General features: G+C 36.7%; 2 pseudogenes; both read left to right on the plus strand.

The window, feature by feature from the left end:
• The first annotated feature begins 14,217 nt into the window (after positions 1 to 14,217).
• LOC119506220 lies at positions 14,218 to 15,094 on the plus strand (annotated as a pseudogene).
• Positions 15,095 to 246,978: 231,884 nt separating this feature from the next.
• LOC119506482 lies at positions 246,979 to 247,231 on the plus strand (annotated as a pseudogene).
• Positions 247,232 to 288,358: the final 41,127 nt, after the last annotated feature.

Here is a 288,358-nt window from a genome sequence, read left to right on the forward strand (position 1 = left end):
CAGTTGCATTGTGTAGTCTGGACTAATGGTTCATCACAGTCTCTATATTTGGACAAAATTTCTGCAGGCAATGTACATATTCTATATGAATGATGGAAAAGCAGAAATCACCTCCCTTTCTCCACCTATGTAATTATTAAATTGAATGATGATTAGTATTAATGTCACTCATATTATTTAAATGAAATAAGCTAGCACTGGAATTGATACAAGTATTATTTTCTTTTTTTAGTTGCTAATGAGCTTTGAATTGATTTTTTATTTAGGGGAACTGATTTGTTCTGGATTTAAACTTTGGTCTCATGAGGGTGGTATATCCTATTCTGTTTTCTAACATTTGACAACATTGATAGAAAGATAAAGTTTTCTTAAAAAAAAACATAAAAAAAATTCTGGCAGTTCTCATCATTTTACTGCTAAACTCCAAATATTTTGCCATTATTGCTTTTTCATGAATGGGGACATTTCCCCCCAAATTTCATGAATGCTTTAGCCTATTTAATCTTCAAAGTCAAGCTGAGATCTTACACATGATTCCTGTCCATGCTACGCTTTTTATTCTCTAAGTGCTTAAAAAACCAGTGGTCTTTTCCATACCATTTCCATTTTGATTGTGTACTTTATTTTATTGCTCTGTGGTCATTGTGGCAGACAGACTCCAGCGTGGCTCCCCATAGTATCTGCTCCCTGATGATCAGATCCTTGTATAATTCCTTCACCTTGAACGTGAGCAGGACATATAACTTGCTTTTCTAATGAAAAGAATATATCAGAGGTGATGGGATGTTACTTGCTTGATTATGTTTTGTTAAGTAAAACTCCATCTTGTTCGTAGCCTCAGTTTAGAGACTTTTTCTCCCTAGCTGGCTTTGAAGAATAAAGAGCAAAGTTGGGAAGCAAGGAGCTGAGAGAGCCCTCTAGGAGTTGAGGGTGGCCTCTAAGAGCTGAGGGAGGCCTCTAGCTGACAGCCAGAGAGAAGCCAGGGCCCCCATAACTACAGCCACAAGGAAATGGATTATGTCAACAGTCTGAGTGAGCCTGGAAGTGGATTCCTCCCCAGGTGAGTCTCTAGATGAGAAGGCAGCTTAGCTGACCACTTGATTTCACCCTTGTGTTGCCAAGCAGAATGTTCCACTAAGCCATGCTTGGACTCCTGACCCACAGAAACTGTGAGATAATAAACGTGTGTTGTTTTAAGCTGCTTAGCTTGTGGTAATTTGTTATATAACAAGAGATAACAAACATAGGCAGGCATGTCTTAGCTCCCAAATAAGATTAAGATGGCCTTAAGGACTGAGGCTGTCAGTGCCTTAGGCAAGACCTTGCCAAGTGTATGATGACAGACAAATACTTGCTAAATATTTGTCACAGAACTTATTTAATATACATGGAAATTTTGAGGGCAGAGACCTTGTCTAATTCACCTTTGTGTCTCCTTTCCTGGTCGAGGACCTAGATAGTTGGATTGAATAAATGTAGTTATCAGTCAGGGTTTAGTCAGGGAAGCAGAACCACTATGAGTTAGAGTGTAAGGCACGGGTTTGCAAACTATGACCCACTGGTCAAAATCAAACTGGAGACTATTTTCATATGGCCTGTGAACTAAGAGTAGATTTTACTTTTTAAAATGGGGTTGAAAAAAAATAAAAAGGAGAATAATATTTCATGGCATGTGAAAATTATATGAAATTCAATTTTGTGTCCATATATCAAGTTTTATTGGAACATAGCCATGCTTATTCATGTACATGTTATCCATGCATGTGTTCATGCAACCACAGCAGAGTTGAGTAGTGGTGCAGAGGCTATATGTGTGTCATTCTTATCACTTTGCAATGCTGTTTGGTATACTACAAGTTGCAGTGATGGTGTTTGAAGTGGCATGTGATTGTCATATCGTGACATTCTATTCTTCATTACCTATGCATACCCATCATGTCAAAACTGGAAAAGAAGAGAAAAGTGGGCTTTGAATGTAGCCGTTTTAAGACACAGTGGAGTGTGGATGATTTTATTATCAAAGTAGATGGCAAAGCATTGTTTTTTAATGCATTTACACGATAGCCATCCAAAAAAAAAAAAAAAAAAGTTTATGTCAGTATCACCAGACTAAATACTCATCACAACATCCCCAATTCACAGGAAAGCAACAGTCAGAAAAATTAGACTATTTGAAATGGAATTTTCTCACCATGGAATTTCTTCCCAAGATTAAAAATGAAAATGAAACTGCAAGCAAGGTACATTTCTGAGTATCTTACTTGTAAGGTAAGCAAGGAGAGCTGTTTAACAATTGGCAAGTTAATTAAATTGTGTTTGATTAGAGAAGCTGAAGACTGTATTCATCAAAAACAAGCTTGTTTAAAGTATTAACCTTTCGGTGAGAACCGTTGTTGAAGAGTTGAGAACATTGGGGGCAACATCAATATTCAAATTAAAAATAAGGCAAATGATTTCAAGACAATAGATATTACTGATACTCTCAGTTGTTTATTCAAGGAATCAATGCCAAGCATGAAGAATTAACTCCTATGAATAGTCTGAGTGGAACACTACAGACAAGAATATTTTCAAAGAAGTTGAGAAAACAGTAATTCAGTACAGCATGAAGTAGAACCTCTTAAGATGTGGTACAACTGATGGTGGCAAAACATATGTGGAGCAGAAAAAGGCTAAGTTGGACAACTGTACAAAGTTTGTGAAAATGTAAGGTATTTAAAGCCTGTGGTTACTCATTGTATAATTTATCAAAGGCACTTTTTTAAAGAAAATATTTGAGTCTATTATGTTCTATTGGAACTGGGAGTATCAATGGTGAACATCATTAGCTCTCATGGACTTAACCACTCTCAGTTCTGTAAATTTTTGTCAGAAATAGAAAATGAGTATTCTGACTTGCCCTACTACACAGTAGTTCAATAGCTTTGCAGTGGTAAAGTTTTATTGTGATTTTTTTTTTTTTTAGCTCATAGACCAGAGTGAATTTTTTCTCAGGAAATGCCCTCAACCACTATTTTTGCACACTGTATGGCTTTGGAAATTAGCTTTTGCAGACTTGATATTGTTTCTTAATGAATTCACCCTGAAAGTACAAGGCAAAACAACACATATTCAAAAACTATTTGGGGGTTAGTTCATCTCAATGCCAACTAATGTTGTTTGAATCATTAGCAGTTAAACTGCTTTATGCACTTGGGTGCAATCAAAAGTTAAAACATGAAATGAGAAAAATCTCCATTCTTCCATACAAATTTGTGGCAGATATATTTTCTGAGCTCAAGCTATAGTTCTAACAGTGCTCTCTGGACCTTAATGTAAGCTCATTAGGTAGTTTCATAGCAGCTTTATTCGTAACACCCCAAACCTGGAAACAACCCAAATACTCAACAATGTATGAATCAATAGAAAATAGGTGGCCTGTTCAAACAATGGAATACTACTCAACAATAAAAAGAAACAGACTACTGATATACACAATATGGGTGAATCTTAAAAACAAAACTCTTGGTGAAAGAAGACAGAAACAAAAGAGTACATAACTGTATAATTCAACTGAAATCAAACTGCAGAACAGTCAAAACTAAACTCTAGTGACATAAAGCAAAGCAATAGTTGTCTAGGACTGCTGGATTGGTGAATGACTGCAAGGGGCATGAGAGAAATTTTTGGAGTAATGGAAACATATATTTTGAGTGGAATTGTGGCTATATGGGTATATGCATTGGTCAAAACTCATCTAAATGTCCATGTAAAATGGATTCATTTTGTTGTATATATTATACCTCACCAAAGTTGATTTTAAAAGGAAAATCATTATTACACAAATAAATGATAAAATAAAAAGGACTGGGTATAAAGAGGGTATGATTATTAACTCAAACAACCTGCAGAATCTAAGTGAAAACTGAGATCATTCTCCATCAATTTATTCATTCAATATTGTGGTGGTCTGTACTATGCCAATTTGACTAAGCTAGAAAATTTCCCCCAGAATCCATTTTCCTTTATGATCCTGAGTTAGAATTAGCCTAAAGATTAATTTTTCAACTTATGGTTTGTGTTTAACTTTATAAGAAACTGCCAAAAGTTCTTCAAAGTGAATGTATCATTTTATATTTCATCACAATTTAGCATAATTTTCTATATTGTTTCTTGTTTTTTCTATTGTACCATGTCGTGTTTGTTCTTTTTTATTCTTTCCCTCTTTTATTATCCTTTTATGGATTGATTTTTTTTAGTGTTCCATTTTTCTCTCCTTTCTTGCCTTATTAACCATACCTCTTTGCTCCTTATTTAGTGGTTACACCTTTCAAACTTGTCTCTGCCCTTCAAATAATATTACACTAGTTGTTAGGCATATATTTTCATAAATTATTGTTTAGCCTTATGTTTTACTTAACTGCCATATTTTAGTTATGAGTTAAAGTGCTAATTCACTTTTAAAAATGAATGTTTCCTTCTTACAATGTTTTGGGTTTTTTCATAATTTGCCTTTGTGTGTGTATCTTGTATACACAATCACCTACTGCTGTGGGTCTCAGTATTTTCCAGAATTAGTCACCATCACCTTCTTACCAGGCCTTATCTTATCTTTTCATGAACTTTTGCAGATGTTAACTTGACCATCTTTTTTAGCAAGTTTATTTCAAAGACCAGCTACTCAGACTGTGAAGAAAGTGTTGCTAAGGGTCATCTTCAGCTTGCTTTGTGTTCACTTCTTTTCAGAGAGTGACTGCCTATCCATTTTTATATGATTTTGTTTGCCTGGTCATTAGATTATCAACAAAGCTGCAGAGTGAGCTTTGTGTGAAGTTGGTCCCTGAGGAGCATTGAGGAAGTTTCTTGAACTCATCTGTTGTTGAACATGTCACTCTACAATATGAGTTTACAACTTTCACTTATGCTTATGGAGAACCTTTCAGCTGATACAGTCTGCAAAACAAAATGCTCTCATTACCTTCCAAGTTATGAGACAGAGTTAGAGTCTCTTTCTGTCTTACCTTTAGTGTAATTTATTCTAATGTGAAAAATTGTAATTTGGATGAAGATAATATTGAGTAAAATAATTCAACATTGTGAAGTTTTTCTATTGACATAACCTTTGAACTTTTGTACTTTACATATTCATTTCACCGTATGATGAATAATTAACCTGCATGATCTTCTTGTATGACTTACTGGGTTTGAATCTTAATGCATCTTAACTGGGTAACCTTGGGATATAACTTAAGCCCTTAGTTCCTTAGTTTCCTCAAATTGGCAATGGAGGGTGGTAATAGCACCTGCCACATCATGCTGTTCTGGCAATTAAATGAATTATGACATGTAAAGTTCTTGAAAGAGTGCCTGACCTATAGTCACCACTCAGTCCATGTTATCTTACCTATCATAATTTTGCAATGAAAATACCATGGCTGAGTAAGAGAAGAAAAAAATAGAGAGAAAACAAACAAACAAAAAGAGGCAGAATCTACCTAGTTAAGGGAATGAAATGGATCAACAAAAGGAATTTGGTGGGATATTTACCAGAAGGGACAGGAAATAAAAACATTAAGATTGTTCCACTTACTTGAGAAAGTTTTTATGCTATTTTTTAAATAATGAAAGCAACAACAACAACAACCTAAACTAAACTATTCCTCTGGGAAGCTCAGATTATTAGTAGTTGAAAGTCAATTTGGATTTTCTTTTGGAAACAGATTTTTTTCCAAATTTTTGATGTTCACTTATTTTCATTACAGTTACACAATTTGACATGTATTTGCTTTACAAACAATAGGAAAACAAGGGCCATTAAGTTTATACTTATCTCTACTCCACATCAGTTCTTTTCCATTTTCCTTTATTTGGAATTTATAATAAACTCATCAACAAGGTCTTCATTGCTTTGATACCGTTTGTACTGTACATTTGTTTTTATTTTTTGGAGTTTTGGGCTACACATTAAAGTTCATTTGCAATAATTGATTTCTCCTTGTATGGAAGATGTCTTTATGGGTTTTTATAAGGGCAACTTTTCATGATGATGATGTAAACTTCTTTTCCTCTCTAAGAGGAAGGCTCAATCTGGGACAGCCAGTGTAGTGACTAGATGGTTGGTTGAGTCTACTTGGATTTAATACTTATATTTAATGCTTTAGGATTGTTTATTTGGGTTTACGATTGTTGCTTGAGCATTATTAATTCTATTATAGATAAATTTATGAAAAGTTTCTAAAAGTTAAATGAAATATTACACCTTGTCATGAATTTATTGTACAATTAAGAGGTTGTTTGACCACTAATCTATCCTCACTACTCTAATGAATTTATTTTTATATCTTGACTAATTGCAGAAAGATTTTCAGGAGTCTAGTTTGAATAGACATGAATATGACAGAATCATTCAAAAATGGGTTCAAGGACATAAAACAAGTATTGAATTGGAAAGTTAGAAATACTGCAAAATGTTGGCTAAGAAGAATTACTGTATTGAAGTGTGAAAGTCAGCACTGAGCTTCCTAATAAATGAGGCATAAAGGTATTCAGGAGAGACAAACATTTTTCTTATGACATATTCTAACAGGAATTTATTATGTGGAACATATTCAGAGGTATTGAAATTAGCAATGGTTTTGTAGAAGAGAAAGATATGTTCACCATCTAGTTATTATCCACCTTCCCAAGGTAACCACTATTCTGAATTTTAAAAGTACATATTAGTTTTGCTTGTGTTTGAATTTCATATAAAAGTAATCAGGCAATATGGTTTCTTCTGTGTCTGACTTCTTTCTGCTAGTATTATGTTTGTGAGATTCAACCAGGTTTTTGAGTGTAGTTGTAGATCATTAATTTCACTACTGTGTAGTTTTCAATTATGTGAAATAATACATTGTATTTATTCATTTTGCTGTTGATAAACATTTGGATCATTTCTGGTTTGGGCTATTTTGAATAGTGCTGCTATGGACATTTTTGTACCTTTCTTTTTCTGATAAATGTATAAATTTCTGTTGGGTATGTATCTAAAAGTGGGATTTCTTCATCATAGGGTATATGTACATTAAATTTTAGTAGCTATTGCCAGTTCTTCAATTTACACTCCCTAGCAGTGGATGAAGGTTGCATTTGTTCCACATCCTTGTCAACACTTGGTATTGATAGTCTTTTTCATTTTATCATTCTGGTAAGTGGGAAGTAGTATCTTTTGGTGGCTGTACTTTTCATTTGCCTGATAATTAATGAAGTTGAACATCTTTTCATGCGTTTTAAAGCCATTTGGAGAATCTATACAAGTCTTATGCCCATATTTCCATTGAAATATTTCCATTGTCCAAAATGGCACTTGCTTAGCAGTCAGTTTGAGCCCAGGGACCCCTGCAGGATTCTAATGTACAGAAATTCTATACTCTCAATTGCAAAGCAAGACATAATAGTTTAGCTATCAGGCATAAGTGTGGAAAATTTATTTTATTTTGAAAATTAAAGAGACTGATATAAATTACTGCTTAGTAGAAGGGCCATGTTGCCTGGACACAAGCTTGAGTTAGAGAAATAGCCCTTCCTAAGGAAAACTCTATTCCTATAAGAATTGGTTGAGGCTTGAAAAACACAACTTCTCAAAGGGCCTGAGGATTAGTCGGCTGCAAAATGTGCATCTAATAAATAAATTGGTTGTTGAGTGGAGTTTTTTTTAATTAAAAAAATGTTTTGCCTATCCATCTCAATGATTAAAAATGATAATTTTGGCACAGATTATGGAGATATTCAAGAGATTGAGGCTAAAACCTGCAGTTTACTCATGTTAAAAACGGCACGGAGATAGTTGTTCTCATGCCCTCATATTTTTTATATTAAATGAATTAGTGTGTTAAGTGTGTAAAAGAGTGTACCTTTTAAGCACTCAATAAATTTTCATTGTTTTGTTATTATTATTACATTCTGCTATTTCTTCGGTCATACTTTTGTTCTTGCTGCTTTAAATTGGGTATAGTTTAAGAACTTACTTTATCCTGGGTAACTTAATCATTTAGTGCTGCTTTTGACATTTTGTAGGAAAGCAGGTTTCAGACATATGAGATGATACTGAGTCTCTTATCTCCCCATCTACTACTGATCATGTATTCAAGGCTCCCTACCTGTAGGCTGGCATCTACTTCCTTCACTCTTGTGTATGTAGCATCCAGGGCTGTACCCAACCTTTTTTGAGATGTGTGTGCATCTCATGGATTACAAGTCCATGTGGAGTTAGTGTGGAGAAACTGTCAGCAGGGTACAAACACTGTGGGCTTATGAGTCAGGTGGCCCTGTCTTGAATCCCAATTTATCTACTTCCCTAGCTGTTTAATGTTGGACATGTCACTTAAACCCTTAGAGTCTTGATTTCCTCATCAGTTAAATGTTAGTAAATAATTTTAAACTCTAAAGGTTTTGGCAAAGACTGGGCATAAACTTTCTAAACTATCTAGTAAGTGCATGCTTCTCAACAAATGGTACTTAATATTCTCTAATAACACTTTTAAAAAAATTGCTCTAACCTTGGCTTTGGTCAGCCCAGGTTTCTATTCCTCCTTCCCAAATCTATTTTTTTCCCCATAAGAACTTAAAGCTCAAATGTCCACAATATCACGACACTACATCAATTTGATTCTCTCTTTCTTAAACAAATGTGCATCAGGACAAGAGATAATATTTATTAACATGGCTATTCCATCCTATCCTTTAGGGTCCCCTTCCATATCCACCTAGGAGAGAACTGTCTTGCCTTGTTAGGTCCCTGGATCTTTTTAATGCATAATCAGCACAATCAGTGTTGAGAAAGGGAGCATGGCTATAAAGGAAAATTAATATCCTTATCATTATTATATATATGTATTAAAATTTTCTTTGTTGTGTTTATAATGCTTTCATATATATAAATCTTGTTTCCTCAACAAAATCATGAGACTCTCATGAATCCAGTGGCTATATTGTATATTTCTTTTCTATCACTCCTGGAGTTAGAATGATGTTGGATTTGTAGCAAACACTTGAAAATACTTCTTAATTTGGAGTATTTTCAAAATACATTTACCATAGAAATTCTTCTCAGTAGAATCACAAGATGTTGATCCCTACTTGAGAAGAAAGCCTGTCAGATACAATCCAAAATAACACATTCAGAATGTTCTTTGGTGATTGTTAGGGGTTTCCAAGACGAGACCTGAGCTAGGGAGAACAAGTACAAATCCTTTTTTTCTACTTTCATTATTCTATCAATTTTTTTTCTGTTTTTAAAAACTCTATCCCTGGGGAAATGTGCTTTCAACTAGCAGAATAGTAGAAAGAAATTCAGTAATACTAATTTTTAGGTGTTTTGCCATAGAAACTCTAATGAGAAGGAAACATGTTTCATTCATGTGTGACGTTAAAAAAAACTATTTTTTGGTATGGTGAAAGTGAAAGTTTTTATTTTAAGTTGGACTAAAATAGCCATTTTTTGTTAATGTGGAAAGATCAACCCAAGGACTATACAAAAGTCAATAAAAAAGTGTAGAGTTCTTTCCTTCCCAAGGCACCAACTTTCTAGGGCTTTATGACAGATTTATGCTGTTAAATAAAGTTAAACCATGGGCCACCATGGTTAGGTAGCTTGACAATCGCAGAGATTTTGTGAGGGGTGTGCTGTTTATATTTTGGCCCTTAGATGGTATTTTCAGGATGTCTAGTCTTAGGTGTAACAATCATTAGTATGCTTTTTTTTTCCTTGAAATTTTATTGAGATATTGTTGCATACCTTACAGTCATCCAAAGTGTACAATCATTTGTTCACAGTATCATCATATAGTTGTACATTATCACAATCAATTTTTGAACATTTTCTTTAATCCAAAAAAAACCTAAAAAATAAAGATAAGAATAAAAATGAAAGTAAAAAAGAACACTCAAAACAACCCATCCTCCATCTTCTTCTATTATTCATTTACTTTTTTGTCCCCATTTTTCTACTCATCTGTCCATACACTGGATAAAGGGAGTATGAGTCACAAGGTTTTCACAATCACATGGTCACACAGGGTAAGCTATGTAGTTATACATTCATCTTCAAGAATCAAAGCTACTGGGTTGCAGTTCAACACTTTCAGGTATTTCTTTCCAGGTATTTCAAAACACTAAAAACTAAAAAGGGATATCTATACAAGGATAAGAATAACCTCCAGAATGCTCTCTTGACTCCATTTGAAATCTCTCAGACACTGAAACTTTATTTTGTTTCATTTCTCTTCTCCCTTTTGGTCAAGAAGACTTTCTCAATCCCATGATGCTGGGTCCAGACTCATCCTGGGGAGTCATGTCCCATGTAGGGGATAGGGCAGTGAGTCCACCTGCCAAGTTGGCTTAGAGAGAGAGGCCACATATAGGCAACAAAAGAGGTTCTCTGGGGGTGACTCTTAGGCACAATTGTAAGTAGGCTTAGCCTCTCCTTTGCAGTAACAGGCTACATAAGGGCAAGCCCCACGATTCAGGGCTCAGCCTACTAAATTGGTAGTCCCCAGTGTTTGTGAGAATATAAGGAATTCCCTAGGTAGGTAAATTTAATTTCTGCTTTTCCCCCCAGTCCCTCAAGGGAGCTTTTCAAATATGGTTTTTTTTTTTTTTTTTTTTTTTTTTTTCATCATCTGCCCAAATTACTCTGGGATGTATTGGGGCTTCACACTAACCTGTACAAACAAACCAGATCTCACTCCCTATTCAAGTTTCCATGTAATTATGGTGTTTGAATAAACTGACCATCCAAGTTAAATTATGTAGCATGCTACAGAAAATAAAGATTTTCCACCAAATAAGCATCTGTACCTTTGGTCTCACACAGAAGTTGAAGTTTTAAAACACAGTCAGTATCATCCTTTACCCTTTGTTCTGATTTACCTTAGTCCTAACCAAGGTCATTTCATTCATATCTCTAATTGAATTTGGATCTGTTTTTCAGCTTCTTTAACATTTGCTATATGGGATAATATTGACATTCATAGCCACTGAACTCTAGCTCTGAGTCTCAGGTGTCACAAAGATACCCAAAGTTCCAGGGACCACCTAGGTTATACTTAAGAGCTCAGCATCTCAGAATCTAGAAATAACCATTACAACTCAGGAATAGATGTAACTGCTGTAAGAGCTTGCAATCTATGAACCATTACAATAAATCTTTCCCTGATAACATATGCTCTCAGATTTGATTCTCAGAGTTTGCACATTATATAAGGTGTTATAATGTCTATCTTTTCATTTCTGGCTTTTTTCACGCAATATACTGTCCTCAAGGTCCATTCACCTAGTTGCATACTTTGCAACTTCATTTCTTCTTGCCACACTCAGTATTCCATTGTATGCATACACCACAATTCTCCATTCTGTTCATCAGTAGATGTGTCCTCAAGCCACCTTCACACATTGTGGGTTGTGAATACTGCCACCATAAACATCAGTGTGCAAATGTCTATTTGTGTCCCTGTTCTCAGTTCTTCCAAGTATATATCCAATAATGGATTGCAGGCTCATATGGCAACCCCATACTTGGCTTCCTGTGGAACCACCACTTGCTCCAGCTGGGCTACACCATTCTACTTCCCATCAACAGTGATTAGGTACATCCCTCTCTCCACATTTTCTCCAGCACTTGTATCCCTCTGTTTATTTTTTAAACATTCCATCCTAAGTAAATAATTAGTGGTTCCTAGTATAATCACATAGTCATGCATTCACCACCACAATCTACATGCAGACATTTCCATTTCTTCTGCAGAAAAACAGAGGAAGAAGAGAAAAAAGACAAAAAAAGAAAAAAATGATGAATAAAAATATAAAAGGAAAAATAAAAATAAATTAAATTCAATATATTAAAAGTTCAGACACCATCAGCACCACCAAGAATCCCATCTGCCTCCCTTATATCCCCTTCTTATAGACATTTAGCTTTGGTATATTGCCTTTGTTACAATTAAAGGAGGTATATTACAGTGTTACTGTTCACCATAGATTCTGGTTTGCATTGATTCTATTTTTGGCCCCAGTACCATCCCATTCTCAAGGCCTTGCAAAGTTGACATTCTAGTATGTATTGAAAATGTTGGCATCATGGGACCACTACTCATAAGATGAAAATATCTAGGACCCAGTTTTAGATTATTATGTATCTTAGAAATTCTAGAAAACAATACTCAAGTAAGAGATTGCTAGTTTTCACTCTATCACCAATTGCAGTTGAGCAGGTAGGTAGTATAGGTAATGGCATGCATTCTGGTTTGCTAATGCTGCCATTTTACAAAACACCAGAAATGGATTGGCTTTTATACAGGGGGTTTATTTGGTTACACAGTTGCAGTCTTAAGGCCATCAAGTGTCTAAGGTAAGGCAACTATGATAGGGCACCTTCACTGGAGAAAGGCCATTGGCATCTGGAAAACGTCCATCAGCTGGGAAGGCACATGGCTGGCATCTGCTTGCTCCCAGGTTGTGTTTCAAAATGGTGTTCTCCAAAATGTCAACATCAGCTTTCAATAGCCGTCTTCAAAATGTCTCTCAGCTGCAGCTGCGCTGAGGTCCTTCTGTTCATGAGCTCTTTTATAAGACTCCAGTGAACTAATCAAGGCCCATGCTGAATGGGCAGGGCCACACCTCCATGGAAACATTCAATCAAAGGTCACACCCTAACCAAAGGTGTCACTCATGGTTGGGTGAGTCACATCTCCATGGAAACAACCTAATCCCAATATCCCACAAGATTGGATTAAAAGATCATGGCTTTTTCTTGGGGGACATAATATATCCAAACTGGCACAGCATGCCAAAAAGAGGCTTCCTCTCTATTTGTTCAGTCATCCAACCAATGTTTTTAAGTGTCTACTATGTGCCATAAAGAGGCAGTAAAACTCTTGAAGGATGCTCACTCTACGTGGTTTAGTGGTTTCAGTACATTGGGATTATATTAAAGTTGAGGAAAAATTTGGTTAGTCGTCTGAAGGAACGAAGATTGTGCTATTGGTTTTCAAGGAGATTTGTTATGTTAAACATAACTGTTTCAAAATGCCACATAAAGCTGCTTTAGTTCCTTTAAGAATCAATTGCTGTTAGGAGCAGCCAGTCTGGCCAACAATCTCATGTACTTAGCCTAAGCAGAATTGTTTAACAGTTTAAAGTGTGGTAGAAAAAAAGGAGAATGAGGCCTGTTGAATAAGACTTGGCAGGCCTACGGAAGGCACACCACAAAAGCCTGGGGAGCTTCACAGAGGCACATAGCAGGGACAACCATGTCCTTGAAAGCCTGTGCTGCCCATTTTAACTGCACAGCGTCCCTTCTCTTAGTCTTCCCTAGTGGATTGGAGAGGATGCCCACAAGAACTTGCAAGGTGAATGTGGAAAGACTCACGTCTGAGTTAGTTTCAGTTTGGTCTGAAATCAGGGCAGAGTAGACAAATAAGGAACGGTGGTGCTTACACAGAAAATGTGGCCAGGGAGTTCACATTCATTAGTAGTTTATCTATTCAGCTTATCTATACTCTCTTACTACTTTCAAACCTTGTCAAATGTCACCTTTTCAGTGAGGTCTACTTGGACCACTCAATTTAAATTTGCAGCCCCTCTCCCCGTCTTGCCTTGTTCCCCCTCCCCCTTACCTCTTCCCTACCTTCTTTGCTTTTTCCTTTTCTTTTGCATTTAACATATCACTTTCTAGTATACACAACAATTTGCTTATTTATAAGTTCAAATCTTTATAGTGTCTCCCCGCTAAGAAAATTTAAGCTCTGCAAGGGTAGGAATCTTTGTTTTTTTTTCACCTGATGTTTCTCAAGTGCTTAGAAATGTACTTGACACATAACTGGCACTCAACAAATATTTGTTGACTAAATGAAAGTTAAGTAGAGGAGGAAAACTATGGAAAAGTTTTAAAATCTGGCTTATGGTATTTGAGAAGTAGCCCGGGTTACCGTAGAGCAGCCTGGATTTGGGGGCAGGTCTCAGGCATTCTGGTTTCAGGACTGCAGTTTACTTACAATGTGACCTAATGTAAATTATTCAACTTCACCTAAGCTTTAATTTTCTAATCATTCAAATGAGGAAAATACCTCTTGACAGGGTGGTTGGGAAGAAAAATATGAGTCAATGTATGTGGAAACATTTTAACAGAGTCAACACTCTGTTGTTGTTGTTGTTACTATTATTATCATTATTTTAACAACAAATTCAAAGATGTTGATTTTCTTGGCACACCGGAAAAAAGTGATCCTTTTTCCGTGCCTAACGCAACCATGGCTCGTGGTCCAAAGAAGCATTTGAAGCGTGTAGCAGCTCCAAAGCATTGGATGCTGGACAAACTGACTGGTGTGTTTGCTCCTCGTCCATCCACTGGTCCCCATAAACTGAGAGAATGTCTCCCTCTCATCATCTTCTTAAGGAACAGACTTAAGTATGCCCTGACAGGAGAAGAAGTAAAGAAAATCTGTATGCAGCGGTTCATAAAGATTGATGGCAAGGTCCGAACTGATATAACTTATCCTGCTGGTTTTATGGATGTCATCAGCATTGACAAGACTGGAGAGAATTTCCGTCTGGTTTATGATACCAAGGGTCGCTTTGCTGTTCATCGTATTACACCTGAGGAAGCCAAGTACAAGTTGTGCAAAGTGAGGAAGATCTTTGTAGGCACAAAAGGAATCTGGTGACCCATGATGCCCATACCATCCGCTACCCTGATCCCCTCATCAAGGTGAATGACACCATTCAAATTGATTTGGAGACGGGCAAGATTACCGATTTCATAAAGTTCGATACTGGTAATCTGTGTATGGTGACTGGAGGTGCTAATCTGTGAAGAATTGGTGTGATCACCAACAGAGAGAGACATCCTGGCTCTTTTGATGTGGTTCATGTGAAAGATGCCAATGGCAACAGCTTTGCCACCCGGCTTTCCAACATTTTTGTTATTGGCAAAGGCAACAAGCCATGGATTTCTCTTCCCCGAGGAAAAGGTATCCACCTCACAATTGCTGAAGAGAGAGACAAGAGACTGGCTGCCAAACAGAGCAGTGGGTGAAATGATCTTTAGGTGAAATGGATGGAGAACTCTTTGTGGTTCATAATAAAGCATGATTAATTGCCTTCTGGGTGATTATTAACAACAACAACAACAAAAATTCAAAGATGTTAAAGTGATTTTAATAATTAATTAAAAGGTTAAGCCTACACAGGGAACTAAGGCTGGGCAGAGCAGAATATGAATAATCCAAGAAGTCGTAGGCCATGAGGAAGGGATGAGAGAAAGATTGAACCTTAGGATGGGGTCGATACTAGGATGCTTAATGAGATGAAGAATTTATGTATTTAGGTAACAGAAAGCACAAGAGATGTATGATTTTTTCTACTTTCCTTCTTACATCATTTCTATGTCACAAACATGTAGCTACTTCAGAATAATTCTGAAAAAATACCTCGTAAAATTATAAAAACTTATTGAATACATATGTATATATTTTAAAACAGGATTTTTATCCATCAGTGCCTATATTTATACTGTAGGACTTTAATTGTGGGGCATATATTGCCTGGGGATGCTGATAAAAACAGAGCATCTAGTGACAACTAATCTGAGTTACAGTCACATGACCTCAAGCTGCAAAAGCTTGGCCAAAGATTTCAACTCATTACTCAGTGACTTGACTATCATAAAAAACAAATTAATACGGTGTTCAAGCATTGTTTGGAAACGTTTACTGTGAAATATGATGCTGGGAGATAAAAGCATTGCTATTGTCTTATAAATGAGCTCTCAATAGGCTATTGGGAAATATTTGTTCAGTGTTGCTTATTTTGAAAATATTCATTTCAGTTAAAGGTTAGGTTCTTAATCATTGCTGTGTTTGATTTTTTTTTCCTCTTGATGTAATAGGCCATTAAGCTCAAGGAAGTATATTTTTCATGTTAAGCAGACAGGGACTTCAAAGAAAAGAGGGTGGGGTTGCAAGGGAGTGAGAAAAGATGGCCAAGTTGATACAAAAAGTAGCAAAACAGGGTAGGAAAGTATCAACATGTCTTGCACAATCAATCACTGAAAATGTGTCATCTTATTGTGAGGCCATCTTGAATAAGCACAAATAAAATGGGAACAAATAATGTAAGAAAAGGAAGCAGAACTCTTAAAATCAACCTGTCGCTTAAAAGAAAACGTTAAGTGGTAAGCTCTCTAGTGACTGAAAATTTGTACAAATTACAATAAAGCACAGATATTTCTTACAGTGGGACATTTTCAATCCTGAACTTTAGCCATCTGGAATTATTTTTTAAAGACCATACTTGTAAATCTTTTGAAATAGAAAATTTTCCCTTTAATGGGAAATCTGTATTTGATTGTAAAGATGGAACACTGTGTCCTTGGCCTGGCTGTTTTTGAATTGTTGGTTTAATGTATAGTAGGAGCTGGGGATTCCAGTGAATTTATTTCAGGCATGAAAGCCTGGATGATCAAATGCATACTTGTGTATTAGAGGAGTGTGACAATGTGATATTCACTGCTATCATAATGAATTCCAAGTAAGTGATGCCATCCAACTCCTTGTTTTATTATTAGGATGCTGTGGGAATGAAGTAAGCCAATGATGGCTGTAGTTAGTTATTGGCAAATCAGGCTGAATAATGAGATGCAAAATGTCTCAGCGGCAAGTTTACACAATAAAACAGTCTGCCAAGGGACAGTCTTTGGCCTTTTTTTTATTTTTTATTTTTTTTTTTAAGAAAAGGAAACCATGTACTACTAAGAACAACACAAATCTATAATACACAGAGCAAATTTGAAAGGAGACCCAGAAGTTCAAATATAACTCCCATATTGTTAAAAGGAGACTCCATTCTGCTTTTGCTATTAGAAGTTTATTCAAGAAGTTAGTAAGTGATGGTCAGTGCTGGCATGTCCTCTGCTAAGATTGACATTTTTAAAGACAAATCTGAAATGTGGCACAGTATTTATGAAATACTAGCCTAGGCAATTTATACCATGTGCTTTCAGGAAAACATTATATTTCTGGTTGTTTCAAGCAGATTATAGATTATTGAAATATTTGGAATTTCATTAATTCATAATGCTAATTTTTTTTATTCTATGGAGTTTAGCCATTATGTACTCCTGTTTCCATATTGGAAAAATATATATTCTGATTTTGGATTCCAAGGACATATTCCTACACATACAGTCCTCCTGACCTCTCAGTACTAAACAAGATGAAGATTTCATCTTTGGTCAATGAGAATGTGGATTTTCCCAGCTATAACCTCAGACAGTGACTCTCATAGCTTACAGAAGAGGTTCTGGTAGGGTTGGAGAATTCAAAGAAGATGAAGGATTGGAATGGGGAGATGCGGAGTTGAGGTAAATTGCTGTTAGGGTTTTTTCTTGTAGAAATCCCTAGAGATTTCTTGCCCAGATCCTTTTGTTTTCTCCCTAGGATCCACAGCCTTTAAATGATACTTCTAAGAGTTTTTGGTTTTTATTCTATCAGAGATATTAAACACATGCTAGTTAGAAGAACGGGAGGATGTAGAGGGTGGTACTTTAGGAAAGAAATTCCTATCTATGGTATGTAGCTAAGTGAAGCTGAACATTTCCCAATGACTGCTTGATTGATATTGGTAATTAAATTTTAACAGTTGTAATATATTGTACCTCTAGATTTTACGTATGTCCACAAATAGGGAATGTTTTATAATGCTTTTATAAGAAAGCATTCTTACCAAACTTTTATGCACATTTTAAAATCATGGGATCATGGAATTTTAAATAATCTTGTTTGACACATTGAGATGCAGAGAAGTTAAGTAACATCTAAAATCACGCACACAGAAAATATAAGCATTTCTGATGTGGAGGATAAAAGTAGAAAAATAGCTATAAATTTCTGAAAAAGCTCAAGATTCAAATAATAGTTTTATTAGAGACTTTGCCTAACAAGATTTGAAACCTTATTAATATACATTCAAATCTTACTGATTTAACTTTAAAAGTTTTGTTGCATGGGAACCAGACTGAAATTTCAGACTCAATTATTGTGTTTAGTAGGATTAAAACAGTCCCAAGAAAATGAGTATGAGACAAAATTTAAAGAGAGAAAATCAGGGCTATTTCTAAGGCTTAAATGAAACATATATCTTAGAAGTATTTAAAAGGTTTAATATTTATGATAATATTTCCATATAATATGAAACTATTTTGATGATGTCATCTAGATAATATCCAATGTATTTTTCAATGTACGATTTTTAAATGTAATTTTTGCTGTAAGAAAATTATCACATCCGAAGGAACAGAATTCCCGGGGTAAAAAAAATTCCATTTTAATTTCCAGGTTAAGAATGTAGATTACATATTTAAAGTTAACATTAAGAATTTAGATTACACATTTAAAGTAATTATAATGAAAACATTTATGGCACTTATTGGATTAGAGTTCTATTGCTACTGTATGAAGTCACTACAAACTTAGTGGCTTAAAACAACACATTTATTATCTAATGGTTCTTGAGATAAGAAGTCTGAAAGGGCTCAAATGAAGGCGTCTGCAGGACTGCTTTCCTTCTGAAAACTTTGGTGGACAACCCATTTCCTTGTTTTTCTGGCTTCTAGTAGCTGCCTGTATTCCTTGACTTGTGTTCCTCTTCCCATCTTCAAAGCCAGCAATGGCAGGTTGAGTCACTCTCACTCTTCTGTTTCCCTCTTCCTGCCTCCTTCCAGGACCCTTGTGATTACACTGTGCCCACTTGGGTATAATAATTCAGGATAATCTCCCTATTCTAAGGTCAGCTGATTAGCAAACTTAATTCTTTCTGCCACCTGAAACCCTTTTGCCAGGTGAGGTAACATATTCACAGGTTCTAAGGATTAGGACACGGACATCATTGGAGGGCCATTATTCTGGCTACCACAATTATTATCAATTTAATTTTTCTAGTTCATGAGTCACTATTAATTTCACTTACAGGATCTGAGATTCTTCTCAGTATGATGGAAATCCCTGTATGATTGCGTTAATTATGAGATTAGAGGCATGTTTAAAAGGAGACACTCATAAAGTAGAAGAAGAGGATTGGTTGGGCTGGGATTGGCTTGGTGTTCCTAATGGGCTAACTGGTCTGTTCAATCTATTGGGCCACTGGTGGTGCTGGCCAGTATTTTGCACGTATGAATGCCATCCCAATCAAAGCCCCAATTTTTTCTAAATCAATAGTTATAAAATGCCACCTAAAAGTCATACAGTAATTTTTAAAATGGTTATATATTTTTTTCTTACCTTTATAAGTCCCTTATTTGAAATTGAAATTAGTGTTAATTTTCTCCTTAGATGAAATATGGAATAAAAGTTTACAGTGGTATAATTTCAATACTTCTTAACTTTGTGATTCAGTGGGTAACTTGAGATCCTATGTTTGAATAGTCTCTTCTGTCTCTCCTGGACAACCTATTTATTATTTAACAAATTGGCAGAGACCAGTGTTCTATCACATCATGGGGGGAGTGGTAGGACCATGCCCATATTTCAAAATGGCATAAGACTTGTATTTATCAGGGCAGGAGAGAAAGGAGGAATTAAAAACATGCTGAAACAAGAAGAGTAAAACAACAAAATGATAAAAAAAACAAAAATATAATGATGTAGCATAATGATATGTATCAAAATAAACAATGTAGCAGGGGAACAAGTCACTGAAGGAAAATTAAAATTACACAGAAAGTGAAGAAACTTAGAGAGTTTGAGATAAAACAGATGTAGGGAGAAAAAGTGCAAACACCAAACATTGGGCAATGCAAGAGAAAGTCCATTAAAATGGTGGTGTAAATGTGACTCAGAAACACAGTAAAGGTTAAAATAATGTTTGCTTTGCTTACTCTTAATAGCAAAGGGCCTTACTGCTTTCTTATAGTTTTCCTTCCAAAAATAAAAATTTGTGTCCACTTCCAAATGCCTAATACTAATAACACCTCCCATCCCTAATAATTTCTACTTTTATATATTGTCCATTAAGAGTTCTTTGAGAATTTATTACCATGTTTTTCTGAGTGAGGAAAGACAGAATACTTCCAGATATGTATAATTAGCATGCAATATAATATCCTTGCAAAGAGATGGATACATATAGTTTGGGTTAAAACTTGGGCAAACACATTGACTGAGACAGACCTGAAGCCAAGAGTTCTGTGTTCCTGGGGATGTGTCCTGCCTACAGGCAGAGAAGTAGAATAAATGACATTTTTGGGTCCCTCTAGGCTTAAAATGACCATTAAGATTACAATCTGGAAATGTTCCACTTCCCAGTTGGTGGGCCAACTGGCTATTCTCTGCTTTGAAAACAAAGTTAACTTTCAATTATTTGCACTAATTAGGGAGTCATGGCAGGGGACAAATAAACCAAACTGATGGAAAGTTCAAAAATAACCTTCATTTTCTTTTAACAGGTTTTGTAGTTACATTTAAAGTGGTGTTTAGGAAATTCTGAATATACATTTTTTTAGAGAAAATGAGCTGTTTGATATCAGTGACCTTATGTGATGTACTTTTGTCTTTATCCTCCCTTACAGGCTAGCTTTGCACAAAGTTGGCTCTTAAGAAATGTTTGTTGAATAGAAAAGACACTGCTTGTCAGACCTGTCCACAGAGCTTCCTCATCTAGCATCATCCTGTCCAGTGTGGAATGTACTACGTCATCACTGAAGGATATAAATGGTGACAGCACAGTAAGTTTCGCTACTAGCATATGGGCTCAAACATTTGCTAAGGTTAGTTGGTAAAGACTTGGTCTAACAGAGCATCTCCTCCAGCTTTTACTGTGCTGAGAAAATGAATCGTTCAATGAAACTGAGTAGGTAGAGTAATCAATGAAAATCTTGAAGGGAGAATTTCCCAGATGGTTGTTAGTTTTAGATATATTTTAAACATGAACATGTATTTCTATTTGAAAACTTTCTAACTGAATAAAGATATTACCAGGAAATAACATGGTATTATAATACAAGCTGAAGAATATATTTTGGAAAATAAATTCTACAAAATGTCTTGCAAGAATTTTGCTAACAGACTAAAAATCTTGGCCCACAATAGGACATAGAATTTACTACGTGATAGTAGACTAATGAAGTAAAACTTAGTCATAAACTTTGGGTTAGATTGCCTTGATGGCCCCAATTCTTTGGCATCCTTTTATCCAGACCCTTTGCCTTGTAATTTTGAAGAGTCCACTTACATTTCTTAACATTCAAAGTGGTGTCGTATCACTCAATTTCATCTTGTTTATTCCCTGTAGTTACCTGGCTTACACGGGGCTGTGTTATGACCAGTTACCTTGCTTTCATGAGCCATTTCCTGCATAGGCCATATTTCAATATAAAGATGACTATGTTAATATTATAGATTATAGATGAAAACATTTTCTTCAGTGTAAATGTTTGGTTTTTATTTGTGATTTTTAAAGAAATTATAACATTTTCATGAACCCTTAAAAATACTGTGGGCCCTAGGCACTGTGCCTAATGGATAATTCAGCCTTGGCTTATGAGGTCCCTAGTTGCTTTAAAATATAAAATGATAGAATGTGACAGCCTTACTTACTTGGACCTTGGATTCTCCAATCACAACTGAAACGTGAAGCTAGTATAGCATCATCTGATCTGGCTACACTTGATCTTTGCCCAGGATAAGTAAGAAACTAAAGCTGAAAGTATGTTTTATTCCTGGAAGAGCTAGGAACTACTAAGATGATGATTACTTAAGAAGCCTTTAGAATTTCCCAGAATTGCTGGAAAGGGTAGTAAAGTTTCAGTAATAATAATGATACTTAATCATCAGCATTATCCAACCACTATTTATTGAGTTCCTACTGTGTTTCAAGCACTATGCTCAGTATTTCACCTATTTTTCCAGAAATCAATCCTAACAGGTAGTTATTATTAACCTCAATTTATGGATGAAATGAGGATTATAGAGGTTAAATAACTTTCATATGGTCTATGTTTGGTAAAATCAGGTTCAGCCAATTGTGTGGGATTCCAAATCTATGTTTTTAAACCCTTTTATCTGTTATCTTTCCATAGTTCCTTAGAGCTATTGAAGAGTAGTTTTGATTTGATAATCTTTGAATGCAACCATGATGAGATAAGTGGGAAAAACCCAATGAAAAGGGTGGTGAGTTTAGTAGACACTTGTGAGTATCATGGGGACTTGATAAAAAATGTAATGATTAGATTTGACCCTTTGACCAACTGTGGGTCCTCTGAACAAGAGGAATAAAATTTTCCTTATGGTTTCATTGCCTGGCTTCTCTCCAAAACCATCTTTTTGCTAAAAAATAGAATTCACTTTTAAGTTAATTTTTTTGAAACTATAATAAGAAATTTTTGCCCTGAAACATGGGCTGTTTTTATATACATAAAATGTATTTAATCAGTCAATTACATGCATGACACTGTACTAAATACCAAGGGAAATGCAAAAGAAATTTAAGATAATGCAGGGCTGCAGTAGCATTACTATGCATTAGATCAGCACTATCCAATAGAAATTTAATGAGAACCACATATGTAACTTTAAATTTTCTAATAACCACAGAATAAGGTAGAAAGAAATGTAAGAAATCAATTTTACTAATGTATATAACACAATATATTATTATTTTAATATGTAATGAGTACTTAGTATAAATTTACATTTCATAAAATTTATAGTTGAAAAAGTAGATTCATACACCTAATGTATTCCAAATTTTTCTAATAACTGAACTAGGTATCAAATTTTAAGGTTTATTTAGACTAATTAAAATTAAATAAAATTAAAATTTACTTTCTGAGTTGAACTAGTCCCATTTCAAGTGCTTAATAGTCACTTGTGGTTAGTGGCTATAGTAGCAGACAATGCAGACCTTGTAAATGCTGTGTAGCTTATGCGCTTTCAATCCCACCTAAGGGGCATATTTCATTTACTGATTGAAAATTTCTACCCAAGAGCCATTTTCTGTATTCAGGGTCCCTATGATTCCATCTGCTTCATTTAAATCAGCCGTGTCTTATTTTGTGTCTGCTTAGATAGCAAAAGATTGGTTAAAAGAAAAATAGCTTTACTTTAAAAACATTGTTTATTTTAACTCTGGTTGAATCTTCACCTTTTCATACTCTTATCCATACTTATACTTTCTATGTTCCACATTTAGAAATAGAAGAGTTCTGATAGGTTTATGAGTCCAAATAATTTTATATCCTTTCCTTATCACCTTCAAAATCCTTTAAATGCCATTACTGTCCCTAGCTATTAGTAACATAAATATTATACATTATTAGAAAATGAGAAAACAATATCAGTGAAAGCATTGTTTTCTTACCTGTTATTCTTTTGGTCTTTGACAAATGCTATTTTGGGGTTCCCTGAGGTACGGTACTTTACAGATGTATCTGTCTTTTAATTAGTACTTTTTGTGAATAAACCTCCCTGGTTGGTATTCTTGATGGGTTAAAGGGATGTTGGAGGCTGGACATGGAATATAGTGGGAGATTAGGAAGTGACACTGGAATGAAAGTAACCAAATTGTCAGTATCAGGGAGTTCTACAGAACTCTATGTTGTACAATCTTATATATATAGTGGACTATAACTTAATACTTATAGCCTGAACAAACAACTTGGGACAGAGAATGACTGATGTGATTTTCATTAGCTCTAAGGGTAGGCTGTGTTGGCCTGACTTTGGTGTTTGAAGTAGGTTGCCCCTAGTTGGAAGGATCATGTGTATTTAGATTGGTCTTAGGATATTTCAGCTATACAGTTAAATCAAGGCATCCCCAGCTTCTCCTGGAGGACTTCAAGTGGTACCACAGGATCATTTATATCTTTTAGTGTGTGTTTAACACCAAGGGCAAACTAGGGCCTGGCTTGATGATCGAAGTCTACCTAGTCTGAAACTTTATCTATGAATTTGGGTAGTACTCCATGGGTAATAAATGGCTGTGCTTTGCTGGGATAGAAAACAAGAATGACAATGCTCAGATTGGGTAAATTGGGACAATTTTTTCAGAGTTAGAAATGATAGGTACCATATCACTGTAACCCCTTCCTTCCTGACTACTGAGGTCACTGGACCACTACCAGACTTCTTAAATTCCTCTGTGGATGTTCTGCCTATTGGTCCTGAAAGACTGGCCTGAATTTTCTGGGTTTGCTAAATGAAGATATATATTCCCTACCATAAATCTTCCCTTTTTCTGAACAATTCCTGGATTGCTTCAGTGTTCCTTGAGGGACTTTGAAGATTAGGCTGTTTTGTGCACCATTCACTTCTCCAGTGGGAACTTTTATGCACGTTGGTTGCTTCATAGTCTGTCTTTATTGATTTTAACATAATTTTTATGCTAATACCATCCTTCTAATAAGATGTTGTAATATAACTCTGGATTTTTCGATAACAGAATTGTGCAGATGAAACCAGAAAACATGGTGATGGGAGTGGTTTCACTGCCTTTGGACACTCTATGTCTCCCTACCTAGAAAATATAACAGTATTTGGAAATATTTTGCTTTCAAGGATAAAATTTTAGTTTTCATTATTTTTTTTCTTTTCTTTTTTTTTTTTTGTGATTGTTCACATACCATACAATTATCCATAGATCCAAAGTGTGCAATCAGTTGCCCATGGTACCATCATACAGCTGTGCATCCATTACCACAATTAATTTTTGTTCAATTTTTAGAACATTTTCATTACTCCAGAAAAGAAATAGACAAAGAAGAAAAAAAAAAAAAAAAAAAGGAAACACATCTTCCCATATCCCTAACCAACCCCTCTCCATTGTTGACTCGTAGTATTGGTATTGTACATTTGTTACTGTTTATGAAAGAATGTTGAAATACCACTAACTGTAGTATATAGTTTGCAATAGGTACATATATATTTTCCTATATACCTCTATATTAATAACTTCTAGTTGTAGCATCATACATTTGTTCTGGTTCATGGAAGAGATTTCTAATATTTGTACAGTTAATCTTGGACATTGCCCACCACAAGGTTTACTATTTAATACATTCCCATCTTTCAACCTCCAACTTTCTTTCTGGTGACAAAAATGACTCTGAGCTTCCCCTTTCCACCACATTCATGCACTATCCAGCACTGTTAATTAATCTCACAATGTGCTACTGTCACCTCTGTTCATTTCCAAATATTTAAGTTCATCCTAGTTGAACATTCTGCTCATACTAAGCAATCGCTCCCCATTCTTTTACCTCGTTCTATATCTTGGTAACTTATATTTCATGTCTATGAATTTACGTACTATAATTAGTTCCTATCAGTGAGACCCTGGAATATTTGTCCTTATGTGTCTGGCTTATTTCACTCAGTATATTGCCCTCAAGTTTTCATCATCAACCCATTTTTTTTTAAGAAGGTTTTGTTCACACGCCATACATTCCATCCTCAGTAAACAATCCATGATGGTTCCCTGTATAGTGACATATTTATGTGTTCACCACCCTCACCACTATCTATATAAGGACATGTACATTTCTTCCACAAAGCAGGAGGAAGAGTCAAAGAAGGTAGAGAGGCAAAAGAAAAAGAAAAAAGAAAGAAAACAAACAAACAAACAAACAAAATGACAGCTAGGAAGTAGCAAAAGGAAGGATAACCTTAGATCAAAATAGAATAAAGAGTCAGTCAACACCACCAATGCCAAGTCTCACACCCCTCCACTATGCCCCCCTCTTATCTGCATTTACCTTGATACATTGCCTTTGTTACATTAAAGGAAGCATAATACAAGATTCTGTTAATTATAGTCTCTAATTTATGTTGATTGTATTCTCCCCTCAACACCTCCCTATTTTTAACACCTTGCAAGGTTGACATTCATTTGTTCTCCCCCTTGAAAAAACATATCTGTACATTTTATCACAATTGTTGAACAGTCTAGATTTCACTGAGTTATACGACTAGTCCCAGTCTTTACTTTTCCTCTTTTCTTCTGGTGTCCCACATGCTCCTCACCTTCCTATTTCAGCCATATTCATAGTTATCTTTGTCCAGTGTACTTACATTGCTCTGCTACCATCAACCAAATTGTGTTCCAAACCTCTCACTCCTGTCTTTTTCTATCAGTCTGTAGTGCTCCCTTTAGTGTTTTCTGTAGAGCAGGTATCTTGTTCACAAACTCTCACACTGTCTGTTTGTCAGAGAATGTTTTGAACTCTCCCTCATATTTGAAGGACAGTTTTGCCAGATATAGGATTCTTGGTTGGTGGTTTTTCTCTTTCAGTATCTTGAATATATCACCCCACTTCCTTCTTGCCTCCATGGTTTCTGCTGAGAGATCCACACATAGTCTTATTAAGCTTCCTTTGTATGTGATGGATTGTTTTCTCTTGCTGCTTTCAGGATTCTCTTTTTGTCTTTGATGTTTGATAATCTGATTAAGTGTCTTGGCATAGGCCTATTCAGATCTATTCCATTTGGAGCACGCTGCACTTCTTGGATCTGTAATTTTATGTCTTTCATAAGAGATGGGAAATTTTCATTGATTATTTCTGCTATTATTGCTTCTGCCCCTTTTCTCTTCTCTTCTTCTGGGACACCCAATGACACGTACATTCCTGTATTTTGTTTTGTCCTTAAGTTCCTGGAGATGTTGCTCATATTTTTCCATTCTTTTCTCTATCTGTTCTTTTGTGTGTAGGCTTTTGGGTGCCTTGTTCTCCAGTTCCTGAGTGTTTTCTTCTGCCTCCTGAGATCTGCTATTGTATGTTTCCATTGTGTTTTTCATCTCTTGTGTTGCGCCTTTCATTTCCATAGATTCTGCCAGTTGTTTTTTCGAACTTTCGACTTCTGCCTTTTGTACACCCAATGTTTTCTTTATAGCCTTTATCTCTTTTGCCATATCTTCTCTAAACTTTTTGAATTGATTTAGCATTAGTTGTTTAAATTCCTGTATCTCAGTTGAAGTGTAAGTTTGTTCCTTCGACTGGGCCATAACTTTGTCTTTCTTAGTGTAGGTTGTAGTTTTCTGTTGTTTAGGCATCTGGCCTCCTTGGCCACCCCAATCAGGTTCTCCCAGATGAGAGCAGGCTCAGGTCCCAGAAGGAGGAAATATTCAGTATCCAGTTTCCCTGATGGTGGGTCTTAGAGGATTGACACACCCTGTGCCCTTCTGCCCAGCAGGTGGCGCCTGTCAGCCTGTCATTCCAGACTGGTGTAAGGAGGTGTGGCCCATGGCTCTCCTCTCCCCAGCTCTGGGGTCTGGCCCTGAATGGAAGGTAGGTAGTAGAGCTGGACTCCAACTCTTTTCTCTTAGGAAGCTATGCCCCCTAGAGAGAGGTCATTTGCATGTAAATAGATTTTTTTTTTGCTGACTCTGCTATGTCCACCTTTGTCTGGGTCAGAGTGCTGCGAGTTTAAAATGGTTGAGGCTTTCTCCACTGAGCCACCCAGGTTGATAGAGAGAGAAAGAGACAGAAAGCCCCCAGATTCACTCATCAGCCAGAGATAGCACCCGATCCTTTGGGCTCCCCATCCCAAGATAGATATGTCCCCTGACTCTCCAAGGGCAGTCATGTCCAAAAGACTCTGTCTGCTTGTTGGGGATTCACAGTCTGTATTGAGTGGTTAACATCAAAACCCCAGTTGGAGCTGGGCTGAGGTATACTCACTTGTTTAGAGAGTGCTGCTCTCTAACACTGCCAGGCTTCCGTGAGGGAGGGGCTCTTGGCTCTTGGCTCGGGTCCCCAGTTTTTACTTACAGATTTTATGCTGTGATCTCAGGCATTCCTCCCCATTCAGATTGGTGTATGAAGAGTGGACAGTCATGTTTGTCTCCCTGCAGTTATTCCAGGTTATTTACTTGTTGTTTCTGTTGTATATTAATTGTTCCAGGGGGACTAACTAGCTTCCACTCCTTTCGATGCCACTATCTTAGCTCCTGTACAGCATCGCATTACTTTTTTGATAGGGGTGTTGGTTTATTAACAACCTTAAAATTGTCCCTAAATTTGAGAGAGAATGTAAGAGCTATGATACCCAAAGCATAATGTTGAAAAGGCTCCATATTGAATATAATAGGATCTCAGTAAATTAATAGAATTATAACATGAAATTTTTATTCTGTTTTCATGCACACTATCCAAAAGGATGATGGATTAGATGTCATTAGGATATTGTTATAAATTTTAAGCTGCAATATATCCCTGTAACAAGTAGTTACAGTTATTAATATTTTTCTTAAAGGCTTAAAGAGTAAGTTTAATTTTCTTAAAAGAAATTCTGGGCAGCAGAATATATGACTGAAGAAATGATGGAATGTGATGTATAATTAAGGAAATAAATGTGGAAGATTACAATAAGTTTGAAGTACGGGGATGCAGTATCCACAGGATACCAGGAATGTGGAAGTAAGAAAAAGGGGAAGACTGAGTGAATGGATATTTATGAAGTGTGAAGTTTTCCTTAGTATACAACCTTGAGAACCTATTGGAAAACATTTTGTTCATTGCCTAATTTCTATGAAAGGAATTTCTAATATGGGATGAAAAACAGAAATGTAGATATTCTGCATGAAGTACAGAAGATGCAGTACCATTTTGTTCCATTTTAAGGGAGACTATTCTTTGAGACCTGAATTTTCATGCAGGGATTTTATCCAGTTTTAGCTCACTGTGATGGTGAATTACTCATGAGATTCTATCTGGCATTCTGTGAAAAAAAGTACTTAACTTTCATGAACCTGGGTAGAGTGGAAATCTCTGTTCTTCATAAATTGGGTGATGGCACACAGATATTATTGTGGTTTAACTTTGCCACATGACCATAACAGAAGTAGTGATGGGAAAGAAAGATTCTAGAGGGAATTGGACAAACCCATTGCAGTATTCTCAGCATCTGATAAAGCTAATCATCATGGGGGATTTTATCTCACATGTTGGCAGTGATGCTGAAATGTGGAGGAAAGTGATCAGAATTCATAGAAGTGTAGAATGAAATGTCAGTGGTTTTTCTGTGCTCAGAAAACGTGCCAAAATCAATCTGAAGTAATTAACACTATCTTTAGCTTGCATATAATAAAGAAGAAAGGCTATTTAAAGGCTTCTAAGTGTGTGGCTTTGTACTGGGTATTACTGTTTTATGATGGAAAAAGAAAGCAGCCCATATGTGGCATTGAATATCAAATTGACCATTGCCTGACATACCAAACCCTTAGGGTATGGAAAGAAGGACGGAATCAAGAGTAGGTCTTCAAGATATAGAAAAAATATGTCATGAAAATTCTGAGGAATAGACATGGACAAAGGGATCTGAAATAACACTGTGAGGAGTAGGTCACTATGAGAATGAGTGATACTTTGAAAGGTCTGCTGGAAGACCACTAGCCACAAAGGCATTCCAATGGATGGTTGATGAGATTGACCCTCCACCTGTTAAATCAGTGACCTTACTGTAAACATCTCATACCTCATCTCATACCTGAATCCAAATAGAAGTGTCTCTTATGGCAATTTACATGGTAAAAATCAAGCAGGTACCAAGGCTGAAAGGGTTTGGGGAAATGAAAATCTTTAATATTCAACTATATTAAGAAAAAACTAATGGTCATTTAATGATCAACAAAGAATGAAGATTGAGTCAGCCTTATTAAGAAGTTCTGAGGAACATCTTGATTGTCCCTGACACATGGAATTATAAGAAAATGCTAAGAAATTTTAGGGAAACAGTCATCATTTCAACAAGAGAGTTGGGAAGGTTGACAATAATTTTTAAGGCAACTCACTCATTGTAGGTGAGAACCTACTTAGGGGTCTTAGGATGGACTACTGTATTACAATATCAAAGAGGTCAGTATTTTATTTGCTAAAACAAAATTCCATTAAGAGATGGTAGAATTCAATTTTCAACACACCTTTCAGATTTATGCTTGTACTGATGTCCATGGTGCCACAACTCACGTCTTCTTCATCTTAACTTTCATTTCAGCTATAACAGAAAGTTCTGTTCAAGCTCGAATCCCACCTCACACTGGCAGTCTCTTGCCTTAAGGACACTTCCCACTTCTTTTATTTTCCTGTCCTGAGCTTCTCCAGTGCAGCACACTTTAAGCATGCACATGCTTCCTAGAAGTATAGGGGCAGCGGCACTCTCATGGGGACCACCCTCAACCAACAGGGGATGAGAGACTATGAATAAATACTGCTAATCAATCCTTGGGTGGACAATTCTGAGAGGCATCCTATATGTTTGCTAGAGGTCCTGCATCGGGAACAAGATTCGGTTGCCCCAGTTATCAGCAGTGACTCGATAATGCTCCCTTACAGGGCATTTCCTCCTTCACTCATTCTCTGGTCCATTACTCCTGGTCCTTTGGATTGCTTCCAAATAAACAACCTGTATACAAATATTTCTCAGGCTTTGCTTTTGGGGAAGACCAGGGTAAGACAAGCTGTTATACCAATCTTATTCCTGCCTGTTAAGCAGCCTTTCGTCTCCCATAAGCTTTTTTTTTTTTCACTGTTAAATTATAAGATAAAAAAGATTCACATCAGTGAGGCTCTGTAATTTATTAGCACTCAAGTATATGATGAAAGCTAATTATTCTATTCCAGACTTTGCGGGAAAATACTGATATCAACACCCCAACAGTGGTTGAACTGAAAAAGTGTTGAAGTTTGGAGGTCAAAACATAAGGCATGAGGGCCTCAGCTGAGTAGAAACCGGGAAGATGATGAAAGATATTTAATGCCTCTTGGCAATACCTTTGGCACCCATTTACTTCCATGATCAGCTTTACCTTTTTCACCTAGGGAGGCAAAAGGCCTGGTGAATTCATTCACTGTGCATTGTAGGGACCCAGCATTAGTCCTCTCAGGAACATTGGAAAGGGAGACAAGGGAGGTAGGTCTGTAGTGGTGACATTTCAGCCATAGCGAGGGCACTGGCTTGCCTAGGAATCTTTTAAGTTACACCCCTCAGGCCACTCACTCTTTTCCCTTTGTGCCAAAGCTTTCTGTAAAGTCTGAGTTCAGTCTACGCAATGGGGAAAAATAAATCACTACATGACAGTTGTGACAGAGGCTTTCTTCTCAGATATTCTTAGGTTCTTTAACTCTTGTGAGGTTTCTGAGAAAAGTTCTTATCCAAATACAGCCTAGATAGGTTAAGTTGTTCTAGGGAAATTGGAAGGAAGTGACAGACGGTTAAGTTTGTGACTACAGGGCAGGCCTCTTTGTTGAGATGTGAGGTCTGGCTGAAGATTGCTCCTAGTATGGACTGCAGGCTGCAACCAGCCTGATCTTCCAGACTGGGGACCCTTCAAGGGTGTGACAGAGAGCTGGTTGCTGTTTCAGTGACATGGAGAACCAGACAATGTTAAGTTCTGTTGTTAAGAATCCCTTTTGGCATTCTTTTGATATTTTTCTAAGATTGATTCCCAGCATACCACTTTGATCAACCCAAGAAATTTTACACTAATGCTTTGTGGCAAAGAGTTCCAGATTAACTGTAGCCATTGGCCGAAGGCAATTCTGTTTTTTTAAATTTTTATTTTATATTATTATTTTATTCTGTAGCACTCTCACTTTGATTAAGAGATTTTGATTGCGGCTGGTAAAAACCCTGATTGTGGCAATTTTTCCTACTGTCAAGCTCTATGGAATGTATTGCCTTGATTTTTCAACTCCAACTTTCTAACTGAGCCATCAGTGAGGTATATAAATTCTAGAATTATTTCTTTTGACCCACAAAGAGATTCCTCGTACAATAGTTTAAAAGAGGATCTAGCAGTTTCAGTTTGCTCTGATTATATGCCTAAATACATTTATGAATCTGAGTTTATCCTGAATACCAAAATAATGAAAAATTTAATTATGGTGTTATAAAGTCTTACAAATATACTGCAAACTTCCATGAGAATATTTAAATATATCATAAAAAACTTAAGGAAGTTGGAAAAATCTGCCCCTTTGATGGCATAAAAAAAATGGATGGCCAAATACTAGAAAATTTAGAAAAGAAAGATTGCGAAAATGCTTGCCTTTTAACCAATTTATTCTAAAGATTAAATGTCACTTTTTATATCCTAGTTTTTGTAACTTAGCTTTTAAAAGTATAAACATGCATTTCTTAAAGCATTTATTACATTGAAGGCACTTTGATAATTGCTCCTATATAAATCATTAAATTTTATTTTATTTAATCCTCACAACAACATGTGCAGATTATTATCACATTTTAAAGATGAAAAAATAGAGGCTCAAGTAACTTGCTTGAGCTCATGTGGGTAGAAATGGTAGAGTGTGAAGGCAACCCTGTTTCCTATTGCCAAATATAGGCTCTTTGAAGTACACCCTACCTTCCTGAACTAAATTTTATGTGCAATTACTCCAAATATTGCACAATATATGCCTCTGAAACAGACCTCAGGTAAATGGTGGAGCTGCAGATGATGGGGTACAGGTGGAAAGTTTAACTCGTGTCATGAGTCTGTGTTGGGCACATTAGGCTCCTTTTGATTCTTAGAGTTTCCATCTCTCTGATTGTATTACCCATCTGTTCTTGCATGTTTATTTTTTTCTACTAGAGCCTTTAACATATTTGTTTAACATATGAAGTTATTTTAAATTCACTATGATAATTCCAAAGTTTGTGTTATGTATGAGTCTGGTTCATTGTATTAAGGCTCAAAATTTTACATCAGGTAGTAAGATTCAAGAAATGCTAGTAAGGAATCTCAAGAATTAAAACAGTCCTGGCCCTGTCTACCAGCATAGTTATCCTGACACCTGCCCTCCACCCCAGTGCTGGAGGTTATTTAACAAGTTTTTAAGGAAAATAGGAGTTGGGTGATTTCATGACCTTTCTGTTCATCTGCTTTACTACTTCTTCATCTATACTGATAGAATTCTTTAAATATCACTTTCTGTCATTTAAATCTGCTTCCTCTAGTTTGTCCTCTCAGTACTGGATGGTAGCTGGCTAAGGGTCCTTTTAAAATATCCCTTCACATTGCTAAATATAGCTTTGAAACAGCCTCCTTCCCCCCACCCCCTTATTTTCTTTAGGTACGATAAATTACCACTCTAAACCTTTCTGTATTTCCCTGTTCTCCATTTTTATAATAGTTTCTTCTGGGTCTCATATCTCTGAAACAAGTTGACTCAGAAATAAATAAAAAATATGTGCACCTTAAAAAATCAAACCACTGTGCCCCCAAAAGGAATTTGGTAATAGAAATTAAAATGCTGGTGATTTTTGTGTTTTTTTCCTGATAAGGTATCCCATCTCATTTGTGTCAATTAGAAACAGTTCAGTGAAAATAATAGCTGGAAAAGAATACTGTATTAAAATTACTGGGATGACATTTGGTATAGGCTGGAAATTTCTTTTTAGTTTATTAAGAAATTTTAGACAAATGGATGAATTTAAATCATTTTTACCTTACTAACATACTTAGAAGACACAGTATGATATCAAAGAATTTAGCACAATGTCTGGCACATACCAGATGCTCAATAAATAGTAATTAGCTGATCAAGCTTCAGTCTGATAGCTATTCAAGTATATTTTGTAACATAAAAGCATAAAAAAGGTATATAATCTTCCTTCTAATTAGGTAATGAAGGCTAGTAAGTTGGAAACTTTCCAGATACATGGTTATATTATGTAAGAATTTACAACATAGAGGGAGAAGTATCTGGGAGGTTCTAAGGCTGTGAAATGGTCTGAAATACTAACAAGTCTTAAGGTGTAATTGAGTGGGTAGCATTTTCAGAACATGGAACTCATCATTTTTCTGCTTCTTTAAATACTAAAGAAAGAAAGGTGGAGAATACCAAGTGGTTATGAAGATATAGAAGGTGAGTGGAATTCTTATATAGTGCTATAAAGAGTATAAACTGGTACAGCAATTTTGCAGGCATTTGTCAGTCTTATTTACTGAAATTAGTCTGCTTAGGTCCTTTGAATCAGCAATACTATTCCTGGGTATACAACCCTACAGAGAGGCTATTCATAAGGTTGCTAATTTTGGTATAGTTTATAGCAGCTGGAATTAAATAGGTATACATCACTGGGAGAATGGGTAAGTAAAGTAAATATGGCAGATACATATAATGGAATATTGCACAGCAGTTAGAAGCACCATGGAGAGATATTAAAATGACAGTGTTGAGGAACAAGTTTGAAACAAGACTGTACAGCTTAGCATTCATAAACATTGAAAAGGCAACAAATAAACAGCACCTAATAGTATACATGTATGCATGAATATTTAAGGACATATTTCAAATGCATTAGAATTGAAGTCTGTGGAAAGAAGAGGAATGAAAGAGGAGATAGATAAAAAGGGGCAAAATAAACAAGAGAACAAGCTGTTATGGGCTGAGGTTAACTCAGCTCTTTATGGTTGAGTTCCAAAAAGCCAACCAACCAACCAATCAGCAATCTCCTGGAAAACAAAATTAAAGCTTGAAATTCAAAAGGAAAGTCTTAAGTAAATGTAAGGACAATATGTATCTAGAAATCAGCAAATTTTATTACTGAAATATTTATGAAACTTGATTTGCCTATATATTTGCCAAGAATTTGTATGGTGTATTTTGCACTGTTTGATAAGATTGATAATTTTCACACTGTTTGTTTAAAAGTGATAAAGAAAAAACTCTTTCTGGGGTTAAGTTTTACTTGTTCATCTTTCATTCAGCGTATATGTAACAGGCATAAATTGGACGGTCCTAATCTGGTTAGCTTCTTCCCACTTTGACCAGGAGTAAAATTTCCCTTGATGTCATCATTATCCCTCCTGGTTGGCAAGTCTTTCACCATTTATACAAAGGAGTTACACCCGTCCATCAGACTATAGGTTATTCAAAGGAGAGCACCACATAAATTAGACAGCTATGCCCTTCACCAAGCAACCTTTTGCTTCTGCAGAAATTGAGGTGTTGCTATTCCTTTCTCCCAGTTTCTGAGACCCCGCCATCATTTTCTCTTCTCCTCCCTAATTAGATTTCTCTAAGAAGAGAATAATTCAGCCTGCTATTATATATCTGTACCTTTGAATAAGCACAGTCCTTTGTTATTTTCTAGTTTATCCTGAAGTTGGGTGGTCGGGGGGACCAAGAGAGAAAGTTTGGTGAGTGGAGATGCAGGACCATGTTGGGTGCAGGCAGGAAACAAATGAATTATTGAAGCTATTATCTCTACACATATCTAAACATGGACATGAGAGGCATAGTGGAAAATACGAAATAATTGAAATACAGACTTTGAGTTGTGTTCCAGTTTGTGAGAGCTGCCATTGTGCAAAATACCATAAATGGATCGACTTTTATAAAGGGAATTTATTAGGTTAGAAATTTACAGGTCTCAGACCATACAAGTGTCCAGACTAAGGCATCAACAAGAGGATACCTTCACTGAAGGAAGGCTGATGGTGTCCGGACACCTCTGTCAGCTGGGAAGACATATGGCTGGTATCTGCTGGTCGTTTGCTCCTGGTTGCATTTCAAAATGGCTTTCTCAAAAATGTCTTTCTCAAAAATGTCTCTCTGTTTGTCTTAGCTCCTCTCTCTCAGCTCCTGTGCATCCTTGTTCCTTTCTCCCAGGGCATTTCTCTCTAAGTGTCTGGGTGTCCTTTCTTAGCTTCTCCAGGGCAAACTTTGGGCTTCGTCTCTTAGCTTAGCATCTCCAGATGTCTTTCCTTCTGCGTCTCCAAGTGTCTCCAAGTATCTGGGTCTGTGTTGGCTCTTAGCTTCTCCCGGGAGCAACCTCTGGATTACATATTTTAGCTTCTCTCCAAAGTGTCTCTTTCAGCTTTCCTGAGCTTCTTATTTCTGTGAGCTCTCTTAAAGGACTCCAGTGATCTAATTAAGACTAACCCAGAATGAGCAAGGTCACATCTCCAGGGAAATAATTTAATCAAAAGTCTTACCCACAATTAGGTGAGTCATATCTCCATGGAAACACTCAATCAAAAGTTTCCACCCTAATCAAAAGACTTGTCTGCCCCCACAAGATTCCATTAGAGAACATGGCTTTTGTGGGGGACATAATAGATTCAAACCAGGACAAGTTGCTTACAGTCTAGACTATTTAGTAATTCCTTCTCACAGAAAACATTATAGGAGTACTTACTCTGATCCAGGCACTGTGCAAGGGACACAGAACCTGCATTCAAGGAGCTTATAGTCTACTGAGGGAATCAGTCATGCAAAGAAATAATTCAAACTAGAACATAATAAGCACTAAAATAGAAGAAAACCTAAAGTATTACAGATGTCAAATTCTATATTAATTATTGGGGGAGGTTGGTGGAGGATAGTGAAAGCCAGCAGGGGAAGGAATGGGAGGATTAGGGAAGCCTTAAATAAAGAGAAACTAATTTTTTTTTTTTTTTGGCATTTTACATGATATCAAATTATAACACTGAAAGAGGAAGGAAGAAAGCATGAAAGAACCATTTTGTGAGTAACTTTTAAAAGGTAAATCTATGCAAATGCCATTAATTTGCTCATTTGTTAATTTATAACAAATGCCCCAGGCATTATGCAAGACAGTGTAGATTCAAAACTGAAAAACAACAGAGCAAAATTCCCTCCTTCAGAGGGCTCACAGCATATCTAAATATTACCATTATAAATCAAAGTTCATTCTATATATAGAGAGATATAGGATTTTTTAGGTAAGGCATTTCTAGATAGATAACAAACATTAAACATTTAAGTAGCCACTATGTTCCAGGCATTCTTTTGGGTGCTACCCACCTATGTTATCTCACCTATGTATCTCATTTATTCTCAATGTTTTTATGAGATGGATTTTCTTATTCCCATTTTACAGGTGAGGACTTGAAGTATAGCCACACAGTAGTAGAAACAGAACCCTCTGAATCTAGGTCGCTGACTTCAAAATCCATACATTTTTTCTTCTTTTCTGCTGTCTCTAATTATATTGACATTTTTCTGATTATAAAAGTGTAATGTATAGGAAAGCAAAAAGATGAAAACAAAAATTATGCATAATCCCACCCTCTAGAGGTGCACTGTTAGCCGCTAGCCACATATGGCTATTGAGCACTTGAAATGTGGCTGGTCCAAAATGAGATGTGCTGTAAGTGTAAAATACATGCCAGATTCCAAAGACTTAGTATGAAAAAAAGAATGTAAAATTTCCCATTAATAATTTTTATATTGATAACATATTGAAATGATACTATTTTGAATATATTCAGTTTGAAAAGTATATTATTAAAATTAGTTTCCACCTGTGTCTTTTACTTTTTTAATGTCGATATTAGAAAATTAACAACTATATATGTGACTCATACCATTATTTCTACTGGACTAGAGGATATATGCCAAATATTTTTTCCACACATTTGCATATAAATGAAAAATTGTGATCATGTCATACATAGTGTTTAATAACTTGCTTTTTCATTTAACAGAATATCAAGAACATTTTCTTATGATGTGAAATCTTTTTTTGACATGATTTAAATTACTACCTAGTGTTCCATCCTATTGGATGTAGCATATTTATTTAATGAATTCCTTGTTTTTTGGGCATCAAGATTATTTCCAATTTTAACTCCACAATGGATACTATTGCACTCAACTCTTTCTCAGCATCTCAGTTTATTAGGATAAATTCCTGGAGGTGGCATTACCCTGACAGTTTTAAACATGTTTAAGGATTTTGTTAACCATTGCCAAATTGCCCTCCAGGAAAGCCATACCATTTTGTACTCCCAATATCAATGATTAAGGGTGATTTTTTTCCTCTCTGTTGGCTTATTTCTCTGTCTACTTCATTTTTGCTGTTGGAGTTCACTTAGTTTCAGAGAAACAGAGTGCTACACTATTTCAGTGGAAAAGAAAGGAGCAATTTTTGGAAATAATTTCTATTTTTTGAGAACCAATTAGTCTATATGACATTTAGTTATTCTGATTCATCATGTAGTTGCTTAAAATTATACTTGGGCTGCATCTTCTGGGTGAATAATGAGTTAACTGAATATATTTTGGAAGTGATTGACCAAGTCTAATTCCATGCAGAGGATGCCATTTGATGGTCATTAAAAGTGTTTAAAATAATGTATTTTTGGAGATGTGTTTTTGTTTCAGGCAACTGCTTTCTTTTCTTTTGGTGTCAGGTTCATTCAGTGTTTAAGATTTTTTTTCTCTACTTCCAAGCAAAAACGTCAGAAAAAGTCTTCTCTTTTTGTTACGTGCAAAATAAACAGATGTCCGCTGGAGTGCATGGACTGCTTGAGTGGTATTTACACCAATGGGTTCACTGAATAGCAGAACATGCTGTGTCTGTCATATCAAACTTAGGCCAACCTGATAAATATGCCTAACAGCTCTGCTGTCTCAATGACTCTGTTACTCTTAGACATTTCTCATAGTCAAGACCAGAAGATACAGCACAGGTGTGATTTGGCTACCCTGGCCACTGCTCCCTATAGGTTTGCTTAGAATTCAAGCTTAAGTTGAGCCCTGTGAGCCTCAGCTGGCAAACACCATGAGTTGGTCGTGGTCCCAGACTGAAGTCATTCATTACAGGATGCCAAGGGCATGTGTATTGTGTGTTATTCTTTTTGTCTTTGATTTCTGTTTGACTGCCTTTATCATTGTTCCTATTTATTTGGGACACTGGAATTGGAGTAGTCCTTTTAAGGTAGGGACATGGGAAGAAGGACAATCTTTCCAAAACAAAGTTCTAGTGACAAATGGGACTTAAAAAAATAGTGCAATCACATTTGTGTGTGTGTGTGTGTGTGTGTGTGTGTGTGTGATTTCAGACAACTTATAATGAACTCAATTGGTTTGGGGGTTCCTAATGATTTTTTTTTGGTGACTGGATTAAATGAACATATATTGTAAGGAACATTATGACCAAAGTCAAAGTTTGTGATAGTAAACTTTACCAGGGAATTGAAAACCATACATGAAGGAAATATTTATTTCCTGATATCTCAGTCACTGGATGAATATCTAGCATATTTGTTGCTCACCTAATTTGTGGTCCTTCATTGTTTCGTGACTTCTTTCTCTTAGGGATTAGCTCTGCCCATCTAGAAATGATTTTTCTCCATGTGCTTCACTCTCAAGTATAAGCTGATAACCAATATACAGGAGAGGAAAATGTGTGCCATATCTCCTTAGATATTAGCATAGGAAAAACAGATTGAGTTTATGTGTAGAAGAAATTTGGTGTTTATGTAATAAAAGGCAGAGGAATGGTAAAATGTAATTAATGAGGAAGAAAACTTTCTTAATGCTAGAAAGAGAAGTCTTTTTGCTGGTGATGCTGCAAGACTTATGCTTTTAAAGCCTCTTGTTTTCTCCTTTTGCCTATAGATATTTAATAATTTTTTCTCCTGTACAATCTTATGACATAAGCACTTTTCTGGTATGATAGCACTGAAAATATCTGGTTACAAGAGACAGTGATATTGGTAAAATACATAAGCATATTAATTCATGCATACAAATGAATGGGATTTTCTTTAGCAGTTTTTCTGTAGTGTATATATGGTAGGAATTGAGTGAAAACAGTAGATGCTTTAAACAAAGATGGCCAAAAAATTTATACTAATTGTGCTGAATTAACTTTTAATAGGAAGAAAAATGTGTGACAGTATAAATCACTTTAAACAGTGGTAGAAGTAAGAAAGTTAAGCATTTCTATATTAATTAAATAGAGCAGAGATCCAAGAAATTAGAAAACAAGTACATAAATAAACAAGAATTAGGAAGATGTAGGATTTCTACTGTAATTACAAAAAAGATGCTCTGACAACAAATACTTTTTATGTCAGTTCATTTGTTTATTTCCTCATACATCTTTAAAATTTTCAGATGAAGTACATAATTTTAGTAATTCTGTCAAAATGATATAAGGATTTTAAAGTGGGGTATGAATGTTTTCCTTACTGTCTAACAAATGCAGTCCAGGCAATTCTTTGGTCTGTTAATGACCAGATTTTTCTTTCTAGAAATCAATGTTTCTCTTGGCTTATTTTTCTCATCTATCCCAAACAATAGTGACTTATTAAGTGCCAAACATTCATTCATCCATATTATCCAAAAAACATGTGCCAAGCATTTACCATGTGCATAGCATTCTTTTAATTTCAGTATGGGATGCAATTAAAAGCAAGTTATTTCATACCTTAGGGGAATTTCAGTCTTCTAGAGAGAGAAGACACAGAGCAATTGAAAAATACTGGGCTAAGTTAAGAGCTAAATCAGTGGGAGAGTTAATGAGTTTCCCGAACAGGGAAGAGGGAGAGACCACCACGAGTCGGGCTCAGGGAAACATCAAGCTGGAAATGGAAACATGGAATTCATGAGCAGCTTTGCACAACTTCCATAAAATCTATGAGTACTTTGGTTTTAGAATTCCTCTACTCCAACCCTTTCATTGTACTGATGAAAAAAATTGAGGCTCCAAGAACATAAACTTTGGCTGAAGTTGCAGGAAGGTGTGGTTGAGGTGGGGCTGGATTCCAATTCCTCAGACCCTTGGTTCAGGGTACTTTCTGTTATAGCAACTGAAAAGATAGACTAGTGGACCAGCAAGAGCCTTTGTTGTTATCTTTCTTTTGTTGTTAATCTTTCTCTGTGATTTTCAAAATTTTGGGTTAGAAGTTTATATTTCTGATTTGTTGTTCAAAACTGCTTTACTATTTACTGAGAAAAGGCATGGCCATTTATTTGCCATTTTGCTGTATGTGAAAGTGATTTTCTCAGAAGTTAGCGTCAACTTGCAGTTTAGAGTATGGGCACATAAAAGAAAATGTTTTGGGGGGTTTGCATTCTTTCCCCTTTAACCCTCCTGTCCTGTCCTTTACCTTGTATGGCCCTACTGAACCTCTCCACAAATAAATCTTTCAACAGCTCTATGTAGCTGTATTTTCTTGAGAAAGCCTCCCAAGAAAGCAGTGTTTGAAAAGATCAGTATGGCCTCCAATCTGAGGCTTTATCTTTGAAATTTTGCACACTGAGTTAAAATATTGCTACATTTGTGGCCTGGGATCGTCTCTGCTAATTCCATATGAAGCAAGAGTGCCAAAGAACTCTTAGAACTCCCCTTGTGAATTTGCTTGTTGAGCGGTTCTGCACTTGGTGTTTTAATCGCTCCATCAGGATCAACGTGATCCTGCATTAAAGCCAAGGTCAAGTGGGATAAGCTGTTGAACTTTCTCCTTTGTCTTGCGTGGTTTGTTGAAGCATGTAACCTTTCTAGGCTTGGTTTTTGCTTTGGAGGGGAATCTGAAGTCTAAGCAGATGTTTCTTTCCCTCTTTTGAAAATTCCTATTCATTTTACTAGGCATGGTGTCAAAGGAGCAATTGGGGGTAGATTTGGTAGGAGGTGGAAGGTCAGTGTTTTTGCTAATATTGCAAAATAAGAGGTTTTTGTGTTGGGTTACTTCCGTTTTCTGCCAATTGGGCCACTTAGATCAAGTCATGAATTCTGAAGGCTTGGATTTCCTTCATGTATGAGCAAGGGCTATGGAGTCAAGGTAAGTAAAGACAAGGCAGCAGCCTTTTGATCACTTTTGGGCAGAAGAAAATAACATTCTCAGAAATCAGCTGCCACCTCTCAAGGTTTTTTCAGTGTAAATGCCTCCCTTCTCCCACAAAATGTTCTATCCTTTTGTTACTGGTAACCTATGGGTAAACTAGTAACCAAGCTTCTGTCCTCTTTTTAATGCAGCCCTGTTTTCCTAAATGAACCACCAATGCACACATTATCTTTAAATACAAGCAACATTTATGGTTGACTTTATAGGTTCTGTCATTTCATGTGGCTCACTAACAAGCCCTTTAAAATAACAATTAGTTAACAATCTTGAGTGTTGGGCCTACTGTTTCAGGAATGAGTGTAGATCAACCTATCAACTGACTGGTGTCTGAAGGCAAAATACCATACATTCAATTCTGTCTTCCTCTGTAATAGTCTAAAGCCTCCACTTCACATTATCTGTAAAGCCTATGGATAATGGTAAATAATTCCCAGGTTAATTTCACAACCACAAAATAACTTAAAACAAAAAACAAAACAAAGAATGGGGGATACATATAAAGCTTCTAGATTTTATGGTTGGTAAGAGATCCTTGCTATAAAATTGTAAGTTGTTGTTGGGCACCATAGCCAAGAATCACTGTCATGTTTGGGGAGAAAAATAAGTATGTCTGAATTCTTCTGTTAGCTATTTCTTATTTTGCCCTCTGCTAGTGGCCAAAACTAGCTTGCCATCCTGTCACCATTAACTGGTTAATACTGCTAAGTGCTCGACTAAATAGATGGTATAATGTAGAAACTGGACAGTAGAGGGATATTCAACCGTCATTGCACATTAGAATCACTTGGTGAGTGTTAAAGAAATACTGACATCTAGGTACTAACTCCCAGGCTTCTGGTTGAATTGTCTGGTGTGTGTGTGGGACAACATTGATATAATTTTTTAAAAGAACCACTGATGATTATAAGGGAGAATCGAACTGCGAGTCATGGTGGCTAGAGGAGGTAGAGGCTACTACTTATATTAGGGCATATCAATTGGCAAAGAAAGCATCTCCTTTCAGAAAACAAATGAACAAAAACAAGTAATATCTTTTCCACTATATTTTTAACTGCATAATTTACAAGTTGAAAAATTTTTAATGAAACTAAAAAATAAAGCCTGGGTTTTATTCTTTATGAATAATAAATGTCTAGAGACATAGATAACTATTTCTATTAAGAGAGAATTGGTCTTTGGGCCAGGATTGCAAGCGATGAGGGATTTATAGAATTTTTTTTTGTTAATTTGAGCCAATAAATTCCCCTTCTTGCCCAAGCTAATTTGAGCTGCTTCTGTCACTTGCAATTGGAAGATTTCTCTCTGCTCCAAATGTGGAATAGACAAAAAGTTTTTTTTTAGAGTGGAAGAATGGAAACTGGTGATTGGAGTTGAGTGAAGAGTTCATCTAAAGGGTAGGAACTGAACTGGGAAGAATTTGGACTGACTGAAAGGAGAGGGAAGAGCATTCTCAGTGGGAAATAATTTATCTGGATCCCATATGGATGGTGAAGCAAAGTTGTCAATTAGTCAAAAAGAAAAGAACCATAGATGCCTTATCTTAACAAAATGGCAGTTACTAAAGACATGGCAACTATTACAATATTATTACCACTTAACCATGTCTTCAGTGATTCCTGAAACTGTACTGCATATTCCTCTTTTTTGAGCATTTCATAGTTCAAGTGTCTTCTAGTTGAGCACATAAATGTTTTCCACTATTATTTGAAATCATGTATCTCCAGCTGGACTATAAGCACCTGTAAAATAGGTTTAATATCTTTTGATTTTTTTTCTTAATTTGCAATGTGTAGCATAGTGCTTTGCCCAAAGTAAGCACTTGAGTACTTCTTGATTGATTTTTTGACCAAACAAATTAGGGAGCACTAAATAGCCATTTACAAGATGCAGTTCTAGCTTGGTGGATTTTAGTTGAATACAGCCTTTAAAAGACTGAAGGCAATAAAAAAAGAAAGAAAGGTTTATCCTGAGAACTCATAGATCCAAGTGTCGAGAGACAAAAAGATCTAGAATAAAGTCATGAGCTGAACAAGATGCTGAAGAAATGGAAGAAATTCTAATAGTTTCTTATTTATTTGGTTAGCTTTAAGTACAAATCGTATCATCTTTGGCTGACCTGTGGTTTGTGAGATATGGCAGTGTACTCTAGTGCAAAGAGCATGAGTTTTGGATTCAGTCACACTCAGATTCAAATCTTGCCTCTACCATTCACTAGCTAGTTGATCTTGAACAAATTACTTAGCACTTTTCAGGTTCCATTTTCTCACGTATAGATGAAAAACATACTGACATTTTAGGATTATTATCAGTTTTCCAGGAGATCATGTATAGTGCACATAACAGGTGTCTAACATTGTTTTATGACCATTGTCATAGATTTCTGGAAAAGATCATTCTGTGGAGGACCTAAATGAGCCATCTTTTCATGCATCTTCTAGGTATATTTGGCCTACTTTAATTTGCCAAGTCCCTATAAATCAGCAAAATGCTACAAGAATCAGATGCAAAGCAGGGGTTAAATATCAGCACCTTATATTTGTGTAGAGACAGCATGGCATAGTGGAAAGAGTGCAAAGATTACCATCTGAATCTGAGCTCTGACACTTACTGCCTCCTGTTTCGTTGTCTACCAAATACCAAATATGAGTCCTAACTCCTTGTTGGTTCGGCTCTCAAGGTTGCCATGGGGCAGTAATGAGCCAGTACAAAAATAACATCTCACTTGTAAAGGGCAGCACAAATGTAGTTATGATAAAGGAGAACATTCTTATTTTTCCAATTTAGAAAATCTTTAAATAGAAGAAGTTAGGACCTAAATATTCAGATTCAGTCCAATGATAGTAAGCATACCATTGAAGACACGCCTTTGATAGAGAAGGTGCCATTCCATTTAATCAATGCTTATCACAGAATTAGCCCTGGGAATAAATATGAAACTCAAAAATATCTTTGGCTATATAGCACTTGGGAGAAAACGGTCTAAAAAGAATGCTATGATCTTATAAATGTCATCAAAACTCTCACTTGTATACAGCGACCCAGCAAATTATTCCTTTGTTTGAAGGTAATTACCTACCTTGTGGCCGACATGCTTATGAAGTAAACCCAATGCATTTAGTTTCTGTTTGTTTCTGTTTAGGTTTGTTTTTCCATTGTCTCGCCCTGGGTCTAAAGAAAGCCTGCACATAATGGGAATGGCATGGAGCTATTTAAAAAAAAAAAAAAAGTGGCCAGAGAAGTTGCTAGAGCCGAGGAACCGCCACCGCAGAAATAAACAGTATCTACTTTTATGACTTGACTTTAATAACAATGGGACCAGGGAATGTTTCCCACCCACTTCAGGCAGGGCGTTACTGCCTTTTGTTCCACCTTCTGCATTTACCCACCTGCCAAAGGCACCTATTGCCACATATACCTCCAATGCCAGCAACGTTTACTTTTCTCCCAGTGTGCAGGTCTGAATACCCTTTCTTTCTGGAAATATATCAAAGTAGCCTGTAGCCTGTGGTCTAGAGTGCAGAAGAGTTTCATCATAGCTTGGTCCCACTTCTGAACGATGATATTAAGCTTATGATTTCTGAAATGTTTATGTTAGCTGTAGCCGTGCTGTTTACTGCGATTGTTGACACTAACACTGTTCGGGTCCAGATGAGAGAACAAGATCAGCAACTGAGATTGTTTTGTGTTGTAAGTTCCACTTGCAGATGTCCTCGAACTAATGAAAGCCAGAGTGTATTTCTTTCTCTGATCACATGATCAGAAAGCCAAGGTTGTTGGGGACATTCAAGAAAGCTTTTGTTTTCCAAGTTAACAAGTTATTATGGGGCAAATAATGTGAGGCCTGGTTGGGCATTGCCTGAGAAGATGAAGTAACTTACTTTCTTGGGTTTATTTCAGAGGCGCCTCAAACTTTGCATGTAGAAAGGAATGCTATATTTTAGTAGCATCTGCTTTGCTATTACTTTTAAAATTCAAAGATATGAATTGTTTTTGGTATGTAAAACAAGCATTGGATTCACGTAATTTTCAAGCAGCTAAAAAGCTGCTTTATTTTCACAACAGTTCTTTTGGCTCTTGTAGACATGGTTTTGGACCATACACTGCCTGGTCTTAGAAATATGCATAGAAAGAACCTTGCTTCGTTTCTCCTTTTGGCTTTCATTTGTTTAATGTTATACTAATGGACAAATTGAGCCAACTAAGAGGCAGAAAAAGAGGCAAGTTAAGAGAAGGGTGATTTTAATTAACTAACTCTTTTTTTAAAGCTGCTGAAATCTGCCCCTTGGATTGGCAATACTTTACCATTAGAAACAGACAGATGCTGAAAAACTTGAACTTTTCTTTTATGTTGGATTTTTTAAAAGTAATTTCTTTAGCAGGAAGGAATGATCTTTTTACAAGACTTTCTGCCTTGTCCTTGAGAAACAGGTAAAATTTTAGATCTTTACTTGAAGAAAAATATGTGAAAATGTTGGTGGGCTGCATGGGCCTCATTCCGTGATAGAAAACAATATTACAATGGGAACTCTATATATACAACAAAAACAATGTTCAACTATCACACCATGGAAGCTATTTGCTTTGCAAAAGAATGATAGTACAGCAAAGGAATTTGGACAGTAGCTTAGGGTTTGCTCTAATGGGATTCGAAATACAGCTGTCTAAGGATTTTGTTCTAATCTACTAAGCTTAGACATTTGAAGTCTGGGAAAGCCTGCATGATTCTTCTTTAGCATAGTATTATTAAAGAATATACATAGATATAAAGTCATTTGTTTAGAACCCTATTTGACATATCTGGTCATTAAGTGTATAGTTTCTTTTTAAAACATTTTGCAACTGTATTTTAATTTTGAACATATGTGAGTCTCTTTTGGTCAAATAATAGATTAAATATATAGAAAAGCATGTATTCACCACAGGGACAATGAGGTCAGTGTTCCCCAAGCCAAACATCTTTATTTAAGAGAAAACCTACTATGGTGATAGTTAACATTTATTAAGCATTTATTACATAACAGGAAGAGTGCTAGATACTTGACATGTTGTAACAAAGAGTGGCTACTTTTCACCCATCTGGTTTCCTCTTCCTGACAACCCAGCTAGTTAACATTTCATCCTCAATTGTAATTAGGTGTGGCACTAGAAGTTCGTTCTTGCCGATGGAATGTGAATAGCAGTGATGTATACCACTTCTAGATCTACCCCATAAATATCTTCCCATATCTGAGCTCTTTCCTTTCAGTAATGTTGGAAGTGGTGACTGAAAGGGTGGGGTTATAAAATGCAAAGAGCTTTGGTTCCAATATTCCTGCTAGAGGAGGCTCCTGACAATGAGGAATACCCATTTAGGATGGCATGAACATGAGAAAAAAATGTTGTCATGTTGGAATCATTATATTTTTGGACATTTATTTGTTGCAACAGCTAGCTCTACTTTAACAAACATATATGATATTATTTAATTCATTGTTCTTTGAGATAGGAATAATATTTTACCCATTTTACAGATGAGCAAATTGGCTTATAGGGATTGATAATGTCTACATGGAACATAGGTCCTAAATTGTAGAGTTGGAACTTGATCCACGTTGTCTTTTTGGATGCTTCTTTCTCTTGTAATAAATACCAGTTAAGAAATAAGACAAATTCTCAAGGTATTGAGTTAAATCTTATACTTTGACCTATGCAGCTACACCCTTTAGGTTTGAGAAAATGTTGTTTGCATACTGGGCTCCTAATAATTTCCTGTACTCACCAACCCTTGTCTTTAATTTGTGAGTTGCATTCTGCAAAACCCTGTGCATATAGCGGGGAAAGTTTTTCAAAGAGAATTAACTGAGATTAACAAGTTATATAACACTCTAATATTATAGATTTTAAAAGAGTTAAAATACATTATATCACTAGAGTATCCTATACATGAAGGTTCATAATCAACACTCTCAAATAATCCAAATCCATGTTGCATACTTTTACAAATCAGAGGTTTTTTCTGTTTTTCTTTTTTTTTGTAAATTTAAATTGATTATTTAAAACACATTACCAGGAACCACTTTTGTTACTATTTAACATTTTACTCAAATTATTTTCACTGAGCTATTTCATGGTTTCAATCATACTAAATCTTTGTAGTCATTTTGAATCTGATCAGGACTGTATTTTTAGATTCCTTTGTGCCATTGTCATTCAAGAGACTGTGGGCTTTCCCACATCTATCAAGGAATAGCACTGTAACTGCATCATGATGTTTGGATCATTGGGAAAGATGCTTTGAAATGTTGACATAATATATGCACAATCAAGTTAATAAGCACAGTAAATGCATCACAGAATAATATGGTTTTAAATGTAGAGAATTTGCATGCTTATTTTTGAAAAATGACAGAAGAACCAGTATCTGAAACCTTGGTGGTTAAGCAAGCACATGCCCAAAAAGAAAAAGCCTATTGGTTAGTAGAAAAGCTTGAGCATCAGTTCGCTACAAAAAATGAATTCTCAAGGTCCAAAACAAGTAGTGAAGTGAATGAATGCATTGAAGAAGATCACAATTTTTATAACAAAATGCTTGAAATACCAGAGGAAATACACTTTTGGTATTGCATTATAAAACAACATATTTATTCATGGTTAATAACTAAGTATAACATTCCATGCTATGGACCAAAGTCTTTCATTTTCCTGTCAAAACATTGGAATGATTTTCCATAATAAAAAAAGGAAAACAAAAACTGCATCTCAATAACAGAATGATGAGTGTTTCCCTGGAGATGTCATTTGGCAATTTCCTTTTTTATCTCACTAAAGGCTCCCTGCTAATTCTCAGCATTACCTGTTTCTCTTGACCTCATAACTCCAGAAGTAGAGTGTAGTGTATGAGCCAAACTTCTTAGAGGAACACCAGGTCCTACTCTTTTTGCATACAAAGTTCCATTTAGTCCTGGCAACACAAGGCTTTCTGGTTCAAAGACGAGTCTTATAAGACGTCTTGGACACTAAATAACTCTTACAAAACATTTTGATGAATTAAGTGTAAATGACTCAGAAACATATGGATTAAATTTCCTTTGAAATATGCATGCCTTTTCCAAATTAAGGGGGAAACGTTTGGCAAAATGTATTTTGCTGAACCCAAAATACTAGAATCAACCTCAATGTTTTCCTGGACCCCCAAATTATGCTGGAGTCTCTTGTTTTGAAACCGATTCATGTTTAGGCTTAATACTGTTTCTTTTTCTTTTTTCATTTTGAAAATGGCTTTTGTGTTTACCTCTAATTAATTCCCTGGCTATGTGCTTTCTTTCGTTATTGATGAAACCCCTGACACTCAGAAGAAGTAAGCATCCAACTTCTTTATGTTCATATGCCATCTGACCTTTGGTGGAAGAAATATACTCTGCTTCCCTATCAATAATTGTGTGATCTTAATTTTTCATCTCACTCAGCCTTAAAAGTACTACATAAGTTATCAAGATTTCCCCCATACTGGGGTTACTTGAAGAAGGCCCGAATCAGAATCATTTTGGAAGATGCAGAAGAAAGAGACATCAGGACCTGGTTCTGAAGAGATAAACATGGTGATACTTGGTGAGGAAGCATGTTGTATGGTGCAGGCAATTCTGCACTCATTCTGCTGCTGCAAAGAGGATGTCCCGTCCTTTCCACCCTTCTGGTTATACCATGGTGAAATAACCAGATAAGGAAATGAGCATGATTAGCTTTTAAGAAGTTTCAGTATCCTCTTTTTCTCTTTGACTCAATTTACCTCCTTGCATGGGCTTATGGTAAAAGGGGAGAGAAGAGTAAATTCTTAATGAATTAGCTTTGCTGTGTTTTTTGGCAGGAAAGTCATACTCTCAATTCACCTGAGAGTTCTAGATAAAGAATGCAAAACTTCTGCCCTTCCAGCCTACTCCTACCACTTTTTCTTTTCCCCACTATAGACAAAAAAAATCTCTCCACTTCCTCACTCAAACCAAACTTTCCCCCCTCAGGGCCTGTTCTAGTTTGGTAATGCTGCAGAATGCAAAACGCCAGAGATGGATAGGCTTTTATAAAACGGGGGTTTATTTCACTACATAGTTACAGTCTTAAGGCCACAAAGCGTCCAAGGTAACACCTCAGCAATCAGATACCTTCACCGGAGGATGGCCAATGGTGTCCGGAAAACCTCTGTTAGCTGGGAAGGCAGCTGGCGTCTGCTCCAAAGCTCCGGCCTCAAAACGGCTTTCTCCCAGGACATTCCTCTCTAGCAAGCTTGCTCCTCTTCAAAACATCACTCCCAGCTGCACTTAGTTTCCTCCCCCCAGTCAGCTCATTTATATAGCTCCACTGATCAAGGCCCACCCTGAATGGGCGGGGCCACACCTCCATGGGAACATCTCATCAGAATCATTACACACAGCTGGGTGGGGCACATTCCAAGCAAATCCAACCAGCACAAAACTTCTGCCCCACAAAATTACAAAGATAATGGCATTTGGGGGACACAATACATTCAAACTGGCACAGGGCCTTTGCAGATGCTGTTCTCTCATCTTGGAACATCTCACTTCTGAGCCATCCCCACAGTTAATCTGACACATAGTTCAAATGTCACCATTCCAGAGAGGTCTTTTCCTGAAGAGCCTATCTCAAATAGATTCCCTTCTCTTCCAAATACTTTTATTTTCTTTATAGCTTTTAAAATAACAATATGTAATTTTTTAGTTATTAGTGTGTTCCTTTGTTTTCTCTGTTTCTTCTGCAAAAGTAAGGGCTGTATTTGCCTTGTTTATGATTTTCATCTCAGGGCCTAGCAAAGTAGCTGGTATTGAACTGAATAAATATTTGTTGAAAGAGTGAATAAAAGGATGAGACATCAGGTGGTCTGATCCTTCTCCTTTAGGGCTGTGACATGCAACTTCAGTAGGAAACTTGCTCTCAAGTAGGTGGAATGTGGATTTGCTAGTACACTATTGGTTTGTGTCTGCTGTTTTGGCTTAATTATTCACAGTACTCTGTTTCATTTTCAGCACTGTCCTAGTTTGGATGATTAATTATATGGTTACCCCAATTATCTAGTATTTGAAGCTTATTTGCTTATTTTATGTAAAGTTAGTGTCCATTGCTTTTGCAATAGGGATATGATACTTTGGTTAGATATACCTAAGGAGAATATGTAACTGTGCCCATATATGATCTTGAAGGCAATATACTGTCCAGAAAGAGAAAAGAATGTTGGTTCATCACATATAGCCAATATGAGAGATGAATTAAAAAAAGAACAATGAATTTGTTCATTATGTGGCTTCTGGGAGGATATGCAGCAATTATCTTAAGTAGATGTTCGATATAAATAACAGAATAGACAAATGGAGATTGACGGTTATGGCAGGGAAAGCCATCATAACATGCCAGCGTGACGTGTGCCATGTACTTAGCACGCTTGACAAAAATCAATAGGCCACAGATGCGTGGGTCTGTTCCTGGACTTTCAATTTTGTTCCATGGTCTATTTGTCTACCTTTATGCCAGTATCACACTGTTCTGATTACTACAGTTTTTTTTTTTTTAGTGTAATTTGAAACCAGGAAGTGTGAGTTCTCCAAATTTGTCCTTTTTCAAAAATTTTTGGCCATTTGGAACCCCTTGCAGTTCCATATAAATTTCAGGATTGTTTGTTTTTAAATTTCTGCAAAAAAGGCTGCTGGAATTTTGATAGGGATTATATTGAATCTGTAGATCATTTTGGGTAATACTAACAACAATATAAATTCTTCCACTCCATTGGACATGGAATATCTTCCCATTTGTTTAGGTGTTCTTTTGTTTCTTTCAGCAGTGTTTTATAGTTTTTACTGTATACAAAGTCTTTTATATCTTTGGTTAAATTTATTCTTAGATATTTTATTAAATTTTAAGATGCTATTGTAAATGGAATTGTTTTCTTTATTTTCTCTTTGGATTGTTCATTTTAGTGTACAGGAACACAATTGATTTCTGTGAATTGATCTTATACCCTGCCATTTTGCTGAACTTGGTTATTAGCTCTAATAGTTTCTTGTGGATTCCTCTGAATTTTCTCTATGTAAGGTCATGTCATCTGCAAATAGATATAGTTTTACTTCTTGATTTATAATTTGGATATCTTTTATTTATTTTTCTTGCTGAATTTGCTCTTCATAGAACTAGTACAATATTGAATAGTGATGGTGAAAGCAGGCATCCTTGTCTTGTCATTTATCTTAGGGGAAAAGCTTTCATTCTTTCATCTTTGAGTATGATATTAGCTGTAAGTTTTTCATAAATGGCCTTTATTGTTTTGAGAAAAGTTCCTTCTATTCCTAGTTTTTATCAAGAAAGGGTTCTGGATTTTGTCAAATTCCTTTTTGCATGTATTGAAATAATCGTGGTTTTTTTTCCTTTGTTCCAATTATGTGGTATATTACGTTGATTGCTTTTCATATGTTGAACCACCCTTGCATTCCTGAGATAATCCCACTTGGTTATGGTGTATAATCTTTTAATATGCTGTTGAATTCTATTTGGTTTGCTAGTATTTTGTTAATAATATTTGCATCTATCTTCATAAGAGAAATTGGTCTGTAATTTTCTTTTCTTGTGAAGTCTTTACCAGGCTTTGGTGTCAGAAAAATGCCAGCCTCATTGAGTGATTTAGGAGATGTTCCCTCCTTTTAAATTCCTTTGAAGAGTTTGAGAAATATTGATGTTAATTCTTCTTTAAATGTTTGGTAGAATTTACCAGAGAAGCATCTGGTCCTGGACTTCTCTTTGGTGGACAATTTTAATATTATTGATTCAATTTTTGAACTTGTTACAGATTTGTTGAGGTTTTCCACTTCTTCTTGAGTCAATTTAGGTAATATGTATATTTCTAGGATTTTTTCCATTTCATCTAGATTTTATAATTTGTTGGCATAGGGTCAATAATGGTGTCATCATTTTCATTTATGATTTTAGTTATTTGCTTCTTTCTCTTTTTTCCTTTGTCAGTCTTGCCAGAAGTTTGTCAATTTTATTGATTTTTTTCAAAGAACCAACTTTTTGTTTCGTTGATGCTCTCAGTTGTTTTTCTGTTTTCTATTTTGTCTCTGCTCTCATCTTAATTATTACCTTCCTTCTGCTAACTTTGGGCTTATGTTACTCTTATTTTTCTAGTTTTTTGAGATGTACAGTTAGGTTATTCATTTGAGATCTTTCTTACTTTAGTTATTTATAGCTATACATTTCCCTTTGAACACTGCTTTTGCTGCGTCCCATAAGTTGGTATATTGTATCTTTTTTTAAATTCATCTCTAAGTATTTTCTAATTTCCCTTTCAATTTCTTCTTAAATCCATTAATTGGGATTAATTTCCACATATTTGTAAATTTCCCAGTTTTCATTAGGTTACTGATTTTTAGTTTCATTCCATTGTGGTTGGAGAAGTTACTTTGTATGATTTCAATATTTTAAAACTTTTTGAGACTACTCTTGTGCCCTAACGTATGGTCTATCCTGGAGAATGATTTATGAATACTTGAATAGAATGTGTTCTATATATGACTGTTGGATCTAGTTGGTTTATAGCATTAAGTACTCTATTTCTCTGATGATCTTCTGTCTAAATATACTATCCAGTATTGAAAGTAGTATATTGAAGTGTTCAACTATTGTTGTCAAACTATTTCTCCCTTCAGTTCTGTCACTATTTGCCTCATATTTTGGGGCCCTGTTGTTAATTATAATTGTTAAATCTTCTTGTTGAATCAACCCTCTTATCAATATAAAATATTCTTCATCTCTTGTAACTTTTTGACTTAAAGTCTGTATACCTGATGTTAATATAGCCACCCCCCAATCTCTTTTGGTTACTGTTTGAATATCTTCCAGCATGGTGTCCTTCAGGATTTCTTCTCCTTGCTCTGTTTATGACTAATTGCCATAAAGCAGCTCCTTAAATACACTGCTAACCTAAGTCCTTTTCAGTCACCCACATGATGCATTTTTTTTTTTTTTTTCATAAATAGCTTTATTTTATTACTCTTCTACACTGGATAAAGGGGATGTCAGTCCCAAGGTTTTTGACAAGATAAAAGCTTTATAGTCACAAGGTAAAGGCTATATAGTTATACAGTCATTATGAAAGATCAAGGATACTGGATTACAGTTCAACATTTTCAGGTTTTTCCTTCTGGCTACTCGCATACACTAGAAACTAAAAAGAAATACCTATATAATGAGTTAGTAGTCATAATTATTTGTTAAATTTAACTTCTCCATTACAACTCCTCCCTCTTGTTTGATCATTCTCTCCGTCTTCAAGGATATCTGGGCAATGACCATTCTAACTTCTTCATGCTAAGAAGGGTGTCAACATTATGTGGTGGAGGAATGAAACTGGTTGATGTTCTTGGAGAGACTGGCACCTCTGGGTTTTGGGGCTTATCTGGCATAGGAACAATCTGGAGGTATTAAGTTTCTGAAAAATAAACTTAATAAGTAAAACTTTTATAGAGTCTTAGATGGAACCTAGAGAATTTTTTAGCATTATCAGGAATACCATTGGTTGGGGCTTGGCCTACTGTGGCAAATTGCAATATCTAACTGAAGCTTGCATTAGAGTAACTTCCATAATGACCTCTCAACTCTATTTGAAATCTATTAGCCACTGAAACTTTATTTTTTCCCATGTCTTTTTCTTTTTTTGGTCAAGAAGGCATTGTCAATCACACAATGCCAGGACCAGGCTCATGCCTGGGAGTCATGTCTCACATTGCCAGGGAGACTTACTCCTCTGTGAGTCATGCCCCATGTAGGGGTGAGGGAAGCGAGTTTATTTGCAGAGTTTGACTGAGAGAGAGAGGTCACATCTGAACAACAGAAGAGGTTCTCTGGGTCCACCCTGACACTTTTAACCTGTTGATATATTTGGATCTAAGAAGAGTCTCTTGTGAGTTGCATATAGTTGGGTCACAGTACTTACTTGCTATGGTGTTGCTCTGCCCCTTTTCCTGGAGACCTGGCCACCTCTTCAGTCAACAATTTTTAGGTTTAAAAGATGAGTGAGGGTTGGGATATGGTCAAGAGATCATTGCATTTTCATGAGCAACGACCCTCAGCCTTCTGCTTATTCATTGTTTGTTTTAAAATCAGCTTTCTTGAGGTAGAATTTATATACAATAAAATTCTCCTATTTGAATTGCTCTAGGGTTTTGCCTTTTGTAAATTTTCATATAAATGTAATCATACAGCATGAAATATTTTAGGACCTGCTTATTTTACTTAGCATAATGCTTTTGACATTTACCTATGTTGTAACATGCATCAGTAGTTCTTTCTTATTGCTGAGTAGTATTCCATTAAATGGATATGCTGAAATTATAAAACCAGTTACTAGACATTTGGGTTGTTTCTTTCCTGTTTTTGGCTATTGTGAATAAAGATACTATGAACTTCCAAATAAAGTCTTTGTGTTAACATGTGCTTTCATTTCTCTTGGGGAAATACTTAGGAGTAGAATTCCTGGGATGTATAGCAAATGTATGTTTTACATTATAAGAAACCACTAAACTTGTTTTCCAAAGTGGCTGTAAACACCAGCAATGTATGAGAATTACAGTTGCTCTAATCCTTGGTATTCTTAGTCTTTAAAATTTAACTGTTCTTGTGGACATGCAGTAGTATTTCATTGTAGTTTTAATTTGGATCGCCCTAAAGACTAATGAAGCCATCATCTGTTTACGTGTTTTATATATATGAGGCATTTGTGTATCATCTTTGGTGAAGGGTCTATTCAAATGCTTTGCCCATTTTTGAAAGTGTAATTTCTGATCTTATTATTGAGCTGTAAGAATTCTTTATATATTATGGAAACAAGGCTTTAAAAAAACAGTGTATTTTTTAGAATACTTTATTCTAGTTTATGGCTTACCTTTTCATTTCCTTGAAAACTTTTGAAGAGCAAAGGTCTTCATTTTTGAAGGCCAATTTATCAATTGGCCCTTTTATGGTTTATGCTTGCTGTCCAATCTGAGAGATATTTGCCTAACCTGCAGGTCACAAAAATTTCTTCTATATTTTCTTCTAGAGGTTTCATAATTTTAGCTTTTACATTTAGTGTATCATCCATTATGAGTTTTTGTTTATGGTGTGAAGTAAGGGTTGAGGGTACATTTTTTTTTGCATATGGATAGCAAATTGTTCCAATTCCATTTTTTGAAGTTTTCTTTTCATTTGTGTATATGTATGTATATGGATATATGCTTCATTTTCACCTTTCCACTCATTATGTTAATCATGACCCCTGGACTTCTGGCAGTTAAGCACCATCATGGCCTCTATTGCTTCAGAGTCCCATCATCTCGATTGATTTCAGTGAGCCAAATTCTGTTACAGGGTTTCCTACTGTCAACCCTGATCAGCAGAAGAAAGCCACCACAAACTTCTTAATAATGATGGTGCCCCTTCACCAGTACTATTTTGATGGATTTGGTGAATGATATCCTCTAGTTCTTCCTGTGGCACAGAATCCTTGGGTAGGTTTCAGGACTTACATAATATAACTCCAAACCTTTTAATCCCTTTCTATATCTTTTGCCATGGCAATTTAGATATCTTGACTTTTCCTAGCATGAGTTATCACTTTCTCTTGGCTTCTAGGAGCCACTCTAACAGCAAATTTATACGGTCTCAGGGTCCTTTCCAAAACATTAAAACCATGTACCGAAAGTGTCCTCACATCAGTAGACACTCAATAACTCAGTAAGTCCTGTGATTCACCCTCCTTGATCAAGCATCCTCAAAATCTAGTCAATAGATACTATCCTGGCTCCTGCTAGTACATGCTGGCTGATTCTCATTTGTCTTTTTGGGTACAGTCCCTTCGCTTCTCTTATCAGGCACAGCATGCCCTAGCTAGATTATTGCTGCAAATTATGGCAGCATCCTAGCTATTTGATGGCCTGGCATAAGAGGAGGTGAAGGCAGGTTCTCAGTTCAAAAGAGATTGGGAAAAAAACCCATTATTTTTCATGCAACTCTACTAAAAATGTTCATATAGCTTCATCATACAGCTAAGGAAAATGAAGAACAAATTAAAGATCTATCACTGTATAGGAGGATTAGGCTTAACAACAATAATTTCCAAGTTCCTTTTGTTTTCAAATAGCCACACTTCCTTTTTAAAATTTTCATTATTAATTTTTTCCTAAGTCAACAACTTCTACTATGATAGCTATATTTTAAAATACTCTATATAATTTTTTTTTTATCATCATTTTATTGAGATATATTCACATACCACGCAGTCATACAAAACAAATTGTACTTTCGATTGTTTACAGTACCATTACATAGTTGTTCATTCATCACCTAAATCAATCCCTGACACCTTCATTAGCACACACACAAAAATAACAAGAATAATAATTAGAGTGAAAAAGAGCAATTGAAGTAAAAAAGAACACTAGGTACCTTTGTCTGTTTGTTTGCTTCCCCTACTTTTCTACACATCCATCCATAAACTAGACAAAGTGGAGTTTGGTCCTTATGGCATTCCCAATCCCACTGTCACCCCTCATAAGCTACATAAAATACTCTATATAATTTTAAGTATAAGATGGAAGCTATTAGTTAACTTGTGATGGCTAGCTAGAAAAATACATAGTTAACTGTTGTTTTTTTAAAAAAAGCCTTTATTTGACCAATTTAGAATTAGCATAAAAATCACAAGAAAAGGCATAATCCTAATAAAATCCTTAATATGATGTTGTTAAAAATGTATTTGAATCATCTGCCCTACCTCACAAGTAGATAACATTTCCATCCTAATGGTATTGGCATTTAGATATACAAAACATGATTGACCTTTCCAACATTTAAAGAGAGCAATCTAAATTATAGAGTTTATCCATCTACTAGACCTTAGAGAAAGGGTAAAAGTAATGAGAGATTTGGAGGGAATCCATAGCTTTTCTTGCCACTGGTGATTTCTATTCATCAAGGAAAACTATTATGCTCCTCTTAGTATCCTAATAATTGCTTTAACATTGGATTTCTTTCAAAGAAACTGTGTAGACTGTTTTCTGCAATTTTTGTGGGAACACATAATCTCCTTGGATCTGAAGAAAACAGAGTAAGCATTTTTTTTTTTTTTTATCATTGCATTCCCTTTTGCAAAGAAATAATCTTTACAGGAGTAACTTTTATTTTCTAGAGAGCTCTCAGTTAATGTTGGATGGATGAATGGGTTATTGGTGAGCAGATTCTCTCCCCATTTTTCCTAAATAAAGATTGAGTAGAGAGTTGCGGGAAGATGGTGGAGTAGGGAGCTCTAGGACTCAGTCCTTCTGCCAAAACAATTATTAAACAGGTAGTAATTGTTTGAAATAACTATTTTGAAACTCTGGAGGCCAGAAGAGCACTGTATAGCATCCAGGGAAGAGTGGAGGAAGAGGCTGATAAATTACAGGAAAGCACAGTAAATTGCTCTCACTGTGACATGGCTTCTGCCAGCCATCCCCACTCTCACGGCAGGCCAATGTGGATTTCAGCCCCTGGCTAGCATGCTGGTGACAGAAAGGGACATTAAAATCCTATTCCCCAAGAACAGGAGTGGGCACAGCTAATCACTGACCATGGCTTTTGATTAATGAATTCAGATTACCGGGGTCCCAGCTCTGAAAGCAGCCATTGTTTCAGCCTGCTTGGATGGAGGTGGTAAAAGATAGTGTTTTAACCCTCCCTGGACAAGGGCAGTGGCAATGAAGACTTAAAGATGCTGCATTTCCTCAGGACTCAGGAGACAGTTGGTTGAAGGGCTGCATTTGCTGGGCAGGCCAGGAAAGCTCAGCTTTGAGGAGTCATCAGAGAAGCTGTTACTGGCCTTCCTGTTCCCCTCCACAGTCTGCATCCCCTTCATGGGTCCCTGGACCAGTTTTGGCTGGGAAAGACTGACTTGGGAAAGTCCTCACCCCTGTGCATCTCCTCCCAGAATTTGTCCTCTAGGCAAAAGAAGCTTGAGACAACAAGAAGAGTATAAGGAACTATAGAGGTGGCGCAAAGATCTGCCAGCAACAAACACTGAGTAGAGGGAGGTATGTCATGGGAAATGGAGTAAACAACCAAAATCCTGCCAACAAAGGAACTCCAAAACAATTAACAAATGAAAGCCCACTATAAGGCAGAGGCCCAGAAAGACAGGGAAAACCTTGCACACTGCATTCATCTTGGGTAGACCTACCAGATAGGAGGGCTGAAGTTGAAGAAAATCTCTGTCTTATCACCCATTCCTTTCAAAGTAAAGAAACAGACACCTCAGGGAATAAATCCTAGAGTGAACATTTTAAAATATTAAAACGTGCAGTGTGGAACTATAGAGTACAAGACAAAGAAACAGGAAATGATGGCCTATTCAAAGGAAGATAAAAATACATAAAGTGCCAATGAAGAAGACCAGAATGTGGACATACCGAAGAAAACCTTTAAAAAATGATCTTAAAAGTGTTCAAGGAGATGAAGGAAAATACAGAGAAGGAACTAAAGGGTATTAGGCAGACAATGAACAAGAAATACAAGAGTCTTAGTAAAGAGAGAGAAATTCTAAAAGGAACCAAACAGAACTACTGGAATTGAAGGCCACAATAATTGAAATTAAACTCCCAGGAGGGTTTCAAGGGTAGATTGGAGCTGGCAGAAGAAAGAATAAGTGAACTCAAAGACAGCATACTTGAAATGAGTCAGCTGATGAGCAGAAAGGAAAAAGGAAATATATCAAGTAAAAATAGCCTAAGGATACCAATATACACATTATGGGAGTCCCAGAAGGAGAAGAAAGAGAAACGGGCGGAGGGAATATTCAAAGAAATAATGACAGAGAACTTCCCAAACTTGGCAAAAGATGTGAATATGCACATCAAAGAATCCCAGAGAACATCAAATAGGATGAACGTGGAAAAAAGTATACCCCATCCATTATTGAATGCAAAGGACAAGGAGGGAGTTCTGAAAGCTGCAAGAGAAAAACAACATACTATGATTCATCAGAATTCATGGAGGCAAGAAGGCAGTGGGTTGAAATACTTCAAGTGCTAAAAGAAAACAACTGCCAGCCAAGAATTTTATATCCAGCAAGATATTCTTTGAAAAATGAGAGAGATTAAGACATTCTCATATAAACATAAAATGAGGGCATTCATCACCACTAAAGGGAGCTATTCAGACTGAAAGGAAAGGACACTAGACAGTTGTTCAAAGCAGCATGAAGAAATAAAGACCTGCGGTAAAAGTTACCATTTGTGTAATTATAAGTGCCAGTTGTAAAACTAACCATTTGTGTAATTATAAATGCCAGTTTTATTGTAGTGTATTGTTTGGTATGTAACTCTACTTCTTACTTCCTACAGATGCTAAAATGAAAATGCATAAAAGTAATGAAAAATCTATGACTTCAGATATACAATGTACAAAGATATAAGTGGCAAAAAGTACAAAAAAAAGGTGTGGATATGGGGATATAGAAAATGTATATGTGCATATTATTGAAATTAGGCTGGCATCAAACCAAATTTGATTATTATATATTTAGTTTATTAAATTTTAACCTCATGGTAACCACAAAGAAAATATATGAAAAATATATCCAGAAAGAAATGAGAAGGCACTCAATATTGTACAAAGCAAAAGTCAAATAAATATAAAAGTAGGCATTAATGTAAGTGAGGAACTAAAATGTATAAGACATACAAAGGCTAAACAGCAAAAGGACAGAAGAAAGTCCTGTATTATCAGTAGTGAGTTTAAATGTAAACAGGTTAAACTTCCCAGTCAAAAGGCAGAGACTGGCTGAATGGATAAAAAAGCAGGATCCAGGTATATACTGTCTGCAGGATACTCGCCTTAAAGTCAAAGAAACAAGTAGGTTGAAAATGAAAGTGTAGAAAAAAATATACCATGCAAGTAGGAACCAAAAGACAGCTGGTGTAGCTATTCCAATATCAGATAAAATAGACTTTAAGTCAAAGACAGTTATGAAGGACAAAGATGGGGTCATTTCATATTGATAAAGAGAACAATTCAACAAGAAGATGTAACAATTATAAATTTATATGTACCTAACAGCAGAGCCACAAAATATATTCAGCATATAGTGACAGATTTGAAGGGAAAAATTGACAGCTCTACATTAATAATAAGAGACTTTAACCCACCAATAATGCATAGAACATCTAGTTAGAAGATCAATGAGGAAATATAAGACTTCAATGATACTCTAAGTCAACTAGACCTAACAGACATATGTAGAACACTTTACCCCCCAAAAAACAGAATATAGAATACAGAATTCTTCTTGAGTGTGCATGGGTAATTCTCCCAAGAGATAGACCATATGTTGGGACACAAAACAGTCTCAATTAATTCTTAAATATTAAAATCATGCATTGTATATTCTCTGACCAGAAAGGAATGAAGCTAGGAATTAATAATGGAGGGAGAAATGGAAAATTCTCAAAAATGTGGAAATTACAAGATCAATTCTCCCAAATCAATAATTTTTCTATCAAACAATGAACAATTGGAAGAAGAAATAAAGGAAAAAAATTCTATTGACATTTAGCAACTAAAAGAATCAAATACCTAGGAATAAATCCAACCAAGGATTTAAAGGACTTATATACAAAAAAATACAAAACATTGCTAAAAGAAATTGAAGAAGACTTAAATAAATAGAAGGACATTCCATGTTCATGGATTAAAAGACTAAATATCATTAGGATATCAATCCTACCTAAAGCAATTTAAGCATTGAATGCAATCCCAACCAAAATTCCAACAACCTTCTTTGCAGAAATGGAAAAGCTAATCATCAAATTTATATGGAAGGGTAAGGGGCCCTGAAAAGGTAAACCCATTTTGAAAAAGAAGAATGAAATTAGAGGACTTACACTTCACAAACTTAAAATTTAGTGCAAAGCCATAGTAATCAAAACTGCATGTACTGGCACAAGGACAGACATATAGACCAATGGAATTGAATTGAGAGCTCAGAAATCAATCCTCACATTCATGGCCAACTGATTTTTGACAATGTAGCAAATGCCATTCAGTTGGGAAAAGATAGTCTCTTCAACAAATGGTGCTGGGAAAACTGGATCTCCATTTGAAATTAAAAAAAAAAAAAAAAAAGAAGGACCCCTACCACACATTAAATACAAAAATCAACTCAAAATGGATCAAAGACTGCAATATTAGAGCTAGAACTATCAAATTCCTAAAAGGAAATATAGAGAAGCATCTTCAGGACCTTGTGTTAGGCAGTGGTTTCTTAGACTTTACACCAAAAGCATAAGCAATGAAAGAAAATGTAGATAAAAGGGGTCTCATCAAAATTAAAAACTTGTTCCTCAAAGGACTTTATCATAAAAGATAAATGACAACCTACTCAATGGGAGAAAGTATTTGGAAACCACATATCCAATAAAATTTAATATCCAGAATATATAAAGAAATCCTTTAACTTAACAAAAAGACAAAGAAACCAATTTAAAAATGTGCAAAAGACTTGCACAATTTAAAAATGTGCAAAAGAAAATGCCCAGCATCATTAGCCATCAGGTAAATGTAAATCACAATGAGAAACCATTTCACACCCATTAGAATTAAAAAAACAAAAAATAACAAGTGTTGGAGAGTTTACAGAAAAATAGAACACTCCTTAATTTCTGATGGCATTGTAAAATGATGCAGCTGCTGTGGAAGACAGTTGATGGTTCCTCAGAAAGCTAAGTATAGAAGTATCATTGGCCCAGTAATCCCACTGCTAGCTATATACTCAAAAGAATCGAAAGCAGGGACTTGAACAGATATGTGCACATCAATGTTCATAGCGACATTATATACAATTGCCAAAAGATGGAAGTAACTCAAGTGTCCTCAATGGATAAATGGATAAATAAAGCATGGTATATACAAACAAGGATATATTATACATCTGTTAAGACAATGAAGTCCTGATGTAACATGCAACAACATGGATAAACCTTGAAGACATCATGTTGAATGAAATAAAACAGGCACAAAAGGGGAAATATTGTATGTTTTCACTGATGTGAAATAATTAGAATAAGCAAACTCATAGGGTCAGAATGTAGAATATAGGTTATCAGGGGATGGGGTGGGGCTAGGGAATGGGAAGTTAAAGCTTAAAATGTACGGGGTTCCTCTTTAGAACTGTGGCAATGTTTTGGTAATGGATGGTGGTGATGGTAGCACAACATTGTGAATGCAATTTACTGCACTGAATTATATATCTGAATGTGAAAAAAGGGGAAATGTTACACTGTACATATGGTATCAGAATAAATAAAAAAAAAGTCTGTGGAAATACAGTAAACAAACAGTGAACCCTAAATCAAACCATGGACTGTAGTTAATAGAACAATCATTAAAAGGTGTTTTCATCAATTGTAACAAATGTTCCACACCAATACAATGTGTTAGTGGTGGGGTTTTGAATGGGAATCTTGTATTTTATGCATGATTTTTCTGTAAACCCACAACTTCTATAATAAAGAAAAATTTAAAAATGTAGAAAAAATCTAAACAAACAAACAAAAGATTGATAACTTTTTTCCAAACAAACCTCTGGCCTGTAGAAATAAGACGACTTCTGTTAATTTACTTATTTTTATGTAAAAAACATAGAATTTTGGGCAAGATAGTGGAGGCTTCTTTTCTTTAGTACTTTTTCTATTTTGCCTTTTTTGACAGGTGTATGAGAACTTCATGAGTTCTATTTTTATTTATTTATTTATTTATTTTATTTTGAAATAAATGCAAAGTTATATGAACAGTTGCAAAAACAATATTAGCCCCATACACAGAATTCCATCATACCCGGACCCCCCTCCCCTGGTAGCTCAATCCACCAACTTTAACATGCTGTCACATCGCTATTTCTTTCCCTCCCTCCTTCCCTCCCTCCCTATCATCCATCATCTATTGCTCTGTCTTCTGAAAGTATGAAAGTTAGCTGCACACATCCTTGAGCATACACTATAATTCACGTATACACTTCCCATGAACAAGAACATTCTTTTATGCAATCCCATTAAGTGCAGCTAAGAACTGCAATAGATTCAACAATGATACAAAGCTTACATTCTATGTTTCCTTTTCCTTATGTCTCAGCTATGTCCCTTTGAGCCACCTGTCCTCTATCCTCCAGTCCCATCCAAGTTCATCCTTAGCATTCAATTGTCATCTAGTTAGACTGTCTTTTTTTTTTCAGTTGTGGAAACATGTATACAGCCTAAATCTTCCCATTCCAACCCCCCCCCCAGCCTTTCATTAGTGGGATTAATCACATTTAGAATGTTGTAATGCTCTTTCCCACCATCCATTACTAGAAATTTCCCTTCACCTCAAACAGCAATCCTACACTCATTCTTAACTCCCCATTGCCCCTTCCCCCATTTCTCTTAACCCAACCTCTACTTTTCATCTCTATGGTTATATTCTCTGATAATTTCTTTGTGTTTATAGTGGGGCTTAAAATTAACCTCTTAAATCCATATCAATCTCATTTTTCTTTGATACCACCTTCACTTCAATAGGACACATAAACTATGTTCCTATACTCCTTCATTCCCCCACCTTTATATAGTTGTCTAAAATTACATATTTTACATTGAGTTCAAAACCACTGAGTTGTCCTTAGAGTTTGTGCATTTTATATCATGTAGGAAGTAACTAGTGGAATTACAGTTCAAAAATTATTGACTTCTATTTGTATTCCATTGTGGTTGGAGAATGTGCTTTGAGTATATTCAATTTTTTTTTTTTTTTTAATTTCTTGAGGCTTGTTTTATGTCCCAGCTTATGGTCCCTTCTGGAGAAAGATCTGTGATCACTAGAGAAAAGTGAATGTCCTGGTGATTTGGGATGTAAGGTACTATATATGTCTGTTAAATTCTCTATATCTCTTTCTCCTTTCCCTGTCTCTCCGCCAGCAGGGCTCCCTTTAGTATCTGAAGTAGGGCAGGTCTTTCATTGGCAAAGTCTCTCAGCATTTGTTTGTCTGTGAAAAATTTAAGCTCTCCCTCAAATTTGAAGGAGAGCTTTGCTGGATAAAGTATTCTTGGTTGGAAATTTTTCTCAGAATTTTAAATATGTCATGCCACTGCCTTCTCACCTCCATGGTGTCCACTGAGTAGTCACTGCTTAGTCTTATGTTGTTTCCTTTGTATGTGGTGAATTGCTTTTCTCTTGCTGCTTTCAGAACTTCATCCTTCTCTTCAGTATTTGACAGTCTGATCAGAATATGTCTTGGAGTGGGTTTATTTGGATTTATTCTATTTGGAGTTCACTGGACATTTATGCTTTGTGTATTTATATTGTGTAGAATGTTGGGGAAGTTTTCCCCAACAATTCCTTTGAAAACTCTTTCTAGACCTTTATCCTTCTCTTCCCCTTCTGGGACACCAATGAGTCTTAAGTTTGGACGTTTTATTTTATCTATTGTATCCCTGAGTTCCATTTTGATTTTTTAAATTTTTTTCTCTATTCTTTCTTTTGTTCTTTCATTTTCTGTTCTGTGGGCTTCTAGGACACTGAGATGTTGTTCAGCTTCCTCTAGTCTTGTATTGTGAATATCCAGAGTCTTTTTAATTTGGCGAACAGTTTCTTTTATTTCCATAAGATCTATTTTTTTAATTTACTCTTGCAATGTCTTCTTTATGCTCTTCGAGGGTCTTCTTTATGTCACTTATATCCTGGGCCATGGTCTTCTTGATGTCCTTTACATCCTTTGCCATGTTTTTGTTCCTCAATTGTAGTTCTTTGATTAATTTTGCAAGGTATAATGTATCTTCCGATATTTTGATTTGTGTGTTTGGAGTTGGATTCTCCATATCTTCTGGTGTTATCATATGCGTTAAGATTTTCTGTTGTTTTTGGCCTCTTGGCACTTGTTTTGCTTGATAGGGTTCTTTCAAGTTGTAAAGAAAAAGGGATATCGTTCTTATCTTTCAGGAACACAGTTTGGTGATGTATACTTTCTCTAACTAACCAGCAGATGGCGTCTGTGAGTCACCTATATCCCTCAAGTCAGTTCTCAACCTTGTTTCTGTGTTGTGTGGGGAAATGATTCTTGTGGGGTTCAATTGGAGAACTCAATTTGGGTGTGTTGCTGGAGCTGTCTGCCCTGAATGTGGGGCGTGTGTACGGGTGGCCAGGGAGGAAGGTCAGTTCTAATGTTCAAATCCCCCAGGATCCCAGAGATTCAAGGCTGCCAGAAGAGTCTAAGCCTTCATTTCAGTTCAGCCCCAGACCCTCTCTCTCACTGATCCATAAACCACTGGACTTGGCCAGCCGTGCTCCTCCAGGAGCTCAGCCAAGGGAATGCTGTGCTACGTCACCAGTACGCGCTGTCCCACAAGGGAAGCCCCAGGCCGTGTGGCGGCGCACTCCCCGCCTGAAGCAAAAATGGCTGAACTGGGCGTCTCAGCCCCCTCCTCCTTGCACAGTTCCTCCTTCCCAGCTCTGGGACAACTGGCAGGGCTCTGGGCTTTGGGCACAGCCCTGGGCAGGAGTTTATCCAGCCCTCCGGGGGGCCAGCTGCAAGCCGCGGGGTTTCTTTCTTTCTGGCTCTCCCCTCCGTTCCCCCGGACCTAAGGGTATCTGCTGCGGGCTATCTTCCCGGCCAGACACCGAGAGGCTGGCCCAGCCCCCTCTTGCTGTGTTTTACTGCGTGATTCCCACAATTGCTGCTGGAGCCACTCCTTTTTTTTTTTTTTTTTTTTTTTTAAAGAGCCAGTTGGTCTCCAAATGCTGAACCCTGGCTTCCCCAGCCTCCCGCGCAGCTGCGGGTCTTCCAGCCAGCTTACTCGTTTCAGAATGCCGACTCCCGGTTTCACCAAGTATACGGCCCCTCTGGAGCTAGGAGCCCTCTTCCAGCTGGAGCATCGCTATAACCGGTATTCTAGGTCACTTTCTGGTTTTTAGCTAGTATTTTTCACGGAGGCATTTTTTTCGCCCTGTCTCTGCTTGCCACCGTCTTAGTTTCTTCATGAGTTCTATTTTATCATTAGACCTAAGACCAAGGAGATTCACAAACATCTTTGACGATGATATGCCTAAAAGTTAAATGAGTGGTAAGAGTATTTCTGATGCCCAATTTATAGTTGAACTCTGATGAATCACACAGTTCCTAATTGTTCACATTCCATGGGTAAAAATTATATAGTAGTTATATCTGGGGCTACCAAGTTCCTAGGAGAAGTGAATACAATATTTATGAGAATGGAACACATGGAATTTAATCTCTATTTGTTTATTTGTGCTATAATTTGGGGATGAAGCCTATTTAAGTGGCAGCCATCCTGAAATAATCTTTTTTAAAAAAGCCTATTTTCACTATTTAGTGTCAAGTATTTAATAACGATACAGGTTATCATAAAAAATGTAAATTTCTCTGTTATAGTTCTGTTACAAGCAGCATTTTAATGGCTGTAGTGAATGTATTTTTTTTTTTTTTTAATTTAGATTTCAATAGGCTACAAATGTGATTTTGGCACAAAAATATCACTGTCTAATTGAACACAAATATGGTTCAACTTTATGAATTTGGGAAGCAGTTATTGATAAATATACTATAATCCCAGACACAGAAGACAATAGATAATCAAAGGTTTTATAAAACTATGTAATAAACAGAATTTTATATGCCTAGCAGAGTGTCACATTTGTTTAAATTAAGAATTTGAAATGAAGACTCAATAACTATTATTTGTAAATGTAATTTTTGGTTTCGACTCATAATTTCACTTACTGATGTTTAACATTGTCACAGAATTTTGTTTACCATGTTAGGTGCCAGTATATTTATTAAATGTAAACTTAACCATAACAAATACAGTATATTTATATAAACACTCCAGATTTGTCACAATTTCTCATAACATTAAAATATTGTCTCATTCAGTAGATTCTTTTTCATGATTTATAATTTCTTTCTCCTCAATATAAAACTGATTGTATAATTCAATTTATATAAAGTGCTGCATTTGTTCAAAAACATTTTCTAATCTCTTTTTCTGCTTAGCAAGATTTCTCTGTAAATATTTATGAATTTGCCCTTTAAAACAAAACAAAAAAGAATGTTTAAAATTCATGGCAAAACACTGCAGAAGAAACAAATTAGGAAAGTATTTTTTTCTTGGCAAGAGATCTTTTGGTGAATATTTGGATTAGGACACTTGATTGAAAATTGTGGTAATTTCTTCTTCCTGTGGAACGAATGCTTCCCTCTTGCTTCCTCCTAAATTCTGGTGTTAGTTCTTATCCGTATGCTTATTTTTATGCTACGATGATAGCATATGTTTATGTTGACCAACTACTGACAAAATACATTTTTAGGTAAGTGGTGACAATAGTGCTAGCAAATTATTTTCCATTCTGTAAATTTAATCTACTCATGGCAGCCTTTCTTTGTCACTATCTTCCAAGTTTACCGTATGCTTTTGACCCACTTCCAACGTGTAAATTACTATAATTCCAGTGAGTGTTGACTGTTAACCTCTTTTGTGATGTATGTTTATTCCATCAAATTTTGGAAGACAGGTATTCTTACCTGCTATCAACCTTATCTCTTAATTCTCACCTAACTTGATATCGCCAATGTCTTTTGATACATGATGCTGCAATATGCTGTCACCTTTTTGAAAAACCAATTTAATCAATATTTCTGTTGAACCAATGCATTGGCTTTATATCACATCAAGTTTAGAAATTCTTTGCAGTTTTCTTGACATGTTTAGTCATTTTGGCCTTTTGAAAATGTAGTAGAGTGTGCACATTCAGGGATAAAGGGATTTGCTAAAAAGACCACATGAGATATTTTTTATTTTAAATTGTACTTGTGTAAGTCAGCATGAAAAACCAGAAGTGATAATCATGTTGCTGAATAAAATAAGGCCTATACTTTTAGAATGGAGAACCTAAAGTGGTTATGATGTCTTAAGAGTAAGGTACAGGCATTTTATATCTATAAAAGCTTTTTAATGCCATGAAAAAAGAAAAGTGCCCTGCCAATATGGTTATTAAACATCAGAACCAATTTTGGAGGAAGACTCTCCTTTAAGTGGTATTTTAGAATAGATGGGATATTTCTGAAACCCTTTTGGTACATGCAAGGATATGGGCTAGAAAAGTTCTTTTAAGAGTTTGCCATTTGTTTACCTACTGATAATAATAGAGAACCTGAATGTCACTGTGACCAATTTGAGCAGTCTCACAATCCCCTGGGATATAAATGTGAAACTGTTATTTTTTTTCCTATTACCAACTCCCCCTGCATTTTCTAATATGTAGTGGACTCCTTTAATGACATCGCAGTTTGATTCCATAAAGTTTCACTTAATTTCATTGTCTGGAAAACTATAGATTCTCTTACTCTTATCTCATTTGCTTCAAAGCTTCTCTTTTCTTCCACTCTCCCACACTCCCACCCCCGGCAAATGCTAGACTTGTGGCTTTGAGTGTGCTCTTCTTTTTCACAAAATGCACTCTCCTCACCTAATCCTTTACCCTAACTCTTCCCGGCTGGTGTCAGTTTTCTCCTTACATGACTTTGCTTGGCAATATCCTTTTCCTTTCCTTAGTAGGTTGTAATTGCTTTTTGGATTTACTAATAGGTTGTCTGTGGCTTGACGTCAATGGATGGTGGTGCCTCCAGCTCCACTAACAAGATACTCAATCTTGAGGGGGCTTTGTAACCTTTGTAATCTTCAGTTATGTCTTCTTGCTAACCTCCAGCCACTGATCTCCTTCCTGACTCAAGCGTCTCTTTCCCTACCTTCAAATTACCCTGCTGAGCTTTAAAATCTTACAATCTGTCCATATCCCAGCTCCAAGGCTGGGATACGGACAGATACCAGTATCATCCATCAGGACTGGAGAAAGTAGTCAGTTTTTTTTCCCTAATAGTGTGCTATCTCTGCTATAATCCCTGTACTGTTTGACTTTGGAAAAGATATCAATCAGCACCTCACCCCATTTAGTACACTGAGATAAGGTGGGTGCTGGAGAAATAGAATACATTTTTATATTAGAAATAAATCACATTAAGAAAAGTACAGAAAAGGCCATTAAGTATTCATTCCAATGTACTCCCTTACTCCCTTTTCCTCTCAGTTTTTTCTCTGAAGTGATTGTTTTTGTTTCTACTTGAGCACTACTCCCCAGAGGTTTCCCAGTTTTGCCCCCTGCCCCCAGCCTCCTTGAATTCTGTTTTGACCAAATCTCTACAAAGTAGATGAAATCAATTTGAAGTAAGCAGAGTCTATAAAAATGGCCTATAAAAATGGCCTCAGAAATTTTTCATTAGTTCTTCTAAGCCAAATTAGTTAGCATATAGGTATCCAAACATAGATTTGCCAAAGACTTGTTAAGATTTGGAAAATATTACTAAATATTTGTGCCAGCAGGTGTTACAAGTGATTTGTGACTCATGAAGCATGCAGGTGTCTTTATTTATGTTAATGTCTTTTTCTTCCCCTGACTTGAAACTTTAGGGAAGATTGAATGGAGGAGTATTCAAGTCTATTTAAATCCTATGCTACTAGAGAAAAATTGTATTAACATCTCAAAATAAATGTGGTTTTGAGTGTGGGTTTTTTTTCTTTCTCTTTATTGAGTTGCCTGCAACAGAAGGGGAAGGAAACAAAAGCTGGGTGACTTGACACTGGTATTCACAGACAAAGCGGCTAGTAAGGTTCCATTCAGAGTAATAGGTAGCTCAAGGTATGTCTGTGGGGCTCACTGAGCGAGTCCTTGTGTGCTGGTAATCAGCAGAACTAGGAGATCCAATCCTTAAGGGAGAATAAGTAGCCAAGACTCAACGGTGTAGTCTTAATCCAAATGTGAGGTGGAAAATGGTCAATTTGAGATAGTATTGTGTGGCAGAAAGTCAGCCAGGGTGCTCTAATCCTGAGAGAGAAGATTTTAACAGAGTGCTAGGGGTTCAGTTTTATAGAGGGAACTTGGGTGACAGGCATGCTAACCAAGGTTACCATGGTAGGGAAATCAAAGCCAAAGTCCAGAGGTGGGGTGCAGATGTGGGAGTGAGGAGTGTTGGTTACGGGTCTGTACTATGTCAAGGCAAACCTTGGCCATGATACTTCCTGGATCTGGTTCACAGGTATAAAGAGAGCTTAGAATGGCCCAGCTGTTCAAGTCTGTGAAATGTGACCTAATTACCAGCCTGACTGGTATGGTGGACTTTGCTGGTAATATTATTCCTGTCTCTTTTAGAATGTCCCTGAAGGAGGGCCAGGCGTGAACCTGCAGGTGGGCTCATGGGGAAATCCAAGTAAGAGGTACTAGGGGAGGAAAAATAGGAAAACAAGGTTTCTGTTAGATAGATGAAACTCTCTCCTTAGGGTTTGCCTACAGGGAATATAATTTCAGGATAAAAAGGTTCATTAAAGTCTGAAACTGACCAAGAAAGTAAAACTTTTTTTTTTTTTTTTTGGCTGTAGGGTGTAAACATAAACTTTACTTCCTCAGGATAAAAAAACATTCAGGTAGACACTGCTGAATAAGTCTTAGAGAAGTGCTAGCGGACAATGAGAGAGGGATAATTTAGAGCAATTATTCTGGTAGGAGGTCCTGCTATAACAATGTGGTTATGAAAACAGTGTAATTCTGTGTCATATTGTTATTGCAGGTAAGATCTGGGATGCACAGGCTGTGCAAAATGCAAGCATATATAGGTAGGGTTTCCTTAGTGACTATTTTAGCTTACTTTTGTTTGTTTTTATCTTTAGTTGGTGAATTCTCAGATGTATCTTTGTATGTTAGAAAAATTTCTGTTCAATCCTGCAGTATCAGTGCTCATCTATGCTGTCAGAATCACAGTTAGATTAAAATTTACTTTTCCTCTGATTATTTTGTTAAATAATTATTTAGATAAGGTCCACAAAGAATGTTATTATTTCACTATTAGTTTTATTCATCCAAATAAAATGACAAGGAAACTAATAGTTAAAGGTGCTTCAACATGAGCAGTCCATTGTTAAGAAAAGTGTAATGTTTAATTTGAGGAAGGAATAGAATATCTTTTAGTGTTTCCTGTCTGAAGGCCTTTTGCATTTAGAAGTATAGACTAATTGTTTTACTATTAAGCATTTTTGTTGGTTTGTTTTAAGAAATATCACGTGTATATCCACTAAAACACCTTCTGCCTTCTTGTGAAATTTTTTTCTTGGTTGAGTTTCTCCCCCTTAAAGAAAACCTTATAAATGTGTAGGTTTTAATTATTTTAGGAAGTTTGCAGCACTTCTGATTCATGTCATTATTGAATGGAGTCTTTTTTCCCTCAGACTGTACTTTATTTTCTGTTTACCATATTAGGCTGTGAAAGCTAGGTTCATTGGATTGTCTTCATCCATCTGAATTAACATCATTTGGAAGATGCTCAAACCTATAGAATTCATCTTTGTGGTCTTTCAAGTTTTAGTTTCTGAATATAAATAGAAGGCAAATGTTTATTTGTCATGAAGTTAATGAAAAAGGACAAAGCAGAATTAAGAAATTCATTGTTTTCTTGTCCAATAATTATTGTTTTTTTAATTTAAAAAAGTAATTAATTTTATACAAAAACAATTCTATGAAACATTACGTGGTGAACACCAAGGTTTAGAGACAAATTCTTCCATTCTATTACATTTGGAAGAGAATTCTTGTAGAAAACTACTCTCTTCAATGACTATCAGCTCACAAGGCATAAATACTCTTTGATCTGTCTTCTGCAAGTTCTCAGAGGAAAGTAGGAACAAGGATTCAGAAGTGGTATGATAAATCTGTAATGAATGATGATTGGAGTTACAGGAGATATATCTCTCTAACCAGGTATAAAAATAGGGGTTAAAAACTGTATTTTCTGATTCTTAGTGAAATAAACGTGAAACTAAATTTTTGAAAAGCTAGAAAAATTAGCATCTCTATCTTTGATTTAAAAGATTGGCATCAACAGAACCACAATAGTTTTAATGTAAGGTTCAACTTAATTCACTAGAAAACTTTCATCTCCTACAAATGCTTTTATTTTAACTGAAGTGTTCAATAATTTGAAATTGAGAAATCAGTTAAAATAATAAAGTAAAGTTTCAAACTGTGTTTAGTCTTCCCTACAGTGCTATGACAAATACTGCCAGGTATATTTACTATCAGAGTGAGCATTTCAAGGAGTCTCTTACAGTTTTTTGTTTGCTTGCTTTTTTTTGTCTCCCCAACCTAATTATTTTATTTAATTTTTCCAATATGTAATATATTCATATTGTTCAAAATTCAGAAAACATAAAAAGAACACAAAAATACATTTACGTCTTACTCCTGAACCTCTTGGCCAATCCTCCTCTTCTCACAGGTAACTGATGTATTTCCCTTCAGAGATATTTTATGTATATTATGCATTTTATGTATATTATATGCACATATACACACTCACTTTTCTCTCTCTTTTTTATAAAAATGGTACCATTCTATACATTTTTTAAACTTAAAAGATCTTGGAGATCTTTCCTTTTAAGAGTGCCTTTATTATTTTTTATGTCTGTATATTATTTCACTGTATAAATATTTCACCATTTATATGACCATTCCTTTTTTGGGGCATTTAGATTATTTCCAACTTTTGTAATATAAACATACAGCAGTGAATAATCATTTACATAAAAATTTTATCCCTATACATGTAAACCTGTAAGATAAATTCCTAGAAAGGGAATTTCTGGTAATTCTGATGCATGGTTATGCAAAGAAGTACAAATTTACACTCCTATCCACAGTATATGAGTATTTAATCACACCCTCACCAAAACAGCATTATAAAACATTTTATTCTATCAATATAAGGATAGTTTTATTTTACATTTCTCTTATTTTTAGTGAGAATGAGCATAGTTTCACATTTTAAAGAATCACTTGTACTTCCTTTCCCTGTAAACTCTGTTTATATCCTTTTTCTATTCTACTGTTTCTTTTTTATTGATTTATAAGAGCTCGTTATATTTTAAGGACATTAGCCCTTCTTCTAAGAATTGACATAAATATTCCTCCCAAATTTGTATTTGCCTTTTACTTTGCTTATAGTGTTTTCCCCACAGGGAATTGTTCTCCCCTCTCGCCCCCCAAATCTGGATGAATCTGCTAGTGTTTTCTTTATAGCTTTGGGTTTTTGAGTCATATTTGGAAAGGCTTCCCAGCTCCTGAATTATAAAAGAATTCTCCTGTCATTTCTTTTATGGTTTTGGTTTTTATATTTTAATTTTGATCCATTGGAATGTATCCCTCGTGTGACACATTAGATATAGATACCATTTTAATTTTTCATACAGCTTCCAGTTTTCCTAACATCATTTATTGAATAATCCATCATTTTCACACTGATTTAAGATACCGCTTAAACAGTTGTTTACTATGTGTGTTTGAATGTAGTTCTGGAGTTTGAAATGTATTTCATTAATGTGTTTGTCTATTTGTGTGTCCATAACCCATGGTGTTTTAATTTTTGAGACTATTTAATATGTATTATACCTGATAGGACTATTATCCCATCATAACTCTCCTTTTCCTGATTTTTCCTAGCTATTCTTGCTATTTTTTTCCACATTAACTTCAGAATCAGCTTGCCATTCCTCCCAAAGCTGTTGATATTTTTATTGGGATTACATTAAATTTATGGATTAATTTAGCAGAGCTTGGACATTTTATATGCTTCTTTGGGTTTTACACTGTATTCTCAAGGAAGTTTTAACTTATCTTCACAAATAAGTGTAAACTTCCTAAGTTTATTCCTAGGTATTTTTTGGTTGCTATTATAAATGTGCCTTAGTTTTTAATTGATTTTTATTTGTTCATATCAATACTATTTACTTTTGTGCATTAGTTTTGTACCCTTTCACCATGTCATTTGTAGTAGCATTTCAGTTGGCTCTCTTGGATTTTCCAGTTGTATTAGTCAGGGTTCTTCAGTGAAACAGAATATTATGAGATTTATTATAGGAATTGGCTCATGCAACTGGGGGATGGGCAAGTACAAATTCTGTAGGGCAGGCTACAAGCTGTGAGCTCTGATGAAAGTTTTTGATGAATTTCCCAGAAACCGGCTGGCTGAAATAGAGATGGGAATTCTTCTTCTGATTGCAGAAATCATCAGTTCTCCTTTTAAGGCTTTAACTTATTGGATGAGATTTCTTTCATTGTTGAAGGCACTCTCCTTAGTTGATTTTAGATGTAATCAGTCGTAGATACAATCAATTTACTGATGATTTAAATCCATGAAATATCCTCATTGTAACGCAGTGCTTGCTTGACCAACAACTGGACATCATAACCTAGCCAAATTGACATATAAACTTCACCATAACACCAGATATCCTATCATACTGTCTACAAATACTGATCATTTTGATTTTCCCACAGTTTTTACAACCTTAATTTCTTTCTTTTCTTCAATTTTGTTGGATAATGCTGAGAGTAGACATCACCATCCTGTATTTCTCTTCTGTAGGCAAGCATCTATTTCTCCATTAAGTATGATGTTAGCTTTTTGGTTGAGATATGAGATATCATTCCATTCCCATTTTATTTAGATTTTAAAAATTTAATAATCAATGTTGATTTTACCAAATGCTTTTTCGGAATATGTAAAGATAAATATGTAATTTTCCCTGAGCCATAACATTAAACATCATTATATTTCCCTTGGTTGTGAGGTTTAAAGAAAATGTGATGGTGGATTATGGTTCATGTTTTAAATTTATTTTTAATTAAAATTCCTATGTGAGATTGGTCTGTACTTTTCTTTTTTCATGCATATCTTTTGCTGGGCTTTGGTATAAAAGTTATATTCACATCCAAATAATTGGGAGTTTTTCTCATTTTTCTCTGCTCTAGAAAAGTTTAAGTGGCTTTGGAATTACTGGCTTTTTAAAAGATTGGTAGACCACCACAATGAAACCAGTTAGAAATTAACTCTGAAAGTTTTTCTATTTTTTCATTGATAATTTGTCTGTTTAGGTTTTTCCTTTCTTTTTGCATCAGTTATGATAAGCTGTAATTTTCAAGGAAATCATCCATTTCAAGCAGGTATTAAAATATTTTTGCTATGTCTGAAGTTTTTTATTTTCTTTCCCCTGTATCTTAGGTTACCTTATTCTTATTGTTTCTTATTTGATGAAATTTTGAATCATTTTAATTTAGTTGTATCACTCATATACTGTGATCCAATCTAAACATTTTTTTAGTCATTGAATTTAGTTAATTTATATATCTTGAATATATGACATGTTTGGTTTTAGTACTCTAGCGTTATTTTATGAAATGCTATTTTTTTTTTTTTTACAGTTCTTAAACTATCTTTTGCCATGTGGTCTGTTTTCTATTCTTTGTGTTGTTTCTTTAAAACACATTTATTGAGATATAATTCATATACAATCCAACTCACCAAATTCAATTGTATAATTCAGTCGTCTTTATTATATTCAAATTTGTGCAACTGTCACCACAGTCAATTCTGGAGCATCTTCATCACCCCCAAAAAGAAAACCGTACCCATTAGCAATCATTCCCCATTCTACCCTCCTGCCCCCAGCCCTAAGCAACCACTAATCTACTTTCTGTCTCCATAACTTTGCCTATTCTGGACATTTCATATAAATGGAATCATGCAATATGTGGTTTTTTGTGTCTGGCTTTTTATTGTTTGTTTCTTCTGATATTTAAGAAGGTTTGCATTTTTTATTCTGTGTTTATACTTTAATTTTTTGTTATATATATTTATATATATTATGTAGTAGTTTTTAGAATCTACCAAATTTCTATTTGAGCAAAGATGAACTTATTGTGTTTCTGTTTATTTCCACTTCCCCTTATTCACTGCTTTTAATTAATTAAATTATGTTTCTTATTATTTACTTTTGTACTCTTAAGTATATATAAGCCTTATTGCATGATTAGCTTGCTTTATTTTTGTCATTGTACCTTGTTTACATTGTCAGGCCATTGGTACATTTACCTTCTGATCTGTTACCTAATCACAGTATTTAATTTGAATGTATGGTTATTTCATTTATTCATTATGAATAAATTTATATGAATTCTTTCATTCATTAGCTGTATTTAAGTAACTGTATTTGGTTAAATAGAGTTAATGCTTACTGACACTACTTAAGTTTTAATTTTTCCAATAATGTATTTGTTTGCTGAAGTTTATCCTCTAGTGGAAAGCTCCTGGGAACAATATTCCCTGAGTTCTTCTATACTTAAAACCTTTGCTGTTTGTCTTGGTTGAAAAAGAAAAAAAGTAGTTTGAACAGGTATCAAATTTCTAGGTCACACCTTTTTTTCCAGTAGATTTTGTAGTTGTAATTCCACTATATTTCTGATACAGAAATGTATGATTTAGCTTGAGATTTCTCCCTTTATAAAAAGTGTTAATACTTTTCAGTTCATCTAATTCAGAGCTAGTTTATATCAGTTGACCTAGCATAGTTATTAAATACTCCCTCACATTCTCAAATTCTCTCAGTTTGGATGAAGAATTATATGATTGCCCCACTTACAAGTTACTTAATCTTTTGTCTGGATGCATAAAAATTATTTATCTTTGAGATACAGTACAATTTACTTGCTTAAATCTCGTCTTTTTTTTTTTTTTCCCTTTTCTTATTCTAGTACTCCAATTATACACATATTAGATATCCCTTGTTTTCCATTTCTATCATTTTCTAACTCTTTGTAGCTCTTTCCTTCTTTCCATTTCATTTAAATTGCATTTTATTTTCATTTCAGTATTCTCAGAAACTTATTAAATTTTCAGCAGTGTTTATTCTTTACAGTGTTTCTTCAAATTTCACATTAATTTGTGTGATTTTATTTTCTTCTTTTTCTCCATTTGTCTGCCAGCACAGCTTTCATCTCTTATTATCTCATTATATTTCCGTGAACTCTTACATTTTAACCTAGCTTCTTCTTTCATGGCTACAATTGCTTCCCTACAATTTATTATTAATTGGAAGAATATTTGTTTAACATTTTCATCTGCTTTGAGGCAACTTTTCCTGGTGAGAATTCCTTGACATTTATTTTATTATTCTCTCCCTTCTTTATTCTTGTGCTATCCTTGTATAGATCCCTTGAAGTTTACTATTAGTCATCTTTGAAGGAAGTGAGTTTTCCTAGACTAGCATTTTGCAATGGATTTTTTATGGGTAGAGAATAAGACTCACTCCAACCTAGCTGGATTCTTTATTATGCTCCTGTGAGTTTGGGAGTGAATGTAATCAACATTTACTCCTCCAAAGCAAATTGAGATAGGCAACTGTGGGTTTAATTAAACTATATTTCTTATTATTTACTTTTGTACTCTTAAGTGTATATATATATATATATATATATATATATATATATATATATATAATTTTCTTTTTTTCTTTGCAACATTAAGCTACAACAAGAAACCAGGCTGCACTTTCCACATTTAGTTTGGAAATCCCTCAGCTAAATATCCAGTTTTATCACTTCCAATTTCTGCCTTCCATCTGACATCAGAACTCAGTTTTGCCAAGTTCTTTGCCACTTTAAAACAAGGATTGCCTTTCCTCCATTTCCAATAACACATACAACATTTCCTTCTAAGGCCTCATCTGAAGTACCTTTAGCATCAATATTTCTACCAACAGTCTTTTTTTTTTTTTTTTTTTTAATCATCATTTTATTGAGATATATTCACATACCACGCAGTAATACAAAACAAGTTGTACTTTCGATTGTTAACAGTACCATTACATAGTTGTACATTCATCACCTAAATCAATCCCTGACACCTTCATTAGCACACACACAAAAATAACAAGAATAATAATTAGAGTGAAAAAGAGCAATTGAAGTAAAAAAGAACACTGGGTACCTTTGTCTGTTTGTTTCCTTCCCCTACTTTTCTACACATCCATCCATAAACTAGACAAAGTGGAGTTTGGTCCTTATGGCATTCCCAATCCCATTGTCACCCCTCATAAGCTACATTTTTATACAACTGTCTTCGAGATTCATGGGTTCTGGGTTGTAGTTTAATAGTTTCAGGTATCCACCACCAGCTACCCCAATTCTTTAGAACCTAAAAAAGGTTGTCTAAAGTGTGCGTAAGAGTGCCCACCAGAGTGATCTCTCGGCTCGTTTTGGAATCTCTCTGCCACTGAAGCTTATTTCATTTCCTTTCACATCTCCCTTTTGGTCAAGAAGATGTTCTCCATCCCACGATGCCGGGTCTACATTCCTCTCCGGGAGTCATATTCCACGTTGCCAGGGAGATTCACTCCCCTGGGTGTCTGATCCCACGTAGGGGGGAGGGCAGTGATTTCACCTTTCAAGTTGGCTTAGCCAGAGAGAGAGGGCCACATCTGAGCAACAAAGAGGCATTCAGGAGGAGACTCTTAGGCACAAATATAGGGAGGCCTAGCCTCTCCTTTGCAGCAACCGTCTTCCCAAGGGTAAAAACTTATGGTAGAGGGCTCAACCCATCAAACCACCAGTCTCCTATGTCTGTGGTCATGTTAGCAACCATGGAGGTGGGGTAGGCGAATACCCCTGCATTCTCCACAGGCTCCTCAAGGGGGCACTACATCTTTTTTTTTTTCCTTGTTTGTCTTTTTTCTTTCTTTTTTTTTTTTTTTAACTTTCCCTTCTTTTTTAAATCAACTGTATGAAAAAAAAAGTTAAAAAGAAAACAAACATACAATAAAAGAACATTTCAAAGAGACCATAATTCGGGACACTGTTATCGAGTTCTGACTTGGCGGGCCTGGGCCAGGGGAACTGATCAGCCCCTAGGAAAGGTAGTGGGGCACGGGTGGTAGCGCCCTCCACGGCCCCCCGGGCCTGAGAAAGTGGAGCCGAATGCAGGCCCCATTTCCTCACCCCAAAGTACAACCGTTGGGGAGGGCTTGCCGGAGAAAACACCCCCCCCCGTGCCTTACCCGCACCCTCCACCCTCTTCGTTACCGGAGCAACTCCCGCCCCTTTTCAACAACCTCCGCGCCCTCTCAGAACCAATCCAAGCCTTTAACCCTTACAGCTACCCCGCCCTCTAAACCGCCCGATATAAGCTTGTACTCTCCCCTAATAAACTCTCTTGGCTTCCTCACCCTAAAAGAAACGTGTCCCGCCTGTTTCTTCTCGCCGCCCTCCACACCTTGCACGCCACCGCCGGGGACCAGGCCCAGACCCCGCCTCGCCCTCGCCTCCGGGAAAGAGCCCCCGCCGCCGGTACCCTCCGAGCAATCCCGAGAGCATAGGATTTAGCAACCGGCCGCCACCCCCCCCCAGAAGAGTCAACAACGACCGCACCATAACAAGGGAGTAAGAAAAAGACAACTAACCTAAGATAACTGCTTAACTTCCAACATGTTCCTACTTTACCCCAAGAAAGTTACATAATATAGCAACATTTCAGTGAACTTGTTCCTACTACATCCATCAGAAATTAACAGACCATAGTCATTTCTGGGCATCCCCAGAACGTTAAATAGCTTATCTGTTCTTCTTGGATTATTGTTCCCCCTTCCTTAATTGCTCTCTACTGCTAGTTCCCCTACATTCTACATTATAAACCATTTGTTTTACATTTTTCAAAGTTCACATTAGTGGTAGCATATAATATTTCTCTTTTTGTGCCTGGCTTATTTTGCTCAGCATTATGTCTTCAAGGTTCATCCATGTTGTCATATGTTTCACGAGATCGTTCCTTCTTACTGCCGCGTAGTATTCCATCGTGTGTATATACCACATTTTATTTATCCACTCATCTGTTGAAGGACATTTGGGTTGTTTCCATCTCTTGGCAATTGTGAATAATGCTGCTATGAACATTGGCGTGCAGATATCTGTTCGTGTCACTGCTTTCCAATCTTCCGGGTATATACCGAGAGGTGCAATCGCTGGATCGAATGGTAGCTCTATATCTAGTTTTCTAAGGAAGTGCCAGACTGACTTCCAGAGTGGCTGAACCATTATACAGTCCCACCAACAATGAATAAGAGTTCCAATTTCTCCACATCCCCTCCAGCATTTGTAGTTTCCTGTTTGTTTAATGGCAGCCATTCTAACCGGTGTTAGATGGTATCTCATTGTGGTCTTAATTTGCATCTCTCTAATAGCTAGTGAAGCTGAACATTTTTTCATGTGTTTCTTGGCCATTTGTATTTCCTCTTCAGAGAACTGTCTTTTCATATCTTTTGCCCATTTTATAATTGGGCTGTCTGTACTATTGTCATTGAGTTGTAGGATTTCTTTGTATATGCAAGATATCAGTATTTTGTCAGATACATGGTTTCCAAAAATTTTTTCCCATTGAGTTGGCTGCCTCTTTACCTTTTTGAGAAATTCCTTTGAGGTGCAGAAACTTCTAAGCTTGAGGAGTTCCCATTTATCTATTTTCTCTTTTGTTGCTTGTGCTTTGGGTGTAAAGTCTAGGAAGTGGCCTCCTAATACAAGGTCTTGAAGATGTTTTCCTACATTATCTTCTAGGAGTTTTATGGTATTTTCTTTTATATTGAGATCTTTGGTCCATTTTGAGTTAATTTTTGTGTAGGGGGTGAGGTAGGGGTCCTCTTTCATTCTTTTGGATATGGATATCCAACTCTCCCAGCCCCATTTGTTGAAAAGACCATTATGGCTCAGTTCAGTGACTTTGGGGGCCTTATCAAAGATCAGTCGGCCATAGATCTGAGGGTCTATCTCTGAATTCTCAATTCGATTCCATTGATCTATATGTCTATCTTTGTGCCAGTACCATGCTGTTTTGGCAACTGTGGCTTTATAATAAGCTTCAAAGTCAGGGAGTGTAAGTCCTCCCACTTCGTTTTTCTTTTTTAGAGTGTCTTTAGCAATTCGAGGCATCTTCCCTTTCCAAATAAATTTGATAACTAGCTTTTCCAAATCTGCAAAGTAGGTTGTTGGAATTTTGATTGGGATTGCATTGAATCTGTAGATGAGTTTGGGTAGAATTGACATCTTAATGACATTTAGCCTTCCTATCCATGAACATGGAATATTTTTCCGTCTTTTAAGGTCCCCTTCTATTTCTTTAAGTAGAGTTATGTAGTTTTCTTTGTATAGGTCTTTTACATCTTTGGTTAAGTTTATTTCTAGGTACTTGATTTTTTTAGTTGCTATTGAAAATGGTATCTTTTTCTTGAGTGTCACTTCAGTTTGTTCATTTCTAGCATATAGAAACATTACTGACTTATGTGCATTAATCTTGTATCCCGCTACTTTGCTAAATTTGTTTATTTGCTCTAGTAGGTGTGTCGTCGATTTCTCAGGGTTTTCTAGATATAAGATCATATCATCTGCAAACAATGACAGTTTTACTTCTTCTTTTCCAATTTGGATGCCTTTTATTTCTTTGTCTTGCCGAATTGCCCTGGCTAGCACTTCCAGCACAATGTTGAATAACAGTGGTGACAGCGGGCATCCTTGTCTTGTTCCTGATCTTAGAGGGAAGGCTTTCAGTCTCTCACCATTGAGTACTATGCTGGCTGTGGGTTTTTCATATATGCTCTTTATCATGTTGAGGAAGTTTCTTTCAATTCCTACCTTTTGAAGTGTTTTTATCAAAAAGGGATGTTGGATTTTGTCAAATGCTTTTTCAGCATCTATTGAGATGATCAATTGATTTTTCCCTTTCGAGTTTTTAATGTGTTGTAATACATTGATTGTTTTTCTTATGTTGAACCATCCTTGCATGCCTGGAATGAACCCCACTTGGTCATGGTGTATGATTTTTTTAATGTGTCTTTGGATTCGATTTGCAAGTATTTTGTTGAGGATTTTTGCATCTATATTCATTAGGGAGATTGGCCGGTAGTTTTCCTTTTTTGTAGCATCTTTGCCTGGTTTTGGTATTAGATTGATGTTAGCTTCATAAAATGAATTAGGTAGTGTTCCGTTTTTTTCAATGTTTTGAAAGAGTTTGAGTAAGATTGGTGTCAGTTCTTTCTGGAAAGTTTGGTGGAATTCCCCTGTGAAGCCATCTGGCCCTGGGCATTTATTTGTGGGAAGAATTTTGATTACTGATTGGATCTCTTTGCTTGTGATGGGTTGGTTGAGGTCTTCTATTTCTTCTCTGGTCAGTCTAGGTTATTCATATGTTTCCAGGAAATTGTCCATTTCTTCTACATTATCCAGTTTGTTGCCATACAGTTGTTCATAATATCCTCTTATAATTTTTTTAATTTCTTCAGGATCTGCAGTTATGTCACCTTTTTCATTCATTATTTTGTTTATATGGGTCTTCTCTCTTTTTGATTTTGTCAGTCTAGCTAGGGGCTTGTCAATCTTGTTGATCTTCTCAAAGAACCAACTTTTGGTGATATTTATCCTCTCTATTGTTTTTTTGTTCTCTATGTCATTTATTTCTGCTTTAATCCTTGTTATTTCTTTTCTTCTACTTGGTTTAGGATTGGTTTGCTGTTCATTTTCTAGCTTCTTCAGTTGATCCATTAGTTCTTTGATTTTGGCTCTTTCTTCCTTTTTAATATATGCATTTAGTGCTATAAATTTCCCCCTTAGCACTGCTTTTGCTGCATCCCATAGGTTTTGGTATGTTGTGTTCTCATTTTCATTCGTCTCTATATATTTAGCAATTTCTCTTGCTATTTCTTCTTTAACCCACTGATTGTTTAGGAGTGTGTTGTTTAACCTCCAGGTATTTGTGAATTTTCTAAGTCTCTGATGGTTATTGACTTCTAATTGTATTCCATTGTGGTCAGAGAATGTGCTTTGAATAATTTCAATCTTTTTAAATTTATTGAGGCTTGTTTTATGTCCCAGCATATGATCTATTCTGGAGAAAGTTCCGTGAGCACTAGAAAAGTATGTGTATCCTGGTGATTTGGGATGTAATGTCCTGTATATGTCTGTGAAATCTAATTCATTTATCAGATTGTTTAGGTTTTCAATTTCCTTATTGGTCTTCTGTCTGGTTGATCTATCTATAGGAGAGAGTGATGTGTTGAAGTCTCCCACAATTATTGTGGAAACATCAATTGCTTCCTTTAGTTTTGCCAGTGTTTCTCTCATGTATTTTGTGGCACCTTGATTGGGTGCATAGACATTTACGATTGTTATTTTTTCTTGCTGAATTGCCCCTTTTATCAGTATGTAGTGGCCTTCTTTGTCTCTCAAAACATCCCTGCATTTGAAGTCTATTTTATCTGAGATTAATATTGCTACACCTGCTTTCTTTTGGCTGTAGCTTGCATGAAATATTTTTTTCCATCCTTTCACTTTCAGTTTCTTTGTGTCCCTGTGTCTAAGATGAGTCTCTTGTATGCAACATATTGATGGTTCATTTTTTTTGATCCATTCTGCGAATCTATATCTTTTAATTGGGGAGTTTAATCCATTTACATTCAACGTTAAAACCGTGAAGGCATTTCTTGAATCGGCCATCTTATCCTTTGGTTTATGTTTGCCATATTTTTCCCTCTCTCTATTAATATCCTTTATTGTACCCATACCGAATCTCTTTAGTACTGAACCTTTCTCCAAGTCTCTCTGTCCTGTCTTTGTTTCTCTGTCTGTAGGGCTCCCTTTAGTATCTCCAGTAGGGCAGGTCTCTTGTTAGCAAATTCTCTCAGCATTTCTTTGTCTGTGAAAAATTTAAGCTCTCCCTCAAATTTGAAGGAGAGCTTTGCTGGATAAAGTATTCTTGGCTGGAAATTCCTCTCACTCAGAATTTTAAATATATTGTGCCACTGCCTTCTTGCCTCCATGGTGGCTGCTGAGTAGTCACTACTTAGTCTTATGCTGTTTCCTTTATATGTGGTGAATTGCTTTTCTCTTGCTGCTTTCAGAACTTGCTCCTTCTCTTCTATGTTTGACAGTGTGATCAGTATATGTCTCGGAGTGGGTTTTTTTGGATTTATTCTATTTGGAGTTCGCTGAGCATTTATGATTTGTGTATTTATGTTGTTTAGAAGATTTGGGAAGTTTTCCCCAACAATTTCTTTGAATACTCTTCCTAGACCTTTACCCTTTTCTTCCCCTTCTGGGACACCAATGAGTCTTATATTTGGACGTTTCATATTATCTATCATATCCCTGAGGTCCATTTCGATTTTTTCAATTTTTTTCCCCATTCTTTCTTTTATGCTTTCATTTTCCATTCTGTCATCTTCCAGGTCACTGATTCGTTGTTCAACTTCCTCTAGTCTTGTACTATGAGTGTCCAGAATCTTTTTAATTTGGTCAACAGTTTCTTTAATTTCCATAAGATCATCCATTTTTTTATTTAGTCTTGCAATCTCTTCTTTATGCTCTTCTAGGGTCTTCTTGATTTCCTTCATATCCCGTACTATGGTCTCATTGTTCATCTTTAGTTCTTTGAGTAGCTGCTCTAGGTGCTGTGTCTCTTCTGGTCTTTTGATTTGGGTGCTTGGGCTTGGGTTATCCATATCGTCTGGTTTTTTCATATGCTTTATAATTTTCTGTTGTTTTTGGCCTCGTGGCATTTGCTGAACTTGATAGGGTTCTTTAGGGTTTGTAGACCTATTGAAGTCCTTATCTCTAATTTATCAGATCTACAGCTTCGTGGAGTACACTTTCTCTAACTAACCAGCAGGTGGCGTCCACGAGCCACCTGTTCTCCACAAGCCAGTTATCCCCTGCTTAGCCTTTTTGGTGAGTGGGGGAGTGAGTCTTGTGGGGCCCAACTGGTGTACCAAGCTTGCGTGTGTAGTTGGTGTTGCCTGCCCTGTATGTGGGGCGTGTTTCTGGGCAGTCGGGGAGGGGGGGGGTGGCCCTAACAATCAAATCTCCCTGATGATCCTAGAGTTTTAAAGCTGCTGCAATAGTCTAATCCTTCAGTTCAGTCCTGCCACAGTTTGTCTCTGCCACTGACCCACAAGTCTTTGGTATTGGCGTATGGCTCCTGAGACTTGCAAGTGGGCCCCTCTTCCAGGCTGTGCACCCCGGGTCCTCTGTTGAGGGATGACTGTGCTATGTCACAGGTGAGTGCCGTCCCCCCAGGGCAGTTCTGGGCTGCTGGGCTGTGTAGGGAGGCTCCCAGTCTGCTCAAATGATGGCTGAATGGGGCTTTGTTAATTCACACTGCTCCACCTTCCCAGCTCTGGGACATTCAGCTGAGGTTGCAGGGAAGGCTAATGTCCACGCACAGTTTTGTGGTGTGTGCCTGTTATTTGAAGCCCTTCCGTCACACTGGGTTGTCTGGGGCAGCTCTGGGCTATGGGGCTGGCGATGGGCAGGAGTGTTTCCTGTCCACCAGGATGGTGTCTGTGAGCGGACACCCCGCTTTTCTTGGGAAGTTGTGTTGTTTAGTGAATTTTCTCAGCCACTGGATTATTGCCTTTTGTCTCAGAGCTCTCTTAGTTCTGCTCTTGACTTGACGTGCCCAAATTGCAATTCTTTGAAGCTTTCTGTATTGGGCTTCTTAGAGTAATTGTTTTAGAAAAAGAAAAAAGGATTTAAAAAAAACAAAAACAAAAACAAAACAAAACAAAAAAAACGGCCCTCTTCAGAGATCTAATGGGTTATTGAAATGCTAATAGACAAAGCAACCAGGGCCATTAAGGAAAGGTCCACAGGGCAGAGAGATCAGCTTTTCTTCGGGATTTGCATATGCGCCTCAAGGCCTGAGCTCCGCCCTTCCCCTTTCTGTGTTCACCAGAACTGTTAAAATCCTCTGCTTTTATTTTGGAGTTTTTCGTGTTGTTTTTTTTCTATGCCTGTCTCCTCTCTGCTGGGCTGGCTGCTCTCAGAGTCTCTGGTGTCTGGTCTCAGTCTATCTATGGTTGGAGTTTGAATCAGTAGAATGAGTTTCCGATAAGGGCTGCCACTGCAGTTCTCCCTTCTCCTTCCCGGAGCTGACAGCCCCTCCTCCCCCAGGACTGAGCCTGGCAGGGAGGGGCGCGTGTCCCCTGGCCGCAAAAACTTACAGATTTCGCTGATCTCAGCAGTTCCACGTTTTCATGAGTGTTGTATGAAGTATGCCCAAAGTCAGATTGCTCTGTGGTGTCCAGTCCACGCAGTTCCTGGCTTTCTACCTACTTTCCTGGAGGAGTAACTAAAACTTACAGCTCACCAGTCTGCCATCTTGCCCCGCCTCTACCAACATTCTTTTAAAAGCAATCTAGGCCTTTTCTATCAAGCACCTCACAATGCTTCCAGCCTTCAACCCAATTCAAAAGTTCTTCCTACATTTTTGGTATTTGCAATAGAAACACACCACTTCTGGTACCAAAATCTGTTTTAGTTTCCTTGGCTGCTCAAGCAAATACCATGCAATGGGTTGGTTTAAAAAAGGGAATTTATTAACTTACAGTTTTGAGGCTAAGAGAAAGCTCAATTCAAGGTGCCATCAAGGTGATGCTTTCTTCCCAAAGACTGGTGTTCTGTGGCTGGCTGCCACTGGTCTTCGGTCCTTGGCTCCTCTCCTCTGGCACAGGATAATGCACATGGCTTTCAGTTTCTTGTTTCTGTGGCTTTTTAAAATCTGTCCAAACTTCATTCTGTCTATAAAGGACTCCATTAATAGGATTAAGACCCATCCTAACTGGACTAGGTCACACCTTAACTGAAGTAACTTCATCAAACATCTTACTTAAATGGGTTCACATGCACAGGAATGAATACAGTTTAAGAACATGTTTTTCTGCAGTTCATACAGTTTCAGATCACCCCAGATGGTAACACCACAGCATGCAAAATGATCAATTTCTGAACGTATTTTGAAGACAGAACCAATGGGATTTGCTGACCAATTGGCTAAAGCTAAGCCCCCAATTTCACTTCTGTATCTGATATTTGATGACTAATTTTGTGATGAAACATGATTTTGAGAAAAGATCTGTCTTCAGGCAAAACCTGCCTCTCATGTACCGTATCACATGCGGCCTTGAGTCAAAGATGCATAGAAAGTATGTTGGAGCTGTTAAGACAGATTAAACCTCAAAAACGTTAATATTTTTGGTATTTAGTGCATTATCTCTTAGTTTAGCAAATGTGGAGAAGCAATAAGTATTTTCTTGGAAGTCATTCACCACCTCATCTCTTGCACTGTATTTTTCTCACTGTGTCCTATATTAGTGTCTCAATCTCAACCTATAATTCTTCCATTAGCAGATGTTTTTGTTTTAAGGAACATAATAAACTGGTCGCTTTCCTGACCACATTTTGTCTCATTCAGATACTTGCCTCAAGGCTACCCGTAATTGATTGCTCTGAAATATGAAATGTTATTTCTCTGATTAACATCCTTCCAGGACTGTTCATTAATCAATGAGATAAGTCTAAACACATTATTTTGATATGCTTTCTGTAATCTGACTCTTATCTAATTGCTGCCTTACACTTTATACCCCAACAATTTAAAATTGCTTCTTGATTCTTCTCCACATCCTTTAGTCCTGCTTTTTCCTCTACCTAGTATACCCTTCTCCTTTTCTTTGACTGAATGAGTCTGATTAAACCTTTAAAATATGGTTTATCTGTTCTTTCAGGGAAAGATCTGAATATCCCCACCCCACCTCCCTGCACCTGATGCTTTCTTTTATTTACATAATTATCTATTCTTACTTGTTACCAATGCACTTACATGTTGTTTTGAAATATTTGTCTTGTGACCAGAAGCTCCTCAAAGACTAAATTCATGTTAGATGTAACTTTTTATCCTTAGAGCTTAGCCTAGTCTGGCCTTTGGAAATCTCTTAATAAATCCTTGCTGAAATAAACTCAGCATTCTTTTTTTCCTTTCTTATCTTTTTAAACTTATCCAAATAATGTTATCAAGTCATGTCTACTTTTGTCAACTCCTTTCTTACCCTGCAGCCACCACCTGAGGTTGAGTACTTACTACACTTCATTTCAGAAGTTCACATTCCAGCCTTGCGTTGTTGCCACAACCATTCCATCTTACCACATTATTTTTTCTAAAATACAACTCCAGGTTTAAAAACCTTACATACTTCCCTATATGTAAAAAATGACTAACTCTATAGCCTTATTTTGTGATAAATCCTGATTTGACCTAACTTATCAACTTTATTTCCAAGGAGTTTGTCCACATAGATTCTATATCCCCTTGTAAACAGAACTTTATTTCCAAGGGGTTTGTCCACATAGATTCTATATCCCCTTGTAAACAGAACTTTTAAACTGCTTTGCTTAATAAATCCTGCACATCCCCACACTGTCCTATGTTTTATACTTAGAGCCCCAGCTCCAACATTATCCCTTGTTGAGTAACATTAATAAAGGCAGTAAGTGCCCCCTGCACAGTACCTGGTATGCTAGGAATGTTCTAGGTAGGTTGTCCCATTAGTGTGTTCTTAGTAGTTTATTTTACATTGGAAACAAAGATAACGTCATTCAGTATTCATATCTTTATTTTTAACATATTTGGATTGAGATCAACTAAGCAAATGTTTTTCTTTATGCTGCTATAGAAATTTAAAAAATTTTTTAATTTAGATTTTTCCCAAGTTAGATTTCTACCCACAATCACATCTCTTTGTTCTTTTGTCTACTTTATTACATTTTGTGTTAGAATGAATTGTAGAATATTGTGAATAACAACATAGACTTTTTGCTGAGTAGTTTTCATTCATTCTTTTCAATATTAGGATACCATTTTATACATAAAGATAACCATGTAAGCTCTGTTCTTAAAATGTTTATTGCCCCTTCCAAAAGGTAAGTAAACAAAATCAGGGACATCTGTTTTGTTCTCTGCTCTATTTTCAGGATCTGGCAAAGTACTAGTAAGTGCTCAATAAAAATTTGTTTAGCAACTCAGTTAATTAGTTTCTCAAATATAAGAGGAAGGTATATGGATGGAGAAAGTGGTATAAAATGTGAAATACCATAGAATGATTTCAAAATGGGTCATTTTATGGCATAGTTAAAACTCCTTATTCCAAAAAGTCAAGTTAAATCTTTGACTAATTGTAATCTTCTTTAATGCAATTTTATTGAGATATATTCACATATCAGATAATCATCTGAAGTGTAAAATCATTAGTTTATATTATCATATAGTTGTGTATTCATCACCACAATCACTTTTTGAACATTTTCATACTCCCCCAAATAAAAATAAGGATAAAAATAAAAAAGAATACCCAAAACATTCCATACCCTTTATCCCCCTATTATTTATTTATTTGTTGTCTTTATTTTCTTACTCATCTGTCCATACACTGGATAATGGGATTGTCAGTCACAAGGTTTTCACAATTACACAGTCACACCATATAAGCTATATAGTTATTATAGTTATTCAGTCATCTTCAAGAATCAAGGCTACTGGATTACAGTTCAACAGATTCAGGCATTTCTTTCTAGCCCTTCCAACACACTAAAAACTAAAAAGAGATATCTATATAATGCATAACAATAACCTCCAGAATGACCTCTCAACTCTATTTGAAATCTCTCAGTCACTGAAACTTTATTTTGTTTCATTTTTCTTCCCCCTTTTGGTCCAAGAAGCCTTTCTCAGTCCCACAATGCCAGGGCCAGGCTCATCCCCAGGAGTCATGTCCCATGTTGCCAGGGAGATTGACAACCCTGGGACTTATGTCGCATGTAGTGGGGAGGGCAGCAAGTCTACCTGCTGAGTTGGCTTAGAGAGAGAGGCCACATCTGAGCAACAAAAGAGGTTCTCTGGGGGTGACTCTTAGGCAAAATTATAAGTAGGCTTACTTCTCCTTTACAAGAATAAGTTTCATAAGGGCAAGCCCCAAGATCAAGGGTTTGGCCTATTAAATTTTTAGCCCTCAATGCTTGCAAGAATATCAAGAATTCCCCAAGTTGGAAAGTTTAATATTTTCAGATTTTCTCCCAGTCCCTCAAGGGGCTTTGCAAATACTGTTTTATTCTCTGCCCAAATTATTCTGTGACGCATCAGAGCATCACACTAACCTGTACAAACCAACAAGATCTCACTCCCTATATATTCAAGTTTCCATGTAATTATGGTGTTTGAATAAACTGACCATACAAGTTAAATTAGATAGTGTGCTACAGAAAATTTAAATTTTGCACCAAGTAAACATCTTTTCCTTTGATCTCACACATAAGTTGAAATTTAAAACACACACACACATACACACATATGAAACACACACACACTTTCAGATTGCAAGAAGTCTCATCCTGCAATTTGCTTGGTTGTACGCACCAATTCAAATGTTTTGTGCTTCTCTATTTGGAACCCTCTTTTCAGAAAGCTATTCAGAAACCTGTCCATCCATCACCTTACTGCTTTGCACTTTGCTCTTCTTGTCCATGCTTCCAGATTGGGGGAGGGGTGTGGTGCATAAGGAGTGTCTTATCAGCCTCTGCCTCCCCGCACTCCCCAATAATTGCAACCACCATGGTAGCAGTGGCTAGGGGAGGTCACACCAGAGTGAGGAGTTTGACAACCACTGACAGAGACTAAACAGGCACATGTGCCATGAAGCAGGGCTCGGAGGACTGATCTCTAATTCTGACCCATGGCAGCTACTGTCCTTGCTTGTACACCTACTTATGTACACTCACACACACACACACACACACACACACACACACACACAATGTAAGGCTTAGTGTATGCTTACAAACTGGCTTTTAGGTTTTAAATCAACTTCATACCTATCTTTGAGAGAAATGAGTCTTGACTTTTGGTTTGTTTTTAAGGAGGAAACTCTCACCTCAACAGACTACTGGCCAAAAAGATGATGCCATTAATATGTGAGTGAAGAAAGGATGGTCTCCAATTAAAATGCTGTTAAATATGAACCAGAAGTGACCTGTGGGCTTTCTGTGAACCCTCTAGAAATTTCTGGACTGCATTTGTACCTTTAACTCCATGATTCATGGAATGGTCAGATGGGAATCTAGTAATTCTTGATGACAGTGGGTTGTTTCTCTGTTTCATTTTACAGTAGCAGGCACTAATAATAACCTACAAGTTGTTTTGTCTGTGAGATCCAAGCAACATCAAGAAAACAAAAAGATTGATATAGGTACTCAAAAACTTAATACTAAACAATGCTTACGATTCTTATGTTTTTGGAACATTCAAAAGATGTAAATATTCAGGTTATATGGATCTGAGTAAAGGAGTCTTTTTAGAGAACAGTGCAGCTTTAGACTCAGTGTTTTAAGTTTTTATGGCAGACCGTTTGAATATGTAGCACTGCTCTTCATTTAACTATGGATATTTGACATTTTAGAGGCCAGGGTGACAGCAGATTACTTTTTCTTATGAAAAAATTGCCTCATTAAATGTGAGCACTTTGGTAAATGGCTTATTGTGAAATTTGCCAAATCTCTGCAAAAGCAACAGTTCAAAATGAGGTTGAGAAAGTAATTCTGACCAGGATGTCCTATTCTGTTGGTTTGGCTGCTTTGATTAAAACCTTCTGTGAGGCAAAGGCCATTGCATGATAGGCCCAGACACCAATTAAGATGACGACAGTATGTTGACCTACTAAACAAAAAGCACAACAGCTCGTAACTATGAACAGATACAGTTACCTCACTGCTTAGTTAACAACCCCCCCTCCCCCAAAAACACCCAGAAAATAAAAAAAACAAAACTTGTTTCAGCAGTGGCTTCTTCTAGACCTATGCAAGTCCTTCATGGAAAGTTACAAAACCCCAGGAAATCCCACCTGTGAATGATTGTAGTATTTAACCCTGAGGTTGATTTTTATAATGCTAGTTTCATGAAAAGCATCCCCCAACCCCCATTTTTGGTGGTTAGTTTGTATAAGACAAGCTCAAGAATATAAAGCCAGAAAACCACAATTTTCCCAAACAGGCAGGATTTCCATTGATATAGTGCGAAGGCAACAGGGTTAAGAGGTTAACTTCATAACTCAGGGAAACTGGAAGTCTCCTATAAGTATGATGTTATAGGCTATAATAACCTTGGGGTCCCTTGAATGAATTTTCTCATGTGATGAATATAATCTGTTTCAGATATGAATATTTTTATCCTTATATTTATATTTTAAAATCCCAAAATACTGCTTTTGTCTTTGTATGAGAAAGTTTAAGAGAGTTGCTCTTATAAGGACCCTGTGGCATTCTGAGGGTAACATGTTTGGCAATTTACTCAAGAAAAAGTTGGACACAATGTTTTTTTTTCATTATCCCCATATTTTTTTTTAAAACATAGTTTTATACAAAAACTGTTTAATCTGTCTTCTGGTGGTTCAGTATTTACAACAGAGAGGTTGTATGTTAAATGGTTGATTTTTCAAGCAACTCAAACACCTGGTTAGCATAAATCTTTTAATAGCAAGTCCACTCCATTAACTCCTTTGTTACCAGAACTTTTGAAAATTCCTTTGCTAAAAAGCTATAGGTGACTGGCCATATAAATCCCAAATATTAATGAGAATTCATAAATACTATTCACATCAGTTTATATGAAACTTTATAAGGAACAAAATCAAGTTGTTTCAGGGCTTTAATTTATTAATCTCACTGTCTAATTAGTTTATGACTTTGTTTTCCCATTTCCGAATTTCATATCCAAGTGAATGTATGATTTCCATATTGGAAGTAATTTTTTAGATGGAGGAAAATAGCTCTTCCCATTATAAAAAATCCAAAATAATAAAGATGGAAACACAAGGGTGATATATACCTTAAAAATATTTGTGCAGAGGGAAATAGTTACTTTCATTTTGCTTTGTGTATGATGAACCATATGTATATAAAGTTAAGTTGGCATATAAGTGTATTTTAATACAGTCTGTTATATAATGTTAAATGCAGTCAAGGTTGTTTTAGTCTCTTGATGATGCTTATGTGCTCTGTTGTACAGAAAATTGTTTTGATTATAAAAAGTTAAAAAGAGTGAATGTTAATAGCATTCTGATGAAGAAGTTTATGGTTGCTATGATTTTAGGCAGAATTCCACTATAAAAGTGTATACAAGTGCCTACACTTATATCCACTACACAAATATATATACAACTAAGAAAGACTATCATATGGTAGACTCCACAGTTTTATACATTTGTATATTCATTCATTCATTATACATACGTTTAATGAGTGTTTACTTTGTTCTGGGGCTGAAAAATACCTGTGAAAGAGAGGTGGTCTGTTAGATAAGAGAAAGAGCATATCTGAAACTCTGTAAGCCAAAAACTCTGATCAAGATGATAAAGAGAATCACCTCTTTGTGATTGATTCCCAATGCATATCTTAGTGCTGATATCACTCTGGAGCTTGAAATTTCTTGCACTTTGAATTTCTGTTGCAAAAACTTATTAATTTAAACAAGATATATTTAAAGCTTTCCATATGCCGAGTATCACAGTAGAGTTTCTTTCTTGGCCAGAGGGGGCACTGAATATATCTTCCTAAAATTAATCAATTTCCTGGGCCAGAAAGGTGCAAGTTTATAGATGTTTTTCAGTTCTTGAAGTACTTAAGGTTCTTGGTCAGAAGTTAATGAGGTCCATAAACATGTAAACAAATAGTTAAATGTGATGTAAAAGGGTTATGAATACTCCGCAAACTTTTGCATAAAGGATACTGTAAGAAACTCTGTCTGAGGGTATCGGGAAAGACTATGCACAGAGGGTGATTTTAACCTAGACTTTGAAAGCAGAGAAGAGGTGAAGGGGACTCTAGGCAAAAGGGTCAGCAAGTACAGGGCCCCAGAGGCATGAAAGTAAATGGCCAGTTTTGGTAATTGTGAGTAGTCAGTCCGAAGTGGCCTTAGTAAAGGTGATGCCTAAGAACAGTGGAAGATGAGCCAGTTTGTATCAAACATTGTTCTTGTTTGTAAGTGCTAAATATTAATTATGACTAACTTAATCAGAGACAGGAATTTATTAACAGGGTGTCAGGTTCTTCATAGAACTTGAGAGAAGCCTGAGAAAACAGGCTTAGGAAAAATGTAAGTGAAGGTTCCAGTCAGAAAGAGATGACACACTCAATGGATAATTTGAAGGAGTTCAATAGAGTATTTACAATGGTGTGGGCATGGTATCAGGAAACCACATGGGACAGTGCTGTACCTGTATTCAAATATAACAATGGAGCTTAGCTCCTGCTCACTCTGAAGGGGCAAGTGGAAGGAGTGGTTCCCATAACCCAGTGCATATATGGGAAGGAGGGAGAAAGAGCCATTTAGAAAGTCCTCTCACTGGAGCCATGGCCTTTGGACAAATGTAATCAACTCACAGTGAAGCCACGGGGGGCGGGGGTGGGGGAGCCAAGGAACAAGTATCCTGACTTTACTCTCTTCTCTCTTTTTAATCTCTGGCCAATATTTCCCACTGAACTCAGTGGGAAGCCCATGGCTATGGAAGTCCACTGATACAGTTTATGTAATTAAGCCTTTGGGATCAGATATCAAGGTAGACAAGGATGGAGAGTGGATCTGAAGCGGCTAATAGGAGATATAAAGCACAGGCAAGAAGCAAATGGTGGCTCAGCAATAAAGAACCACAGCCATGGTTACATCAGGAAAGGAAGAGTCTATTCTGAGAGCCTAACTAGAGATTCTGTCACTCTGCTGGTGCCAGGCACTAAGGGATGTTGCCTTGTAAACTGATCCTAAAACTGTTCTGTCTGTCTTTTTGTTGCTCAAGAATATAAGTCCTGGACATCTGATTGGCTCAGTCTGGATTATATGTCTTCATCCTAGATACCCTTTAAGCTTCTATAATGTGAGTCCTGAGCCTTAATTTCTACCAAGACTAACACAAATAAGAAGTTGCTACCAAGCTATGGAAGTCCATTGGATAGTGGACATCTGTGTAGTAAAGAATTGGCCTTGCCCAGTAATAGAGAAGCTGGAACACAACCTGGGATCAGCAGATGCCAGCCATGTGCCTTCCCAGTTAACAGAGGTTTTCCGGATGCCATTGGCCTTCCTTCAGTGAAGGTATATTGTTGACGCCATAGCTTAGACACTTTTATGGCCTTATGACTATAACTTTGTAACCAAATAAATCCTCTTTATAAAAGCCAGTCCATTTCTGGTGTTTTTCATAATGGCAGCATTAGTAAACTGGAACATGGTGTCAGAAGTGAGAGTGATCTTGTGGAGGACTATGCCCTCATACTTTGGCTTTGGCTAACTCCCAGTAAAAGCCAATGAAAACATTATATACATACTATTATCTACTAAAAAAAAAAAAAAAAAAAAAAGAAAGAATTCTCCTGTTTAATATAGTGTAACTATTTCTCAAGAAAAAAAGTTAGTCTCGCCCATGTGAAGGACAACTCCATATTTCATTATATACTGCACGTAGCTCCAAATCCAGAATCTCTGGGTAATATTTATTCCTCCTTTAGTTCTGTTGCGATGCTGGCTAATTTTCTCTGCAACCTGTACTCTATATTGTAAAACTAACCACCATCAACATAGTCTACAAGGAATATTGGGGAGAGAGGAAAGAAAATGGGATCATTTTATATTCCATACAACTAGCATAACAAGAGAGGAAAAATGGGTTAAAGCTCTAGTTCTTGTTTTTTCAATTGTTCAAGATGACACAAATTGTGTTAATAACTGCACTTCTACCCATTCCATACTATTTTGCTTCCAACAAACACCTCAGCTGGTTGGATTTTCTTATTTGTGGGTTCACCTAAATCTCACTTCTAGGGATATGAGAAGTTATTTCACATGGCTGTTATTCAGGTTACTTTTGTGTTCTTTTTACTTTTACTACTGGAACTATCAATATGATTCAAATTTTGTAGTTGAGGAAACTAGGGTATAGATAGTAAGTTCTCCCACATAACACAGCTGTAAGTGGCATGGGTAGGATTTCTGCCCAGGCAGACTGACTCTGGATCCTCTGCTCTTCAACATATGCTATAATACTTTTTGCAGTATTGGTAGTCACCTCTGAGAAGATCCCCCTTGTTCCCATCCATATCTTCCTTGCAGATGTTATATAGCAGCTGTGCTATTTGTCCTTGCTTGTCAGGAGCTATCTCACCAACTTATAATCTAAGTCACTTTATGCCAATTCACTTAGGGCTATGTGTCAGTAATGGTTGGGTGGTACTATTAGCTTCTAATTCAGTGGAACATTTTTAGTGCTCCCTATTGTGTGTATTATTATTTTAAGTATTAAAGTTTTAAATTATTTTTGCTAGTAAAATCTAATCTCTCAAAGATGGAATAAAAGAAAAATTTACAAATGTGTTACCTGCTGTTGAGAAGCATCATTCTCACTTTTATCCTTGGTTCCCAGACTCATCCATGTTTGCTCTGAGAGAAATAAATTGGTTGAGCTTATCTGTAGCCTCCAAATTTACTACCATAAGGTCATGAGGCAATGAGCAGACATGGAGAGCAGGCTTGGGAAGGAGGCAAACTGAAATCCACAAAGTGGTCATTTTGTCCACTTGACTATTAAAAACTTGCTCTTCAAGCAGTTTGTTTTTGGTGGATATTCACCTAGCACTCAACATTCTTATGAATTTCTTATTCTTAGTCCAAGAAATCTTACCATACAATGTATCCCCAAACATTGAGAGAACCTTCCAGAATAGAGCTGCTTCTTGAATGTGGATCACCTCTGGACAATTAAGAGCAAGAGATATTAACTCCTATGTTTGAGCCACTAACTCTTGGGTTTATTGTTTATAGCTACTTGGTCTATACCCTAGAGAACATATCTGATTTATCCTTGGCAGCTCTAATCCCCTATTAGTATCTCACAGTGAGGCATTGATATCCATCAGGGCCTAGTGGTAAATCAGAAAATGTTCTCCAAAGGAGTAATAATTACCTGCTGAAATAAGTATATGCTGAAGATGGCATGGCTTTGCTCCAAAACCTTAGAGATTTTGCCTTGTTTTGGTTTAGGATTTGCCACAGTTGGCATTCACCGTCTGTGCTGGTTTGAAACTATCATGTTGCCAACAAAAGCCACGTTCTATAATGCAATCTTGTTGGGGCAGACTTATTAGTCTTTTGATTAGGGTGGAGTCTTTTGATTGAGTGTTTCCATGGAAATCTGACTCACTCAACTGTGGGTGAGACCTTTGATTAAATTATTTCCATTGGGGTGTGGACCCCACCCATTCATGGTGGGTCTTGATTAGTTCACCGGAGTACTTAAAAGAGTTCAAGGGCTGACACAGATGCTGATGCTTGGAGATGCTTTGAAGATGCATACAGAAAGCCCTTTGGAGATGCTAAGCTAGGAGATGAAGCCCAGAGTTTGCCCTGGAGAAGCTAAAAGAGGACTCCCAGATGCTTAGAGGGAAACACCCTGGGAGAACAAGCAAAGATGTACAGGAGCTGAGAGAGAGAAACTAAGAAAGACAGAAGCCCATGCAAGGATGCACAGAGGCTTAGAGAGAGAAGCTAAGAGAGATATAAGTCCAGAGACATTTTGGAGAAAGTCATTTTGAAACTCAACCTGGGAGCAAAGGACCAGCTGATACCAGACACATGCCTTCACAGCTGACAGAGGTGTTCCAGATGCCATTGGCCTTCTTCCAGTGAAGGTATTCTCTTGTTGATGCCTTAGTTTGGATACTTTTATGACCTTAGAACTTAGGTTATTTGTGACCTAATAAATCCCCTTTATAAAAACCAGTCCACTTCGGGTATTTTGCATAACAGCAGCATTAGCAAACTAGAACACCATCTGATCTTACTACTCTTTGAATACCATTGGATGATGCATCTGGGAGCTTTGTTGCAAGCCAAAGAAGCTGGCACTGGCTAAGTTAAGTAGAAAATTAATTCATTTGAAAGGTATTAGGTGACTCTTGAGAATCAAGGAGCTTGGAAAATGGGGAAGCAACGCAACATAGATCATAGCTGATATAGTTGTGGGAACATACTGGTTACAATGCCACTGTTGTCATCCCTATTACTAGACACTATGTATGACCCTGGACATTTGAGACTGACATTGGCACTGAGGACTACAACTGTGAATCACTTTTAAATCTGCTTGGCACTCTTGGGTACCTGCTCATATCCCTTGTGCTTTATCATCTTGGTTTATTCAGGCTGATCTCCAACCACCAATGGTATCTACATCTCTTTACCTGAGAGCTGTTTCTGAATCTACAAAAACTATCTGTGTGTGGCAGTTTGGAAATACCAGGGAATTAATATCCCTCAGACTTTCACCAATAACTGATGGGAACTTTTGTTTAAATATATGATCTTCTGCCCTCCTTGCATGAGACTACTCTAATGTGTTTTAAACCATTTTCACCTAGAAATTTAGTTCTAGTTACTTCCAGTGGTAGCTGGTCTTGATAACACACCCATTATTGACTGCCTCTCCTTTCCTTATTTCACCTTTCCCTTCTCACTGGTGTTTCTTGATATTTCCCAAATAAACACATAGACCTAGAATCCATGTCTCAAGTTCTGCTTCTGGGGTAAACCCAGCGTAAGATAGTAGCACTTACTCAAATTTCAAATCCCAAGTAAGAATATTTAATTCACTGAACTTAGGAAAGATGGAGGAGAAGTATGGGAAAAGGGGAGTATTTGATACTTTTGCCTTCTTACACAACTCACAAAATGGAGTAATTTTCAAAATTGGAAAGGGGGTTTGAAGTTGGGTATCAGAGCTAGTGCCCATTTCAAATTTTAATATTTTAAAATTTTTTATTGTGTTTTGCAAAATCCTCCTAACTGATTTCCCTTCTCTTAAAGTAGGAGAAGAGAGAAAGTAAAGGTTGTGGGATGGAGAAAGTGCTCTCCAAAATCAATCAACTGACCACTACATGCAGTGTTAGCCATTTGGACACCCATACCTCACCACTCAGTTATTCCAATTCAGTCACCTTAACTAAGAAAGCTATTCCTTTGAGGAGTTAATTTCCAAAGTAAATATTGGACTCCTAACATTTTTGGACTTCACTGTTGACAAACAGCAAAGCTCACAGATTGGACAAAAATGACAAGTTTCTGAGAAAGTTGATTAGAATTTTATGTGCCAACAAAGTCTTGGAAAGTGCAGTCAAGTTTGAATACATAAATGTAAAATAAACCACAAAATTTAATTTTAAAAAACCTCTGAAGCTTAAATTTTATTTTATGAACTTGATGGATTTCAATATGTCAGACCAAGGATGATGTCTTTCCCACATCCGCTCACTGATTTGTTTTTCTCTTCCATCATTTTTATTGCTCTCTTTTAAATTTTATTTGACTTTAAGACAATATCTACACAATGAATGTTTGCAACTGTACCGTATTCCTGCCAGGAAAGGATGGTACTTTGTGATTTCACATTGTTTCTTTTTTTCTAAGGCAATTTTATTGAGATATAATCACATAACATACAGTCATTCAAAGTGTACAATCAGTTGTTTACAGTATCATCATATAGTTGTACATTCATTACCACAATCAAACTTGGAACATTTTCATTACTCCAAAAACCAAAATAAAAATTAAAATAAAAAAGAATATCCAAAACTTCCCATTCCCCTCCTCCCCTCATTGTTCATTTACTTTTTTAAAATACAGTTTAATTCAGATATATTCACACCCCCTACAGTCATCCACAATGTACAATCAGTTATTCACAGCACCATCATATATTTGTGTGTTCATCACCGGAATCAATTTTTGAACCTTTTCCTTACTCCAAAATAAAAATAAAAACAAAAAAAGAACACCTAAATCTTTCCATCCCCTCCATCCTACCCTATTCTTCATCTAATTTTTGTCCCAATTTTTCCACTCATCTGTCCATACACTGGATAAAGGGAGTGCGAGTCACAAGGTTTTCATAATCACACCATCACACTGTAAACTACGTAATTATATAATCGTCTTCAAGAATCAAGGTCACTGGGTTGCAGTTCTACAGCTTCTGGTATTTCCCTCTAGCCATTCCAACACACCAAAAACTAAAAAGTGATATCTATATAGCAACTAAGAATACTTTCCAGAGTGACCTCTCGACTCCATCTGAAATCTTTCAGCCACTGGAACCTTATTTTGTTTCATCTCTCTTCCCCCTTTTGGTCAAGAAGATCCTGTCAATCCCACAGTGCTCATCCCCAAGAATCATTTCCCGCATTGCCAGGGGGAGTCACACCCTTGGGTGCCATGTCCCACATAGAGGGGAGAGTAGTGAGTTCACCTGCTAAGTGGGCTTGGGGGGGGGCACATCTGAGCAACAAAGAGGCTCTCTGGTGACGGTGGGGGAATTCCTAGGCACAATTAATAGGCTTAGCCTCTCCCTTGCAGCAACTAGCCTTGCAAGGGAACGCCCCCAGATCAAGGGATCAGCCCACTAAATTGGCAGTCCTCAATGTTTGTGGGAAAATCAGCAATAACTCAGGTGGGGAGGTCCAACATTTCCGCATATCTACCCAGTTCCTCAGGGGGCCCCACAAATACACTTTTACTCTCTGCCCACATCACTCTGGGATGTATCAGGATTTCACCCCAGCCTGTGCAAACTCACCAAATCCCACTTCCAATTCACAGCTCCATGTATCTATGGTGTTCAAACAAACTGATCATATAAGTTGAATTATCTAGTGTGCTACAGAAAATATAGATCCTGCACCAAATAAACATCTCCTCCCTTGGTCTCACACAAAAGTTGTAGTTTTAAAACCCAGTCAGTATCTTCCTTTACCCTTGGGCCTGATTTTGCCTTAGTCCTAACCAGATCCTCTTTGTTTATGTCTTTAACTGAAGTCTGAATTCTTTTTCAGCTCTTTTCACAGTTGCTGTATGTGGTAGTACTGACATTCATAGCTGCCAAGCTCTAGCTCCAAGTCTCAGGTGTCGCACAGATACCCAAAGTTCCAGAGACCAACCAGGTTATATACAAGGAACTCAGCATCTCAAGATTTAGAGGTAACCATTACAACTCAGGAATAGATGTGACTGCCGTAAGAGCTTACAATCTAGGGACCATTACAATAAGCTTTCCCCCATTATTTCTTAATCAGGGTCAAAACAAATGTTCTGCTATCAATTCAACTCTCTTCCCCTCTTCTTTGGGGAGAAAAAACTCAAAGTAACTCCTTAACTAACACTAGATTAAGATGATGACTATGTGGCATTACTGGAAACAGACTTCATTAATCCTTGTAAATTGGAATCTGCCCCCAAGAAAATTGCTTGTGGGAGGTCTCCTAGTGTGTGGTAGCTTTTCACACCTCAAAAAATCACTTCCAGAATGTTTTTAAGCACTGTATTTCACCTGGTATTTATCTAAAGCTGTTGCTTTTAGGAAAGCAGGTTATTAAGGAGAGATAGGAGTGGGAAGAGCATACAGAGAACCATATGTGGGGTGCATGTGTTTGGCACTCATTTGAACCAGAAGGAACAGGGACTCTAGTGAATCCCTGTTTTGATAGTTCTGTTTCTAGGATGTTAATTCATTCATTTATTCATTACCTCACTCATTTATTCATTATAGAATGCCTGCTATGGTTTAGCCACTGTCCTATATTACTAGAGATACAAATATCAACAAAAGCAACAATAATCATCAATCAGATTTGTATGCTTTTTTTAATTTAGAAATATCCATAATGAGATGCAATAGTTTTTAAAGGTAATTACCGATATCATTAAACGATAGCTAGAATTGAATGATCTGGTTTTACATTTTTCAAACACTATTTGAACACTATCCATGTTGGCTAATAAAATATATGTCTATATCTCTCCTTTGTGTCTGACTTACTTCACTCAGCATTACATCTTCAAGGTTCATCCATGTTGCCAAATGTTTTAGGACCTTGTTCCTTCTTACTGCTACATAGTATTCTATCGTATGAATATAGCACATTTTGTTTATTCACTGTCTGTTGAAGGACACTTGGATTATTTCCATCTCTTGGCAATTGTGAACAATGCTGCTATGAACATCAGTGTACAAATGTCTGTTTGTGTCACTGCTTTCAAATCATCTGGGGATATACCAGTTATCACTTCTATGTATGTATGTTAAATTCTACAATAAAAAAATATGATTTTAAAACATACATCTATAACCAAAATTTGAATTGAGGGTAAAGAAATTAGAATTATTTTCTCTCATTACCTCAAGTCTTCCATCAGCTCTAAAAGCAATGTTCTTTCAACCTTTCTTGACTTTGCAACACTAAGAAGAGTAGGTTTGATGGGCAAGATGAAAGGAAAGTAGAAAGGTCTCCCAAGAATAATTTCACTTGATGAGAATAAGGGTGAATATATTTGTCAAAAAAGATTAGCAACATCTCTGCCATTTCTAAATTTCTTCAAATAAAAGGAATGTATACATCAGGTCATACTTGCATTATGTAATTTTGATAAAGCTTTTGTATTAGCCTGATAGGATTCATTTATTCATGGCACCCAAGTCCTTGTAGAGCTTTCTTTTTTCATCGCCTTTCCTAAATGTTGGACCCATGGAAAGTGTTAGAGTTAATGCATGATTGCTGTTAGAGACAAGGCTAAAGGAACGTATCCAGGTCTACTCCCCTTGGCTGAGGCGGTAGCCAGTTTTGAGCAGGGTGTACTCTTTTTGGTTCATAAAAATTTCTTTTATTTGTTTTTATTTCTCCTTTTAAAATGGTGATCTTGTGGAGCTAAAAGCAAAGGAGAGTGCACGTGAATATCTACCTTTGTGACATGTGAGGGGCTCATTGTTGGTGAGATTTCAGGAAGGTGGCTCTTGCCTCTAACAGCAAAGAAGGGGTTATGGAAGATTGTTCAAAAACAATACTATGGACTGAGGATCACTTTACTTTTTCATTTAAAATAGCCCTCTGGATACTGAGAAACTCAGAAAGCTTGGGCTTTATAGATTTGAGTTTCGGCATGTGTCTCAATTCCTCCTTGGAGTTTGTAGAAAAATTAATAAAAACTTGCCTCTGCATAGAGAGAGCCATGTACCAAAATGAATCCATTTGGAAACTTCGTAACACATAGCTTCCACTGGTTGGGAAATATTTAAATCTGCAGTGCCCTATTGTCTGTTCTCCTGTTTGACATATCTTTCCCCTGTTATGTCTGGTTTCTTAGATACATAACAACATGAGGTAAAAATGACCTCTCCCAATCTGATTTTAATGACTAGAAAGGCACCCGCTTTGCATATGTTGTGTGGTGGGAAGGGGTGGGTACAAATTCTTGACTATGATTGCGGTCTCCAGTTACGTCACAGTTAATGAATAAAAACAATCTGCATTCTTAGTCCCTTCTCTTGGATGGTTGAGCAGATTCAGTGGTGGTACACATTCAAATTCAACTGACCATGGTTAGTTGCTATAGATTTGAAAATTGAGTGGTGGGGAAAAGTATTGGGAAAGAGTTTTGAACTTGGATGAAATAAAGCTTGATTACTCCTCAGGGTTTTTATTTGCCACTCCAGTTAGTTGTGTATTTTAATAAGTTTTTGAAAGTGTGTTGATTTCTTTGGGTGAAGTACAAATGCCATTTTCTCAAATAAAATTTTATGATCATTATTTTATATTTCGCTGTTTTTTTTTTAAATTTATTTTGAAATAAATTCAGTTACAGGAACAGTTGCAAAAACAATACAAACCCCATACATAGCATACCCTGACCCCCTCCCCCAATACCCTGATCCATCAACTTTAACGTGCTGTCACACCGCCATTTCTTTCTTTCCCTCCCTCTTACCCTCGCTCCTTATCTATCATCCATCATCTATTGCTCTGTCTTCTGAACATATGAGAGCTAGCTGCACACATCCTTGAACAAACACTATAATTCACATATACAATTCCCATGAACAAGAACATTCTTTTATGCAATCTCATTAAGCGCAGCTACAAAGTTCAAGAAATTCAACATTGATACATTCTGTATTTCCTTTTTTTTTTTTCCTTATGTCCCAACTGTGTCCCTTTGAGCCTCCTCTCCTCCATCCTCAGATCCCATCCAGGATCATCCTTGGCATTCAATTGTCATCTATTTAGACTGTCTTTTTTTTTTTTTTTTTTCTTCTTTGTGGAAACATATATACAGCCTAAATCTTCCCATTCAACCCCCTCCCTAGCATTCCATTAATGGGATTAATCACATTTAGAATGTTGTAATGCTATCACCTTCCCACCATACATTACTAGAAATTTCCCTTCACCTCAAACAGCAACCCTACACTCATTTCTTAACTCTCCATTGCCCCTTCCCCCACTTCTCACAACCCATACTCTACTTTTCATCTCTATGGCCATATTCTCTGATAATTTCTTTGTGTTTGCTGTGGAGCTTAAATTTAACCTCTTAAATCCATAACAATCTTGTTTTTCTTTGATACCAACTTAACATCAATAGGACCCATAAACTGTGTTCCTATACTCCTCCATTTCCTCGCCTTTATATGGTTCTTGTCAAATACTACATATTTTACATTGAGTCCAAAACCACTGATTTGTCATTAGAGTTTATGTATTTTATATCCTGTAGGAAGTAAATAGTGGAGTTACAAATCAAAAATTATTGACTTCTATTTGTATTCCATTGTGGTCGAGAATGTGCTTTGAACAAATTCATTTTTTTTTTTTTAATTTATTGAGGTTTGTTTTATGTTCCAGCATATGGTCTATTCTGAAAAAAGATCTGTGATCAGTAGAGAAAAATGTGTGTCCTGGTGATTTGGGAGGTAAGGTTCTATATATGTCTATTAAAATTCTCTATATCTCTTTCTCCTTTCTTTGTTTCTCTGTCGGTAGGGCTCCCTTTAGTATCTGAAGTAGGGCAGGTCTTTTATTGGCAAAATCTCTCAGCATTTGTTTGTCTGTGAAGAATTTAAGCTCTCCCTCAATTTTGAAGGAGAGTTTTGCTGGATAAAGTATTCTTGGTTGGAAATTTTTCTCTCTCAGAATTTTAAATATGTCATGCCACTGCCTTCTCGCCTCCATGGTGGCCAGTGAGTAGTCACTACTTAGTCTTATGTCGTTTCCTTTGTATTTGGTGAATTGTTTTTCTCTTGCTGCTTTCAGAGCTTGTGCCTTCTCTTCAGTATTTGACAGTCTGATCAGAATATGTCTTGGACTGGGTTTATTTGGATTTATTCTATTTGGAGTTCGCTGGACATTTATGCTTTGTGTATTTATATTGTGTAGAAAGTTTGGGAATTTTTCCCCAACAATTTCTTTGAATACTCTTTCTAGACCTTTACCATTCTCTTCCCCTTCTGGGACACCAATGAGTCGTAAATTTGGACGTTTTATTTTATCTATCATATCCTTGAGATCCATTTCAATTTTTTCGATTTTTTTCCCCATTCTTTCTTTTGTTCTTTCATTTTCTGTTCTGTGGTCTTCTAGGATGCTGAGTTGTTGTTCAGCTTCCTCTAATCTCGTATTATGAGTATACAGAGTCTTTTTAATTTGGCGAACAGTTTCTTTTATTTCCATAAGATCTTCTATTTTTTTATTTACTCTTGCAATTTCTTCTTTATGCTCTTCTAGGGTCTTCTTTATTGTCCTTTATATCCTGTGCCATGTTCTTCTTCATGTCCTTTATATCCTGTGCCATGCTCTCATTCTTTGACTGTAGTCCTTTGATTAATTGCACCAAGTACTGTATCTCCTCCGATCATTTGATTGGGTGTTTGGGATTGGGTTCTCCATATCGTCTGGTTTTAGCAAATGCTTCAAGGTTTTCTACTGTTATTGGCCTCTTGGCATTTGCTTTGCTTGATAGCTGTGATCTTCCAGGACCTCTGCTGGGGGAAGGCTGTGCTACGTCACAAGTGTGCGCTGTCCCTCAAGGGAAGCTCCGGGTTGCCAGCCCAGGCAGGGGTGCTCCCAGCCTGATGCAAAAACGGCTAAACGGGGCATCTCAACTCTCCTCTTTCCACACAGCTCCACCTTCCCAGCCCTGGGACAACTAGCTGTGGTTGCACCTAAGGCCACTGTCCACGGCCGATATTGTGGCATGTGTGGGGTGCTGTGGGATACACTCCCCATCAGACTGGGTTTCCTGGTGTGGCTCTGGGCTGTGGGTACGGCCCTGGGCAGGAGTGTCACCAGCACACTGGGAAGCCGGCTGCAAGGGGTGTGGTTTCTTTCTCCTTTTGGCTGTCCCCTCTGTCCCTCTGGCCCCGGGACAATCAGCAACGGGTGTGGGGAGGGCTATCCTCTACACCAGACACTGAGGCGTTGGCTACAGCACACTCCTGCAGTGTTTCACTGTGCGATTCTCACTGCTGTATCTGCAGCCGCTCCTGGGTTTTTTTTTTTTTTCTTTTTTTAAAAGAACTAGTCTTCTTCAAATGCCAACCTGCAGTTTCCCCACACCACAGTGCAGCCGCAGGACTTTCAGCTGGCTTACTCACTCATTTCAGAATGCAGACTCCCAGTTTCACCAAGTGCACAGCCTCTGTGGATTTAGCAGGCCTTGTCTGGCTGGTGCATCACTGGAAGTGGTATTCTGGGTCACTTTCTGTTTTTTATCTAGTATTTTTCACAGAGGTGTTTTTTTTGCCCTGTCTCACCTAGCTGCCATCTCAGGTTCTCCCTGCTGTTGTTTTGAACCTTTCCTTTTGGGGATTCTATTACCATTTCCTTTTTTGAAAAAATTGAAGCAAAAGGATAGAAATCTGGTGGAGGATCATGCGATTAATACCAACTCAAATGTTAAAAAAAAGAGGGCCAAATCTTATTTCTCTCCCACATAAATTTTATTTTGAATAATTTAGTTTACTGAGATTGATGTGATATATTTTATGGCACTATTAAGTAAAAATTGATAATGTGCTATTTCTAAAAATATCTCTGAATTTTGCTTCCTAAAGTCTGGGAACTTTACTTCCTAAAATCTTGTACATATCCATTTGACTTAAACTCAGCTAATTTCTATTTCTTCTTGAATGTTAAATTTAGGGTTGTTGTTCATGTTTCTCTGAATTTATAATCTGATAAAGGATCAAGTCTTACCTCTTCTAGCTAAATCAACTCATCACTGTGGGTGGGTGCTCCATATCATCAGCTATTGAGCTTTTATGAATATGAATGGTTGTTTTAAAATAGTGTGCTTTAACAGCTCACAGAGAAGTGGAAAATGTTTTTCATAAATCCTGTAGTATTCATCTAATCTCAAAATCTCAAATTTAAATTTGAGAAACAAGTCAATCATTTTTACATTACTCTGACGCACAAATTCATTCAATTTCCTTAATGAAAAATACTTATAGAAAATCATGCAGGGGTAAGTTTAGTGAATTACAAAATAAGTTTATGTTTAAGAGGTGAGGCAGGAATATAATTGTTTGGGTCCCAATGATAATAATTATTTTATATGCCCACCTGCTTTCAGCTCTTTTAAACAAAAGATTAGTTTATATGAAGTTGTGTAGGTGTCTGCAGTCTAACTGGAAAGAGCTGTATGATATAAACACATAGGCATTGCTTTTATTATTCAAAATATATCACATGAGGAGATGTCAGTTTAATATGAATATGAATTTTTCTTTCTTATGGATTTCTAGATTTAACTTCTATTGTTTAAAAGAAATTATATAGTCAGGGAAATATGTGGCATTTGCTACATGTTAGGAACTGGGAAAATTGCTTTTCATATAATTTATCTTATTGTCCCAATACTCCATTGAAGGTGCTAGCCCCATTCTACTAATGATAAAACTGAGGCATGGTGATGTCAGTTTTCTAAAACAATGTTTTTCCACTTTTCCACGGAAGCTAATAGTGTGGTTGGAGGTAGGGAAATCAAGGTAGTGATAGAAGGACTGACTAGTAGCTGAGCAAAGGGATAAGCACATAGAAGTTATATAGGAAGCAGTTACCTCTTACATTAGGATTTCAACTAGCCTCTCAGTGACAACTGCCCACTTTCACTTCAGTTTGATCTTGAGGACTGTGAAGAGCAGATAATTACTTTGATTCTCTTGATCCAAGGAAGCCTTCCAGAGTTCCTGGCCATAATCCCTGAAGCCTTTTCTTGCTCTGGGCTACAACATTGGAGTAAGATTCACATCCCAGAGTGGGGAAGTCAAAGTCATTTCAAGTAGCCTTTGTAGACACATGCCTTGCTCAGAGAAGTGTGGACTCAGATACCCGGGCAGGTATAGGAGTGGCTTGGAACATTTTTTGTTCTTCTTTTTTGGCACAGTTTCTTTTCCCCAAGCAATTGCATACAGCGTTTGTCTCTTGCTTCTGTATCTATCCTTCTGTTCTAGTTTGCTAATGATGCAGAATGCAAAACACCAGAGATGGACAGGCTTTTATAAAATGGGGGTTTATTTCACTACACAGTTACAGTCTTAAGGCCACAAAGCGTCCAAGGTAACACCTCAGCAATTGGGTACCTTCACCGGAGGATGGCCAATGGCGTCCGGAAAACCGTTGTTAGCTGGGAAGGCAGCTGGCGTCTGCTCCAAAGCTCCGGCCTCAAAACGGCTTTCTCCCAGGACGTTCCTCTCTAGCAAGCTTGCTTCTCTTCAAAACATCACTCCGAGCTGCACTCCCTTTCTTCCCCCCGAGTCAACTCATTTATATAGCTCCACCGATCAAGGCCCACCCCAAATGGGCAGGGCCACGCCTCCATGGGAACATCTCATCAGAATCATCTCCCACAGCTGGGTGGGGCACATTCCAAGCAAATCCAACCAGCACCAAAACTTCTGCCCCACACAAGACTACAAAGATAATGGCATTTGGGGGACACAATACACTCAAACTGGCACACCTTCCAACATACCGTTGTTGGCTTCTCTTTGGGAAGTTCAATTTATTTGACTTTTGAGGGAAACCAAGAAGTGTTTCCTGGCTGCTGTTGCCCAGTAAATGAAGTACTTTTGGAGTATTTTCTTCACTGCATGTTTCTGGGCCTGTCTACAGAGAAGGCCCCTGTCTACATTGCTACATGAAGAGAATTGCCCACATTTTTTTGCCACAGAGGGAAGAAATAACCACAATGGGCTTGGAGAAACCTCCTTCAGAATAACTTAAAGGCAATTTTGGCACATTAAAAGATCAGAATGAAAGGTCCAACAGTATATATATCTCCCCTAAATTTTAAACAAGGCAACAATTCTGACATTTATTATTGGTTGACCTTTGCTTATGGCATCACTACACTAGATAATAAAGGAGATATGAACCTATCACATAAAATTCAAACAGAATTCCTGACCGTGCAACATGTGTATTTTTGTTCTTAACATATATGGCTTTTCTGTATCTCTGGGTTATATGAAAAACCTTATATAAGAAAAAAGCAAGGCCATGTTTATAACAGGAAAGGGAAGAGAAGGAACCATAATTCACTGAATATATATTAGTGAGCTAAGTGCTGTGAGAAGTGCTTTACACTGTTTTTCTCTTTTAAACTTCATTAAAATCTATGAACACAAATTTTAATGTTTCCATTTTATAGATAAGAAAATTATACCTAGAGAGGTTAAGTATTTTTGCAAATCCAGGTTTACATAGGGAATAAATGGATGAGTCAGAAAATGAACATAGTTCTATTTGATCCAACATTTGTGCTTTCCAACTAAACCACACTAGTTCTCTCTTATACTATTCATTCACTCATTTATTCACCAAACATTTATTCACTGTTTACCATGAGCCAGACACTATGATAAATTCTGAGGATAAACAAATGATTGATATATACTTGTTGAATAATAAAAAGATGACATAACTAAAAATTAATATAAAAATACTGTGACTATTCTTCGAAGGAAGGAGAGCTTTTTTCTTATGCAATAACATTCAGTAAAAATGCAAGAAAATTTTACTATGCAATAAAACTGAATTGATGGTTTCAGTTTGTGATACACCAGAAGGATCTGATTCTATTTAGGGATTTTGATTTCCCAGACTATATAATATTTTTTAAAATAGAACTTTTAAGAAAACTGTATTTGAACTTGATGCAAGAGGGTTTAATTTTTAGTTAGGCAGAGAAACTCCATTGCGGTGGGTGTATTGGCCAGATACCGACTTTGCAACAGGTTCTTAAACTTGAGCCTGCATCAGAATCCCCTGGAGGTGTTGTTAAAACAATGATGACTGGGCCTGCTACCAGAGTTTCTGATTCAGTAGGTCTAGAATAGAGCCTGAGAGTTTACATTTCTTATAAGTTCCAAGTCAAACTGATGCCACTGGACTGGGGACCACACTTTGAGAACCACTACTCTATGTGAACTTATTTTCTTGTTCTCCTCATCTACAATGGGCAAAAGTGGACTATTTGATCTATTTCCCAGGCCAGCTTTCTAGCCACCACCAACTATTGACTTGGCTTCACCCATGAGATCTGGAGATCTATAAGTATGGCAATGGGAAACTAGAGAATTGTAAAGATAAGCACAGCTAATCTCTCAGCTTATAAAAGTAGGTAGTTTTCTTTTTCTCTTTTTTTTTTGTAGATACAGCTTAGAATGTGTTCATTTATCTGGTCATTATAAATAAAATCAACTTCAGAGGCCCTTGTTAAATGAGCAAATGCAGAGAGTTAAATGGTACAATCATCATTGATTTTTATCTTTACTTCTAAATGATGGCCAGTTGCACTAAAAACACTTTGAGGAACCAAATAGGTTTGGTACAAAGGAAATTTTATTTACTTCAGACAGAAGAAGTGAACTCCAGGCAGAAAGACACCTTTCCATGTTGTAGAGTTGGAAACTGAGTTTTCTTGTACTTGGCATTTAATTGAAAACATCAAAACCCAACAGGCATGAGTTTCTCTAACTTGAGTGAAGCAATAACTTAACATTTCAACCTCAGACTTGAGTGCTTCAGTCTAACATATAAAGTACTTCCAGCCAAGACCCTAATCTGCAGCATTCTGGTTTTTTTCCCTTGAATTATGTTTAGTACTTTGTTAGAAGGTTCGCTTTTCATCTGATTCCACATGGATGCAATGTTTCCTGTCTCATAGCCAAAGACAACCTTTTAAGGCCTACAGGGGTGTTGTAGGCATATAAATCAACAAAGTGGAGAGAAGGCTGGAATCCAGGACCACCTGGATTGCCAGCAGCAGCTCTAGAACCATACAGGTTGGTCAGTGTCCAGGAAGTCACTGGGAAGGGTCTGCAAAACTCAACAACCGCAAAGCTAAACCTTGTGGAATTAGCATACGTTATAATGCTAAGGAGACCTCAGTGTATAATGAATAGATTAAACAGACCTGGGATGTATTAGTCATGGATCTTTAAAAAAAAGGAGGTGCTTACATTACTTGAAAAAGAGATTCTGCAACTGTATTTCTAAAGCATAAAGTCTTAGGAGATAAAAGGGCTAGTTCATAAGACCACAAATTTTATGCAAGCTTTTCTAAAAAATGGTTACCTGTGCTAAGTAAGATTGGAATGTTGAAATAATACTATGGAAGAGAGAGCCATGTATGAATTGGATTAGTTCAATCAAGTGGCTCTTCTGGGAGATGGGTTTATGCAATCATTTTCCTCTTGTGGTTATGAAGATCTTTGATAAAGAGCTAAAGTATAAAAACCTACCTGGCTTTTTGATCATATACTTTATTCGAGTCATACATGTCTCAAGTTTCCACCATGTGCTGTGTGTAATAGTTTATAAACAAAATCTGTTATTGTTGAGATAGAATATGAGGCAGCAGATGTATTTAGTGAACAATTTTAACACTTTTGAGAAAAATACTTTCTGCAACACAATTAAAACTACAACAAAGGAAAAATCAGTAGATGCAATGAAAATTACGTAGAATCCACAGAACAATCCTTTTGGTTCTGCATAATTTCCCCTAAAGATTCATTTAATTTAAAAAGAGAAAAAGGGCCTTGCTTCAGTTTGCTCAAGTTGCCAAAATGCAATATACCAGAAATGGGTTGGTCTTTACAATGGGGATTTATTAGTTTACAAATTTACAGCTCTAAGGCCATGAAAATGTCCCATTTGAGTCATCAAGAAGATGATACCTTCCCTGAAGAAAGGCCTCTGGCATCTGGGGTTCCTTTGTCAAATAGCAAGGCACATGGCCAGCATATGCTGGTCCTTCATTTTCAAGTTTTGTTGCTTTCAGCTCCTGGTTCCAGTGGCCTCCTCTCTGAGCTTCTGCGGGTCCTCTCTTAGTGTCTCAGGTTGCTTTTCTCTCTGAACTCTCTCAGCTTTTTCTGTCCTTTATCCTCTCATAAAGGACTCTGTTCTAGTTTGCTAATGTTGCTGGAATGCAAAACACTAGAGATGGATTGGCTTTTATAAAGGGGGTTTATTTGGTTACACAGTTACAGTCTTAAGGCCATAAAGTGTCCAAGGTCACACATCAGCAATCTCATACCTTCACTAGAGGATGGCCAGTGGTGTCTGGGAAACCTCTGTTAGCTGGGAAGGCATGTGGCTGGCATCTGCTCCAAAGTTCCGGTTTCAAAATGGCTTTCTCCCAGGACATTCCTCTCTAGGCTGCAGTTCCTCAAAAATGTCACTCTTAGTTGCACTTGGGGTATTTGTCCTCTCTTAGCTTCTCTGGAGCAAGAGTCTTCTTTCAACGGCCGTCTTCAAACTCTCTCATCTGCAGCTCCTGTGCTTTCTTCAAAGTGTCCCTCTTTGCTGTACTAGCTTGCTCCTTCTATCTGATCTTATATAGTGCTCCAGTAATTTAATTCAGACCCACTCTGATTGGGCGGGCCAATACCTCCGTGGAAATTATCCAATCAGAGTCATCACCCACAGTTGGGTGGGGCGCATCTCCCTGGAAACACTCAAAGAATAACAGTCTAATTAACACTGATAGGTCTGCCCACACACGATTGCATCAAAGATAATGGCATTTGGGGGACATAACACATTTAAACTGGCACAGACTCTAATAGAAGGATTAAGACTCACCTTGAATGGGCTGGGTCACATCTCAATTGAAATAACCTAATCAAAGTGTTCCACCCTAATAGGTCTGCACCCACAGGAATGGATTAAAAGAACATGGCTTTTTCTGGGGTACATAACAGCTCCAAACTACCACAGGCCTTTTCTTAAGTTGTGTCAACATCTTCTCACCTGCTGTACTCAAGAACATGGGGAACAAAAAAGAAAAGAAAAAAACCTGCAATGTTTACTATAAGATGTTCAAGCTTTTGTTGGGTCTTACCAAAAGTAATGAAACTGTCATCATGGTTCCTTGTAAGTTTATTACCCTTCTATGAACATGGCATGTGTTATACTTCTGTTTGAAGAAGTTTTCTAATGTTCACCTTCAGGGTTTCATTGTTGTAAACAAATGGAAAAGTTAAATCTCTGCCTGAGCTAACTGGATTTCTTATTGGTCAGGTGTCAACTAATTAATCAAGACTGACTTTGTCAACACCTTCAATTAGTCAAAGAATTAGTGATTTGGATGGTAATTTTCATCTTTCCCAGAGATAGTAGGTAGTGATTTAATGAAAACTGTGACTATTTATTAGTTTAAAGATATCCTACCCTAGGCAAAATTAGAAAGTAGAAGACTATTCTTCTGGTCAATTCTCCTTTTTTCCCCTCAAAAATATTCATTCCATTTTATCACTAACAATTTCTTTTTGTCTTCTAGAATCATTGCCTGGGTTTGAGCCTTCTGGCCTGATATACTTACATGGGCCAAGTCTTAGGGTTCCATCTGACCAATCCTGTTGGGCTTATGCTATTTGCCCATGTTTCTCCACTTGTGGCCTGGACCTTCTCCCAGGACATGTAAGCCCATGGGGTGCCATTTTCCCTTCTGTTGATATGCTAAGGAGAGAAGGCTGGAAGATAGAAATACCCTCAGTTAGAGTGAGTTTTTCCTAAAATGTAAACCCCAGGATGGTGGGTCCCATAGTTCTTTTTAAAAAAATCACTTTCAGGAGAGAACAGAGTATAAATATGTTAGAGTTGCTCATAAATCTTTATTGAATAAAATATCCTATTTGTTGTTGAAGTTAATGTATCCAACTTTTGTACCTAATTCAGATGAGTGTTCCCATCTTATGAAATTCAGACAGGTTGGGGAAAGTAGGATTAGTGCCATGGAAGTGGCTTTCAAGTGTGTTGAGGAGTGAATCTTTTACTGGGCTGCCTGGCATCTTTTCCAATATATTTAAAATGGGGCTGATGCTTAAAAATTATACCAATGTAGAGACATTCCTTTGGATTAAGGCACCCAGTTGCTGTTCTTAGTCAATTTTGATACAATATTAACAAACACTAGAGGCAAAAACAAAAGAGAACATATGGGATGCCATAGGAATGGGTAGCAGAGTGAGCTCATCCCTTCTAGTGGTCAAAGATGGCCCTCTGGGAAAGCAATGTCCAGACTGAGACCTGAAACATGAGTACATATTAACCAAGGAACTCCAAGAAATAGTATAATGCTAAATCATAGAGATCAAGGGGGAGTGCAGTTTGAGATGAAGCTGAAGAGATGGGCACAGTCCAGGGCTCATGTATGGCTTATGAGCCTTGTTCAGGAGTTTATTAATCCTAAGGGAAATGGAGAACCATTGAAGAACTTTTAGCAGGGGCACAACATGATTAGATTTGCATTTTCAAAGGTTTACTCAGGCTGTAGTATAGAGGAGAGCCAACATACTGGTGAGTCATAAACACTTTAATGCAAAGTGATTCATAATCCTCATCTCCTACCCTGTATGTTGAATTATTAAGGGATGACTACTGCTGGGGATTGGGTTGAGAAGGCAGGCTTGAATGGTGGATAGTGGGTGACCAGACTCATCATGAAATATAAGATACAAGGAAAGTGGGACACAGAGAATGATGTCTTAGGAGGAAGGAAAAAAGGTAGGGAGGGAGAAAGAGAGGAAAGAAGGAAGACCAAATGAGATGCTTTCACACACATGTGAAAACTCATTTCATTCTCACAATCCATTTTGCAATAGAGGAAAGTAAAATTCAGAGCAGTTGGGAGGTTAAGATCTCATAATGAGTAGCAGAGTTGGAATTTGAATTCAGATTCTCCTACTATATGTTCTACACTTTTTTAAATATTCATTTTATTGAGATGTATTCACATACCATGCAGTCATACAAAACAAATTGTACATTCAATTGTTCACAGTACCATTGCATAGTTGTGCATTCATCACCAAAATCAATCCCTGACACCTTCATTACCACACACACACAAATAACAAGAATAATAATTAAAGTGAAAAAGAGCAATTAAAGTAGAAAAGAACATTGGGTGCCTATGTTTGTTTGTTTGTCTTTTTCCTTCTCCCATTTTTCTACTCATCCATCCATAAACTAGACAAAGGGGAGTGTGGTCCTTATGGCTTTCCCAATCCCATTGTCACCCCTCATAAGCTACATTTTTATACAATCGTCTTCAGGATTCATGGGTTCTGGGTTGTAGTTTGATAGTTTCAGGTATCTACCGCCAGCTACCCAATTCATTAGAACCTAAAAAGGGTTGTTGTGATGGTTGGGTTCATGTGTCAACTTGGCTAGGTGACCCAGCCATCTGGTCAAGCAGGCACTGGCCTGACGATTGCTGTGAGGATATTTGAGGCTGGTTAATAAACCAGTGGGCTGGTTTGCTGCCTCATCAGTCAATTGACTGCAGCTGACTGATGACTCATCAAGGGGCGTGCCTTCCACAATGAGAGAATGCAATTGGCTGGATTTGGTCTGGGTGATCAGTTGAAGGCTTATAAGCCGGACGGTTAGAGAACCTTCACTTCTTCGGCTGCCCAGTGAAGCATTTCCTGGGGAGCTCGTCGAAGTTGCCGGTTCGTTTCCTGAGTTCATCGGACATCTTCCTTGGAGTTGACAGTTTGTTACATCTCTCATTGATTCTGTCTTCCTAGAGAACCCTAACTAATACAGTCACTGTCTCCTGCTTTAGGAGCAGCACCAATGTTGGGGGAGGCTATGAGGGGAACTGGTACCTACAGGTCCCAGGAAAAGCCCCCAAACTCCTCATCTATATTAAGAGAAAACCACCCTTGGGGATCCCCTATAGCTTCTCTACCTCCAAGTCTGGGAACTCAGGCTCCCTGAGCATCACTGGGCTCCGGCCTGAGGACGAGGCTGCTTGTCACTGCCAGACAGAGGAGAGGAGCTGGAGGCTCACACAGAGCCCCAAGCCCAAGGGGCAGTGAGACAAGAACTCCCCTCTCATTTGCCAGGAGGGTGGACACCCAGCAGCTGCTGGCTCTGGCTTCTCCTGGGGCTTCTGATCCTTTTGCTGCAGCCACCCTGGGTCCAGGCTCATCCCTGGACAGTGCCTGGGGAGTGAAGCCTCTTCTTGTGTCCCATCTCAGAGTCACTCAGAGCAGCCCATGCTGAGGCAAAACATCCCAGACAAACCATAATTTCTCCTCCCACCCTCAGAGAACACTGAATCTCTTTACAGTAAGTTCAGGAACTGGAGGCAGCAGCTCTAGTGGATCCTCAACTCAGACCCATTTTCTAACTCAGGAATCCTGCATCTCCAGTTTCATTCCTTTCTCCATTTGAAGGATTTCTCATAACAATGTCATCCTCAGATTAGTCTGCAATATGTGTCCCTGTACTTTTTATCTCAGCCTTTTATTTTTATTTTCTCATTTTTTTATTAAGATACAAATAATATTCAACAAAATGCCCATGGGCCCCACTCCTTCCACCTTACCTTCTCTTTCCCAGCCCACAGCTATGGCATCTTGGGGAGTTCCTTACAGTCAGTTGACTGAGGAAGAGAAGACTCGGGCCTGGTTTACAGATGGTTCTGCACGATATGCAGGCACCACCCGAAAGTGGACAGCTGCAGCACTGCAGCCCCTTTCTGGGATGTCCCTGAAGGACAGTGGTGAGGGGAAATCCTCCCAGTGGGCAGAACTTCGAGCAGTGCACCTGGTTGTTCACTTTGCTTGGAAGGAGAACTGGCCAGAGGTGCGTCTGTATACTGATTCCTGGGCTGTTGCTAATGGTTTGGCAGGATGGTCAGGGACTTGGAAGGAACATGATTGGAAGATTGGTGACAAAGAAGTCTGGGGAAGGGGTATGTGGATAGACCTTTCTGAGTGGGCAAACAACATGAAGATATTTGTGTCCCATGTGAATGCTCAGCAGAGGGTTACTTCAGCAGAAGAAGGTTTTAATAACCAAGTGGATAAAATGACCTGTTTGGTGGATACCAATCAGCCTCTTTCCCCAGCAACTCCTGTCATTGCCCAATGGGCTCATGAACAAAGTGGTCATGGTGGTAGGGATGGAGGTTATGCATGGGCTCAGCAACATGGACTTCCACTCACCAAGGCTGACCTGGCCACGGCCACTGCTGAGTGTCCAATCTGCCAGCAGCAGAGACCCACACTCAGTCCCCGATATGGCACCATTCCTCGGGGTGATCAGCCTGCTACCTGGTGGCAGGTTGATTACATCGGACCACTTCCATCATGGAAAGGGCAGCGATTTGTTCTTACTGGAATAGACACATACTCCGGATATGGGTTTGCCTTCCCTGCACGACATGCTTCTGCCAAAAATATGATCCGTGGACTTACAGAATGCCTCATCCACCGTCATGGTATTCCACACAGCATTGCTTTGGACCAAGGAACCCACTTCACAGCAAATGAAGTGAGGGAATGGGCACATGCTCATGGAATTCTGTGGTCTTACCATGTTCCCCATTATCCAGAGGCAGCTGGGTTGATAGAACGGTGGAATGGCCTATTGAAGACTCAATTACGGCGCCAACTAGGTGGCAGTACCTTGCAGGGCTGGGGCATTGTTCTCCAGGAGGCTGTGTATGCTCTGAATCAGCGTCCACTCTATGGTGCTGTTTCTCCCATAGCCAGGATTCATGGGTCCAGGAATCAAGGGGTGGAAACAGTGAACTATCACTCCTAGTGATCCACTAGGGAAATTTTTGCTTCCTGTCCCTGCAAGTTTAAGCTCTGCTGGTCTACAGGTCTTGGTTCCAAAAGGAGGAGTGCTTCCACCAGGAAACACAACAATAATCCCATTGAACTGGAAGTTAAGGCTGCCACCTGGCCACTTTGGGCTTCTTATGCCTCTGAATCAACAGGCAAGTAAGGGGATTACTGTACTGGCTGGGGTGATTGATCCTGACTATCAAGGGGAAATAGCACTGCAACTACACAATGGAAGTAAAGAAGAGTTTTCCTGGAATACAGGAGATCCCCTAGGGTGTCTTTTAGTACTACCATGCCCCGTGATTCAAGTCAATGGAAAACTGCAACAACCCAATCCAGGCAGGACTACCAATGGCCAAGAGACTTCAGGAATGAAGGTTTGGGTCACCCCACCAGACAAAGAACCATGGCCAGCTGAAGTGCTTGCTGAGGGTAAAGGGAACATGGAATGGGTAGTGGAAGAAGGTCGTGATAAATATGAACTATGGCCACATGACCAGTTACAGAAACAAGGATTATGATGACATGAATATTTCCTCATTTCGTTATGATTATGTTTGTATTTGTTTGTAAAGCAAATATCTTTGCTTTCTTCTCTGTCTTATCCCCTTATCATATGGCATAAGCTGTAACGTTCATTTTGAAGGTATGGTTTTAGGTGATGTGTACAACTGCCAAGTTGACAAGGGGTGGACTGTGATGGTTGGGTTCATGTGTCAACTTGGCTAGGTGACCCAGCTGTCTGGTCAAGTGGGCACTGGCCTGACGATTGCTGTGAGGATATTTGAGGCTGGTTAATAAACCAATGGGCTGGTTTGTTGGATCATCAGTCAGTTGACTGCAGCTGACTGATGACTCATCAAGGGGCGTGCCTTCCACAATGAGAGAATGCAATTGCCTGGATTTGGTCCGGGTGATCAGTTGAAGGCTTATAAGCTGGATGGTTAGAGAACCTTCACTTCTTCTTTGGCTGCCCAGTGAAGCATTTCCTGGGGAGCTCGTCGAAGTTGCCGGTTCATTTCCTGAGGAGTTCATCGAGCATGTTCGTCGAAAATCCCAGTTCATTTCCTGAGGAGTTCATCGAAGTTGCTGGTTCATTTCCTGAGGAGTTCATCGGACATCTTCCTTGGAGTTGACAGTTTGTTACATCTCTCATTGATTCTGTCTCCCTAGAGAACCCTAACTAATACATTTGTCTATATTGCATGTAAGAGTGCCCACCAGAGTGACCTCTTGGCTTGTTTTGGTATCTCTCTGCCACTGAAGCTTATTTCATTTCCTTTCATTTCCCCCTTTTGGTCAAGAAGATGTTCTCCATCCCACGATGCCGGGTCTGCATTCCTCTCCGGGAGTCATATTCCACATTGCCAGGGAGAGTCACTCCCCTGGGTGTCAGATCCCACATAGTGGGGAGGGCAGTGATTTCACCTGCCAAGTTGGCTTAGCTAGAGAGAGAGGGCCACATCTGAGCAACAAAGAGGCATTCGGGAGGAGGCTCTTAGGCACAATTATAGGGAGGCCTAGCCTCTCCTTTGCAACAACAGTCTTCCCAAGGGCAAATCCTGTGGTAGAGGGCTCAACCCATCAAACCACTGGTTCCCTAGTCTGTGAGTGCATCACCATCGAGGAGGGGCAGGCCAATACCCCCGCATTCTCCACCAGCTCCTCAAGGGGGCTCTGCATATTTTTTTTCTTGGTTTTTTTTTTTTTTTTTGAATTAACTTTTTTTTTTAAATCAACTGTATAAAAAATAAAAAAAATAAAAAAATTAAAAAAACATACAATAAAAGAACATTTCAAAGAGACCATAACAAGGGAGTAAGAAAAAGGCAACTCACCTAAGATAACTACTTTACTTCCAACATGTTTCTATTCTACCCCAAGAAAGTAGCCTAATATAGCAACATGTCTGTGAACTTGTTCCTACTATACCCATCAGAAATTAACAGACCATAGTCATTCCTGGGCATTCCCAGAATTTTAAATTTACCCACGATAGCTTATCTGTTCTTATTGGATTATTTTTCCCCCTTCCTTAATTGCTCTCTGTTGCTAGTTCCCCTACATTTTACATTACAAACCATTTGTTTTACATTTTTCAAAGTTCACATTAGTGGTAGCATACAATATTTCTCTTTTTGTGCCTGGCTTATTTCGCTCAGCATTATGTCTTCAAGGTTCATCCATGTTGTCATGTTTCACGACATCGTACCTTCTCACTGCCGCGTAGTATTCCATCATGTGTATATACCACATTTAATTTATCCACTCATCTGTTGAAGGACATTTGGGTTGTTTCTATCTCTTGGCAATTGTGAATAATGCTGCTATGAACATTGGCGTGCAGATACCTGTTCGTGTTACTGCTTTCCGATCTTCCGGGAATATACCGAGAAGTGCAATCGCTGGATCGAAGGGTAACTCTATATTTAGTTTTCTAAGGAACTGCCAGACTGACTTCCAGAGTGGCTGAACCATTATACAGTCCCACCAACAATGAATAAGAGTTCCAATTTCTCCACATCCCCTCCAGCATTTGTAGTTTCCTGTTTGTTTAATGGCAGCCATTCTAACCGGTGTTAGATGGTATCTCATTGTGGTCTTAATTTGCATCTCTCTAATAGCTAGTGAAGCTGAACATTTTTTCATGTGTTTCTTGGCCATTTGCATTTCCTCTTCAGAGAACTGTCTTTTCATATCTTTTGCTCATTTTATAATTGGGCTGTCTGTACTATTGTCATTGAGTTGTAGGATTTCTTTATATATGCAAGGTATCAGTCTTTTGTCAGACACATGGTTTCCAAAAATTTTTTCCCATTGAGTTGGCTGCCTCTTTACCTTTTTGAGAAATTCCTTTGATGTACAGAAACTTCTAAGCTTGAGGAGTTCCCATTTATCTATTTTTTCTTTTGTTGCTTGTGCTTTGGGTGTAAAGTCTAGGACGTGGCCACCTAATACAAGGTCTTGAAGATGTTTCCCTACATTATCTTCTAGGAGTTTTATGGTAATGTCTTTTATATTGAGATCTCTGATCCATTTTGAGTTAATTTTTGTGTAGGGGATGAGGTAGGGGTCCTCTTTCATTCTTTTGGATATGGAGGTAGGGGTCCTCTTTCATTCTTTTTCATTTGTTGAAAAGACCATTATGTCCCAGTTCAGTGACTTTGGGGGCCTTATCAAAGGTCAGTCGGCCATAGATCTGGAGGTCTATCTCTTAACTCTCAGTTTGATTCCACTGATCAATATGTCTGTCTTTGTGCCAGTACCATGCTGTTTTGACAACTGTGGCTTTATAATAAACTTCAAATTCAGGGAGTGTAAGTCCTCCCACTTCATTTTTCTTTTTTAGAGTGTCTTTAGCAATTTGAGGCATCTTCTCTTTCCAAATAAATTTGATTACTAGCTTTTCCAAGTCTGCAAAGTAGGTTGCTGGAATTTTGATTGGGATTGCATTGAATCTGTAGATGAGTTTGGGTAGAATTGACATCTTAATGACATTTAGCCTTCCTATCCATGAACATGGAATATTTTTCTATCTTTTAAGGTCCCCTTCTATTCTTTTAGTAGAGTTATGTAGTTTTCTTTGTATAGGTCTTTTACATCTTTGGTTAAGTTTATTCCTAGGTACTTGATTTTTTTAGTTTCTATTGAAAATGGTATCTTTCTCTTGAGTGTCTCTTCAGTTTGTTCATTTCTAGCATATAGAAACATTACTGACTTATGTGCATTAACCTTGTATCCTGCTACTTTGCTAAATTTGTTTATTAGCTCTAGTAGCTGTATCATCAATTTCTCAGGGTTTTCCAGATGTAAGATCATATCATCTGCAAACAATGACAGTTTTACTTCTTCCTTTCCAATTTGGATGCTTTTTATTTCTTTGTCTTGCTGGATTGCCCTGGCTAGCACTTCCAGCACAATGTTGAATAACAGTGGTGACAGCGGGCATCCTTGTCTTGTTCCTGATCTTAGAGGGAAGGCTTTCAGTCTCTCACCATTGAGTACTATGCTGGCTGTGGGTTTTTCATATATGCTCTTTATCATATTGAGGAAGTTTCCTTCAATTCCTACCTTTTGAAGTGTTTTTATCAAGAAGGGATGTCGGATTTTGTCAAAGGCTTTTTCAACATCTATTGAGAGGATCATTTGATTTTTCCCTCTTGATTTGTTAATGTGTTGTAATACATTGATTGATTTTCTTATGTTGAACCATCCTTGCATGCCTGGAATGAAACCCACTTGGTCATGTTGTATGATTTTATTTAACGTGTCTTTGGATTTGATTTGCAAGTATTTTGTTGAGAATTTTTGCAGCTATACTCATTAGGGAGATTGGCCTGTAGTTTTCCTTTCTCATAGCATCTTTACCTGGTTTTGGTATTAGAGTGATGTTACCTTCATAAAATGTGTTAGGTAGTGTTCCATTTTCCTCAATGTTTTGAAAGAGTTTAAGTAAGATTGGTGTGCGTTCTTTTTGGAAAGTTTGGTAGAATTCCCCTGTGAAGACATCTGGCTCTGGGCATTTATTTGTGGGAAGCTTTTTGATGACTGATTGGATCTCTTTGCTTGTGATTGGCTGGTTGAGGTCTTCTGTTTCTTCTCTGGTCAGTCTAGGTTGTTCATATGTTTCTAGGAAATTGTCCATTTCTTCTACATTATCCAGTTTGTTGGCATACAGTTGTTCATAGTATCCTCTTATAATTTTTTAAATTTCTTCGGGATCCACAGTAATGTCACCTTTCTCATTCATTATTTTGTTTATATGGGTCTTCTCTCTTTTTGATTTTGTCAGTCTAGCTAGGGGCTTGTCAATCTTGTTGATCTTCTCAAAGAACCAACTTTTGGTGTTATTTATCCTCTCTGTTTTTTTGTTCTCTATGTCATTTATTTCTGCTTTAATCCTTGTTATTTCTTTTCTTCTACTTGGTTTAGGATTGGTTTGCTGTTCATTTTCTAGCTTCTTCAGTCGATCCATTAGTTCTTTGATTTTAGCTCTTTCTTCCTTTTTAAAATATGCATTCAGTGCTATAAATTTCCCCCTCAGTACCGCTTTTGCCACATCTCATAGGTTTTGGTATGTTGTCTTCTCATTTTCATTTGTCTCTATATATTTAATAATTTCTCTTGTTATTTCTTCTTTAACCCCCTGAATGTTTAGGAGCATGTTGTTTAACCTCCAGGTATTTGTGAATTTTCTAAGTCTCTGATGGTTATTGACTTCTAATTGTATTCCATTGTGGTCAGGGAATGTGCTTGGAATAATTTCAATCTTTTTAAATTTATTGAGGCTTATTTTATGTCCCAGCATATGGTCTATTCTGGAGAAAGTTCCATGAGCACTAGAGAAAAATATGTATCTTGGTGATTTGGGATGTAATGTTCTATATATGTCTGTTAAATCCAATTCATTTATCAGATTGTTTAGGTTTTCAGTTTCCTTATTGGTCTTCTGTCTGGTTGATCTATCTATAGGAGAGAGTGATGTGTTGAAGTCTCCCACAATTATTGTGGAAACATCAATTGCTTCCTTTAGTTTTGCCAGTGTTTCTCTCATGTTCAGGGTGGGTCTTAATTGAATCACTGGAGTCCTATAAATGTGTTCACAGACAGAAGGAAGTGCTGCATCCAAGAGAAACACTTTGAAGAATACACAGGAACTGAGAGTGGAGCTGGAACACAACCTGGAATCAGCAGATCCCAGCACATGCCTTCCCAGCTAACAGAGGTTTTCTGGATGCCATTGGCCTTCCTTTGGTGAAGGTATACTTGTGTTGATGCCTTCATTTGGACATTTTCATGGCCTTCTGACTGTAACTTTGCAACCAGATAAGCCCCCTTCATAAAAGCCAATCCATTTCTGGTATTTTGCATAATGGCAGCATTATCAGACTGGAACACGCACTAATGTAAAGGGTTAATAATAGGGAAAACTGTGTGTTTGTGTGTGTGGGCATGTGTGAGGGGTGTTATGGGAACATTAGCTCCTGGTTTTCTCTGTATTCCCTCAAGCAAGTACATTGCCCAGGAGTTCTTTTATTCCCCATGATGCCTTTGTCAGATTGCTTTGTCATACATTTGTCTCTTCGTGGAAATTCAAGCAAACCTTGTGCACACACTCCATTTTTTTCATTCTACAAATCTAGTTGCTCTAACACATCAGGTCATTGAAAAGTGATACCTAAGATCATGCAGAAATTAAAATTGGATGCTGGGTGAAGATTTGAACCAAAAATTATTCGTATTAAAAAGGCATTATCCTGAGAGCCTTTTGACAACTATGCAGTAATAAGAGAGTTTATGGTATGGATTTCCAGCCTTTCCAGCCTTAAATGTTGACTTTACTGTTATGAATTTAACCATGGTTTTATTTTGAAGATATTTATATAATAAACTAAAGAAATGCTACATAGTTAATATTAAACATTGCACAGTTACTCATTAAAATGTTCATTTCAGAAAGGAAGTTAAAATTAAGTATTGGCTTCTTTAGTGTTACACATCACTATTTTATGTGAAAAAGTGTAGCATAAAAAATTATAGTTTGCCAAAGCAACAATTTAGCCAAAGCAAACAACACTTATTAAGGAAGAGAATGTAAATGATGGCTTCCTTTCTTAACCATTTTGGCTGTTGTTGGCATATCTGTTCATATTACACCAAATTACTATTTTTATTGGAAAAACAAAATGATAAACAAGAAAAATAAGACCATCATCAGAGCTCTATACAAAACATAAAAGACTCTGCCAGGGAAAAACAACAAAAAATAGTTCTACAAAGACATAAATTTAAGTTTATTGTTCTCTTCTATCATAAGAAAAGCACACACATAGATATATACACACATACAAACCCTGGAATTTAGAATATACTAGAGCATCAATCATGGCAATAAATTATAGCATCTCACCAAACACCTTGTTAGTTTTACTCCACATTTCATCAAAGACTTATTATCACTTACTGAAAACAGTTCACATTACTAGAACTTCATTATCACCTAGACAAAAAAAAATACAGTGCATTTGTTACCATTGTACACAGCAAGTGCACAAATATTTTATACCAATTACATTCACACATTTTGAGTTGCATCATTCTTAATGTTAAAATTTGGCTATGAAAATATGTGATCTGTTAATCTGAAAAGGATATCCTATTCATGAAAATTAGTACAATACATTTCATCTCACATTTAACCATTTTGAGAAAAATTGCATTATAAACAAAGTAAATAAATATTTAAAACATACATGTAATTTACTAAAATAAGAAGCATTTGTGGTAATCAATTTATTAAGGACATTTAATATCATTAAGACTAATCTCAATATCATCTATGTAGAATTCCTGCCAAAAATGTTTCAGGGGAACCTAATCATGAGGAAAAACACATCATATTAATCCAAATTGAGGAACAGTGTGCAAAACAACTGGCCTCAACCTTTATGAGATCACTGTCATGGAAGACAAAAAAAGGGTGGGGAAGTGTTGTATTTTGTGGCACCTTGATTGGGTGCTTAAACATTTATGATTGTTATTTCTTCTTGTTGAATTGCCCCTTTTATTAGTATGTAGTGGCCTTCTTTGTCTCTCATAACATCCTTGCATTTAAAGTCTATTTTATCTGAGATTAATATTGCTACACCTGCTTTCTTTTGACTGTAGCTTGCATGAAATATTTCTTTCCATCCTTTCACTTTCAATTTCTTTGTGCCCCTGTGTCTGAGTCTCTTGTATGCAACATATTGATGGTTCATTTTTTTTTATCCAATCTGTGAATCTATATCTTTTAATTGGGGAGTTTAACCCATTTACATTCAATGTTATAACCATGAAGGCATTTCTTGAATCAGCCATCTTATCCTTTGGTTTATGTTTGTCATGTATATTTTTCCCCTCTCTCTATTAATATCCTTTAATATACCCATACTGAATCTCTTTAGTAGTGAACCTTTCTCCATGTCTCTCTCTTCTTTCTGCATTTCTGTGTTGGTAGGGGTCCTTTTAGTATCTCCAGTAGGGCAGGTCTCTTGTTAGCATATTCTCTCAGCATTTGTTTGTCTGTGAAAAATTTAAGCTCTCCCTCAAATTTGAAGGAGAGCTTTGCTGGATAAAGTATTCTTGGTTGGAAACTTTTCTCACTCAGAATTTTAAATATGTCATGCCACACTGCCTTCTAGCCTCCATGGTGGCTGCTGAGTAGTCACTACTTAGTCTTATGCTGTTTCCTTTGTGTGTGGTGAATTGCTTTTCTCTTCCTGCTCTCAGAACTTGCTTCTTCTCTTCTGTGTTTGACAGTGTGATCAGAATATGTCTCAAAGTGGGTTTATTTGGATTTATTCTATTTGGAGTTCGCTGAGCATTTATGATTTGTGTATTTATGGTGTTTAGAAGATTTGGGAAGTTTTCCCCAACAATTTCTTTGAATACTCTTCCTAGACCTCTACGCTTTTCTTCCCCTTCTGGAACACCAATGAGTCTTATATTTGGACATTTTATATTATCTATCATATCCCTGAGGTCCATTTCGATTTTTTCAATCTTTTTCCCCGTTCTTTCTTTTGTTCTTTCATTTTCTGTTCTGTTGTCTTCCAGGTCACTGATTTGTTGTTCAACTTCCTTTAGTCTTGTACTATGAGTATCCAGAATCTTTTTAATTTGGTCAACAGTTTCTTTAATTTCCATAAGATCATCTATTTTTTTTTATTTGGTCTTGCAATGTCTTCTTTATGCTCTTCTAGGGTCTTCTTGATGTCCTTTATATCCTGTGCCATGCTCTTCTTCATGTCCTTTATTCTCTGTGCCATAGTCTCATCATTCATCTTTAGTTCTTTGATTAATTGCTCCAGGTACTGTGTCTCCTCTGAGCTTTTGATTTGGGTGCTTGGGCTTGGGTGATCCACATTGTCTGGTTTTTTAATATGCTTTAAAATTTTTTGTTGTTTTTGGCCTCTTGGCATTTGCTTAACTTGATAGGGTTCTTTTAGGATTTGTAGACCAATTAAAATCCTTATTTCTAATTTGTCAGATCTACAGTTTCGTGGAGTACACTTTCTCTAACTAACCAGCAGGTGGCGTCCATGAGCCACCTATTCCCCTGAAGCCAGTTCTCCCCTGCTTTGTCTTTGTGGTGAGTGGGTGAGTGAGTCTTGTGGGGTCCAATTGGTATACCAAGCTTGCGTGTGTAGTTGGTGTTGTCCGCCCTGTATATGGGGCGTGTGTCTGCGCGGTCAGGGAGGGAGGGCGGCTCTAACAATCAAATCTCCCTGGTGTTCCTGGAAATTTAAAGCTGCTGCAATAGTCTAATCCTTCAGTTCAATCCTGCTGCAGTTTGTCTCTGCTTCTGACCCACAAGTCCTTGGTATTGGCATGTGGCCCCTGAGACTTGTGAGTGGATCTCTCTTCCAGGCCGTGCACCCCCAGGTCCTCTGTTGAGGGATGACTGTGCTATGTCACAGGTGAGTGCTGTCCCCCCAGGGTGGGTTCTGGGCTGCAGGGCTATGTAGGGAGGCTCCCAGTCTGAAAGGATGGTTGAATTGGGCGTGTTAATTCACACTGCTCTGCCTTCCCAACTCTGGGACAACCAACTGAGGTTGCAGGGAAGGCTAACGTCCACACCCAATTTTGTGATGTGTGCGTGTGTTATTGGAAGCACTTCCATCACACTGGGTTCTCTGGGGCAGCTCTAGGCTATGGGGCCGGTGACAGGCAGGAGTGTTCCCTGTCCACCAGGATGATGGCTGTGAGAGGATGCTCCCCTTTTCTTGGGAATTTGTGGTGTTTAGTGAATTTTCTCAGCCACTGGACTTATTGCCTTTTGTCTCAGAGCTCTCTTAGTTCTGCTCTTGTCTTGACCTGCCCAAATTGCAAGTCTTTGAGTCTTTCTGAATCATACTTCTTAGAGTAATTGTTTTAGAAAAAGAGAAAAAGAAAAAAAAAAAAAAAAAAAAAGGCCCTCCTTGCAGATCTAATGGGTTACTGAAATGCTAGGAGACAAAGCAATTAAGGCCATTAAGGAAAGGTCCAGGGGGCAGAGAAACCAGTTTTTCTTCTGGATTTGCATATGAGTCTGACACTGTCTGAGCTCTGCCCTTCCACTTTATATGTTCCCCAGAACTCCAAAAAGCCTCCGCTTTTATTTTTGGGGTTTTCTCTTGCTATTTTTGCTATCCCTATCTCCTCTCTGCCAGGCTGGCTGCTCCCGGATTCTCCAGTGTCTGTTCTCAGTCTATCTATGATTGGAGTTTGGATCAGTACAATGAGTTTCTGATAAGAGCCAACACTGCAGTTCTTCCTCCTCCTTCCCAGCACTGATGGCCCCTCTTCCCATGGGACTGAGCCTGGCAGGGAGGGGAGCGGTCCCCTGGCTGTGAAAACTTACAGGTTTCGCTGATCTCAGCAGTTTCACGTGTTCTTGAGTGTTGTATGAAGCATGCCCAAAGTCACATTGCTCTGCGGTGTCCAGTCCATGCAGTATCTGGCTTTCTACCTACTTCCCTGGAGGAGTAACTAAAATGTACACCTCACCACTCCACCATCTTGCCCCGCCTTAAACTCTTTTTAATAGAGCATCTTGTCCTTAAGGGAGGAAACATGCAAGATGGAGTGTATATCCTGAAACATAGCCAGAAGACAGATTTTACCTTTTATCATAATTCTACCCATGGAGTAACCTTTATTGAATGCTATATATCCAAAATCAAATGCTTCTATTCCCAACTGGAAATCTATAGGATGCTTTTTACTGGATTGGGATTTGTATGGTTTTCAAGATAGGAAATGATTAAAACTTCAATGTTCTCCCATTCCAGAGATCTTCCTATGTAATATTTCCATTTATTAAGCCACATCCAAATTCACTTTTTGTATTCAGCAAGACTGAATTTATTTAAAACCTGTTTATCCATTTATTCATTTATTCACTCCACAAATACTTATTGAGAGTCTAATATGTTCCAGGCACTGTTCTAGTTGCTGGAAAAGAGCAGTGAAAAAATTATTTGCTTTCATTTGTTTAGAGCATTTATATATTTTGTTCTCTAACACCTGTGTGCCACACAATAAGACATTTCAAATTGATTCAGACTTCCACTTTTAAATTTCAAAGGCCCACACCCACCTTCTTCTTTGCTCTGCATTCCAGTTCTACAATGTTGGGATTAGGAAACAAATGCATACTACTTGCTTTAATTCCGTGGCTGCTAAAACAAATACTATGCTGTGGGTTGCTCGAACAGCAGGTATTTATTGGCTCATAGTTTCAGAGGTTAAAAGGCTTGCTTCCTCCCAGGGTCAGTATCCTTTGGCTGACTGACAATCTTTGGGATTCCTTGGCTTTTCCATCACATGGGAATGCACATGGGGGTATTTTCCCCTGTCTCTTCTGTGTTCGATTGAATTCTGGCTTCTGACTATTCCCTGTGGCTTCGTTCTCCAACTGACTTCAACTCAGTTTAAAAAGGACTCCAGTAATCTGGATTAAAACTCAACCTGATTGAGTTAGGCCACACCTTAACTGATATAACATTTTGAAGAGATCTTATTTACAATGGTTCCACACCCACCAAAATGCAAACCAAGACCAAGAACACATCCAAACCAGGGTACACAATTCAGTGTTTTTCCCCTATGTAAAATACATTCATTCCATTACAACATCCCAAAAGCCTTAAATCATTTCAGTAACAATACTAAGTACAAAGTTTTAGTGGTCTATTCTAGGGCAAAATTCCTCTGTCTGATGGACCTGTGTGTGAGACCTAGAAAACGAAGTTATCTCCTTTCAATATAATATGGGCGAATAGGCATGGGATAAGCGTTCCCTTTTGAAAGGGAGAAATTTGAAGAAAAACAGGGGTTTTGGGTCCCAAATAAATCAGAAACCCATCACGACAAACTCTGTTAGATTTTAAGGTCTTAGAGTCCTATAGATCCATGTTTTGTCCTCCAGTCCTGATGGAGAGTGAGCTTCACCTCTTCCAAGCATTTGTACAACTGTCATGCTGTCCCCAAACAACAAACACTGGGGCACAGGCCCTACCATCTCCACAAATAGGGGTGGTGACACTCTCCCAGAAAAATGGGGCACAATGCCCACTCCTGCAAGCATAGGGGCAGACTCACTTTTTACACATGCATGTGGGTCCATTTCCTTGACCTGAGATCTCTTCTGTCCAGACCTCACTTTCCATGATTCTACCCTTGAAATCACTCTTCATTCAATCTGTCCTTTCTATGTTCCTTTCAGGCATTGCTTCTGTTCATTCAGATTTCACAAAAAAAACTTGTTGGCTTTGCTTATAGTTCACAGAAGTTCAAACCATCAGTCAAAAGACTTTCCACAGATCCTTCCTGGATAACTGCATTTTCAATCCTGACTTCCATTGAAATGGCTGACTGGTGTGTTCAGCTACACCATCTTTAGCAAAGGGTTGTTCGTCTTCAATTAAACCCTCCCTTTACTCTGGGAACTGACTTCTGAAAAAGCTCAGGGAGGGCCTTGATAGAATCACTTAGAGCATACTCTTTGAATAGGCTCAGAATTTTCCAAACCTTCAATTTCTTGTTTCTTTGTGTTTAAGAGTACAGTTCTCAGCTTACCCCTCTCCTCTCACATTTTACTGTAAGCTGTAGGGGGAAACCAGGCTGCACCTTCCAAATAGCTTGAGGATCTCCTCAGCACAATATCCAAGTTCATCACTTACAAGTTTCACTTTCAATCCAATATCAGACAACAATTTTGCAAAGTTCTCTGTCACTTTATAATAAGGATCTCCTTTTTTCTAATTTCCAATAACACATTTATCATTTTATTCCAAGGCTTTATCGAAATACCTTTGATATCTACATTTCTGCCAACAGTCTCTTCAAAGCAATCTAAGCAGTTTTTATCAAGCACCTCAAAATTCTTCCAGCCTCTACCCATTACTCACTTCCAAAGCTATTTCCATACTTATAGGTCTTCATAACAGTACCCCACTTTTTGGTACCAACGATTGTTTTAGTTTCCCAATTGCTAAAATCAATACTGTATAGTGGGTTGGCTTAACAACAGGATTTATTGACTCAAAGTTTTGAGGCTAGGAGAAGTCCAAAATCGAGGTGTCAGCAAGGCAATGCTGTCTCCCCAAAGACTGTGGCATTCTGGGACTGGCTGTCAGCTAACCTTGGGCCTTGGGTTTTCTGTTCTGTGGCAATGAACGTGGAGGCCTCTCCTGGCTTCTCCTTTCTCTTCAGTGTTCCATTCTGACTTCTGGCTACTCCCTGAGGCTTTTCTCTCTGTGGTCTTCTCCATAAGGCCTCTAGTAATAGGGTTAAGACCCATCCTGATTCCTTAACTGAAGTAACCTCATCCAAAGGTCCACCCACAGGAATGGAATAAGATTAAGGACATGTTTTTCTGAGGCACATAACTTCAAGCCACCACACCTTGTCAACAGGAAGTCTCACTTACTGAACATTTTATTCAAATAGTTGCTTATTACTTCTTCCCTTCCATTCTGTCTTTTGTCTTCCTTGAGAATTCCTATTAAATGGATAATGTCTAGATTTAGACATCATTGTAATTTCTATAACATTTTCTATCAGGTCCCTTTTTAATGATTCACACTGGAAAAATTTATGTATATATAATAAGTATATATATGTATGCTAATGCTTAGAAATGAGAGTAGAAGCATATACAACAATATGCTGGCAATGATAAACTTTGGAGTTGGGAAAATGGTTTTATCTGAAATTTGTCATAAATTTTCTATAATGACATTAGAAAATAAATTCATATGTAGAGGAAGTAAGACAAAATAGATTTTCAGCTCAATACAAAGTTCTATGTATATTTTAAATAAAGCCTACCTAATTAATTATTAATAAATTTCTTATTATAACTATTCTTTATTTGTTTAATATGACCATTTGTATGCAAGGTGTTTTAAAATCTAATACCATGTATTTCTAATACGTTTGCCTTAGATAATTCAGTGACATTCTCTTTGATATATATACATAAGTTTATAGCATATTGTCTTGGTGGACTATATTTCTAGTGCTTAGAATGGTGTCTAGTGTGTACAAGATGCTAAATATATTTTTACTGAGTACATGAATAAATGGGTGAGATGTCCAGAAATTATCTATTTCTAAATCTTAAAACACGTTCTTTGAGTTTTTTGTGCTAGCTCTTCTCTTTTATTTGGAGATCTGTTTTCAAGATTTGACCTGAGGGGAAACTATGGAGCTAAGAGCTCTGAGAAGCATGGGTATAACTGTTCTGTAGCCATTTGGTTAAAAACTCTGCCAATGCAAGATATGTTGCTCAATCTTACTCCTGCAGTTCCTGCTGCCACTGATCTTGGCTTTCTTGGTTCTGCCCAGCAAATTCATGTTTTTCTAGCTATCTTACATTTTCCCATTGATCTGGTTTCATTGGCTTTATAACTTCCAAAAAGTTCTCAACGTTCTGGTCTGCTGGTGGCCTCCTACTTGAGTGCGCTCAATCAGCCATCTTGAATCAGAAATTCCAATGAATCCTTAGATCTGCCCATTTTGGTTTTCCTTCAGGTAGGTGAAATTTTCTTCTGTCTTTGAATGTTTTATTTCTCCTTTTCTACATTCTATTCAGGAACAAAACTAGCCACATATTTAAATTCCACAGCCTGTTTTACATACAGATCATCTGTTCTCACTTTAATCTCTCTCTTCCTTTTCTCTGTACTTTGACCATCACTGAATCTATGATGCTTATTCACTTAACTGCAGTGTTGTTTCTGCTATCTATTGTGTATAAAGACATTTAAACATTTGCTCTTACATTACTCACTTATTTAAAATTTTAATTATGAAATTTGATCTGTTCTCTAATCATGTTATTTTTCATCTTCTATCTAGGCTTAATTTACTTAATAGTGCAATGCAGTTGTGATCTAACACAAGGTCTTTATTAGGGGCAAAGATACCTTGATATATGATTATAATCTAACCTTGCATGCTATATTTTTTTCTTGATTTTTAAAAATTGGTTCTACATGTGATTGTTGTTGTTTTTGTTTTTCTGTTTCTGTTTTGTCACTGAAGCAAGCATTTGAGGGCTTGCTAATTTTCCCAAAATCATGTAATGACTTCTCATTTGCTTCTTGGATTGTACCTATGGGCAGGGCAGACTTCATGGGCATGTGACCATTGCAGTCACACAGGGCCCTGGGCTCAGGGTGGTTTAGGGTTTAATGTTCTGCAGTTGCCATACTGAAATTCTTAATATTTTTGTTTTTGAATTTGTGTTTTATAAGTGAAAGCCAATGGGACAATGAAACATACATGAATTCTTTGCTCACATGCAGTCTGGTGTCCCTGGGACAGGTTTTGGGCCACCTGCTCACCTCCTCCCTGGCACCCATCTCCTACCCTACCCCCAATCTCCTCTTTGCCTATGCACAACAACTGCAACTGCCCTTTGCCTTTAGCTGATGCATGGGGATGGGCAAGGGGAAGGCCAGTATCAGGCAGCATGAGCTCTGTTGCATCTCAGAGTGAGACATGGAAGCAGTCATCTTTGCTCTAGGCTGGCAACTCAGCTCTAGGCTGAGCTGTCAAGTTGGCAACTCAGCTGGGGCAAACCTCTTGACCACTCCCAAATCAGATACCTATAGTATCCCTGTGTGGACATTTTAATCCCTTGGGGATCATTAATCTGCCTTCGGTTGGCAGCACAGGATTGTGGGAATGGGAAATTGACAGCACCCCTCAGGCCAAGGCACAAGCTGATGTCAGATGGACCATGCACAGTGAGTCACAGGGAGCCCCCAGAGTGCCTATGAAGGTCTATACTCTCCCAGAGGCTGTCCCACACAAGGTGGCATGACATTAAATAGCAAATTAAAAAAAAAAAAGAGCACCGTGAAAGACTGAGGGAGAGACCACAGAAGAAAGGAAAACATTTTATGTATACTATCTTTAATAGTACCTTTTTCATGCTTTTTTGAACATGGTCCCGCATTTCCACTTTGCACTGGACTCCACAAATTATGTAACTGTTGCTGCCCTTGGGAACCCTTCAAATAACTTCCCTTAGAACCCACACAGAGGGCTGGGTGGTTTAGGTTTAAATTTGTATGTATGGTTATTCATCCACCTGGACTGCCTCCATCATAGGCAGTAACTCCAGGGATCTTTGTTACTGCACAATTGCTCCTTTTTTAATTGTTGAAGCCACTATAGTGTGGACAAACTCCAATAATCAAGGAATTTGATTCTTAAACAGTGGAGTAAGGGGACAGTGATGTCTTCATTAGGATTGGTGACTTCTTCTTTTCATAGGAATGAGTTTGTTATGTCAATGTAAATTCCAGTTAGGAAGAAACCCCACCCTCTTCTCTGCCTTTGGATGGCAAGGCTTTTTCCATTGAAGTCGCTTTTGATATTGTTGGTATCAAATGTGTAAATAGGTCTGAGTAGACTGGTCCCCAATTCTTCCGTGTTTATCTTGGTCTCCAAACAGCACTTTTTTTCAGATTAGGGATTGAGTGTGTTTCTTGGAAGAACCAAAATAATTATTAAAAAGCTGGGTTAGAAAAATTCAAGACACTTCTGCTGCATAGTTTCTCTTCCAATCACTTTCTGTGGTTTCTGCCATGCAGAAAGATGTCTGTGTATTTCCCATTATTCATCCATGATTTCACCCTTTTTCTCTTTAAATCTCATATTAATGAGATTTGATACATTTTTCTTCCCATATTTCCTATAATATGACATCACACTGTTAAGAATAGCAATTTGGCTGAACTTGTATTAGAGATGGAAAAAAAGTTACTCAAAGGTTAGACTATCTGGCTGGCATGGTTCCTTAGTTTACCTGGGATGAAATTATCTTTATTTTTTCTTTCCCTCCGTAATCTGCTTGTTTGGGATTTTCAATTTCTGTTAGAGGATGTTATAAGCCATTTTGTTTGTTGCTGTCTTTCTTGGAAATTCTATCTTTCTTGAGTTATTTAAAACTCTATAAACATTAAACCAAATAACATTCCTATATGCATAAATATTTTTAAGTGGTTTCCAATTATTGGACAGTAGCTTGTTGATCTTTTTTGGTTTTGCCATTTCTAATTAATGTAGTAATAAGCATCTTTGGGAATATATTTTTATTGGATTTCAGATTATTTTTTCAGGATTGGTCCCCCAAATTGAAAATATATAATTATTTAGAAAGCTCTTGGTTTATATTGCAAATCAGCTTGCAAGAAATGTTATATCAATTTAGATTTCTACCAGCAACCTAACATTTGCCTATCTAATCAGCTTTGGGCATTATCACTTGATTGATGAAAAATAGTATCCTGTTTTGACTACTAATGAGGTTAGAAGTTTTTCAAAAGTTTTTCAGCCCTTTGTACTTCCTCTCTTTGGATTTTTGGAAATTTTTTTTTTAAAGCTATAGTTTTAGAGAAAAATAGATTTTAGAAAATATGTTAAATTGTTCATGATTTTCACCATGAGCATTTTATTTGTGTTAAGTTACACAAATGAAAAAAAAGTATTCTAATAAGAATATCTTTCATGGCTGTCTGCAACAGTTATAGCTTATTAATTCTATTGAGGCAAATGGCTGAGTGTAACCAGCTGCCTAAAAGAGAAATCTAACCAAAGATAGACAAGCAGATGTTGTGTAGTTTCATTTGTAACTTCATCAACTCCTACTACGGCCCATAGAGTTTCTTAGCAGTTGTTTAAGGGTTTATATGTCCCTGGAGGGGAGGAATTTACTTTTCATCAAAGATTCATTTGGTAATTCATATTCCTTTATTGATTGTCAGTTACAGCTTTTACTTAGTGTATCTTTTTTTGAGATGGCAATTTAATTAGGTGGGCATTTGTGATGAGATGTTTGAGTAATTTAGTACACCACATGCATATGATTTTTGGTCAAATGTTTAAAATAAGTAGAATTTAGAAACAGTAGTGTCCCAGTGCTAAGACTGAACGTTATTTAGTTTTCAGTTGGGCAAAGAAAATTAAACTACTTATGGCTGTGCTATTATTTACCCTGGTGATTTAATCCTACAAATATCTTACAAAATAATATAAATAGAAGCATATGTGAAGTGTAGGCAACTGTGACCACATCACATTCCCTAAATAACCATGAATTGATGAATAATAAATCTATGTTTGTAATCTCTCAAAATGCAATTCAAATTCTAGCTAATATATATAAATATATACATTTTGTTTAAACCAAGAAACTTGAAAATCTTTTGGCAATAGCAATTTCTCTTTATTGAATAAAATGAGTTCATGTGCATACAAGTGTCTTACAAAGCCATAAATTGGTAGACAAATGTTAGTTTTCACTGTTACAAATGTTTAATAAGAATTTCCGTAGTGAGAATGAGTATGACCCATTATAAAAAAACCCAGAAAGGAGTAGATTCAGAAGCTAGAGGGGTTCTCTTGACAAGAAGAGTCTTTTATCTAGGATCATGAGTCCCATACTAAATTGAAGAGAAGGAGTTTTTGATAATGAATTAATACAAAACTTTGTTGAAGGAGTTTTTGATAATGAATTAATACAAAACTTTGTTAAGAGGTTGAGCTAAATGACTTTGAAACACTTTCTATCAAAAAAAAGATAAAATATTTCATGCTTGTGCATACTTCACTTATAGAATAGAAAATTATTGAACTTTTGTTTGTGTTTGACCCTGTTCTACATGCTTGTGATATGTCATTTAATAAAAGCAGAGAAAGATTCTTGCCCTGTGGCACTTGTATTTTGGTGAGGAGATACAGAAAATGAACAACAATCATGATAAATAAGCCAGTTGTAAAACACATTAGAAGGTAAGTGCTATGGAAAGAAGAACAATTAGAGGAGGTATTGAGGATTAGGAGTATGTGGGGAAGAGGGAGAAAGTTTTCAGTATTAAATAAGGTGGTAGAGAAGGCCTTGCTGAGAAGGTAAGAAGTTTTAAGCAAAGACTTGAAAGAGAAGAGGGGGTTAGCCAAGAGTTACCTGGGGAAAGACTATTCCACGCAGAAGGAGCTGGTAGAGCTAAAGCCTCATGTGGAAGCATGCCAGAAACAACAGCGAGGCCAGTGCTAGAGGGGAATGACCAAAGGGCAGTGTAGAAGAAGATGAGCTCAGAGAGATAATGGGAAGGGGAGTGTCTTAGTTTTCCAGGCTGCTATGACCACTACTACACAATCGTTTGGCTTAGCAACAGAAATTTATTGGCTCACGGTTTGGAAGGCTAGAAGTCCAAAATCAAGGTGTCAGTGAGGTCATGCTTTCTCCACAAAGTCTGTGGCATTCTGGCATTGGCCTGCCACAATCCTTGGGGTTCCTTGGCTTGGTCTCATGGTGATCACTCTCTATTTATGTCTGCTATTCCCATTTCTGTTGACTTCTGGTTTCTGACTCCTTCCTGTGTGGCCCCCAGGAGTATGTATTAATGCCCACCCTGTTTGGGCCACACCTTAATTAAACTAACATCTTCAGAAGGTCCTATTTACAATGAGTTTACACCCACAAGGATGTGAATTCAATTAAGAACTTGTCTTTTATCAGGTATGTAATTCAGTCTACCAGAGTGAGCAATGACATAGAGACTTATAAACTATAATAAGAACTTTGGAATTTACTATGAGTGAACTGGGGAGCCAGTGCAGGATGTTGAGCTGAGGAGTGATTTCATCTGACTTGCATTTTAAAATGACACTTCTGGTTTCTGTGCTTAGATGCACTGTAGGGGGTATGGTTAAAAATCCAGGCAAGTATGACAGAGGCTTAGACCATAGTGGATGTAGTAAGAAGTGGCCTGATTCAGAATATATTCTGAAGGTAGAACTACTAGGATTTACTGATTTAGGTGATGGAGAGAGAAGAGTCAAATGTGACACCAAAGTTTTTGACCTGAGAAACTAGAAGGATGGAGGTACCATCAACTAAAATTGTGAAGGTATGGGGGTGATGATAAGTTTAATGTTGGACATGTTGAGCTTGAGATGCTCATTGGACATCCAAATGCAGATGTTAAATGGGCAGTTGGATATATGCATCTGGAGTTACAAAGACAAGTGAGTCTGGAGTTAAAAAGACATGTCTGATAGCTAAACTGGTTGTATAAATTTTGGAGTCTTTAGCATGTAGGTAGATTCATCACAGGAGTGAGAATAGTTGGAAAAAAGAGCAGGAGCAAGGACTGAGGCTTGGGCACTTCAACATTAAGGTTTTTGGAGAAAAAGGAAGAATCAGCACAGAATACCTCAAGACCAGTGTGGTAGAAGGAAAATCACAAAAGGGTGGTGTTATGGAAGCAAATGAAAAATGCATATAAAGGAAAAAGTGTCTTAAAATCTATGATAAGTCAAATTTGGTGAGAACCGACATTGGTTTTTCCAAAGTATTTATCACCACCTGACACTATATAACTATTTGTTTATTTAATTATCATAATATTAATAGTATTGATAATGTACTGTGTGCCAGGTACCTATGTGATTGGTATTGATATTGTACCTGTTTTACAAATGAGGATTATGATGCCCAGAGAGTTTAAGAGATTCTCTCCATGGTCTGCCTCCCTTCTTGGACAATAGCTCCATAATGACAGAGATTTGTAAAATTTTATTAACTATTATATTTCTGTCATCTAAAGCAATGATGAGTGCTTGATCAATATTTCCTTAAATAACTAATAAACAGTTTCAGTGGGAATCAGCAGCCTTTCTTCCCTATCATTTTCTTGGATATACTAGTAAGTGATTCCTCCATAACCCTGTTGAAAGTAGAGAAGGCAAGGAAAGAGAAGCCTGCCTAGGATTCATGGAAAGATGCTGCTGTTATGCAAAATATCAGAAATGGATTGGCTTTTATAAAGGAGATTTATCAGGTTACAAAGTTACAGTTCTAAGGCCATAGAAGTATTCAGACTAAGGCATCAACAAGAGGATACCCTCACTGAAGAATGGCCGATGGTGTCCAGAAACCTCTGTCAGCTGGGAAGGCACATGACTGGCATCTGCTGATCCTTTGCTCCCAGGTTGTGTTTCAAAATGGCTTTCTCCAAAATGTCTCTGGGCTCCTCTCTCTCAGCTCCTGTGCGTCCTTGCTTCTTTCTCCCAGGGCGTTTCTCTCTAAGCGTCTGGGGGTCCTCTCTTAGCTTCTCTGGGGCAAACTCTGGGCTTCATCTCTTAGCTTAGCAGCTCCAAACATCTTTCTGTCGGCATCTCCAAGCATCTCTAAACATCAGCAAGCATCTGGGCCTGTGTTAGCTCTTTTTAAAGGGCTCCAGTAAACTAATAGAGACCCACCCTGAATGGGCTGGGCCACACCTCCAAGGCAATAATCTAATCAAAAGTATCACCTATAGTTGGGTGAGTCACATCTCCATGGAAAAAACCTAATCCAAATATCTCACAAGATTGTATTAAAACATGGCTTTGGAGAGGACATGATACATCTAACCCTCCACAAATGCCCTTATGATCAGATTACCTTGGGCATCTGGAGTTTTATAAGTCAAGAAAAGTCAGTGTATTTGTCAGGGTTCTCCAGAGAAACAGAACCAGTAGGATATCTATCAATATATCTTTATATATAATGTAAATATTATGAGATTTATTAGAGGAATTGGCTCACATGACTGTGGAAATGGGCAAGTCAAATTCTGTAGTGCAGGCCATGAGCTGTGAGCTCTGACAGAGGTTTTTGATGAATTCCCCAGAAGCTGGCTGGCTGAAGTAGAGACAGAAATTCTTCCTTCTGACTGCTGAAATCATGGGTTCTCCTTTTAAGGCCTTCAACTGATTGGATGAGACTTCTCTCATAGCTGAAGGCAATTTCCTTAGATTGTAGATATAATCAGCCATAGATGTAATAAACTTACTGAAGATTTAAATTCATGAAATATCTTCACAGTAACAAATGGGCCAATGATTGCTTGATCAAACAACTGAACACCATAACCTAGGTAGGTAGACACAGTTAAGCTGAGTAGACAGTAATGATATTTGTAATTTTTAAGAGTTTCCTCTCTCTTTTTTTTATTTTGCTAATTTTTGAGATGGAAGGATTGAGACTAAATTTGAATGTAAGAGACAAGTAAACACACTTTGACATTAAATGAATATTTCCAAAAAGTTGACAAAGATGCAGGGGGAAACCAAGCTTATGCTAATGCCTCTGTCTGGATTCTTACTCTATCAAATGCCTCCTAACATACCTTTCAATAACCAATAACTTTAATGAACATCTGGGATTCTTTACCATTGATTCTTTACAACACTGAATTTATATACCAACTTTACCAGCATCTATGATGTTTTGTTTTGGGGTTAAGAATATCATCTAACTTGTATAGTTTTGACTATTGCTACTTCCCATCATTTTGAGAGAATTATTTAAGGCATATACTTGGGATTGGGGCTGGCAAATAAAAACCTTTTGGTTTTTTCTCTTTCTTATGACAATGAAAGCATGAACAGTTCTTCTAATCTTTTATTTATTTTTTTAAGCATGAACGTAAGAGAAAATCATAATTTGATGAATATTATAAAAATGTACCATCTCAGACAGACAGACAGTTTTCATAGCCTAGCTGACAGCCTGTACTAACACTGTTTTGCTGGAGATAATAGGATAAAGATAAGATGCTAGTGAATCTAAGCTTGTAGCTTAGGATGTGTGAGGAGTAGGTTTCTAGTTGCTTGGACTCCACACTGCTAACTCTGTTCTGGGTGGTGAAGCCTCCTGGTTTCCTGTTTGGTCACATGAGTTTCTGTCTCTGGTCACCGCAGGTTTCAGACTCATGCTTGTCTGCTTGGTACCTTCCATCTCTACCAATCACCTGATTGCAGATGCCTGGCTCCACTATTTTCATTCTTCTCTAGATCCAGCATTCCATCATCTCCTTTATTTGCCCTGATATCTGTTCATCTTTTACCTATTTAGCCTGAGATCAGTGCCCTCTAATCTGTTAGTAGTTGCTACCAAGGGAACAAGTGCAATTATTAGTTTATTAGTTAAGCCAGGAGGGAAAGGACTGAGTGTTATTTAGGCGGTTTTGACTTTATGAATCACTGCTTAACCAAGACCCTGCCTTGGCATCATTTTAAACTGAATAAATTGTCCTAGCAGAATACATATATTCAAGAAAGTTTTAAGTCTTGATGACATCTTTTCTCTTACATATAGGTAAAAATACTATTTGATTATAGAAATGATGCTGAGTTAAAATTCTTTATATACAAAGCATTTTGAAATTCAATTGCTTTGTAATATAATTAGTAAATGAGATATTCAAACTGAAGTGAAATAAAATTAATAAAATATTTATGAAAAATAACTTGCATAACAATGTTTTATCACATTGAGGGAGAAGTTTTGGGTTTGCTCCCTTCACACAATTTATGGGTAAAATCTCATCTGAACTCCATTTGACCTCATCTAACTTGAAATTGACTGTATAGGAAAACAGCAAAATACTTTCAAATAAACATCTCCTAAAATATACTTTAACCTTGGGATCTGGAAATCTATAAAAGAACACTTTTTTTTTCAGTACATTGATAACATGGAGAGAATTCTTTACAGCTGAAAATTACGACATTTAAAGGTTTCAAGATGTCTTTCCAGCTTTTGAGTTGGCAGCAAGCCAGGGATTGAATGACTGTATTTTAAAGGCCTATCTAGCCTCCACTTCCTTAGGTTTTCTAATTTTTCACATCAGTGCTTGCTTCCGGAAAATATTTAATACATTCTTTAATGTTCATTCACTTTTCTATTACTCTAGATACAAAGTACCCATTAAAAAAAAATCTCCAAAAAATAAATAAAAGGTGTAACAAACTGCTGCAAATTCTAGAGAACAGAGAATCTGAGCATCCTTCAATGTATAAGGACAAACATTTTGGCTTAGTACCTTATAAAACTTAAATAAATGTTTACATAAGAATCTTAGTATAGTATTATTTTCAGATCAACTTCTAAACTAATTTGTAACAAAACATACCTTTTATTTATTTATTTTTTTTTGTGGCTTGCAAAGCAATCTTAGTGGTTTAAAGCATCTGTGCTACATGTAATTTAAATACCTTTGGATTCTCCTTCCATAAACCATTGATTGACCACATAATGGGAGACTTCCAAACCCATTCTTTTGGGCAGTGCTCTAGGTCCCACTGTGGCAATATTCTATCCAGTAGAAGATTTCCCTGGATAACTGCAGGAAAGACTCAAAGTAAAAGTTCTGAGGATTTCACCATGAAAGGATAGGAGAGGTATTTGTAACACTTCACAAAAAGTCCCTTTTTGGTATGTCTAAGTGATGCTTTTCCAAAATCAGTGATTTTTTATTTTACCGTCAGCCCTTAGAAAAGAAAAAAAAAGCAATTTTGATTTTTGTGTCTTAGACTGCTCAAGAATTTTAATGAATGTGAAAAAACTTGCCTCCTGTGGTCATTTGCAAATGAAATCTGTTGCAGAAGAAATGTATGTGAACATGCCTGGGGACCATTTATATGAAAGTTAATAAAGTCTATTTATTGGCCTTATGGCCTTATAGAAGCAGAAATAAAAGCAACTGGAGAATATTTTAAAATGAGGAAAACTGGAATAGTTAGAAGAACAGAAATAGTATCAGGTGCTTTTGGAAACAGAGGTCACCTTGATATGTAGGAAAATATGGGCAGAAAGTTGGTAATGTATGTCCAAGAAAATTCAGTGCTTGTGTATCATGTTGGATTTGGTTTGTATTTATAGGTGGTTACTACCCTCCTGTTAGGTTAATGACCTAATGGCTAGACTTTATGTCTCTCTGTTTTAACATGTGTCATTCCTATGCTTAGAAATGTCCCCTCTCATATATGCCAATTCATTCCCTTTTAAAAATATTGGCTTAATTTTTCTCTCTTCTCAAAATATCCTCAAGCTACTAACTTCTATACTAACACGTGCTTCATTAATGTGGCACAGCTCTGCATTTTTTTAACCTGTCCGCCTTTCCAATTGCATATTTGTATAATTTATCTTGTAGACCGAGCTATTGGGGACAGAAAGTATCTCTTGTTTTTCTTCTATTTCCTTTACATAACCCGGTATGATAAGCTTCCCATGATAGGAAGATTTAACTTAGTGTTAAGTTAGATAATTCAACCAGAAATATTATTTCTCAGTGGGGTACTATTGGCACTTTGGGTGGGACAAATCTTTGTTTTGTGGGGCCACCCCTCCCCCACCCTGCACCTCTCCATATTGCAAGATTTTTTAGCATCTTTGGCTCCCACATTAAATGCCAGTAGTATCCCTCAGGTCATTTGACAATCCAGGTTGCCTCCTAGGGGAGGTGTTTTACCCCCAGTGGAATCAGTTTCCTTCAATGATACTTAAAATGATATCAGATTACTTTATTTATTGTTTACTTTTTTTGTCTATCTTACACTCTAAAATGTCCCTCCAAGAGCACAGGAATTGATTCTTTGTCATCCATTGTATTTCCAGTGCTTTCAGCACCTGCACAGAGTAGGTGTTCATTAATTTCTAGAATGAATGAGTGCCAAAGCCTTTCCCTGCCTGTGGGTCTTTGTAAACTATTTTGGGCAACAAATAATTTTAGCAGTAATTTACTAAATAGTCTGTTGATGGTGTGAATTTAAAGAGCAACTCACCAGCTCCAAACAGAGATTAGTTTAGGTATTGGCAGAATGTGGCTTTTATTAAGTTTTACCACCATAGTACTATGAAACCTTGGAAAAGTCAGATATTCTTTGAATACATGGTTTCCCTTGCTATGTAATAAGATAATTATTAACACTTTCTTTTTACCCATGACAGTGACTGTTAGACCAAAAGAAATGACTCCACTGGAAAGAGAAGTATTTTATACATAAGAAAGAAAATCTTAGATGGTCCATGCCTCTTTATAAAGTTTAGTATTGACATCTTTTGTTTTTGTAACAATGGAAGACATACATGTGGCCTCTAATGGTCTATCTGATTAAGTTTTCGATGAGTTAAGGTCTGAGTTTACAAAGGAAAGGTTATAAGCCAAATGTCTTACAGTCACCATTCAGGTATAAAGCTGATGGTTATCAATCATGCACATATATTTGGCTCCCATTTTTTTCTCAAAACAAGTTTCTCAAATGTCTAAATCCTGTGTTGAGGAGTTAAATAAATATTATCCCTTTGTCTTTATCACCTGAGTCACGTAAGAAAGTTATGTTCTCTAGGCACTTTCCAAAGATTTATTAAAAAAATAAATCTTTCTTTTGCTTTCACTGAAGCAGGTCCCAAAAGCTTGCCCAAGGTCAGAATTCATTCAAGATGCAATGGTCTTTTTTTGAGCATTAGTTTAATTTCCACCAGTTGTACAGATTCTAATAGTAGCTGTTGGAGTTTCCTGGTAGCTTTGCAGCATTATTTTCAGGGTTTTATTGGGCTTACCATTTTGCTGAAGGCTTAACAGGCTCATTTTCATATTCTTAATCAAGAACAAGTTTAATGATTGAAGGCAATTATCTCCAGATTAGAAGGGCTTTTAAAAATTTATCAGCACTCCAAAATTTAACAAATAGCTCTCTGATAAACTAATTAAAATCATACATTTGCTGCCATACTACTTCAAACCAGACACTCATTCAACCTCTTGTAGCAAATCATTATCCATTTCAGCCATTTCTGACAATTCAGATACAGAGGTTGACTCATGTTAATGTTCAGGTTATTCCCTGGAGGGTGAGGATCTGCCATGATCAGGTCTGTCTTCTCACTGAATCTTAAAGGGAGATAATCTTACCAGTTTTCTCTAGTTACTAAGGGCCTTCTGTCATCGTGAAGCAGAATAGAGAGTCCACTGGCTGTGTAATATACCTATGTGTGCAGCACAGACAAAATCCATTTCCAGCAACAAATCAGAATCAGCTGCTTTGCATCATAATGAAAGCCCTTTCACTTTCCATTAGATTTGCACCTTAAACAGTAATTAAATTTAGGGACCATATTGTAAAGGAATTTGGTCTAGTTTAGAACTATGGAATTTTGATGGATAATTAAACACATACAGAAAACCTCACACCATTCATGGGAGCTGTTTATGTAAGCTGGGGGCAAAATCTTTTTTTTTTTATGGTTCTGAAAATAATTTGGGCTCCTTAAATAGGCCTTATTTACCCAAAGATGTACCTTGACCCATTAGTAACTAGCTGTTGTTTTAGAACAAACTTATACATTGAATTCTAACAATATACCATCAGGAGACAGGTCTCAATGACAGTGGTTAAAAGGAAGGCTCCAGAGGCACAATTTGTCAGGCAATCCGTGTGATTTGTTTTCTTTTTTATTGCTTCCCAGGACGTTTTTGTTAGTCTTTTCTTGCCCTTCATACTTTTCCAGGGGATTTGGTGGCAGAATTGAAAGTGGAGGTTAAGAGGCCACATAAAGCATGGCAGGAGTTTCAGACCTCATCTGTATAGATTTATGTGCTTCTAATTATCAATGTGTGGGAGTTTTGTCAAAAAAGCTGGATTTGTGGTTCCTTTTGTTCTTCAGTGTCTATTGTGGTTTATGTTTTAAATGGGATGCAAATGTGATTTATAGTGCATGGCATGATGCAGTCAGAGAAAATTGGACTTTATAAGGCAACACAAACTGGAGCAGGGAAGGGCTGCACGTGAGCAACATGTTCCTGTGGGTGATGAAGGAACAAACCGGCATGGCTTTTGGTGAGACTGGAGAGTAAACAACATGTAAGCAGTTGTTCTGCATAAAGAGGATGGCTTCCTTCCCTGAAGTCTGGGAGAGCAGAGCCAATGCTGTCTCTTAAAAATGTTTAGGAAGCTGTGAAATAGCATTCCCATGCTTTTGAGACAAGAACACACCATAGCAGTGCTTTCCCATTCAGCGGGACTGTGTGCTCTTATTCTATCAGATACCTAAGAAGCTCATTTATTGCCATTACAGATAGCCACACTTTTGCAGTATTCCCATTAGCATTTCTTATGGTCATATTCCCAAGAACTTTAAAGTTTTGACCAGATGGCCATGCCCCATGAGCAACAAATTGTGCTGATGAAAGAGCAGAAGGTTCTATTGGAATCCAGTTTGCTAACTTAAAGTTCCACAAAGATTAATGACATAAAATCAAATTATTGAAGCATAATTCATTTCCCTCCACAAATCTATCTTGAGCACTTTCTATGAGCCAGAAAATAAATATGCATCAATGGCAATAAATGAAAATAATTAATGTAATTTGATAAAACAGCACCAGCCTGAAAAAAAGAGCTGGGCTTTAGTTTTGGCTCTCCTACTTGTACAAGTCTTATTTCAGTGATGTAGACATACAGTAGCTTTATCTATATCTCAACATATTTTTAAAATAGCTGCATTTCTTTTAACTTTACTTCTAGGGCCTCCATTTTTTTAACTGTAAAGTGAGGATATTGGATTAAGTTTGGCCTTGGGGAAAATGGTTGGATTTCAAATCCCACCATTGTCACTTAATCTTTGTGGAAGTCTTGAGAAATGATCTAGCTTCTCTAATTTTCTGTTTGCCCATCTTTAAAGTAGCACCTACTTCACAGGGCTTTTGTAAGGATGAATTGGAAATATGAACTATTTAGGTAAGTGATTGTAACAAAGTTAGTCCTCAGTACATTGACTCAATTATGTAAATATTCCTGGGGCCAGTCTGGGTAGCTGTTTGGAAAGGGATTGGTGTGCATGGGTAGGGAAATAAATGTTTAAGGATGACTTTTCCCATTCAGGGTGCTGAGCAGGTCTCTGCACGGAGGGTATGGAAAAAGATGAACGTTACCCCACTGCCCCTTCCGGCTGGGCTCATGCTGGAACCTCAGTGGATGGCTGTTGCAGTTCCTGACCCTCAAGATCTGGATCTAGAGCTTCTAAGAATATCCAGGCTATCAGAAGGCATCGGTCATCCTTCATGGAAGAGAAGAGAGAATTTAATTTGGGGCTCATTATTAGTCTCAGGACTCCAGTGTCAGCTCCTTTTGTTCAAGCTTGCAGCAAGCCACACCTATCTGCAGACCTGCTATCATCTGGAAGCAGCTGGAACAGGCCTAAGGAAAAGAGGACCAGTGATTCAGGAACAACCAGGTAAAAAGCACAAAGATTTTTCAGAAAAGAACAAAATTTAATGTAAGCCAATTGCTTTCCAGGCATTGTGCACTGAAGGGATAGGACACTTGATTGGTATGGATGGAGCAGTGGAACCAGAGGGCAGGGACATAGGTCATGGGGGTTCAAGTTCCTAAGAAAGACACAGAAGAGGAAAGAGCCAAAAAGCATACTTCATCCACTTCCAGACTTCATCTCCGTTTCCCTTCTCCCTGGAGACTTTCTTCAGCTGTGTCGTTTTCTTTTTTTTTCCTGCTTGGAGCAATGAGGCAGAGGAGCCAGCCAACCAGACTTAGGGAGCCGATTCTACTGTGTCTCTGAGGAAAACAGGGGGCCTGGCTGTGGACATGGAATGGGTTTTATGCTGGCTCTATTAGCCCCTGCAGTTAGCTCACTGGCCTGAGGATGGCCAAAAGGTGTTATCAGGCAGGAGGCCTGAAGCATGGGGGGTGGGGGTGGTTAGTGATTATTTCAATGCAGATGTCACCTGTTGTATTAGTTAGGGTTCTCTAGGGAAACAGAATCAATGTGAGGTGTCTATGACTATAAAATTTATAAAAGTGACTCATGCAACTCTGGGTATGCATGAGTCCAAATTCTGTAGAGCAGTCAGCAAACTGTCAACTCCAAGGAAGATGTCCGATGAACGCCTCAGGAAACGAGCCAGCAACTTTGACAAACTCCTCGGGAAATGAACTGGGATCTTTGACGAATGTGTTCGATGAACTCCTCAGGAAAGGAACCGGCCAGCAACTTCGACAGACTCCTCAGGAAATTCTTCGCTGGGCAGCCGAAGAAGTGAAGGTCCTCTATCTGTCTCGCTTGTAAGTCTTCAACTGATTAATTGGATTAAATCCAGCCAATTGCATTCTCTCACTGTGGAAGACACGCCCTTTGGTGAGTCATCAGTCACAGCTGCAGTCAATTGACTGATGATTTAATAAGCCAGCCTGTTAGTTTATTAACCAGCCACAAACGTCCTCGCAGCAATTGTTAGGCCAGTGTTTGCTTGACCAGAGAGCTGGATACCGTCACCTGGCCAAGTTGACACATGAACCTAACCATCACAGCTGTCCATCTGACTTCTGCATGTGGGTCCATCACCTCACCTTGGTACACTTTGGTGCAAAAAGTAGGCACTTAATACAGTTCCACTGGAAAAAAAATTGTCAAGCTAGGCATGTGTTAATTTCAGGAGAATTTGATTAAAGTTTTATGTGTGAGGATGGGTGTGTGGGAAGGGCAGTGATGATGGGCAATGCATGTAGGGTACCAGGAGGGTTTACTGAATGATACACAGAACCCCACTGTGATGGTTTGAAAGCTGTATGTATCCTGGAAAAGGTCATGTTCTTTTTTTCTTTAATTCATTTTTACTGAGATATATTCACATACCATGCAGTCATACAAAACAAAGCATACATTCAATTGTTTACAGTACCATTATATAGTTGTGCAATCATCACCAAAATTAATTTTTGACATTTTCATTACCACACACACAGAAATAATAAGAATAAAAATTAAAGTGAAAAAGAACAATGAAAGTAAAAAAAGAGGTCATGTTCTTTTAATCCACTCCTGTGGGTATAGACCTATTGTAGGCGGGACTTTTGATTAGGCTACTTCAATTGAGATGTGAAAAATCCTCTTACTGGAGTCTTTATAAGGGGATAAAACACAGAACAAAAGCACACACAGAAGCTCTGAGAGACAGAAGCTAAAGAGAGAAACAGAGAGAAGCTGAGAGAGGAAGCCACTGCAGCCAGTAGCTGAAAGCAACGAAACTTGGGAGAGACGGAACAGCAGACATCACCATGTGCCTTGCTATCTGACAGAAGACCCAAAGCTCTCCAGCAACAGATCTGTTGATGCCTTGAGTTGGACATTTTCACAGCCCAAGAACTGTAAACTTGTAAGTTAATAAATCCCCAGTGTAAAAGCCAACCAATTTCTGTTATATAGCATTTCATCAGCTTTACCAAACGAAAACACCCACCATCGTAATGGATTCCTTTTTCATGTGTTTTTGTCCTTGCTCTCCTTCTTCCTCCTCACTTAAGAAATACATTAATCACTTAGTATTATGCATGGTAATTTATAAACTATCTTTTGATATTTTTACATAAATGGATGAGTTATTGAATTATTTCCACCAGATAAATATTGGGCTCTCTTCAAGGTACATGTTTTTTTCTGGTAAATTTTTTCTGTCCAGTTACTCTTCAAAAAGCCAGTGGAGCTTCTTTTAACATCCATATCACATATTAGGAAACATTTGGCTATAATCATGAGTTAATGTCAATTCTTATAAACCTATATTGAGTATATGAAGAATGATTAAAATGACCTTAGAGTTGTATTCCTCCTGGTATTTTCTTGGGAATATTCTGTAATTCAATGCTAGTTTGGTAGAAATGTGTTTGTGAAAGGGGAAGAAAATACTAAGTTAGTCATTTCCTGCTTAATGACTATTGTTATGAGACTTCAAACTTTTCTGTTACTGGCTGCATGCGCTGGAACTGGTAATTAAAAAGTAATAGGCATTGGGCAAGGACACCAAACTCACGGCAATGAGCTATGATAAAACCAGAGTCACTGGAATGCAACCAAAAGAAAACATATGAATAACATTTTAATTAAAAGCATTTCCAGAGATGACGCTTTTCAACTGTTTCCATGAAGAAAGCTGATGACTGAAGGGAACCCAGGAGGAATAAAACTCATTTTTCTTCAGCTATTTACATTTTGTCTGTCATGTATCTATTTTATCTCTTATTATAAAACAAGATTATCTCCAGATTATGAAAGAAGCTCACGCTGATTTTAGTGCATTTAGAAAGTGTAGAAAGTTTTAAAAAAGATCATAGTATCTGCATCAATTAGGTTCTGCTTTGTAACAACAAACCCCCAAACTCAGTGGCTTAAAAAGCTTAACTGTTTTATGTAGCTCATAACTCTGTTGGCTGGCTGACTGGTACTTCTGGTCTAGACTGGCTCAGTGAGTCTTTACTGGACTCTCTTTCGTCTGTGGTCATCTGGCTGGTTGGTGGGTGGCTAACTGATCTCAGATGGCTTCACTCACAAGTCTGCTGATTGGCATGTTGGCTTTGATGACTTGTGCCTGGGCCACATGGCCTCCTTCTTCCCTGTAGGTTAGCTCAGGATTCTTTCCATGGTGATCTAAGGGTTCCAAAAAGCAGCAGGAGAGCAAACCCCTATATATGAACACTTGTTAAGCCTTTGCTTGCTTCACATTAGCTAATGTTTCCTTGGCCAAAGCAGGTCATATGACTAGGCTGAGAGTCTGCATGGAAGAAGACTACTCAAGTGTAGTAGAGTAGTAGATAGGAAGGGGTAAGGGAATTCTTGTGGTCATATTTGCAAACAATTTATATATATATGTTTATATGAATCAATCTGGGCCATAGTTTATATACAATTTTGTATCTTGCATTCTCACTTAGAAATTACATTATGAAAAATTACACATTAAATATTCTTCAGAAATGGGATTCTGAATAAATTATACCATAATTTATATATTTACTCCTTACTAGAAAGGCTAGGCACTTTCTAATGCTTCTCTATTCTCAATAAAAAATGACACATAACCATCAGAGATTTGAGTGCATATTAATGGGTTAATTTATACAAATAATCTTGATACTCTAGGTAAAGATTGCCAAATTACCCCTCAGAAAAATGGAAACAATTATATTTTCATCAATGTTTGAAAACATCAAATTTACTATTATGTTATTTACTCTGCCTAGTATGCATTTTGAAAATCCTTGTCAATTTTAGAGGCAAAAAGATATTTTTTAAAATCTGCAACTTTAAGTCTGAAGCACCTTTAAAGTTTTTTTTAGAAGACAGCATTTTTCTTGTAAACCATTACGTATTTTTTGGGAATATTTTTGCATTAAAATAAAAATTAAATTTATACATTCATAAAATATGAAACAGTGTAGAAGATGTCTTTTTAAAACTTTTTACTTTGAAATAATCCCAAACTTCAGGATACTTGCAAAAATAATATAAAACCAATATAGAGAATGCCAAATCTGAGTACCCAGATGCTCAGGTTTACCAAATTTGATATTTTGCCACATGTTATAGCATTCTATTGTCTATCTATCTATCATCTGTTTATCTATGTATCTATCTATGTATCTATGTATCTATCATCTAGCTATCTATCTAATCTGTCTACCTATCTTCTACCTGTCATTTTCTAAACATTTTAGAGTAGCTTGCATGCATCATGCTCCTTGAAAACTTATTATATTCATGTATATTTCCTACAGCAAGGATATTCACTTATGTAACGTCATTAAGCAACTTTAGCAAGTTCAAGAAATTTAACTTTGGTATATGCAGTCTATAACCCATTTTTCCAATTGTCCCAATAATATCCTTTTGGACATTTTCTCCTCCATTATTAGATTTATTAGATCTAGTCCAGGGTCATGTATTGTATTTAATTTTCATTGTATCTTTAGCTTTTCTCTCTCTCTCTCTCTCTCTCTCTCTCTCTCCTATTTCATTGTGGAAACATAGGTACAACAAAAATTTTCCCATCTCAACCATTCACAAGCATATAATTTAGTGAGATTAATCACATTCACAATACAGTGCTACTATTACCACAAACCATTACCAACATTTTTCCATCATCCCAAACAGAAACCCATCCAGTATGCATTAAATCCATTTCCCCCACTGCTTCCCACCTCTGGTAAACTGTACTCTACTTTCTGTCTCTATGAATTTGCATATTCTAAATATTTCATATAAGTGGAATCATGTAATATCTGTCTTTTTCTGTCTGATTTATTTCCTTCAATATGATGTCTTCAAGGTTTATCCATGTTGTATCATCATATACCACAATTCATTCCTTTTTATGGCTGAGTAATATTTTATTGCATGTATATATCACATTTTGTTTATCCATTCATATATTGATGGGCATTTGGGTTGCTTCCACCTTTTGGCTTTGTGAATAATGCTGCTATGAACATTATTGTACACATTTATCTTTGAAGCTCTGTTTTCAGTTCTTTTGGTTATGTACCTATTAGTGGGATTGCCAGGACATATGGTAGTTCTATGTTTAACTTTTTGAAGAACAGCCAAAATACTTTCCACCAGTTTGCATTCCCACCAATAATGTATGAAGGTTCCTGTTTCTCCACATCTACACAAGCACTTGTTAGTTACAATTTTTTTTTTTTCCTTAATAATGGCCATTCTGGTAGATGTGAGGTGGTATCTTACAGTGTTTTTGATTTGCATTTCATTCATGGCTAATGATGTTGAGCATCTTACAATGTGCTTTTCAGTCATTTGTATATTTCTTTGGAGAAATGTGTACTCAAGTCCTTTGCCCACTTTTATATTGGGTTGTTTGTCTTTTTGTTGTTGCTTTGTAAAAGTTCTTTGTATATTCTGGCTATTAAACCCTTATCAGATATATAGTTTCCAAATATTTTCTCCCATTATGTTGGTTCTTTTTGCTTTCTTGATAATTTCCTTTGATGCAAAAAAGTTTTTAATTTTGACCAAGTCCAACCTATCTATTTTTTCTTTTGTTGCTTGTGTTTTTGATGTAAAGTCTAAGACTCTTTTGCATAATCCAAGGTCCTGAGGATATTTACCTATGTCTTCTTCTAAGAGTTTTATATTTTTTACTCCTATATTTAGGTCTTTGATCCAATTTGAATTAATTTTTGTATATGATGTGATGTAGGGTCTACTTTTATTCTTTTGCATGTATATATCCAGTTTTCTCAGCACCAATTGTTGAAGAGACTGTTCTTTCCCCATTAAATAGACTTGGCAACTTTGTCAAAAATGAATTGGCCATAGACAGTGGGTGATGGGATGGAAGAAGTTTGAAAATATGACTTTATTTACACCGTGGGAAAAACGCATAGCTCACTTTCAGTCTTTTCAGCCTATAATAGGAAGTGCAGATATCAGGACTTTGAAAATGTTTGTTGCCCCAGGAATAGAGGCAAATAAAACATATTTGAAAAAATGTGTTTGGAAATTAGATGATGAGATAGTACAGTAACATAAAATGTGGTTTAGAGATGGGTGTAGGAGGAGGAAAATTTCTTTTAGGTGTGGGACTCAAAATATCTACCCTTAATTAGGCAGATGATCAGAGCAATATTGAAGTGCTACTTGAAAACAAATATTTGTCTACATTTCTTTGTGTTAGAAAAAGGAGCGGTGCATGTAAAATTAACTTCAATTAACTAAGCTAATCCTAGATTTTAAAGTATGCATGTTGAAATCAAAAATGAAATTTCAATAAAACATTAGATGTCATAGAAGGTCACAGAAAACCTCCCCTCCCCACACTGAATCCATATAATATTTCTGATCACAGGATCCAAGGAGCTGGCCAGCCAGATCTGCTATGTCCTCACCATGGTGGACAAGCTGCTGAGCTCACACTCTACCTCCCACCTCCACAAGGCCTCCCCGTAGGCTCTTCCCCTCTGGACTGGAGCCCCTCACCACCCCCAGCACCACAGGCCATTTCCCTTGGTGTTGGTTTTTTAATGTACCTCCCAGCCCTGGGGGCTGTGGTGGGGAGCTGCTTCCTTGCAGGTGGGGGTTGTTTTGTTAAGTTATTTAAGTTTTATTTCCAAGTTTTATTAAGTACATGTTCCACTATGGGTTTTGTGGCCCCTTTCCCCAACCCCACCATATGACTTATACTGATTGTTTCTGTTGAATTTGGGACCACCCTTTCCTTGGCTTTATCCACATTAAACATATGTGAATCTTCAAAAAAAATTTTTTTTATCACAGGTGATAAAAATTCAAGCTTAATCTATACAATCTGTTCAATAGGTGTGAGTTAGTGAGTCAGGGGTGCTGTAAGGATCTTCAGTTTTGTGCTTCCTGACTTTCTTATTGCATTAAGGTAGTTTTTCAAATATTTTTGAAGTGGGGCTTGGAGAAAATATTTTGAAGACAGGATGTGTACTGAAAGTAAAGCACAGGAGAGAAGATGTTAGTAGTAAGCTGGAATGCACACTACTGGATGTGTTTAGTGTCTGGAATGATGATGATGATGATGGGAACAATTTAAACTCAAGTGACTTTGACCAATTTTCAGACCTAAAAAGGCAAGTGAGATGCTTATCCTTATTAGCATTTGGCAATTTTATAAACCATAACTATAAATATAGAGAAAAAAGAAGATTTTGAATTGAATGCAGGAAAGAAGGTAATTTCTTCAAGCTGTTGAAATGCATTTATTGTGTCTCTTGTGGTGAGGAAGAGGATGCACACTCTAAAAAATGAACCACTTGTGAGAACTTAGCAAGAAAAAAAATCCAGCAACAAAACCTCACCTCCTACAAGAAACATTTCTGCTATGTTACAACAAAGGAAAACTAAAAGTCTTCAGCCTTAGGATATGTATGTTTTTACGGTGTTGTATTATATTGTCTTAATCCCTGATCTTTTTACTTATTCAAAATTGTTTGCAAGCATTTAATTCTTGTGCTACAATTCAAAACATGTGCTGTTGGAGATCATATGCTATTTTCCCCTTTCCTTCAAATGTTTCAGGTATTTGCAGTTCCTGGGCAAAAACAATGTCATATTTTTTTCAGTTTTTACTTTGAGGACCAAAGGATGTTTGAGAAGTTAATGCCATATTTGGACAATGAGAATCCAGTTGCATTCTTCAGCCACAAAATATTGGTTAAAAGTAGGATCACTGTATTCTAGATATGTTCTTGTAATGAAAATGGCATAGCTCCTTTACAATTATATTTTTTGAGTAAAATAATTCTAAGAGATTTAATTTTATGTTGGGCTTTTTTTAACCTGTGAGGTCAGTTGTCTATATGTTCCCCAAAACAACAAAGAAACACCTCACAACAAAAATAAATTCAAAAGAAAGAAGAAATATTTTTTTCTAAGTGCAAAATACCTTTTTTGAACATTCTCCTTGACCCAATTCTATCTTTCATTCATCTAATGGTGATGGAAAGTAATTGTAATCATAATACTTCTGAAGAACGAAGATTACTCTTCCGGAGAAGGAAATTTAAGAAGAAAAAGTTATTGAGGAACCTTGACAATATACCACAAAAATAAATTTTAAAGATCAAACAAGTTATAATAACATGTATGGACTTCACTGAACTTTTAGATCATTATCATTGGCTTGGTGGGATCTTTGTTAACACTACTGGCACCCCTGTCCCATGACTATTTAATGAAATGAGTATATCTCTATTGTATCAGGATTTAGTTCTACTGTATTTAACAGTAATCTGCGGGACACTGTTATCGAGTTCCAACTTGGCGGGCCTGGGCCAGGGGAACTGATCAGCCCCTAGGAAAGGTAGTGGGGCACGGGTGGTAGCGCCCTCCACGGCCCCCCGGGCCTGAGAAAGTGGAGCCGAATGCAGGCCCCATTTCCTCACCCCAAAGTACAACCGTCAGGGGAAGCTTGCCGGAAAAAACCGCCCCCTTTACCTTGCCCGCCCACTCCCCGTTACCGGAGCAACTCCCGCCCCTTTTCAAACAACCTCCGCGCCCTCTCAGAACCAATCCAAACCTTTAACCTCTACAGCTACCCCGCCCTCTAAACCGCCCGATATAAGCTTGTACTCTCCCCTAATAAACTCTCTTGGCTTCTTCACCCTAAAAGAAACGTGTCCCGCCTGTTCCTTTTTCGCCGCCCTCCATACTTTGCACGCCACCGCCGGGGACCTGGCCAAGTCCCCTGCCTCGCCCTCGCCTCCGGGAAAGAGCCCCTGCCGCCGGTACCCTCCGAGCAGTCCTGAGAGCCTAGGATTTAGCAACCGGCCGCCACCCCCCCCCCAGACGAGTCAACTGCGACCGCAGTAATCTCAAAAAGTGACTTGATCAAGCTACAGAATTAGTTCTCTTTTAACTAAGAGAAGTCTGAGAAAGGATTGGCATGACAGTTTATCAGTCCAAAATCTTTTTCTTTCTATTCCACCTCCCCTAGCATGCAGAGTCCACTCCTCAGCTTGCCTAAGGCTCTAGGGTGGTTGCTGGAGTTCTGCATCATATCAGCTCTACAGCCAGCAGGCAGGAAGAAGGGGAGTGGGGCAAGCATAGTCTACCAGTTGTCTGGTGTCCTTTAAAAGAGTTTTCGTAGAAGACCAATGTAAAACTCACTTACATTTCATTGCTCAGAACTTAGTCACAGGGCCACTTCTAGTTGTAAATGAGGCCAGGCACCTAATTGCCATGAATATACTTGGTTTCCCTTACCAACAAAAAAGTGAAGATGGCATATTGGATAGATAACTAGCCATCTATGACTGACACATCTATTCTGAACTTCTGGAAGAGAAGAACAGAGGTCCAAGCACATGAAACACACTGTAAATATTTGTTCACTGACAGATTAAAAGGCCCATGGTAAGCATCTACTTAGCATCTACTTCTTTGTCCACTCCTACCATGTACCTCTTTGCAGTAAACTTTCTCTTCCTAGTTTCTGACACTGCATGAATATACTCACCTGTCCCTTGGAAAGTAAAGTATTCTGGAATGTTTGGAAGTTAAGACATGTAGGAACTTGGGAATCTGAGGTATTCTGTATGTAAAATGTGACAACTGGATCAATGAAATGTACTTCAGGAAGAAAAACAAAGTGGATAATGAGTACATCTACCTCCAGTACCACAGAATAGGTGATATGGGCAATAAGGGAAGGCAAAGAAAGCACTGTTCAGTGAATTCCTCAAAGAACTTTGAAGATGAAAATGGAGAGTTTTCAAGAAATATACATGGACATGAAGGTAGAAGGATTTTGTTACTTGGATTACAGCTATAAATGAATAACTGCCAAAAATTATTATGAAGCTACCAAAATCATCAGCTTCAAGCAATACTTCCATGAAAACCTATTGAATTCTCTACTAACTATGGAATCTCAAATTTATGTCTAACATTTAAGTTATTTCATCAAATATCTTCCTGTCCTTTCAATTTTATCCTATTGCTTCTGAATGTATTCTTTGACTACAATTAAGATAATGTCTTCAGGCCATATATTGTTACTTCCAATGTGTGTGTCCTTTGTTTCTGATATTGCCATCAGAATGTCTTTGGTAGCTTTATTTTCTTTGTCATTCTATATTTCAGGCACGTACTTCCAGATTTGTGTGAAGTTGATTTGTTCCAGGAAGACTTTTGTTAGTCAAATCCAAATTGATAATGCCACCAGTCTGTACTCAATATCAAATTAATCTGCTCGTGGGAGCCTAAGTACATAAATGCCCTATATGATCTTCCAGGCATGACTTTCCTAATTCTGCTTCCTCTAGAACTTCTTGCATGCAGCAGTGGCACTCTCAAAACTAAGCAAATCCACATCTGCTTTGACCATGACCCAGTCAAAGGGAATTGCAACAGTTCTGCAGACCTCAGGAAGATCTAAGGTCACAGGTTTAGTGCCAATCCTTTAATCTATAATTCAAGTTCCTTGTGGTCATATTCTTGGCAGATGCAAAAACCGTTCTCAAATTCCTCCCCAAATCTTTCTCTCAACAAGAGTTAACTTGACCAGGTGAGACTCTTCCTTTGATTACTAAATTATTTACATAAAAATTTAGAATTATAATTTCATTAACATGAGAAAGGGCCCCTGTTTCCCAGGTAATTGGAAGTGGTGCATGTACCAGTCTTTAACCCATCTCTACCTGATAGAATCTCAACTGAATTTTTAGTTCCTTTCACTTTCAGTTTGTAAGAAAGTACGTGCTAGTATCCTAGTTGATATTGAATCACTTTTCCTTATTGATTGGCTGACCTCTATAGGTTTCTCAGACTTAACATATTCTGCTTCTACTAATTAACCCTGATTAATATTCCATCCCCCATAGCAGGACCTTCAGCTAGATACAATTTTTTTCTGCTTCTCTTGCAGCTGGGTATGGACATGTGATTAGGTTCTAATTCTTGGAATATGAGTAGCAGTGAGGTCCTATCCTTAAAATAAAATAATTTCCTGGCCACTCATTTTTTTTTCCCTTTCTGAAGACTGGGAGATTGAAAAAACTGGAGACTTGCACCAAGAGTTAGAGGTAATTATTGAGGAGCCAAGCCATCCTGCTAGCCCTGAGGCATTCACCTATGGATTGTTACATGAAAGAGAAATGCATTTGATCTTTTGGCTACTGGTTTTGCTTGGAGGGAGGAAAGAAGTGGTGGTGGGTCTCTGTTTTAGGCGCATTGCCTTTATCATAATACACTGATTTAACTTAAGTTCTACTACATAGTAGTATATGAGTAGTAAACTCAGAATTTCCTCAACTATAAAATAAGAATAGTTTGAAGGGAAGTTGAAATAACCAGATGAAATGACAAATGAAGTTAAAGAAGTCTAGAAGACAGAATCTAAGCTCATGGAAAAAGTGTAACACAAGTTAGATTCTTTTCTCTTATTTCCAAAGTTCTGGAACTTTGATTAAAGAACCCTGAATACCTCAGTGTTCTCAGAGTGAATAAATAGACTTGGAAGCATGCAGAACCCATTATATAGTATGATAATAGTAACTTTTCAAAAAAGCATGCTTATTACAAACTGCTTGAAAACATAGATGGTAAAAGAATGCCTGGGTGGCCTAAATCCCAGAATGCGAATCTTGAACATAAAGCTGATTCTGTCTTTGATTTAGGCATGACTTTATCCTTTCCTGTCTTACTTCTCTCATCTCTAAAATGGAAGATCTCACAAGACTTTTGGCCTAATCTATAATAAAAGTGATGATTATAAGGAGATTTAACTACACAAAATTTTTCTCTGTAATAATTTAAAAATTAGAATGTGTAAAACATATTAGGATATTGTCTGCTCTCGAGATATTCATATTATAGTCCCATTGTATGAAGAAAATTTATAGGACTAATCATCACCTTTTTTATTAGTTCAAAGACCTACCACCACCTCACTGAATATTGGGAGACAAGTTTTCAGTTAGTGACATTTTTGCTTGTGTGGTCTCTTCTTTCTGAGTACTCTTCATTCCCATGTATTTTATTAATTCTACCAAACATGAAAGATATTTTTCGTATTTGAATTTGTACAATTATTTTCATTATATCAAGACTCTACTGATGAAACTAAATTTAATTCTTTCTTTGTTATATCAAATTTAGTTTGCTTTTTCTATTGGTATTCTAAATGTTCTTTAAGTTGTCTCCTCTCTCCCTACAACTATGCAACCCTATTTCTCTATACTGCCTAGTACAAACCTCTCACCAAAATGATTTTTAAAATGTTTTAAAGATGTTTTTGAAAATCTAATATTATGAAGAGGTACCTTAGAAAAAATATTTGATTCAATTATTAATATACAATATATACACCACACACTATAATTTAGAAACACTACACAATCATATATCAAATCATTTGTCAAATTTTAACATTGTGGTGGATATTAATGATAATAATACATTGTGTATCCTGCATATTTTTTGGAATAAAACTTATATTTCCATCTCTGTGCATATGTTTGAAGTCTTGTAAATGTGTCAAATTAGAAATAATTTAGTTTTGGGTATTTTCTTTTTATTTATTTTCAGACTCATTTATTTTCACAAAACACAATTCTTGTTTCAAAAAGAATATGTACAAAAATATTTCATCAGATGGCAGCACCTTCTACTTAGTTGGCCAGCAAATACTTAAGAGCCTTTCTTGCTTTTGTCCTTTCACTTACTCTCTGTCACAGTCCAAGGGACTTTTGCAGCTGAAGGACTAAAGAAGGTACCAGGCATGGTCTGAGACAGGAGCTTTTATTTGGGGGCTACTTACAGGAATAGAATGGGAATTAGTCAAGCTGCCTTGAAGGTCAGCCAGTTCAGAGCTCAGTGAGAAGATAATCTGCATTTTGAGGGGAAGTGGTCGAGCCAGTTATAGCGACTTGAGACAAAGACATTCCAGTGGGTAAGAGAGCATAAGCACGGAATGGGTGTCTTGTGACATAGAGAAGGACTGATTGTATTCAACAGGAGAGAGGGAGGATTATGGGTTTCCTTGTGGATAACAAGAGTGATAGCATCCCAGGGAGTTCAGGAAGGAGGTAAGCTAGAGATTACATTTAGTGCAGGAGGCCTAGTTTTACAAGGAGGGTAGGTTAAACCTTAACTGAGCTAGATCCTGCAAATGCTGAGTGCACAGTCTTCAAGGCCCTTAGGGAAGGCCTTGGGCCTGGGGCTCCCACAATCCATCCCCATGCAGAAATTTGCATTGACTGTAAGACAGACATTGCATCCATAATCCACAATAACAATACAGTAAACAGCAGAATACAAGTAAACCAGTACATATAGACAGTAATGCTATTAATAAATGGTGTCAAGGTCAAGTTAAAGAATCAAACCATTTGGACAAAGGATCATCAGATAAATGTTCAATATTTTGTATATGGTTTTGCATGTGATTAAGAGCTTATGTTACATTTTGTGAGTTATCAGTTATATATATATATATGTATACAACATTGAATATGAATTAAAGCACAGTGGTAAAAATATCCAGATCCATTCTATTTTGTAAAGCTACTTTCCTAAGTTTTGTATTTTCATCATTAAGCAGTGATATAGGTAGTTTTGACTCATGGAGTGCTTGGGCAGTATGGTTAGCTAAAGCAGCCACGTGTTTTTCAGTTGCTATGTCAGTGCTGTGTGGGGCTAAAATAGCTAAAGGATAAAACCACCAGGTGGTCCACTTTATTCTGTATTCAGTTTTTACCATTTCCCGTTTGCTGGGTGTATGTTGTAAAGTATCATAGAGGGTAGCAGGCACACAGGGTTGCCCCCAGCTGCATCGTCCAATCCAGTCATAGGGCAGGTACGGCCAGCCATTCTCCTGCAGGTCCAGAGCCATGGCTAATGTTAACATTTTGCCACTGAAAATAGCTATTCTTTTGTAGGTGGATGGTCATGCCACAGAGTTCAGGGGGCAGCCATCCCATTTCTCTATATCCTTCAACACTCACCATACAAACTGGAGCCACATTATCTACAGTTACAGTCTTAGCAGTGAGCCACCCTAAACCGTCATGTACTGAATACCCAAATATAGGCCAGGACTTATTAGCTTGCTCTTGGACCAGGGAATATATGTAAGAATAAGATTCAGTCTTGGAGGGAAAAGTATTTGGTGATGCAGAGAAAGGGAAGAAGTCTTTGCACACTTGCCATTGGTGAGTGTGTTGCTGCATTAGCATGGCATCCCAAGTTGTCTGGTTGGCATGAGTGATGATCCAAAGGAGGCTAGTGGTGCTGGACGATGGCAACTCAGTGCATACCCAGCATTGAGAGCTGTTATGTGCGGAGGTTACTGCAGATGCCCACTGTAGAAATGTATTTCCTACAGTGCTATGGTCAAAGAGAAAGATGTTTATGGGGTACAATAAGAGGAAAATCTTGTTCTAACAATATACAATCTACATTTCCCTTAGTGGGTAACAGTGTCCTGGGTGAGGGGTCATTATGAAGGGGCTTTAAATACCATATCTTTTCCCCCAGGGGTTGCATCCATGGTTAGCCTAGGCATAATAAGAGTCCGTGATGTCATACATATAGTACCTTGAGAGACAGGGGGCCCTGGGTTAACAATGTATATAAACTTTTGCATGTTTTGAATAAATTGTGGTTTAATATTTAGGGTTTTGGGTGATCTCAGTCCCCCGTGGGCTTAGGACATCCAGCCATCGAGGCTGCATTGGCACAGAACCAGGGCCAATTGACCTTATTTTCCCCAATTTCTAGTGCTTGTGGCACAGGCAAGAGTAAATTGTTATCATTACTGTGCTGCAGTTGTAAGGTTGCTGATCCCTTTACCTGAATTTGCAAAGCTAGCTTGCATGGGCCTAGTGGTTACCATCTTGACAGGAGTGGGGGCAGCCACCCTGGGCCTGGAGTTGATACTGATTAGTGTTGAATACAGTCATTAAGCCCATTGTTGTAGAGAATTTTTATCATCTTTCAAGTGATCTTTTAAAGGTCATTCATTTTCTCAATCAAACCTGCTTCAGTGGGGTTGTAGGGCAGGTGGAATGTCCAGAGGACATCACGTGTGGCAGCCCAGGCTTGGGTTAGCTGCCTGGTAAATGGGGTCCTTCCATCACTGCCCACCTGCATGGGGACCCAGAAGAAGGTAAGCAATTTTTCTAGGCTACCTATTGTAGCCTGTTGGTTGGGCTTGCCCATTGGGAAGGCCAGCAGCAGTCCTGTAGCCATTTCTGTAGTGATGAAGGCATATTTGACTCCTTCAGACAGAGGAAGGAAGCCAATATAGTCTATTTGCCACCAGAAGACAGGGATCTGGTCTTGGCCAATGTGCCCAAGTCAGTGAGGAAGCATTTTGGTTCCTCACAGTGGGCATGAGGGGTAAGCATCCACTACTTTTTTTTTTTTTTAAATGCAATTTCATGTAATGTCTACTGTCAACCATTTTGTATTTTGGATTTTATATAACATGTCTTATATTTATTTTTCCCTCTCTCTCTTTTTGCCCTTATTGATAGTCTTCATTTCTACTCTCTTCTCCAAACCTCTCTCTCCTGTCTTTTCCTGTCTTCCTGTAATGCTTCCTTTAATATTTCTTGTAGAGCAAGTATCTTGTTCACAAACTCCCTCAGTGTCTGTTTGTCTGAAAATATTTTAAACTCTCCCTAATTTTTGAAGGACAGTTTTGCCAGAAATAGACTTCTTGGTTGGCAGTTTTTCTCTTTCAGCATCTTAAATATATCATGCCACTGCCTTAGTCTTATCAAGCTTCCTTTGTGTATGATGGATCACTTTTCTCTTGCTGCTTTCAGAATTCTCTCTTTGTCTTTGACATTTCATAATCTGGTTATTAAGTGTCTTGGAGTAGGTCTATTCAGATCTATTCTGTTTGGGGTATGAGACACTTCTTGGATCTGCAATTTTACGTCTTTCATAAGAGATGGGAAGTTTTCAGTATTTGCTTCATCTCTTTTGCTATATCTTCCTTCAACTTGTTGATTTGATTTTTGAATTGATTTAGCATATTTGTTTGAAGATCTTATTGTTTCTGTTCCTTTTCCCCTCTCTTCTCCTTCTGGAACACCCATAACATGTATATTTATGAACTTCATGTTGTCATTCAATTCCCTGCACTGCTGCTCATATTTTCCATTCTTTTCCGTATCTGTTCCTTTGTGTGTAGGATTTCAGATGTCCTGTCCCCTACTTCCTGAATTCTTTCTTCTGCCTCTTCAAATCTGCTGTTGTATGTCTCCATTGTGTTTTTCATCTCCTGTATTGTGACTTTCAATACCTTAAGTTCTGCCAATTGTTTTCACAAACTTTCAAATTCTTCCTTATGTTCACCCAGTGTCTTCTTTTTGTCCTTCATCTCTTTTGCCATATCTTCCTTCAACTCATTGATTTGATTTTTGAATTGATTTAGTATATTTGTTTGAATATCTTTAATTAGTTGTTTCAACTCCTGTATCTCATTTGAAGTGTAAGTTTTTTCCTTTGACTGGGCCATATCTTCATTTTTTGTAGTGTGATTTTTAATTTTTTGTTGTCTAGACATCTGGTTTCCCTGATTACCCCAATCAGATTTTCCTGGACCAGACAGGCCCAGTTCTCAGGAAGAGGGTGTAATGAGTATCAAGTTTCATGGAGGATGAGTCCCAGCAATTTGTCAGATTTTTCTGTGAGGCCTCTAGATGCTGTGCTTTACTGTCCTGCCCAGTGGGTGGTACTAGTCAGCTCTCAGCTCACCACTGGAATAAAGAGGTGCATCACCTTTAATTCTCAACAGACCATGTCCCTGCCAGGGGCTGAGAGTGTCAGAAGCCAAGCTTAAGCTGTTTCTGTTTTTTTCTTCTTTTTCCCCAGGCCCTGGGGTCTGAGTTCTCTGAGGGAGGACAGCCACTTGGGCTGGGTCCCACCTTCCCCTTGTCTTACAGAAGATAAGCTCTTTAAGGTTTATCTCCTACATTTGACTTCTTCCTTTGTAACTGCATCTTAACTCCACCCTTGCCTGGGTCAGCACTGACAAATTGAAAATGCCTGAGGCTTTCTCTAATGAGCTACTTAAAATGAGAGAAAAACTGGGAAAAAGGAAAGAAATCCCCTTTTCAGAGCCAGTCCACAGTCCCCCAGTCACCAGTCAAGACTCAGAGTTGGTGTCCTGTTCTATGTGCCCCTTTTCTTGGCACACAGCCATTTTTCAGTATTCTGAGCTCAGCTGACTCCAAAAGCCTCTTTTTATTTATTTATGTAATTTTTCCATCAGCCCCGCCTTTCTGCTGAGATAAACCTCCAGATTCCTTTCTTGCTTGCTCCAGGTTTATCTATGCTTGTAGCTTTTATTCAGTAGTACAAATTTGTTAACCAAAACCACAGTTGGAGGTTGGTTGAGCTACCTTCCCTTCCTCCTAGTAGACTGCTTCTTTTTCCTTCAGAGAAGGGTTTCAGCTCAACCTGCCATGCTGGTGGGGGAGGGTTGCCAGCTCTGCAGTTTGGGGAGCTTTACTTACATTTCTTATGCTGCAATCTCAACTGTTTGACCCATTCTAGACTGGTGTAGGATGTGCATCGGTCACAGATGTCCCCCAACAGTTGTTCCAGACTACTTACTAGTTGTTCCTGGCTATATGCTAGTTGTTCCAGAGGACTAAGTAAATTCCACACCTCCTTATGTTGCCATCTTGCCCTGCCTTTCCCCACTACTTCTTTTAATTGATGTTGGTTGATGGGTAGTTGAAACTGCTGCACCAACCTCCACAGGGTCTGATATCCTTAGTGCCCTGTTTTTCAGTGCAGCCACTCAGCAGCTTTGTGCATTGTTGGTGCTAGGCTGCAGATCTTTGCCAGGGCATCTGCTTCCATGTTACCTGGTAATAAATTGTTTTTATGGGCAGAGATATGAAAAATGATTACCTTGCATTTGTGGCAGGCATTCAGGATGTATTCCCATATTTTTTTTTCCCCACAGGGGTGGCCAACCACTCTCCATTGTTCTTGCTTCCAGGTGGCCATCCATATGGTTAAGCCCTGGCACAGGCTCAGTTGTCTGCATAAACAGTCAAAGCACCTCTGGTTCTGGGGCAATGACCATCCATACAGCCCATGACTCAGTCCACTGGCTGCTTTGCAAAGTTCCAGTCTCCCAGCAGATGGTGTCAGTACTGGGCTGGAAAGCCATGGCCACCCTGGTAGCAGGTTGCCCATGTGCCAATCCATCAGTATACCATGCAGAGTTAAGTATACTTCCTTGTCTGTCAACAGTGGGCATGGGAGGAGCCATCTTGGGAAGATGGACAGGAACAGGGCATGCTGCTCTTCCACACAGGAGACCAGCCCTAAAATTTCATATGTCTCTATACTCATGGAGCTGTTGTTAAAAATGCTGCATTGTAGGAGGTAGGTTTTCCATTTTGTCAGCATGCTCAGCTGAGCACTCCCTGAATGGGGCTTGTTTATAGTGTTACATATCCACCCCTGTATGGGTATGGCCATCAGTAAGGTGATTGGGCACCTTTGAGTTAGCCGTTTGACTTATAACAAAGCATTATAAGCTGTGCACAATTGCTTTCCAAAGGGCTATATCCCTTTCATAGTTGGGACCAGAATCCAATAGATACATGTTTAGCCTGTTGCCTTTGCCACAAACTCCACCCAAAGCCAAATCAGCACTGACCACATCCAATTCACAGGGTATATCTGGGTGCACCTCTCTTAAAGCCTGTGCTTGAGCTATTGTGTGCTTAGACCTTTCAAAGGCAGCCTGTTAGGGGACATTCCATTCCCATGTTTCTCCATTTCTGACTAACAAGTACAAAAGTTTCAGAATTTGTGTCAAGTGGGGTATGAAGGGTCTCCATACGGACCAAGGATAGCCATTAATTGCTTGGGGATGCACAGGGTAGGATAATTTTGCACTTTATCAATAACAGCAGGAGGAATAGTTTTACTCAACCAGACAATACCCAAATATTTGACAGAATGTTCAGGCCCTTGTAATTTGCTTCAATTTATCACCCATCCTTGACTTTCAAGGTGTGTCATCCCTGTGTTCACAGCTGGTTCTAGTTCTGGAAGAGAATTACTGGTTATCATGATATCATCAATATAGTGAAATATAATGTTGTTTTTAGGGGGTATCCCTTTCTTTAAATCTTGTGCTACCAGTCCATGGCAGACAGTGGGACTCTGGAGATACCCTTGTGGCAACACAGTGAAAGTCCATTTCTGTTTTTCCCACATGAATGTGGATGCAGTCTGGCTGGAAGATATAAAGAAATATTAAGTAAAGCATTAAGAAAGTTTAACACAAAGTGAAATTGGCTTAATTGAGTACTTATATCCTGCAACAAGGTAGCTATATTTGGCACAGCTGGAAACAAAGGAGGAGTAATTATATTAAGGTCTCTATAATTAATAGTCATCTTCCAATTACCATTCAGTTTTTTCATTGGTTAGAGAGGGCTGTGAGTGAGGATTATAATGCTCACACTCTAATTCTTTGATGATGGCAGGTTTTGCTTAATGGGTCCCTGATAATTTATACTGATATATTGCCACAGTACATAGTACATCTGGGGGAAGGCACCTTATGATCAGGAGCTGCTGCTAGGGTGGCAGCAGCTGCCATGCTGTCTTCCCTTGTTGGGGGATCAGGGTGTTAAATTTGCTCTGTTTTAACCTTTTGTTGGATGAGAGAATGAACATGCTCACTTGACTCAGTTTTAATTTCCCAGACTGGGGCTCATCATCTTTTGAGGAGGAATTAACAGGATACCACATGCTAGGGTCCCAGTCAGGGGAAGGTATAACTTGCCCTTTGGGCAGCTTATATCCTTTTACTCTAGTGCATTGGCATGCCGGTATTTCTAAACTTTTATCCAGAACATCTTTCAATTCTGCTTGGACCAATCACATATCCCTTTTTAACTTCAGTTTTTCTTCTAAGTGACAGACGGCCATCAAGGTCTTTTCTATAGCTGCATGCACAGCCTCCAAGAGTGGCCAGGCCACTTCTGTTGCAGCCTGGCAGCTTTCCTTTTTCTCATGAAATCCTAACAGTCCTGTGGCCTGCTGCAGGAGAGCTATTAGTCCATCCAGAGAGTTATAAACATTTCCATTCAGATTCCATTCACCTAGGAGTGTGGCCACCCCTCCCCACATAAACATCCATTCATCCAGGAGGGTAGGTGCCCCTTCCCATGTAGACATCACAGGCCACCCCAGTATCCTCCCTGAGGACTTCCCCTTTCCCTTTCCCAAGTTCATGTCAGTGCCTGGGATTTCTTTAGTCTCCTGGCTGGCTTGCCAAATATCATGGACCAAGGGGGCTTTTGCAGCTGAAAGACTACAGAAGGCACTGGACAAGTTCTGAGACATGAGCTTTTATTTGGGGGCTACTTACAGGAATAGAACAGGAAGCCAGTTGAACCACTCTGAATGGCAGCCAGTTCAGAGCTCAGTGTGAAAGTACTCCACATTTTGGGGGTAACTGGTCAAGCCAGTTATAGAGGCTTTAGACAAAGACATTCCAATGGGTATGAGAGCATAAGCTTGGGAATGGTGGGTCTTGTGGCATAGGGAAGGATTGAGTGTATTCAATACGAAAGAGGAGATATTATGGGTTACCTTGTAGATAACAACAAGAGTGATAGCATCTCAGGGAGGTCAGAAAGAAGTTAAGCTATAGATTAAATTTAGTGCAGGAGGCCTGGATTTACAAGGAAGGTAAATTAAATCTTAACTGACCTACGTCATGCAAGTTGCTGTGTGCACAGTCTTCAAAGCACTTAGAGAAGGCCCTGGGCCTGGGGCTTCCACCCTCTCTATATCCAAACTATCACCAAATATTTCTCAAATATGATAGCTTCTCTCCATTGCCACTGCTATTAGTTAGTCTAAGCCACCACAATCTCTTGTGTGAAATATTGAAAAGCCCTTCTAATTTGCTTCCATTCTCTCTCAGCTACCATCAATTCTCCATGGAATGATTTTTTCAAATGTAAATCATCTCATGTCTGTTCCCTGCCTGGAGCCATTCTGTTGTACCCATTGTTCATAGAATGATATCCAAAAAGTGATTTTTACTGGGCCCTGCATAATCTGTGCCTTTCATTGCTGTTAAAACACAATTCAAGTGACTTCTGCTTTTGTCATGAGTAGGTGTTTCATATCTAACTGTTTCCTTATATTATATGACTAGTAAATGAGACAAAATATATGATATAGCTATTTTCAGATTTGGACAACAGGCAATGAGAGACTGAAATGATTGAGAGAAGAGAAACAAACAAGCTGAGTTGTATGATCTCTCCTACCCTCTGTCTAGAAGGACTTCCTAGACTGTTATAGAGACTGAGGGTCAAACAGAGCATAGCAATCTTACTGAGGTAGAGATAGAGAGAGAGAGAGAGAGAGAGAGAGAGAGAGAGAGAGAGAGAGAGAGATCAGAGTTCTATACTACAGAGGAAGTTAGAATTTTCAGGGTAGAATATAGGAGAGAAGGGAATTTTAATGTTAAGAAGCTCCAGAAATCTGATTAAGAAAACCAATTGAGTCTTTGACTGAATCCCAAGATGTGCACACACAAATTAAGACCCCAGGGGACCCGCAAAAAATCAACTTTGAGGTAAAACAAATAATAATAACCAGAGATTGCTGAGATGAATAATTTACAGAGATCAAGTAAAGCTGGATGATGTTCAAATTCGGACCAGCCAGAATAAAGTCATCATTGAAAACCTTGGACAATTGGTAGAGTTTACATAAAGACCACACCTAACGATCAGGGATAATGTAGCTGCAGAATAAAGGCTATACTATATTCACTCTAGAAAAAGTAAAAATCAAGGCTTGAAAAGATAAAACTAGTATGCAAGTAAATTAACTGCCTGCTGAAACAAAACTCAATACTCTGTTAAGGAGGCCAAAAAAATTCAGACACTCAATAATGTAGCATTTATGAGGTACAATTGACTACTATAAAATTATTAGGCAGAGGCATAAAATTGTGACTCCCAATCAGGAGAAAATTTTGTTAATAGAAATGGATCTAGAAATAATGACAGAGATGATATAATAAGCAGATATAATCAGACTTTAAAGTAGTTGTAATAGATTCTTTCAAGGATTTAAGAGAAAATATGAAAATGAGGAAATGCACCGGGAATTGCAGTAGAGAAATGGAATCTTAAAAAAATAGAACCAAATGGAAATACTAGAACTGAAAACATGATATCCGAATTTAAATATTCTCTAGATCACCACTGCAGAAAAGAAACAACACTGAATTTGCAGGCAGGCAATAGAAAATATCTACATTGTACCACAGAAAGAAAAGAAGCTTAAAAAATGAACAAAGCCTCAGTAGTCCAGGGACTATATCAAACAGTATAACACATATGTAATTTCAGTAACAGAAAAATGTGGAGAGAGATATTACAGCAAATATTTTTTTTTGAGGAAAATATGGCTGAAATTTTCCAAATCATTGAAAACTTACTGATCTGAAAAACTCAGTAAATCCTAAACAAGACTAACACAAAGCAAACCACCATAAGTCATATCATAATCAAAGTGCTGAACACCAGTGACAAAGAAAAAAATTCCTAAAAGCTGCCATAGAAAAAAAGATACATGACACACAATGAAACAAAAATCACCACTGACACCTCACCAGCAACTATGCAAGCCAGAAGACAAGAACAACATCTGTAAAGTTCTAAAAAGAAAATAAAAAATGTCAACCTAGACTTTTATGTCCAGTAAAAATATTCCTCAAAGTGAAAGTGAAATCAGGCCAAATTCAGACACACAAACCCTTCAAGAATTTGTTTCTAGCAAGACTGCACTAAAAGAAATATTAAAGACATTCTTATTGTAGAAAGTAATATCAGATGGAAATTCATACTCCATGAAGGAATAAAAAGTTCCAGAAATAGTCAATATTTAGGCCAATATAAAATATTTTTGTCCAAGTTACTAGTTTCTTTAGTAGAAAATTCATTGTTTAATGCAAAATAATAACAATATATTGTAGAGCTTTATATCATACCAAGAAGGAAAGTCATAAAAGCATTACTACAAAGTATAGGGGACAGTAAATGGAAATGTACTATTGTAAGTGTCTTTACATGTGGGGTAGTTTGATTATTTGATTGTAAATTATGATAAATTTAGATGCATGTTGTGATTCTTAGCCATTACAAACAAGTAAAAAAACAGAGGGGTACAGTTAAAAAGCCAATAGAGATCATGAAATATAGATTATTAAAATTTATTCAATTGATTTTTTGAAAAGGAAAGAATGGAAAAAAAATATTAAAAAACCTGATAAGACAGTTAAAATCAAATTGCAAGGCAGTATTATTTAAACTAATTTCAATGACTACATTACAGCTAAATAAACTAACCATTTTTTATTAAAAGAAAGACATTCAGTCTGGGGAGAAAAACAAGGTCTAATTATCTTCTGTTTATAAGAGAAACTAAATATAAACACACAGATTAGAAGTAAAAGATAGAAAAACATACTATGCAAACACTAATCTTTAAAACATGGGGGTGGCTATGTTAGCTAATTTAGAAGATATAAAAATTCTAAATTGTATGCATTTAATAACAGTGCTTTAAAATACACAAAAGAAAAATGAGCGATTTTATTATATAAATCCACAATTATAGTTGAGTATATCAACGATCACTGTGCAAAAATAAAACAAGACAAAACAGAACAAACCAATCCCAAAGCAACCAGCAACCAACTAACCCACCCTCCTAAAAAGAAAGATACTGTGCAGCAGTCATGGATAAGGATGTACAATGATACATAATTTCACTTGGTGTGTGGTGTACATTTTTGGAGGTAAAAATATAGCCACTCCTTAATGTGTTTTATGCAGCAAAATAATTTGAGGTCTTTCCAAAACTAATACTTCAATTTGAAACAAAACAGAGCATAACGTAGATATATCAGCTTCTTTCTTTGTAAATGGAAGTGCTTATACTAATGTCAAGAATTTCTGCAAAAGATTTAAATACAAAAATGAAAATACACTTTAAAAAAGTTCAAATTACATCACATGAGTAAGAAAGACAGGTTATAAGAGGGCTTTTATATGAGGTCTCTGGAAATGGTTCTAAGCACATATAATAGATGAAGAAACATTTGTTCAAAAAAAATCTATTAAAATTTGGTAAGAACAGCAAGAGTCCCTGGTATTGACCATGACTTTCTACCTCCCTGAAGTTCTTCAGGCTGAAAGCAAGTGATAATAGACAGCAATTTGAAACCATAAAAGAAGCAAAGAGTGATGGTAAGGGTAAGTAAAAAATTACAAAAGAAAGTATAAATGCATTTTCTATAGCCCCTATTCTCTTAACTTATTTAAAAAGTAATTGCTCTAAACAACATGTATATAACTCTATTGTTGGGCCTTGCTAATAACAGCATAAAGGTGATGGGAGAGATAAAAGCTGTATGGGGCTAAGATATGAGACCAGGTGATAACTTGAATCCAGAGACTCTAATGAAAAGAACCAGAAATGGTAAAAAGAAGGTTAATGTAACTGTGATGGTTGGGTTCATGTGTCAACTTGGCTAGGTGACCCGGATGTCTGGTCGGGCGGGCACTGGCCTGACGGTTGCTGTGAGGATATTTGAGGCTGGTTAATAAACCAACGGGCTGGTTTGTTGGATCATCAGTCAATTGACTGCAGCTGACTGATGACTCATCAGGAGCGTGCCTTCCACAATGAGAGAATGCAATTGGCTGGATTTGGTCCGGGTGATCAGTTGAAGGCTTATAAGCCGGACAGTTAGAGAGCCTTCACTTCTTCTGCTGCCCAGTGAAGCATTTCTTGGGGAGCTTGTTGAAGTTGCTGGTTTGTTTCCTGAGGAGTTCATCGAGCACGTTCGTCAAAAATCCCAGTTCATTTCCTGAGGAGATCATCGAAGTTGATAATCAGAGACATTTCTTATTGATTCTGTTTGCCAAGAGAACCCTAACTAATACAGTAACAAATGCTATAAATACATACTTTCTGTCCTTTCTTTATATAAAGTAATAAATATAACAATGTATTGTTGGGTTTATAATGTAGATGTAATATTTGAAACAATAATACCACAGAGAGTGTAGAAAAAGAAATAGAGCTATGCAAGAATAGCATTTCTATATCTTACAGGAATTAAATTAGCATAAATATGAAGTAGATTCCGATAAGTTGAGATGAATATGATAAGTCCTATAACAACCACTAAGGAAATAACTAAATATATACATATATAGTGAGAAAAATAAATTAAAATGTCATTTAAAAAATATAATTATCTTCTGTTTATGAGAAACTAAATATAAACACACAGGTTAGAAGTAAAAGATACTTCTAGATGCCTCTAGAAAGTATCTAGAAAACAAAAATGGCAGATGTAAGTAAAAATATATCAATAATAACATTAAGGGTAAATGGGTTAAGTAATCCAAACAAAAGGCAGATATTGTCAGACTTTATTAAAAAAAAACAAGATCCAACTGTATGCTGTCCATAGAAGACACACATTAGGTTCAAGGATACACATAGATTGCAATTAAAAGGATGGAAAAAGATATACTAGCAGTAAGAACACTGGAATGTTCACACTATGATCCAACAACATAAACTTTAAAATAAAAAAGTTCTTAGAGATAAAGTGGACATTTTTAATGGGCATTTTTTAATCCATCTGGAAAATGTAACAATTATAGTAATATGTGCAACTAACAAAAGAGCTCCAAAATACATGAAACAAAAAATTGACAGAATTAAAGGGAGAAATAGAGAATTCAACAAAAATAGTTGTAAATTTCAATGCTCCACTTTCAACTGCAGAAAGAACAACCAAATGGAGATCACCAAAGAAGTAGAAGACTTGAACAACACTATAAACCCACTAGACTTAATATGTGCCTTAGAACACTCCACCCAAGATCAGCAGCAGAATGCACATTGTTCTCAAATGCACATGGGCCATTCTACAGGATAGACCATAGACTAAGCCATAAAAAATTGTCAGTATATTTAAAAGGATAGAAATAATACAAAATATTTTCTTTAACCACAACAGAATGAAATTAGAAATCAGTAACAGAGAAATTTGGGGAATTCACAAGTATATGGAAATAAACCAATACACTCCTAAAGAACCAATGGATCAAAGAAGGAATTACAATAGAAATTAGAAAATATTTTGAAATGAATGAACTGAAAGTCACACAATGTACCAAAAGTTTTGGGGACCTGCTGAATGTGTACTTAGAGGGAAATTTGTAGCTGTAAATACCTATTTTTTTTTAAAGACAAAGTCCTCAAATTGATAACCTTTGACTATTATAATAACCTTCCACCTTAAGACACAGAAAAAGATGTGCAAACTAAATCTAAAGCAAACAGAAGGAAGGAAATACTAAAGACTAGAGTGTAATTCAATTAATGTAGCACACCATATCAGTAGAATGAAAAGTTAAAAACACATTACCATCTCAATAAATGCAGAAAAAGTATTTGACAAAATCCAGCATGCTTTCATGATAAAAACATTCAACAAACTAGGAATATACAGGGACTTTCAACTTGATAAAGAACATCAGTGAAAAACCTATGGCTAATAACATACCTAATGGTGAAAGATTGGATGCTTTCCTCCTAATATCAGCAATAAGATAAGGATGTTTACTCTTGCCACTTCCATTCAACATTGTACTGAAGGTTCTAGTCAAAGCAATCAGGCAAGAAAAAGGAATAAGAGTCATTGGGTTGTAAAGGAAGAAGTAAAATTATCTCTATTTGCAGATGACATGAACCTGGATATAAAAAATCATAAGGAATCCATTAAAAAACTATAAGAACTAACAAATGTGTTAAGTAAGATTTCAGGATACATGACCGATACACAAAAATCAACTGCACTTCTTTATGCTTGCAATGAACAAGCTAAAAATGATAATTAAGGAAACAATTTTAGAATAGTGTCAAAAGAATAGGATATTTAGAAATAAATTTTAAAAAGAAATGAAAAATATACTCTGGTAACTACAAAACATTTTGAAAGAAATTAAAGACAACCTAAATAAATAGAAAGACATGCTCATGGATTGGAAGACTTAATATTGTTAACATGGCAATACTCCCCAAATTGATCTACAGATTCAGTGCAATCCCTATCAAGATCCCAATGGACTTCTTTGAAAAACTTAAGCTGAAATTGAAGTTCTTATGGAAATTCATGGGAATGAGACTATCCAAAACAATGTTGAAAATGAGGAATAAAGTTGGAAGACTCACATTTATCAATATCCAAACTTACCATAAAAGCAATAGAATGAACACAATGTAGTAACCGGCATAAAGGTAGACAATGATATAGAACAATGGAATAGAACTAAGGGTCAAAGCACCCAATGTGTATCTGTGGTCAGTTGATTTTTGACAAGGATGCTGTGCTGGTTTGAAACTGTTATGTACCACAGGAAAGACTGTTCTTTTAATCCACTCTTGTGGCTGCAGACTTATTGTGGGTGGAACCTTTTGATTAGGTTGTTTCCATGGAGATGTGACCCACCCAATTGAGGGTGGGACCTTTTGGATTAGATTACTTCCATGGAGATGCGACCCTGCCATTCAAGGTGTGTCTTAATTACTTTACTGTAGTCCTTAAGAGCACTCACAGAAAGAGATGCTGGGAAATGCACACAGAAAGATGTTTGGAGATGCTAAGCTAAGAGATGAAGCCCAGAGTTTGCCCCAGAGAAGCTAAGTTAGAACCCACAGATGCTTACAGGGAAAGTGGAAGGCAATGCAACCTGGGAGCAAAGAACCTGCAGATGCCAGCCACATGCCTTCCCAGTTGACAGAGGTGTTCTGGATGCCATCTGTCTTTCTTCAGTGAAGGTATTCTCTTGATGCCTTAGTTTGGGCACTTTTATGGCCTTAGAACTGTAAATTTGTAACCAAATAAATCTCCTCTATAAAAGCCATTCCATTTCTGTATACTGCTTTTCAGCAGCTTTAGCAAACTGGAATAGATGTCAAGACCATTCAGTAGGGAAAGACAAGTCTCTTCAAGAAATGCTGGACTCTTGTTTATTCATTTATTTAAAAACTTTGAATTGAGTGCCCACCTTATGTCAGAAAATCTACTTGAACTTGGGGGAACAATGGAAAATGGAAGCAAACCCAGTCTTCTTCAATCTTGTGATCCAATGGGGATGATACACATTATTCCAATAACCACAGGTGTGGTGGGTCCTACCAAAGGAGACAAGGAGTGCTATACTAAAAGGAAAGTAATTGGACAGGTGAGAGAAACAAGAGAATTTCCTGCAACAGACAATTGAGCTCACATCTGAAGGAAGATCAGGCAAATATAGGAAGAGCAGTTCAGGGAGCCATATAACATTGGTTATTGCTTTGTGAATCTCACTTTCAGTTTCATGGCTTTTGAAATAAGTAATAATTGAGAAAGGTAGCATATCTTCCTCTAAATTCTACAACTTGAATTTGGAATAGTTTTTATGAAAGTCCCAGGAAATATTTCTGTTATGTTATTGAAGATTTTATATGAAAAGCATCAATAGAAAATAAGACATCCAGATTGTGAGAAAATTCTAATAAGGCATTTTTTTTTACTGTAAAATGGAGCAGTCCAAATTTTCACTCAACCTTTGATGTTCTTACCAGCATCTTATTTTAATATACTTTTTCTTTATCTTTAGCCAGCAGATGTAGAGCAACACAAATACAATGTTAAAGACTCAGTGATGCATAGCTGATTAAATAACCAATAAACAAGATACAATGTTTCATTTTCTCTCAAACTGCAAACCTCATTTCTGCAAAGAGAGAACATGGAGGCAAAAAAGAAAAAAGATTAGATCTGCTCCTGAACATTTTATTTTTAAATTTCTTTTTCCTGAATTTCTCTATTGTCCTATAGATCTCTATCATGTTCTCTTTCAAAATTTGCTGAAAAATAACCTAGGTGATTCTAAAGACACACATTGTAAAAGTACCTTTTCTATTCTGCTAACGTGGAACTGATTTTAAATGAGGGAAAATGTATAAATCGTTCATCAGTGTAGTTCTTTGTGCAGTCCATGAGCAGGAGAAACTAGAGCACTGTTTCTTGGCATGCAACATGTAGATTAGAGGTAGCTATATCCATGACAGGACTGATCCATAGACATGTTTTATTGAACCCACAAAAAGCTTTAAGATTTTTAAATTAGTTAATCAACATTCAAAACTTAAGCATGACTCATATAAAACATGATTTCTGGCTTCTCATAAAAAATATCAGATGGTCTGGCAGCACTAGATCCACAATAATCAGTTGGAATGGCACTTGCTTCTTTTAAAAAGGGAGTAAAATCTCCAATTTGTCACCATCTCCATCTGGCTGACTTCATTTATCTAGATCACCTGCTAAGTAACTTTAGACATTTGATATTTCAACATCTGTATTACTCTTGTTTGGTCTCTGTTTTGTGTAAGAGAAAGAAGAACTGAATGTGCCCAGAATTCTGAAGATTCTGAGTTTTACTCTATTTGCAAGTTGTGCTGGTTTGAATCTCTTATGTATCCCATAAAAAGCCTTGTCCTTTTATGCAATCCTGCGGGGGCAGTCCTATTGTGAGTGGGATCTTTTGATTAAGTTGTTTCCATGGAGATGTGGCCCACCCAATTGTGGGTGGGAACTATGATTAGATTACATCCATGGAGATGTGACCCCAACCATTCAGGGTGGGTCTTGATTAGTTTACTGGAGTCCTTTAAGAGAGCTCAGGGAGAGAAGGAGCTCAGAGAAATAAGAGAGATATGTTGGAGAGAAGCTAAGATATGTAATCTAGAGTTTGCCCCTGGGAGAAGCTAAGAGCCTACACAGACTCAGACATTTGGAGATGCAGACAGAAAAATGTTTGGAGCTGCTAAGCTAAGAGATAAAGCCCAGAGTTTGCCCCAAAGAAGCTAAGAGAGACAGAAGACATTTTCCAGAGAAATTTTGGAAAAAGCCATTTTGAAACCAGAACCTGGGCACAAAGGACCAGCTGACACCAGCCATGTGCCTTCCCACCCATCCTGATTTCTCTTGGATGCCATCAGCCTTTTTTCAATGAAGGTATCCTCTTGTTGATGCCTTGGTTTGGACACTTCTATGGCCTTAGGACTATAAATTTGTAACCTAATAAATCCCCTTCATAAAAGTCAATCCATTTCTGGTATTTTGCTTAATAGCAGGTTTAGTAAACCAGAACACAAGTTAAAAAGTTAGACTTGCCATAGTTTTATGGATGCTGGCAAAACACGTGAGACTTCTGGGTCAGAGACAAAGAACTTCATTGTTAATATAATGGAAGTAGCCAGAATATCAACATTTTCTGGTGCTAGTTTCCTGAGCCACAGTTCCCACAGGTGACATGCAGGAGGTCAAGTGACAACTGCACATACATAGACCATATTACAAGAGAGGACCCTTGACTTTAGGGAACTTGATTTTTTATAGTAATCAGCACACCTGGCCATTGCTCCAAAGGGAGACACTATCTATATCTGCAAGACCATAAACAAACTTGCATTTTTCTCTAGACAGAGACACTATTTTTATATCCAAGGGTGTTCGCTATACAAACATCCTTGAAAAAATAGTCTGGAACTTGTACCTGTACTTGTAAGATGTATACAAATGAAAGTATACATGTACTTTCATACAAATGAAAAATACCTGTACTTGTAAGATGTATACAAATGAAAGTAACCCATAAATTGCTTCCCAATAGACAGTTCTTGGGCATTTTACTAAACCCAGGAAGAATTGTCTTCCAATAATAAGGACCTGGGCTATTAAATAGTTCAAATATTGCATAATTTGTCTAAAGTCTGAGCTTATTCCTGGTTAAGTTCAGGTCTTTTGCTTCTCAGTCCAGTGATATCTGAGGACAATATTTTTTATCCCTACTGCCATACCCTGTTGCTCTTCCTCCTACCTGGTCCTCCACTTTTTTTTTTAATCCATAGGATAGCCAAACAGTAGGACTAAGATATTATTGTTTTTGTATTTCAGAGGCCATGGTCACTGTTGTACCATCATTGTGGTATATTGGATGAGTCCAATGTATAAAAGAATGTTATCTTTTGCATGTTATCTTTCCCATGCAAGACACATAAACCATATTATATGATCTGAGAATCATCCATTTCTTAACTCAGTTTTATTTATTTATCTTGAACAAATAATCTTACTTTTGGTGAAATAAGCATTCTCTTTAATAAATAATGCCACAAGTCAAAAATAAATGTATTTAAAAATTCAAAAGAAAAATCCAAAATCAGCCATAAGCATGATATGAATTTGTGATTCGGGCTTAGATTTTCAAATCACTATCCAGGGATTAAATTTCAACTATCTCTCATTTTAAAGGTCTTTGGAATTTGTGATTAATTTTGAGGGTGTGGGAGATGGAGTTGGGTGTGTGTGTGTGTGTGTGCGTGTGTGACCTAGATTCCACAGTAGAAACTTTCTGAAAAACACACAAACTTAAGGCTGAACATTTTTATCATGTTCTGGAAAAAAATAATTTGATGATATTTCCTCATTTTAAAAATGACGTTTAAATTCAGAGACAATAAATCAGCAGGGAGGCAAAATAGGTATCTTAAGACAATTCCTAGGTTCTAGTACACACACGAAAAGTCCTTTGATGTATTACTTAAAACATTTATGTCACCTCTAAACTATAAATGACAACAACAATAGACAAAGATACTTTCAGGTAATATTTGTCTTTGATATTGAATAAAATCTGACATATGTGCAGATCCTGTTTCTATGCTTTCTAAAGCAGGAAAATATTAAAATTAATTGTGGCTGAAAAACTTTTTAGAATTTGAATTGTTAGGATGTTGAGGGTAAAGTGAATATAGACTGGCATTTTCGTATGTATATTTCAGGAAATAGCTGTGAAATGTGAATCTTTTCCTCAATTTAAGTATATCACAAGGTGACATTTTTAGACTTTACATTTTGGGGTAATTTTAGATTTACAGAAGAGATGCAAAAATAATACAGAATTGCCAAATAACCTCTATGCAGCTTCCCTTTATGTTGACAATTTATATAACTTATGTTAACAATAATATTTATATTATCTTATCAAAAGTAAGAATTTAATCTTGGTACAGTGTTGTTAATTAAACTACAGACTGTATTCAGATTTCACCAGATTTTCCATTAACTTCCTTTTTTTCTGTTCCAGGATTCTATCCAGGATCCCACATTGCATTTAGTTTCTTTAGTCTCCTCCAAGCTATAACAGTTTTTCACCCTTTCTTTGTATTTCATGACCTTGACACTTTTGAAGATCATCAATCACTTATTGTATAGAATACCCCTCAATTTGGGTTTGTTGACATTTTCTCAATGTTAGACTGAGCTCATGCATTGTTGGGAAGAACATACAGAGGCAATGTGCCCTTTTCAGTGCTCTATCAGGGGACACATCATTTCAGTACATATTGCCTGATGTTAACCTTGACTTCTTGGCTAAGGTGGTGTCTGCCAGTATTCTCTACTTTTAAGTTAATATGTTTTTCTTTGTAGTCGCTAAATATTTGGGGGGCATATATTAAGATTTTGCAACTACCCCCTGTCCGTTTAAATTTCTGTCCATTAATTGGAGCATCCATTGGTGAATCTTGCCTGCAGTGATTACTGCTGTGGTACTGTACTGGTGATTTTTTCCTCATTCTGTCTACATTGATTAATTGAAATTCTTCTGCAAGGAATAGTTGTCCTTTCTCCAGAATTTATTTGTGTATTCATGTGTTTGTTTATATTAGTATGGATCATGTTTATTTGTCTTATTCTTTGGGCTATAATCTGGTACTATCATTATTTTGTTGCTCAAATTATAACTTTGGCCATTGGGAACTCTTTCAGGTTGGATTCTCTGCCCTTTCTATATGCTTTCATCCTGTTTTACCCCCTTTTTAAGCACTTTATTATTTTTTCAGCCACCGGATGCTTCAGGCTTATATTTTCCCGGTTTGAGGCCTGGAATTAACCAGGGCCCAAGTTGTGACCACATATTGTCTCTCGAGTTTGCTGTGTGAAGGATGGGAGAGGTTTCTGAGCTCTCTAAGCACTTTTTCTGATTGATAAACCACTACCTGAGTACTCTTTTCCAGCACTTACAATTTTCTGTTTAGTTTTTAAACAGTTTTCTTCATGCACCATACAATCCATCCTAAGTATACAGTCAATGGCTCCTGTTATAATCACATAGTTATGCATTCACCACCACAATTTACATGAGAACATTTCCATTTCTTTGATAAAGAAGGAAGAAAAGAAAAGAAAACAAATCCCTTATATCCTCCTCTTATTTACTGTTAGCTTTGGTATATTGCCTTTGTTACAATTAATGAAAGACTATTACAATGATACTATTAACTATGGACCCTAGTTTGCATTAATTGTATTTTCCCCCATACCATCCCATTTTTAAAACCTTGTAATAGTGACATATACTTGTTCTCACTCATGTAAAGACTTTCCTATATTTGTACAAGTAGTCACCATCATTGTCCACTTTAGGTTTTCTGAGTTATACAGTCCTGTTTTTTATCCTCTGTCTTTCCTTCTGGTGCCATACATGCCACTAACCTTCCTCATTCAACTATATTCTCACTCACCTTTGTTGATTACACTTACGATATTGTGCTACCATCACACAGTATTGTGCTATCCATTTCTGAATCTTCACAATCAATCTTGTTAAACATTCTGTACTCCTTAATATTAAATGCCCAGGCTCTACCCTCTATCTCCTGATAATCTGTGTTTTCAAATTTAACTCTTAGAGTTTGCTCATTATAGTTAGGTCATGTTAGTGAGACCATACAGTATTTGTCCTTTTGTTTCTGGCTTATTTCACTCAACATAATGTCCTGAAGGTTCATCCATGATGTTGCATGCATTATGACTTTATTCTGTCTTGCAGCTGTATAATATTCCATTGTCTGTATATACTGTAGTTTGTTTATCCACTCATCCATTGATAGACACATTTGGGCTGTTTCCATCTGTACACAATTGTGAATAATGCGAAAATAAACATTGGTGTGCAGATGTCTGTTTGCATCCCTGCTTTCAGTTCTTCTGAGTATATATCTAGTAATGAGATTGCTGGATCATATGGCAAGTCTATACTTAACTTCCTAAGGAACCACCAAAATGCCTTCCAGAGTGACTGCACCATTTTACATTCTCACTAGCTGTGAATAAGTGTAACTATTTCTCCTTATACTCTCCAGCACTTGTAGTTTTCTGTTTTTTGACAATGGCTATTCAGGTAGGTGTGGGATGGTATCTCATTGTGGTTTTGATTTGCATTTCCCTAACAGATAGTGAAGTCAAACATTTTTTTATATGCTTTTGAGCCATTTGTATTTCCTCTTTGGAACAGTGTCTATCCCTGTCTTTTGCTCATTTTTTAATTGGGTTGTCTTTTTGTTGTTGAGTTGTGGGAGATCTTTATATATTCTGGATATTAAACGCTTATTGGATATGTGGTTTCCAAATATTGTCTCCCTTTGAGTAGGCTGCTTTTTTACTTTCCTGACAAAATCCTTTGATGCAAAAAGTATTCAATTTTGAGGAGATTCCATTAATCTATCTCTTCTTTCATTGCTTGCATTTTGGGTGCAAGGTCTAAGAAACCACTTCTTACCTCTAGATGTTTAAGATATTTCCTTACATTTTCTTCTAAGAGTTTTATGGCCTAAGCTCTAATTTTTAGGTCCTTGATCCATTTTGAGTTAATTTTTGATTATGGTGTGAGATAGGGGTCCTGTTTCATCCTGTTGTATATGGATATCCAGTTCTCCAAGAACCACATGTTGAAGAGGCTGTTCTGTCCCAGTTGAGTGACATGGCCACTTTATCAAAAATCAATTGTCCATAGATGAGAGGGTCTATTTCTGAACTCTCAATTCAATTCCATTGATCAGTATATCTATCTTTATATCTATCTGTTTTGTCTATTGCAGCTTTGTAATATGCTTTAAAGTCAGGTAGTGTGAGACGTCTAACTTCATTATTCTTTCTCAAGATGTTCTTAGCTACTCAGGGCAACTTTTCCTTCCAAATAAACTTGATTATTTGTTTTTCTATTTTTGCAAAGTAAATTGTTTGTATTCTGATTGGTATCACATTGAACCTACAAATCATTTTGAGTAGAATTGACATCTTAACTGTATTTAGTCTTCCAATCCATGAACATGATATGTCCATCCATTTATATAAGTTTTCCTTGATTTCTTTTAGCAATGTCTTGTAGATTTCTGTGTATAGGTCTTTTATGTCCTTGGTTAAATTTATTACTAGATATTTGATTCTTTTGGTTGCTATTGTAAATGGCATTTTTTTCTTGATTTCCTCCTTAGCTTGCTCATTATTAGTGTATATAAACACTACTGATTTTTGCATGTTGATCTTGTATCTGGCCACTTTGCTGAACTTGTTTATTAGTTCTATTAGCATTGTTATAGATTCTTCAAAATTTTCTACATATATGATCATATCGTCTGCAAACAGTGTCTTGGATCTTCATCCTTGTCTTGTTCCTGATCTCTGAGGGAAAGATTTCAATCTTTCCCCATGGAGCATGACATTAGCTGTGGGCTTTTTGTATATTCCCTTTATCATGTTGAGCAAGTTTCCTTCTATTCCTATCCTTTGAAGTGTTTTCATCAAGAAAGGATGCTGAATTTCATCAAATGCCTTTTCAGCATCACTTAATGATTATGTGTTTTTTCCCCTTTGATTTGTTGATGTGGTGTATTAGATTAATTGAATTTCATATGTTGAACCAGCCTTGCACACCTGGAGTAAAACCTGTTTGATCTTGGTGTATAATTCTTTTAATGTGCTGATGGATTTGATTTGCAGGTATTTTGTTGAGGATTTTTGCATCTATATTCATTAGAGAGATTGGTCTTTCCTTGTAGTATCTTTGTCTGGCTTTATTATTATGGTGATTTTGGCTTCATAGAATGAGTTAGGTAGTTTTCCCTCCTCTTCAACTTTTTTTGAAGAATTTGAGCAGGATTGTACTAATTCTTCCTGCTAGAATTCACATATGAAGCCATGTGGTCCAGGACTTCTTTCTTGGGAGGTTTTTGATGACTGATTCAATCTCTTTACTTGTGATTGGTTTGTTGAAGTCTTCTATTTCTTCTCAAGTAGGTGTTGGTTGTTCTTGTGTTTCTAGGAAGCTGTGCATTTTGTCTAAGTTGTTTGGTTTGTTGGCATACAGTTGTTCATAGTATCCTTTTATCTCTTTTACTTCTGTGGGGTCACTAGCAATGTCTCCTCTTCCATTTCTGGTTTTATTTATTTGCATCCTCTCTCTTATTTTTTCCTTTGTCAGCCTAGCTAAGGATCCATCAATTTTATTGATTTTCTCAAAGAACCAACTTATGGTTTTGTTGATTCTATTGTTGTCAAGTTCTCAATTTAATTTATTTCTGCTCTAATCTTTGTTATTTCTTTCCTTCTGTTTGCTTTGAGGTTAGTTTGCTGCTCTTTTCCTAGTTCCTCCAGGTGTGCAGTTAGGTCCTTGATTTTTGCTTTTTCTTCTTCTTAAAAATATAGGCATTTAGGGCAATAATTTTCCCTCTCAGCACTGCCTTTGCTGCATCCCATAAGTTTTGACATGTTGTGTTCTCATTTTCATTGCCTTGAGATATTTTTTGATTCTATCCATTGATGAGAGTCTCCAACTATTAATGTAGAAGTGTCTACTTCTCCCTGCAGTGTTGCCAGTGTTTGCTTCATGTATTTTGGGGCACTCTCATAAATATTTATGATTGTTATTTCTTCTTGATTAATTGGCCCTTTTATTAATACATAGGGTCCTTCTTTGTATCTTTTAACTGCTTTACATTTAAAGTCTAATTTGTCTGATATTAGTATAGCTACCCCTTCTCTTTTCTAGTTGCTGTTTGTGGGGAGTATCTTTTTCTAGCCTTTCACTTTCAACCTATTTTTGTCCTTCCGTCTAAAGTGAGTCTCTTGTAGACAGCATGTATATGGATCCTGTTTTTTTAATTCATTCTGCCAGTCTAGGTCTTTGGATCACCATCCACTATCTGTTAACAACTAGCAGACAACTTCAAATCCCAAAGTAGAGACTGTTAAAAAGTAATGGAAAATTGATGGTGGTCCAGTACAGTTTGAGACTTAATTCTTTATTAGACAAGTGCTATGAGGGAGAGGCTGCTCTAGTGCATTCTGGGATTACAGTCATTACTTCATTACTGTTCATTTAGGGTATTAGAATAATAGGCAGTAAGCAGTGCATAAATGCCACCACTTTAGAGCAGAGAATTCTTTTGGTTATAACCTGATAAAAATCAGGAAAGGGGCTGAGAGCTGAGCACTTTAACCAGCAAAACCCACTAATGATTTTTAAAAATTGACCACCAAGATGCAGACAAACATTGAGTCTTATTAGATTTTTCTTTCTTTAATGATGAATAAGATGAAAAGAATAATATGAATTATGTAAAAAATTATTGGAGAATAGAATCAAAGTCATAGAATGTTTTCTAAGATTCATTGCTGAGTCCAAAAGAAAAATTCAGATTTTTGGACAGAAGCTTCAAATCAAGAAGTTACTGAAAGGAAAACAAATAAAAAAGTAAATGTTTAGAAAATAGAAGAAAGAAAATAAGTGATAGAAAAAAGAAAAAAAATCCAAACTGAAAAATAAATCCAACAAATCCAGAAACTACTTCTTTTACAAAGCCAACAAAGTAGAGAGACTTCTTTCAGATCTGCTGAAAATGAGAAGAGACATAAATACAGAATCTTGTGGACTACAAATGGATATATAATAAATATGGAAGAGATTTAAATGGTGAACAAGTGCTATGACAATAGGAAAATTTAACTGAAATGTTTGATATTTTTGTATAATCTAGTACTCTGTCACAATGCATAATCTCAAAAACACTTTTTATGTTTATAATCCATTATCTTAATAAATATCAGTTTTTTAATTAGAGAAATTAGTTTATAGAAAATTATGCATAAAATACAGGATTCCCATATACCAGTGTACTTGCTTTGGTGTGGTACATATATTATAATTGATGATAACAAATTTTTATAATTGTACTATTAACTATAACCCATGGTTTAACTTAGGTTCACTGTGTTGTGCAGTTCCATGGATTTTTAAAAATTTTTATTCTTGTACCATATATGCTACCTAATATTTCTCCTTTTAATTACATTCAGATGTATATTTTAGTGGTGTTAATTGCATTCACAATGTTGTGTTACCATCATCACCATCCATTACCAAAACATTTCCATCATTCCAAACAGAAATTCTGTACATTTTTAGCCTTAACTCCCTATTCCCTGTTTTTTTTTTAATATGAAATGCCCAATTAAATTAAGCAAAACAGGAAAATGTAAGTAAGATAATAAACGTGTTGAAATAGAAAATGTCAAAAATAATTCCCCCAAATGTTTTGATCCAAGTGGCTTAGCAGATGAGTTGTTCTAATTCTTCAGAGAACAGGGAACTCCTATGCTATAAAAAAAAGTTTCCAATATAAAAAAAGTTGAAAATTGTTAATTCACTTTATAAAGGCAGCATGGTCCTAATGTAAAAGTGTAATAAAGGTAGTTCCCAAGGCCTAGTGTGCCTAAAGATATCAATGCTAAAATCCTAAGAAAATATTAGGAATTAAATTCACAGATGTTGTTTTAGTTTCCTCAGCTGCTCAAGCAAATACCATAGAATAGGTCAACTTAAACAGTGGGAATTTATTAGCTTATGGTTTTGAGGTAAAAGAAGGTCCAAATCAAGTGTCATCAAGGTGAAGCTTTCTCCCTGATGACTGTGGAGATCTGGGACTGGCTGCTGGCAATCTTCAGTTCCTCTGTCACGTGGCAAGGTGCATGACAGCATCTTCTGGTGTCTCCCTTCTCTTCTGGTTTCCATTGATGTGGCTTCTTGCTTCCTGTGGTTTGCTCTCTCTCCATCTGAATTTCATTCTCTTATAAAGGACTCCAGTAATAGGGCTAAGACCCATCCTAATTGAGGTGGGTCATACCTTAATTGAAGTAACCTCATCAAAAGGCCCTACTTATATGCATTCACACCCATAGGAATGGATATAGATTTAAGAACATGTTTTCCTGTTCTTCAGACCACCACAGAGGCATTAAATTATCTGCTTTATTTCAAGTATGTAAGAATGGTCCAGCATTGGAAAATATATTTATGTAATTTAACACAAATAAATGAGAAGAAAACCCTTTTTATCCAATGACAGATGCTGAAAATGCATTTAATAATATTCCATAATTATTTCTAATTAAAACTCTTAGTATATTGGAAATAGGTGGACACAATGGTTCCTAAATTCTTTATATACACATTCCAATGAATAATTACTTTCAGATGAATTAATGCTTACGTATAAAAATTTAAGCTGCAAAAGAAAATAATGTTGTTTCATATTTATATAATTTTGGAAGCATGATTCAAAAGCTGACCCCAAAGGGATTTTGAGTAGTTTGACTATAAACAGTTAAAAACTTGCACCACAATGAAAGAAACAAAAATTGTCATATGAACAAAGTGAAAGACAAACAATATATTTGAAAAATATTTACAAAATATGTTCTAGATATATTTTATTAATATAAGAAGAGCTCTTACAAATTAATAAGCAAAGGATGAATTCTTCAATAGTTAAATAGGCAAAAATTCATGAAAATGCAATTCAAAAGTTGGGGAGTACAATTGTCCAATAAACATGAAAATATGCTCACACTAATAGAATCAGGACAATTTTCAAAATAGTGAGACTTTTTATGCAACAGAGCCTATCTGAAAGCATTAAAAATAATTTTAATATACAAATTTAATAAGGGTTTGGGGAAACCAGAAATTTACATTCCAAAGTGGAAATCTAATTTGTCCCAAACTTGTTTTGAATACCTTTTGACAAGTATCAAAACTTCTAAAGACAAGTCCACTCCTATTTTTACTCCAAGGAAACAATTTTACAAGTTTACAAAAATGTATAAACAAGTATGTTTATTACAGCATTATTTATAACAAACATAACAAAAAGAGTGTGTGTGTGTGTGTGTATATATATATATATATATGTGAAACCACTTAAATATATACAGTATGAGATCAGTAAAATAAACTATGAAATATATAAAATAATATACTAGGTAACCATTAAACTATTTATTGATAGAAGGATGTATACAATATATTGTTAAGTGAACATATTGTTTTACATCACTATATGTGCACTGAAACTCTTCTGTAAGTCTAAACATCAAAATGGTAATAGTGGTTTTCTCTGGGTGATGGCATTAAAGAATTTCCCACTTATTATTTTTGTTGTTGTTTGTTTATATTTTAAATAGTTGTCACTATGAAAATAAACTTATAGTGCAATGAAGAAACAAGAGAAGCCTAAAAATAACTTTAGTGCTTATTGTAATATATCAATAGTTGATTTAGCTTTCCAGACAAGAGAATAGTTTTTAGACTCCCTTATTATTCTTTCTTTTTTTTAATGTAATGAATGTATCTGCTATGAAAGCTCCATGGAATGTTCTGTTATTCAGGTTCTTCTGGGGCCTTCATTAAAGATCACATTGTAACTGTGGCAGTTGTTATCTTATTAGCTTCATTTGGCTTAAGAATCCTAATTGGTTGTCATTCATGTTACCTTGCCAGTGTCCCTAGACACTTTCCCAGATTCTACTGCTTCTATCCTCTTTCTTACTCTGGCCATATAGGGAATCGGATAAAATTTTGAAAGGAAAATTCATCTCTCTGATTGAAGCCTGGAAATTACATCTTTTATGCATGCATAGAATTGGAAAGTCGAGTGTTAAGAATGCTTTGGAATTTCACTTGAATGCTTCAGTAACCTAGATTTTCCTTCCACTGTCCTCAGCCACTAGAATGGGGAAGAAAACAAAAAAACAGTCCTTAAAGAAATTTGCTCTGAAGGAGTTCCTGCTTGAATAAGGCTTTTAGATATGTTTCCTGAATAAAGCAATATATGTTTGAAAAACCCTCTGAATTATTTATGCAAGAAAGTCCTATATAACACAAAGGGACTAAAACTGGGAAGTACTTAAAAACAGTTTATCTTTGTAAGGGAGCTCTCGGTTATAGATTCCACACTGCAATATATGCATTTGCAATATTTTATCTGATAAGAATTCATTCCTCTTTGAGGTAAATGTGAAAAGATTGCCAAATATCTTATTTTCATCAGTAACTTCCAATGTTTTGTAACTATACTCCAGGGTAAATTAATTTGTTAGGAACCAACACATCAAGGTATGTTGCAATGTAATTTTGTGTTTCTGCATCATTTCCTGCACTACAAGATTGAAATGTGATCAAATGTTTGTCCTAATAATTTCTACCTTCCAACTCCCTCTCATTCATTTGAAGTCATTTTTATTAGTGGAATGTTAGGGTGTTCTCCAGAAAATGATAGCCATTTTCCCCATAAATAAAAAATAAACAACCCTTTCAGAAAATAATACATGTACTGGTTGTTACATTTGGATAACCCCAGGATGAATATGTACCTGAAAAATGTGAAATCCAGCTCCTTGCCCTTTATAAAATCACTTTGGATTTGCTTTTAGAATGTTCTTTATACTTTAGTCATAAGCTATGAATGTCTTAGGAAGAAGAAGGTCTTGTTTTTCCCTGGGATAAAAAGGCTTTGGGAGATGAGTCATAAATCATGTAAGCTATGTATGTAAACAGTCAATTATTACTGAAATGGGATAAATAATGCCCTTGAGGACTGAGTAAATTAGTATCTTCTCCACAGAACTCAGTGTAATTTTATATTAGTCTCATATAGCTTTGGGATGTGGGCAAGCTACTCCCCTTTCAACGTGTAGGAGACTTTAGTAAATGGTAAATGAGAAGAATTGGGATTTTTATATAATCATTAGGGCACTCAAGTTCTATTAATATGATTGGAAATTAAACATTACTAACCCCATTAAAAAGGAGTTTGTTTGATGGTATTGCAACTTTTTAAGCCCACAGGAATGCTTTTATTTAGAACATTGGTTGTTTGTTCCTTCTTGAGTGCTTGGTCTGATGAGTTGAAAAGGTTTTCCAAAGGACTGGGAACAGATCTCAGTATCAGTTTCCAAGTCTTTGCTTGAATCCCTAAACAGCTGTATACAAAGAATTAGGTATCCCTGGATCACATTCATAGCCTTATTTTACTTCACCAGCAAGTGGGAGGGGATCATATAAGATGCTGATCGCACTAGTATGACCAATATATCATTCTGGAATAGGCTTATGACCTTGGTAAACTTTTCTTGACAACCAAACATTCTGAGATATCTGCCAGATTTTCAGTCTATCAATGGTGTCAAAGACTTTTATTAGATCACCAAAGAACTCTGACATTGTTCTTTGTATTAAATGGCAGAACTCACATGTGGCATCACATACAGAATGACAGAGCTAGAAGGGACCTTAGAAATGGTCTAATCTGGCACTTACATTAGTAATGAGAAAGCTGAGGTCCAGCTGGGTGAAGGAGATTGTTTAAGATCCCAAATAAGTTAGTGCAAAGCCAGTGCTCACTGATCAGTGCTAGTGGGGCAACTCCTCCTTCCTAATGTTTGTTCTATTGTGTAAAAGTCATCCTACTTTGCTGAATAGAAGCAAAAAAAGTGGTGAGCTGGTGGAAATAGGCCAAGCAGTAAGGCATATCATTCTTACTCAGAACATAGCTTTAAAAGCATTTTTGTTGATTTAGAGTTCTTTTGCATGCCTAGGTTCACTTAAAGTCCACTCTTTGGTACTTTTTCTCTATTTTTTTTAAATTGAAGACTAATTTTTATGTAGCAAAATGCACAGACTTTAAGAATATAGTCTGAAATTTTTATAAATATATGTATACTCGGACATCAATCACCCAAATCAAGATATGGAACATTTGCATCACTGCTTAAAAGTTCCCCTGATGCTGTTTGTCATCAACCCATGCCTCTCTTACCCCCACCTCAAGCAACCACTATTTTAATTTCTGTCATCCTAGATTGGTTTTGCTTGTTTTTTTTCCACTTATTTTATGTAATTTACATACAATAAACTGCACATATTAAAATATACTATATGATGAATTGGAACATACATTTATACCTATGACATCATCACCACAATCAAGATAATGAATATGTACAGCGCTCCAAAAGTTTCCCCATGCCCTTTTTAAAAATTAATTTTTGTTAGAGAAGTAGGTAGGTTTATAGGAATATCATGCATAAAATATATAAAATACAGAGTTCCATACAGCACCCTATTATTAACACCTTACATTAGTGTGGTGCCTTTGTTATAGTTCATGAAAAAACAATTGTATAATTGTCTTATTAACTATAGTCCGTATTTCCATTTTATTGTACACTAATGCTTTTTCGCATGATTTTTATTCTAGTAACATATATACAACATAAAATTTCCCCATTTAACCACATTCAGATCAGTATTGATAATTACATTCACAATGTTGTACTACCATCACCATCACCCATTACCAAAACTGCATAAAGTATTAACTCCCCATTCCCTACCCTCAACCCAGGCCCTAGATTCTGGCTATGAGTTTGTTTATTCTAATTATTTATTATCAGTGAAATCTTACAATATTTGTCCTTTTGTATCTGATTTATTTCACTCAACATAATTCTTTCAAGGTTCATCCATGTTGTCACATGAATCAGGACTTCATTCCTTTACAATGCTGAATAAAATAATATTCCATTGTAAGTACATACCACATTATATTTAATCATTCATTGGTTCATGGATGCTTGTGTTGCTTCCAACTTTTGGCAATTGTAAATAATGCTGCTATGAAAATCGGTGTGCAAATATCTGTTTGAGTCCCTGCTTTCTATTCTTTTGTGTATATACCCAGTAGTGGGATTGCCAGGTCATAAGGTAATTCTATACTTAGCTTTCTGAGGAACTGCCAAACTGTCTTCCATAGCATCTGTGCCATATTGAATTCTCACCCAGCAATAAATGAGTGTTTCTGTTTCTCCAGATCCTCTCCAACACTTGTAATTTTGCATTTTTTAATAGTATCCATTCTAATGGGTATGAAATTGTATCTCATTGGGGTTTGATGTGCCTTTCCCTAATAGCTAATGATGTTGAGCATGTTTTATGTCCTATTTAGCCATTTGTATATCTTCTTTTGCAAAATGTCTGTTAAATCTTTTGTCCATTTTTAATTGGGTGATTTGTCTTTTTATTGCTGAGTTGTAGGATTTCTTTATATATTCTGGATATTAAACCCTTATTCAATAGGTGATTTCCAAATATTTTCTCCCATTGAGTAGACTGTCTTTTCACTTTCATGATAAAGTCCTTCGATGCATAAAAGTTTTCAATTTTGATGAGATCTCATTTACTTGCTTTTTCTTTAGTTGTTTGTGCCTTGGGTGTAAAATCTAAGAAATGATTGCCTAACACAAGATCCTGAAGATGCATCCCTACATTTTCTTCTATGAGTTTTATAGTCCTAATTCTTATATTTTGGTCTTTGATCTGAGTTAATTGTTTATATGGTGTGAGTTGTACTTCTTCATTCTTTTGCGTATGGATATCTAGCACTCCAGGCACCATTTGCCGAAGAGACTATTTGTTCCCAATTGAGTTGATTTGGAAGCCTTGTCAAAAATCTATTGGCCACTCCCCCCTACGTGGGTCCCGACTCCCAGGGGTGAAAATCTCCCTGGCAATGCAGAGTATGACTCCCGGGGATGAATGTGGACCCGGCATCGTGGGACTGAGAGTATCTTCTTGCCCAAAAGGGGGATGCAAAATGAGACGAAATAGTTTCAGTGGCTGAGAGATTTCAAATGGAGTCGAGAGGTCACTCTGGTGGAAATTCTTATGCACTATATAGATAACACCTCTTAGGCGTTAATGTATTGGAATAGCTAGAAGTAAATACCTGAAACTACCAAACTCCAACCCAGCAGTCTGGACTCCTGAAGACAATTAAATAATAATGTAGATTACAAGGGGTGACAGTGTGATTATGAAGACCTTGTGGATCACAGCCCCTTTATCTAGTGTATGGGTGAGTGGAGGAATGGGGATAAAAACTAAAGGACAAATGGGGTGGGATGGGGGGATGATTTGGGTGTTCTTTTTTCACTTTTATTTTTTATTCTTGTTCTGGTTCTTTGTGATGTAAGGAAAATGTTCAGAGATAGATTGTGGTGATGAACGCATAACTATGTTATCATACTGTGGACAGTGGATTGTATACCATGGATGATTGTATGGTGTGTGAATGTATTTCAATAAAACTGAATTTAATAAAAAAAAAAAAGTGAAAAAAAAAATCTATTGGCCATAGATTTGAGCATCTGTTTATGAACTCTCAATTCAATTCCCTTGTCTATATATCTATCCTTGTGCCAATACCATGCAGTTTGACCATTGTAGCTTTGTAATAAGTTTTAAAGACAAGAAGTGTGAGTCCTTTAACTACATTCTTCTTTTTCAAGATGGTTTTGGCTATTAAAGGACTTTTACCTTACAAACAAATTTGATAATTTGGCTTTTCCATTTCTGCAATGTAGGTTGTTGGAATTTTGATTGGGATTACATTGAATCTGTACATCATTTTGAGTAGAATTGACATCATGACAAAATTCAGGCTTCCAATCCATGAGCATGGAATGTCCTTCCTTTGTTTCCTTGGTTAAATTTATTCTGAGATATTTGAATCCTTTATTTGCTATTGGAAATGGAATGCTTTCCTTGATTTCCTCTTGAGATTGCTCATTACTAGTAGATAAAAATACTACTGATTTTTCTGTGTTGATGTTGAATGCAGCCACTTTGCTGAATTCATTTATTGCTCTACTAGTGTTGTAGATTTTTCAGGACTTCCTACATATAAGATCATGCCATCTGCAAAAAGTAAAAGCTTTACTACTTCCTTTCCAATTTGGATGCAATTTTATTTCTCTTTCTTGCCTGATTGCTCTGACTAGAACTTCCAGTACAATGTTGAATAACAGTGGTGAAAGTGAGCATCCTTTCTGGGTCCCGATCTTAGAAGGAATGCTTTCAGTCTTTCACCATTGAGTATGATGCCATCAGTGGGCTTTGCATATATGCCCTTTATCATGTTGAGGAAGTTTTCTTCTATTCCTATTTCTCTAAGTATTTTTATCAAGAAAGGATGCTGGATTTTTTCAAATGCCCTTTCTGCATCAATTAAGATGATCATGAGACTTTTTCCCTTTGTTTTCTTAATGTGGTGTAGTATATTAATTGATTTTCTCATGTTCAACAACCTTTGCATACCTGGGATAAATGCCCCTTTTATCCCAGGGGATAAATTCTTTTAATGTGCTGTTGGATTCAGTTTATTCATATTTTGTTGAAGCTTTGTGCATCTATATTCATAAGAGAAATTGGTCTGTAATTTTCTTTCCTTGTAGTATCTTAAGCTGATTTTGGTATTAAGATGATGTTGGCCTCTTGGTATGAGTTAGGTAGTGTTTCTACCTCTTCAAATTTTTGGAAGAGTATGAGCAGGATTGGTATTAATTCTGTTGAAATGTTTGGTAGAATTCACCTGTGAAGCCACCTGGTTCTGGGCTTTTCTTTGTTCAGAAATTTTGATGACTGGCTCAATCTCTTTACTTGTAATTGATCTGTTGAGATCTTTTTTTTTCTTCTAGAGTCAGTGCATTTTGTTTGTTTGTTTCTAGGAATTTGCCCATTTCATGTAAGTTGTCTAATTTGTTGACATACAGTTGTTCATAGTATCCTCTTATGGTACTTTTTATTTCTGTAGGGTCAGTAGTAATGTCCTTCCTCTCATTTCTGATTTTATGTTATTTGCATCTCCTCTTTTTTTCTTTGTCACTCTAGCTAAAAGTTTCTCAATTTTATTGATCTTATCAAAGAAAAAATTTTGGTTTTGTTAATGTCCTCTATTGTTTTTTTTATTCTCTGTTTCATTTATTTCTGTTCTAATCTTTTTCTGTTTCTTTCTTTCTGCTTACTTGCTTTGGGATTAGTTTGCTCTTCTTTTACTAGCTCCTCTGGGTGTGCATTTAGGTCTCTGATTTATGCTCTTTTTTCTTTTATATGGTAAGCAGTTATGGCTATAAATTTCTCTCTGTACTGCCTTTGCTGCATCCAGTAAGTTTTGATATGTTGTGTCCTCATTTTCATTATTCTCAAAATATTTGCCGATATCCCTTATAATTTCTTCTTTGATCCATTGACTTTTTGAGTGTGTTAACTTCCATATATTTGTTGATTTTCTAGTTCTCAGCCTGATGTTGATTTCCAGCTTCATTCCACTGTGGTCAGAGAAGATGCTTTGGATAATTTCAATCTTTTAAAATTCATTGAAACTTGTTGTGTGACCCAGCATGTGGTCTATCCTGGAGAATTATCCATATGCAATTGAGAATAATGAATATCCTGCTGTTTTGGGGTGCAATGTTATATATATCTCTGTTCATTCTAGTTCATTTATCATATTATTCAATTTTTCTGTTTCCTCATTGATCTTCTGTCTGGATATTTTATCTACTGATGAGAGTCGTGTATTGGAGTATTCATCTATTATTGTAGAGCTGTCTAATTCTCCATTGAGCTTTACCAGTGTTTGTGTCATGTATTTTGAGGCACTGTGGTTAGGTGCATAAATATTTATGATTGTTATTTCCTCTTGATGGATTTCCCCCTTTATTAATATATGGTATCCTTCTTTGTCTCTTCTAAGAGCTTTTGACTTAATGTTTATTTTGTCCGATAATAATATAGCAACTTCAGCTCCTTTTTTTATTACTATTTACATTGATTACCTTTTTCTGTACTTTCATTTTCAGCATATTTATGTTTTTGCATCTAAGGTGAGTCTCTTGTAAACAACATATAGTTGGATCATGTTTCTAATTCATTCTGCCATTCTGCATCTTTTGATTAGGGAGTTTAATCCATTAACATTCAGTATTATTCTATAAGGCAGTACGTATTTCATCCATTTTGTCCTTTGGTTATTATATATCATATCTTTTTAATATATTTTCCTTTACTGCAGCCTCCTTTTCTGTACGGTTGATCTTTTGTGATGATCTGTCTGATCTCTTTATCATTTCTGTTTCTGTGTATTTTAAAAATACTTTATTCATGGTTACCCTGAGGTTTCTATTACATCCTATGTCTATAACGTATAATTTGAAAAAATACAAACTTAGCTTCAATAGCAACATGTTCTCTGCTCCCATATCCCTCCATTTCCATATTGTTTTTGTCCCACATTACCTGTTTATATTTTCTGTATCTGTTATCAGGAAATATGACTTTTTCCTGTTCAATTGTATTCTGACTCTTATAGGAATTAAAGAGTAGACATACATGAGGGTGCAGTAGTATTGGTATCTTCATTTACCCTTTTAGTTACCTTTACTGAAAAATCTTCACTTCTTTGCACTACTCCAAGCCATTGTCTCCTGTCTTTTCCTCTCGACTTGAAGAACTCTCTTTAGTAATTCTTTTAGGCAGTCTTTTATTGATAAACTCTTTCAGTTTCTGCTTATCTATGAATATTTTAAACTCTCCCTCATTTTTGAAGGGTGGTTTTGACAGATAAAGAATTTTGGGCTGGCAGTTTTTTTCTTTCAGTACCTTCAGTATATCATACCCTGCCTTCTTGCCTCCATGGTTTCTGATGAGAAATCAGCACTTAGTCTTATTGAGGATCCTTTGTATGTGATGAATTACTTTTCTCTTGCTGCTTTCATAATTCTCTATCTTTGGCATTTGATATTCTGATTAGTATGTGTCTCAGAATAGGTATATTAGGATTTATTCTTTGGAGTATGTTGCACTTCTTTGACATGTATATTTTTGTCTTTCATAAGAGTTGGGATACTTTGGGTCATTATTTCCTCAAATATTCTTTTTGTCCCTTTTCCCCTCTCCTCTTTTTGGGACACCCATGATACATACACTTGTATGTCTCATGAAAGTCCCTGAGACTGCTCAATTTTTCCTACTCTTTTCTCTATCTGTTACTCTGCTGTATGATTTTGATTATCCAGTGTCCTAGTTCACTGATTCTTTCTTCTACTTGTTCAAATCTGCTGTTTTATGCTTCTCATGTATTTTTTTTTTTAGCTTAGGATTTCTTTTATTTTTAGAACTTTTCTTATATTACAACACACACACACACACACACACACACACACACACACACATATAGAGAGAGATTGTTCACATACCATACAACTATCCAAAGATCCAAAGTATACAGTCAATTGCCTATGGTACCATCATACAGTTGTTCATCCATCAACACAATTGTGTATCTGTTCTGTTTGTTTTTTTGCAGAATTTTCTCCCCAGTTCTTATGATTTATTTAAATTCTCTCCCTCACTCAGTGTCCCCTTTTCCTTACACTTTTCAGTTCTGGGACCCATCCTGTATTACAGTTCAGTCCTCCCATTTTTCTTTTTGTGAGAACTTTCTGCCTCTGGTATCCTGCCCCATGGAACCAGATGGAGTCAATCCAAAAAGGTCTGTTTTGTGTTTAGGTGGTCCTGCAAACAAAGACTGGATTGAGTGTGTGCACCTCTTGTCAACAGTTCTGCCACAGTCTCTTTACTTTGGGGGGCAGTATTGTATGCAGCACTCCTCAGCCACTTGGGTTCCACCCTGGGTCTCTGTGCCTAGTTATGTGAGGAGTTCTAACTCACTACTGTGAGTGGCTCTATAGCCTGCATCTGTGGCAGGAGGGACCTGGGCCGTGCTGCCTCTGTGTGACTCCCAAGCAGCACAGGACTGAGCAAGGGGGAGATGCCTGGACTGGTAGGTCTGGGACCCAAATCTTCTACCTGATTTTGGTGTTTGTTTTCCTTTTTTATTGATTCAGTATTTATGGAGACTTCTTCAGTCTCTATAATACTTGAAAAATCCAAGAAAGTGGGATTTGTCCTTTTATATGTTGATTCTGTTGGGAGAATTTTCCAGGGTATGCCTTACATCACCATACTGATGATGTAACTCCATTTGGCTTGTTTTTGCACTTCACATAAATGAAATCATACAGTAGGTACTCTTGTGTCTGGCTTCTGCTCAACACATGTTTTTCAGGTTCTTCAAGTTGAAGCTGTGTCAGTTATTTGTTCCTTTTTATTACTGTGCAGTATTCTTTTATATGAATAGATCACCATTTGTTTATCCATTCTCTTGCTGATAAACATTTGTGTTGTTTCCAGTTGTGGTTATTGTGGAAAAAGCTTCTTTATGTGGCTTTTGTTGATATATACATTACGGATTTTGAGACTATTGCTAGGAGTGAAATTTCTGGGGCATGAGGTAGGTCTTGCTTAACTTTCCTACAGATTGCCACAGAATTTTTCAAAGTGGTTATACCCTTTTGCACTCCAAACATGCAAGCATTTTAATTCTTTTACTTATTAATTTATTAAATTGCCTATTTTTGAAAATTTGTTTTTATTCTTTCATTATTAATTTGCAGGAGATTTTTTGACAGCTGTATCTATTGCAAATATTTTTCCCAGTCTATAACTATCTTTACATTTTAATGGTATTTTTCATGAGCAGAATATTAAAATTTTGATAAAATCCAATTTATCTATGTTTTTCTTTTATGTTAGTGCCATTTATGTCCTGTCTAACATATTTTTCCCTACTCCAAAGTTGCAAAGATTTTCTCCTATGTTTAATTTTATGGTTTTAGCTTTCATGTTTAATTCTTGACTCAATCTCTGACCCAAATGATACATTACCACTAAGATTTAAGACCATGACCAGTGGAGAGAACAAGATAAAAAATTTTAGTTACAATCTCATGAAGATATATTGCAATACTTAGTATATGTTATCTAATGTTCTGCATATGAACCTATGTGGAAAGACTTCTTTTCTTTATATTTCTTTCAAAAGCTTCGTTAGACATGTCCTTGCAATGTAAAATGTTATAATATAAGCTTAAAATGCCCCTTAAAATAAACCAATTGTGAAACTCAAACTACTTTTAAACCAGATTTCCCCTTGTGTTTGTTATTCTTGTTTACAAAAAAATTGTTATCTCTGTAGGCTCCTTAGTTTATAAAAAGCTGAATTCCCTTCATATGCATGCATATTCAGAGAAGAAAGAAAGATTGGAGAAGGGGAGACAAAGAACAAATGGCTGCCTTTAATTGCACTTCTGTTTTATTTTTATATATTTACTTATTTTTATATTAATTATATGATCCTTCAGTATCTAGGTGCTGGAAATAATTAATGCCCTCCTTTAATCTTCATGTACCTATGGTGATTTATGCACTGGGAAAGCAAGCCCTCCTTGTCATTTTGACCAACTCAGCATTTCACCAATGATGGACTCTTAGCAGTAAGCTAGATCTATGGTCCTCACAGTTAAGATTTTCTCCTCTCCAGAGCATGTGATGAGAGTGGCAGCTCTTACACCCCCAGTTCTTAGAGCTCTGTGTTTCCTGTTCTTCATCCAGGAGGGCACAGCAAAAAAGGATAGCCTTGTGCTGCTATATGGTTAACTGTCTCCTCTACCACCTTTCTGGTGCCATCTAACAACTTTCCATTTTTTTATAATATGTAAATTGAATTGGATTATTATTCTCTGTGCCTACAGTTGTACAGCCAAACACATTCTACCTGGGTTGCTCTCAAGTATATCTATGAACTCAGTAAGCCCAGAATAAATTCTTTGTCCTTTCTGAGACCTCTAACCACAATAGGTACTGCAGGCTGCATTCCTCCACACAACAAACAAACTAAGCAATTATTTTTCCCTTGTCAAATTCCAGAGCCTTCCAACAGGATGATATTATTATCATATCCAGAACAAATCTTTCTCAATTGACATATGCCTTTAGATTGTTTGTACAGCCCAATCTAGCTTTTACTTAGGTCTTAGAAAAAGACATAGATGACTTCTGATATCCTTTCTCTTTAATTTCTTCCCAGATCACTTTATATTGACAGTTATTATTTGCTTTTGTATACTATGTGTTCAAATGTCAAAAATTAGTAGATATCCTGGGATCTCCCCATACATAAGTAATACGCGTTTTTATACATATAAGGTTTTCTTAAAATAACACTTTTTCAATGATGAAAATAATAAATGTTTGTACACAATGTGGAATATAAAAAGAAAAAATTAAAAACACACACAAACAAAACAGAAACCCACCCACAATCTGAAAACACCCATTGTGGCTGTTTGATTGCAATTCCTTTTAATCTTTATTCTGCGAGGTATTTACATTTACCTGGGAGGTCTGGGGATGGGGTGAAATGAGGCAGAATTCCAGAATAGGGAAATAGGATAAGCATATAAGAAGAAAAACATAGGATATAAGAAAAGCAATACCCTTGCAAGTTTGCTCAAATAGTAGAATATATAAATGAAAGTAGGTGATAAATTATGACGGTTTGTTTGGGAACATATTAGGGAGGGGGTTTGTCTAACAAGCTACAAATTCTGGCCTTTACAAGATAGAGTTTAGGAAGTCAATCCAATGGAGTGTTTTCAAACAGGAGAATGATGAGATAGTCATAGAATAGATTGAAGTTGTGCAGAAACTGGAGTCATTAGGACAAGAAATAGAACTACTAGAATTTCCTAGAACAGAGGTATTAAAAGATTGTAGATATGGGACAATGGTAGGGAGGGAAGTTCCAAGAGTTATTTCAGAAGATTACTCATGTAGGAGGACAGAAACAGTAAGAACTTGAACATAGTGGTTCAGGTTGTGGAAAAAGGACTTGAGGGAAAAAAGAATGTTTAGGGAAGAATATTTCATTTAGAAATGTGTGGGGGCAGTAATTGGACTCTGCAGTTGTGGCTTGAACTCCAGGTCCACCACTTACTCACTGCATGACTCTAAGCACATTGTGTAATCTTGATGAGCCTTTCTGAACTCGCTTTCCTCATATGTCAAAATGAGGTTATAATACCAGTCCCAAATAATCATTCTGGGACTTAGGATTTAGAATATATAAAAGTACTGAATGTTTTGGATATGTTGGGTTGAAGGTACAGTAGGATATCAAATATTGCAGCAGACAGTTTTCAATTTATTACTCACCTTTTGAAAGTGGTCAAGAGAGGATGGTATACAGTTTGTTGGGTTCTTATTATCCTGTGGTTACATTATGTCATTAATGTTGGTTTTCCTCCAACTTTAGCGATCTTAGGTAAAGTTGAAATCAACATCTTCTGCTGACTTGACACCTAATTAAAGATAAAATAATAAGACTGACAAATATTCATCAGTTTTATGGGGTTTCATTCCCTGAAAAACTAACATCTGATTTCCAAACATATTTCTGAATTGTGCATAGTCTCTGACTGTCAAAATTAGATAAGAAGCCAAAATCTAAAATGGTCATCTTCCAACTTTTTCTATGCTATTGTCTGTATTTGGATCAGCAATAATTGCCTGGACAGTTATAATGGCTTCATTAATTTTTGTTTGCATTCTGTGTCCTTTACACAGTGATGGAAGAAATGTGTATCCTGTGTGAAAATCTAAATATGCTTGTCTAAACTTAACAACTGCATCTGATATAAACATTCCTGTTCTAAAACTCATATTGTGTTAAGTATTTACATGTATTCATCCTGGCAACAAAACTGAAGATTAGACAAAATCATTATATCAGCCTCAAAATCAGGATGATTTATGTTGAAATTTATATTTTAAGCTCCATTGTCAACTTTTTTGCATTATCAGGTGCCAAAAATTTTTATTTATCAACACTATTTCCATATCCAAATCTTAACTAAAGAGCCATGCAATTGCTCCTTATTTATCTCTAATCTCAAAGAAACAGTTAACATCTTGGAGATACTGTTTGAAGAACATGACAGGTCAGTGCTGTATATGTATTTTTAATGATCTCTGTTTTCAATCTTGTAGCATCTGATATTCTTGTCTTTAAGAATAATAATCATATTTATATTTCTATGTCCTCTTTGCGTATGACTACACCACTGTCCTATCAACCTCTTTTAATGTTCTGCAGCATATTGTACTCTGCCTGGAGTGGGTACTCAGCTGACTAATAATCCAACAACAAAAGTAATAATGATATGATGATGGTATATATTAAGAAGTTAAGTACTTTATTAACATTATCTTCATAAGAACCTATGGTATTAATACTAATTTGTTCTGGTTTGCTAAAATTGCCATTAAGCAAAATACCAGAAATGGATCGATTTCTATAAAGGGGATTTATTAGATTATAAATTTACATTCCAAGGCCATAAAAGTGTCCAAACTAAGGCATCAACAAGAGGATACCTTCACTGAAGAATGGCCATTGGCAACTGGAACACCTCTGCCACCTGGGGAGGCACATGGCTGGTGTCTGCTGGTCCTTTGCTCCTGGGTTCTGGTTTCAAAATGGTTTTCTTCAAAATGTCTGGGCTTCTGTCTCTCTTAGATTCTCTCTCTCAGCCTCTGTGCATCTTTCCTTGTTCTCCAAGGGCATTTCTCTCTAAGTGTCTGAGGGTCCTCTCTTAGTTTCTCCAGGGCAAGCTCTGGGCTTCAACTCTTAGCTTCTTTTGAAAATGTCTCTCTCATCTTTTCTCAGCTTCTCTGAGCTCCTTCTTTCCATGAGCTCTCTTAAAGGACTCCAGTAACTAATAAAGACCCACCCTGAATGGGCAGGCTCACATCTTCAAGGAAATAATTTAATCAAGGTCTCACTCACAGTTGGGTGGGTTACATCTCCATGGGAACATTCAATCAAAAGTTCCGACCCCACAAGATTAGATTAAAACAGCAAGGCTCCTCTGGGGCCCATAACAGCTTCAAACCAGCACACTATTCTTTTCACTTTTTTTGGAAGTGAGTAAACTGAGGCTTAGAGGAAGGAGGAGAGTTTTCTCAAGGCCATTATTTAGTAACCAACATAGCTCAGCCTAGAACTCCAGCTGTCCAGTTCTAAACCTCTCTGAATAACCATCTTGACAAATTGCTTAGTATCTGATATATTACCAGCTCACTAAATTGTCTTCCACTCTTAGTAAACATTTTTCTGCCCAAAAGGCTAAGTAATAATATAATTTTGAGCACTTTTATAATATTGAATTTCAGTTTCTCAGTGTTCATCTTAATTGCGTTATGCTTTTTTCCGTTTTCTCATTGAGATTGTTCACATACCATACAATTATCCAAAGATCCAAAGTGTCCAGTCAATTGCCCCCAGTTCCATCATACAGCTGTGCATCCATCACTACAATTAATGACTTTTTCAGTGTTTTGAACACTTTCATTACTGCAGAAAAGAAATAAAGACAAAAAAGGAAACTCAAATCCTTCTATACTCCTAACCACCCCCCTCCGTTGTTGACTCATAGTATTGGTATAGTACATTTGTTACTGTTGATGAAAGAACATTAAAATACTACCAACTACAGTATATAGTTTGCAATAGGTGTATTTTTTCCCTATATGCCCCTCTACTATTAACTTCTAGTTACATTTATTCTAGTTCATGACAGAGATTTCTAATATTTGTACAGTTAATCACAGACATTGCCCACAACAAGGCTCACTGTTTTATATATTCCCATCTTTTAACCTCCACCTTTCCTTCTGGTGACATATGTGACTCTGAGCTTCCCCTTTCCACCACGTTCACACACCATTCAGCACTGTTAATTATTCTCTCAATGTGCTACCATCACCTCTGTCCATTTCCAAACATTTAAATTCAACCTAGTTGAACATTCTGCTCAAAATATGCAACCACTTCCCCTTCTTTAGCCTCGCTCTATATCCTGGTAACTTATATTTCATGTCTATGAGTTTACATATTATAATTAGTTTATATTAATGAGACCCTGCAATATTTGTCCTTATGTGTCTGACTTATTTCATTCAATATAATGCCCTCAAAGCTTCTTTATCAACCCATATTTTAAAGATGGTTTTGTTCACACACCATAAATTCCATCCTAAGTAAACAACTGATAGTTCCCTGAGTAGTCATGCATTTATGTATTCACCACCATCACCACTATCTATATAAGGACAACTCCATTTCTTCCACAGAGAAGGAGGAAGAGTCAAAGAAGGTAGAGAGACAAAAGAAAAAGAAAAAATAGAGAGAGAGAAAAAAACATGATTGCTAGGACACAAAAAAAAGGAAAGATAGCATTAAACTAAAGTAGAATAAACAGTCAGACAACATCACCAATGCCAAGAGTCCTATACCCCTCCCTTATGTCCCCCTCTTATATGCATTTAAGAGGGGGACGTTGCCTTTGTTACATTAAAGGAAGCATAATACAATGTTTCTGCTAATTATAGTCTCTAGTTTGCATTTATTCTATTTTTCCCCTAATACCTCCCTATTTTTAACACCTTGTAAGGTTGACCTTCATTTGTTATCCCTCGTGTAAAAACATATTTGTACATTTTATCACAGTTGTTGAGCACGCTAGGTTTCATTGAGTTATACAGTCTCAGTCTTTAGCTTTCCTCTTTCCTTCTGGTGTCCCACATACTTCTAACCTTTCTCTTTCAACCATACTCACAATTGTCTTTGTTCAGTGTACTAACATTACTGTGCTACCATCACCCAAAACTGTGTTCCAAACCTCTCACTCCTGTCTTTTCCTTTCTGTCTGTAGTGCTCCCTTTAGTAGTTCCTATAGAGCAGGTATCTTGTTCACAAACTCTGTCATTGTCTGTTTGTCAGAGAATATTTTAAACTCTCCCTCATATTTGAAGGATGGTTTTGCCAGATATGGGATTCTTGGTTGGCATTTTTTATTTCAGTATCTTAAATATGTCAGACCACTTCCTTCTTTCCTCCATGGTTTCTGCTGAGAAATCCACACATAGTCTTATAAAGTTTCTTTTGTATGTGATGGATTGCTTTTCTCTTGCTGCTTTCAGGATTCTCTCTTTGTCTTTGACATTTGATAATCTGATTATTAAGTGTCTTGACATAGGCCTATTCAGATCTATTCTGTTTGGGGTATGGTGTGGTTCTTGGATCTGTAATTTTATGCCTTTCATAAGAGATGGGAAAATTTCGTTGATTACTTCCTCTATTATTGCTTCTGACCCTTTTCCTTTCTCTTCTACTTCTGGAACACCCATGACATATACATCCTGTATACTCATGCATTTCATGTTGTCATTCAATTCCCTGAAATGTTGCTCATATTTTTACATTCTTTCCCTTTCTGTCCTTTTGTGTGTAGGATTTCAGGTGTCTTGTTCTCCAGCTCCTGAGTGTTTTCTTCTGCCTCTTGAAATCTGCTATTGTATGTCTCCATTGTGTCTTTCATCTCTTGTGTTGTGCTTTTCATTTCCATAGATTCTGCCAGTTGTTTTTTTTTTTTTTTGTACTTTAGATTTCTACCTTATGTATGCCCAGTGTTTTCTTTATAGCCTTCATCTCTTTTGCCATACCTTCCCTAAACTTTTTGAATTGATTTAGCATTAGTTGTTTCAATTCCTGTATCTCAGTTGAAGTGTAAGTTTGTTCCTTTTACTGGGCCATAACTTTGTTTTTCTTAGTGTAGGTTGTAGTTCTCTGTTGCCTAGGTTTCCTTGGTTACCCCAATCAGGTTTTCCCAGATCAGAATGGTTCCAGATGGGGGCAATATTCAGTACCAGGTTTCCCTAAGGGTGTGTCTTAGTAAATTGAGACCCCTGTGTGGCCTCAAGCCACTGTGCTTTTCCTAACTTGCCCAGCAGGTGGTGCCTATCAGCCTGTAGCTCCTGACTGGTGTAAGGAGGTGTGTCTTCCTTAGTTTCTGTTTTGGTTGTTTTGCCCTAGGCTCTAGGGTCTGGTTCTGTACAGTAGGTGGGTAGTAGAGCTGGGCACCACCTCTTTCCTCTTAGGGAAGATACACTCCCTAGGGAGTTTTCATTTGCATTTAAATAAGTTCTTTGTCTCTCTGGTTCTGCTATCTCCACCCTTGTCTGGGTCAGTACACTGCAAACTGAAAATGGCTGAGTCTTTCTCCACTACAGAGAGCTTCAAACTGAAAATGGCTGAGGCTTTCTCCACTGAGCCACTCAGGTTGAGAGAGAGAAAAAGGAACAGAAAGCCCCCTTTCTGGGCTAGTCAATGGCCCCCAGTTTCCCCCATCAGCCAAAGATAGCACCTGATCCTCTGGGCTTCCCTTCTTAGGACTGATGAGTCTCCTGTTTCTTTAAGGTCAGTCATCACTAAAAGGCTCTGAATGCATGTTGGGGATTTGCAGCTTGCATTGAGCAGTCCACATTTGCCAATTAAAACCCCAGTTGGAGCTGGCCCGAGGTATATTCATTTGTTCGGAGAGTGCAGTTCTCCATCACAGTGAGGCTTTGCAGTTCAGGCTGCCATGGGGGGGTGGTTCCTGGCTTGGGTCCACAGTTTCTACTTACAGACTCTGCACTGCTATCTCAGGCATTCCTCCCAATGCAGGTTGGTGCATGCTGTGTGGACAGTCATGGTTGTCCCCCAGCAGTTATTCCAAATCATTTACTAGTTAGCCCTGGTTGTTTATTAGTTGCTCTGTAGAGACTAACTAACTCCCATTCCTCTCTATGCTGTCATCTTCTTCCATCTTTTGCTTTATGTTTTAACACTGGATTTAATTAAACATACACACATAGACATACATATACACATTCACCTAAGTATGTATTTTAACCTTGGCTTAGTAAAACTGAGTACATTTTAATATCAAATTTGAATGCTGTCCAGACTTATACTAAATTGTACAATAGTTACCAAAACTTGATATTATTTTTTAAAAAATAAATATTTGGAATTATCAACTGTTTACCTTCTGCCAATTTTTTCTTTCAGAACTTGAAGTAAAACTGTGTTCAGAATCTGTCACTTGGTGTACTGGTTTGCTAAAGCTGGCATTACGCAAAATACCAGTAATGGATTGGCTTTTATGAGGGATTTATTGGATCACAAATTTACAATTCTAAAGTGTTTAATCTAAGGCATCAACAAGAGGATACCTTCACTGACGAAAAACCAAAGGCATCTGGAACATCTCTGTCAGCTTGGAAGGCATGTAGCTGGTATCTACTGGTCCTTTCCCCCCAGGTTGGGTTTCAAAATGGCCTCCAAAATGTCTATGGGCTTCTATCTCTCTTAGCTTCTCTCAGCTCTCTGATTGGTCCTTCTGGGGCATTTCTTTCTAAGCATCTGTGATTCCTCTCTTAGCTTCTCCAAGGCAAACTCTGGGCTTCATTTCTTCACTCAGCTTTTCCAGACATCCTTGTGTCTGCATCTCCCAAAGTCTCCAAGCATCTGGATCTCTGTGGGCTCTCAGCTCTCTTAAGGACTCCATTGATCTAATTAAGACCCACCCTGAATGGGTGGGGCCAAACCTCCATGGAAACAACCTATTCAAAAGGTCCCACCCACAATAAGTCTGCATGCACATGACTGGATTAAAAGAACATGGCCTTTCCTTGGGTACCTAACAGTTTCAAACTGGCACAGTGGATTAAGAGAACATAGTGTTTTCATGGAGGACATAGCAGTTTCAAGCCAGCACACTTGGTAACCTCCTAATTGCTCTCTATATATTCCTCAAACTTGCAGACTTCTTCCATGTTTGTTAATATTTTCATTGTTCACAGTCTTAGATATTTTAACTGGTATGTAACCACTTTGAAGATGGCTTCATCATTACAGTGTTCTGCTGATGGGCTATGGTAATTAGGGTCTGTCAGAGATTTATTGAGTGAGCCTTCCTGTTTGGAATTATTTATAACCTACCGATTGCCTAAGTCCCATTACTGAAATACCCAAAAAAATTGTAGGAATTAATTTTGTTGTAAATCTATGATAGTTTGCAGATATCCTTTACCATATGTCTTTCCCGAATTAAAAGAAATTATATTTAACTATTTTTAAAGATCAGCTTTGAGAGTAACAACTAGAAATCAAAATCAGGTTAAAAGTATATTTAAAACATACTTGCACCTCTATATTAGGATTTGACTATACTCAGTTTGGAAGTAAGCAAACTGGTCCAATAAATGAACACAATTTAGATCAATTTGGTTAAAAATTATGTGGTTACTTTTGGCAAATTTCACTGAAATAAACATACAGCGTAAGTCATATTGCATATGGATTTCAACAGGTTTTTGTTTAAAGCACTCGATACTCTCTAAATTCAGAAAAGAAACCAACCCCAAGCCTATTAATGTTTTCAATGCTATTTGGGGGTCTTGTCTTTGATCTCTTGGTTGTATCATTGAAATCAGATGTACCAAGGGTTTTTTTTTTTAACCTCTTCTGTCATCTTAGATTTGTATAAATATATGCTAGAATGCTTATTTTAGAAACAGCCAATTTGTTCATTTAAAACCCATAGTCTCTTGGGGGTATATAATGGTAATCTAAAGATTTTGAAGTGGGCCAAGGTTAGTTACTTTCCTACCACTCCTTCCCAGGTTATAAGGGAAACAAGTTTTAGACAAAAATCTGCCAAATATACAAATACTTATTAAACTAACAATTATTAGTAAGCAAGCACAAAGCAGTTTATACAACCTGTTCTGTAAGATTGATGAAATTGCAGCTTTCTATCCTTTTTGGGATCCCAACTACCACCTTGCATGAAAGCTCACTTGAGGGAAACAAAATAACATTTCAAAGAAAGTGTTCTGCTACCCTGAGAATAAGCATTATGCAAGCAGAGATCTTCCTAAATTAATGGCTAGATACAGAACCTTTGAGGGGCTAAACGTTAAGCACCATCCCTAAGAGTAAAGAGAACAGACCTTGCAGAATTCTTATATCTCAATCACAAAAAGATAGAGGATTGTCCCTAAATATGTTTAGCCAATTCACTTAACTTGAGTGGCTTTTGATTAAACTAGTGAAAGCTAATATCTAACATTTACCCTGCTAATAAGGAAGCCATTAATTTTACCAATGAAAAAATTTTGACGTGATCGTTCTTCAAATAGGATTTCATTATCAGTCAAGATATGGATAAGAGAAACGCCTGTGGAAGGACTTTGATCCTTCTAAAATAATTTTAACTGATCATTCTTGGCATATGAATTCTAGATTTGGACAAATGGTTTCAGAGTTCAAGTTTAGATCAATTAGTGTGTATATATACTCTCTATGGTAAGGTATTTAAATGTAAATTACAGACATCACAAAAAGTTTGATTAGGGGAAAGTAAAGAAAATAGGAAGAATGTGTTCAAACTTTTTTTCTCCAAATTCCACATGAAGTTCTAAATTTAATTAACAAAATTTCAAGTTGTGTACAAATATAATCTTTGTTCCTATGTGAAATATGGTCAATGTTTTAAATATAGAGGATGTCATCTACCATCTAACTTCCCATTCTCACCATTCCAATAACAGGACCCATTTGTACTCTCTACAAGAACTCACTTTTCATTTATCTGAAGACAAGGATTGTCAGGTACTGATAGATGAGTAACCTATAAGATAAGACATCATGTGTCTTTGTGTGTGTCACAGGTTGGGTATTTCTGGAAGCAGACCTTGAAATAGAGTTAGGAGTGCAGAAGTTTTGTTGGAGGATAACAAGTATGAAAGGAAAAGGAAGGAAGCAGGACTAGGTAAGAGGACCTGTCAGACAGTAGTGCCAATCTGACAGCCCAGTGAGGGATTCCAGAGCAAAGTGGCCTAGTAGAGGAGCCTGTCATTGCATGGAAGTAGTTAGGTCCTTGTACAATGACGTATGTGTTGACCAGGGACCACCCCAAGAACAGTGTGCCCTCATCTAACCAATGCCTTGCTTAGTCATTGAGCAGGGACTGCTCTGGATTTAGCATCACCTGGACTAGAGATTCTGAGGAAACTAACAACTGGAGGCTGTCCATTAACCACACCTCACAACTGGGCAACAAAGCTTGAAGGTGGTTTTGAGTGCTGCACCTCATGTCTGCCATAGTGCATACTTTGTGCTGCATGGATGAAGAAGTTTGGGGAGCAGCTTCTCCAGGGCTGTGGTGAGCCATCCTTGCTGGGCGTAAACAAGACAAAGGTTAAAGCTGTATTTTGTGGGATAATGAGGTCCGGTGGGCAGGACAGGAAAATATATATTGGTAATAGATGTTTTTCCTATGAGAATGAACCATTGACCTTTCTAGGACAGAAGAGACCAAATGTACTTAATTTCACACCAAGTGGCTAATAGGACTCTTGGAGGAATAGTGCCATGCCAGGGTTGTATATTGGTTTCTGTAATTGTAGACCCACAAGTCTATGTATATTCTAACTCTAAACTGTCTAATACGGAACATATGGCTAAATGTGACTGTCCAAATTGAGATGTACTATAAGTGTAAAATACAAACCAGATAGAAAACTTAGCATGAAAAATATGTAAAATAGTTTAATAATCTTTTTAACTATTACTATAAGTTGCAATTATAATATTTTGGATTTATTGGGTTAAATAAATAATTTTCAAATGTAGCTACCACATCATTTAATATTAATATGTGACTTGCATTTATGGTTTATGTTACATTTTTATTGGACAACACTGTTCTATCCATACAAAGTAAATACCAGATTCATCACCCACAGCTCTGACCATTAAGAAGATTTTTTCCTTGCCACTGTCTTTCAAGATAATCCTTGTTGTAATCCTTTCAAGGTAATAATTAAGGCAACTGCTGACAATTTTTGGCTTTTGCTTACTTACCAAGCATATTCATCTATAATCCAAGCTCATTCTTCTTCATTCTCCTTAAGGTAAATGTACAGGATTCCCTATTGGCCAATATTCCAACATTGTGAACTGAGAGGGGTGCAACTGTGTTGGGTGAAATGAGATTCTGGATTACCTGCTCTTGCAGCTTGCTTGTGGCCTCTTGGCCTGCATGTGCTTTGTCCTAGAGGTACCATTGTGGAAGGCCTGCCTGACTTTATGACGGTGGATTCAACAGAACAGCTCCAGATGCGTGGTCACTTGGTGTCCATATGTTCTAGCATTCCATCATTACCCAGGCCCAGTAGCATGCCAGAGGATGTTTTTCTAATAGTGTGTAACTCTCCTCTGCAGTTGTCATGGCCTTATTCCAAAAACCCCAGGAGCCTGCTTTGTGATTCTCTCACTATGGCTTGCCATAAAATTTGCACTGCATCTTTTTCCACTGCTGTGCCTCCTGCATCGTAGAGTATACTAGAGAGAACAGTGCAAGTGTTAAGGCTGCTTGCATTGAAGTCTGGACCTTCTGCAGAGTGCTTTCCTGTTGCAGGTCCCACTCAAAGCTAGTAGTCTTTCATGTTACTCACATGTGAGCCAGAACAGTATTCCTAGAAGCGGAATGTGTTGCCTCTGGAACACAAAGAGACCTTCCATGTATTGTGCTTCCTTCTTCATGATAGGAAATACAAGATGTAGAAATTCAGCTTTTATTTTGGAGGAGATATCCTGGCACTCCTAAAAGCACTAATGAAATGGCAGAGACTTATATATTGTATCTCTGCCATCAGGAATACATGTGCCTCAGCAAGGCCTCTAATGTACGTGTCTCCTCTTGCTTGTCCTGATGTCATCTATGTAATGGATAATGTGATATTCTCTGGAATGTCCAAAGGGTCCAAATCTCTTTAGAGAAAATTATGACAGAGGACAAGATAGTTAACAGGGCTCTGGGCCAAGCACTAAATAAATATTCTTGTTTATTACCTGTGAATACAAACTGATTCTAATTCTCTTTTCTGGTTTGGAGAGAAAGAATGCTTTATATCAGTGGTCACATGCTGCATGCCATATACTTGAAGCCATATTAATCTGCTCTAGCAATGATACCACGTCAGATTGGCAGCTGTGTTCAGGGCTAACTTCTACTTTGATGAGCTTGTGATAGTATAGCATAGTTATTCTCCAGGATCATCTGTTTCTGCAGGGTCCCGACTGATGAATAAATGGGAATATGACTGTTATCCTGCATCTTTTAGATCTTTAAAGGTGGCACAACTCTCTGTCATCCTCCCAGGATGTAATATTGTCTTTGATTTACAATACTGTCTGAAGTATTTGTGCAGGTATTTACAAAGACTTCTACTTGGCCTAATATACAATAATAATTCTTATCTAGTAAGCTAAGGATTCAACGTGTCCTTGTTTGTCAATTACAATTATACATATGGGGATTAGGAAAATGACTACTGTGTGGATCTGTGGACCCATGTGGTCAGGATCCCATTTATTATTTACCTCCCAAATACCTCCACTCTACCAGGTGCACAATGTTGACAATTTTGGTTAACACTTTTGGTTGTTCAGGCATTAATATCAACTTCAATCTTGTTCCAAAAATCTTTGACATTATCATGGTATATCCCTTTTCTCGGCATGCATTCACTCAAATAAATAGCTGTAGGTGCCCTTGAGGAAGAACTGGGAAAATCTTTACAGTGTTTACATGATATGGTATTACAGAGCCCTTCCGCCTAAGGACCTGGTCACCTCTTTAGTCAACAGATCTTGGGATGGAAAACTAGCTTAGGTCCAGAAAATGGACAAGGGATTGCAAATTTTTATTGAGACAACTGTTCATCCCTTTTCAGTTTCTTTGGATTATATATATTAAACAGTTCGTTTATTGGCCACCTATCTATTTTGCCCCAAGGGTGCTGTATTCTATTAGCCATCTCTATTATGTTTTACAGATCAGACCTGCTTGACTGTCACTCACATTTCTTGGTCATTACAATAAAGTCACCACCTGACTGCTACTGCTTTGGGTACTATCAGTCCTACGTCTTAAGGGAGCCCAGTTCTGTTAACAGTCTTCCCTACCATGAGTACTGTCCTACAGAGAAGAGCCACCCCTGAACTTAGTGATGCTGCTGTCCTTCTCTCCAGTGCATTCCTAGTGCCATCAGTGAATAGCATGACCTCTGAATTATGTTCCTTCATATGGAACATAACCTTCTGGACTTATATGATATATTACTACAGAATGTTAATTTTCCTGAGCCTTTTAATCCCTTCTCCTACCATCTGCTGCAGTAATTTTGGCATTTCAACTTTTCTCAGCCTAAGCCATTGCTTTTTCCAGGCTAGGAGACATGTAGGAGAGAATTTGCACTATTCCCTGGGTCCTTGCTAGAGTGTTAAATCTTCTAATCCAAGAGAGTACCACCAAGTCAATAAACTCTCCCTCAAACTTTCTAATCTTCTGGCCCCCATGACTTAACATTTTCAAAACTCAGTCCCATGGAATGTGGTTTCTAGGACTTAACAACTGCCTTGGAGCATATTCTAGTCTTCTTAGACTTTTTCCCTCCATTATCAGATCCAGCTTTTCCCTAGCTGAGTTATGCTCTTAGTTAACTCAGATTATGAGCCTAGCAGCCAGGAGAGACTGGCAGTTCCTGGGGTGCACCTGTTGCTTTGTGAGGGAAAGTCTTCTGAACTGTCCTCTCACATGGATGAAAGCTCTTAATGTGGAGGGGAAAGCCACTTCTGCAGGTTCTGAAAGGTTAAATTAATCCAGGGAGTTGATCTTCAGGGGAATACACACAAATGTCCACTTTCATGTGTCAGGGTCCCAGTTTTTCCCAGATCTGTCTTGAGTAAGCATTCATCCATCACTGGAATTCAGCCACTGTGGTTCTCAAATCTTGGGCTTGGTTTTCCACGTTTTCTACTTGCCCACTTATAGAAGATGAGGGTTTCTTTGTAAGCCATCAAAAGATACTCTGGCTTTCTCAATTAATTCTCAGCTGCCTATTTACTGTCCTCAGTTTTCAATATTAAGTCTATAATTAGTAACAACCATCCAATTCTAATGTTCCTATTGATTTTCCTCCGTTTGTTTTTAACTCCTAGGTTATGACAACAGACCACTGGAGTCACTTCCATAGACAGACCATTCCAGTTCACTACTGATGAAAATTTTCACAATTTGATGGGCACCTTTTGCCAAGAGTCAACTGAGCACCATCTAACATGGAGTAGGGGGAGCTCATTACTAGTCAGGCAGTGGGTGATTTTGTCCCCAAATCCCATTTTATCGCCTGCTTTCTTATATCATCCTGGTGCCCATATTTGCAGTTTGGATTCTCCAGGAAGCAGACACTGAGATGCAATTAGTATTTCATTTTGTTGAGGATTTTTGCATCTATAGTCATAAGAGAAATTTGTCCTGTAATTTTCTTTTCATGTGTTATCTTTATCCGGCTTTGATATTGGGGTGATGTTGGCCTCATAGAATGAGGAAGTGGTTCCCCCTGTCCAATTTTTTTTTTTAAGAGTTTAAGCAGGATTCGTGTTAATTCTTCTTGGAGTGTTTGATAAAATTCAGCTGTTAAACCATCTACTAGTTATTGGTTTGTTGAGATATTTCATTTCTTCCTGAGTTAATTTATTTAGTTTGTGTGTTTCTAGGAATTTGTCCATTTCGTTTAATTTGTTGGAGCACAGTTATTCATAATATCCTCTTACAGTCCTTTTTGTTTCAGTGGGGTCAGTAGTATTGCCCCCCTTTGGGTTTCTGATTTTAGTTATTTACATCTTCTCTCTCTTTTTCTTTGTCAGTATAGCTAAATGTTTGTCACTTTTCTTAATCTTTCACAGGACCAATTTATAGTTTTATTGGTTCTTTCTATTGTTTTTTTTATTCTCTATTTCATTCATCTCTACTCTAATCATTGCTATTTCCTTCCTTCCACTTCTGTTTAGTTTAGTTTGCTTTTATTTTGCTAGTTCCTTCTTTTGTGAGGTTCTGTTGTTTCATTTGGCCTTTCATTTGAGATCTTTCTTCTTTTTTAATGTAGGCATTTTGAGCTATAAATTTTCCTCTTAGCACTACCTTTACAGCTCCCTGTAAGTAATGGTATGTTATGTTTTTGTTTCCATTCACCTCAAGATATTTCCTAATTTCTCTAGTGATTTCTTCTTTGGCCCATTGTTTGGTAAGAGTGTGTTTCTTAATTTCTACATATTTGTGGATTTTCCAGTTCTCCCTCTGCTACTGATTTCTAGCTTCATTCCATGTTGTTGGAGAAAATATATTTTAGGATTTCAATATTTTTATGTATTTTGATACTTGTTTTGTGACCTAAAATATGGTCTGTCCAACTATGCACCAGAGAAAAATGTGTATTCTGTTGCTGCTGGGTGAAATATTCTATATATGTGTGTTAGGTCTAGTCGCTTTATTACTGAAGTCTTCTATTTCTTTATTGATCTTCTGTCTATCTGTTCTATCATTGTTGTATGTGGTGTATAAGTCTCCTTTTATGAATTTAGAACCATCTATTTTTCCTTCAAATCTGTCGGTATTTTCTGTCAATACTTTTTTCATATATTGTGGGTGTCTGCCATTAGGTGCATTTATAATTGTATCTTCTTATTGAAGTGACCCCTTTATCAGTATATAGTTTCTTATTTGTCCTTATAACACTTTTTAACCTTAAGTCTTTTTTTTATGTGATATTAGTATAGCTACCTGAACTCTCTTTTGGTTACTCTTTGCATGGAATTTTCCCCATACTTTCTCTTTCAAATTCTTTGAATTTAAGGTGAGTCTCTTGTCAACAGCATATAGTTGGATCATGCTTTTTTTTATCTAATGCCTTCTGCCAATCTCTGCCATTTGACTGGAGAGGTTAATCTGTTTACATTTATTGTTAATGCAGGGCTTTCTCTGCTATTTTGCTATTTGATGCTTATAAGTCTTATACTTTTTATGTCCATCAGTTCTTCCATCCATGTCTTTTTCATTTTTATTTAATTATTGTACCGTACCATTTTCTCTGCCTTCTTTTTGTAGAGTTACCATTTGGTGTCATTGCCTACTTTAATCAGCTTTATTTTCACTCACCTCTTTTGTGATTTTTTTTGTCATATATATTACATTTATATGTCATAGACCTAATGATAAATTGCATAGTATCATTTTATATGATTTCTCTTTAAATCAGTTGGAAAAGAAAGGAGAATAATTATGCATTTATACTGTTTTTAAAACAATTGTGTACTAACTTTGTGCATGTGGATTTGAATTACCATTTGGGTCTCTTGCTTTCAGCCTGGAGAATTTTCATTTTTATTTCTCTTAAGGCAGTTCTACAAGTCATAAATTCTCTCAGTTTTTGGTTATCAGGGAGTTCCTTCATTTTGCCTTCACTTTTGAAATATTTTTTTTTTGTTGGATATAAGATTCCTGGTCGACAGTGTTCTTTTCTTTCAGCAGTTTCAATACACTATTCCATGGCCTAGGCCTACATTGTTTCTGATGACAATTCATTTCTTCTTTTTTTTTTATTTTTATTTTTTGAATTCCCTTCTATGCAACAAGTTATTTTTTCTCCTGCTGCTTTAAAGATTTTCTTTGTCTCTGGGTTTCAACTTATTTTTTAATTATATATTTAGATGTGGATCTGTGTTTATCCTATTTGAAGTTTGTTGAGTTTCTCAGATGTGTAGATTAATGTTTTGTTTTGTTTTGTTTTTATCAAATTTGGGAAGTTTTCTATTATTATTTCTTTGAAAGTATTCTCTGTCCCTTTATCACTATCCTCACTTCTAGTACTCTCATTACTTATCTATCAATGAACTTAATGCTGTTCCTTATTTCTGGTAGACTCTGTTCATTTTTATTTAATTTTTTTCCTCTCATTTATTTGAATCTCTATCTTCAGGTTCACTGATTCTACTACCAGTTCAAATCTGCTATTGACTCTTTCTAGTGAATTTTTCCTTTCAGTTATTGTACTTTTTAACTCTAGAATTTCCACTTGGTTCTTTTTAAAAATTTCTATCTCTTTATTGGTATTCTGTATTTGCTAAGATACTTTCACTAGATTTTCTGTTACTTATTTAGCATGGTTCCCTTTAGTTCTTCAAAGATATTTATAATGGTTTCTTTGAAGTCTTTTTCTGTTGAGTTCAACATCTGTTCATGCTCACAAGCTGTTTCTCTCTTTTATCCCCTTTTCCCCCATGGATGATCATGCTTTCCCTCTTTCTTTGCATGTCTTATAGCTTTTCTTTTGTTGTTGAAAACTGATACTTTGGATAATATATTGTTGCAACTCTGTATACAGATTCCCATTTCTCTCCCCAGGTCTTCTGAAATTTTTCTTTGCTTGTTTGTGTCATGACTTGGCTGAACTAGTTCAGTGAAGCCTGTTTCCCCTACAGTGTGAAGCATGTAATATCACTATTCAGAGAGGTCAACCTTGGGCATGCACAGTTATCCTGGAATGTCAGTGGTTTTAGCAGGCCTCTCTGAGTCTTTTTCTGATCTTCCTATTAAGCTGATGAATTCTGTTCATATCATTCTCAGCTGTTAGGCTCCACTAATTACCAACTGATCACTCTCTTTTTTTAACAATACCTTGGAGAATAAATTGCTCCACAATCTGGTCCAATTAGATGCATGCTTCTGGCTTTGCAGAGGTAGTTTTTGAGGAGTGTGTTTGAGGTATGTTCTGATCCCTAGAGGTCCTTCTTAGCTGATTGTTTCTATGGTCCTCTCTAGTAAATTACCTGAGCTTCAGTTTAGCTTGTTGTTATGGCATTACCAACCTCCTCTTAATTTCTTACCATCACCAAAAATTCTGTTGCTTTGAAAGTTCCCTTACTGTGAACAATCTCACTCTGTTAAAAAAAAAAAAATCAATTCCTTTGGAGAGAGCTTCAGAAATCTGTTTTCTTATGACCCACCTCTCCTCCTAGGAAATCTCTTTGAGCCATTGTTCCAGATATGGGGATATGGACAGTGACCCATTTCTCTTCAAGTGACACCCCTGCTTTAAAAGCAGGTACTAGGTGGGCACAGTAACTTCTAGATTTCTTGGCTTGCCTCTCCTAATGGGGAACTTCTGTCCTGTGAACAAGTTGGGGGGAGGATGATGTGGTGGGCCTCAGTATCTTTTGCAACATGGAGCTGTGGAGGAGGGGACATAAGAAATGCTGGCAGTCTTCCCTTCTGGGGATGACATCATTGCCTTTTACTAAGAGACTGTGGGGAAGAGCCTCATCTTCTTGGTCACACCCACCTGGAGAGGAGCTTCTGTCTCACTGAGTTGAGGGAGAGAGGAGGGAATAGATTGTTGCTCAAGTGCAACAGATACTTTCTTTTTTTGCTAAGATATGTTAACCTTTCTTGAATAAATGTTTCTTCATTTGCTCTATCCCTTAGGACAATTTCCTTTAAAAAGAACCTTAAGTAGCTGTTTTTATTTTTATAACTTTTACCAGTTTGGGTTGTTTTGCTGGGGGGAGAGTCCATGGAATGCCTTACCTGCCATTACTGAAATGGATTTTCCTAGAATTTATGTAATCCCTCTATAAATACTACTTATACTTTCTCATCTTTCAGAATTAAAAAATCAAGAGTGAAGGAAAGTGTTTATCTTTCAATTTGAAAGTTATCATTTTCTATTGATTAAATACTATGGATTAGCACTTCCCTATGGTACAAATACTTAATCATTTTTAAAATATGAAAATGTTGATGGTGTTTTATTACCGGGTGAGTGACTATTCCCTTTAGTAGTAGGCATGTCTTTTGTCTTGATAGGCACCAGAGAAATAAAAATTTTTCTAGATATTTTTTAAGTTGTGCAAGACTAGATCAGCCAAACATCTCAAAATAAATCTTAAATTGTTCTTTTGCTCTTTGTAAAACCCAAGTTCTCACCTTATGTTTTGAAGCTATTAAATGAGTTATGTAACATTTTTAGTTATAAATGTTCAGATATCCAACAGAATTTTGTTATTTAATATATTTCTTGTATAACCCATATTTTGGTTTTTACTAGAAACATAGCTATGGAAAATAGCAGTAGGAAAATGCCAGCTTTCTCTCAAGCCCACGTTGGCCCGAAGCACATATATACAAAAAGTGCCATGGTTTATAAGAACAGAAAATTCAGTCAGTTTGCTTCTGTTGGATCTCATCAAAATACATTTCTTCCTGTTGAAGTATTTGAATATAAAAGGCACGTAATTTCATTTTAAATGTGTTTGAATGTACTTTGCCTACAACTTACTGGAAAGCCAAAATTTAAACCATATGTTAATGAATAGGAATATAGATCACAGTGAAGTTGTTGCTTATAAACCAAAATTTAGTGGCCATTCTTACTTCTATTTGCTTGCTAAACAGCTCTTATGACTTCAAATTTGGTGTAATCACTTGATACGTTTCGCAAGATGAAATGACCCAGGGAATAGTATTACATTACATTTTGAGAACACTGTGACAAATCTGGATCTATAAATCTTGTGGGTTCAGAGTTGTTTTAATTGTGTCTCATGGGGAAATCCTACTTTTTTTTTTTCAGAATAAGAACTCTAAATTATATTATTCTAATTAGTAATTTGAGTTTAGCAGTTACTGGGTCCTGTGACTTTGAACAAGACACATAAATTCTCTGATCCTCAGTTGTTTCATCTATGAAATTAGGAGAATTCTACCCTCATTACATGACTAAAAGTGAGAAAATATGTGAAGCCTGGTGTGGTTATCTGGCACTTAGTGAAAATTCAACAAATTTCAGTCTGTTCTCTTTTAAGCAAAACAAAAAACTATTGGTAAAATAAATCATGTTTAAATCATAAGAAAAAGTTATTTTCACATTAAAACTTCCATAACTTAGCAAATAAATCTTAACTTTGAGATATATAATATTGTGTATTTAAATATGAATGTATATATTTCTGATTTAATAACAGCATAATATGTTGTAATTTTCTGGAGAGTTAAGGCAGATAAATGAATGGGAAAATCATATGAATATGAACATTCTATAGGTAATCCCAAAGGAATAGCTTCAGAATATTCTGAATCTGTATCAGGATGTAGACTTTTCATTCATTCTTCATTTCTTCAACAAGTATTAACCGAATACTTGTGTGTAAAAATCAAAGACTCGGTGGTGAAGGACACCAAAATACCTTGCCCTTATGGTATTTATTCTAACAGTGAGTGAATTAGTAACCAAATAATCACAAAATGAAATATTAAATTGCAATTGTGATTAGTGTCATTAATGAGAGATGCTTGGTATTATGACTGCATGTAATAGAAGGATTTGACCTAATTAGGAAACTGAGAAGAGTGAGGGGGTGATGATTGAATTGATAAAGGGCAGCTGAGTAGGGGTTATTTAGATAAGGAGAGATGGAAGGGAAATTGCACTCCAGCAGGGAGAACAGCATAAAAAAAAGCTCTATGTAAGAGGCCATACAACACATAAAAGGGACCAAAAATACACTAACATGACTAGAACATAGAGAAGAAGGAAAAGATGATGAAGCTTTAGAAGTTGCAGCTCTCATAGGCCATGCTAAAAATGCTTATCCTTCTTATAAATGCAACAGGAAGCCACTGGAACAATATAATCAAGGTGGGCATGGGAGTTAGGCTGGGATAGATGATAACGAAGTTATCAGTTTTTGCAGATCACTATGGATGCATTCAGGAGGACCAACTAGCAGTGTGCCTAAGTATATTTATGTAAAACAGTCAGCAGTCTATTTCAGCAGAGAAAGGATAGAGGTGTCAGGAAAGGTGAACTAGGTTGGTGGTGATGGAGATAGAAGTTGAGAGCATAGAGAAGTAATTAGAAAAATTGGAGAAGTATTTACAGAGTGATGTGTGGGTGAAAGAGAGGAGTCAAGTATCACTTTTAGGTTTTTGAATGGGACAATAGTCATTTTGATGTAGAATTTGCCATCTTTATTTAAAGCTAATCTGGCTTACATTGTGCAAGTTTATTTGTTCATGGAGAAATTTATTGATCATTGCTAGATCATAGGATTTCTCTATTAATGATGCATTTGAAGTTTGTTTTTTTAGAAAAATATGTGATTATATTTTTCATTCTAATTTACTCATTGCCAAGTTCAGTCAGTACCAAGCTATTTTAATTTGTTAGAACTAAATAATTGCTAAAATTATTTTATTTCTTATATTCTGTGCTTTATCACTGTTTGGATATGTGCTCAGCAAAATTTAAAATTGTTTACCTTCACTATGCAGTTCATAAGAAAGGTAAACATAATTGCTAGAACAAAAACCCTCATCAATAGTGTCTTCTCTCTTTTCTTAATCCTAGAAAATGCACTTTTTTGAAAAAAGATACCAAGCACTTCCTTGCAGAAATGTTCATTTCATTTCTTATATATGGTTGATGATTTTTATGATTTTGAGAGATATTTCAGAACACAGTCCAAGAGGATTTACTGTGGTCTCTATTTACTCATTGCTGCTTCCAGAAGAAAATCTAGACTAGGCTGGTGATGGAATTAAGCAGCAGCATATGGTATTCAGGAAAGAAACACTGATAGTGTACTGGTTTGTATATATTATGCCCCCCAGAAAAAGCCATGTTCTTTGATGCAATCTTCTGGGGGCAGACATATTAATGGGGATTAAGTTGGATTAGGTAGTTTCATGGAAATGAACCCCACCCAGCTGTGGGTGATAACTCTGGATAATTTCCACAGAGGTGTGGCCCTGCCCATTCAGCATGGGCCTTGATTAGTTTACTAGAGCACTATATAAACTCAGACAGAAGGACCAAGCTTGCTACAGCCAAGAGGGACACATTAAAGAATGCACAGGAGCTGAGAGACGAACTGCAGTTTACAGAGACATTTTGGAGATGGCCTTTGAAAGCAGACTTTTGCCCCAGAGAAGCTGGGAGAGGACAATGCCCAAAGAGCAACTGAGAATGACATTTTGGAGAGAAGCTGAAGCTTAGAGAGGAACATCCTGGGAGAAAGTTATTTTGAAACCAGAACTCCAGAGCAGAAGCCAGCCACGTGCCTTCCCAGCTAACAGAGGTTTTCTGGACACCATTGGCCATCCTCCCGTGAAGGAACCTGATTGTTGGTTACTTACCTTGGACACTTGATGGCCTTAAGACTGTAACTGTGTAACCAAATAAACCCCTTTTTATAAAAGCCAATCCATCTCTGGTGTTTTGCATTCCGGAAGCGTTAGCAAACTAGAACAGATAGGAAGAGTTAAACTTTAATGTTAAGATTTGAGTTGTTAAAAATATTCTCAATCTAATGAGAATAGCTAGGAAATGTGATTTCTTGGTTATTGCCATTTTCTTACTAGTTGATGAAGAAAAATAATGCTTAAATATTTGAGGCTGTAAATATTAATGAGATATAAAAATCCATTTTCTTGTCTTAATGAACAGAACACAATGACATGAATTAGCTTTTCCTTGATCCTACAGAATCCAGGGTCATGCAAAAAAAAATTCAGTTAATATTGCCCACTGAAATATTATTGTGGATATTGAGGGCATAAAAGCTTGATTCAAATATGCATTGTGGTTAAAAAAAAAAGGCAAAAATACCAGCTTGTTTTCTTTTGCAAGTTTCTCTGACCTAAATGAGAAGTGGGGGGGTGGATTAAATGTGGCTAAAGATTCTGTTTAGGTAAATGAGACTTTTCTTATATCTAATCTGGGAAATAAGGAATCCCAGTAAAGAGATCCAATAGGTAAGAACATGCATTTCTAATCACACAGAAATTATTAATTGCAAGGATAGTACCAAAAATGTATCAAATCAAATATTTTTATTCTTCGATTGGAAGTGCATGTTACAACAGTCATTTTTTTGAGGTATGGTGCCCAATGAATTCTACTCAGTGAGCACTAGTTTAGGGTCCACCTCAAAAAATAGTGAGGATTTTGTTTTTTAAAGTTGATGTTGCCCAGCCCAGCTACTTCAAATCAAGTCAAACCACATACTTTTTTTTCCTTTTCCTTTTTTCTGCTTTTTTGTAGATCTCTATTTTGAAGGTCTATCCCTACAGTCTTTTGAAATTAACAGGAATAAAAAAAAAAAATAAAAGAGGGGAGCAGGAGAGTCAGAGTCAGAGATAGCAAATGACAATAGTAGTAGAGAGAAGATGTGACAATGGAAGCAGAAGTTGGAATAATGTGCTTTGAAGACAGAAGAAGGGCCACAAGTCAAGGAATGCAAGTGCCTTCTAGAAGCTGGTAAAGGCAAGGAAACAGATTCTGTCCTACAGACTCCAGAAGGGACATAGCCCTGCCAACACCTTGATTTTAGCCCCTTAAGAATCATTTTGGACTTTTGACCTCCAGAACTGTAAAATAATAAATTAGTGTTGTTTTAAACCACTAAAAGAAAAATTAAAAGGAATCCTCACCTTTGCTATAATTTATTGGTAGTACTTTCATGTTGTTTTAACAGTGGCCCATGGGCGACAGTACTTTTGCCTTTTAAACACTGTGCTGGTTTGAAGCTGTTACGTACTCCAGAAAAGGCCATGTTCTTTTAACCCATTCCTGTGGGTGCAGACCTGTTATGGGTAGGACCTTTTGATTAGGTTATTTCAATATGAGATGTGAACCACCCCATTCAAGAAGGTCTTAATCATTATACTGGAGCCCTTTATGAAAGGATAAAGGACAGAAAAAGCTGGGGGGTGGGGCTTAGAAAGAAAAGCCTTGGAGAAACTAAGAGAGTCCACAGAGGAAGCCACTGGAACCAGGAGCTGAAACCCAGAAGTGAAGGACCAGCAGATGCTGGCCACGTGCCTTCCTGTGTGACAGAGGTGTCCCAGATGCCAGAAGCCTTTCTTCAGAGTATCATCCTGTTGATTCCTTAATTGAGACATTTTCACAGCCTAAGAACTATGAATTGTAAGTTAATAAATCCCCATTGTAAAAGCCAATCCATTTCTGATGTAAGCATTCCAGCAGCTTTAGCAAACTGAAACAAACACCTTCAAATAGATTTGAAATAAAGACTTTTTCATGGATGTTGATTGATTCAGAATGATTCATTAATTCATGAAATTTCTTAACTAATTCCATCAGTCAGCTACATATTTAACAAATATTTCTTGGGTGTCTTCCAAATATTAAGACATTGTTCTAGGTTAGTTGAGATCTAGCATGCTTAAATAATATATTTTAATATATCAATATCTGTTTAATATATTTAATGCATTTCCTTATATTCACACACATAGACATATATATCCAATACAAATATCATATATATAAATAAAATGTATATTAATTAAATGCACATTGAGTCTATGTAAATGGTACTTAAATACATTTTTATAGCAGTAGAAAAATTGACCATTTGGCTTTTTGACTCAAGATTCATGAATTCCTTTTGACACTATGAAGTATTTTATTCTTCTCATTCTCATTTCCAATATCAAGATTAGAGGTGCATGTGAAGGAGTTGGACAAGGGAAGGAGGAGATTTATAAGAAGAGTTAGGAACGATGAGTTCTGGGGAAAACTATTTTTGTTTCGGGTGCTTTCAGTCACAAGATTTAATGTATGAAACGACTCCACTTGGAGCAAATTTCCTTTACATGGTACATGAGGGTTGGGGGTTAAAACTAATTATAGATGACTATTAAATATGAACTAACAATTTGACTATTCTGACCCACAATAGCTCCTGAAATATGCTACATGATTAATAGGGCTGGTTGATGATATAGATAACTTAGGGAATTTCTAACTGAATCTAGGGCACTTATCTCCAAAAATTTAGTAGTTAGTTCTCTAGATTGAATTACAAAGTAGCTTATAAACCTTTTTATATTATTACATTTTGTTTCCCTTGTACCGGCAATTCATCCCACATTCAATTACTCTAAAATAGTAAACAGTGTCTTCTTACGAAAACACCATTAATATCCCAAGTTATACTGTTTCCATCTTTAAAGAAATCTGGGTTTTACATAGCAATCCATATCTAGATAATAAATAAATAAGAAAACCATAATTTGTAAACTTACCTCTGGAGGCAACTGCTGCAAACATCTTGTTTGCAGAAGATTTTTATATGAGTATAAATATTTGAATCATTTTAATCATTGTATAATAAGTAAATGTGTCATAATTTATTTAACTGATCACTGTTTTTGGACATTTACTGTATCCCTCCTGTGCCAGTTTGTATATAGTATGCCCCCCAGAAAAAGCCATATTCTTTAATGTATTCTTGTGGAGGCAGACGTATTAGTGTAGATTAGGTTGGAACCTATTCGTTCAATGTCCATAGACGTGTGACCCACCCAACTGTAGGTGATAACCCTGGATAATTTCTATGGAGGCGTGGCCCCACCCATTCAGCATGGGCCTTGTTTAGTTTATTGGAGCACTATATAAACTCAGACAGAAGGAGCTCATAGCTAGCTGGAGCTGAGACAGACATTTTGAAGATGGCCATTGGAAGCTGATGCAGAAATTTTGGAGAAAGCCATTTTGAAATGCCACCTGGGAGCAAGCAGATGCCAGCCACGTGCCTTCCCAGCTAACAGAGGTTTTCCGGATGTCAGTGGCCTTTCTCCAGTGAAGGTATTCTTTGTTGATGGACACTTTATGGCCTTAAGACTGTAACTGTGTAACCAAATAAACCCCCTTTTATAAAAGCTAATCCATTTCTGGTGTTTTGCATCCCAGCAGCATTAGCAAACTAGAACACCTCCTTAAGATAACATTTATTGACTCTCTTTAGCATTACCATAGAATTTTCTAAATGCACAATTTATTCTAAAGCTTTAAAAATAAATTAGCCTTTATGCAATCATAAAAAATGTGCTATCATCGATTGTAACAATATTCCACACCAACGCAAGGTGTTGATAATAGTCTGGTATATGGGAATCCTGTATTTTATGTATGATAATTCTATAAACCCACAACTTCTCTAATAAATAAAATAAAATAAATATTCAAAACTCACAAAATTTGTAAATTTATACCCATATGCAATTAAGAAATTGCCAAAGTAATATGTATATTTTAAACCATATGGTAAAAACCTGTTGCCTTAGCTAAAACCATTCTTGCCAATTTCGAGACCATAGAGTAAAATTTATCCTTACTAACTGATAAAATTCAATTGTAGTTGGAAGACTTACTGGCCCTAAATCCCTGGTGTTCCAGATCTATACCACAAAATCTGAGAGGGTTTCAACTTCTCAATGGTGTAAACAAATGTGAGCTTTAAGCAAGATGTAGAACTTTGTTCTTGCTCCCCTGTGGTTTTGAGAAATATTAGGTGAGTCTTTTCCAATACAGGTGACATTTGGGTTCCTCGAAGTCCACCTAAGGTGGATGATTAGAGGCAGCATTCCCCTGGCCTCTTATACTAGCTTAGCCTGTGTGTGTTTTCCCCTCCCATCTATTAATTCAGACAAATTCTTCCTGAATAGACTGAAGTCAGCACTATTTGTGAGTTTAATTTGTGATGGTGGAGTTCTACCAAATCTTCCTTCCTTCTCCCATCTTCCCACCACTGCACAAACTATACACATATTCATTCAGGTAAGCTACGTTATGATATAGTAACAAACACAACTCACAACCCAGTGACTTTAAACAACTAAAGTTATTTCTTGCTCATTGTTTTAGTTTTCTTTTGGCTGCTCAAGCAAATGCCATGCAATGCGTCAGCTTAAACAATGGGAATTTATTAGCTCATGGTTATGAGGCTAAGAGAAAGTCCAAATCAAGGTGTCATCAAGGTGATCCTTTCTGCTTAAAGACTGGCATTCTGGGGCTGGCTGCTGGCAATCCTTGGTCCTTGACTTCTCTGTCACATGGCAATGCACAGGATGACCTCTCCTGGTCTCTCCCTTATCTTCTGGGTTCCATTGAATTTCAGCTTTTTGCTTCCTATGACTTTCTCCTCTCTCTCTCTCTGAATTTCATTCCATTTATTAAAGATTTTGGTAATGGGATAAAGACTCATCCTGACAACCTGACAAGGCTGGGCCACACTTTAACTGAAATAACCTCATCAACAGGTCCTACTTACAATGGGTTCACACACACAGGAATGGATTGAGTTTAAGAACATGTTTTCCTGGGATACATTCAGCTTCAAACTACCACACCATGCTACATATCTATCATGGGTTGACTAGAGATTCTGGCCCAGTGATCCTCATGTCAGGTTCCAGGATGAGAGAGCAGAACTATTTGGGAAGGTCCAAGTCACTGTGGTAGGAGAAAGCAGTCATGTACTGACTCTATAAGCATTCACCCAGAAGTGACATTTATCACATTTCATCTGCCAAAGCAAGTCATATGGGCACACACAACTACAAGGAAAGAAGAAAATGTAATCCCTTCATGTTTCTGGAACCATCAATCAGTATTTGGTGAATAACACTAATGACTACCTCAATCCGTTTTTCATCTCCCAACATCTCTGATGGAAGGATCTTATTGTATGAAGAAAAAAGAGCCTATGTCTTTGTGCTATGTGAGAAAAATAATACATTGAAGTGTCTTTTAGTCTTTTTAGTCAATAAAATAGCAATACAATTTTCCAAGTCTTTCCAAATATTCTATTATTTCAATAATATTCTGAAAGTTTTGGAACCAGAAGGTGGATTTTGTTGTTATATGGTTAACATATAATAAATTTCAGAGAGAAAATATATGAAATTTGGACCTAGATGTACCTCAACCTGATATAAAATGTAGTGAACCTAGAGCTGGTCTTACATACTCTATGAATGGTGCTTTGCTTAAATAGCTAGCTTATAATTCTATTTTCTGTAGGAAGATTTCACCACTGGAGAAATCAATACTTTGTAAATATCTTGATTTTCAGAAGGAAATTTTCTGAATATTAAATTGGGAGAGGAAATCACAAATACTTTCAGCATTTACTTTGATGCTTTCTAATTAACCTAATAGAAATCAGATTGTTTTCTTTGTTGCCATCTGTGACGGTCTATCCATGGAGCTCCTTATTCTGACGGATCACTCTGCACCCTTTAACACCATTGACCACTCTCCACATCTTGAAATATTGTCCTCTCCAGGTTTCCATTATATCACTTTTTCCTCTTATTCTGACTGATCTTTCTCACGTTTATTCATTTGCTTCTCTTCTTTTCCCTGCCCCATCAATGTTGGCATTCTATGCACTTCCTTTTGCTTCTCTTTCATTCCAAAATCTGCTTCAAATTTTTTCCTTTCATAATTGCCCCATGGTGGCTGCTTTATTTCAGAAAATCCTGTTGCTCACTGGAACCATATACCACTTACCTGTTAACTCTCCCTTCTTTTAGTCTCTGTGCATCTTGGCTTTTCTGCCACTTTCCAGGAAGGGGGGAGGTAGCTGTGTAGGCCAAATGCAAACTGCTTTAATCATCAAGGGTGTTCAAAAGTTGGCCTATTTTTACTTCTCTAGTTTAACTCCCTATTACCATCATTAAAGCCCAGACTACAATCTGATAATATGCCATATTCTTTCAAAGTTCCAAAGAAACATCATGGAGCAACGGAAAGGCCTAGGTACTGGGGATTAGGTTCGAATCCTGAATTTGCCACTAATGAGCTATTTGAGCTTGTGCAAGTTTCATAACCTCTCTGAAAATTGGTTTTCTTCTCTATTCAATGGGAATAATAGACATGATTTGCATGATTGTTTTGTGTATTAGACTTGATGCATGTAAATTGCATATCATAGTAACTGGAGCAAAGGAGAGGTCTCATAAATGACACGATTATCATCATTTTTATTGTTATATCTTCATATCTATATATACAGTCTCATTTAGACATGCCATTTCTAACCTTGTTTACAGGGCAAACTCATATTTATACTTTAGGTCTGTATTAATCAGGGTTCTCTAAGGAAACAGAACCAAGAGAATTGTATATAAAGTACATATAGTATAAAAGCATATATATATAGATATATAGATATATATAGATAGATAGATATATAATGGAAATACTTTGATTTTTTTTTTATAGGAATAGGTTCATGCAACTGTGGGAATGAGCAAGTCTAAATTCCACAAGGCAAGCTGCAAGCTAGGAATGCCAGTGAAGGTTTTCAATGAATAACCCAGGAGAAGCTGGCTGGCTGAAGTAGAGATGGAAATTCTTCTTTCTGACTGCTGAAATCATCACTTCTTTTAAAGCTTTTGACTGATTGGATGGGACTTCTCTCATCGTTAAAGGCAGTCTCCTTAGTTGCTTGTAGATGCAATCAGCCAGAGATGCAATCAACTTACTGATTATTTAAATGCATAAAATATCCTCACAGTAATAATCAAACCAGTGCCTGCTTGACCAAGCAACTGGACACCATTACCTGGCCAAGTTGACACATGAACTTAACCATCATGCCATCATGAGATCTATACAGTTTACAATGCCTACCACCCTCAACTTCCCCTTCTGTGTAAATTGCCTTGCTTCTTAGCTCCCTTCTCAGTAACACAATGTGGGTGGTTCTTACAGAGTGGAAGCCATTGACTGGATCATGAGTGGACAAAACCCTAAAACAGTCCATCTTCAGATTGGCTGGTGGCCATTAAGCAGACTTATACAAAGGATCCTGTCCAATACTCTGGTACCCTTCAGGATATGGGCTACAAAATATGTATGGATTGTTTTGGGGTTTATTTCACTCTTGATGCAGTCACTGGTGACTTCTAACTCTAGTCATTGTGTATCAATACAAAATGTCTGAGGATCAACACATACTGAGCCTTTTCTCCTTGCAACCAATGTAAAGATGTTCCTGAAAATTTAACTTTGAGAAATCTTTCCTGACTTCTCTCAGGAGTAGCTTCTTTGGGATCCCAGAATATTTTGTACAAACATCCTTTATAGAATATATTTCAATAACATATATTATTTTCACAACATAATGACAGCTTCTGTCTTTCTCTGTAGTTCCAGTAGGTATTGCATTGTCTGACATACAGTAGTTGATAAACAAGTATTGATTTATGAATAAATTCTTGTTTTTTCTTCCCACAGAACACAAAAAATACATATCATTTACAGGTTAGGTGACTTCAAAATAGTGTACCTGTATTTTTAAATTGAGTGATTACTTTAGCTTCTCTTCAACATGCACATTAGTTTGCACTAATCAGGTAAAAAGATAGAGGTAGAAAAGAACAGCCATGAAGCCCTTCCTTCCCTTTCTTTTTTAATCTCCTGAAATTCACATGGGGCATTATGTAACACATTCCTGCTACATGTCTTGTGAAAATGGAGAATTATGAACTGTATTGAAGTAAGAAAAAAACTTTGGTTACATGAATTATATAATTAAATTCTGCATCCTAGCACTCCATAAATTTATAGGGTCTATTGTGTAATTAGTACACACAAAAAAAGAGCATTGCAGTTATTTATGATAGATGTTCATCTAACTTAAAACAGGAAGAGTATATTTACTTCTATGTAGTTATTACAATGTAATTAAAGCCATAAAACCACCTTATCTGAATTTCAAAGCCAGGACATGTTTTCTCTTTCCTTGTCCTTACTGGCTGCAGTGCCCTTCACTGATCATACAAGGATCAAAGGAGAGGGCTGCAGGTTGTCCACTGTGTGCTTGTCAGATGTTTTAGTAAGGTTCTTATTTATTCTTTTGCTCCACTCCTCAGTGGAGTGATGGAGATAACTTCCTGAGAAATTATGTTTGTTGGCAGCAAAAATCCTAGGCTCTGGTAGATCACAAAATTCACTCACCCTGTGTTCTGGGAGTGGTTAGGAAGGACAAAAGGTGGTTCCATCAACAGATGCTATATGAAGACCTGAATATTAGGTATTGGTAATTAAAGCCTCCAGAAGAAGTAAGAATATAACTGTCCTCTCATCTTCAGATTGCCTTTGTATATGACCCTACATAGACTTTTTAAAAATATGGATGTGGAACATCCACAATGTGATTTTTACCGTGTACTATTCCCAGTGGAGATGGCCTTTGGCTGCCTACCCTCCATGGTAAATCTGCTAGAGCAAAAGTTCTTGCAGGAAATAGTGGGTGGATTTTCAAAAAACATAAACTATCTTTTTATATAAGTCATGGGGAAATATGCCCAGATGTCAAATGTGTGCTACAATCAATTCAGTTCAGTCCACCCATAATCATTTGCTGGCAATAGGAGATTTCCGACTCCTCCATAATGGCTCACTTGGATCAGGGCAATATTATTCAGGGATTTGACAACACATGCAAACTCTTTTTGAATTAATTTTCAAAGTCTTTGTGACTGTTGTCAATTTGGCAACAGTGTTCTTTCAAATTCTTGGGCTCAAGGTCTAGGGTTTGGGGGTTGTTAATTTGAAGAATTTCCTCTCCAACTCCCTTTCACCTTCAGAAAGACAGAGGAACCATGAGCATACAAAATACTAGAATTTAAAAAGAAAGAGAGACCCAAGAGTTTAGAGCTAGGAGTTTGACTTTTTGACTCTGAAAAGAGCTTGTAATGGCAACAAAATTTGAGAATAAGGTTGGAGCTTAAAACCTGCCTCATCGGAGATCTCCAAATGCTGGCAGAAAGAATAAGAAACTTTTCACATGTAAAGTGGCATTTATTATAGAACATATAATTTGTGCTATAAAAGTTCAGTATATAGCTGCATTGTATAAGAAAAGTAAACCAGTTAAAATGAAGGCAAAATATGGGCTAATATTTTAAAGTTACTTTTAAAAAATAATTTACTTTAAAAATTGAACTAAAGAAGACAAAATATGTCACAGTTTTGCTCTCTCTCACCCTGAAGACCTTGTGAAACATCTTTACATCCACTGCATTGGACTGAACACACTACAAAGAAAGCTAAAGAAACACAGTCTTTTTTTAACCAAAGACCCTGGGTTTGTAATTAGTGGCCTTGTGAAGCTCCATGACCCAGTGTCCTAGGGGATCTCTTCTGTCTTTAGTGGAGCCTGTAACTAATTTTAGAACTTTGTAGAAGAGGAGTTGTTAGCGTGATGATGCTTCAGGCAGAACAGCATCTTCTGTCCATTGCTTATTTTAAGATGTGCTCTATAAATCTTAAGATCTTCTCCAATATACATGTATGTGTGTGTGTGTGTGTGTGTGTGTGTGTGTGTGTGTGTATTTTGTTATGTAATGTATCAAACCAATGTCCAGATGCATTTGCAGAAATCTATGATCCAAGTTTGGGCACTAAAATTCAACTTCCTTTCTGGATGCATTTTAACAAACTACTTATTTTAGTACAATTTGAAATTTTATGTACTTACAATCATTAAATCACCTCCAGTTTTATATCTAAAGGAGGTTATTTCTTAGGTTTCTGTTATCAATAAAAAGTAAACTACTATCAATGACAGTTAATCTTATTTGCATCGTCATTTTTCTCTTTCTTTCACTCAGGTTTTTTAACATATTTTGGCTAACTTCTACGACTGTGTACAAAAAGGCAAATGAGAATTTGGTCTAGAAACCTTTCATTAACATAAGAGAATTTTTTATTTAAAACACAGTGTAACAATATATTTAATGGCTAATTGTGACCACAGGAATACAAATTTGATATTGTGTCAGTGTTGCCTAAGCAAACATACACAATTATTTCTTGCCAAAACCTTTGTCTATAATCATGTACATTTTATTGCCATGACTTATTATTTTTTCATTTCCTTTGACATAATAAGATTCAAGGCCTAAACATTGCTCTATAAAATTAGGTTTTATCTTCATGTTCTTAACTCAAAATTCCTTTCCTTAATATTGCATAAAAAACAATTAGGTTTTTGAGGTTTAAATTCCTTTCTTTAATGGGAATGTTTGTGAGGTTTATGTTTTTCCAAATAAAAGATATAATAGTGGTGATGATCCACATCTAAAAGCATCCAAATTAATTATAGATTTCACTGGCAATCACCAATACCTCCACTGGTATACCTGTATTTTTACACATAAAATATTTGTTAAGAGAAATATAGGCGAAAGACCATGCTTTCCAGATCTGTTGATATTGCTAAACTGGTTTCAGAAAAAAGCCAGGTTTCCATCTCTGATTTTTCTCATTGGTTTCTTTTCCTGATTTCTAACAACTTGTTTCTATCAGATATTTCATTTATAGTAAAGATGTTTTCAAGGATCTTTTCAGGATATTTCAAAATATATTTGGGTCCATTTCAATCTTGATTTATTGGAGAAGTTTGCATATATGAAGAAATAGTGTGCTCACCTACAGAGCCACTAGATTTGAGTTTTAATTTTTTTCCTATTTTTTTATTGAAGAAGTTATGAGCTTACAGAATAAGTATGTGTGAAATATAGGATTTCCAAATACCACCCTAATATTAACACTGTGCATTAGTCTAGTACATTTGTTACAATTTCTAAAAGTGCATTTTTGTAATTTTTAGAAGTATTTATTTAATTAAATATTTATAATGATGTTAATACTATGTACTAGGCAATGCCTGGGTGCTAGGGTTATGAATAAATAAGACAAGATCTCTGATTTTGATGAATTTACAGTCTGAGATGGACATGTAAAATATGAATGGCCATACCAAAGTATAAGGACAATAAATGAATATGTATAAAATTGTATTTTTGCAAATCAAAGTGGTTGAATATTGACAATTTAATATTTGCCAAAATGAACAGGAACATAGAAGATTATTAGAAAAAACATGCTTATAGAAGTTGACAAAAGTTTCAGAGAAGATATTATTTAAGCAATTATCTGTATAATATTTTTGTTTTCCAGAATTTTCAACTAAGATCCATCTATTCTTTCATCAGTACAACGCTATTATCTGTAGCTTTTTTATTAGATAAGTTGTAGGTTTACAAAATTCATGAATAAAATACAGAGTTCCCATATACCACTGTATTATGGTGTAATACATTGTTTACAATGCTGTTCATTGTGTTGTTTTTAGTTTTTTGGGGTTTTATTTTAAATTTTTATTCTAGTAACATGTATACTACCTAAAGGTCCTCTTCTAATCACATTCAAATGTGTAATTCAGTGCCATTAATTACATTCACACTGTTGTGCTACCATCACTGCCATCCATTTACAAAACTTCCCCATTGCCTGAAATAGAAATTCTTTGTACATTTTAAGTCTTAAAGACCCATTCCCTTCCCCCACCCTGGCCCCTGATAACCTGTATTCTAGATTGTGACTCTATGAGTTTGCTTATTCTAATTGTTTCATATCAGCAACTCCTACAATATTTGTCCTTTTGTGGCTGGTTTATTTCATTCAACATGATGTCCACAAGGTTCATCCATGTTGTGGCATGTATCAGAACTTCATTCCTTTTTATGAATTAAATAATATTCCATTGTATGTATATACCACATTTTATTAATCCATTCATCCAGTTGATGGACACTTGCTTTGCTTCTATCTTTTGGTAATTGTGAATAATGCTGCTATGAACATTTGTGAGCAAATACCTATTCTAGTTCTTGCTTAAAACTATTTTGTGTATATACCTAGAAGTGGGATTGCTGGGTCATATGGTGATTCTGTACTTAACTCTTTGAGTCAAATGTCTTCCACAGCAACTGCATCATTTTACATTGCCACCAGCAATGAATGAGTTTTCCTATTTCTCCAGATCCTTCCCCAAAACTTGTAATTTTCTGTTGTTGTTTTTTATTTATAGAAGCCATTCTAGTGGGTGTGACATGGTTACCTTATTATGGGTTTTATTTGCATTTCCCTAATAGCTAATGATGACATGAATCTTTTCATGTGCTTTTTGGCCATTTATATATCTTCTTTGGAGAAATGTCATTTCAAACCTTTTGCCCATTTTTAAATTGGATTGTTTGTCTTTTTGTTGCTGAGTTATAGGATTTCTTTAGGTATCATGGATATTAAATGTTTATCAGATATGTGGTTTCCAAATATTTTCTTCCATTGTGTAGTGTCTTTTTACTTTTATGATGAAGTCCTTTGATGCACAAAAGTTTTTAATTTTTAAATTTTGATGCGGTCCCACTTATCAATTTTTTCTTATATTGCTTTGCTCTGGGTGTAAGGTCTAAGAAACTATTGCATAGCGCAAGTGTCTGAAGATGCTTGCCTATGTTTTCTTCTAGAAATTTTATAGTTATGGTTCTTATGGTGTTTGATAGATTTTTAGTTGTTTCTTTGTATATGATGTGTGATAGGGGTCTGCCTTCATTCTTTTGCATATGGAGATACAGTTTCCCCAGCACCATTTGTTGAAGAGACTGTTCTTTCCCAGTTAAGTGTGCTTGGCAACCTTGTCAAAAATCAGTTGGCCAAAAATGTGAGGGTTGATTTTTAAACTCTAAATTTGATTCCAGTGGTCTATATGTCTGTCCTTGTGTCAGTACCATGCTGTTTTGATCATTGTGGTTTGTAATAGTTTTAGGATTGGAAAGTGTGAGTCCTCCAACTTCATTGTTCGTTTTCAAGATGGCTTTGGCTATTTGGGGTCCCTTACCCTAACATGTATATTTGATCATTGACATATCTATTTTTGCAAAGAACTTTGACGGGTATTGCACTGAAACTGTAAATTACTTGGGCAAAATTGGCATCTTAACAATATTTAGTCTCCCAAACCATAAACTCAAAAAGTACTTACATTTATCTAGGACTTTGGTTTCTTTCTGCAATGTTGTATGGTTTTTCATATACAAGCCATTAGCATCCTTAGTTAGATTTATTCCTAGATAATTGATTCTTTTACCTGTGATTAAAAGTGCAATTTTTTCTTGATTTCTTCTGCAGAATTTTCATTACTACTGTATAGAAAAACTACTTATTTTTCATGTTAACTTGTACCCTGCCAATTTGCTGAATTCGTTTACCAGTCCAGTGGCTTTGTTGTGAATTTTTCAGGATTTTCTGTATATAGGTTCATGTAATCTGAAAATAGGGAAAGTTTAACTTCTTCCTTTCCAATTTGGATTCTTTTTATTTCTTTCTGTGGTCTATTGCTCAAGCTAGAACTTCCAGGACAATGTTGAATAACAGTGATGATATTGGGTATCCTTGTCTTGTTCCTGATCTTAAAGGAAAAGTTTTCAGTCTTTCAGCACTAAGAATGATATTTAGCTGTGTGTTTTTAATATGTTCCTTTTATCATGTTGAAATTTCCTTCTATTCCTGATGTTCTAATTATTTTTATCAACAAGGGGAGCTGACTTTTGTCAAATGCCTTTTCTGTATCAATTGAGATGATTATGTGACTTTTTGCTTTTTTCTTTTAATGTGGCATATTATACACATTGATTGTCTTATAGTTAACCATGCTGCATACATGGGCTAAATCCCACTTGATCATGTTGTGTAATTCTTTTAGGTTGCTGTTGGATTCCATTTTGTGCATTTATATTCATATGAGAAATTGGTCTGTATTTTCTTTTCTTGTGGCATCTTTATCTGACTTTGGTATTAGGGTGATTTTGGCCTTATGGAATGAGTCAAGATGTGTTCCTCTTCTTCAATTTTTTTGGAAAAGTTTGAGCAGTATTGGTGTTAATTCTTGGAATGTTTGGTAGAATTCACCTGTGAAGTTATGTGGTTCTGGGCTTTTCTTTGTTCAAAGATTTTGATAACTGGCTCAATTTCTTTACTTGTAATTTGTCTGTTGAGATCTTTTATTTCTTCTAGATCCACTGTAGTTTTAAATTCTAGGAATTTGTCCATTTCATCTAGATTAACTAATTTGTTGGTGTGCAGTTGTTCATATATCCTCTTATACTCTTTGTTTTTTGAATTTTATTTTGAAATAAATTCAAACTTACAGGAACAGTTGCAAAAACAATACAAACCCCATACACAGAACTCCAGCATACCCTGACCCCCCTCCCCCGTTACCCCATCCACCAACTTTAACATCCTGTCACACCACTATTTCTTTCTTTCCCTCCCTCCCTCCCTCTCTCCCTCCCTATCATCCATCATCTATTGCTCTGTCTTCTGAACATATGAGAGCAAGCTGCACACATCCTTGAACAAACACTATAATTCACATCTACAATTCCCATGAACAAGAACATTCTCTTATGCAATCTTAAGCGCAGTTAAGAAGTTCAAGAAATTCAACATTGATACAAAGCTTACATTCTATATTTCCTTTTTTTTTTCTTATGTCCCATCTGTGTCCCTTTGAGCCTCCTCGCCTCCATTCTCGGATCCCATCCAGGATCATTTTTGGCATTCAATTGTCATCTATTTAGACTGTCTTTTTTTTTTTTTTCAATTGTGGAAACATATATACAGCCTAAATCTTCCCATTCCAACCCCTCCCTAGCATTCCATTAGTGGGATTAATCACATTTAGAATGTTGCATTGCTATCACCTTCCCACTATCCATTACTAGAAATTTCCCTTCACCCCAAACAGAAACCTACACTTATTTCATAACTCCCCATTACCCCTTCCCCCACTTCTCATAACCCATACTCTACTTTTCATCTCTATGATCATATTCTCTGATACTTTCTTTGTGTTTGCCATGGAGCTTAAATTTAACATCTTAAATCTACAACAATCTTGTTTTCTTTGATACCAACTTACCTTCAATAAGACATGTAAACTATGTTCCTATACTCCTCCATTCCCCCACCATTATGTAGTTCTTGTCAAAAATTACATATTTTATATTGAGTCCCAAACCACTGATTTATAAGACTTTATGTCTTTTAGATCCTGTAGGAAGTAAATAGTAGAGTTACAAATCAAAAATACAGTAGTTTTGGTATTTATATTTGCCATGTGATCTTTATTGGAAATCCTTATTTCTTCATGTGGTTTCAGTCAGTTGTTTAGTGTCCCTTCCTTTCAGCCTGCACAATTCCCTTTAGCATTTCTTATAGGACCGATCTACTGGTGATGAAGTCCCTCAGCTTTTGATTATCCTGGAATGTTTTCATCTCCCCCTCATTTTTAACCTCCAGGTGTTTGTGAATTTTCTAAGTCTCTGATGGTTATTGACTTCTATTTGTATTCCTTTGTGGTCAGAGAATGTGCTTTGAATAAGATTTTTAAATCATTTTTTTAACTTTATTGAGGCTTGTTTTGTGTCCGAGCATATGGTCTATTCTGGAGAAAGCTCCATGATCACTAGAGAAGAATGTGTATCCTGGTGATTTGGGATGTAATGTTCTATACACCTCTGTTAAATTTCTCTCCCTCAAATTTGAAGGAGAGCATTGCTGGATAAAGTATTCTTGGTTGGAAATTTTTCTCTCTCAGAATTTTAAATATGTCATGCCACTGCCTTCTCACCTCCATGGTGGCCACTAAGTAGTCCCTCTTTAGTCTTATGTTGTTTCCTTTGTATGTGATGAATTGCTTTTCTCTTGCTGCTTTCAGAACTTGCTCCTTCTCTTCAGTATTTGACAGTCTGATCAGAATATGTCTTGGGGTGGGTTTATTTGGATTTATTCTATTTGGAGTTCGCTGGGCATTTATGCTTTGTGTGTTTATATTGTGTAGAAGGTTGGGGAAGTTTTCCCCAACAATTTCTTTGAATACTCTTTCTAGACCTTTACCCTTCTGTTTTAGTTTGCTAATGCTGCCGGAATGCAAAACACCAGAGATGGATTGGCTTTTATAAAAGGGGGCTTATTTGGTTACACAGTTACAGTCTTAAGGCCATGAAGTGTCCAAGGTAACATATGCAATCAGGTACCTTCACTGGAGGATGGCCAATGGTGTCCAGAAAACCTCTGTTAGCTGGGAAGGCACGTGGTTGGCATCTGCTCCAAAGTTTTGGCTTCAAAATGGCTTTCTTCCAGGATGTTCCTCTCTAGGCTGCAGTTCCTCAAAAATGTCACTCTTAGTTGCACTTGGGGTATTTGTCCTCTCTCAGCTTCTCTGGAGCAAGAGTCTGCTTTTGACGGCCGTCTTCAAACTGTCTCTCGTCTGCAGCTCCTGTGCTTTCTTCAAAGTGTCCCTCTTGGCTGTAGCTCCTCTTCAGAATATCACTCAGAGCTGCACTGCACTGAGTTCCTTCTGTCAGCCCATTTATATGGCTCCACTGATCAAGGCCCATCCTGAATGGGTGGGGCCATGCCTGCACGGAAATTATCTCATCAGTGTTATCACCTACAGTTGGGTGGGGCACATTTCCATGCAAACAACCTAATCCAAATGTTCCAACTTAATCCCCACTAATATGTCTGCCCCACAAGATTGCATCAAAGAATATGGCTTTTTCTAGGAGACATAATACATTCAAACCAGCATACCTTCTCTCACCTATTCCCCTCAAGTCAGTTCTCCCCAACTTTGTCTTTGTGGTGTGTGGGGGTCTGATTCTTGTGGGGTTCAATTGGTGCACCAAGTTTGGGTGTATTGTTGGTGCTGTCCACCCTCAATGTGGGGTGTGTGTCTGGTTAGGGAGGCAGGGCAGCTTTAATAATCAAACCTCCCGGGTGTTCCTGGCAATTTAAGGCTGTTTTAAGAGTTTAAACCTTCAGTTTGGTCTCACCACAGATTGTCTCTGCCGCTGACCCATAAGTCCTTGGTATTGGCGTATGGTCCCCGGGATTTCTGAGTGTGTCCCTCTTCCCAGATGTGCCCTTCTTAGTGCCTTTGCTGAGGGAAGTCTGTGCTATGTCACAAGTGCGCGCCGTCCCTCAAGGGACGTTCTGGGCTGCCAGGCCTTGCAGGGGTGTTCCCAGCCTGTTGTAAGGATGACTGAATGGGGCGTGTTAATTTCCCCCTTTTCACACAGCTCTGCCTTCCCAGCTCTGGGACAATTAGCTGTGGGTGCACTAAAGGCTATTGTCCATGCCTGATGTTGTGGCGTGTGCTCGTGTTGCTGGAAACATTTTCTGTCACACTGGGTCCCTCGGTGCATCTCTGGGCTGTAGTGCCTATGCCTGGCAGGAGTGTTTCCAGTCCGCTGTGAATATGGCTACAAGGGGTGTGGTTTTTTCCTCCTTTTGGCTAACCTCTATCTTCCTCGCTCCAAGACAATTAGCAGCAGGTATACAAAAGGCTATCTTCCATGTCAGATATTGAGGCATCCACACAGACTGTTCCTGCCATGCTTCACTGTGTGGTTCTCACTGCCATATCTGCAGCTGCTTTTAGGCATTTTTTAAAAAAGAACAAGTCTGCCTCCAAATGCCAACCCATGGTTTCCCCACACCACAGCTTGGCCCCTGGACATTCAGCTGGCTCATTCACTCATTTCTGAATGCAGACCCCCAGTTTCACCAAGTGCACAGTCCCTGTGGATTTAGCAGCCCTTGTCCAGCTGGTGCATCTCTGTAACTGGTGTTCTGGGTCACTTTCTGGCTTTTATCTAGTATTTTTCATGGAGGTGCTTTTTTGCCCTGTCTCACCTAGCTGCTGTCTTAGGTTCTCCCCCCTCTTATAGTCTTTTATATTTAGTGGGGTCAATAGTAATATTGCCCTGTTCCTTTCTGATTTTAGTTATTTGTATCCTCTTTTTTTTCTTTGTCATTCTAGCTAAATGTCAACCTTATTAATTTTTTCAAAGAACCAACTTTTGGTTTTGTTGATTCCCCATTGTTTTTTATTCTCTATTTCGGTTATCTCTATTCTATCTTTGCTATTTCCTACATTCTGCTTATTTGAGGTTTAGTTTGTTCTTTTTCTAGATCTTCCAGTTTTGAGGTTAGGTCTCTGATTGTGTTTTTTTAAAATATAAACACTTAGAGCTTTAAATATCCCTCTGCTTTTGCTGCCTCCTGTAAGCATTGGAATGTTGTGTTTTCATTTTTATTCACCAGATGTTTCCTAATTTCCCTTTGTGATTTTCTCTTTGACCCTTTGGTCATTAAAGAGTACATTGTATATTTTCTACATATTTGCAAATTCTACATTCCTCCATCTGTTATTCCATTGTGGTTGGAGATGCATTCCAGTATGGTTGGAGAATATACAATATTTTTTAACTAATTGGGATTTGCTTCATAACCTAACATATAGACTATCCTGGAAAATTATCCATGTGCTCTAGAGAAGAATGTGTATTCTACTGCTGTTGGGTGAAGTGTTCTTTATATTTCTGCTAGGACTAGCATATCATTCAAGTCTTCCATTTCCTTATTGATGTGCTCTATAGATGTTCCATCCATTATTGAATGTGGTGTATTTAAATCTCTACTATTAATGTAGAACTATTTCTCCCTTCAAATCTGTCAAATATTTGCTTCATCTGTTTGATGGTCTGCTGTTAGGTGCATATAGATTCATGATTGCTATGTCTCCTTTTTGAATTGACCTCTTTCTCAGTATATAATGATCTTCTTTGTCCCTTGTAAGAGTTTTTGACTTAAAGTCTATGTTATCTGATATTAGTATAACTCCCCCAGCTTTCTTTTGGTTACTACTTGCATGGTGTATTTTTTCCATCCTCTCCCTTTCAACCTACTTATGGTTTTTAATTTAAGTTGAATCTCTTGTAAACAGTTATACTTGGGTCTGCCTTTTAATCCATTTTTTTCAGTCTGCCTTTTATCTGGAGAGTTTAATCCATTTACATTTAAAGTAACTACTGTCAATGAAGTACTTTTTTTCTACCATTTTGCTATTTTGTCTTTCTACACCTTATTCTACCTTTTATAATTCTCAATTTTTCCTTCAATGCTTACTACCATATTTATTTGGTATTTTGAATTGTACCATTTTGAGTCCCTTTCATTTCTTTCTGAATTTATTTTTCATGTGTTTTCTTTATGGTATCATGTGGTTAAAGCCTAACATCCTAAGTCTAAGCAGTCATATTTCATCTGATACCAACTTCTCAATAGCATACACATACACTGTTCCTATACTCCTCCATCCTCCCACCTTTTTTTGTACTTGCTACAAATTATTTATTCATTATGTCCAAAACCATTGATCTATCATTACTTTTTTATGCATTTGCATTTTAGTACCTTTAAGAAGTAAGAAGTGAATTTATGTATCAAAAAGTACAATACAATAGTACTGGCATTTATAATTGCCCATATGGTCACCTTTGCAAGCAGTCTTTATTTCTTTATGCTGCTTTGATCCACTGTCTATTGTCCATTTCTTTGAATCTGAAGAACTCCCTTTAGCATTGCTTGTAAGGCAAGTCAAGTGGTAATGAACTCCCTCAGTTTTTGTAAACATCTAGGAATGTCTGATCTTTCCCTCATTTTTGAAAGAAAATGCTGAGTATAAAATTCTTGGTTTGAAATTTTTTTTTCAGAAATATTCAGAAATATTTTTTTCTTACAAAAATACTTTGTACCACTGCCTTCTTGCCTCCATGGTTTCTGATGAGAAATGGGACCCTAATCTTATTGGGATTCCTTTGTACATAATGTGTTGCTTTTCTCTTGCAGCCTTCAGAACTCTGTCCTTCTCTTTGGCAGTAGACAATTTGATTACTCTGTGTATACCTGTGGTTTTCTTTAAGTTTATCCTATTTGGGCTTCTTTGGGCTTCCCATATGTGCATATTCAGGCCCTTCATTTTCTGCCATTATTTCCTTGAATATTCCTTCTGCCCCTTACTCTCTGTCTTCTCTCTCTGGAACTCCCACAATATGTGTATTGGTATGCTTGATTGTGTCCTACAGCTCTCTTAGGCTCTGTTCATTCTTTTTTACTTTTTTTTCTTTCTGCTCATAAGTCTGAATCATTTCCATTGTCTTGTCTTCAAGATTACTGTTTCTTTCCTTTGTCACCTCCAAGCTGCTGTTGAAGCTATCTAGGGAATTTTTTATTTCAGTTATTGGGTTCTTCAACTCTGGTTTTTCTCTGAAGAGATTCCCATATTGTACATTCATTACTTTCCTTATATTCTTCAGTTCTTTCTCTTTGTTTTACTTTATCTCCTTGAACACACTGAGGATCATTTTTTTTTTAAAAAAAGACTCTGTCCAGTAATTCCAAAGTCTGGTATTCTTCATTGGTGATTTCTGTATTTTTAGTTAGTTCCTATGAATGGGCCATGATTTCCTGTGTTTTTGTTGGTCTTGTAATCTTGTAATCACTGTTCATTTTAATATTTTAAAGTGTTCATTCTGTGACTTGGTCTCTGACCTGCCTGTTTCTTGAGTTTATGTCCATCTAGTGATATGTCAGAAATTTTCTGAAATGCCAGGAGCTAATCAAAACAAACAATCCAAGGCAAAAAGCATGTTTAACTGTCTTTGCAAATTGGATCTGCTTTGACTGGTTGTCTTCTTTAGAGTTTATCTCTTCTATCAGGAAGATCAGCCTGAGACAAATGGGAAGTGTAGGGTCCTTTCTGTCTTTTATGTTCCTGTGTGGAGTTGGATCCAAGGGAACCTTCTTCTTTCCCTGTGCTTGTGCTTGCTAGAGGTCAGAGTAATTCTCCATTTAAAATTTTTAGGAGTTGGTGTGAAAACCTCCTCTACATTGTTTGAAATAGACTTTCTTCTGTGTACTCCCTTGAATGACTTAATTCAGGTAGTCATTTGCCCCAGGCTGCTTCAACTTAATTGTTTCTCAGAGGTTCTCAGCTGACAGTAAACCACTTCTCTGCCCTCAGGACAAATTCTGGGAGGGCAAGCCCCAGACATGTTCCCCAGCTCAGTCTCTCAATCTTCCACCTGATAGATTGATATTGATATACATGCACCCCAGAATATTCACGGTGCCACTCTACTCCATTTGAACAGGGCCAGGGACTCATAATGGGAGTGTGAGCTGGCTCCACCCTGCATTGTGGAGGGAGTGGAAGAGGGGCCAGCAAGGGTGCCAGGAGCTACCTCTGGGGCATTTGAAGCTTCATTTTCTTGATTCAGTACTTGTCTTATTAGTGCAGCCCTTTAATTGTTTTCCATAGTTTTGAGGAAGGTTACTATCTTCACCATTCCTCTGCTGCTTTTGCCTGAGGGATGCTGGAACAATGGCTGCACTTAGAGCCAGCCCCCACTGATCTGAAGTAGCTAATCAAAAGCAGAAATCTGTGATAAGACCTCACTTCCCAGTAGTTTGGAGGATGGGATCTTAAATCATGGCACTAACAAGCTGCACTAGGAGTCTGAGCTCCAGTACCCCTGCTTCCTGCCATGAGACTGGGAAAAAGGGGATGATAACCATGACAGTGAAGATGAAACTCACTGGTGTTTATTGCAATTTACCAGTCTCTTTCCCCTCGTTCCTCCCTAGATACTGCACAGTGTTCCATTAGACTCCAGAGTTTCAAAGTAATTGATTCAGACCCTGCCAGTTCAATAGCTGTTTTGGAAAAGGTCTGATTCCTGGAGCTTCCTACTCCACCATATTTCTACAATCTATTATCTGTAACTTTTAAATATGTTTTGATATCTGTTAAGGCAAGTAACTTTCATCAAATTTCTTTCTAAAATAAAAAGCTCTTAGCTAGTCTTGTTCATTCTTGATTCAGAGGAATTTTAATATATTTTACCAAGTTCTACCTCTTTCTAAACCCTCAAATATCCCACTGAGATTTTGTTCACAGTAGAATATTTTAAAATTTATTTTATTTAAAAAATGGTACCTCTGGTTTTTGTTTTTGTTTTTTTTTTTTTTCAGTTTCAGCTAGGAACATTGCATAATTTTCTACTTAAAATTTTTCTCACATATCTCTAGGCATATTTCTAAATATTTTTTATCTTTGGTTTAAAGTATAAAATGGCATTTCCTATATGTTATCTTTTGTTGTTGCTGACAAGCATATGTTGGGGATTGAATCATGTCCCCCACAAAAGGTATGGTCAGGTTCCAACCCCAAGTCCTGTGGGTATGAACCCATTTGTAAATAAGACCTTTAAAGATGTTGTTCCATTAATCCTTGTCAAAAGATTATTATTATTGTTTCAAAATGCATTGACTAAAGTGTTTTAAATATTTATCATTATTCTGACAAGTTGGAGTTTAATGGTAATTGTATGTTGCAATATGTTTGTTTAAAAAAATTTCCAAAATCATTTTGCTAACTTTTAATATAAAGTATATATTTTTATGTTTTTCTTTATTTTTTATTGTGAACTTTAACCTATATACATAACAGTGATAACATTCAAAGTATGATTTCACAAATTGTTGGAGAACAAATTTCAAAGAATGTCATGGGTCACAGTTCCACAACCTCAGTCATTTCCATTATTGTGAAATATAACATACATACAGAAAGGTGTCAACTCGTAATGTACAGCTCAACAAGCATTTATATAGGTAATTTCAAAAATTGTTATGGGTTACAGTTCCACAGTCTCAGTCCCTTCTCTATTATGCAATACAAGGTATATACAGAAAGGTGAAGACTTTCAAGGCACAATTCAATGAGCAGCAATAGAACAAATCCCAAAGATGTGTTTTTATTTAAAAGGAAAACAAAAGCTATGTCTTTTTCTTAACTTTAGTTAAATAAAAAAACAAATATTGTTTCAAACCTGGCAACTTTTAACATTTTGCTTTCTCAAGGTCAAGCCCTAAAGGATATCTTTTTATTCCTAACAGTTGCAAAGGATTTGTTCTTTCACCTTGAAAAAAATGAAGTGCTAAAAATGGTTAAGTTCATTTGATAATAAGTTGCATAAGAAATGTTTAGAGAATGTTATAAAAATTGTAAAAGAATTTTAACCTTCAGTTGGTTACTAATATGCATAATATTAAATAACAATATAGTGCTGCTAGTTATGGTTTTAGTTACTTTTAAAATGTTATATGCCACAGAAACAGCCATATTTCCTTGTCAGTTAATTGTTTTACTCTGATGCTTCTCTGAAAGTACTTGCAGTTAGCTACAAGTCAGAGCTTCCTCTTCAACAACAACAAAGGGTTTTAAAAAGAAGCAAGGCAAGTATATAAATTATGTCTTACATGTTAACTAACATAACCATAGTAAAAATGTAAAGAAGAAAATTAGAGCTCTGTTTTAATTGAAGTGCTCACATGTTTAAATCAAGCTCTTAGTACTATGCATGATGTCTCCTCATCTGAGTTATTGGCTAAATCCATTTCTGTTATCCCTAAAATTTTAAAGGTATCAGCCACATAACTTGGACATGCTCCAGAAGTAGATGGGAACATGCTTTTACTGAAAACACCTTTTATTACAACACCTTTGGCTCTGCCTGCCAGAAAAGACTCAGTCACTTTGGCTCTTCAGTAGACAACTGCCTCCAGACTGGCTCTGTTGCACAGTGCCATAGGGCACTGTGAGACAGTTTAATGGAACCCTGAAGGCCAGTGTTCTGTTTTCAGAGGACCAGTAATGCTGTGCTACAACAACTGTACAAAGAACATACCTCCCAGAGCTATAATTGCCAGAATGATGTGTTTGAAACCTAAAAACATAATTAACACTAAGGCCTGCTCCTATGAGGGGACAGCATATATAGAATTGTAAGCTCAACTCCCAGTGCAGCTCAGGAAAAAAAAGCAAAACAAAACCTTGTACATTCATTAGCATTAAGTGCTGCACATATATACCAGACAAATATAACAATATCTCTTCAGCATTAAATCATACACAAGGTGATATTGATCATGTGAAAAATTATAGTAAACTGAATTCATTTTCTGAGTGATTAATAAACTTACCTATGAAGTGGAGAATAGCCCTTATTAGCATGGCTTTTATTTTGCTTACCATATATTTGTCTTATTATTGCCTGTGTTGTATCTGTGGGTTTATGTCCAGAGCATCTTCCAGATTAATATAAGAACCTCTTTACCCTTGCTCAGCAGGAAGCAGTTATACAAGGTAGACCATTTTCCCTTTTACAAGAAATGCTCACAAAACACCACTTCATAAGAATAAAAAAAAAATCACAAAAAGGAGGGATTTGATAACTGGATAAGTAGAAAAAATACTCAATATAATTCTTAAGCTGGAAAATGTTTAGCATAGTCTTTAGTGGCCAAAAAAATTAAAAAAATAATAAAAGTAAAACCATTTATTAAGATCAAATTCACTCAAGCAGCCTTGAGTTATTCTAAGCATAAAAAACCCTTGTTAAAATAACTTGCTGTTGCTCTGATCTCAACAAAAAACTTACTCTCTGTTTCCAGGAGCTTTCCCAGCATTGCCTGCAGGAAAATGCAAGAGACATCACCATATAGTCTGATGTCCAGTGCCTTTTTCTTTAAAAAACAAATCTGAATAAGCGGAGGACTTCAAGATAACAGGGGACACTAAACAAACAGCTTTTTATTTTTTAGAGTAATGAAAATGTTCAACAGTTGATTGTGGTGATGAATGCACAACTATATGATGATACTGTGAACAACTGTTTTACACTTTGGATGATTGTATGGTATGTAAATATATTTTAATTAAGAAAGAAAAAAAAAACCCAAGGACCTTAGATATGCCATGGCTTTGATAGTGAGGGTCACTCTCACCAGGCCTAAGCCATACTATTCTCTTCCCTAGGAGACCATCACAGTTGGCCAACCCCACTCCTCAGTAACCATGTGCTACCATAAGGCCATGATCAAAATGTGGACATGTTGGAGAAGATGCAACAGGCTACTTAAGCACTGGAGAAATATACCACAGAGAAAGACATTGCAGTCCATATCAAGAAGGAGTCTGACAAGACATACAACCCCACCAGGCACTGCATTGTGGGAAGGAATTTTGGTAGTTATGTGACACATGAAACCAAGCACTTCATCCACTCTACTTAGGCCAACTGGCCATTCTTCCATTCAAATCTGGTTAAAGCATGGACTGTGCCAACCAGCTAGTGATCCACTCAAAAACAAGGACCACAGTCCAAACTCCAATACCAGGGACTGAAATCCTCTGCTTTGCAAAGGGAATGCCTTGATCTCTGAAAGACATTTGTGATGTTTTATACAGGGCATTCTCTATACTAGTTTATTGTAGTTATAAAACAATTAACAAAACAGTTCACATTTGTATTTATTTTCTATTCCATACTTCTCTCTGCCTCATGTTATTTCTTTTAAAATCCATTCATTTCAAACAAAATATATCTGTTGAAGATGTGTATGTTAAAAAAAAAAAAAAAGCCAATGACCAATGGTTGCTGGCAGCCAGCCACAGAATGTCACAGTATTCTGAGAAAAAGCATGCCTTGATGACACCTCCATTTTGGGCCTCGTTTAGCCTCCAAATCAAGAGCCAGTAAATTCTTGTTGCTTAAGCCGACACATTGTTTTAGCAGCTGGAGAACTAAAGCAACTCACATTCCTTTTGAGGGCATTTATCATCTATCCAGCCACATTGTTGAATTATTTTAATAATTGTAATAGATTTTGAGCTTATTTTCTTAGACTTTATAGGCAAACAAATATATCAATTTCAACTAATGATCAAATTTTCACCTTTGTACCAATATTTACACTACAAGTATGTTTAGTGTCTTATTATATGGCCATATATCCCATAACAATATTAAAAAGTATTTTGTATTTAATTTTAGTTAGATTTGTCATCAGAGAGTTAATGTTCTATGGCAAGGGCCTAGATTTTAGATAATTTATGTTTCCAACTAAATATAATTTGTTTAAACTGAAACTGAATACTTCTATTTTCATAATTTCATCTGTGTGTGTATGTGTGTGTGTGTGTGTCTATGTGTGTGTGTGTGTGTGTGTGTGTGTGTGTCATTTGTAAGGTTGTGGGCTAATGGAGTACCATCAAATAAGGGCCAACAACCCTGTATATAAAATCCTTGATTTAATTAAAACAAATTTTAAACAGAACAGTTTGACCTAAATGATTCAACATGAACTAAGAAAAATCTTTAAATCTATAAATCCTTGCCAAATTCAAAGGGGCTTTCCAATACACAACATCATTTCATTGTCATAAAAACTGACATATAGGATGAATACTATTATCATCATTTTGTAGATGAAAAATCTCAGGTTCAGGGAGGTTAGGGATGGGATAAAATACATAATTTTTAAGGCATTTTCAATTCAAATATTCAATCATTCCATAACATAACCATTGCTGTATGGGCAGAAGTGAGAGGCTGGCCTAAAAATCATAATCCTTCTGAATACTTTAACAGTACTTCTTCTACCCATTTTGTTGACAAAAATTGATACTTGAAAATCAGTTGAGATAGTCAAGGCTTGCATGCCTCAGGCACATTCAGCTGTTGAAATTGTTGAATGCTTACCAAGCTTGTATGAGGGACATGGAGAAGCAAGAGATGTGGCCTCAGCCTCAAGAAACTCATGGTCTAATGGAGAAGTCAAATACGTAAACAAAGGATTACAATAAAATTAAGTAAGTGGGAAAAGGAATTTTGAAAGACTGTACCCAGAAGACTCAGAAAGACTTCAGAGAGAAGCTGAAATTTAAACAGTCTTGAAGGAGCAAAATAAGGTTTCCAGACAGACAAAAGGGGAGAGGAACATTGTTGAAAGAAGGGAATGTGAATAATCATGGAACAATGGTTCTGGAACATCACCAAGGAGAGCTGTTGTCAATTAAGGCAGGATTCCAATTCTTCAGGGCCTTTTGTATGTAGTCAATGAGTTTGAATTTTATTCTGATACTGAGAGAAAGCCAATAAGTAAATAAATATATTTTTAATGGCAATGCCTAGTTTTTCAAGATAGGGGAACATAGATTCTGCTTCTCCTGGTCTAAAACAAAACATATTTCTATAAGAATGTTTGGTAATGCTTACCTAAAACTTTCAAAAATAGGGGGAGGAAGAAGATGGTGGCATAAAGAGGAATGGAAGCTAGTTAGTTCCCCTGGAACAACTAATAGACAACCAGGAGCAACTAGTAAATAATCTGGAATAACTTCTGGGGGACAAACATGTCTGTCCACACACCATACACCAACCTAGACTGGGAGGAATGCCTGAGATGGCAACATAAAATCTGTAAGTAAAAACTGTGGACCTGCACCAAGAGCCTGCAAAACTGCAAAGCCTCACTGTGATAGAGAGCACCACTCTCTGAACAAGCGAATATACCTCAGCCCAGTGCCAACTGAGGTTTTAATTAACACATGTTGACTGCTCAAACAAGCTATGAATTCCCAATAAGCAAACAGAGGCATTTGGTGGCAACTGAACTTGGAGAGCTGGAGGGCCTGTCTGGGAGGGAGGATGAGCCCAGAGGACCAGGTGCTGTCTCTGGCCAATGGGTGAAACTGAGAGTGGCTGTGGACTGGCCCTGAAGGTGGCTTCCTGTCCCTTTTTTGGCTCAGTGGAGAAAGCCTCAGCCATTTTGAGTTCCCACTGCTCTGACCCAGACAAGGGTGAAGATAGCAGAGTCAGAGGGACTATTCAAATGCAAATGATATCTCCCTAGGGGGTGTATCTTCCCTAAGAGGAAAGAGGCAGCACCAAGCTCTACTACCCACCTTCCTTTCAGAACCAGACCCCAGAGCCTGGGGGAAAACAGCCACAGGCCACAACTCCTTACACTAATCTGGAGTGATAGGCTGACAGCCACCTTCTGGGAAGAAAATCACAGTGGCTTCAGGTCTCACAATCTTCTAAAACACACCCTCAGGGAAACCTGATACTATTGTCTCCTGAGACCTGAGCCCATTCTGGTCTGGGAAAACCTTATTGGGGTAACCAAGGAAACCAGATGCCTAGACAACAGAAAACTACAACCTACACTAAGAAAAATGAAGGTATGGCCTTGTCAAAAGAACAAACTTACACTTCAACTGAGATACAGGAATTGAAACAACTAATGCTAAATTAATTCCAAAAGTTTAGGGAAGATATGGCAAAAGAGATGAAGCTTATAATGAAAACACTAGGCATACATAAGGTAGAAATTGAAAGTTTGAAAAAATAGCTGGCAGAATCTATGGAAATGAAAGGCATAACAAAAGAGATGAAAGACACAATGGAGACATACAACAGCAGATTTCAAGAGGCAGAAGAAAACAGGAACTGGAGAACAAGACACCTGTAAACCTACAGACAAAACAACAGATAGAGAAAAGAATGGAAAAATATGAGCAATGTCTCCAGGAATTGAATGACAACACAAAATACAGGAATGTACATGTCATGGGTGTCCCAGAAGGAGAAGAGAAGGGAAAAGGGGCAGAAACAATAATAGAGGAAATATCAATGAAAATTTCCCATCTCTAATGAAAGACATAAAATTACAGATCCAAGAAGTGCAGAGTACCCCAAACAGAATAGATCTCAATAGGACTACACCAAGACACTTAAGAATAAGATTACTGAACGTCAAAGGTAAAGAGAAAATCCTGAAAGCAGTGAGAGAAAAGCAATCCATCACATACAAAGGAAGCTTGATAAGACTATGTGCAGATTTCTCAGTAGAAATCATGGAGACCAGAAGGAAGTGGGGTGATATATTTAAGATACTGAGAGAGAAAAACCACCAACCAAGATTGCTATACCTGCCAAACTGTCCTTCAAATATGAGGGAGAGCTAAAAATAATCCCTGACAAACAGACAATGACAGAGTTTGTGAACAAGATACCTGCTCTACAGGAAACACTAAAGGGAACACTACAGACAGAAAGGAAAAGACAGAACTGAGAGGTTTGGAACACAATTTTGGGAGGTAGTAGCACAGCAATATAAGTACGCTGAACAAAGATGATTGTGAGTATGGTTGAAAGAGGAAGGTTAGGAGCATGTGGGAGACCAGAAGGAAATAGGAAAGATAAAGCCTGGGACTGTATAACTCAGTGAAACCTATGTGCTTATCAATTGTGATAAATGGTACAAATATGCTTTTACATGAGGGAGAACAAATGAATGTCAACATTGCAAGGTGTTAAAAATAGAGAGGGATTGGGGAAAAAATACAATGCAAACTAGAGACTATAATTAACAGAAACATTGTATTATGCTCCCTTTAACAAAAGCAATATACCAAATCTAAATGCATATGGGGGGAGGGGGCTCAGGGGAGGGGAATGGGACTCTTGGCGTTGGTGATATTGTCTGACTCTTTATTCTACTTTAGTTTAATGCTATCTTTCCTGTTGTTGCTTCCTAGCTGTCATGTTTTTTTTCTTTCTTTTTCCTTTCTTTTGCCTCCCTACTTTCTTTGAGTCTTCCTCCTGCTTTGTAGAAGAAATTGGGTTGTCCTTAAATAGATAGTGGTGATGGTGGTGAATACATAATTACATGACTATACAGGGAACCATCGATTGTTTACTTAGGATGGAATGTATGGGGTGTGAACAGAACCCTCTTAAAAAAAATGAGTTGATGAAGAAGCCTTGAGGGCACTATATTGAGTGAAATAAGGCACATAAGGACAAATATTGCAGGGTCTCACTGATATGAGCTAATTATAATATGTAAACTCATAGACATGAAATATAGGTTACCAAGATATAGAATGGGGCTAAAAATGGAGAGTTGTTGCCTATTATGAGCAGAATGTTCAACTAGGGTGAACTTAAAAGTTTGGAAAGGGACAGAGGTGATGGTAGCACATTGTGATAATAACTAACAGTGCTGAATGGCCTGTGAATGTGGTGGAAATGTTAAGTCCAGAGTCACATATGTCACCAGAAGGAAAGTTGGAGGTTAAAAAATGGGAATGTATAAAACAGTGAATCTTGTGGTGGACAATGTCCGTGATTAACTGTACAAATATTAGAAATCTACAAATGTATGACACTATAACTAGAAGTTAATAATAGAGAGGCATATAGGAAAAAATATATACCTATTGTAAACTGTATACTACAGTTCGTAGTATTTCAACATTCTTTCAACAACAGTAACAAATGTACGATACCAATACTATCAATTAATAATGGAGGGGTGGTGTTTATGGGTATGGGAGGATTTGTGTTTCCTGTTTTTTGTCTTTATTTCTTTTCTGGAGTGATGAAAATGTTCTAAAAATTGAAAAAAATTAATTGTGGTGATGGGTGCACAGCTGTATGATGGTACTGTGGGCAATTGATGGTGCACTTTGGATCTTTGGATAACTGTATGGTATGTGAACAATCTCAATAAAAATATATATACATATATATATATATATATATATCATACCTGTAAGTCTACAACTGAGATTTTTCTCCCACAGTTATACATAATAATATGTTTAGAATTCAAAGAAAGGGAAATAATCTAACTGTTCAAAAACAGGTAATTGATAAAATTAATTATGGTACACTGACAAAATAGAATTCTATGCAATCTTTAAAATTCATGTTTTCAAACAAAGCCCTAAAATCCAATGTCAGGCAGGAAATATATAGGAGCGATATAGTTTGTCTGTAACTATATAGACATTCAATATGTGAGTCAGCCTGAGATACCTATCCTATCTGAAGAGGTAAGTGGCTATTCAGGTCCAGCCAATTTTGTTCCCCAAGAATTCAGATTGAATATTACCTGTTCTTTTGATTTTCTAAGAGAAAGAAATTTAATATAGTTTTAAATATGAAAATTTTTAATTTTAATTATTAGCTCAATTGAAAAAAGACACTGGCAGCAAGTAAATCCAAATCGTACGCTAAATCCATCAAAGAGGTCATCAGTTTGCAATTTCTATTTTAGGGAAATATTAAATTCCACAGTTATGTGTTCAATATACATAACTTAAGCACAGATAGGAATCTATCTGTGCTTAAGTTTGAAAAAGCAGGTTCCAATAACATGCATAAAGAAATATTTTTTATGAAGTCAGAAAAGAGGCAAGAGTGTCTTCCTGCATCATTACTTTTTTGGAAGTTCTAACCAAAACAACAGCCAAAAAAACAAAGCAATAAATAAATAAAAACATCAATAAATAAATACATAAAAGAACAATAAACACTGAAAAGTAAATCAGTATTCTTAGTTTTTACAGATAGGGTACCCCAGTAGTTCCATTTCCAAGAGTTATTCACTTATTCTTGAGAATAAGGTGAATTACTTGTGAAAAAATTATAGTCAATGAAGTCAATCAAGGAATATATTAAACTAAAAATATGGAAGCAATCTGAGTACATAACAATGTTATGTTAAATCAACATGGTACATTTATACAATGAGATAGTCTACAGCTATTAAAACATGATGTACATATATACATACATTTCTAACAAGAATAAATATGACTAACATTTTAAAGTGAAAATAGCTTACAAAAATAATGTAATAGAATCCCATTTCTGTTTTAAAAAAACTGTGTGTGTGTGTGTGTGTGTGGCGTGTATGTGCATGACATACATCACACCTTTAAATTGCTTATCTTTGTTGGTGCGATTTAAATTTTCCATTTTGTTTTTCTAATTTATTTTTTTACAATAAGCATGTATTCCCTGTGTAATCAAAAGATAAATCTTTACATTTTATTTTTAAATTGCAAGTTTTCTCCAATAAATATTTATTACTTTAATGGTAATACAGATTTGATTTTCCTAAAAAAACAGTCTCCCACCTATGAACACATACTAATACTAAACCACAATCAATCAAATCACGAAGTAATTTTTTCAAAGGGTGGAATGCTCAAGAGTGTCAACATAGAGAAGTCAAGAAAGACAAGTACTAAGGAGTGTTTGTGGGATTGGTAATTAGTAGATCATTCATTGTGTCCTTTACAACTCCACATAAAGAAGGGGGAAAGTCTATCTTGTTCCTAAAATCAAAGAGATGTAATTTTCTCTTGTCTAAAGGCAATTTGTTCAGTTTTAATTTTGCTTGACAATGTTAAGAGAGGTGGCAGGGATTTTTTTTCGCCCCTCAGCCTAAACTAAATACAATAAACGTCTAGTGAAACTTTGAAAGAATTTATTTTACCAAGTTATTTTATAGGAGCCATTGATTTTTGTCCATAAATGAGCAACATTTAACAAAGTAAACGTTGAGATTAAGTACCTAAACGAATTCACTAATTCAGTCTTTTGTTCATTTATTCATTCAACAATTGTGCCAGGCATTATTCTAGTAATTCTGAGGATACATCAGTGAACAAAACAGACAGCATTTACCCCTGGAGTTTATATTCTAGCTGGAGAAAGACAATCAACAAAAGATTAAAACATATAATTGAGCTAATGGTGATAAGTATTTATAAAGAAAAATAAATTATGGAAGAAAGGCAGAGTGTTCAAGGGTGGGGTGGGGTTGAAATATTAGATAAAACAATTAGGTTACCTCACACTGAAAAGGCGAGGCCTGATAGAGGCAAAGGAATGCATCGTTCCAAAGAGAGTTCCTGGAGAACAGCAAGGGCTGTGGCAAGTCTGGCTTGCTAGAGAAACAGCAAGAAGGCTGTGGGAAAGGAGAAGGGGAGAAGCAAGCGGGGAAAGCCAGGTGAGTGCCACACGCAGTGCCACAAGGCTCTGTGTAGATTCTAGTTTTCTTCCTGATGTGGTAGGAAGGCATTTGGGGGTTTTGTGCAGAGCAGTTGACACCTGTGACCTAAGTTTAAAAAGGCTCATTCTCACTGCTGTGTTGAGTGAGAATGGACTCTAGGGGAGCAGGCAGGTCATTCTCCAATTGTCCCTCCACATCCATTTTCCACCCGTCCCTGCCCTGCTCTAACTGGGGCTGCATCCCTGAGGTTTTTTTGCTCTATGCTTCCCCTTGAGCCTTTGCAATGGGAGGTACTTGAAGGGGACCTGAGGGAGAATGAGGGAGAGGTTTGGATATTTATCACTTCTGTTGCCTTCCCTACCAAGTCAGTTTGGGGAGTGTCACTGCTTTTAGCCACCACTCACACCATTTAAAATCTTAAGTAACTAACGTCGATTTCTAAAGACTTCATGATTGTTAACGTTTGCCTGTTCTTATGTCCAAGTCCCCTTAGTATTATTTGTAATCATATTTTTAAATGCACATTTTAAAAGCTGTCTTTTAATCCATTTCTTCTTTTACAGAGTTGTATGCCAATCGTGTAACCGGCCTTGTTTTTGCCAAAGTTTCTTTGGGTAGATATTCTCCGTAGATCATATCCCTGATGGTAGCAGAAGAAACCCAGTCCTCTGCTTTTGCCATTTTGGGAAGTCTGTACAGCAGTGCACCATGGCACTCTGCCCACGTTTTTACCCATAAGAAAAATATATGCAAATAATAAGAAACATCTGCCTCTTTCCTACATACCCCAGTGAAGTAGTTAGCCCATGACTCCTGCTCACGGACCTTATGTTCCACACTAAAACTTGGGAAAAGACTCTGCCAACTGAGTCTCTTCATTTCCCTTTTTACTATACAGGAAAAACACAGTGTTTTTTCTATTTGGGCAAGTTTCTCTGTGGCTTCAGTTTACTGGTGGCCTTTAAACAAGACCAGTTTTGAAGTTAACCTTTCCTGTCCCCATCTGGGCTCAGTTATCATTCAGGTTCATTTTTCTTTTCAAATTGGGTTTCTTGTTCTTGGTCTGTGGCTGACTTCCCTCTGGGAGGTTGGCAATACTGCTCAGTAACTAGAGTGAGTGCCTAATTAAAGGTTGTAGCTAATGACATTTGGGGTGGACATGATGTTGTTATGCTTTCATGTCTCTCTTTTTTTTCTTCTAATAGTTTCTTATTAGTCAAAACCTTAAATAATGTATGTGAATTTCTTGGAAACTTTTAAAACATTTCTTTTTATCTACTTTATTTTAATGCCAGATCATATGTAAGCTAGTGACCCAAAAAAGCCATTTACTGATATATGGTGTGTAATTTAGCCAAACTGGTTTGATTACATTACTGGGTATGGTTTAGGCCCATGGAAGAATCAACCAGCAATTTGATTGAAGCCACACTCTGCCTTGTCATCCAAAGATGAGAACAGAAGCCTTAATTAGCCCAGTTGATTAAGTAAAAATCCAATTTTAGGTAGTTACCTGGAGGGCTATATCACAGAAGTCAACATGGACTTGAACTAAAGAGAGTTCAATATCTACATTTCCTCTCCTATTTTTTCAATTAGTTTTGTAAAGACACAGCATCCATTTTTCATCCATTTTTAGGGTCAAGATGAATCTGAATTCATTTGAGTTCTGTTCTGTTCACTCCTAATTGGAAGGCACCAATCTGGGAAAGGGATTGCATTTTTTACCTGTGGTGCCTAAGGAGTGGAACAAGTATTAAAAGGCAGCTTTTGCAGATTAAAAAGGGAACTAGAAGACACTGGAGTTGGTTTCAGTGATCTCTTTGGAAGAATAATTTTTTTCTCTAATATTTATTTACCAAAGTCAAAATGATAGACTAGATTATGAAAATGGCTGTTACTGAAATAAAATAGTTTTGAGAAATGCTGTTAAGTTTACAACTGGTGACAATAGTAAAAAGGACTTTTTAAAGCAAGTACTTTCCTGTGCACCACTTCCACCTTCCATATTTACTGGTTTGGCTTATATCTCCTTGGGCTCTTTAGGAGTATAAACTTTGACAGCTTGACTATTGTTACATTTACCTGTTTAGATCTTCATTGGAGACATTGCTGAAGTGTGATCTTTTTGTTGACCACTTATTAAGAAAATAATCAGATTATTCTGCATATGATGTGCAATAGGAGAAACTGGATTGCTACTTGTTAGTCAATACTTTATTCTGAAGGCTGAACTCTAGCATTTTTATTTTTTAATAAAGAAAAGTCTATTACTTTCATGGACTTTTTGAGCTGCTTTACTTGGGCTTTTTTTGTTTGTTTGGTTTGGTTTGATTTTTTATTGGAGGAGAGAAGAGGCAATGGGGAAAAATAATAAGCTGTGCTAATTATTTTTCCTGATAATGTGCATGTTTTGTCAGATAAATCTCAGAATACTCTAACATATAAATAAAATATCTGATTTATTCTTTTACAAAAAGGAAAAGGGAAATCAGACGTGTTACCAGGTTATAGTCCACAAACCTTTGTGGAAATCTGCACCTTATATATTTATTATTTTAATGCCACGTTATCAAGTTAATGGGATATATTAGTATATAGTGTAAATAGCTCTGGGCTTGGAATCAGAAGATTTGCTGCCACTTTTTAGTACAATAATTAAGCTATCACCTTGCCTCTTTGCAAATGCAATGGCTGCATAAATAGATGAGTTATTTTCCCAAAGAGATCTTCAAAATCAAGTTCTAGAATGAACTTGATTGAACCCGGCACTTCCCACCATACTTAATCATGGACCACACTAAATAAGTCCTATAGATTCAGAGATTTTCACAGTTATTTAGGAAATGCTGGAATAAATCGTCTTTCCAAATTTATTTAACTTTAATGTTTATGATTACATGTTTTTATACAACAGCTTAAATCAGAAAGGATCTCATATTGCTTAGAGTTCTAGCATGGAACTTCTCTAAATGAAGATAGGAAAAGGGATTTCAGGAATGGGTCTTTGGGTAACAGGTGAGAAGAGTTAGTTTCTTTCCATTTACGTAGTTTTGTCTGTTTCTTGAATCTTAAACATATAAAATACAATACTGTTATTCCTAATTAGAAAATGATGTTCAAATAAGAAAGGAGGTAAACAAAGCTTAACATTACTTTGTTTAACCCTACCCACTGATCCCTTTATGGAAGAGGAGGATAAAAGAGCTTTAGCTTCTTTGAGAACTGTTCTTTATTGCTATTTTAGAATGTTTTTACATATTCAACTAGACTTCATACTATCAAAATTTTTCAGGGGATCCCAGAGTTTATTCTCTTAGCAGTTGCTTACTTTGGGAACACAGATATTTTATCTTGGTTTTTCTTTTTAATCCATGTTAAAGCAATCATGAGAAGTAGGCCATTGGAACAACTGTTTTTTAAAAGCCAAAGATGTGACTGGTCTCATAAAGGTGAGTGGGTGGGAGGAAGAAGCTAAGTACTACTGACCATAATTCAGTTAGTTTTGTAATCAAGACTAAATGGAGATCAAAAAGGAGGAAATGGGGATTTAGTCTTCACACAAAGAAAATGTTTCAAAAACAAGGGACAACTGGATGAAATTGAATAGGCTACAGAGAAAGGGTAAGGAAATGGTGGGAGTGGAGACAGATGAAAAAGGGAGGAATTTTAAGAAATAAATTACTGGCTTTCTGCTTGAGGGATGTATATGCTCTCTTCTTGTCCCAAATATTAAACCAAAGAGAGTTTGGGATAATTGCATTTCACTTACTTTTTAATGAATAACTCAAAACTTTACTAGTTAACCATGATTTTTAATATATTTTTAGTGCAGTTAATTTAATTTCATTGTAAATTAGTTAAGTGAATATGACAATGCTTCATTTTTATTTTTTAAAATTCTTATGTAGATATTTGCCTATGGCAAACAATTTCAAACAGTTCCTAAGGGTGTATAATTAAAAGGAATCTCCTTCCCTGCAGTACTTTAGTGGTCCCTTTTAATTTTTCTCTCTAAAACGAAATCTAAAGAATTTTACGTTAAGCATCAATTAGAGTCTACCGTTTAACATTTTACTATACTTGCTTAACCACAAATTTATCCATTTATCCACCCCTCCTTTCACCTATTAATCTGTCTTATTTTACATGCATTTCAAAGTAAATTGCAAACATCAGTATATACTTTCCCCTAAATATTTTCAAAGCTTTAACTAGATTTTGATATTTATTTCTAGTTTTTGCTTTTGCTTTTTTAATTTACGTGTACGGAAATGCTCCATCATAAGTGTATGTTTTCTGAGTTTTTGATAGATACATATATTATGTAATCTAAAACCATTTTCAGATATAGAATAGTACTGTCACCCAGAAAGTTCCCTCATGACTCTTTCATGTCACTCTTCACTCCCAACCTCTTAAAGGCAACCATTTTTCTGTCATTTTAGTTTTGCAATTCTGGAATTTCACATGAATGAAATCATACAGTATGTTCTCTTTTATGTCCTTTGTTTCCCATCAGCATAATATTTTTAGTTTAATCTGTGTTGGTTGTTTGGTGCATCCGTAGTTTGTTCCCTTATATTGCTCACTGGTGCAGTTTATCCAGTCTCTTATTGATGGACATTTGCCTGCTTCCCATTTTGGGCCATTATGAATAAAGTTCTATGAATGTTCCTGTTCAAGATTTTTTGTGAACTTATGTGTCCATTTCTCTTAGGTAAATGCCTAGGAATGAAATTGCTGGATCATATGGTGATTATATGTTTAATTCTATAAGAAACTGCTGTATTGTTTCCCAAGTGGTTGTACCATTTTACAATGCTGCTGACATTGTATGAGAATTACAGATGCTCTGATGACAGCATTTAATGGTGTTGACTCTCTAATTTTGGTCATTCCAGTGAATGAATGGTAGTATTTTGATTTTATTTTGCATTTCCCTGATGCCTAATGATATTGAGCATTTTTTCATGTGCTTGTCCTCCATTCTTTTATCTTATTTTCGGTTGCTTGTGTGTTTATTATTCAGTTTGAAGAGTTATATATATTGGATAACAGTATTTTGTCAGATATATCTTTTACAAATACTTTTCCCAATCTGTGGCTTACCTATTCATTTTCTTAACATTGCCTTTTGATAAGCAGTAATTTCTTAAACATGATGAAATTTAATTTATTGATTTTTTTTTCTAATGTTTATTGCTTTCTGTGACCTGTCTAAAAAGTTTTCAGACCAAGCCCAAGTTGCAAAGAGATTTTCCTATTCTTTTTTCTAAAAGCCTTCTGGTTTTATCTTTTATGTTTGGGTCTATTGTCCATCTCAAATTAAATTTGTGTTTGGTGAGACTGGGCTCTCATTATATTTAACATGTTCATATTGTCTGTAGTGGGCTGAATAGTATTGCCCCCAAATTCACATCTACTCCAAACCTCTAAACCTCAGAATGTGACCTTACTTGTAAATATGGTCTTTGCAGATGTAATAAGGTTTGAGATCTCAAGACATGATCACACTGCACTTGGCAATGAGAGGAGGGGCTAACTCCAATAATTAGTATTGTTAGAAGAAGAGGAAAGGACACAGACACAAAGAGAAGAAGGAGATGTAAAGATGGAGGCAGAGATTGTAGTGATGAGTCTACAAGTCAAGGGATGTCAAGGATAACCGGCAACCACCAGGCACTAGATGAGAAACATGGAACAGATTTCCCCTCAGAGCTCCAGAAGGAACCAACCCTGCTATCATACTATTTTGGAATGCTTGTCGTGAGAACTATGAGAGAATAAATTTCTGTTGTTTTAACCCACCAATTTGTTGTACTTTGTTACAGCAGTGCTGGGAAATGAATATAATGACTCAGGTTTGATATTGATTATCTTGTACTATATTGCATTGTCTGTTTCTTCCTAAGTAATATAATGTGTTTTCTCCAATAGTCATTATCTTCTTGCAGTTTGTAAGTTGCAATCTCTTGTGACTTGGGAGACAAGATGGCCATACCTAGGAGAATCATTTATTCAACCCACAAACATTACTTGATTATATACTCTGTGGAATGTATTGTGAAAAATGCTATAAATCTGAAGATAATAAGACTTTGTGCCTTCCTCAAAAGAGCAATGTCTAGTTAGGGCAGAGATTTTTAAAAAGATGATGAAGAGATGCAAAGACGAGGGAGCACAGACAAGGGATATCTAATACAGAGTTTCAGAGTCATCAGGCTTCTTATAATGGGTAATTTCAGAGCTTTCACAGGAAGTGTGAGCAGGAGCATGTGCAACAAGAGATTAGCAAGTCTTCTGTCCTCAAAACCTTATTGCCTCTTAGGCAAAATAACTATAATGCAAGGAACAAAGTATCTAGTGCCATAGAAGGTAAAATACTTTGAAAATATGAGGCTTCAGAATGGAAAAAAATGCCTTCTACAATACTTGTATATGTATATGAAGGACTCCATGGGGGAAGGCAGCATTTAAGGTGGTCTTTGAATTACCACTACATTTATGGTGTTGTTTTGGAGATTAAACAAATTAATAAATAATAGTGCTTAGGACAGTAATGGAAATGTTGTGAGTGCTGGTAATACTCAGTTATTATTATTGAAAGAAATATATTACTTGGACATTTACACTGGAGGAAAGACAGTCATGATAATACATACACATGACAAAAGTTTTAAACTGTTCATAATGCATATGGAATTAAATTTGAGCCTAGGCAGAGGATAAACATTCAGGGAATATTTAGGAATTGGAAGAAAGTCCCCTTTGATTAGAAATAGGTATAAAAGGAAACTAGATTTCAACAATGTTGGAAAGGTAAAATGGGTACAACAAATGGAAAACTTTGAAAAGTGATCTAAACATTTAGAAGTTATTTGTTTACAATGGGAGCCACAGTTTGTTTGCTTTTGTTTTTGCTTTTTTATTTTTGGATTCACAGAGGGAAAGCTATACACATGCTTTTGCAAAACCTAGGTTAGCCAGATAAGCAGAGAATACATGAGGAGTGGTCATATGGACGGAACCAGTATGATTATTGTCCAGAAGGAACTGTTGGTCAAAAGTCCTTGATGTCACTGAGAGGTTGAGAAAGATGGAAACTAAAAAAAAAAAAAAAAAAAAAGAATTAAGAGAGGCAGTTTGTCTATACTTTAATGACCTTTGAAAGAGGAATTTCAGCAGAATGATGAAGGCTTAAGTCAGATTTCAAGGGATTAATAGCAGTTTAGGGATGGAAACTACATATTACAAACATGGTTTATTTGGGAAAAGTTGAATGTGACAGCAGCTTGAAATGGTAGCAGAGCAGAACTTAGAATTAGGCATGGCAATATTTATAGATTGAGTCATGAGAAAGAGAGAGCAAAAGAGAGATTGATTCTATTGTAGATAGAGAGGAGATTTTCTGGGAAAAAATGTTCTGAAGGAGAAGGGAGGAAGACATAAATGTAAGACTTGGCATTGGAGAGATGTTTTGTGCTCTATGACAGGTGGAAAGAGGAACAAGGCAAAAAGTGAAGACAAATATGAGTAAAAATTGTTTGTGGATGAGGAGGAATTTGAAGAAATTCACAATAGATGTTTTATCAGTAAGTGGGAAGCAAGGCCATCCAAAGAGTGGAAGTATACAGATAGAATTTTGAATTAAGGTGATGGGAATGGCTCTGAAATGAATTCTGTAGTACACATGTTAGGGAGGTACATTCATTTTCTATTGCTGTATAACAATGACCACAAAGTTCATGGTTTTAAACAACATATGTTTATCATATCACTGATTCCATTGGTCAGGAATCTGGGCATAGGTTAACTGGGTCTTCTGCTCGGGGCTTCACAAGCCTGTAATCAAGGTGTCAGCCAGGCTGCATCTTCATCTGGACACAACTAGGGGAAGAATCTACTTCCAAGTTCATTTAGTTTGTTGGCATAATTCATTTCCTTGTGGTTGAATGATTGAGGGCCTATGCTTCTCACCAGCTGTTGAATGCAAGCTGCTCTCAGGTAATAGAAATTGCCCACAGTTCTGTGGCATGTGGCCTTCTCCAATGGCTGTTACAGCTTAGATATTTGCTTCTTTAAGGACAGCAGGAGAATCTCTCTCTAAGTCTGTTAAGACAGAGTCACATATAACAAAACATAATTATGGAAGTGACATACCATCACCTTTACCATAACTGTAAACCATTCAAGGACATGCCGTCTCTTCTTTTTTTGCCATTTTCTACTGGTTAGAAGCAAATCACAAGTTCTTCCTGTACTCAGGGTGACAGATAGGTGACTCATTGGGGATCACCATAGTTTGTGTCAACTATTGGAGCCAATTAGAGCAGTTTGCAATACATGGTCTATTAGGGAGGGTACAATGAAGCAGTGGGATTAAAGGAGTTGCTGTTGGACACAGACACAGTCTTTAAAGCTCTAGAATAGGAGCAAATAATGCAGAAAATATGCTCCACTCATGATGGAGTTTAGCTACGAGGATCCAGCAAAAATACAAATGTTAGGAAGTATCAGAACTGTGATAAAGAACATCTTTGAATTTTTTAGTGTGTGACTCTGACTGTTAAGGAGGCAAAAAGGACAGAGGGGAATGGTTTGTGATGAAAAAAGTTCATTGAGAAACTAAAAGTCATAAAGAGCCAGAAGATTTTACTCATGTATTCTACAATATTTATTGATCACCTATTAGGCACTTAGAGGACAAAGAGAAGGCAGAATAACATGATGATTTCTGCATCAACTTTGGCACAGGTTTCCTATTCATCTGTCTAATAGCCATGTAACCTTGGGCAAGTTACATAATCCATCTTTGACTTAGTTTCTCTTTATAAAATAGGGAAAATGATAGTACCTAATTTATAGTGTTAATGTGAGGAATAACTGAGTTGATATATATACTGCTTTTGAAATAGGTTTCTGGACCATAGGAAGCACTGTATAAGTATTAGCTATAATGTTGAAATGAATAGGATTAACAAGAAATAGTCTCTACAATTAAGTTGCTTATATCCTTCTGGGAGAAACAAGCACATAATCATACCATGTGGCAAATGCATTATGTGTCAGTGAGGATATGTTAACTTTTGCTGCTATAGCAAACACCCTCCAAATCATAGTGGTTTATATCATTTATTTCTTATTTAAGCTACAAGTCTAAGGGTTAGATAGGTGCTCTGTCCATTGTAGACATCAGGACTCCGGGTGAGTCTCCACTTTTACATGTGCCCTCCTTTGTCATTGAAATAGAGGAATAAAATGAAGCAAATCACACACAGAGTTAAAAATAACATGCTACTTTGCTCATTTATTTGGCCAAAGCAAGTCACATGGCCACACTCACTTCAAATAGGGTGAGGAAATGCAAGCTTGCAATGTGACCATGTGTAAGACCAGAAATATTTGGGGAGCTACTCTCTACTGTAGTCTTCCCTCTAGTCCTCAATATTGGGAAAAGCCTCCTTCCTATGTGCACAACACACTCACTGTCTTCCCAATGGAGACAACCCAAAGTTCCTATTCAACAACTGCATCTAGCTCAAAATCCAGTGTCTCTGAGTGACGCCTGGTTGGAATGAAGTTCCTTGCATCTAGCTCAAAGTCCAGTGTCTCTGAGTAATGCCTAATTGGAATGAAGTTTCTGTTTTTCCAGATATTTATACACTAAAATGATAAGATACATGCTCCTCCTACACCCCCACTTTATAGTGGTTTCCAGGAATGGGATAACCGTGATAAACTCACTCTACTATTCAGAGAGAGGAAGAATTGGAGATGCCGAACAGATGAACACAAACGCAGGTAGCAATTATGAATCCTATTGGATACTGTCTCTGTTTTCTGGGGCTACTCTGAAAAATACCCCAGACTGGTTGGCCTAAATAATAGGAATTTAATTGTATCACAGTATTAGAAGCTAGAAGTCCAAAATCAAGGTTTGGCAGGCCATGCATTCTCATAAGTCTATAACGTTCTTGTGTTGGTTTGCCACAGTCAATTTCTGCCTCGGTCACATGGTAATGTCTTCTGTGGCTCTACCTTTGTCCAATCTTCCTCTCCTTATAAGAACTTTAGTCATATTGGATTAATGCCCACCCTGATTCAATTTGGTCTCATTTTAATATGATCTTTGAAGATCCTATTTACAAATGAGTTCACACCAAAAGGACTAGGGGTCAGAACTTGAACATGTCTTTGTGGTACATGATTCAGTCCCCAACAGATACTCACTGGGTGAACTCATCTCAGGATGGAAAATGTTCCTTAATTAGGTGCAGACTCTCCCTGAGAGGGATTTCCTATTACATGGTTCTGTGTGGTTCTTTGGTGTCTCCTCTGAAAATGTCTCTATTTTTAACTTCTCTTTTTGGCCACATTTAAAGTGGACATTAGAAAATGTGCCCTCCGTAGGGGCTGAGTAGCCTTCTCAGCCCAATTCTTACCAGTGAACAATTGGAGACTCCTGGGTGCTTTAAGTTGTAAAGACTCAGTCTGTTAGGATGATGATTCTTTTGGCAGTACAATTAACTAAAGGATCTATTTTAAAGATCTATTTGTTTCCGGTTAGCTCTGTATCAATAGTCACATCCAAAATTCCTTTCTAGATAAAATGCTCATAATGCTATATTTCACCGCCTTTCTTACCTCCACACCTCTTTCTCTCTAGAAGACTTAATTGCACTTACTTTGAGACTCACCAGCTTTGGTCAGATAGTCACACAATATATCATTTTTCCCAGTTAAAAGAAGCCTTACTCTAAGGCAACTTAGTCCATCCAGAGATTTTTATAGTGTGTAGGGTGGGTTCTTCCTTGAATTGACACTTGCCAAATAGAGCTCAAGCATTATCTCGGTTTTGTTTTATATTTTACAGGTTGGAGAGGCAAGGAAATTGTCCCTGAATTTCTGTACTCTTTCTATTCTCCTTTAGTCTTCTTTCTTATTAGGCAGAGATGGGTCACAGGCAGACTCCTTCCCATCACCTGTAATATTCATCTCTCATCTATATTTTTCTCCTTATTTTAGCAGTGATAACTTTTTTCCCCCAAATATAGGAGCCAAATATTTAAAATAAAAAAAAAAGTGAAAATGAATTGAGCTGCTCTTTGTTAGAACTGGGAGAGCATGGGCTCAATTCCCAGGAATAAAGGAAGAAGTCTCCCTTGAACTGTTTGAAATCCACTCATCTGGAAGACCAAGTCCAAATATCTAATGCAGCACACAAAGCCTCAAGTAATATTCCCACTTACTCTGCACCTTATGGCCTCATATATTATCATTCCTGGCCCCCAGATTTGAAATCTGGCAACTGAAACTGCTTTTAGGAATTCATATGATGGTTTCCTTCACACTGCTCATCCAGTCTACCTATTGGAATTCCTTTACCAATTGCCATTGAACTTGGTTTCAGTCTACGAACCTCCTTTAAGAAGGCTTCCTTGTCTCCCCGAGGTTGAACACCCGCCTTACTGTTCTCCTGTAATCTGCTGTGCATATCACTGTTACAGTTTCTTTCAGAAGGTTGTAAACATTATAAATTCAGGAACTCTGTTATTCTGACATGTATTATAAGTATGCTAAAAATGATTAAAGACATAAAAGAACTAATCAAAAGTATAAGCAAAGAACATGGCACCATAAAAATGAAATAAACTGATTTGAGAAATAATAAAATAGCACTAGAAATGATGGAAATATAGTTATTGAAATGAAAATTCTATCCATTAAACAAAATTTAGCTGCACTTAAAAAGAGAATTACTAAATCGAGGAAATTACTAAAGATGCAGCACAATGAGATAAATAATTTAAACATATGTTTAAGAGGTATTGAGAATAGGAAAAATAGGTCCAACATTGAACTAATAAAAGTGCCAGAAGAAAAGAAAAAAGAGATTGGGGAGAAATAATATGTGAAAAGACAATGACTGAAATCAAATATAAAATCTCAGATTAAAGAGTTATAAATTTTTTTAATAAAAGTAAATCCATTACAGTAAGCCTAAAGTTGCTATGAAACTATACAACATCAAAAGCAAAGATAAAATCCTTAATAGCAACCAATGAGAAAATATCTATTACTTACAAAGGAACTATGGTTTGAGTGAGAACAGATTCCTCAAAAATAAACTGAAAGATAATAGTATTTTACATTCAAGGTGCTAAGAGAAAATAACTGTCAATCAGGAATTCTATACACAACTAAGGTATTTGCTCAAGAGTTAAGGTAAAATAAAATATCTTTTATTTGCAAGGGACAAAAATGAGTGGTTTTATCACTCAGGGACCCTTTCCGAAAGACCTACTCAAACGAATTACATTAGGAGGACATATTTGATCAAGGTAGGAAGGCATAAAAAGCAAGAAGCCATCCTGAGCTAAGAAATTGTAAACAATCAGGTATATCTAAACATACATTAACTGTATATAACAAGAATAACAATAGTGATAAATTTATTGTATAAAAATAAAATGAAATGAAAATGGGGGACAACCTAATGGGTCACATGAGAAAAAGGATCGAGGGCAGAGCTTCAAGTTTTTGCTTTGTTGAAAGAACAGCAATGTTTACAAACTTCATACTTTTTTATGTCAGAATGCATGATGAAAATTTAGGGCAACTATTAAAAGTATTGTGAATGTTTAATTTCCAAACTAGCATAGGACATAAAAGTGAAGAAGGGAAATGCTATCAATCCAACAAAAGGAAGGAAAGAAGAAAGACAAAAGAAGAAAAAGCATGATAAGTGGACAAAAAAGAAAATGCTGCCAAAAAGTCAAAATATATGAATAATTTTAATCAATGTAAAAGCACTAAAAATTTATCAACTAAAATTTCTTAGGTTAGATTTTAAAGAAAACCTTCCTTACTTCCTGAATAATTAAACCCAAAAGCCATTAGATAGGGCCAAGAAAGTTGGTCATTTGCAGGGATGGGGGGTAGAGGGAGCAGTGTCAGAGCCCAAACAGAATAGGACATCTGAAAAGAAGGGAAGAAGAGGTGATCTGTTTTGAGGTGTTGGAGCCAGAGTTGGGGAAAAAGAATCTCTGCACTAGGTATCAGGGATGGTGGCAACAGCCGCAGCCTGGCAGAGAGTGTTGGAGCCTGCTGAGTCAGATTGCTGTCTTAATAGTGGAGGTGTTGGTGGCTTGGCATGGTTTGTCAGCGATAAGGAGATAAGGAGAACGTCTGTATAGGAGGAAGTATGTGTGTAGTAGTAGCAATTAGGCATTGGTTAAACAAGGTAGATTTATCTGGTAAATCAATATATTAAGGATAATGAGAGCCAGCTTTCTCTTTATGGAAGAAGAGGTTTCAAATATGGAAAGGGAAAATAAAACTAAAATCAATCCTATGGCATATGGACCAACTTGATCATAAAAAATGATAGTAATGGATTATAACCCATTGAATAAAATAGATAGGAAGCCAATTGTCCATATGAATATAAATAAATGGGGAGAAGAGGAATCTATTCATTATGATACAATGTCAACTAATAAATGTAGAAGGAATGGTGGAATTAGGGAATCATCATTTGGCAACCATTATAATAACAATTCAGTCAAAAAACATCAAGGGACTCAAAAAATAGTGGGTGCAAATTTGATGAGGAATGGAAAATTTACTTGGTCTCAAAAGATCTCCCCTCCAAAATGTGTGTTAATTGCAAAGAGAAAAATAACTTTAGAGTGGAGAAACTAGCAGAGAAACCTTTATCAAATAATAAAAGTTAGCATCACTAGTAATGAGACATATGGAAATTGTGTACCACCTGGCAGAATACAGTAAGAGGGACATATCTCTTTTGTGGTATTCTTGCAAAAAAATGTACAACCTGAGTCTAATCATGAGGAAACACCAGACAAATATAAATTTAGTGACATTCTACAAAAAATATTGGTCTTATTTATGTCAATATAATATGTCAAGGTAACAAAGATCAGAGAGAGTCTGAGGTACTATTCCAGATTTAAGGAGAAAAAGAGACATTGCTAAATGCAAGGTGTAATTCTGGGTTGGATAATTTTTCTATAAAGAACATTACTGGGACACTCTTGAAATTTGAATGGAGTCTGTAAATTATATTATAGCCATGTGTGGTGGTTTGCAGCTATGAATCCCAGAAAACCCTGTCTTAAACTTAATCTATTTCTGTAGGCATGAACCCTTGTAAATAGAATCTTTTGATGATGTTACTTCAGATAAGGTATGGCCCAGGATGTATCTTAAATATATTATTAAGGACTTTATAGGGAATGTCACAGAAAGAGAGAAAAGCAACAGAGAGAGCAGCCAGAAGCTGAAAGTTCATGGAACCTGGAAGAGAAGGGAGAGGCCAGGAGAGCCACCATGTGCATTGTCATGTGACAGAAGAACTAAGGACCAAGTATCACTGGGAGGCAGCCCCAGAATGCCAGTCTTTGGGAAGAAAGCATCATCTTGATAGAGTTTTGATTTGGACTTCTCCTAGCCTCAAAACAGTGAGCCAATCCCCATTGTTTAAGCCAACCCATTGCATGGTGTTTGTAACAAGTAAACCAAGACACTGCATATCAATGTTAATTTCCTGATTTTAATGATTGTATTGTTGTTATGTAAATGAATGTCCTTGTTTATAGGAAGTGAATACTAAGGTATTCAGGGGTGATGGGACATGATGTCTCCAATTTACTCTCAAATCATTGAGAAAAAAAGATTCTTTGAGCATAGTTACAATATTTCTGTTAAAATTTTAAAACATTTTAAGAAAAAGAAAAAGTACATGGGGATATGCTATTTAAGAGACATACTTAAAGCATAAGGAAAGGCAGCATGTAGGGAGATAGAGAAAGGTTAACTGGGAAAATACTAATCAAAAGAAATCTGGTGTAACAAAATTAGATAGATTTTATGGAAAACAATCTTATTATGCTTAAGGAAGATCACAATATAATGATTAAAGGCATTTACAAAGGATACATAATAACTATGAAGGTATGTGCACCTAACAACATAGCCATCAAACACAAGTTAATGGTTTTACAATGACAAATTTATAGTTCCCCAGATATAGTGGAATTTTTAATGTACATTTCTCAGAATTTGATAGATGAAAAGGGCCAAGAAATAGTGAAGATATGAAAGATTTGAACTACAGAACTATCTTTATATAATTGATATTTGTAGAAGTCTACACCTTCAAATTAGAGAATTTACATTATTTTCCAACATTTATGGGAACTTTAGAAAAAATTGACTCCATTTAGGCCACAAGACAAGGCTCAATAAATATCAAAGAATGGTTATTTACAACCAAGTTTTCTATCAATGCTGTATAAAATGGGATCAATAACCAATCCAAACCCATATATATTAAACCAACAAACATGGCTGCAAATAGTTCATGTTTCATGAAACAAATTATAATGGTTGTGTGCCGGTTTGAATGTATTATGTCCCTCAGAAAAAGCCATATTCTTTGATGCAAACCTGTGGGGCAGACAGAATAGTGGGGATTAAGTTGGAACGTTTGAATTAGGTTGTTTGCATGGAGATGCGCCCCACCCAACTGTAGATGATAACTGATGCGATATTTCCATGGAGGCATGGCCCCGCCCATTCAGGGTGGGCCTTGATCAGTGGAGCCATATAAACGTGCTGACTCAAAGAGATGGAACTCAGTGCAGCTGTGAGTGATGTTTGGAAGAGGAGCAAGCTTGCTAGAGAGGAACGTCCTGGGAGAAAGCCATTTTGAAACCAGAACTTTGGAGCAGACACCAGCCACATGCCTTCCCAGCTAACAGAAGTTTTCTGGACACCATTGGCCATCATCCAGTGAAGGTACCCGATTACTGATGTGTTACCTTGGACACTTTATGGCCTTAAGACTGCAACTGTGTAGCCAAATAACCACCCCCCCCTTTTTATAAAAGCCAATCCATCTCTGGTGTTTTGCATTCTGCAGCATTAGCAAACTAAAACAGATTTTGGTACCAGGAGTGGGGTGCTTTTGCTGCTGAGTTTGCAAATGCCAAACATGTTGAATGGCTTTTTAAATGGATAAGGGGAAGATTCTGGAAGAATTGTGAGGAGCTTGATAGAAAAGTCCTAAACTGCTTTAAAGAGACTGTTTATGGAAATATGGACTCTAAAGATACTTCTGATGAGGACTTAAGCAGAAATGATGAATGTGTTGTTGCAAACTGGAAGAAAGGCGATCCTTGTTTTAAAGTGGCAGAGAATTTGGCAAAATTGAGTCCTAGTGTCAGATGGAAGGAAGAATTTGGAAGTGACAACCTGGAATACTTAGCTGAGGAGATCTCCAGACTACATGTGGAGGAGGTACCCTGGCTTCTTCTTGCAGCTTATAGTAAAATGCGAGCAGAGAGAAATAAACTTAGAACTGAACTCTTAGGTTCAAAGAAACCAGAAGCTGATGGCTCGGAAAATTACAAGCTTCCAGGGGGTGGAATCCCAGAAGCTGCAGCCCAAAGTGAGGATGTAACCAAACATGGAACCCAGCCACCATTTCACTACAAGCCAAGATTGGAGATGGAATTATCCAGAAAGGATTTGTGGAAAGTCCTCTTGTCTGATGGCTTTGACCCCTGCATGCTTCATGCAAAGCCAACAGAATTTTTGCGAGATCTTTACAGAGAGAGCCGCTGCCAGTCTGGACTGGAGGAGACAGACAAGGAAGAAACTGAAGGAAAAATTTCTTCAAAGACAGAGCCATGGAGGTTGAGGTTTGGAGTCAAGAGGTCTTGGGCTGGGAGAGCAGAGTGGCCCACACGCATGGAAAGGGTGAGTTTGCCCTGGAGGTCGAGGGTGGGCTTTCTGCCTTGATGCTCTGGAAGAGTTTTGCCACCTCAGATCCCAAAGAGGGTGGAGCACATTTCCAGGGAATTGGGGAGAGCCTGGCTGCCACCACACTGTTCTGAAGGGGTTGAGCATGTGCCCTGGAGATGGAAGGGAATCCGGGAGCTGCCCCAATGTTTGAGGAAGGTGGGGCTGAGAAGGTGGTCTCCCCAGTGTGTGGATAAGTTGGAGCACTCACCTAAGTGTTTGGAGAGGAAAGGGCTGCCACAAAGGCCCTTAGGAAGGGTTAGACTCCCGCGCTCTCAAGCCCCAAGGATGCAACGTTGTTCTGTAAATGACTCTCAGACTTTGAAATCTAATGGAGTTTGTCTTGCAGGTTTTAGGAACTGTTTTGGTCCTGTTAACCCTGTTTTCCTTACTCTTTCTGTTTATGGCAATGGGAATGTTTATCCTATGAATGTCCCTCCTTTGTATATTGGAAGCATATAACTTGTTCTAAGTCCACAGATCCAATGCTAAAGGAAAAGTATGCCTTAGGACTGACCATGCCTATATTTCATTTTGATGGGATCTTGTAATTAACTATTGTTACTGAAATGATTTAAGTTTCTGTGGTATAGTGGGATGAATGTATTTTGTATTTGGAAAGAATATGTTTTTCTGGGGTCCAGGGGGTGGAATGTGCTGTTTTGAATGTATTATGTCCCTCAGAAAAAGCCATATTCTTTGATGCAAACTTGTGGGGCAGACAGAATAGTGGGGATTAAGTTGGAACGTTTGAATTAGGTTGTTTGTATGGAGATGCGCCCCACCCAACTGTAGATGATAACTGATGGGATATTTCCATGGAGGCATGGCCCCTCCCATTCAGGGTGGGCCTTGATCAGTGGAGCCATATAAACGTGCTGACTCAAAGAGATGGAACTCAGTGCAGCTGTGAGTGATGTTTGGAAGAGAAGTAGGCTTGCTAGAGAGGAACATCCTGGGAGAAAGCCATTTTGAAACCAGAACTTTGGAGCAGACACCAGCCACGTGCCTTCCCAGCTAACAGAGGTTTTCTGGACGCCATTGGCCATCCTCCAGTGAAGGTACCCGATTACTGATGTGTTACCTTGGACACTTTATGGCCTTAAGGCTGTAACTGTGTAGCCAAATACCCCCCCCCCCCCTTTTTATAAAAGCCAATCCATCTCTGGTGTTTTGCATTCTGCAGCATTAGCAAACTAGAACAGGTTGTTATGATAATTTAGAAGGGAACAACAATATCAAAACTTATAGGATGTATACAAAGGAGTTCTTACAAAGTGATTTATAGCCTCAAAAGAATATGGTAAGAAAGGAAAAAACTCAAAATTTATCAATTCTTCTTAACCTCAAGAACTAAAAAAATGATCCAATAGAGTAAACACAAATAATGCAGAATAAAGAAAATTACGGTGGTATTATATGAAATATAATAAAGAAAAGCACAGAAATAGTAAAGAGAATAAGGAAAATAAATCAAAATATGGTTCTTAAAATATATTGCTAAAATATATTTGCTATAGCAAGACTGAGAAAGGAAAATAAAAAATGATTAAGCAAGAATTATTATTTTATCAGTAGTTTTAAAATCTGTCATCAAAAATATCATTTTTGGAGGTACGTTAGCTAACATCCAAAGGTCAGATAATTCCTACCTTCTTTAAATTGTTCCAGAGACTAGATAAGCAGAGGAGGCTCACTAACTCATTTTACGTGGCTGATATAACTTCAGGTGAAGTATTGGAAGCTTGCTCAAAAGCTATCACTCTCCCTCCCTCCTTTTTGAAATATTTCTAATCTATCTCATATAGCCATGAATTCCCATATTAAGAATGACCTGGCATTTTGCTATTTTTCATTTTAATTCAGCAAATATTTACTGAGTAGCCTAATATATCCAGACTTTGTCGTAGTCTTCGGAATGAAAGAAACATTTACAAAACAGATTGGCTGCTAACTAGATGGTCAGTTTACAAACCCATATATCATCAACTCATCTCTATGTTCCTCCCTATTGCTTCTTTCCAAATATTTTGGGCTGTTTTGTAGACAGCTTAAAATGCAAAACAAATGACAAAGACTTAAGAGATAAACAGTGTCAAAGTAATTGCAGCTGTATAGCATGAAAGCATGATCCAGACGAAAAAATCGTCATTGAAAGTTAAGTTACCAAGTTTATGCATGTGACTTTGCTACTAAGTGACCTGAGGCAGAACACATGGCCTCTCTGTGCCTCGGTATAAAGATACTACTACCTCCCCGTTTGCTTTACAGTATGATTGTGAGAAGTAAAATGGAATAAAATTATAGACCTGTGGTCCCTCTGAAAAGTGTAATAGAAATCAAGTGGGGTTATCATCTTCATCACCATTAATGTATAGAATATAATATTGTATTTCAGCAAAGACATTTCCAACTAAAAGTCAATTTTGACACAGATTTTGAAAGAAGAAGGACATAACTTTGCAAGGAAGTATTATATATTTCATGGTGTAAAATTCCATGATCCTATACCTTCACACTTTTGACTGAAATTCATATATATTGTGAACCAGGAAACACACACACACACACACACACACACACCCACATACACATGGCTATATATTTCATATTATGTGTAAATAAAAGGTCTTACAGAACAATATTTACCTTTTCTGTAGTTGGTGCAGTCTGTTTTCTATTCTAGTCTACTATATTCCATTCAATTCTATTTTATTTCATTTTTAAGAAACTGCACTTAACTCATGACCCCAGTTTGCAAGCCAGCATTTATACATATGATATCTCATATCCATATCTGTTTTGAAGACAACCTCTAGTGAAAGCAACCTATTAAAGCCAAACAAAGGTCAAGTATTTCTTCTATTGGATTTCAGAACAAGCACTAAAAGTTTATGTTCTATAGTTATAGAGCTCTGACTGTGCTGCGTCCAGACTACTTAAATCGCAGAATAGGATTGGTAAATAAAAAACAAAAAGGGAAAAAAGTCACCAGACTTCCCAGTTTCATTCAAATGCCCTTTAATAGGAAGAATGACTGATGGGAATTGTTAGAGATGAATTCACAAGCAAGATAGGAAAAGGTTCATCACTGTTATATTTTAGCGTGTGAGTTTATTAAATCCATCTGAAATTTTGGACTTTCATATCTGTGCTTTTCGAAATAGGAAATTATCAAACAAAAATTACAAATAGGCATTAAAAACTGTGATACCTCCACATTATTTTCTCAATGATATTAATCTTAAGCGTATATGAGATGAAAATAATAATAGTTCATAATAGCACAAAATATTAACTTTTTAAAAAGTGAAAGGGATCATTTGTTTAGATATATTTATATTTTTTCATTTATATATTGGATTTTGAAAGTACTTTTAACATATATTAAGCCAGAAAGTAGCATAATCAACTTTTTAAAATCCCTGATGGATCACATCATAAATATACAAAATTATAAAACAATAGAATTGGGAGGTACTTATTCCAATTATAAAATAATTGTCTATGAAAGAATGCAATGGTTTAATAGAAGATTTGTTTCGAGCATTTTTGAAATATAATGATAATGAACAACTAGATATTCTTATATGCTGAGCACTGTGCTTGTTACTTTGTATATCTTTTTATCTATCCTTGCAACTATCATATGTTATAGGTAATGATAGATGGGAAAGCTGAGGCTTTGATAATTAAGTAGTTACAGATAAATCCTTGATACAAACTCCAGCCTGTCTCCCTCTAAAACCTGAGACCCTGACTTCAAAGTAAATCAACTATTCAGAAACCTGACTATTACTATAGCAGATAACTCCCAAGTATTCCAGTATAGACGTTTCCTGAGTTGTAAACCCTTAGCAGATTCACAGACTGCCTCTAACACACCATATCTTCAACTAAGCACCTTGTCTTCTGTAATGGTTAATGTCATGTATCAATTTGACTAGGTTATGGTGCCCAGTTGTTTGGTCAAGCAAGCACTGGCCTGATTGTTACTGTGAAGGTATTTCATAGATAGTGTTGCATCTGTGGTTAATTGCATCTATAATCAACAAAGGAATTTGCCCTCAACAATCTGGAACTTTCCTCATCCAATCATTTGGAGGTCTTAAAACTAGGACGGAGGATTTCAGACTCAGAAAGAAGATTTTCTGCCTCAACTTCAGTCACCCAGAGTCTCCTTGGGAAGGTAGACTTGCCAGACTTCAAAATCAGCTCTATCCAAGTTTCCAGCTTGTGGCCTCCCATACAGAATTCAGACTTGCCAGTCCCCATGGTAGTGTGAGCCAAATCTTCATAATATCTATCTATCTTCTAACTATCTAACTATCTATCTACCTACCTACCTGTCCATCCATCCATCCATCCATCCATCCATACATCCATACAACCATACATCCTGTTGGTTCTGTTTCTTTAAAAAACCCTAACTAATACATCTTCCCACACCTGCTTATCCCCCAAAGCTTCTCACAGTCTTCCTTCTTTACAATCTCAAAGAATAGCATCCTTCAGTTACCTTAGCCAGGAATCCAGGAGACCTCCTTGACCCTTTTCTCTCAATCACCATATCCATTCCACTCACATCCAATTGTTCACTAAACCTTATTGACCTCCCTGATATCTCTTGAATCCCTCCTTTTTTCTCAAGACCAGCTGTCATTACCTGGTCAAACAAGTTCCCACTGGTTTGCTCTTGGCTTATGCCTTATTGTCATGGTCTTCTCATTTATTTCTGACTCCTGTTGTCCTCTGCTCCTGTCTATTCTCTGCTTAGCAGCCAGAGCTGACCTTCGTACAATGCAAACCTGATCATACCTTTTTTCTTGCTTATAATCGTACAGCTCATTTTCAGCATAGAACTATGAACCCTGGCTTGACATACAAAGGCACACATCTGTAACCTTATCTTGTCCAGCCCCTTACTTCTCTCTGTGCCTAGCCTTTATGAATACTACCAATTTCCTGAGCATCAATACCCTCACCTCCAAGCCTTTTTATGTGCTTCTAACTCAGCCTAAAGTGTTCCCTTTTAATCCTCTACTTTAGGTACTCCTCGTAAGTTTTGTCATAAGTTCCTGTGCATACGTATATAATACCAATTCTCATGCCTCATTATAATCCTATGTTTTTCTGTCTTTCTCTTGAATCATACTGTAAGCTCCTTTAGGGAAGACTATGACTTACTCATCTTTGCATCTCCAGGGCTTACCACAATACATGGTACATTAAAGAAGTAAACAAATACATTATGTGAAACAATATAATGCAGAATATCTTTAGTGAGAAATTTCTTCAGTATACTAGCAAATAGTAATGAAGGGCTTGAAAAGATTAAAGTAACTTCCAAAGTGATTGATTTACTGATTGGACTTTTGGCCCTAAGACAATCATTTATTTTCAAAGATGGACCTCTTATCCTGGGAAAGGAGATTAGGTTTGAAACTAGAATAACTACCACTAAATTATTTACTATGTGTTGAGATATATGTGAGAACAGAATAAAGACCAAGGATAAATAAATACATTAGACATTCACTTTAATATTGAGGAAGAATGGAATCTTTAAAGGAGTCTAACAAAACCCCTACCTAGGAAAGCAGGAAGCAGGAGAAAGAGGACAAGGTAGGATCTCAGGGGACATGAAGTAGACTTTCAGGGTCTCAGGTATAACTGGGTGTAACTCCCACCAGTAATATGGGAATGAAAAAGCTGCCCCATCTAGCTTTACAAGTCTGTGGTGGAGCTTGGATGAGATAAACTATTTGAGACCATTTTGTAAATCCAAAGTGATATCAAACAGAAGATTTGTGACCATTAGGTTAAAAGATAACCTGTTTTGTGGAGTATTTCTGAACGCTCATCTTGATCTCACCATTACTGGATTAGCATTTTAGTGATGTGTTGTCTACATCTCTCCTCTCCCCTCTACACTGTTAATTCTCCAAGCATAGGGACTGTCTTTTGCCACTTTGAATCCCAAGTGTCTAGGACAGTATCTGGGATTCAGCAAGTGCATCAAATATGATTGCTGAATGATTTACCAAACAGATGTTATCAGGTGTTCTTTATTGTAAGGTTTTCCTTATTGTAAGGTGTTCTTTATTGTAAGGTGATTGAAGAACCTTCATTACAAGTTGATATTATTAGAAAGACTCAGGCATGTTTTTAGAATTTGGTATCACTACAAATGTTTTGATTGATTTAGTAAGTTAAAATTTAACAGAATTATAAGATGTAGAAAAATATTTGAGCTGATTAAGTTTAGGAAAGAAACATAAAGTTACTCTAAAGGTTTCCTTACCTTTTCTACTCCCACAAACTTATTATTTATTTTAACATTAGTCATCATTTCATTCCTCCTAAAAATTACATAAAGGAAAATTTTTTTGTTATGCGTTTTCTTTTGGAAAAATTTTACATTTACAGAAAAGTTGCAAAGTTAGTATAAAGGGTTTCTGTTCACCCTTTACCCTATGTTATACTTCCCTAATGTTAACATATTGCATAGCCCTCTTATTTTTATTGAAAATGAAATAGTAATTTGAGCAATTTTTTTTGGTGGGATCATGAGGTAATTATGTGAGACTTGTTGGAGGTTATAAAAGAAATAATTTTATTTACATTGCAAGAATTAGTAGTCACTGACTCTCATAGATAATTTTAGTCGCATAGACACTTCTGAATTTAGAATTTTGGTTTTGTAGAAAAATAACAAAAGTCTGAGTGAGATCTCCTGGGATACATTGCATGACTTAAAGCAATTCTTATAATAATGGATACAAAAGATATTACTCTCAGAAGAATGTTGCAAAAAAACATTATTATTATTCAATAATAATTCTATCCATTGTACATTAGAAAATGATTTAGGCATTTCTATGTACATTCAGTTGACTAAAGAAGACAGTTCAGGATTAAAATGAAATAATATGGAAATATACATGCTTATTGATAGGAAATTATGTAAGTTCTCATAGTGGCATATTGTAAGAACATTCTTTATCAGCTGAGCATTGTAGCTTTATGTTTATATTATAGAAAATTACTTTCCTTGAAATATAATTTTTGGGGTTTATTTTAAACTGAAATACTATTTGAGCTTCTTTACAGTAAATGGCATGTTTTATCTAGTAAAAACAATAAATTATCTAAACAAGATCTAGTACTTACAAAGAGTTTTTCCATAGTATATAAAGATAGTAAAATATGTTCCATATGAAATAAATAGGGCTATATGAATAAGATTTTGCAGACATATTTTTTCCCTTTGATATATTCTGATCACCTTATACATTCTTGCTGCATTACATAAGGTATATAATGTTACCTATGGATCTGATACTCAAATATTTTAGATTAGGATGCTTCTGGAGTCAAGATGTATAATTTAATAAAGAAGACCTGACAAACATATTCAAATTCCACATCACTTTTTCTCCCTTCTGATATGCTTAAGAATATTAAGTAGCCAAGTGATTCACTCAGTGAAATACGATTTTCAAGTGGATATAAGTATAGTGTCATGGGACTGAGAATGGCATCAGTGGAGCCTTCTGCCAAGATATCCATCTACTACTTGAGGGAGAACGGCCGCTTGCCCTGGATTCACTGTGTGATCTTGAGCAAGTCACCTCACATTCTTGAACCTCAGTCAACCCATTTGGAGAATTAGGTGAAAGCTAAGCCTTAGTGAGAAACAGATGCTACATCTGAGATGAGTTTTCTTGTATAAACAAGTAATTCCAAAGTTTAATTCCAAAGAAAGTCACTGTTGTGGATGGCCGTGATACATATGCGGTAGACAATTGGGTTAGGGCTTTGGAATAAATATGTTTTTGAATGTAAATTACAGCATCAAAATGTTATATCTGGGTAACTTAAAATATTTTTATCTGATTTTTATTCCCTCCTACTCTGTTTTAAGATTTAGTGTTGTGATTTTACATAAAATTTATTTAATTCCTCTGTAGGATATTGTGTTTTTTATATAGCAAATTATACTTTTAACATTAAAACTAAGTTGTCAAGTTAAAGGGAAACATAACTTAAAATTAATCCAGTTATTACCTAGTGAAAGTCAATTAAGACCTCTTCTTTTTGAGGTAAAAGTCAATCAAGGGATTTAAAGACAGGTGATTTTAAAGACAACAGCTAGGTTTGCATTTTGGTATAATTTCCAGATTACTTGTCCCTTCGGTAAATTCTTAAATTCTAAAACACTTTGTTACTAGAGAGATAGGTAACTTAATAAATTGAAAAGAACTCCTCAAAGGAATGAAAAATCCTCTTGAGAAATCCTTCTCTAAGTTGTCTGATTGCTTTCTCTCCTCTACAATTGCTACTTCTGATGATTTAAATAGCTATGAACATCAAAGTAAGATCTGTCGTTCCAGAAACCCTCCCAGCTTTCCATAGCTCTAAACTATATTTCCTGTGTTGACTTCATGCCTTGCTATCAAGGGTGCCACATTTCAAAGCTTCAGGTTAAACGTAATGTGGTTTCCCATTGCATAACTTTTTATATTTTAAACTGGGAATAAGTAACATGTGAATCAGCAAAGCTAATGGATATACTGTTGAGAATTCCGTGCTGGCTAGTTTATGGTTCTCTGGTTTGTTTTTTGGCTGCCATGGTATTCCTGCATTTGACATTAGCTAAAGGAGCAGTAGCTTGGCCTTTGAATGGAAAACAATCCGGGAATTTCAGAGGAGAGGAATTAAGCAACTAAGAGGCCTGGAGCTATTATCTTCTGAAGAGAGATGAAAGCACTCTTGTCCCTGTGCTTTTCGGTTGCCTGCACCGAACTCTTTTGACTTCAATGTGAGAACATATCTGTGGTAGAATTTGGACTTCGGTTTTTTTAGTAACTAGGTGATATCCAATTGAGTGAGATGAAAAATAATGTTTGGCCGGGATATAATCACCCATGGAAGACCAAGAATGTGATTAACATAATCTAAAAACTTGGGGGGAATTGCGAAAAGCCTAAATTTACGCTTAGTGTTTACCAAAAATATCCAGTAGAAATATCCACTTCACTGAACATCTTGGGAAGCAAGCTGACCTGTAGTAAAATATCCTTGATTTTGACATTTAAAACTATTTTGAATGAATTCTCAACATAAAGAATTTTATACCGACTCCAGGTAAAGGAGTTGAATTATAAATATTTCCCCCTCTAAACTTCTTCTGTGAGCTGTGTGAGCTCTCAAAGCAATAATAATAAAGATAATAATAATAATATTCCTCTTGTATATAATATATACACATATGTATATGTGTGTGTATGTACACTCAAATGCACTCATATACACACTCAAATGTACACACAATCTCTCTCTAGATGCTTGCCAGACAACATAATTACGAGGTGTACAAAAGAGAGGTAGATTTCATCCCAAAGACCAATTCCTTCTTTTATGGACTGACTCACTCACTGCTCTTGGAAGTCTATCTGACCTCTTTAACATACCTCGGAGCTGGAAATGATTGAAGAACATGAAGTAGGGTACACAGTGGGAGCACTTATGGATTGGAGCTTTGTGGAATACTTCCATTTTCATCCAGGACAGTTTGGATTCTGCCATTATTTTGTGACCTAAGTACATTTAAATAATAATAGAGTTCTATCAGTAAAATAAAGTGAGGGAAGATGAATTAATGATCTAACCTTGGTCCTGATGGGTTACAGGAGCTGAATTAATGGCATTAAATGTTCATCATGCAACTTCAAAGAATGAAATTGTTCTTCTGGGGCCTGTTAAGTGAGATTGATTTTCGGGCTTGTACGGGATGAAACCTGAAGGATCCAAAAGGTTTGGTAGAATATATAACTCACAAAGGTTGTTCATGAAGGAAGTTTCACAGAAAATAAATCTGTAGATGTTTATTCACCTAGTTCCTATGCGCACACTCAAAACCAAGCAAAACTCCAACTTTCTACTGGAATCTTTGGCAGGGGCTTACAGAGGTTTCATGTAAGATTTTAAAACCTGCCTTATTTATGTATCTAATTTTGAGGGAAAAAGTTTTCTGCCTATATATATCTCTGAAATCAGCATTTGGTATGTTACGTTATTTACGCTTTTATGTTCAGAGTATATACAATACTGAATGTGTAAACTAGAATACATTTTAATTTGATAAAATGTCAATCACAAGGGAATTGTTGATTTTAAAAAATCAATGAGTTTAATCTGTTAAATGTGACTGAAAAATTCTGTTTTCCTTTTGTTGTGGTGTACAAGTACCCAAATAGCTTTATGTTTCCAAGTTTTAATGTTTTAATACTTTTTCATATTTAGAGTCTTTTCTCTGAATTCAAAGCTCTTTGATAGGCATCTCATCCAACAATGTGTAAGGCAGAGAATTTTAAGAGAAATATATGCTGTGCAAAGCTAAAACAATGTTCTTTTATGAAAAATGCAATATATTTTAATCAATATCTTACTCTCACTTTTCTCTTTCCCCAGCACTGTGATCACCTCTATCATCTTTCCTTTGGAATTAAGAAAAAGTGGGAAAAGTGTTTCTTTCAATGAACAGCTGCTCCACTTCTGCAATGAATTGTGATAAGATTCTTATCTTTCCATTCAAATGTTCAATGACTTAGAAGGGAGCTAAGAGCAGGAGGCGATTGTTGGTTTAAATAGAACAGTTAATACCATAATGTCATCCGTTTCTCTTCTACTTTTTTTCACCCAAATTTCTTTTCAGGAACACCTAAAAATTATGGAGAAGAGGAATAATGATCCTTCTGTATCATTGTGTCTACTCACCAATCCTGAGCATTTCCAGCTCTTTTCATCTTCATTCATTTTGTGAATGGCATTGGTTGTGTTTTTCTGTTCAGACTCTAGCCACTCTTCTTTTGGTAACAATCCCCTGATTTTCCTTTGAGGAATTACCTTTCTACCATTCTCAGTCGATGTGGTGGACTTGGAGCCACAGCAGGTCATATGACCAGTCTTGCCCGTCAGAGCATTCCATTCCTCTGACCACAGTGATTGCCTCAGGGATGGACAAATTATCCAATTCAGGTTAATGATACTGAATTCTGGCGTTTCTGTTGGAAGCATTCATTAAAAAAAAAAGTTATTTCCATAAGATTGCTAAAAGGATGCCGTCACTAGGGAAAAAATTACCTGACAGTGGAGGCAACCTGGAGGAAAGTAGACTTGTGACATATCCAGGGACAATTGCTTGTAAGATTTGAATAGCTGATGCAACCATGCCTGAAGACAGCTAGTCCTGGATTTTTTAGGTGTGAATTTTCCCTTCTTTCCTTCCTTCTTTTCTCACTTCTTCCCCCCCTCCCTCCCTCCCTCCCTCCCTTCCTTCCTTCTTTCCTTCCTCCTTTCCTTTCCTTCCTTCTTTCCTTCCTCCTTTCCTTTCCTTCCTTCTTTCTTTCTCTCTCCTTCCTTCCTTCCTTCCTTTTTTCCTTCCTTCCTTCCTTCCTTCCTTCTTTCCTTCCTGCCCTTGCTGAATTCACTTTGAATTGACTGTTATTTGGATCAAAAATCTTCTCTTCACTTGTACTCTAACAGTGAAAGTGTTTAGTGTCATATATAAACAAAAAACATCAATATGATGCTTATCTATGAATTAATTGCATCCTTCTACAATCTATAATGTGTGGATGTTGGAGAATATCTTCACAATCAATTTTCTCCATCTTTTTTTATTAATTTAAAACATGAATTATTACAGAAACAGAATTTTCAAACTAGAGAGAACTTTAGTGATCAGTTAGTTCAATCCTTTCATTTTATTTGGATGGTAAAATACTACAACATAGAAATTGTTAGGGTATAATGAGAAGTTATACAGTTAAATAGGAAGAGAACAGATCCCGTATTGTGCACACTCACTCTGTAATTTGTTAGCTGAGTAAACGTGAATGAATTATTTAAACTCTCTGAGTATCAGTTTCTTTAACTACCAGAAGATATCTCATAAGTGACACTAAATATGGTATCTTTAATATTACTATTATTACCAAGGTATACAGCTTATTAATTATAGCCTTGTCATTGCAAGTCACTGGGTAAACCCAGAATAAGAATGAGAAAACATTCCAGATTTATACAGCAAAGTGAGTAATTGGGGCCATTAATGACAGCACTCTAGCACAGTATTGTTGTTCTGAGATTGCTGGGCATGATATAAGATAAAACAAACGACTTATTATGTTAATGTTTTTGGAACCTAGAATTTTTGGCATTGGGAGAAAGGAGTATAGATATAGTATCAAAAAGATTAAGTACAAAACCCTAGGGTCTTGAATTTGTATTGGAAATAGCGTAAATTTATATGATAGTTTAGCTTCAAAACAAATATGATACCTAGTTCCGTCCACTCAGAAAGCCTGGAAATTAAGAGCATCCCAATAGCAATAAGCACCTCTAGCATCCATACTGTGGTCTCTAAATAAACCAGGATTAAAATACACCAGGATTCCTTGGAGAAATGCCTGATTCTACGCAATGTATAAGATGAACCTAAAGTATCTGTCAGATAAGACCTCAAGAAAGTTATCAATGACTACTGAGTTCATACTGAAGGAGGCTATTTGAAGAGGTGTCCCTGGTTAATGTTGGAGAATTTTTGAGAAGGAATATGCATAATGAGTTAAATCATTTACAGGCATCAAGTGTGTTTAAGTCCATAAGTTCAGAGCAATAGCAAAAGAAATTCAGCACTGAACTTAATATCATGCCAGAAAACCAATTCATTATTTAGAAAGCTGATAAATAAAATGAAAGAACTAAACTTTTATGTTGCCTTTCCTATACAAACACCCACAAGGTAATGAACCAGTTAATGAAGAAAATTTTCTCTTCAGGGAGATTTCAAGAAAAGGGATTATCAGATTACAATATCACTATTTTGCAACCCCTTATGAAATAATGCATAGGCAATGAACATCAATGGCTGCTAACATTACAACAAACAAAAAAGAGTGACAACCAGAAATTAGGGGCTCCTATGAGGTATTATTCTTGACAACACCTATGAGGTATTATTCTTGACCAAATAAGTAACTTGAATGTGATCAAGTCTTCAGATCTAACTACCAGTTTTCAGGAAATAAAGGGAAGAGAGAAGCATATGAAACAACATCACAGGAATGGGATCAGCAAAGTCCATACTGAGCAACCATGCATAGGATCAAGGACCCAATTTCTTCAACAGATGCACTGAAGAGAAAACAAAAGCAAAAAGAAGGAAGGATGGGCTCGTAGATTAAAGAGATTTAAGAGATGTATCAGCCAATTAAACTATATGGACCTAAGTTAGATTTAGTTTGAATAGCTTATAAAAAATATTAGATAATCAGAGAAATTTTAACATCGATTGGATATTTGCTGATATGATGGAATTATTATTAATTTTTAAAGTGAGATAATGGTATTATGGCTATGTTTTTTAAAAGACCTTCTGTTTTAGACATCCATACTGAAATATATATGTATGAAATGATATAATATCTAAGAATTTCCTTCAAAATAATCCAGGGTTGGGGAATGAAACAGGGTTATGGCTGGAACAAAATTAGCCATGAGTGATGATTGTTGAAGGTGGGTAATGGATACATAGGGGTTCCTTTTACTGTGTTTTCCATCATTGTTATATGTTTGAAATTTTCTGTATTACAAGATTTTCAAAAGGCCATTCCATTATAATTTTTGCCAAACGTACAGGGAACTATAATAGTTAAAAATAGTCTGTTTGCATTGAGAACTTCGTTTACTAGCTGAGGGACCTTGGGCAAGTTATATAATTTTTCAGTGTCTCAATTCACTTATCTGTAACACGAGGCCATTAGTAGTATATAGCTTACAGGATTGCTATAAGAATTGTAAGTTATGTCAAGTGGTTAGCAAAGTGTGGGGTACATGGTAATCATACAATCTTTTTAAAATATTTATTGATGCTATCGTACCTATATGCATGTTAAGTGCACAGATAAAGGGCCTCAGGGTTTACTCTAAACTCATAATATTGGTTAGCTTTGAGGAAAGAAGTAGGAGCAAAGAAAGAAAAATGAAAAGACTTTTTAAAAAATTTCTATACACTTAGTCATAATAATGCAAATATTGTGGAACTACTTGCATAATAATAAAAACATTTAAAATTTGGGGTTAAGCTTCTTGCCCAGTAATAAGTACCTGTTAAAAGCTCAGTATGCCCTTTTGGATATGTTAGGTCCCCCAGAAAAGCCACATTCTTTCATGCAATCTATTGATTAGTGTGGAACCTCTGATTGAATTATTTCCATGGAGGTGTGGATCCTGACCACTCAGGGTGGGTCTTAATTGGTTCACTGGATTATTTAAGAGAACTCAAGAGCCAACATTGACACTTGCTAACACTTAGAGATGGTTGGAGATGCAGACAGAAGGATGTTTGGAGATGCTAAGCTAAGAGATGAAGCCCAGAGTTTGCCCCGAGAAGCTTTAAGAGAGGGTCCCCAGATGTGTAGAGAGAAATGTCCTGCCTGGGAGAAAGAAGGATGCACAGGAGCTGAGAGACAGGAGTGAAGACAGCAGCCCAGAGACATGTTGGAGAAAGCCATTTTGAAACACAATCTGGGAGCAAAGGACAAGTAGTCGCCAGCCATGTGCCTTCCCAGATGACAGAGATGTTCTGGACGCCATCAGCTGTTTTTCAGTGAAGGTATTCTCTTGTTGATGCCTTAGTTTGGGCACTTTTATGGCCTTAGGACAGTAACTTTGTAACCAAATAAATTCCCTTTATAAAAGCCAATTCATTTCTGGTATTTTGCATAACAGCAGCATTAGCAAACCAGAACACTCAGCAATGAATGAAATATTGTGCCCACCTTCAAGAGGCCTAAAATCAAATAGAGGAATAAGGTAAGTACAGAAAATAACTGGATGCAAGTTAGAATATGATGCAGGTCATAAAGCAATCTATAAACACAGCAATACCAGGATTTAGATGGTTTTGCTGGTGTAAGTTCTACTTCTAAAAAATTACCAGCTCAGTTTATGCAAGCAGCTAATGTGGCAAAACGTTATCATAGTAGAGAAACACCTGGGGTATAAAAGAAAGAGCATGAGAGAAAACATGAAATCACTTTCTGAGTGATAGGACAGATTGCCATCACCTTATTTTCAAAACGCAGATTGCCACCATCTTATTATTGGTATGCGTAAATCTGAGTGAAATTCAGAATAATCTCCATTTGTCTTAGATCCCATAAGGGAACTGCTTACTAAACATGTCTTATGGAAGTTCTCTCAGAGGTGGTTCCCTGGCATGATCCCTAACAGCAGTACAGCACAAGGCTTCAGTATAGTTATATTACCCACCGCATTTTACTGATAGGGAGAAAGTTTAAGAACAGACTATAGGTATTTCTATTAATCACCTTTAAATTCAAACTAAAAGAGTCTATTTTTCACCAGTAAATTATTCTACCATGTAGACCTGAGGCCAGTGTATAAAACTCTATGAATGTCCAAATGGGGAGGCAGCAGAGCCCCCTGGGTTGCTGTTCTCGCCCAGTGACTCTGGGGAGGCTTAGTAATCCTTTGGAGGCTGTTTCTATATCATACAAAGTGGCCATATTAATGGTCCCTACCACACTAGGATTGATGTTGGGAGTATAAGACACAATTACGTAAAGAGTTAAGCCTATAGGGAGGCACATGTCAAGTGTTTAATAATTGTTGGCTATAATGTTTAACTACTGACTCTGCCTTCCTAGAATAAGAGTTCCTTGAGAACAGGGACTAGTATCACATTTTCTGCTGTGCCCTCAGTACCCAGCACCACTGATGGCAGCTAGGGAACCTTCCAAAAATGCTTGCTAGAATGATGAATGAGGATATGAATTGAGTATTTATTTCCAGATACTGTTTTAAAAGTAACATTGCCACAAGAAACCTGACAACCCCTCATCGAGGAATTCCATATGCAAAACCTCTATTTCCTGTTTGAAGATCTGGGCACTGGGAATGATGCTATTTCCTCCTCACACATTGTCACCCTTGAATTCAGAACAAAAAGCATGGTCCTCTGCGGGACACTGATTACGCGCTTTAACTTGGCGGGCCTGGGCTGGGGGACCGGATCCACCCCTGGGGAGGGTAGTGGGTACGGGTGAGTGCGCCCTCTACAGCCCCCCGGGCCTGGGAAAGTGAGGCCGGAGGCAGGCCCCATTTCCTCACCCAAAATATACCAAATGTTAGGAGAGGCTTGCCGGAGGGAACCGCCTTTTCCCCACCCCCTTATCTTGCCCGGACACTCCCCGTTGCCAGCGCAACTCCCATCACCACCGGTGCGCATACATTGTTGCCGGACACCGTTACGGGAGCAACTCTCGCCCCTTTTCAATCAACCTCCGCGCCCTCTCAGAACCAATCCAAGCCTTTAACCCCTACAGCTACCCCGCCCTCTAAACCGCCCGATATAAACTTGTACTCTCCCCTAATAAAGCTCTCTCTCTTGGTTTTCATCATCCTAAAAGAAACGTGTCCCGCCTGTTCCTTTCTCGCCGCCCTCCATACTTGCACGCCTCCCGCCGGGGACCTGGCCAAGTCCCCCGCCTCGCCCTCGCCTCCGGGAAAGAGCCCCCGCCGCCGGTACCCTCGGAGCAATCCTGGGAGCCTAGGATTTAGCAACCGGCCGCCACCCTCCCCCAGACGAATCAACTGCGACCGCAGTCCTCTCACCAGGGGCTTTGCTGAAATGGTTTCTGCTGCATTTATAGGGG

Source organism: Choloepus didactylus, chromosome 11, assembly GCF_015220235.1.
Source record: "Choloepus didactylus isolate mChoDid1 chromosome 11, mChoDid1.pri, whole genome shotgun sequence".
Classification (NCBI taxonomy): Eukaryota; Metazoa; Chordata; class Mammalia; order Pilosa; family Megalonychidae; genus Choloepus; species Choloepus didactylus.